This window comes from Pongo abelii, chromosome 3, assembly GCF_028885655.2.
Source record: "Pongo abelii isolate AG06213 chromosome 3, NHGRI_mPonAbe1-v2.0_pri, whole genome shotgun sequence".
Lineage (NCBI taxonomy): Eukaryota > Metazoa > Chordata > Mammalia > Primates > Hominidae > Pongo > Pongo abelii.
In genome coordinates this window covers 39,154,498-39,415,803 of record NC_071988.2, presented here as the reverse complement: position 1 = coordinate 39,415,803, position 261,306 = coordinate 39,154,498, and the positions used below count along the sequence as shown (strand labels likewise).

Genomic DNA, 261,306 nt, shown 5'->3' with positions numbered 1-261,306 from the left:
TGTATTCCTCATTGTCAAACTCCCAGCCTTGTACAATATAAACACTCCATGAATGTTTACTGAGTGAAAGAATAAGTGAGCATCACTCTGACAAGACATATGGCAAATCAAGAAAATCTGTGTCAGGATTTTTTCCTCTTCTACATAATGGCTAATACACTGTTTTCATTCCCAACTAAGAATAATATTGTTGACCAGGCGCAGTGGCTCACACCTGTAATCCCAGCACTTTGGGAGGCCAAGGCGGGCAGATCACGAAGTCAGGAGATTGAGACCAGCCTGGCTAACATGCTGAAACCCTGTTTCTACCAAAAATACAAAAATTAGCTGAGTGTGGTGGCTCTTGCCTGTAGTCCCAGCTACTCAGGAGCCTGAGGCAGGAGAATGGCTTGAACCCGGGTGGTGGAGGTTGCAGTGAGCCAAGATCGTGCCATTGCACTCCAGCCTGGGTGACAGAGTGAGACTCTGTCTCAAAAAGAAGAGAATAGTGTTGTTGCAAGAACTTTACTAAAAGAAAGTAGAACCGATATATGCTGGAATTATTGTGTTTTTCCATTTTAAATTTAGTGAAAACCGAATAGTAGATAATATTGCCATTATCTAAAGTAAATAAATATCAGTGGGTTTTATCTTTATGTAAGATTGCTTTACCACACTCAACCCAGGGTGTGTCAAGCTCTGACCTTGGGAAAATTACTTAAACTCTCAAATACTCAGTTTTCTCATCTCTCAAATGGCACTCATAAAAGCTACATTCTGATTAATTAAAATAATAAATGTACATAAAAGTAGAGGCTTAATAAATAGTAGTTATTACAGATATTAGTGGACTCAATCATAAAGAAAATGTAATTTTCTTAGTGCAATTATTTATCTATAAAAGGTGCCATCCTGGACAACATGGGGAAACTCCATCTCTACAAAAAATACAAAAATTAGCTAGGTGTGGTGGTATGGACCTACAGTCTCAGCTACTTGGGAGGCTGAGGTGGGAGGATCCCTTGAGCCCAGGAGGCAGAGGTTGCAGTGGGCTGAGATCGTGCTACTGCACTCCAGCCTGGACAACAAAGTGAGACCTTGTCTCAAAAAAAAGAAAAAAAAAAAGGCAAGCATAAAGGCTGTTAAAATAATAATAAGGAAACAAATATCCTAAAGGAAGGAATAGGGTACTAAGAAAATCTACCAAAAGAAGATAACTTTTGCAGCCTGGACAACATGGTGAAACTCCATCTCTACAACAAATGCAAAAATCAGCTGGGCATGGTGGCGCGTGCCTGTAGTCCCTGCTCCTCAGGAGGCTGAGGTGGGAGGATCACCTGGGTCTGGGAGGTGAAGGCTGCAGTGAGCCAAGATTGCACCACTGCACTCCAGCCTGGACAACAGAGTGAGACACTGTCTCCAAAAAAAAGGAAAAGAAAAAGAAAAAAAAGATAACTTCTAAAAATAAATATCAATGGCATTCCAGTCTGACTGAAAACTTTATGAAAAATCAAATCTGATTTTGTCTCTCTCCTCTCACAAACTTCGCAGCTCCTCTAATTTCTACTAGCTTTTCTCAATAGGGATAGTTATGCATTGCTTTTAAACTGAAGGGCTTCTCATTGCACTCTGTTTTTTCTTTGAATAAATTCTCAGAGCTTTTAATATGCCAATGTGCCTAGGAACTCTAAGAAAAGGATATACTAGTAAATATTTCCAAACTTACTTGACCGCAAATCCTTTATTCATAGAGAGTATCCCAGGACATGTGATTTTATATCGCATTTTGGAGGAAACACTTGTCTACATATTTGAAGCTAAAACCCAAACCCCCTCACCTCTGCTTCCAAATGCTGCCACTCCTGCAAAAATGACCTCAAATAAGCCTGAAATGTAGGTCTCCTGAGAAATGCTCTTGAGAAATTGACCTTTGTTTTACCCAGTTTCTCTGTACATGAATGGGCAGGCATGAGGCAGAGTCTCCAAACTTGACAAGAAAGGGTGGAGATGGGATTGGCAAAAACAGTATTAAAAAAAAAAGTCTAGATAATGCCAAGGATAGCTTCCTCATTCCCATGATAATCCTCCTTCTTTGAGTGTGATAGCAACAACAATTCTGTGTCTTTGTGAGAAACTTTACGGGAAGCCATACCTCTTGTCTGTAAGCATGTTGTGGGAGCTCCAGCTTCATGTAACTGTAAGTTTTCTTTTCTTTTTCTTTTTTTTAATACAGAGTCTAGCTCTGTTGCCCAGGCTGGAGTGCAGTGGCACGATCTCTGCTCACTGCAACCTCCATCTCCCGGGTTCAAGCGATTCTCCTGCCTCGGCCTCCCAAGTAGTTGGGACTACAGGCACCTGCTACTACGCCTGGCTAATTTTTGTATGTTTAGTAGAGACGGGGTTTCACCATGTTAGTCAGGCTGATCTCCAACTCCTGACCTCAGGTGATCCACCGACCTCGGCCTCCCAAAGTGCTGGGATTACAAGCATGAGCCACCGCACCCAGCCAAGTTTTCACATCACTTGCCAACAGGGAAACTATACATCCTGTAACCATACCTGCTAATATCCTTCTGTCAGTTATATTACTCCTCTATTTGAGACAATCACACACCTCACAATACATCCTTTCCAGGGACGTTGAACCATTGGCTAACCTAATCATTCACTTTCATTTGTGTTTTACAACCCAACCCGAATGCCCTTTTATCCTGTAAAGTTTTTCTAGGTGCCCCAAATAGAACGGTTTATTTATTTATTTTTTATTTATTTATTTATTTTTTTGAGAGTCACCCAGGCTGGAGGGCCATGGCATGATCTTGGCTCACTGCAACCTCTGTCTCCCAGGTTCAAGCAATTCTGCCTCAGCCTCCCAAGTAGCTGGGATTACAGGCGTGTACCATCACACCTGGCTAATTTTTTTGTATTTTAATAGAGACAGGGTTTCACCATGTTGGCCAGGCTGGTCTCAAACTCCTGGGCTCAAGTGATCCTCCCACCTTGGCCTCCCAAAGAGAATGATTTCTTCTATGCCCACAGCAATGTCTATGTACTTCTCTTAATTGCAGTGATGATTGTTTGTTGGTCTGTATCTTTGCTAAAACTGTGAACTCTCTTCCCCTAGACAAAATACGTATCCACAGTAACTAGAAAACATACCTTACACATTGAAATGTACTAAACTCCTTTTAGGGTACCTTCCTAGCTTACAGTTTCCTAGTCAGTTGTACCCTCTTCCCCCAATTCTACAGGACCAGACTCCAGGGTTTTGAAAAATCACTCTACTTCCTTCACCACAGTTAACCAAGAGTGGGCGTTTTAATCCAATTAGTCTCTCCAGGGAAATTTTAGAATTGGGACAAAGACCATTAGTAAAATCAAAATACAAATAATAAACAAGAAAAAAATGCAACTCACATCGGAGACAAAGGGCTGATTTCTCTAATATACAAACATGTAGAAATCAATAAGGAAAAGACTAACAACCCATAGTAAAAAATGGACACATTATAAAAAAGACTGCTCACAGAAAAAGAAATAGAAATTACTCTTAAGCATATTTTTAAATTACATATGTGCAGCATTGTTTGTAATATAGCAAAAGATGGGGGGAAAACCTAAATGCGCACCTACAGGGAACTGGTTAAATGCAGTATGTTACACGAAAAGAGCAGAATGCCACAATATAAAAGAATGATGGCACTCTAAATGTTCATACTGCACCATCTCCAAGATATATTGCTCAGTGTGTGTATGGTATGCTGCCATTAGTATAAAAAAAAATGGAGAGGAGGAAACGATAGATAAATATAGATAGGTAGGTAGGTAGGTAGCTAGATACGATGATGGATGGGATGGATGGATGGATGGATGGATGGATGGATGGATGGATGGATGGATGGATGGATGGATGGATTTTATCACATATACATAGAATATCTCAAGAAGAAGATAGAACAAACTGCTCCATTAATTGCTTTTGAGAAAGCAAATGGTGGCTAGAAGAAAGAGGATGAAGAGACTTTTCACTGAACCAATTTTATATATTTATTTATTTTTCATGACAGGTTCTTGCTCTATTGCCCAAACTAGAGTGCAGTGGCACGATGTCAGCTCATTACAGTCTAACTTCTAGAGCTCAAGCTATCCCCCTGCCTCAGCCTCCCAAGTAGCTGGGACTACAAACACAAACCACCATGCCAGGCTAATGTACCAATTTTTTTTTTTTTTTTTTTTTTTTGAAACAGTATCACTGTATCGCTCAGGCTGGAGAGCAGTGGCGCAATCTCAGCTCACTGCAACCTCCATCTCCTGGGTTCAAGGGATTTTCCTATCTCAGCCTCCCGAGTAGCTGGGATTACAGATGTGCACCACCACGCCCAGCTAATTTTTGTATTTTTAGTAGAGACAGGGTTTCGATATGTTGGCCAGGCTAGTCTCAAACTCCTGACCTCAGGTGACCCACCTGCCTCGGCCTCCCAAAGTGCTGGGATTACAGGCGTGATCCACTGCACCCGCCTTTTTTTTTTTTTTTTTGAGACGGAGTCTCGCTGTGTCACCCAGGCTGGAGTGCAGTGACACAATCTCAGCTCGCTACAACCTCCGCCTCTCAAGTTCAAGTGATTCTCCTGCCTCAGCCTCCCGAGTAGTTAGGATTACAGGCACACGCCACTACGCCAAGCTAATTTTTTTTTTTTAAACGGAGTCACACTCTGTCACCCAGGCTGGAGTGCAATGGCACGTCTCGGCTCACTGCAACCTCCACCTCCTAGGTTCAAGCGATTCTCCCTGCCTCAGCCTCCAGAGTAGCTGGGATTACAGGTGCCTGCCACCATGCCAGGCTAATTTTTGTTTTGTTTTGTTTTTTGAGACGGAGTTTTGCTCTTGTTGCCCAGGCTGGAGTGCAATGGCACGATCTCGGCTCACTGCAACCTCCACCTCCCACGCTCAAGCGATTCTCCTGCCTCCCAAGTAGCTGGGATTACAGACATGCGCCACCACGCCTGGCTAATTTTGTATTTTTAGTAGAGACAGGGTTTCTCCATGTTGGCCAGGCTGGTCTTGAACTCCTGACCTCAGGTGATCCGCCCACCTCAGCCTCCCAAAGTGCGGGATTACAGTCATGAGCCACTGCGCCCGGCCCTAATTTTTGTATTTTTAGTATAGAACGGGGTTTCACCATGTTGCCCAGGCTGGTCTTAAACTCCTGACCTCAAGTGATCTGCCCACCTTGGCCTCCCAAAGTGCTGAGATTATAGGCGTGAGCAGCCACCACGCCAAGCCCCAATTTTTTTTTTTTTTTAATTTGTGACAGAGTCTCACTTTGTTGCCCAGGCTGGAGTGCAGTATTGCAATCTAATCTCACTGCAACCTCCACCTCCCAGGTTCAGCCCCTCCTGGGTTCAAGTGATTCTCCTGCCTCAGCCTCCCGAGTAGTTCGAATTACAGGCACGCACCACCACACCCAGCTAATTTTGGTATTTTCAGTAGAGATGAGGTCTCACCATATTGACCAGGCTGGTCTCGAACTCCTGACCTCAAGTGATCTGCCTGCCACGGCCTCCCACAAGTGCTGGAATTACAAGCATGAGCCACTGTGCTTGGTCTTAAAAAAAAGAAAAGAAAAGAAAGAAGATTTTAATTAGCTGGGCATGGTGGTGTGTGCCTGTAGTTCCAGCTGCTTTGGAGGCTGAGGTGAGAGGATGGCTTGAGCAGCCAGCCTGGGCAACAGAGCAAGACCCCATCTCTTAAAAAAAAATCTATTTGCTGTGTAAAAATAAATAGCATTTAAGTAAAAATATAAAAGATTTGCAATTCTCAGTTTCTTTGTGCTGCTGAGCTTGTATACGATTAACTCAGGAGTTGGAGGCAGCTATATTCTACGTCAGGCCAGGGTAGCAGAGGAAGCTGCTTGAGAGAGAAGAAACAAGCAGAGAAGAGATATTGGAGAGATGGAGAGAAAATAATGTCTGGGCTCTCAACAACTTGTTTCTGGTCTTTCCTGGGGCCAGCTACATCTCTCTCCTTGGTTTCTTCGAAACATCCCTATATTCTTATAATAAATCTCTCCTTTTTTGGCCTAAGCTAACTTGAGTTGTTTCTTAATAGTTGCATCCAAAGAAATCTAACTATCATAGCAGGTTTTCTTTTTTGTTTTTGTTTGTTTGTGACAGGGTCTCGCTCTGTCACCGGGGCTAGAATGCAGTGGTGTGATCTCGGCTCACTGCAACCTTCCACTCCTAGGTCAAGCGATTCTCTTGCCTCAGCCTCCCAAGTAGTTGGGATTACAGGCATGCACCAACAGGCTCGGCTAATTTTTGTATTTTTAGTAGAGATGGGTTTTCAACATGTTGACTAGGCTGGTCTTGAACTCCTGGCCTCAACTGATCCACGTGCCTTGGCCTCCCAAAGTGTTAGGATTACAGGCGTGAGCCACTGCGCCCGACCTTATAGTAATTTTTCTGTAAATGCTTGTTAAAAGGAAGTGTAAAGTTCTTTGTAATGAAATTATTTAGGTTCTCAAAATTTGATTGTACTTTAAAAAAAAAAAAATCTCCTAAATTGAGGAAGGCCAGCTCCAGAGGTGTTGTTAAAGACATTCACCCTAAGCTAAGGTGGTGTTTGCTCATGGAAAATATGAGCTGGGCCTGGGGCCAAGTAACACATTCCACCCACTAGACTTTCCTCTCAGTCCCTGCCTAAGAAGTTAGACTTTTCAATGTTTGGTGATGACCTGCCTGAAAGATAAATTCTGAATGTTGCTAATTAGAATGGAGTTTGAGGAGTGTGAGACATTTTTGTTTGGTTTGGTCCGGTTTCTATTTTGAAAGGAAAGGCATTAGGGCAGGGCAAGAGCACCAATCCCAGGGTAAAGAGTCCTTGGCTGATAATTATTTTAGTACATTCAAATATGGGTTTCCATTCTAGGTAATTCTGCAAGACTCAAAAAAAAAAAAAAGAAAAAAGAAAAAGGAAAACAATATATGTTTCCAAGTTCTAGGACTACTTAACCCTTTGAGGCTAATACCTTTCTGAAGGCAAAGTCCATTTCTCTGTCAGTGTTTTCAACGCTATAGATAGTACTATCCTCTTACTATTTATTTTATATTATTATTCCCAGTACTGAACAGACAGAAAGTACTTAGGAAAATCCTCAAAGTCCCAGAATGGTATTCATAAGGCAACTCCTAGAGTTCAATAGCCTGCAAATGAAGTTAAATATATTAAATATATTCTATATAAGCATGATATCATAATGCTCCAAAAATATCATACACTCCAAAAAATGGCAGAATGGCAGCAAAAAAAGCTGCATATATGTTTATGCCTTTTTTTTTTTTTTTTTTTTTTTTGAGACAGGGTCTCACTGTGTCTCCCAGACTGGAGTGCAGTGGCATGATCACAGCTTATTGCAGCCTCAGACTCCCTGGGATCAGGTGATCCTCCCACTTCAGCCTCCTAATAGGTGGGACCACAGGCATGTGCCACCATGCTCAGGTAATAATTATATTTTTTGTAGACACAGGGTTTTGCCATGCTCCCTAGGCTGGTCTCAAACTCCTGAGCTCAAGCAATCTGCCTGCCACAGCCTCCCAAAGTGCTGAGATTACAGGCGTGAGCCACTGTGTTTGGCCTGTTCACACATTTTTTTATGTAAGATGAATTTAAACTGGATGATAAAATTGTCTCTGATGTGAAATAAGTCAGAATAATTGCATTATAAATACTAAGGTTAAAAAAGCATAATTTATTTCTGTCATTGAAATACCATTGAAAAATTAAATAACATTATTTAAATACCAGGAACCAACCATACCATTCAAGCAACATTTCTTGAAAATTCATTAGGGATATTGTAAAAGTATAAGACATGGCCCCTGCCCTTAAGGAGCTTTGTTATAATTTATGTGAGGTAAGACAGATACAAAGCATCATCGTTGTTATTTTTACTAAGAGAAGTAGTATGGTGAAGTGGAAAATAATACAGGCTTTTAAACCTTAGGTGTAGATCCATATTTTTAGTTCTGCCATCCCATTAATGTGTGATCTCTGCAAAGATACTTAACTGCTCCTAGGCTCAATTTCTTTAGTTTTACAGTGGGGATAATGATGCTAATTTTTTTGTTTGTTTTTTGTTTTAGAAAGGGTCCCACTCTTTTGCCCAGGCTGGGGTGCAGTGGCACTGTCTCAGCTCACTGCAACCTCTGCCTCTGGAACTCAAGGGATCATCCCACCTCAGCCTCCCAGGTAGCGGGGACTACAGGCACATGCCACCATGCCCAGCTAACTTTTGTATTTTTGGTAGAGACGGGGTTTTGCCATGTTGCCCAGGCTGGTCTCAAACTCCTGAGCTCAAGTGATCCACCTGCCTCGGCCTCCCAAAATACTGGGATTAGAGGCGTGAGCCACCGCACCCAGCCAGGATGCTAAATTTAAAGGACTGGTTTTTAGCCAGGCGTGGTGTCAGGAGCCTGTAATCCCAGCTACTCAGGAAACTGAGACAGAAGAATTGCTTGAACCTGGGAGGCGGAGGTTGCAGTGAGCCGAGATCGAGCCACTGTACTCCAGCCTGGGCAACAGAGTGACAGCCTGTCTAAAAAAAAGAAAAAAAGGAAAAAAAGAACTGGTTTTTTTTTGTTTTCTTTAGAGATGGGGATCTCACTGTGTTGCCCAGACTGGTCTATGAACTCCTGGGCCCAAGCGATCCTCCCTCATCAGCCTCCCAAAATGCTGGGATTACAGGCCTGAGGCACTGTGCCCGGCCAGGACAGTTGCAAGAATTAAATTGCAATATGGATGCAAATACCTAAGTAAATGCTTGATATGTGTCAGGTGTTTGAAAAACATTAGTTTATTCTCCAACTGAATTGAAGGGATTGAATATTTTCTAACTCGTTTCTACTTATTGATAAATAATAGTTTTATTATTGGTGAATTTTAAAATTGAAGTTAGCTAAAACTGCAATCATTTTAACAACCAAAACTTTAATTTTCTCAATACTAAAACTCAATTCCGCGCCAGGCCTGCCAGACACCTGCGCCCTCCTGCAGCCGCCGCCACAGCTGCCAGCATGTCTGGCCCAGACATCAAGACACCGTCCGCCATCCAGATCTGCCGGATTATGCGGCCAGATGACGCCAATGTGGCCCGCAATGTCTAGGCTAGACCATCCTGAAGATGACCGAGGAGGCGGGCGCCATCATCAGCACCCGGCATCGCAACCCCCAGAAAGGGGAGCGCTGTGTGGCCGCTCTGGTTCGGGTCGAGTGCACCGACTTCCTGTGGCCCATGTGCATCGGTGAGGTGGCCCACGTCAGCGCGGAGATCACCTACACCTCCAAGCACTCTGTGGAGGTGCAGGTCAACGTGATGTCCGAAAACATCCTCACAGGTGCCAAAAAGCTGACCAATAAGGCCACCCTCTGGTATGCGCCCCTGTCGCTGACGAACGTGGACAAGGTCCTCGAAGTGCCTCTTGTTGTGTATTTCTGGCAGGAGCAGGAGGAGGAGGGCCAGAAGTGGTACGAAACCCAGAAGCTGGAGCGCATGGAGACCAAGTGGAGGAACGGGGACATCGTCCAGCCAGTCCTCAACCCAGAGCCGAACACTGTCAGCTACAGCCAGTCCAGTTTGATCCACCTGATGGGGCCTTCAGACTGTACCCTGCACAGCTTCGTGCATGAAGGCGTGACCAAGAAGGTCATGGACGAGGTCGCCGGGATCTTGGCTGAACGCCACTGCAAGACCAACCTCGTCACAGCTTCCATGGAGGCCATTAATTCTCACGACAAGATCAGAAAAGGCTGCATCAAGACCATCTCGGGACGCATGACCTTCACGAGCAATAAGTCCGTAGAGATCGAGGTCTTGGTGGACGCCGACTGTGTTGTGGACAGCTCTCAGAAGCGCTACCGGGCCGCCAGTGTCTTCACCTAAGTGTCGCTGAGCCAGGAAAGCAGGTCGCTGCCCATGCCCCAGCTCGTGCCCGAGACCCAGGATGAGAAGAAGCGCTTTGAGGCCTGGCTCGGTGGCTCACGCCTACAATCGCAGCACTTTGGGAGGCTGAGGCGGGCGGATCACTTGACGTCAGGAGTTCAAGACAAGCCTAGCCAACATGGCAAAACCCCATCTCTACTAAAAATACAAAACTTAACTGGGCGTGGTGGCGGGCGCCTGTAATCCCAGCTACTCAGGAGGCTGAGGCAGGACAATCTCTTGAACCTGGGAGGCAGATGTTGCAGTGAGCCAAGATCATGCCACTGCTCTCCAGCCTGGGGCAACAAGAGCAAAACTCTGTCTCAAAAAAAACAAAAAAAAACAAAAAAAAAAAACTAGAACTCAAATATCCAGGATTTTTAATCAGGTAACTAATGTAGATAAGGGGGAAAAAACTAAGAATATACTGATTTATGCCAGGCATGGTGGCTCAGGCCTGTAATCCCAGCTCTCAGGGAGGCAGAGGCGGGAGGATAGCTTGAACCCAGGAGTTCGAGACCTGCCTGGGCAATATAGTAAGACCCCGTTCTCCACAAAAAGGAAGAAAAAAAAAGACAAAAAAAAAAAATAAGCTTAAGAATATACTGATTTACCTGGAAAAATGTTATTTGTAATCCCAACTTGCTCTCTGAATGTAATAATATCACGTAACATCAGTGACTTTTTTTTTTTTTATTTTTTTTGAGACAGACTTTTGCTCTTGTTGTCCAGGCTGGAGTGCAGTGGCGTGATCTCAACTCACTGCAACCTCCAACTCTCGGGTTCAAGCAATTCTCCTGCCTCAGCCTCCCGAGTAGCTGGGATTACAGGCTTCTACCACCATGCCTGGCCAATTTTTTGTATTTTTAGTAGAGATGGGGTTTCATCATGTTGGTCAGGGTGGTCTCAAACTCCTGACCTCAGGTATTCCACCTGCCTCGGTCTGCCAAAGTTCTGGGATTACAGGCATGAGCCATCACATCTGGCCAGTGACTTTTTAATATATAAAACCATGCCTTGGGCTGGGCTCGGTGGCTCACCCTGTAATCCCAGCACTTTGGGAGGGTGAGGCGGGTGGATCACCTGAGGTCAGGAGTTCGAGACCAGTCTGACCAACATGGTGAAAACCCCATCTCCACTAAAAATACAAAAATTATCCATGCATGGTGGTGTGCGCCTGTAGTCCCAGCTACTCAAGAGGCTGAGGCAGGAGAATCCCTTGAACCCAGGAGGCAGAGGTTGCAGTGAGCCGAGATTGAGCCACTGCACTCCAGCCTCAGCGACAGAGCAAGACTCCGTCTCAAAACAACAACAACAAAAACTTGTTCCAAATCAGAAATCAATCATAATTTATACGATAAAATTTCTCATTTTCCTTTTGGCTAAGTACAAAATATAGGAGGATTTGGGCCCGGCACAGTGGCTCACACCTGTAATCCCAGCACTTTGAGAGTCCGAGGTGGGCGGATCACTTGACGTCAGGAGTTTGGGACCAGCCTGGCCAACACGGCGAAACCCCGTCTCTACTAGAAATTCAAAAATTAGCTGGGCATGGTAGAGTGTACATGTAATCTCAGCTATTTAGGAGGCTGAGGCAGGAGAATCGCTTGAACCCAGGAGGCGGAGGTTGCAGTGAGCAGAGATCGCGCCATTAGGCTGGAGTGTAGTGCCAATATCTCGGCTCACTCCAGTTTAAGCCTCCTGGGCTCAAGGATTCTCCCACCTCAGCCTCCCGAGTAACTGGGATTGAACGTGCATGGCACCACACCAAGCCAGTTTTTAAATTTTTTGTAGACAAGGATATGGGGACTCACTATTTTGCCTAGGCTGGTCTCCAACTCCTGGGCTCAAGGGATCCTACAGCAGCAGCCTCCCAAAGTGCTGGGATTACAGGCTTGAGCCACCGCACCCAGCCTCAATTTTTTTCTTCTGATTTTAAAGGAAATTAAAACATTTTCATGGACCCTAGGCACTATGGGTATAATCGACCCTAGGCACTGCCTGCTGTGCCTAATGAAGAAGTTGGCCCTGGACAACACTGAACACACTGGACCAAGTAATGCTTAAATCCCAAAGGAAGTGTGTACTCTTGAGGGAAATGAGAGAAAATGAGGCAAGCATATCTACGTTGTTCTTCCTGATTTACCAATCAGATGAGTTACTCTCTGCCTTGGATTACAATGGATAAAGGGAAAGCAAGGAGCGCATCATTCCAGCTCAACTCACATGAAAGAAAATCACGGTAGAGAAAAAGCAACCCTCTCTGAGCAATTCTATTCTTAAGGCTGAAATGATTGCATTCGGTTATTGTAATTAGATAACACTGGTCTTTTATGATTACCGAGCTAATTCTTCTTGCTCCAGATTCCTGTTTACCAGAAAATCTGAGGATAACTAGGCTTCCCATGTAGATTATCCTACAAGGAAAGAATATCTCAAGCAGGCCAGGTGTGGTGTCTCAATGCCTGTAATCCCAGCACTTTGGGAAGCCCAGGCAGGTGGTTCACTTGAGACCAGGCGTTCGAGACCAGCCTGGGCAACATGGCAAAATCTCATCTTTAACAAAAATACAAAACATTAGCTGGGTATGGTGGCTTGCGCCTGTAGACCCAGCTACTCAGGAGGCTGAGGTGGGAGGATGGCTTGAGCCCAGGAGGTAGAGGTTGCAGTGAGCTGAGATCGTATTGTACTCCAGCCTGGGTGACAGAGTGAGACCCTGTCTCAAAAACAAAACAAAAAATCTCAAGCAGCTGATAAATATACAGTTTGAATATACAATCTGCTGTCTGGTTACATTTCTCATTATAAGGTAGCAAATTAACATTCTGGTTTATATATTCCCACAAGAGACTGGTTGGCATGAGAATCCATGGATTCATTTAACTCATTCATATAACTGACTTGACCATGTTATTAAACTGGAAATGTTGAGGTTCAAAATCTAAACCATAATGGCTTAATCCAAGGTACTACAACCTAGCCAGAAAGTTTGTATTAGCTGCAATTCAATTTTCCCATTTTCTAACCACAACACACCCCCCAGTCCTCACACCTTTCTTATAATCCTATGTCCTCAAATTAGCTGAGTGGGGGAATCCGAGGGCACAAAAAAGGAGGAAACATTCCAGCAAAATGTGTCTGATTTTTTCTTTTTTCCTTTTTTTTTTTTTTGAGATAGAGTCTCACTCTGTCACCCAGGCTGGAGTACACTGGCACGATCTCAACTCACTGCAACCTCTGCCTCCCAGGTTCAAGCAATTCTTCTGCTTCAGCCTCCCAAGTAGCTGGGACTACAGGCATGCACAACCATGGCCAGCTAATTTTTGTATTTTTAGTACAGATGAAGTTTGACCATATTGGCCAGGCTGGTCTCGAACTCCTGACCTCATGATCGGCCCTCCTTGGCCTCCCAAAGTGCTGGGATTACAGGCATGAGCCACCATGCCTGGCCCTCTAATTTTTCCTGTTTTCTTTTCTCTCTCTCTCTCCTGTTTTTTTTTTTTTTTTTTGGAGATAGGGTCACTGCAGCCTAGACCTCCAGGACTCCCACTCCCTCCAGGATTCTCCCACCTCAGCCTCCCGATTAGTTCATGCCACCATGCCCAGCTAATTTTTTTTTTTTTTTTTTTTTGAGATGAAGTTTCACTCTTGTTGCCCAGGCTGGAGTGCAATAGCATGACCTCAGCTCACAACAACGTCCGCCTCCTGGGTTCAAGTGATGCTCCTGTCTCAGCCTCCCAAGTAGCTGGCATTACAAGTGCCTGCCACCACACCCAGCTTATTTTTGTATTCTTAGTAGAGACAGGGTTTCACCATGTTGGCCAGGCTGGTCTTGAACTTTTGACCTCAGGGGATCCACCCACCTCACCTCCCAAAGTGCTAGGATTACAGGCGTAAGCCACCACACCCAGCCGTGAATTATTATTTTCTTCCAGGTCTATCAAACGTCAAGGAATTTTTAATGCATGACTGTTCTCCATGGCTCATAATTAAAGAAGGGTTAGTCATTAGCAGTTGGTTCTGTGTAAAACAAGTCATATCCTTTATGACAAATTATCTCTTGGAAATTTTCATTTAGTCTTAACCACCTCCATGGCCAGACAAGATGTCGTCTTGGATCAAGATACGGAAGAACTGGTGACACAACAAAGTTTGTAATGGAGCATGTCAGTAGTTATATTCTTTCATCAAACATGTGTTCAGAGCCAGTGAAGTGCTGGTCAGCCTAACAAAATTGGAGGCAGGAAAATATGATTTAGCTGTGTGCCCAGAAAGAAAATGAAACAGATTTGGGTGAATACTTATTAATCTCTGCCTCAACAACTGGGATTATGTTCCCATTTTCATAGGAAATGGAGGCACTGAGAGAATGAGTAACATGCCTAAGGCCACATACGTAGAAATAATGATATAATCATAATGTAGTTATGTTTCAAACTCAGTCCTCTTCAGTTTAGTAAACATTTGTCCAGTCCTCATTCTATGATATGTCCTGTGAATTGGCATTGAGAATGCAGCCGTGAACCCCGCTGAAGAACTTTATCAGCTTCCAGCCGCCAAGACAGTAAACCCATCTACAGGACCACTCATGCCTTCTGCCAGCCTTCTTGGTACCGTGGGAGAGGTATAGCTCCTCCTAACTAAGGCTACTCTTTCCCCTGTGTTTTATTTATTTATTATTTTTATTTTATTTTATTTTATTTTACTGAGACAGGGTCTTGCTTTGTCTCCCAGGCTGGAGTGCAGCGATGTGATATCGGCTCACTGCAACCTCCGCCTCCCGGGTTCAGGTGATTCTTGTGCTTCAGCCTCCCGAGTAGCTGGGATTGCAGGCACACAGCACCATACCTAGCTAATTTTTGTGGTTTTAGTAGAGATAGGGTTTCACCACGTTGGCCAGGCTGGTCTCAAACTCCTGACCTCAAGTGATCTGCCCACCTCGGCCTCCCGAAGTGCTGGGATTACAGGTGTGAGCCACCTCACCCAGCCTCCCCTGTATTTCAGATCCCACCCTCATACCCTTTATTCTCCTTGGGAAAAAAAAAAAAAAAGAAACTTTTTATTTTGAAATAATTTTACACTTACAAAAAAGTTACAAAAACAGTACAGAATTCACATATACCCTTCACCCAGCTTCCTCTAATGTTAAAAACATGCACAGGCATAGTACAATGATCAAAACTATGAAGTTAACATTACTAAATCACTATAAACTATATACCTTATTTGGATGTTACCAGTTTTCCCCCTAATGTCCTTTTTTTTTTTTTTTTTTTTTGAGATGGAGTCTTGCTCTGTAGCCCAGGCTGGAGTGCAGTGGCATGAGCTCCACTCACTGCAAGCTCTGCCTCTGGGTTCATGCCATTCTCCTGCCTCAGCCTCCCGAGTAGCTGGGACTACAGGCACCCACCACCACGCCCGGCTAATTCTTTGTATTTTTAGTAGAGACGGGGTTTCACCATGTTAGCCAGGGTGGTCTCGATCTCCTGACCTCGTGATCCACCTGCCTCGGCCTCCCAAAGTGCTGGGATTACAAGCGTGAGCCACTGTGCCCGACCCTTTATTTATTTATTTATTTATTTACAGACAGGGTTGGTATTGCTCTGTTGCCCAGGCTGGAGGGCAGTGCTGTGATCTTGGCTTACTGCAACCTCCACCCCCCAGGTTCAAGCGATTCTCCTGCCTCAGCCTCCTGAGTAGTCGGATTACAGGCCTGCACAACCACGCCTGGCTAACTTTTTGTATTTTTAGTAGAGATGAGTTTTCACTATGTTGGTAATGTCCTTTTTCTGTTCCATGATCCAATCCAGAATCCCATACTGCATTTAGTTGTTGTGTTTCCTTAGTCTTCTCCAATCTGTGACAATTCCTCAGTCTTTCCTTGTCTTTCATAACTTTGGCACTTGTTTTTGGTAAGACAGAGTCTTGCTCTGTCACCCAGGCTATAGTGCAGTATGTGATCTCGGCTCACCACAACCTCCATTTCCCCAGGTCAAGCAATCCTTCCACCTCATCCTCCCAAATAACTGAGAGATGAGCATGGACTACCACACTCAGCTAGTTTTTAAATTTTTTGTAGAGACAAAGTCTCACTATGATGTATGATGCCCAGGCTGTTCTCAAACTCCTAAGCTCAAGCAATCTTCCAGCCTCACCTCCCAAAGCTCTGAGATTGCAGACGTGAGCCGCCGCACCAGTCGACTTTGACACTTGGATGAGTATTAGTAGTTATCTTGTAAAATATCTCTCAATTTGGTTTATGTGGCATTTTTTTCATAGTTAGATTGAAGTCGTGGATTTTTGACAAAAATCACACAAAAGTTATATCATGTTCTCTCAATGCATTATATCAGAGGATACATGATGCCAATACATCTCATTACTGGTATTAATCTTGATCACTTGTTTAAGCTGGTGTCTATCAGGAATTAAATTACTGTTTTTTCCTTTGTATATTGATAAATATCTTAGAGGAGTTACTTTGAGGATATGCAAATGTCCCGTTTCTCCTCAAACCACTGATTTTTTTTTTTATCTTTAGAGACAGGGTCTCTCTCTATCATCTAGGCTGGAGTACAGTGGCACAATCATAGCTCACTGCAGAGTCAAATGCCTGAGCTCAGGGAATCCCTCCACCTCAGCCTCCCAAGTAGCTGGGACTAAGGTGCACTCCACTACACCCAGCTAATTTTTAAAAATTTTTTTGTAGAGACAGGGTCTCTCTGGGTTGCCAAGGGTGGACTTGAACTCCTGGCCTCAAGTGACCCTACCGTCTCAGCTTCCCAAAGTCCTGGGATTACAGGCCTGAGCCACTGCACCTGGACTCAATCACTGATTTTAACATTCATCAGTGGGTCTTGCCTGCAACAATTACTGTTGTGTTTATATATTGGAGATTGTATATTTCCCACATTCATTCTACATTTATTAATTGGAAGTTTTCTGTAAAAAATGATTGCTCCTGCCGGGCGCGGTGGCTCATGCCTGTAATCCCAGCACTTTGGGAGGCCGAGGCAGATGGATCACAAGGTCAGGAGATCGAGACCATCCTGGCTAACACAGTGAAATCTTGTCTCTACTAAATATACAAAAAATTAGCCAGGTGTAGTGGCGGGCGCCTATATTCCCAGCTACTCGGGAGGCCAAGGCAGGAGAATGGTGTGAACCCAGAGAGCGGAGTTTGCAGTGAGCCGAGATTGCGCCACTGCACTCCAGCCTGGGCGACAGAGTGAGACTCCGTCTCAAAACAAAAAAACAAACAAACAAAAAAACTGAAAGAAAAAAATTAATTAAAAAGAATTGTTCCTGCTCACTCATTTATTCATTCAATTATATTTATGTCAGTATGGACTCCTGGATAGTGATTTTATTCCATGGGTTATAATCCAATACTGTCATTATTTATATTGTTTCTCAAATTTTTCCAGGTTTGGTCATTGGGAGCTCCTTCAGGTTAGTTTGAGTCCTTTTGACATGCCCAGTTCCTTTTTTATTTTTATTTATTTATTTAATTTATTTTGTTGAGAGAGGGTCTAGCTCTGTCACTCAGGCTGGAGTGCAGTGGTGCAATCATAGCTCACTGCAGCCTTAACCTCCCAGGCTCAAGCATTCATCTCACCTCAGACTCTGAGTAGTTGGGACTATAGGCACCTGCCACCACTCCCAGTTAATTTTTTTATTTTTTGTAGAGACAGAGTCTCCCCATATTGCCCAGTTTGGTCTCAAACTCCTGCACGCAAGCAATCCACCTGACTCAGCTTCCTAAAGTGCTAGCATTACAGGCGTGAGCCACCATGCCCAGCCTCCACTTCTTTTTTAAAGCAGTTCTTTATTTTCTGGTACTACAAGATGTTCCAGGCTCATCCTCCCCCAACCCTGGAAACAAGCACTTCTCCAAAGAGCTCAGAGGAGGTTCTTTTCATCAAAGAATGCTACTGAGAGACCAAGATCTGAGCACTAGTTGTACTCACTGCTACTGGGGTATCACTGCTCCTAGGCCCTCTTTTTTATTTTATTTTATTTTGTTGAGACAGGGTCTCACTCTGTGACCCAGGCTGGAGTACAGTGGCATGATCACAGCTCATTGCAGCCTTGATGTCCCAGACTCAAGCAATCCTCCCACCTCAACCTCTCAAGTAGCTGGGACTGCAAATGCACACCACCACCTCTGGCTAATTTTTGTCTTTTTTATTTTTTATTTTTGTAGAGACAGGGTTTGCCATGTTGACCAGGCTGGCCTTGAAGTCCTGGGCTCAAGCAATCCTCCCACTTGGGCCTCCCAAAGTGCTGGGATTACAGGCGTGAGCCACTGAACCCAGCCCCCAGGCCCTCTTGTGAATAGAGCTAAGAATTTGTATGTATATTTGTTTGTTTTTGAGACAGAGTTTCCCTCTTGCTGCCCAGGCTAGAGTGCAATGGCGCCATCTCGGCACACTGCAACCTTCACCTCCCAGGTTCAAGCTATTCTCCTGGCTCAGCCTCCCAAGTACCTGGGGTTACAGGCACCCACCACCACACCCAGCTAATTTTTTGTATTTTTAGCAGAGACAGGGTTGCACCATGATGGCCAGGCTGGTCTCCATGTTTTTGGGTTTTTTTTTGAGACACAGTCTCACTCTATCACCCAGGCTGAAGTATGGTGGTGCCATCTCGGCTCACTGTAGCATCTGCCTCCTGGGTTCAAGCAAATCTCCTACCTCAGCCTCCCAAGTGACTGGGACTACAGGCATGCACCACCACACCTGGCTAATTTTTGTATTTTTAGTACACCATGTGGGTCAGGCTGGTCTCGAACCCCGATCTCAGGTGATCCGCCTGCCTCGGCCTCCCAAAGTGCTGGGATTACAGGCATGAGCCACCACGCCCGGCCAGAAGTTGTATGTATGTTAATGCACAAATACACACATATTCATAATTGTTTCTATGTGTATAAAATATATATATCAAAAACCACAAGTTCATTCTGTCACCATTTATTTCAATCCAACACAAAGTTTATCCTTTTCTAATATTCACTCTTGAACTCGTTGCACCCTGACTTCCATCTTACTCCTCTTACTGAGATCACTACCAATCTCCATGTCACTATAATCAGCAAACAATTTTTTGCTTGACCTCTCAAAAAAATATTTCACACTCTTGAGCTCTCTCTTTGTATTAGTCAGTGTTTTCCAGAGAAATGGAACCAACAGGGTGGAGAGAGAGAGAGAGATGAGAGGGCATTTATTAGGAGAAATGTTTCACACAGTTATGGAGGCTGAGAAGTCCCACATTAGGCCGTCTGAATGCTAAGGAACCAAGAAAGCTGACAGCGTGACTCAGTCCAAGTTCAAAAGTCTTATAACCAGGAGGGCTAAACCAATCCAAGGCCAAAGGCTTGAGAACCTAGGAGGCCTCTCGTAGGAGTCCAAAGGCCAGAGAACCTGGAGTTGTGATGTCCAAGGGCAGGATAAGATGGGTGCCTGGCTCCAGCAAAAAGAAAGAGTGCGGCAGTTTGCCTTCCCTCTGCCTTTTTGTTATATCCAGGCCCTCAGCTGATTGGATGGTGCCTGCCCACATCAGATGAAGATGGCAGTCCACTGATTCAAACGCCAATCTTGGCAGGGCTTGGTGGCTCAAACCTGCAATCCCAGCACTCTGGGAGGCTGAGGTGGGAGGATCACTTGAGCCCAGGAGTATGAGACCAGCCTGGGCAACATAATGAGACCTGCCCATGTGTATTTTGCATTAAAATTTACTCCTTTTGTCCGGGCGTGGTGGCTCATGCCTGTAATCCCAGCACTTTGGGAGGCCAAAGTGGGCAGATCACGAGGTCAGGAGTCCCAGACCAGCCTGGCCAACATGGTGAAATCCTATCTCTATTAAAATACAAAAATTAGCCTGGCATGGTGGCATATGTCTGTAATCCCAGCTACTCAGGAGGCTGAGGCAGGAGAATCGCTTGAATCTGGGAGGCGGAGGTTGGGGTGAGCCGAGATTGTGCCACTGACACTCCAGCCTGGGCGACAGAGAGAGACCGTGTCTCAAAAAAAAATGTATATGTATATATACACACACACACACACACATATATATACACATATATATGTAACTAATACAATATGCTATTTATCTGTGAGCCAAACATTGCAAAATGTTTACCTAATTAACCCTCAATTATCCTTATCAGTTTCAAAATCACTTTTTTCCAAGCTCCTTCTCTACAAACTATGCAAAATTTACCTGGGAGTGGTGTACACATCTGTAGTCTCAGCTACTCTGTAGGCTCAGGTGGGAGGATCACTTGAGCTTGGGAGGTCTAGGCTGCACTAAGCCATGATCATGCCACTGCACTGCAGCCTGAGCAACAGAGCAAGACCCTGTCTCAAAAAAAAAAAAAATTTTTAAGATAACATAATCACATGATTTTCTCCCCTTTACCCCAATGCCATCACATGCCATAAGTCCTGCAGGGTATCTAATGGACTTTCAACAAAGGGGAGAGAAAAGGTTTGGTAAGCAGAATTCTAAGATGGACCAGAGATTCCTGTTCTCTGTATCATTCCCTTAATTAGATAGATCACTGATCCATAGTTGACTCTGAGTTAATCAAATAGTAGATTTTCTTGGTTGGCCTGCCCTAATTCAGTAAGCCCTTATTGTTTGTTTGTTTGTTTGTTTGTTTGTGACAGGGTCTGGTTCTGTCACCCAGGCTAGAGTGCAATGGTTCAGTCTCAGCTCACTGCAACCTCCACCTCCTGGGCTCAAGCCATCTTCCCACCTCAGCCTCCTGAGGAGCTGGGACTGTAGCAGGCACCACCACGCCCAGCTAATTTTTGTATTTTTTTTTGTAGAGATGGGTTTTTGCCATGTTGCCAAGTCTGGCCTTGAACTCCTGGCCTCAAGTGATCCACCCATCCTGGCCTCCCAAAGTGCTAGGATTACAGGTGTGAGCCACCACGCCTGGCCCTGTAAGCCCTTTAAAAGAATGCAAACCGGGCCAGGCGCGGTGGCTCATGCCTGTAATCCCAGCACTTTGGGAGGCCGAAGCGGGCGGATCATGAGGTCAGGAGATCAAGACCATCCTGGCTAACATGGTGAAAACCCCGTCTCTACTAAAAATACAAAAAAAAAAAATTAGCCAGGCGTGGCGAGCCCCGTAGTCCCAGCTGCTCTGGAGACTGAGGCAGGAGAATGGCGGGAACCCGGGAGACAGAGCTTGCAGTGAGCTGAGATGGCACCACTGCACTACAGCCTGGGGGACAGAGGGAGACTCCGTCTCAAAAAATAATAATAAAGAAAGAAAGAAAGAATGCAAAGCAACAGAGAGACACTTTCCTACTGGCCTTGAAGTTGAAGTGAACCGGCATGTTGTGAATGGGCTTATGGAGGTGCTGTGTGCAAGGACCTGAGGCAACTGGAGGAGCTGAGAGCAGTCCTCAGTCAACAGTTAGCAAGAAAATGGGGACTGGGCATGGTGGCTCACACCTGTAATCCCAGCACTTTGGGAGGCTGAGGGGGAGGGTCATGAGGTCAGGAGAGCGAGACTATCCTGGCTAACATGGTGAAACCCCCTTCTCTACTAAAAATACAAAAAATTAGCCAGGTGTGGTGGCGGGTGCCTGTAGTCCCAGCTACTCAGGAGGCTGAGGCAGGAGAATGGCGTGAACCCAGGAGACAGAGCTTGCAGTGAGCTGAGATCGCGCCACTCTACTCCAGCCTGGGCGATAGAGCAAGATTCCGTCTCAAAAAAAAAGAAAAAAGAAAATGGGAACGTCAATAATACAACCACAAGGAGCTGAATTCTACCAACAACCCAACAACCACAGTGAGCCTGAAAGAGGCCCTCCAGTCTCAGATGAGATTTATGGCCAACACTTTGATTTTGGTCTAGAGAGACCCTGAGCAGAAGACCTGGCCAACCCAGGCCGGACTCCTGACATGCCAGAACTGGGACATAATAAATGTGTGGTTTTGGGTTTTTTGTTTTGTTTTTTTGTTTGTTTGCTTTTTCTTTTTCTTTTTTGCTTGACAGTCTTAATATGTGTTTTTTAATTTTTACTTAATTTAATTAATTAATTAATTAATTTTTTTATTTTTATTTTTTGAGACGGAGTCCACCTCTTCCTCCCTAGTAGCTGGGACCATACCTGGCTAATTTTGTTGTATTTTTGATAGACAGGGTTTTACCATGTTGCCCAGGCTGGTCTCCAATTCCTGGCCACAAGTGATCCTCCCACCTCTGCCTCCCAAAGTGCTGAGATTACAGCCCATGAGCTACCGCGCCCAGCCAGGAAGATAAATTGATTGAAAGCGTGACTGTGGGATATGTCTTGAAGGTGAAAGTTTGCATGGCAAGCAGGTTATATATATTTTTTTTCTTTCTTTCTTTTTTTTTTTTTGAGATGGCATCTCACTCTGTCAGTCAGGCTGGAGTGCAGTGGTGTGATCTCGGCTCACTGCAACCTCTGCCTCCCAGGTTCAAGCGATTCTCCTGCCTCAGCCTCACGAGTAGCTGGGACTACAGGTGCCTGCCACCACGCCCAGCTAATTTTTATATTTTTAATAGAGACGGGGTTTCACCATGTTGGCGAGGATGGTCTCGGTCTCTTGACCTCGTGATCCGCCCGCCTCGGCCTCCCAAAGTGCTGGGATTACAGGCGTGAGCCACCGTGCCCGGCCTGGCAAGCAGGTTGTATTTACTTAGGTGACATATTTCATCCTAAACTTTGTTTCAGACCTAACGGGTCTGAGAAAAAAAAAAGCAAGTAGATGAAATGTTTATTTGTAGTGGCTTGCAGAGTGGGGCATGATTAGCTGAAGAAAGTGATACATCCAGCCAGGTGCAGTGGCTCACACCTGTAATCCCAGCACTTTGGGAGGCCGAGGCGGGCAGATCACGAGCTCAGGAGTTCGAGACCAGCCTGGCCAACATGGTGAAACCCCGTCTCTACTAAAAATACAAAAATTAGCTGGGCCCGGGGGCACGTGCCTGTAATCCCAGCTACTCAGGAGGCTGAGACAGGAGAATCACTTGAACCCGGGAGGTGGAGCTTGCAGTGAGCCGAGATCTCACCATTGCACTCCAGCCTGGGCAACAAGAGTGAAACTCCATCTCAGAAAAAAAAAAAAAAAAAAGTGATACATCCCAGGACCAGGATTAGGATGAAGGAGACAAGTCACCTAACTGGGTTGTAAAATGTAAAAGGCACCAAAGCACTCAGTAATTAAGTGATAAAAAATAATAGTAAATAATACGACTAATAAAATAATTTTTTTTCCGACAGAATTTTGCTCTTGTTGCCCAGGCTGGAGTGCAATGGCACAATCTTGGCTCACTGCAACCTCCATCTCCTGGGTTCAAGCGATTCTCCTGCCTCAGCCTCCCAAGTATCTGGGATTACAGGCCCATGCCACCACGCCTAACTCATTTTTGTACCTTTTTTTTTTTTTTGAGACAGAGTCTCGCTCTGTCGCCCAGGATGGAGTGCAGTGGCGTGATCTCGGCTCACTGCAAGCTCCGCCTCCCGGGTTCACGCCATTCTCCTGCCTCAGCCTCCCGAGTAGCTGGGACTACAGGCGCCCGCCACCACGCCCGGCTAATTTTTTGTATTTTTAGTAGAAACGAGGTTTCACCATGTTAGCCAGGATGGTCTCCATCTCCTGACCTTGTGATCCGCCCACCTCAGCCTCCCACATTTCTGTACTTTTAATGAAGGCAGGGTTTCACCATGTTGGCCAGGCTGGTCTTCAACTCCTGACCTCAGGTGATCCACCCACCTCAGCCTCCCAAAGTGCTGGGATTACAGCCATTTGCCACCATGCCCAGCCTTAAAATAGTATTTTAATGCTTTTTTTTTTTTTTGAGACGGAGTTTTGCTGTTGTTGCCCAGGCTGGAGTGCAATGGCATGATTTCGGCTCACCGCAACCTCCGCCTCCCAGGTTCAAGCAATTATCCTGCCTCAGCCTCCCAAGTAGCTGGGATTACATGCATGTGCCCCCACGCCCGGCTAATTTTTTTGTATTTTTAGTAGAGATGGGGTTTCTCCACGTTGGTCAGGCTGGTCTCGAACTCCCAGCCTCAGGTGATCCGCCTGCCTTGGCCTCCCAAAGTGCTGGGATTACAGGCGTGAGCCACCACGCCTGGCCAGTGCAATATTTTTAAAAGTCAAAATAGGTGCAGCAAAACCCCATAATGAACAAAATATTGAAATGTTAAATAAAGATTAGATCAGTGCTACTAATTTTTTCTTTTGCCTCAGGCTCCAATATGGTTAGGCGCAGCACTACTTGGCACTGCCACTGAGCAAAAAGTATGGGCAGACAGAACTGCTTTCAGAACACTCTTTGTATTTTTTTTGAAATATGTTTGGACAGGAATGATGGAGGCAATTGCTAGAAGTCACCTCCACAGCTTCCAGGATTTAGATGGCTGAGCATTGACCTTTGTAGACTTTTTTTTTTTAATCTCCCCAAAACACAATCAGAACAAGAAACAGGAACACAAATGCTATCTTCAATAAAACTAGGAAACATTTATCCCCCCAAACTCACAGCACATGAAGACAAAAAGCAGATGGAGGAATGGTGACTAAATTAGCAGAGCAGAGGAAGGCCAAGCTTTGTTGGAGAAGACCCACAAAAAGTGAGACAACTCAACGACTGAAGCCTGGTACTTTGGAAGGCAGTAATAGGAACAGGACACTGAAGACAGTGAGGGGTGTCTGAAGACTGAAAAGCAGCCCTAGAAGCCCTCCCTCACTCCCGTCAGTCAGGCAGCCACCCCTTCCCCACTCCCACAAGTACTTTTTCTGGGGAGAAACAATCTGAGAAGCTTAGGGAGCAGCAGGAAGGAAGAGAGATTGGGTGAGAATTCCGTGAAAGTCTACAGGCCGGGTGTGGTGGCTCACGGCTGTAATCCCAGCAGTTTGGGAGGCTAAGGCAGGCAGATCACTTGAGGTCAGGAGCTCGAGACCAGCCAGGGCAACATAGCAAAACCTTGTCTCTACTAAAAATACAAAAAATTTAGCAGGCATGGTGGCGGGTGCCTGTAATCTCAGCTACTCAGGAGGCTAAGACAGGAGAATTGCTTGAACTCAGAAGGCAAGAGGTTGCAGTCAGCTGAGATCATGCCACTGTACTGCAGCCTGGGCAACAGAGTGAGACTCCATCTCAAAAAAAAAAAAAAAGTCTACAGAGTTTCCAGAGTACTTGCTTTCTTTTCTTTTTCCTTTTTTAACAAAAAAAGGGCATCCGGGCACAGAGGCCAAGGTGGACGGATCACGAGGTCAGGAGTTCAACACAAGCCTGACCAACATGGTAAAACCTCGTCTCTACTAAAAATACAAAAACTAGACAGGCATGGTGGCGTGCACCTGTAATCCCAGTTACTCAGGAAGCTGAGGCAGGAGAATCGCTTGAACCCAGGAGGTGGAGGTTGCAGTGAGCCGAGATCGTGCCACTGCACTCCAGCCTGGGCGACAGAAAAAGACTCCATCTCAGAAAAAAAAAAAAAAGGAAAAAAGTCTACATATTTTTTTTAAACAAAAAAAGGTCTACATATTGAACTGTGAGATTCCTCAGTCCAGTGCTACAAAGCCAATAGCCAAGCAGAAAATTAGTTTTTCTCCAGGTAAAGTAAATTGCTACAGAGAAAATACCTACACATACTGTCATTTGGGGTACCACACACATACCTGCACACAAAAGCTGGCTGACTCCCTAGGGAATCTAAAAATAAGCCCACAAGTTGACAAGACCTGCCCACTCACACAGAGCTTCCAGTCAGCTATGCAGTGGTTCAGTTAAAAATCTGACCAAATATTCAAGGATCATCAGACCTTTGAGGAAAGCTTTCAACAGTAAAGACAGAGACTGAGGCCGGGCATGGTGGTTCACACCTGTAATCCCAGCACTTTGGGAAGCCAAGGCAGGTGGATCACTTGAGGTCAAGACTTTGAGACCAGCCTGGCCAACATGGTGAAACCCCATCTCTACTAAAAATACAAAAATTAGCTGAGTGTGGTGGTGCATGCCTGTAATCCCAGCTACTCGGAAGGCTAAGGCAGGAGAGTCACTTGAACCTGGGAGGTGGAAGTTGCAGTGAGCCGAGATCGCGCCACTGCACTCCAGCCTGGGTGACAGAGCGAGACTCCATCTCAAAATAAAATAAATAAATAGTTTTTAAAAAAATGGTGAATGGTTAAATAGACTGTGGTACATCCATACCATGGAATACCCAGCATTAAAAAAGAACAACCTATTGATACATGCAAAAACTTGGGTGGCTTTCTAGGGCATTATGCAGCCTGAAAAAGCCAGTCTCAAAGGGATACATATGGCCTGATTCCAGTTATGTAATTTCCTCAAAATGAGCTGGGTTGCCTGTTTCTGGATTTACATGATTGATATTTCTACAGGGCATTTAGTTTTAGTTTCCCACAACCATAACACAACTTTCATTCTCTCCTGGAGTGCTCCTTTCTTCTTTCTTTTTTTCTTTTTTTTTTTTGAAACAGTCTCGCTCTGTCACCCAGGTTAGAGTGCAGTGGCACAATCTCAACTCACTGCAACCTCCATCTCTCAGGTTCAAGCAATTCTCCTGCCTCAGCCTCCCAAGTAGCTGGGATTACAGGCAAGCACCACCATGCCCGGCAATTTTTGTATTTTTAGCAGAGACAGGCTTTCACCATGTTGGACAGGCTGGTCTGGAACTCCTGACCTCCAGTGATCTGCCCGCCTCGGCCTCTCAAAATGCAGGCATTACAGGTATGAGTCACTGTGCCTGGCCAATTTTTTAATTTTTTTGAGACAAAGTCTTGCTCTGTTACCCGGGCTGGAGTGCAGTGGCACGATCACAGTTAACTGCAGCCTCAACCTCCTGAGCTAAAGTGATCCTCCCACCTTAATCTTCCAAGCTGGGACTACAGTTGTGTGTCACTACGCCTGGCTAATTTTTTTAATTTTTTGTAGAGGTGAGGGTCTCATTAATGTTACCTAGGCTGGTCTCAAACTCCTGGGATCAAGGAATCCTCCTACCTTGGCCTCCCAAAGTGCTGGGATTACCAGTGTGAGCCACCATGCCTGGCTGGGTTTTACTCATTTTCTAATTTGTTTTGTTTCTGTTTCTTTACTGTTGAGTTGAAAATTCTTCATATGAGTCTAGATATGAGTCCTTTATCAGATATGTGATTGGTAAATCACAACAAAAGTTTTTAATTTTGATGAAGTCCAATTTATCAGTTTTTTTATGGATTGTGCTTTTGGTGTCCCACCTAAGAATTCCTCAACAAGGCATAGGTCTTGAAGATTTTCTCCTATGTTTTCTTCTAAAAGCTTAGAGTTTTACATTTTACATCTAAATCTATAATCCATTGAGGTAATTTTTACATTTTTCCATGTTTGTGTAGGTAACTTTAGTCCATTTGACTACTTTTCATATTCCCTTGTATGACAAAGTTACAGTGCATTTATGTTTTGTTTTTTGAGATGGAGTCTCGCTCTGTCGCACAGGCTGGAATGCAATGGCGTGATCTCGAATCACTGCAACCTCTGCCTCCCAGGTTCAAGCAATTCTCCTGCCTCAGCCTCCAGAGAAGCTGGCATTACAGGCGTGTGCCACCACACCTGGCTAATTTTTTTGAATTTTTAGTAGAGATGGGGTTTCACTATGTCGGCCGGGCTGGTCTCAAATTCCTGACCTCAAGTGATCCACCAACCTTGGCCTCCCAAAATTTTGGGATTACAGGTGTGAGCCACTGCACTGGCCCATGCATTTATCTTTTGCTGTCCTGGGGTATAGTCAGTTTTTTCCACAAACACTACTGCAGTAATCATCCTTGTTCATTTCATTTGATATTATTTATCAAATAAATACAGGTGCCCACAACGACGCCCAGCTAATTTTTGTATTTTTAGTAGAGACAGGGTTTCACCATGTTGACCAGGCTGGTCTCAAACTCCTGACCTCAGGTGATACACCCTTCTCGGCCTCACAAAGTGCTGGGATTTCAGGCGTGAGCCACCGCACCCGGCCCATTATTATTATTATTGTCATTATTATTATTATTATTGAGACAGGGTCTCACTCTCACCTAGGCTGGAGTGCAGTGGTACAAACACTGCTCACTGCAGTGTCCTGGGCTCAAGGGATCCTCCCACCTCAGCCTCCAGGTAGTTGAGACCACCAGCACGCGCCATCGAGCCTGGCATTTTTTTTTTTTTTTTTCTGGTAGAGACATGGTCTCACTACGTTGTCCAGGCTGGCTTGAACTCTGAGCTCAACCTATTCCTCCCACCTCAGCCTCCCAAAAGGTCGAGATTACAGGCATGAGCCACCTCACCTGGCCCTAGATCCATTTTTTTCTCTTTTTTTTTTTTTTTTGTTTTCTTTGTATGAGATGGAGTCTCGCTCTGTCGCCCAGGCTAGAGCGCAGTGTTGCAATCTTGGCTCACTGCAACCTCCACCTCCTGGGCTCAGGCAATCCTCCCACCTCAGCAACTGGTACAGGCAGGCGCCATCATGGCCGGCTAATTTTTGTATTTTCAGTAGAGATGGGGTTTCACCATGTTGCCGAGGCTGGTCTCAAACTCCTGATCTTAAGTGATCCGCTCGCTTTGGCCTCCTAAAGTGCTGGTATTACAGGTGTGAGCCACGGTGCCCAGCCCTACTTTCTAAATAAATCTATCCACTTCTCATTATCTCTACTGACACCTCTCTACTTCAAGCTGTCAGTCATCTTCTTCCTACTTCATCTTCTTCATAAACCACTATAATAAACTTAATTAATTCCTCCACATTCATTCTTGTTTTACCTCAGTATACACATGGCCATATAACATACATATCTTATAATGTAAATCTATTTTAGATAACTTGCCAAGTTCCCTCACATCATGTTTGGGCCTTTACATATGCCACTTCCTCTGCCTGGAATGTTGTCTCTTCCCTCTTTGCATAGCCAACATCTAGCCATTCATCAAGCTTCAGTGTAAATGTCATTTCCTTAATATTACCTTCACTAATCATATATAAATCAGAAGTTATATTCCCCCTTACTTTTCCTTCATAGACCAATTGCAATTATAAATTAAATATTTTATTTACATTATTATTATTATTATTATTATTATTATTATTATTATTATTTTGAGACGGAGTCTCACTGTGTTACCCGGGCTGGAGTGCAGTGGCATGATCTCAGCTCACTGTAACCTCCCACTCCCAGGTTCAAGAGATCGTCTCACCTCAGCCTCCCAAGTAGCCTCCCAAGGGACCATAGGTGCACGCCACCATGACCTGCTAATTTTTGTATTTTTAGTAGAGCCAGGGTTTTACCACTTTGCCCAGGCTGGTCTCAAACTCCTGGACTTAAGTGATTCTCCTGCCTTGGCCTCCTAAAGTGCTGGGATTACAGGCATGAGCCACCACACCCGGCCTCACTATTTTAAAACTCTGGCACAGTGCGTGGCACATGATAAATGTCTAATAAATGTTTGTAGAAAGAATGCAGATTTTTTCTTTTTTTCTTTTTTTTTTTTTTGAGATGGAGTTTCACTCTTGTCGCCCAGGCTGGAGTGCAATGGCGCGATGCCGGCTCACTGCAACCTCCACCTCCCGGGTTCAAGCGATTCTCCTGCCTCAGGCTCCCAAGTAGCTGGGATTACAGGCCTGTACCACCACGCCTGGCTAATTTTTTTGTTTTTAATAGAGATGGGGTTTCACCATGTTGGACAGGCTGGTCTTGAATTCCTGACCTCAGGTGATCCTCCTGCCTCAGCCTCCCAAAGTGCTGGGATTACAGGCATGAGCCACCGCACCTGGCCTCACTGTTGTATTTCAAAACTCTGGCGTAGTGCTTGGCACATGATAAATGTCTAATAAATATTTGTAGAAAGAATGCAGAATATATTTTTTTTCTGAGATGGAGTTTTACTCTTCTTGCCCAGGCCGGAGTGCAATGGTGCAATCCTGGCTCACTGTAACCTCTAACTCGCAGGTTCAAGTGATTCTAATGCCTCAGCCTCCCAAGTAGCTGGGATTACAGGCACGTGCCTCCACACCCTGCTAATTTTTGTGATGTTTTGTTTTGTTTTGTTTGAGACAGAGTCTGGCTGTGTCTCCCAGGCTGGAGTGCAGTGGCACAATCTCTGCTCACTGCAACTTCCGCCTCCCGAGTTCAAGCGATTCTCCTGCCTCAGCCTCCTGAGTAGCTGGGACTACAGGAGCCCACCACCACGCCGAGCTAATTTTTGTATTTTTAGTAGAGACAAGGTTTCACCACATTGACCAGGCTGGTCTTGAACTCTAGACCTCAGGTGATCTGCCCTCCTCAGCCTCCCAAAGTGCTGGGATTGCAGGCATGAGCCACCATGCCTGGCAATTTTTATATTTTTAGCAGAGTTGGAGTTTCGCCATGTTGGCCAGGCAGGGAAAGCATGCAGAATTTTTAAATGAATATTTAAATAGCCAAATGAATGAATGTTTGAATAAAACATATCAAAAATCGGCTGGGCACAGTGGCTCATGCCTGTAATCCCAACACTTTGGGAGGCCGAGGTGGTGAGTTTGAGACCAGGCTGGCCAATATGGTGAAATCCCCATATCTATTAAAAATACAAAAATTTGGCCGGGCACAGTGGCTCACGCCTGTAATCCCAGCACTTTGGGAGGTCAAGGCGGGTGGATCACGAGGTCAGGAGATTGAGACTGTCCTGGCTAACACAGTGAAACCCCTTCTCTACTAAAAATACAAAAAATTAGCCAGGCGTGGTTGCAGGCACCTGTAGTCTCAGCTACTCGGGAGGCTGAGGTAGGAGAATGGCCTGAACCCGGGAGGCAGAGCTTGCAGTGAGCCAAGATCGCACCACTGCACTCCAGCCTGGGCAACAGAGCGAGACTCCGTCTCAAAAAAAAAAAAAAAATACAAAAATTTGCTGGGCGTGGTGGAGTGTGCCTGTAGTCCCAGCTGCTCCAGAATGTGAGGCAGGAGAATTGCTTGAAGCCAGGAGGTGGAGGTTGCAGTGAGCCGAGATCGCGCCACTGCACTCCAGCCTGGGCGACAGAGCAAGATTCCATCTCAAAAAAACCAAAAATCTTAAAAATATGTATTTATTTTACCTCTGAACTTATTATTGGCCTCCTGCTCCCCAGAGGGTACCCTGCTTCTTCTGGCTTAACATCTCAGAACTTTGGTGTCGTTGGTCTCAGACACCACTTTGCCATCCACTATCCTGCAGGTGGTGGTCTTTTGGATGATTTGCATGGAGTTGTCCAGAGCATCACCAAGATTGAAGTCCTTGCCGTCTTCCACCAGGCAGTGGTAGGTGGCAATCTCAGCCTCCAGCTTGACCTTGATGTTCAGCATGGCCTCGTACTCCTGGGCCTGGCACTGTCCCTCTGCCCGCGTCTGTGCCAGCTCTGACTCCAGGTGCAGCAGGATCCCGTTGAGCTGCTCCATCTGCAGAGTGTAGCGGGCCTCCACCTCCCTCAGGCTGTTCTCCAAGCTGGCCTTCAGATTTCTCATGCAGTCCAGGTCGATCTCCAAGGACTGGATTGTATGTCTCAGCTCCGTGAGCGGCATCTCAGCAGCTCCAACCTTGGCGGTCTGCATGGTGACCACTGTAGTGCTCTCCTCAATCTGCTGAGACCAGTACTTGTCCAGGTCCTCTCAGTTCTTCCAAGCCAGCTCGTCATATTGGGCCTGGATGTCTGCTATGATCCTGGCAAGGTCCTGAGATTTGGGGGCATCTACCTCCACGGTCAACCCAGAGCTGGCAATCTGAGCCTGTGGGCCTTTTACTTACTCTTCGTGGTTCTTCTTCATGAAGACCAGCTCCTCCTTGAGAGCCTCAATCTCTGTCTCCAGCTGCAGCCAAGTGACACTGGTGTCATCAATGACCTTGCGGAGCCCATGGATGTAGTTCTTCACAGACTGGCACAGGGCCAGCTCTGTCTCATACTTGACTCCAAAGTCATCAGCAGCAAGACGGGCATTGTTGATCTACAGAAAGATGAAGGCAGTATTTGTGAAGATCTGAGCCCTCAGGTCCTCGATGGTCTTGAAGTAACGGCTCCAGACTCTGACCTGGAGTCCCTTCTTCTCCAGATGCTCCCGGATTTTGCTCTCCAGCTTCCAGTTCTCGGTCTCCAAGCTCCTCACTCTGTCCAGGTAGGAGGCCAGGCGATCGTTCAGGCTTTGCATGGCCTCCTTATAGTTCTGGATGCCTCCCATTCCTGCCAGACCCCCAGCCATCCCCGCGGCCAGACCCTGGAACCCAATGCCGAGCCAGAAGCTGGTGGAACAGGACACAGAGATCCAGGAACCAGAGCCCCTGGCACCTGCATAGATGCTGGCCGAGCTGCTGACCGGCCGAGCACCGTAGCTGGGCACCTGGACAGAGCCCAGGGACCAGTAGTTGGTGGAGAAGGTGGAGCGAATGGTGAAGCTCATTCTGTTCGGGGAGGAGTGAGAGGACAGGACTCAGGCTTTGCTGATGACCATTTATTTATTTTTTTAATTAATTTATTTATTAAGATGGAGTCTTTCTCTGTAGCCCAGGCTGCAGTGCAGTGGCGCGATCTCAGCTCACTGCGACCTCCGCCTCCCAGATTCAAGTGATTCTCATGCTTCAGCCTCCCAAGTAGCTGGGATTACAGATGTGTGCCACTACACCTGGCTAATTTTTTTTTTAGTAGAGACGGGGTTTCACCATGTTGGCCAGACTGATCTCAAACTCTTGACCTCAGGTGATCCTCAGGCATGAGCCACCATGCCCAGTCAAAAATATTTCTATTTTTGATTCACTATTCATTCTTTTGAGACTTGTATTATGTGAACAGTATTAAATATGGGCAAGTCTTTATATATAACCATCTTTATTTCAGTCTTATTTATAAGGACAAAATGTACAGATGATCTAAATATCCAATAAAAAGGAAACATCAGTATATCAAGCTAAGGTAAACTGTGCTTTCTTTCCCAAATCCAGCTTATCATCAGAATCCCCTGAGGAACTTTTATAAAAATAGAGATTTATGGGTCTTACTCTTGACCTACTAAGTTAAGATCTCTGGGAGTGGAAATAGATTTCTCTCCCTCTCTCTCTCTTTTTTTTTTTTTGAGACAGAGTCTCACTCCCTCACCCAGGCTGGAGTTCAGTGGCTCGATCTCAGCTCACTGCAACCTCTGCCTCCCAGGTTCAAGTGATTCTTGTGTCTCAGCCTCCCAAGTAGCTGAGAGTACAGGTGCGTGCCACCACATCCAGCTAAGTTTTCTATTTGTAGTAGAGATGTGGTTTTGCCAGGTTGGCCAGGCTGGTCAAAAGCTCAAAAGATCTGCCTGCCTCAGACTCCCAAAGTGTTGGGATTACAGGCGTGAGCCACCGTGCCAGCCAGATTTTTCTCTTTCATGATTAGCTGGGGTTTGGAACCACTGGGTTTAGTGGGAAGAATACAGATTCTGAAGACTGACCTTGCTGCTTGTCAGCTCTGTAACCTCAGGCAAATAAGTTTTCAGCCTTCCCTGAAGTCACTTTCCTCATCTGTAAGCTACGAATCTCTGGAGGTGCTAATTACTGAATAAGAGGATGTCTATGAAGCACCTGACATGCACATTAAGTAACTGCTGTGATTGTTGGTATATTGGCACTATAGAATATTATACAGCTACTAAAATTAATCTTCCTGAAAAAAACTTTGTTCTTCTCCTATGTATCAAAGTCCTAGAAGAAAGGACATGGTACATTCAAACTGGGTAACTTGAGGAGATTTAGCAAAGGGATCATTTACAAAAGGTTTAGGGAAACCAATAAAGATTATTGCAGAACTTGGCCGGGCATGGTGGCTCATGCCTGTAATCCCAGCATTTTGGGAGGCAGAAGCGGGCGGATCACGAGGTCAGGAGATCGAGACCATCCTGACGAACACGGTGAAACCCCATCTCTACTAAAAATACAAAAAAAAATTAGCCGGGCATGGTGGCGGGCACCTGTAGTCCCAGCTACTCAGGAGGCTGAGGCAGGAGAATGGCGTTAACCCGGGAGACGGAGCTTGCGGTGAGCCGAGATTGCGCCACTGCACCCCAGCCTGGGCGACAGAGGGAGACTCCGTCTCAAAAACAAACAAACAAACAAAAAAAGATTATTGCAGAAATTGTTGCAGCTGTCTATCAACAGCAGTTACCAAACATAGGCTGAAATGGAGATCCCAGGAAAGAGCCTCTGACAAGAGGTGAGACGTTCAGTAAAGGGGCACAGCCAACCCACCCCACTCCCTCAAAGGAGAAGGGAAATTAATACCCCATCATAGTGTCCCCATTAGGTAAACCCAAATAGAAGAGCTCAATAGAATCCATTGATGGAGTCCTCATGAGTCCCTCCTGAGACACAAAGCAGAATGAAGAAGAGAAGAGAGGCTCTGGACTAAAGAAGAGTACAAATCAGCTGGGCACGGTGGCTCATGCCTGTAATCCCAGCACTTTGGGAGGCCAAGGCAGGTGGATCACCGGAGCTCAGGAGTTCAAGATCAGCCTGGCCAACATGGTGAAACCTCCTCTCTACAAAAAATACAAAAATTAGCCAGGCGATGTAGTGCACACCTGTAGTCCCAGCTACTAAGGCAGGGGGATGAATCTCCAGCCTGCATGACAGAGCAAGACCTGGTCTAAAAAATAAAAATAAAAAATAACATACAAATCACATACATAAGTATTTCCACTGGGTACAAATATCCATAGAAATTTTATTGTAAGTAAATACTTCAACATTTTAATATCGGTTGCCTTTGGAAGATGGATTATTGATTACCTTTTTTCGGTCTTTCTAATTTTTTGAATTGTCTAAAGTTTCAACCACAATAATAGTATTTATTGAATATTATTGAATACTTACTGCTCTATGTATTTATGGGTGTATAAATACATTTCATCTTTTTTTTTTTTTTTTTTTTTTTTTTTTTGAGAGGGAATCTCGCTCTGTCTCCCAGGCTGGAGTGCAGTGGCATGATCTCGGCTCACTGCAACTTCCGCCTCCCAGGTTCAAGCAATTCTTCTGTCTCAGGCTCCCGAATACCTGGGGCTACAGGTGTGCACCACCACTCCCAGCTGATTTTTGTATTTTTATTGTTTTTTTATTTTTTATTTTTTGGAGACAGAGTCTCGCTTGACATGTCGCCCAGTCTGGAGTGCAGTGGTGTGATGTTGGCTCACTGCAACCTCCACCTCCTGGCTTCAAGAGATTCTCCTGCCTCAGCCTCCCAAAAAGCTAGGATTACAGGCTGGGCTTTGGAACCACGGGCTGGGCTTTGCCAGCTAATTTTTGTATTTTTAGTAGAGATGGAGTTTTACCATGTTGGCCAGGCTGGTCTCAAACTCCTGACCTCAGGTGATCTGCCTGCCTCAGCCTCCCAAAGTGCTGGGATTACAGGTGTGAGCCACTGCGCCTGGCTAATTTTTGTACTTTTAGTAGAGATGGGTTTTCACCATGTTAGCGAGGCTGGTTTCGAACTCCTGACCTCAAGTGATCTGCTGTCCTCAGACTCCCAAAGCGTTGGGATTACAGGCTTGAGCCACCGCACCTGGCCCATTTCATCTTCATAGCAACCCTACGAGGTAGGTACTATTATCATCCTCACATTATGGACAACAAAATTCCAACTAGAGAGGTTAAGTAAGTGACTTATCCAAAGTTGTACAACCGCAAGTAAACTATGGAGCCATGATTTAAATATAGCCATTCTGCTACAGTCTTCGTACTTTTAAAAACACTACTTCATTACGTTCACGGTAGGTAACAAGAAAGATCTTTGGCCGGGCACGATGGTGCACACCTGTAATCCCAGCACTTTGAGAGGCCAAGGTGGGTGGATCACGAGGTCAGGAGATCGAGACCATCCTAGCTAACATGGTGAAACCCCGTCTCTACTAAAAATACAAAAAAATTAGCCGGGCGTGGTGGCAGGTGCCTGTAGTCCCAGCTACTCGGGAAGCTGAGGCAGGAGAATGGCGTGAACCCAGGAGGCGGAGCTGGCAGTGAGCCAAGATCGCACCACTGCACTCCAGCCTGGGGAACAGAGCGAGACTCCTTCTCAAAAAAAAAAAAAAAAGAAAGATCTTTACTAGGGGAAAAATAATTAAAATAATTTTTTAGTTTTTTGGTGTGTCTGTGAGACAGGGTGTTTCTCTGTAGCCCAGGCTGGAGCGCAGTGAGTCACTACAACCTCAACCTCCGAGGCACAAGCTATCCTCTTACCTCAGCCTCTCGAGTAGCTGGGACTAAAGGCATGCCTCACCATGCCTGGCTAACTTTTCCTTTTCTTTTTTCTTTCTTTCTTTTTTTTTTTTTTTTTTTGAGATAGAGTTTCCTTCTGTTGCCCAGGCTGGAGTACAGTGGCACGGTCTCAATCCACTACAGCCTCAACCTCCTGGGCTCAAGCAATCTTTCTACCTCAACCTCCCAAGTAGCTGAGATTACAGGCAGGCACCATCATGCCTGGCTAGTTTTTGTATGTAGAGATGGGGTCTCACTACATTGCCCAGGCTGGTCTCAACCTTCTGGGCTCAAGCAATCCTCCTATCTGGGCCTCCAAAAGTGCTAAGATTATAGGCATGAGCCACCATGCTCAGCCCACTTTAATTTGTTTTAAAGGAAAACATTTTTATTGTATATTTTCCTGGTATTCAATAAATATTAAAAACATACAATGATATAATACTATGTATAATAAACAGTAATCTATAATAAAAATGTGTAGTTTTGATTCACTAATCTCATTTCTTCTTCCTTTGTAATAAAATCCTGGCTGGGCACAGTGGCTCAGGCCTGTAATCCCAGCAATTTGGGAGGCCAAGGTAGGTGGATCATTGAGGTCAGGAGTTCAAGACCAGCCTGGCCAACATGGTGAAACTCCGTCTCTACTAAAAATACAAAAAAAAATTAGCCTGGTGGCTGGACACAGTGGCTCATGCCTGTAATCCCAGCACTGTGGGAGACCAAGGCAGGCGGATCACTTGAGGTCAGGAGTTCGAGACCAGCCTGGCCAACATGGCGAAACCCCTCCTCTACTAAAAACACAAAAATTGTTGGGTGTGGTGGCTCACACCTGTAATCCCAGCACTTTGGGAGGCCGAGGCGGGCGGATCATGAGGTCAAGAGTTCGAGACCATCCTGGCCAACGTGGTGAAACCCCGTCTCTACTAAAAGTACAAAATTAGCCAGGTGTGATGGTGCATGTCTGTAATCCCAGCTACTCAGGAGGCTGAGGCAGGAGAATCACGTGAATCTGGGAAGCAGAGGTTGCAGTGAGCCGATATTGTACCATTGCACTCCAGCCTGGGCAACAAGAGCGAAACTCCATCTCAAAAAAAAAAAAAAAAAAATTAGTGGGGCACGGCTGGGCGTGGTGGCTTACGTCTGTAATCTCAGCATTTTGGGAGGCTGAGATGGGCAGATCACGAGGTCAGGAGTTCAAGACCATCCTGGCCAACATGGTGAAACCCTATCTCTACTAAAAATACAAAAAAATTAGCTGGACATGGTGCTGGGCGCCTGTAATCCCAGCTACTCGGGAGGCTGAGGCAGGAGAATCTCTTGAAACCAGAAGGTGGAGGTTGCAGTGAGCCAAGATCACACCACTGCACTCCACCCTGGGCAAAAGAGCAAAACTCCGTCTCAAAAAAAAAAAAAAAAATAGTGGGGCATGGTGGCACATGCCTGTAATCCCAGCTACTCAGGAGGCTAAGGCAGAAGAATCACCTGAACCCGGGAGGCAGAGGTTGCAGTGAGCCAAGATCACTTCATTGCATTCCAGCCTGGGCAACAGAGAAAGACTACATCTAAAAACAAAAACAAAAAAAATTAGCAGCCGGACGTGGTGGCTCATGCCTATAATCCCAGCACTTTGGGAGGCCAAGGCAGGCAGATCACCTGAGGTTGGGAGTTCAAGACCAGACTGACCAACCTGGAGAAACCCCATCTTTACTGAAAATACAAAATTAGCCAGGCGTGGTGATGCACGCTTGTAATCCCAGCTACTTGGGAGGCTAAGGCAGGAGAATTGCTTGAACCCAGGGGGCGGAGGTTGCAGTGAGCCAAGATCACGCCATTGCACTCCAGCCTGGGCAACAAGGACAAAACTCCATCCCCCCCAAAAAAAAATTAGCCTGGCATAGTGTTGGGCCCCTGTAGTCCCTGCTACTTGAGAGGCTGAAGCAGGAGAATTGCTTAAGTCCAGGAGGCAGATGTTGTACAGAGCCAAGATTGCAACACTGCACTCAAGCCTGGGTAACAGAGCAAGACTCTGTCTCAAAAAAATACAATAGGCTGGGCACGATGGCTCACACCTGTAATCCCAGCACTTTGGGAGGCCAAGGCAGACAGACCACCTGAGGTCAGAAGTTCAAGACCAGACTGGCCAACATGGTGAAACCCCATCTCTACTAAAAATACAAAATTAGCCCTGTGTGATGGCGCATGACTGTAATCCCAGCTACTAGAGAGGCTGAGGCAGGAGAATCACTTGAACCCGGGAAGAGGAGGTTGCGGTGACCCGAGATAGCACCATCGCACTCCAGCCTGGGCAACAAGAGTGAAACTCCATCTCAAAAAAAAATTTTTTTAATTTAAAAAAATAAAAAAGAACAAAAAAAGAGAGAGAAAAACTAAAAAAGAAAAAAAATAAAATAAAATAAGGCTGGGCACAATGGCTCACACCTGTAATCCCAGCACTTTGGGAGGCCAAGGTGGGAGGATCACCTGAGCTCATCAGTTCAAAACCAGCCTGGCCAACATGGTGAAACCCTGTCTGTACAAAATACAGAAATTAGCTGGGCCTGGTGGTGGGCGCCTGTAATCCCAGCTACGGAGAGGCTGAGGCAGGAGAATCGCTGGCACCTGGGAGGCAGAGGTTGCAATGAGTCGAGATCACACCACTGCACTCCACCCTGAGCGACAGAGCAAGATTCTGTCACAAAATAAAATAAAATCCCTAGTTTTCTTTGATTTGTTTTGTTTTGTGTTGTTTTTGTTTTTGTTTTTTGAGATGGAGTCTCACTCAGTCGCCCAGGCTGGAGTGCAGTGGCACGATATCAACTCACTGCAACCTCCACCTCCTGGGTTCAAGCAATTCTCCTGCCTCAGCCTCCCAAGTAGCTGAGATTACAGTCACCCACCACCACGCCCAGCTAATTTTTGTATTTTTGGTAGAGTCAGGGTTTCACCATGTTGGCCAAGATGGTCTAGATCTCCTGACCTCACGATCCGCCCACCTTGGCCTCCCAAAGTGATGGGATTACAGGTGTGTGCCACTGAGCCAGGCCTTTTTTTTTTTTTTTTTTTTTTTTTTTTTTGAGATGGAGTCTTGCTCTGTCACCTAGGCTGGAGGCTGGAGTGCCGTAGTGCAGTGGTGCCATCTTGGCTCACTGTAAGCTCCGCCTCCCGGGTTCATGCCATTCTCCTGCCTCAGCCTCCCGAGTAGCTGGGACTACAGGCGCCCACCACCACGCCCGGCTAATTTTTTGTATTTTTAGTAGAGACAGGGTTTCACCGTGTCAGCCAGGGTGGTCTTGATCTCTTGACCTCGTGATCTGCCCGCCTTGGCCTCCCAAAGTGCTGAGTGCTGGGATTACAGGAATGAGCCACTGCGCCCGGCAGGCCTTGTATTTTTTTAAATAAAGTTCCAGATGTAATGCTGAGGGGCACCTCCAGTTGAGGGCCAGTCCCAGAATGGCACCAATTTGGAGAGGGATTTAGAAACAGTCATCTCAAAGGCCCAGAAAACTACTCATGTTATTCTATGTGCTCCCTAAACATATAGTGAAGATGGAGTTGGCATTTTTTTTTTTTTTTTTTGAGACTGAGTCTTGCTCTGTTGCCCAGGCTGGAGTGCAGTGGTGTGACCTCAGCTCACTGCAACCTCCACCTCCCAGGTTCAAGCAATTCTCCTGCCTCAGCCTCCCAAGTAGCTGGTATCGCAGGCGCCTGCTACCACACCTGGCTAATTTTTTTTTTTGTATTTTTAGTAGAGATGGGGTTTCGCCATGTTGGCCAAGTTGGTCTCGAACTTCTGACCTCAAGTGATCTGCCCACCTCGGCCTCCCAAAGTGCTGAATGCTGGGATTACAGGAGTCAGCCACCGCACCCAGCAGGCAATTTTTTTTTTAATAGAGATGGAGTCTTGCTATATTGCCCATGCTGATCTCAAACTCCCAGACTCAAGGGATCTTTCCACCTTGCGTTCCCAAAGTGCTGGCATTACAGGCATGAGCCGCCATGCCTGGCCTCAGAGCACCACTTTAAAGACCATATGCTGGGTCAGGGGAGGTGGCTCACGCCTGTAATCCCAGCATTTTGGGAGGCCAAGGAAGGCAGATCACGAGGTCAGGAGATCGAGACCATCCTGGCTAACACAGTGAAACCCCATCTCTACTAAAAATACAAAAAATTAGCCAGGCATGGTGGCGTGTGCCTGTAGTCGCAGCTACTCGGGAGGCTGAGGCAGGAGAATCGGTTGAACCCGGGAGGCAGAGGTTGCAGTGAGCCAAGATTGCGCCACTGCACTCTAGCCTGGGTGACAGAGCGAGTCTCTGTCTTGAAAAAATAAGTAAATAAAATAAAAAAATAAAGACCATGTGCCTACCTCCCAAGAGTTTAGGGAAAAACACCTCCTCAGTGATGCCAACTGAGGGATCAAATTCAACCTAAGCTGGATAGACATTCTTTCTGGGATAGCCTCATATTGTAGCCATTCCTTTGGTACATTTCTGCACAGTGTCCTGGCTACTGGTCTGCATCCTACCTGCCATGTTCTCACTTCATTATTGAAAACCCTCTTCAAATGGTGGCTCTCCGGCTGGACATGGTGGCTCACACATGTAATCGCAGCAGTTTGGGAGGCCAAGGCAAAAGGGTCGCTTGAGCACAGGCATTTGACACCAGCCTGGGCAACATGGTGAAACCCTGTCTCTACAAAAAATACAAAAATTATCTGGGCATGGTGGTGCATGCCTGTGGTCCCAGCTAGTGGGGAGGCTGAGGCAGCAGCATCATCTGAGCCTGGGAGGTGGAGGCTGTAGTGACCCCTAATTGCACCACTGCACTCCAGCCTGGGCAACAGAGTGAGACTCTGTCTCAAAAAAATAGACCAGGTGCAGTGGCTCACGCCTGTAAATCCAGCACTTTGGGAGGCTGAGGCAGGCGGATCACCTGAGGTCGGGCATTCGAGACCCAGCCTGGCCAACATGGTGAAACCCCGTCTCTACTAAAAATACAAAAAATTAGCTGGGTGTGGTGGCACATGCCTGTAATCCCAGCTACTCCGGAGGCTGAGGCAGGAGAATCACTTGAACCCGGGAGGCGGAGGTTGCAGTGAGCCAAGATCATGCCATTGCACTCCAGCCTAGGCAACAAGAGCAAAACTGTCTCAAAATAAATAAATAAATAAATAAACTTATGAGACAGTTACTATTATTTATCTCTATATCTTAGGAGAAGAAACGAAAAGACAGAAATGCTAAGCAGCTAGCAAGCTATAGAACCAGGGTTTGCTGGCTCTAAAATTCAGGCTCTTTCTAACTCACTATGATGTGACTTTAATCAGGCAAAAAAAAATAATCCTTTTTGAAATTTATACATATGAGGTCGGACACGGTGGCTCACGCCTGTAATCCCACCACTTTGGGATGCCGAGGCGGGTGGATCACCTGAGGTCAGGAGTTCAAGACAAGCCTGGCCAACATGGCGAAACCCCGTCTCTACTAAAAATACGAAAAATTGCTGGGCGTGGTGGCTCACGCCTGTAATCCTAGCACTTTGGGAGACCAAGGCGGGTGGATCACAAGATCAGGAGAGTGAGAACATCCTGGCTAACACAGTGAAACCCCATCTCTACTAAAAATACAAAAAATTAGCCAGGCATGGTGGCAGGCGCCTGTAGTCCCAGCTACTCAGGAGGCTGAGGCAGGAGAATGGTGTGAACCCGGGAGGCGGAGCTTGCAGTGAGCTGAGATCGCACCACTGCACTCCAGCCTGGGCGACAGAGCGAGACTCCGTCTCAAAAAGAAAAAAAAAAAAAAGAAAAAAGAAAAATTAGCCAGGTGTGGTGGCTGGTGCCTGTAATCCCAGCTACTCCGGAGGTTGAGGCAGGAGAATCACTTGAACCCGGGAGGCAGAGGTTGCAGTGAGCCGAGATTGCACCACTACACTCCAGCCTGGGCAACAAAAGTGAAACTCTGTCTCAAAAAATAAATAAAATAAAATAAATATTACTCTGGTAAAAGCGTAAAAGAATTTGGGCCAGACATGGTGACTCATACCTGTAATTCCAGCACTTTGGGATGCCGAGGTGGGTGGATCACTTGAGGTCAGGAATTCAAGACCAGCCTGGCCAACTTGGTGAAATCCTCTCTCTGCAAATAATACAAAAAATTAGCCAGGCGTGGTGGCATGCACCTGTAATCCCAATTACTTGGGAGGCTGATACAGGAGAATAGCTTGAATTTAGGAGGCAGAGGTTGCAGTGAGCCAAGATATTACACCACTGCACTCCAGCCAGGGAGACAGAGAGAGACTCTGTCTCAAAAAAGAAAAAAAAAAAAAAGCCGGGCCTGGTGGCTCATGCCTGTAATCCCAGCACTTTGGGAGGCCAGGCGGGTGGATCACCTGAGGTCAGGCACTCAAGACCAGCCTGGCCAACACGGTGAAACCTTGTCTCTACTAAAAAATACAAAAATTAGCTGGGCATGGTGGAAGGCACCTTAATCTCAGCTACTTGGGAGGCAGAGGCAGGAGAATCGTTTGATCCCAGGAGGCAGAGGTTGCAGTGAGCCGAGATCAAGCCATTGCACTCAAACCTGGGGGACAAGAGCGAGACTTCTCTCAAAAAAAAAAGGAAGAGTAAGGGTGTAGCAGTTGGCTGGGCAAGGTGGCTCAGGCTTGTAATCCCAGCACTTTGGGAGGCCAAGGTGGGCAGATCACCTGAGGTCAGGAGTTTGAGATCAGCCTGGCCAACATGGTGAAACCCTGTTTCTACTAAAAATACAAAAAAATTAGCCGGGCGTGGTGGCACATGCTTGTAATCCCAGCTACTCAGGAGGCTGAGGCAGGAGAATTGCTTGAGCCTTGGAGGAGGTGGTTGCAGTTAGCCGACATTGTGCCACTGCACTCCAGACTGGCCAACAGAGCGAGACTCTGTCTCAAAAAAAAAAAAAAAAAAAAGTGTGTGGCAGTGGCAAGCAGGTAAGCAGAGTGGTATGAATGATGGGTGAAGGCAAGACATGAATAAGAAGACTACTGTCTCTTTATTCTGTAGTGATCAGAATAAATGTTAGGACCTGAGCCCGGAGGGTGGCAGAAAGGATGAAAAATAGAACACAAATTGAGGGGCGGGGGAAGGAGACAGAAAGATCAGGATTGAGTGACTTAAATCCTGGCCCTTGAGGCATGCCATGGAGAGACTGGCTTGCTCCATGTTCTGTGTGTGTAGCAAGTGTTGGGAGTCAGGGGCTGTGGTGATTTAGGCCAACTACAGAGAGAAGCAAAGGCAACTTACCATTTTATTGCTGATCTTCATACTTACAAGATCATACAGGGAATGCACAGGGAGCTTGGAGGGAACAGCTGTTGAGATTGCAGGAGTGGTGTGGGGAACAGGCCTACACAAATAGTATACTGAGCCCCCACTGTCTTTCTGGCTACCCATGGTGGTGCTGAGAAAGTAACTATGGCACTGGTAGCAGACTCTCAACTTCAAAGGGAGCCATTTGAGCTTCAGCCCCTAAGTTTCCTTGGGAAACTCAGTAGTCAGGGTCCCTCCGTGGCTGACACAGCAATCAGTAAAAAGCAACTGGAGGCCGCGTATGGTGGCTCATGCCTGTAATCCCAGCACTTTGGGAGGCCAAGGTGGGCAGACTGCTTGAGCCCAAGAGTTCAAGATCAGTCTAGGCAACATAGCAAAACCCCGTATCTACAAACAAAGCAAATAGAATGAACCTGCTAGTTATTTGAAGGCAATTGTTCTCAGGCCGGAGTAAACCACTGGGGTTACTGAATTTATCGTGCATATAGAAACTCTTGGGAGAAAATAAACCATCCATTAACTACAAAATGTAGGTTCCAGCTATTTCATTTAAATCAGGGATCCCCAACAGGTACCAGTTCTGTCCTCGGCCTGTTAGGAACTGGGCTGCACAGCAGGTGAGCGGAGGGTGAGCCAGCAAAGTTTCACCTGTATATACAGCCGTTTCCCATCACTTGCATTAATGCCTGAGCTCACCCCCTGTCAGATCAGTGGCAGCATTAGATTCTCATAAAAGCGTGAACCGTATTGTGAGGGATCAAGGTCATGGGCTCCGTATGAGAATCTAATGCCTGATGATCTGTCACTGTCTCCCATCACTCCCAGATGGGACTGTCTAGTTGCAGAAAAACAAGCTCAGGTCTCCCACTGATTCTACATTATGGTGAGTTGTATAATTATTTCATTATATGTTACAATGTAATAATAATATAAAGTACACAATAAATGTAATGTGCTTGAATCATCCCAAAACTATGCCCCCCAACCCACCACGTCTGTGGAAAAATTGTCTTCTGTGAAACCAGTCCCTGGTGCCAAAAAGGTTGGGGACCAATGATTTAAATACCTTAAAAGATGGCCAGGTGCGGTGGCTCACGCCTGTAATCCCAGCACTTTGGGAGGCCGAGGGGGGTGGATCACCTGAGGTCAGGAGTTCAAAACCAGCCTGGCCAACATGGTGAAACCCCGTCTCTACTAAAAATACAAAAAGAAAATTAGCCAGGCATCGTGGCAGTTGCCTGTAGTCCCAGCTACTCAGGAGACTGAGGAAGGAGAATCGCTTGAACCCCAGAGGTGGAGGTTTCAGTGAGCAGAGATTGAGCCACTGCACTCCAGCCTGGGTAACAAAGCAAGACTTTGTCCCAAAAAAACAAAAGAATAAATTACTTAGGCAAATAGTAAGGGTACGGAAGTCCTGGATGAGGTTTTCCTTTATTTATTTATTTTTTTTTTTGAGATGGAGGCTCCCTCTATTGCCCAGGCTGGAGTAAGGTGGTGCAATCTCAGCTCACTGCAACCTCTGCCTCCCAGTTTCAAGCTATTCTTCTGCCTCAGCTTCCCAAGTAGCTGGGATTACAGGCATGCACCACCACGCTCAGCTAATTTTTGTATTTTTAGTAGAGAGTACAAAAACTAAAAATTTTGTATTTTTAGTATGTTGGCCAGGCTGGTCTTGAACTCCTGACCTTAAGTGATCTGCCCGCCTCAGCCTCCCAAAGTGCTGGGATCACAGGAGTGAGCCACCGCGCCCAGCCAAAGTTTTCCTTTTCATGAAAAGCAGCCCCCAAGACCAGCCTAGCCAACTGGTAAAACTCAGTCTGTACTAAAAATACAAAAATTAGCCGAGCATGGTGGCGGGCGCCTGTAATCCCAGCTACTCAAGAAGCTGTGGCAGGAGAATCGCTTGAACCTGGGAGGCGGAAGTTGCAGTGAGCCGAGATTGCGCCATTGCACTCCAGCCTGGGTAACAAAAGCAAAACTCCATCAAGGAAGGAAGGAAGGAAGGAGGAAAGGAGGGAAGGAGGGAAGGAGGGAGGGAGGGAGAAAAGAAAAGCAGCCCCAAATCATTTTCCTTTCTAACAAAGAGCAGTCTATGAAATAGAGCTGCAGACATAAATGCCGGCAGTTGTGCTAGTCATGTTCAAAATGGCGGTTCCATTTTCCCTTCTCTGCCAGCCCTGTACAGTAAGGAGCAGACAAGATGGCTCTAGCCAAGGGGAAAGTTCCTTTTCATTATAAGATTAGGGCGGGGACGCCAGCCTTCCCTGAGAGCTATGTAGAAATCATACCTGATGGAACCAATCTGTGAGCCCTATGTAAATCAGACACCGCCAAAAGATTGCCAGAAAATCTCATAATGTTTTCAGAAAGTTCACGAATTTGTGTTGGGTTGCATTCAAAGCCATCTGGGGCTGCAGGTTGAACAAGCTTGCCCGAGTTAGTGAGTGACATATAAAGTTGAGGGAATGATGGCAGGAAAAAATTAAAAAGCCTAAGAGGGGCTATCAACTGAGGTCTTATAGGCCATGTAAAAATATATCATTATTCACTGTCATCTATTGACTCTAGAATATTGAGACATTATTTCTTTGAATATTCCATTTCGTGTTATTCTCTGCTGCTAAACCACTGTTGGAAATATCTTAGCACCAGGCATGGTGGCTCCTGTCTGTAATCCCAGCAATTTGAGAGACAGAGGCGTACAGATCACTTAGGCCCAATAGTTTGAGACCAACCTGGGCAACGTGGCAAAACTCCATCTCTACTAACAATCTGTAACACTTACTTTCTTGTTGACTCAGCTGTGCATTTAAAAGAATGTTAAGGCCGGGCATGGTGGCTCAGGCCTGTAATTCCAGCACTTTTGGGAGGCCGAGGTGGGTGGATCACTTGAGGCCAGGAGTTTGAGACTAGCCTGGACAACATGGCAAAATCCCATCTCTACTAAAAATACAAAAATTAGCTACTCGTGGTGGCACACGCCTGTAATCCCAGCTACTAGGCAGGCTAAGAAAGGAGAATTGCTTGAACCCAGGAGGCTGAGATTGCAGTGAGCCAAGATTGTGGCCATTGCACTGCAGCCTGAGTGAGAGGGAGACCCTGTCTCAAAAAAAAAAAAAAAAAGAGAAGAAATATAGCAAAACAAAAAGAAATTAGCATACAAAAAGGCCTTAGGAGTCCTTCCTTGAAAGCAAATTCCTGCAAGATATGTTTCTTTTCAAAGGAAAAAAAAAGTTTTCATCCTGGGCAACATGGAGAGTTCCCGTTTCTACAAAAACAATGTAAAAATTAGCTGGATGTGGCCAGGTGTGGTGGCTCAGGCCTGTAATCCCAGCACTTTGGGAGACGGAGGTGTGTAGATCACCTGAGGTGAGGAGTTCCAGACTAACCTGCCCAAGATGGCGAAACTCGGTCTCTATTAAAAATACAAAAATTAGCTGGGTGGGGTGGCGGGCGCCTGTAGTCCCAGCTACGCGGGAGGCTGAGGCAGGAGAATCGTTTGAACCCGGGAGGTGGAGGTTGCAGTGAGCTGAGATCATGCCACTGCACTCCAGCCTGGGCAACAAGAGTGAAACTCTGTCTCAAAAAAAAAAAAAAAGAAAAAAAATGGGCTGGGTGGATCACGAAGTCAAGAGATCGAGACCATCCTGGCCAATATGGTGAAACCCCATCTCTACTAAAAATACAAAAATTAGCTGGGTGTGGTAGCACACGCCTGTTCTCAGCTACTCGGGAGGCTGAGGCAGCATAATCGACTGAACCCGGGAGGCAGAGTTTGCACTCCAGCCTGCTGACGGTGCGAGACTCGGTCTCAAAAAAAAAAAAAATTAGCTGGACGTGGTGGTGTGCACCAGTGGTCCCAGCTACTTGGGAGGCTGAGGTGTGAGGATCGCTTGGGCCCGGGAGGTGGTGGCTGTAGTGAGCTGTGATCACGCCACTGCACTCTAGCCTAGGCAATGGAACAAGACCTTGTCTAAAAAAAAAAGTTTAAAAATACTGTCTTTGTTTATATATAGAGAGAAATAAGAAAAATTCACTGAAGACTGATATTCTTAATACTATCATATTTGTGCAGTGTTGTAATTCTATTTAAAGTGACTACAATTGCGATCATCAGAAAGCATTCCATGCATATGGGAGTAGCGCTTGACCTTACGCAGCCGACTCACCATTACTAGTTGTTGCAAAGTAGGGACATATCTAGCTTCTGCTGAACATGCAGATATACTAAAAGTGCCACGGGCTTGCACAGTAAGGCTAGAGTTACAGATCTTTGCTTGAGGTCAGTCATGTGGGGGAAGTAGGAAAGAGGAAGTAGGATTAAGACTGTCTGGCAGCAGATAAAGAATCTCTTCTGTAGTTAGGAATTCTTTATTAAACTTGAGGGTATAGACAAGATCGATTCCCCACCTCCAAGCATCAGCAAGGACCCTTTGGTATCTGCACACCTTCCATCTCAAAGTATGATTCATATATCAAATTTTGGTGATATGGACTCAGGCCAGGGTGATGCTATGGCCGTGTTGAATTACTTGACCCAGCTCTTTTTACCTGCAGTTGCTAGAACCCAAGTGCTTTCATGAGGTCAATGAAAGGCTCAGATAGGTATTAAACTATTCCTAGCTCTTTTATTAAAACTGCCGTATAACAAAGAGTATATTCTTGCTTTTACTCTGCAGTGAGGTGGGGAAAACAGTGGACTAAAAATCTCACATCTCTTGTACAAGAATGTTCATTGCAGCTCTATTCACAATGGCCAAAATCTGGAAATAACCCAAATGTCCATCAACCCGTGAATAGATAAATAGATCGTGGTATATCCTCACAATAAAATAATGTTCAGGAACAAATACCTACAAATACAACAGCATGGATGAAATCTGAAAACATTATGCTAAGTTTTTGTTTTTGTTTTTTTTTGAGACAGAGTCTTGCCCTGTCACCCAGGCTGGAGTGCAATGGTGTGATCTCAGCTCACTGCAACCTCCATCTCCCAGGTTCAAGTAATTCTGCCTCAGCCTCCCAAGTAGCTGGGATTACAGACGCATGCCACCACACCCAGCTAATTTTTTTGTAATTTTTAGTAGAGATGGGGTTTCACCATGTTGGCCAGGCTGGTCTCGAACTCCTGACCTCAGGTGATCCCCGTAAGTCGGCCTCCCAAAGTGCTAGGATTACAGGCCTAAGCCACCGTGCCCGGCCCACATTATTCTAAGTTGTAAAAGCCTTACACAACAGCATATATGTTGTATACTCTTTAAATTTCACTTATCCAGTCAGCTCTCCTTATCCATAGGTTCCTCATTCACGGATTCAACCAACCACAAATACAAAATATTCAGGCCAGGCAAGGTGGCTCATGCCTGTAATCCCAGAACTTTGGGAGGCCTAGGCAGGCAGATCACCTGAGGTCAGGAGTTTCAGACCAGCCTGACCAATGTGGAGAAATCCTGTCTGTACTAAAAATACAAAATTAGCCAGGCGTGGTGGTGCATGCCTGTAATCCCAGGTACTTGGGAGGCTGAGGCAGGAGAATCGCTTGGACCCAGGAGGCAGAGGCTGCAGTGAGCTGAGATCGTGCCATAGCACTCCAGCCTGGGCAACAAGAGCGAGACTCCGTCTCAAAAAAAAAAATTCAGGAAATAAAAACAAAGCAGTTGGGCATGGTGGCTCAGGCCTGTAACCCCAGCATTTTGGGAGGCTGAAGCATGTGGATTGCTTGACCCCAGGAGTTTTGAGACCAGCCTGGGCAACATGGTGAAAACCCATCTCTACAAAAAATACAAAAAGTAGCCAGTCGTGGTGGCCTGAGCCTGTGGTCCTAGCTACTGGGGAGGCTGAGGTGGTAAGATCACAGGAGCCTGGGAAGTTGAGGCTGCACAGAGCCGTGACCACACCACTGCACTCCAGCCTGGGTGACAGAGCAAGACCCTGTCTCAAAAAATTAAAGTTAAAGTTTAAATGTAAATGTAAAGGCCGGGTGCAGTGGCTCACGCCTGTAATCCCAACACTTTGGGAGGCCTAGGCGGGTGGATCACGAGGTCAGGAGATCGAGACCTTCCTGGCTAACACAGTGAAACCCCATCTCTACTAAAAATACAAAAACTTAGCTGGGTGTGGCAGCAGGCTCCTGTAGTCCCAGCTACTGGGGAGGCTGAGGCAGTAGAATGGCTTGAACCTGGGAGGCGGAGCTTGCAGTGAGCCGAGATCACCACTGCACTCCAGCCTGGGCGACAGAGCAAGACTCCGTCTCAAAAAATAAATAAATAAAATAAATAAATAAATAAATGTACATTTAAATTTTAAAAAATGTTTAATCTGGCCGGGTGCGGTGGCTCACGCCTGTAATCCCAGCACTTTGGGAGGCCGAGGCGGGCGGATCACGGGGTCAGGAGATGGAGACCATCCTGGCTAACACAGTGAAACCCCGTCTCTACTAAAAATACAAAAAATTAGCTGGGAGTGGTGGCGCGTGCCTGTAGTCCCAGCTACTCAGGAGGCTGAGGCAGGAGAATTGTTTGAACCCGGGAGGCGGAGGTTGTAGTGAGCTGATATCATGCCACTGCACTCCAGCCTGGGAGACAGAGCGAGACTCCTTCCCAAAAAAAAAAAAAAAAAAAGTTTAATCTTCATTTATTTATTCAGAGAGAGTCTCCTTCTGTCGCCCAGTCTCCCTCTGATGGCCTGCTGGAGTGCAATGGTGCCATCTTGGCTCAACACAACCTCTGCCTCTGGGATTCAAGAGATTCTGGTGCCTCAGACTCCTGAGTAGCTGGGATTACAGGCGTGCACCACCACATCTGGCTAATTTTTGTATTGTTAGTTGAGACAGGGTTTTGCCATATTGCCCAAGCCGGTGTCCAACTCGTGACCTCAAGTGATCTACCTGCCTCGAACTCCTAAAGTGCTGGGATGACAGGCGTGAGCCACCGTGCCTGGCCTAAATGTTGTATTTAAAGGAAATTTTTTTAAAAAATACAGCTCAATAGCAAGGCAAAAAAAAGATTGTTTAGAAAAACAATTTTAAAAAATACAAATAAAACTCAATACAGTATAGCAACTATTTAAATAGTATTTGCATTGTATTTGTTATTATAAGTAACCTAAATTTGATTTAAAGTATATGAGAGGGGCCAGGCGTGGTGGCTCATTCCCGTAATCCCAGCACTTTGGGAGGCCAAGGCAGGTGGATCACTTGAGGTCAGGAGTTAGAGACCAGCCTGGCTAATATAGCAAAACACCACCTCTACTAAATACAAAAATTAGCTGGGTGTAGTGGCGGGTGCCTGTAATCCCAGTTACTCAGGAGGCTGAGACAGGAGAATTCTTTAAACTCAGGAGGTGGAGGTTGCAGTGAGTCGATTTTGCACCACTGCACTCCACCCTGGGGGACCAAGTGAGACTCCGTCTCAAAAAAAAAACAACAGAAAAACATATATGGGAGGAGGTACATCTAGTATATGCAAATGCTAGGCCTCTTATATAAGGAAGTTGAGCATTCGAGGATATTTCATGTCCATGCAGCTCTGGGAACCAATCCCCAGCAGATACTGAAGGATGACACTATGAAGTTTCAGAACAGGCAAAATTAACTTGTTGGACTCATTCACTACTTTCCCATTGCTTATGGCACACTAGTGTCAACCTGAAATAATCAAAAGGATCAGAATCCACCTTAAAGACTTTATTCAAGCAAAAAATTGGAAATAGCCATTTGGGAGACAAAGGCTACAGGAAAATGGGGTCAGTGTTCTAAGGTTAAAAGTTAAGTTTCTTTCTTTCTATTTTTCTTTATTTTTTATTTTAATTTAATTAATTTATTTTTTTGAGACAACATCTCGCCCTGTCACTGAGGCTAGAGTGCAATGGTGCAATCTCTGCTCACTGCAACCGCCACCTCCTGGGTTCAAGCGATTCTCGTGCCCCAGCCTCAGCTGGGATTACAGGCACGCTCCACCACGCCCGGCTAAGATGGGGTTTCACCATGTTGGCCAGGCTGGTCTCGAACTCCTGACTTCAGATGATCCACCCGCCTCGACCTCCCAAGGTGCTGGGATTACAGGCATGAGCCACTGCGCACGGCCTTATTTTATTTTTTGAGACAGAGTCTTGCTCTGTCGCCCAAGCTGGAGTGCAGTGGCGCGATTTCGGCTCACCCAAACCTCCATCCCCGGGTTCAAGTGATTCTCCTGCCTCAGCCTCCCAAGTAGCTGAGATTGCAGGCGGCTGCCGCCATGCCCCACTAATTTTTTGTATTTCTAGTAGAGACGGGTTTTCCCATGTTGGCCAGGCTGGTCTCAAACTCCTGATCTCATGTGATCCTCCTGTCTCAGCCTCCCAAAGTGCTGGGATTACAGGCGTGAGCCACTGCACCTGGCCAATTTTTAATTTTTTTTAAGAGACGAGATCTTACTATATTGCCCAGGCTGGTGTCAAACTCCCAGGCTCACAAGATCCTCCTGCCTTGGCCTCCCAATGTGCTGAGATTACAAGCGTGAGCCACTGCATCCTGCCCTTAAATTCCTTCTTACAAAGACAGAAGAAAACAAGTTTAGTGGGATTATAACATTTTCTATACTAGCCTGGTTTATGAATTACAACAATTTAATTAGTTATAGTTTACTTTTTTTTCCCATATGGCTTGTTTTCTTTTTTCTTGTTTTTCTTTTTTTTTTTTGAGACGGAGTCCTGCTTCCTCGCCCAGGCGGCTGGAGGGCAGTGGCGCGATCTCGACTCTCTGCAAGCTCCGCCTCCCAGGTTCACGCCATTCTCCTGCCTCAGCCTCTGGAGTAGCTAGGACTACAGGCGCCTGCCACTGCGCCCGGCTAATTTTTTGTATTTTTAGTAGAAACGGGGTTTCACCATGTTAGCCAAGATGGTCTCGATCTCCTGACCTCGTGATCCGCCCGCCTCGGCCTCCCAAAGTGCTGGGATTACAGGCCTGAGCCACTGTGCCCGGCCGCTTTTCTTTTTTTTTTTTCTTTAGACAAAGTCTCACTCTGTTGCCCAGGCTGGAATGCAGTGATGCAAACTTGGCTCACTTCAACCTCTGTTTCCCAGGTTCAAGCAATTATCCTGCCTTAACCTCCCAAGTAGCTGGGACCACAGGTGCCTGCCACCACACCCAGCAAATGTTTGTATTTCCAGGCTGGTCTGGAACTCTCGGCCTCAAGTGATCCGCCCACCTTGGCCTCCCAAAGTGTTGGGATTACAGGCATGAGCCGCCACTCCCAGCCTGTTTTCTTTTCTTTGTGCTAGTTTTCATTACCTTTCCAATTTAAAAGAATGTACTTAACATTCCATCTTAAGAGGATGTGATAGCCATGAAGTCTTTGTGTGAGAAAAGTAAGAGGGAAGTTAATCTATAATGAAGATTAACTGTGAGGAGGAAGAGGTGTGCCCTGGCCCTTTTAGTCCTTTGCAGTATTTTAAAAACAATGTGGATAAGGAATAAGAATAATCTATAATCAGAGAAACAAAGTTTCTAGTTGCCTAGGTAACAGCTGCCTGTCACATGATTCAGGCCTTATAATCTCACTCCTTTAAGGCTCAAAATAATTTACAGTTCCAACGTGCTAGATTTTAAATTTATTTTCACAGTAGCTATGCTAGCATTTTTTTTTTTTTTTTTTTTTTGGAAGCAGAGTCTCGTTCTGTCTCCCAGGCTGGAGTGCAGTGGCGCAATCTCAGCTCACTGCAAGCTCCGCCTCCCGGGTTCACGCCATTCTCCTGCCTCAGCCTCCTGAGTAGCTGGGACTACAGGTGCCCGCCACCACCCCTGGCTAATTTTTTTTTTTTTTTTTGTATTTTTAGTAGAGACGGGGTTTCACCGTGTTAGCCAGGATGGTCTCGATCTCCTGACCTCGTGATCTGCCTGCCTCAGCCTCCCAAAGTGCTGGGATTACAGGCGTGAGCCACTGCGCCCGGCCTTTTTTTTTTTTTATTCTTTGAAGTTAACAAGTACTTTCCTACCTCAGAGCCTTTTGTTCTGCTATTCCCCCAAAATAGGTTATTCTTTCTCCCCCTTTTAATCTGGATTACTACCCCAATTTAGACATCCTGTTTTTCAAGGAATCTTTCTGGTTAGCTCTCTTGCACTTATTTTTTGTCATAATTATACTAATTATAAATAAGTAATCATTGGTAAGTTTACTTGTTAGGGGCCTATTCCACCTTAGACTGTGAATTCCTTGATGTGCAAGACTATTTACATCTATTTAGTGTTCTACTCCCAACCTCTATCAGCATTTTTGAAAATATAGTGGGCGGCCGGGCACAGTGGCTCACGTGTACAATCCCACCACTTTGGGAGGCCAAGGCAGGTGGATCACCTGATGTCAGGAGTTCGAGACCAGCCTGGCCAAGATTGTGAAACCCCCGTCTCTACTAAAAATTCAAAAATTAGCCAGGTGTGGTGGTGGGGGCCTGTAATCCCAGCTACTCAGGAGGCTGAGGCAGGAGAATTGCTTGAACCCAAGAAGTGGAGGTTGCAGTGAGCCAAGATCGTGCCACTGCACTCTAACCTGGGCAACAGAGCAAGACTCCATCTCAAAAAAAAAAAAAAAAAAAAACTAGCTGGGCGTGGTGGCGGGCACCTGTAATCCCAGCTACTTGGCAGGCTGAGGCAGGAGAATCTCTTGAGCCTGAGAGGCAGAGGTTGCAATGAGCTGAGACATTGCCATGGCACTCCAGCCTGGACAACAGAACAAGATTCCATATCAAAAAAAAAAAAAAAAAAGAAGAAGAAGAAAAGAAAAATAAATAAAAAGAAAATATAGTGGGCAACTAATAAATATTTATGGATTAAGCCAACAGTCAAATGAATGAATCCATGTTTCCGTCTTCTCATTTTCCAAAAATTTGGTGATCTTTGGTCATCTTTTCATAGGGCAACAATTTTATAATATTATTTTCCACATAGAGAATGAAAAGATAGTCTCAATTAGCCAGGCGTGGTGGCACACACCTGTAGACCCAGATGCGCAGGAGGCTGAGGCAGGGGAATCCCTTGAACCCAGGAGGCAGAGGTTGCAGTGAGTTCACTGCACTCTAGCCTGGGCGACAGAAGGAGACTCTGTGTCCAAAAAAAAAAAAAAAAAAAGGAAAGAAAGAAAAAGAAATACATTACTATGGTCCAGAAACGGGGGACAACTCAAAGGGGTGGGAGGGGGTGCTTACAGGCTATAGGTGAATTTGAACATTTTTTGGTTAACAATTGGTTGAGTTTGACTGAAGACTTGGGATTGATAGAAAGGGAATGTTCAGGGTAAGATAAAGATTGTGGAGACCAAAGTTCTTTGGAAGTCTTATAGTGACTCCCCTTAGAGACAATAGATGACAAATGTTTTCTATTCAGATCATAGTTAATCTCTTTAGCATTGGGAGGGTCTGGAGGAAAAAGATACAGCTACGTTAATAGAGATCCTTTACAGATGCAGATTTCCCCCACAAAGAACAGCTTTGCAGGACCATTTTAAAATACGCCACAGAAACATGTTTTGGGGTAAAATACTTTGATTCTGGCCAGGCGCGGTGGCTCACGCCTGAAATCCCAGCATTTTGGGAGGCCGAGGCAGGCGGATCATGAGATCAACAGATCGAGACCATCCTGGCCAACATGGTGAAACCCCGTCTCTACTAAAAATACAAAAGTTAGGCCGGTCCCGGTGCAGTGGCTAATGCCTGTAATCCCAGCACTTTGGGAGGCCAAGGTGGGTGGATCACAAGGTCAGGAGATTGAGACCAGCCTGGCCAACATGGTGAAAACCCGTCTTTACTAAAAATACAAAAATTCACTGGGCGTAGTGGTGCGTTGCTGTAATCCCAGCTACTTGGGAGGCTGGAGGCAGGAGAATCTCTTGAACCAGGGAGTCGGAGGTTGCAGTGAGCTGAGATCGCGCCACTGTACTACAGCCTGGCGACAGAGAGAGACTCTGTCTTAAAGAAAAAACAAAATACAAAAGTTAGCCTGGCGTGGTGGTGGGCACCTGTAATCCCAGCTACTCGGGAGGCTGAGGCAGGAGAATTGCTTGAACCCGGGAGGCAGAAAGGTTGCAGTGAGCCAGGATTGCACCACTGCATTCCAGCCTAGGCGACAGAGGGAAACTCCGTCTCAAAAAATAATAATAATAAATAAAAATAAAATAAAAATATTTTGATTCCTTACCTGGTAATTCTAGGCCAGAGTCAGGTTGGAAAGTAAATCAAGATATATAGAGTTAAATAAAACCCATCTGGCCGGGTGGGGTGGCTCACTCCTGTAATCCCAGTAGCTTGGGACCGCAAGTGATCTGCCTGCCTCAGCCTCCCAAAGTGCTGGAATTACAGACTTGAGCCACCACGCCCAGCCCTACTGGTTGATTTTTTTTTTTTTTTTTTTTTTTTTTTTTTTTTTTTTTTGGTGACAGAGTTCAACTCTGTTGCTCAGGCTGGAGTGCAGCTGTGCAATCTCGGCTTACTGCAACCTCCGTCTCCTAGGTTCAAGTGATTCTCCTGCCTCAGCCTCCCCAGTAGCTGGGACTACGGGCATGCACCACCATGCCTGGTTAATTTTTGTTTTTTGTTTTTTTGGTTTTTTAAATTTTTGTATTTTTAGAAGAGATGGGGTTTCACCATGTTGACCAGGCTGATCCTGAACTCGTGACCTCAAGTGATACGCCCTCCTCTGCCTCCTAAAGTGCTGGAATTACAGGCATGAGCCACTGCGCCCTGCCTTACTGGTTGATTTCTTTTCTTTCTTTTTTTTTTTTTTGACATGGAATCTCACTCTATCACCAGGCTTGAGTGCAGTGATGTGATCTCTGTTCACCGCACCTCTGCCTCCCAGGTTCAAGCAATTCTTCTGCCTCAGCCTCCCAAGTAGCTGGGATTACAGGCACACGCCACCACGCCCAGATAATGTTTGTATTTTTAGTACAGACGGGGTTTCACCGTATTAGCCAGGATGGTCTCGATCTCCTAACCTTGTGATCCGCCTGCCTTGGCCTCCCAAAGTGCTAGGATTACAGGCGTGAGCCAGCACGACCGGCTGATTTATAATGAAACATCAGAATTGTGCTCTGAATAGGAAATGCAGAGGTGGTACAATCCAATATAAAACAATCCCTCTGTTAGCCAGTCAAGCATATATACACAATCTATAATTTATTTAATTGAACAAATATTTATTGAGTACCTATAGGTGCCAGGCACTTAGGATATATCAGTGAACAAAATAAAGATCCTTGCCCTCACAGAGCTTCATTCTTGCAGAATGTACATAATAGTCCCTTGCTTCAAGTTAGTGTCAGAGCTCTCAACTCCAAGTACGAAAGAAGTAAGAGTTTGGAAAGAGTTCCTCTATTCTTTTCATATCAGCTTTCCCATTTATCCTTAATGGGCAGTGCTCCATTTAGGACACCTTCATTTAGGTCCATTGAGCTTCCCTACATGGCCACGCCTCTTTTTGCCCACAAATATACACTCTCCCTTTGGGATCTTCTCTTTCTTTTCTCCTCCCTCCATGACAGAGACTTGCACCCTTTCCCTAGGATGCTATCTCTTCTCTACATTTGGCACAGGCTTGAGCCATTCAGCTCTGCTCCACTTTAGATGAGATCAGGAGTGCATCAATCCTGTCCATGGTGTATATACAATCAGACTGTTCACATTGAAAAGACTGCCCTTCTCTGTTAATATTCAAAAAGAGTCTCTGTCTGTCTCTCTCCCTGAATTTAGTCACATTGCCAAATATCCCTTCTGTTCCCCATGGCACGTGCTAAATACCCCAGAAAGGGAATGGCACACAAGGAGGAATAAAAGTCTGTCTTGCGACACCAACTGTGACAGACTCAGGGATGCAGATCATGGTCCAGCCATGGAGTTTCTTATGAGTAATAGTTTTCTTTCTTCTTTTTCTTCTTTTTTTTTTTTTTTTTTTTGTTGTTGTTGTTGTTTTTTGAGATGGAGACTTGCTGTGTCACTCAGGCTGGAGTGTAGTGGTGCAATGTGGGCTCACTGCAACCTCTGCCTCCCAGGTTCAAGCAATTCTGGTGCCTCAGCCTCCCAAGTAGCTGGGATTACAGGCATGCGCCACCACACTCAGCCAATTTTTCTATTTTTAGTAGAGACAGGGTTTCACTATGTTGGCCAGGCTGGTCTCCAACTCCTGACCTCAAGTGATTCACCTGCCTTGTCCTCCCAGAGTGCTGAGATTAGAGGTCTGAGCCACCACACCCAGCTGTATTATTAATTTTGAATCTATAAATATATATTAAGGATTACTTGTTAAAATGTGAATAGTGGGCCAGGGTCGGTGGCTTATGCCTGTAATCCCAGCACTTTGGGAGGCCAAGGTGGGTGGAGCTCTTGAGGTCGGGAGTTCGAGACCAGCCTGGCCAACATGGTGAAACCCCGTCTCTACTAAAAATACAAAATAGGCAGGCTTGGTGGTTTGCGCCTGTAATCCCAGCTACTCAGGAGGATGAGGCAGGAGAATCGCTTGAACCCAGGAGGTGGAGGTTGCAGTGAGCTGAGATCATGCCATTGTACTACGGCTTGGGCAACAAGAGTGAAACTCCATCTCAAAAAAAAAAAAAAAAAGAATTTAAAAAGTCAAACTCTGAAAATTTCATTTAAATAATTAAATGTGAGCTGAGAGAGATTTTATTTTTAACAGATTGGTGGGTACATTGTGAATGTTGGGTGTGTGTAATATAAAGAACACCGAGTTGGCACTAACTTTAACAGAAATAAAACTTTGGTGGAGATCTTTTGGAGGATATATCTGGTGCATGATTCTTCCTTTCTCTGAAAATTGCTACTGGTTTCCCAATTCATTAATGGTGGTTCACTTCATGTTTTAGAAATGACCCTGCACACTTGGCCCCAGTTGATTAAACAAGGCATGCACATCTGGAGAGGCAAACCATAAATCATCAAGAAAATAAATAAGTAAATTATTCTGTATTCTAGATGGTAAGTTCTATGGGAAAAAGAAAAAAGAATTTCATTTGTTGTCCTTGGCATTTCTTATTTGGACTAAGAGATTCTAGTTTAGTCTGAGCTAATCTAAGATGTAGGATATGTAAACTCAGAAGATGAGAGGTGGCTGGGTGTGGAGGCTCACACCTGTAATCCCAGCATTTTGGGAGGCAGAGGCAGGGAGATCAACTGAGTCCAGGAGTTGGCCTGGCCAACATGGTGAAACACTGTCTCTACTAAAAATACAAACAAGGCTGGGCACGGTGGCTCACGCCTGTAATCCCAGCACTTTGGGAGGCCGAGGCAGGAGGATTACGAGGTCAGGAATTCGAGACCAGCCTGGCCAACATAGTGAAACTCCATCACTACTAAAAATACAAAAAATTAGCAGGGGCTTGGTGGCTGGTGCCTGTAATCCCAGCTACTCGGGAGCCTGAGGCAGGAGAATTGCTTGAAGCTGGGAGGCAGAGGTTGCAGTGAGCCAAGATCACACCATTGCACTCCAGCCCAGGTGACGGTGAGAGACTCCGTCTCAAAACAAACAAACAAACAAACAAACAAAAGATGAGAGGTGATTCTCTACTGCATGTCATGTGGACTGAAAAGCAAAGAAGGAGCTCTTTTTAAAGAGCAAAGTATGAAGGGCCGGGTACAGTGGCTCACACCTGTACTCCCAACATTTTGGAAGGCCAAGGCGGGTGGGTCACCTGAGTTCAGGAGTTTGAGACCAGCCTGACTAGCATGGTGAAACCCCATCTCCAGTAAAAATACAAAAATTAGCCTGGATGGTGGCGTATGCCTATAATCGCAGCTACTTGGGAGCTGAGGCAGGAGAATCACTTGAACGCAGGAGGCAGAGATTGCAGTGAGTGGAGATCATGCCATTGCACTCCAGCCTGGGCAACATGAGCGAAACTCTGTCTCGGAAAAAAAAAAAAGAGAATGAAGGAGATGTTGAGAGGGAAATTAGGAGTAGAATGTATTGCTGATACCATCTTTCAGTTCTTACCTGACTCCTTTCTTGAAGTCTAGCTGTAATTTTACTTGGGTTCCATGAAGCACCCCTGTTATCATTATCATACATATAATGATGATTTTATATATATATATATATATATATATATACATTTTTTTCCTTGCTTAAGCTAGCTTAAGTTCACTTCCTTTGCTCCTAGAAACCAAAGAGAACTAACAGCAATAATGGCAATAATATGAACAACATTAACAATAGTAGGCTGAGCACGGTGGCTCACATCTATGATCCCAGCACTTTGGCAGGCCGAGGCAGGCAGATTACGAGGTTAGGAGGTCGAGACCAGCCTGGCCAACACAGTAAAATCCCGTCTCTACTAAAAATACAAAAAATTGGTTGGGTGTGGTGGCAGGCAACTATAATCCCAGCTACTCTGGAGGCTGAGGCAGGAGAATCACTTGAACCCTGGAGGCGGAGGTTGCAGTGAGCCAAAATCATGCCAGTACTCTCCAGCCCAGGCAACAGTGTGAGACTCCATCTTGAAAAAAAAAAAAAAGAAAAAGAAAATAGTAGACCACAGTTATTAAGCACATATTATACTCCAGGCACTGTGCTAAGCACTTTTAGGTACTTTATCTCATTGAGTTTATAGGTGTGAGCCACTGTGCCCAGCCTATCCTGTGCTTTCTAAGGGCTGAAAAAATAACTGATGTATTCTAGAATATTTCCAAAAGAGTGGAAAGAAAAGGAGTTTTCTGGTTAAGATTCAATTTATCAAATAATTCAATTAACAAGAAACTTCCTGTATCGTAAAAATTATGATGTATCTCAGATATGATTAGAAGGTGAAATTAGTCCTTAAATTTCCTGCAGACTCTGCTTAATTTTCTTTAGTCTCTAGACAAGTCTCTGCATAACTGAACCCTGTAGAGTTTTCCCAAAACAGTATTTATCTAGGTATCCCACATTCCAAGAACTGTGCAGTTTCTATAATTACTTGGAAAACTTCATAAGGCAAAACTTGCGCAAATCCTTGGCACATCTCTCAGACAAGTCAAATAGTGTTGGCTACCAGTTCTAATTTTGTGACATTTCCAGTTAAACTAGAAATTTGAAGTTCAAGTACTTAACAATCTGCTGGGTATTATATAACAATTTTTTTTTTTTTTTTTTTTTTTTTTTGGAGACAGTCTCACTCTGTCCTCCAGGCTGGAGTGCAGTGGCATGATCTTGGCTCACTGCAACCTCTGCCTCCCGGGTTCAAGTGATTCTTCTGCCTCAGCCTCTCAAGTAGCTGAGAATACAGACATGAGCCACTGTGCCCGGTCTATAATGACATTTGATTGGTTATAAATAATAGAAAGTGTTTCTCTTGGCTGGGCTCGGTGGCTCACACCTGTAATGCCAGCACTTTGGGAAGCTGAGACAGGAGGATTGCTGGAGCTCAGGGAGGAGATCAAGGCTGCAGTGAACTGTGATTGCGCCACTGCACTCCAGCCTGGGCAAAGTGAGACTCTCCCTCAAAAAAAGAAAAACAGGTGGGGAGAAAGCAGTGGTTCACGTCTGTAATCCCAGCACTTTGGGAGGCCAAGGCGGGTGGATCACCTGAGCTCAGGAGTTTGAGACCAGCCTGGGCTACCTAGTGAGACCCTGTCTCTACAAAAAATACAAAAATAAGCCAGGTATCCTAGTGAGTGCCTGTAATCCCAGCTACTACTCCAAAGGCTTGACGTGGGAGGATTGCTTGGATCCTGGAGGTCCAAGCTGCAGTGAGCCAAGATAATGCCACTGCACTCCAACCTGGGTGACAGTGAAACACCATTTCAAAATAACAAAATAAAACAAAACAAAACAAAGTAACTTCCTTGACTTTGAATTGAAAGTCAAGGACTTTGTCCTTTCAATTTTGCACAACCTCGGTTATTCATTATATACTTCCAATTTTTTTTTTTTTTTTGAGATGGAGTCTCGCTCTGTCCCCAGGCTGGAGTGCAGTGGCGCAATCTTAGCTCACTGCAACCTCTGCCTCCTGGGTTCAAGCAATTCTCCTGCCTCAGCCTCACGAGTAGCTGGGACTACAGGCGCATGCCACCACACCAAGCTAATTTTTGTATTTTTAGTAGAGGTGGGGTTTCACCACGTTGGCCAGGATGGTCTCAATCTCTTGACCGCATGATCTGCTCGCCTCGGCCTCCCAAAATGCTGGGATTACAGGCATAAGCCACTGTACCCGGCATTTTTTTTTTTTTTTTTTTTTTTGAGACGGAGTCTGGCCCTGTCGTCTAGGCTGGAGTGCAGTGGCGCCATCTCGGCTCACTGCAACATCTCCCTCCGGGGTTCAAGCGATTCTCCTGCGTCAGCCTTCCGAGTAGCTGGGACTACAGGCAAACGCCACCACACCTGGCTGATTTTTGTATTTTTAGTATAGATGGGTTTCATCATGTTGGCCAGGCTGGTCTTGAACTCCTGACCTCAGGTAATCCGCCCGCCTCGGCCTCCCAAAGTGCTGGGATTACAGGCATGAGAGACTGGGCCCAGCCTATACTTCCATTCTTCTTCTTCTTCTTTTTTTTTTTTTTTTTTTTTCAGAGATGCAGTTTTGCTCTGTCACCCAGGCTGGAGTGCAGGGGTGTTATCTCGGCTCACTGCAACCTCTGCCTCCTGGGTTCAAGCAATTCTCCTGCCTCAGCCTCCCAAGTAGCTGTAATGACAGGCGCCCGCCACCACATCTGGCTAATTTTTTGTATTTTTAGTAGAGACGGGGTTTCACCATGTTAGCCAGGCTGGTCTTGAACTCCTCAAGTGCTCAGCCTCCCAAAGTGCTGGGATTACAGGCGTGAGCCACCACGTGCAGCCTATACTTCCATTCTTAAACTGCTTTTAAAATTTTAGTTTGGACTTTTGCATAGCTGAAAAATGACGAATCAATACTTGAAGCTAAGGTTTAGCAGAGCTGTCTGCCATACAACAGTTCCATTTTTGCAGTTTTTCCACATTAGTTTCATAATTATTTAAATATTTGCTTGCATATTGTTCTATTGCATAAGAATGTGTATAACTGGGATGGGCACAGTGGCTCATGCCTGTAATCCCAGCACTTTCGGAGGCTGAGGCAGGTGGATCACCTGAGGTCAGGAGTTCAAGACCAGCCTAACATGGTGAAACCCTCACTCTACTAAAAATACAAAAATTAGGGGGCTGGGTGCAGTGGCTCACGCCTGTAATCCCAGCACTTTGGGAGGCTGAAGTGGATGGATCACGTGGTCAGGAGTTTGAGACCAGCCTGACCTCAGCACTTTGGAAGGCTGAGGTGGGTGGATCACATGGTCAGGAGTTTGAGACCAGCCTGACTGGGGTTTCAACATGGTGAAACCCCATCTCTACTAAAAATACAAAAATTACCTGGGCATGGTGGCATGCATCTGTAATCCCAGCTACTCAGGAGGCTGAGGCAAGAGAATTGCTTAACCCAGGAGGAGGTTGCAGTGAGCCAAGATGGCCCCACTGCACTCCAGCCTGGGCAACAGAGTGAGAATCCGTCTGAAAAAAAAAATTAGCCAGGCATAGTGGGGGGCTCCTGTAATCCCAGCTACTTGGGAGGCTGAGGCAGGAGAATCGCTTGAACCCGGAAGGCAGAGGTTGCAGTGAGCCAAGATCGCGTCATTGCACTCCAGCCCGGGCAACGAGCGAAATTCCATCTCAAAAAAAAAAAAAAAAAGAAAAAAGAAAAGAAAATGAGAAAATATACGTGGACATAAAGCTGGGAACACTAGCCAGTAGGGACTCCAAAAGGAGAGAGGGAGAGGGGAAAGGGCTGAAAAACTTCCTCCTAGGTACTATGTTCACTGTATGGGTGATGTGATCAATAGAAGCCCAAATCTTATCATTACACAATTTACTCTTACAACAAACCTGTACATGTACCCCTGAATCCGAAATTTATTATTATTATTATTTATTTATTTTTTTTTTTTTTTGAGACGGAGTCTGGCTCTGTTGCTCAGGCTGGAGTGCAGTGGCGTGATCTCAGGTCACTGCAAGCTCCGCCTCCCGGGTTCACGACATTCTCCCACCTCAGCCTCCCAAGTAGCTGGGACTACAGGCACCCGCCACCAAGCCCGGCTAATTTTTTTGTATTTTTAGTAGGGATGGCGTTTCACCGTGTTAGCCAGGGTGGTCTTGATCTCCTGACCTCGTGATCCACCCACCTAGGCCTCTCAAAGTGCTGGGATTACAGGCGTGAGCCACCACGCGTGGCCACCGGAAATTTAAAAAAGAGTAAATAAAGAAATTGATTTATGCTCACAAAGTTAACACAATTGAAAAAAATGTAGAAATCAGGTAAGCTGTTGTTTACAGCTGTATAGATGTTTCACAGTTCTCCTTCAAAAGCAAATGTTTAGGTCAACATGAGAGTGACGACCTTTGTCTCTCAGAGGGTAAATGTTCTTGCTTTCTTATGGCTACTAACTATCCCACATTAAGACAGTTTTTTTTCCTTCTTTTTTTTTTGTTTTGTTTTGTTTTTGTTTTTGTTTTGAGACAGAGTCTCATTCTGTCACCCAGGCTGGAGTGCAATGGTGTGATCTCAGGTCACTGCAACCTCCGCCTCCTGGGTTCAAGCGATTCTCCTGCTTCAGCCTCCCGAGTAGCTGGGATAACAGGCACCCGCCATCATGCCTGTATAATTTTTGTATTTTTAATAGAGACGGTGTTTCACCATGTTGGCCAGACTGGTCTCAAACTCCTCACCTCATGAACTACCCACCTTGGCCTCCCAAAGTACTGGGATTACAGGCATGAGCCACCGCACCCAGCCAAAACAATTTTTGCATATGGCTGGTGTATTGGTTTCATAGGACTGTTGTTGCACCACAAACGTGGTGGCTTAAAACAACAGAAACTTACACTTTTACAGTTTCAGAGGCTAGAAGTCCAAAGTCTAGGTGTGAACAAGGTTATGTTCACTTTGAAGGCTCGAGGGAAGAATCCCTGTCTCTTTCTCTGCTTCTGGTGCTTGCTGGTGATCCTTGTAATCCCTTGGCTAGCAGTCATCACTCCAATCATCGCCTCCATCCCCACATGGGACTTCATCCCTGTGTGTCTTCATATCTTCTTATTAAGACACTGCTGGTCAGTGGATTTAGGACCTACCCTAATACAGTATGAGTTTGTTTTAAATAATTACGTCTGCAAAGATGCTGCTTCCAAATAAGATCGTATTAGGAGGTTCCAGGTGGACATGAAGTGTGTGTGTGTGTGTGTGTGTGTGTGTGTCGTGGGGCACTATTCAACCCAGTACAGATAGGTTCATGAATCTTGGTTAAGATTTCATAAAGTCCAATCAATCGTTCATTCTAAATTGGGTCATATTTTGTAGTTAACATCAGAAATGTACTCAAATTAGCTCAGATAAAAGAGATTTTACGTGAAGAAAACAATTTTTTTTTCTTTTTTGTGACAGAGTCTTGCTCTGTCACCCAGGCTGGAGTCCAATGGCCTGATCTCAGCTCACTGCAACCTCTGCCTCCTGGGTTCAAGCAATTCTCCTGCCTCAGCCTCCCAAGTAGATGGGATTACAGGTACCCACCACCATGCCCGGCTAATTTTTTTTTGTTGTTGTTTTTTGAGACGGAGTCTCACTCTGTTGCCCAGGCTGGAGTGCAGTGGCGCAATCTTGGCTCACTGCAAGCTCCGCCTCCCAGGTTCATGCCAGTCTCCCGTCTCAGCCTCTCGAGTAGCTGGGACTACAGGCACCTGCCACCACGCCCAGCTAATTTTTCGTATTTTTTAGTAGAGACGGGGTTTCACCGTGTTAGCCAAGATGGTCTCGATCTCCTGACCTTGTGATCCGCCTGCCTTGGCCTCCCAAAGTGCTGGGATTACAGGCATGAGCCACTGCGCCAGGCCTAATTTTTGTATTTTTAGTAGACAGGGGGTTTCACCGTGTTGGCCAGGATGGTCTTGATCTCCTGACCTTGTGATCCACCTGCCTCAGCCTCCCAAATCTCAGCCCGGCCTGAGATTTCATCTTAAAAAAAAAAAAAAAAAAAAAAAAAAAATTAGCTGGGTGTGGTGGCATGCACCTGTAATCCCAGCTACTCCGGAGCCTGAAGCAGGAGAATCGCTTAAACCCGGGAGGCGGAGGTTGCAGTGAGCCGAGATCGCATCATTGCACTCCAGCCTGAGCGACAGGGTGAGACTCCTTCTCAAAAATAAAAAAATAAATAAACAAATAAATAAATAAATAATTAGGGCCGGGCGCGGTGGCTCACGCCTGTAATCCCAGCACTTTGGGAGGTCGCGGCGGGCAGATCACCTGAGGTCAGGAGTTCGAGACCAGCCTGGCCAACATGGCGAAACCCCATCTCTACTAAAAATACAAAAATTAGCCCGGTGTGGTGGCAGGCATCTATAATCCCAGCTACTTGGAAGGCTGAGGCAAGAGAATTGCTTGAACCCAGAAGGTGGAGGTTGCAGTGAGCCGAGATGTGCCATTGCACTCTAGCCCAGGCAACAGAGCAAGACTCGGTCTAAAAAAAAAAATTAGCCAGGCATCATGGCACATACCTGTATTCCCAGCTACTCAAGAGGCTGAGGTGGGAGGATAACTTAAGCCCAGGTGATCAAGGCTTCAGTGAGCTGTGATTATGCCACTGAACTCCAGCCTGGGTGACAGAGTAAGACCCTGTCTCAAAAAAATAAAAATAAAATAAGAAAGTAAACTTATGACACGTACTTCTTTACTACGGTTATGGGCAGAATAGACTCATTTATCAAATGTATTAGAGAAGATAATCATGCCCGAGTGTGGTGGCTCACGCCTGTAATCCCAGCACTTTCGGAGGCCGAGGTGGGCGGACCACCTGAGGTCAGGAGTTTGAGACCAGCCTGACCAATATGGAGAAGCCCTATCTCTACTAAAAATATTAAAAAATTAGCCGGCTGTGGTGGCGCATGCCTGTAATCCCAGCTACTCAGGAGGCTGAGGCAGGAGAATCGTTTGAACCTGGGAGGCGGAGGTTGCAGGGAGCCAAGATTGTGCCATTGCACTCCAGCCTAGGCAACAAGAGCGAAACTCTGTCTCAAAAAAAAAAAAAAAAAGATGAGATCTCGCTCTTGTCCCCGAGGCTGGAGTGCAGTGGTGTGATCTAAGTTCACAGCAACCTCCACTTCCCAGGTTCAAGCGATTCTCCTGCCTCAGGCTTCCAAGTAGCTAGGATTACAGGCCTGTACCACCACGCCTGGCTAATTTTTTGTATTTTTAGTAGAGACGGGGTTTCACCACATTGGCCAGGCTGATCTCAAACGCCTGAAGTCAGGTGATCTGCCCGCCTCCCAGAGTGCTGGGATTACAAGCGTGAGCCACCGTGGCCGGCCACGCCCAGCAAATTTTTTATATCTTTAGTAGAGACGGGGTTTTACCATGTTGGCCAGGCTGGTCTTGAACTCCTGACCTCGTGATCCACCAGCCTTGGCCTCCCAAAGTGTTGAGATTACAGGTGTGAACCACTGCGCCCGGCCTTCTTTTTTTTTTGAGAAGGAGTCTCACTCTGTCACCCAGGCTGGAATGCAGTGGCACGATCTTGGCTCACTGCAAATTAGCTCAGATAAAAGAGATTTTACATGAAGAAAACAATTTTTTGCGTGTATGTGACAGAGTCTTGCTCTGTTGCCCAGGCTGGAGTCCAATGGCCTGATCTCAGCTCACTGCAACCTCTGCCTCCTGGGTTCAAGCAATTCTCCTGCCTCAGCCTCCCAAGTAGCTGGGATTACAGGTGCCTGCCACCATGCCCGGCTAATTTTTTGTATTTTTAGTAGAGACAGGATTTCGCCATGTTGGCCAGGCTGGTCTCGAACTCCTGACCTCAGGTGATCCACCCACCTCAGCCTCCCTTCAAAATGCTTGAATTACAGGCGTGAGTCATTGCACCTGGCCTAATTTTTTATTCTTAGTAGAGACAAAGTCTCACTGTGTTGCTCAGGCTGATTTTGAACTCCTGGGCTCAAGTGATCCTCCTGCCTTGGCCTTCGAAAATGCTGGGATTATGGGCATTAGCCACCTCACTTGGCCAATTATTTTAAGTTTAAAACAATTTTTTTTTGTGGCCGGGCGCGGTGGCTCACGCCTGTGATCCCAGCACTTTGGGAGGACGAGGGGGCGGATCACAAGGTCAGGAAATTGAGACCATCCTGGCTAACACGGTGAAACCCTGACTCTACTAAAAATACCAAAAATTAGTTGGGTGTGGTGGCGGGCGCCTGTAGTCCCAGCTACTTGAGAGGCTGAGGCAGGAGAATGGCGTGAACCCGGGAGGCGGATGTTGCAGTGAGCTGAAATCGCACCACCGCATTCCAGCCTGGGTGACAGAGTGAGACTCCGTCTCAAAAAAAAAAAAAAAAAAAAAAAAAATTTTTTTAAATTTTTTTGAGATGGAGCTTCGTTGTTGTTGCCCAGGCTGGAGTGCAGTGGCGTGATCTTGGCTCACTGCAACCTCTGCCTACCGGGTTCAAGCCATTCTACTGCCTCAGCCTCACAAGTAGCTGGGATTACAGGTGTGTGCTACCACCCCTAGCTAATTTTTGTACTTTCAGTAGCGATGGGGTTTCGACATGTTGGCCAGCCTGGTCTCGAACTTTTGGCCCCAAGTGATTTGTCCACCTTGGCTTCCCAAAGTGCTGGAATTACAGGCGTGAGCCACCACGTCTGGCCTATTTTAAGTTATATAGAACAACAGGAGGCTGACACCCCAAGCTTTATAACAAAAATACACTGTAATGTGATTGTTGAAATTTTATTTACCCTGAAAACACTTTCAGTCCTATAATCATCTGTCATCCTAATACTAGCAACTTGAGAAAGGGTTAAAAGGTGGCATTTGTACAAAATATAACTCTAAATAATTTCTTATGGTACTACCATTACTAGACAAAAATTATAATTATCATGAGGGTATAATTTCTTTGACTTCAGGGGATATAATTGAAAAAATATTGAATTACAATATTAAAATGTTTGGAAATTTGTTGAGTTTGGTTTTATTTTTTTCTCTTCTGGACCTCATGTGCCCTGACTAGATTAATTATAATTCTTGGGTTATGAACACATCTCTCATTAGTCCATGGGTTGCCTTTAGTCATTCAACCATTCATTCTTTAGCATAGTTAGCATATGTGAAGTCACCATCTCGCCCAAGAATAAAGCTTCAACAGAATACATCTACCAATATATTCATTCTCCCATGTTGTCTCACTGTGTTCCCTGCTTCTCTTTGTACCCTAAGGGTAACCATTATCCTGAACCTTGCATTTGAATTTTATGTTCACTAAGATTTATCCATGTCTCTTATACCTGCAGTTTTTTTCATACTTGAAAATATTTAGGGTCAGGCTTGGTGGCTCATGCCTGTAGTCCCAGCACTTTGGGAGTTCCAGGTGGGCAGATCACTTGAGGTCAGGAGTTCAAGACCAGCCTGGCCAACATGGGAAACCCCATCTTTACTAAAAATACAAAAATATGCCGGGTGGTATCGGGCACCTGTAATCCCAGCTTCTCAGGAGGCTGAGGCAGGAGAATCACTTGAACCTAGGAGGTGGAAGTTGTAGTTAGCCAAGATTGTGCAACTGCACTCGAGCCTGGGCAACAGAGCAAGACTGTCTCATAACAACAACAACAAAAGAAAGTAATCAAAATAAATTAAATTAAAAATTCACTTCTCTCGTTGCACTAGCCACTTTCCAAGTGCTGTGCAGTCACGTATGGCTGGTGGCTACTATTTTGGACAATGTATGTGTGGAACATTTCTATTGCTGCACAAATTTCTATTGGATAGAACTGCCCTAGATTTTTGCTCTAGAATTTCTTTCTTCTTTTTTTTTTTATTTTTCTTTTTTTTGAGACAGAGTCTCACTCTGTCACCAACGCTGGAGTGCAATGGCACGATCTCAGCTCACTGCAACCTCTGCCTCCCAGGTTCAAGTGATTCTCCTGTCTCAGCCTCCCGCATAGCTGGGATTACAGGTGCCCGTTACCCCACTCAGTTAATTTTTGTATTTTTAGTAGAGATGGGGTTTCACCAGGTTGGCCAGGCTGGTCTCAAACTCCTGACCTGAGGTGATCCGCCTGCCTCGGCCTCCCAAAGTGCTGGGAGTACAGGCATGAACCACCATGCTCAGGTCTTTGTTTTTTTTAGACGGAGTCTTTCTCTGTCCCCCAGGCTGGAGTGCAGTGGTGCAATTTCGGCTCACTGCAACCCCTGCTTCCCAGAGTCAGGCAATTCTGATGCCTCAGCCTCCCAAGTAGCTAGGAATACAGGTGTGTGCCACCCCACCAGGCTCATTTTTGCATATATATAAATATATATGCATATATATATTTATATATATATAAATATGTATATATTATATATAATTATATAAAATATATAAATATATATATTATATATATAATTATATAAAATATATAAATATATATATTTTATATATAATAAAAATATATATAATTATATATTATATATTATATATTATATACATATTATATTATATATAATAATATATATAAGATAATATGTATATAATATATAATATATATAATTATATTAAATAAAAATATATATAATTATATATATAAATATATATATATTTTGGTAGAGATGAGGTTTTGCCATGTTGGTCAAGAGCTCTAGAATTTGTATATAGAAGGAGTTGTAGTGAAATTGGGGGTTAGGGGTTTGTCCTCAAATTGCATCGGACACAATTTTGTACATAGATTATATAATTGAATGTATGTGTGAGGGGGACACTGATTGAAATTATGTGGGAGGTAGAATAAAGACTCACAAAGCCACCCCTTTGTGCAATTATTAACCACATTAAACTTTTTTTTTTTTTTAATTGAGACCATGTCTTGCTCTGAGGTGCAGGCTGGAGTTGGGTGTACAGTGGCGTGATCTTGGCGCACTACAACCTGCACCTCCCAGGCTTAAGCGATCCTCCCACCTCAGCCTCCCAAGTAGCTGGGACTACAGATGTGCACCACTACACCAGGATAATTTTTGTATTTTTTTGATAGAGACAGGGTTTGTCATGTTAGCCAGGCTGGTCTTGAACTCCTTGGCTCAAGGCATCCTCCCGCCCTGGCCCCTCCAATGTGCTGGGATTAAAACTTTTTCCTCCAAAACAAATTGGATTAAATCACTTCTAAGCCTTGTGTGTTTTTTGGTTTTGTTTGTTTGGTTGTTTTTGAGACGGAGTCTTACTCTGTCACCAAGCTAGAGTGCAGTGGCGCGATCTCAACCCACTGCAATCTCCACCTCCTAGGTTCGAGCGATTCTCCTGCCTCAGCCTCCTGAGTAGCTAGGACTACAGGCACACGCCACCAGGCCCAGCTAATTTTCGTATTTTTAGTAGAGATGGGGTTTCACCATGTTGGCCAGGATAGTCTCGAACTCCTGACCTAGTGATCTGCCCGCCTCCGCTTCCTAAAGTGCTGGGATTACAGGCGTGAGCCACCGTGCCTGGCCGTTTTTTTTCCCCCCTGTGGTTACGTTTATTAGCTATTATCCTCTCCACAACAACTGTTCACCACAACTCATTCTTCAAGGCCTAGCCTCAAATGTCTCCTTTGTGAAGCTCCCTAGCATCCCTTTTCCAGGCTCCCAGACAATGTGGTTCACATTTCCAATATAAAACATATCACAGTGGCCAGGCGCGGTGGCTCATGCCTGTAATCCTAGCATGTCGGGCAGGCTGGTCTTGAACTACTGACCTTGTGATCCATTCTCGGCCTCCCAAAGTGCTGGGATTACAGGCGTGAGCCAGCATGCCCAGCCGGATTTTGTTTTTAACATATTCTCTCAGTGCCTAGTTCAATGCCTTACCTAGTATAGGAGCTCAGTGACTGTTTAATTAACTTTTATGATAGCATGGATATCTTTTAGGCCTTAAATCTGATCTGATCCAAGCACAGTCCTCATTATCTTGACAGTGGTTCTAGTTACTCAGGCCCAAAACTTTTAAGAGTCATCCCGGTTTTCTTTTTCTTCTTCTTCTTCTTTTTTTTTTTTTTTTTTTTTAAGAAAGGTTAATTCTTAAATGTATAGCAGCTCCAAAACAACACTTAATTCCTGCTATTGGTGGTGAAAGATGTTACGGCAGGGAATACAGATGTTTAAATACGAATGAAATAAAGGGTCATTATCTCCTCAGGCACAAGGAACAGCTTACTTTTTGCCAGATTTCTTAATTTCACCTGTGGCCAGGGGCCCCTTCCCCGCAGCCTTCGCTTTTAGCTCCTCGAGTTTCTTTTGCTCCTCTTTTTGTTCTTGCTTGAAAGCCTTCTCTTCCTCGTCCATCTCCTTGGCCTGCTTCTTGGGCTGTTTCAGGGGCTTCTTCTTGCCACCTTCGCGGCTGGACATGGCACCTGCTGTCATCCCTGATTTCTTCTCTCTTCTTTTTTTCTTCTGCCCCTTTTCACCACCTCTACTGCCATTACCTCTATTAGCTATTATTCTAAGAAATGGTTCTTGTTACCATTTCTCCTTGGGATTTTTATAGTTGTCTTATACCTAGCTACCCTTCCTCCACATTTGCATATCTACTGCTATTTTCAACCCAGCAGCTAGAATGATTTTTTTATTTTATTAAAAAAAATTACGTAGAGCTTAGTATATGCGAGTTACTATTCTAGACATTTTACAAATATTAACTTATGGCCAGGCGCAGTGGCTCACACCTGTAATCTTAGCACTTTGGGAGGCCGAGGCGGGCAGACCACCTGAGGTCGGGAGTTCAAGAGCAGCCTGACCAACATGGTGAAATCCCATCTCCACTAAAAATACAAAAAATAGCTGGGCGTGGTGGCGCGTGCCTGTAATCACAGCTACTAGGGAAGCTGAGGCAAGAGAATCACTTGAACCTGGGAGGCAGAAGTTGCGGCGAGTTGAGATTGCAACACTGTACTCCAGCCTGGGTGACAGAAAAAAAAATTTTAACTTATGTATTCCTCATAATGATCATCTGAGGAAGATACTATTATTATCCTTGTTTTACAGATGAAGAAAATGAGGCACAGAAGAATTAAGTGGTTTGACCAACGTTGCCTAACTCAGGACATACATCATATCACCTCTTTGCCTAAAACAGTCCATTAGTTCCCCATCTCAATCAGAGGATAGCCACAGTCCTACCAGAGGTCTAAAAGGCTATATGTGATCTGTACTCTCTCTCACTCCAGGGAGTCTCACTCTGTCACCCAGGCTGGAGTGCAGTGGTGCTTTCTCAGCTCGCTGCAACCTCCATCTCCCCGATTCAAACGATTCTCCTGCCTCAGCCTCCCTAGTAGCTGGGATTACAGACATGTGCCAGCGCGTCTGGCTAATTTTTGTATTTTTGGTGGAGACAGGGTTTCACCATGTTGGTCAGGCTGGTCTGGAACTCCTGACCTCAGGTGATCCACCCGCCTCGGCTTCCCAAAGTGCTGGGATTATAGTCCTGAGCCACTGAGTCTAATTTTTTTGTTTTTAATAGAGATGGGGTTTCCCCTCCCAAAGTGCTGGGATTACAGGTGCGAGCCACCGTGCCCAGCTCTTCCCTACTTTATTTTCATATACATGTATTATTGTTATTTTGGTCTATTTCTCCCCAAACAAATTAAGGTCCACCAGGAGGGCAGGCCTTCATTTGTGAAACAATTATTTAAAGAGGCCTACGATATAAGGCATTGTTTTGGGCACTGAGTGGGGAAGAAAAGCTTGGTGGAGGTTGGGTGCAGTGGCTCGTGCCTGTAATTCCAGCACTTTGGGAGCCCAAGGTGGGTGGATCACCTAAGGTCAAGAGTTCGAGACCAGTCTAGCCAACATGGTAAAACCCTGTCTCTACCAAAAATAAAAAATTAGCCAGGCGTGGTGGCGCATGCCTGTAGTCCCAGATCTTGGGAGGCTGATGCAGGAGATCTGCTTGAACCCAGGAGGTGTAGGTTGCAGTGCGCCCAGATTGTACCACTGCACTCCAGCCTGGGCAACAGAGCAAGACTTCGTCTCAAAAAAATAAAATAGGCCAGGCGCAGGGGCTCACACCTGTAATCCCAGCACTTTGGGAGGCCGAGGCGGGCAGACCACGAGGTCAGGAATTCGAGATCAGCCTGGCCAATATGGTGACATCCCATCTCTACTAAAAATATAAAAATAAGCTGGGCGTGGTGGTGCACGCCTGTAGTCCCAGCTACTTGGGAGACTGAGGCAGACGAATTGCTTGAACCTGGGAGGCAGAGGTGAAGTGAACCGAGATCGCACCATTGCACTCAAGCTTGGTGATAGAGTGAGACTCCATGTTAAAAAAAAAAAAAGAAATCAACCAGTAAGGCCAGGCACGGTGGCTTAAGCCTGTAATCCCAGCACTTTGGGAGGCTGAGGTGGGCAGATTACCTGAGGTCAGGAGTTTGAGACCAGCCTGACCAACATGGTGAAACCCTGTCTCTACTAAAAATACAAAAATTAGCCGGGCATAGTGGCGGGCACCTGTAATCCCAGCTACTTGGGACGGTGAGGCAGGAGAATTGCTTGAACCCAGAAGGCAGAGGTTGTAGTGAGCCATGATCATACCACCACACTCCAGCCTGGGTGACAGAGGGAGACTCTGTCTCAAAAAAAAATTAGCCCGGTATGGTGGCGCACACCCGTAGTCCCAGCTACTTGGGGGCCTGAGGCACAAGAGTCGCTTGAACTTGGGAGGCAGATGCTGTAGTGAGCCGAGATCGTGCCACTGCACTGCAGCCTGGGCGACAAAGTGAGACTTCATCTCAAAAAATAATAAAATAATATAAAAAATAAATAAAATAAAATATATGTACATATACAAAACTCCATTTAATAATGGGCAAGCTACTGAGGAGAATGAAAGATAAAATCATTGTTGTTTAATTAAATGTAACACACAAAGAAATATCAAATGTTGGCCGGGCGCGGTGGCTCATGCCTGTAATCCCAGCACTTTGGGAGGCCGAGGCGAGCGGATCACTAGGTCAGGAGATCGAGACTATCCTGGCTAACATGGTGAAACACCATCTCTACCAAAAATACAAAAAAAAAAAAATTAGCCGGGCGTGGTGGCGGGCGCCTGTAGTCCCAGCTACTCGGGAGACTGAGGCAGGAGAATGGCGTGAACCCGAGAGGCAGAGCTTGCAGTGAGCCGAGATTGCGCCACTGCACTCCAGCCTGGGCGACAGAGCAAGATTCCGTCTCAAAAGAGAAAAATAAAGAAATATCAAAAGTGACAGGGAGAGCCTAAAAAGAGAGCAGCTCTTGGTCCACTTAATAGTTTGGATGAGGACAATTTTAAATGGATTCTGCCTGGTACTGTAAATGCCCAAGAACAAAGCATTGACTTTTGGGCAGAGTTCTAGCAAATCAGCAACTGTGGAGTGTCAGATTCGCAATGACTGCTCTTGTGTAATACGTCAAAAACAAGTCAGTGAGCTGAAATGCAGTACCTTTACTATTTTTAAGTTGACGTTAAAGGATGTGGGAAAAAAATAGACCAACGGGTACCCATCAAGAATAATTTGAATAAACAATCGAATATCATTTTAAACTATGGTAGTGGTCAGTTTCAAGAGCTGAATGCGATTTCATATTATTGTATCCTTTTTTCAACTTTCTCTTCGGAAATTTTGTGTATGCTCTTGATTTTTTTTTTTAAATAGGTAAGTGTATGTTCTTGCGTTAATTTGTTTCAATTACATACATTAAATTGCTCAACACTGCTGCGTGCACTGTTTTTACCTGATAGTGGTTTTCCTTTGGATGCTTGGTAGGTTTAAAACATTTAAAAAAAAGAGCTCTTCCTTATTTACAAGAATCACCCACCCAATTAATAAATGCTTATTTCTGGGTTCCACTCTCAGAGATTTTTATGTTTTATGTTTGTGTATATTTTTTATATTTTTAAATGTTTTATTTTATATTTTTATGTTTTATGTTTATGTATATTTTTATATTTTATGTTAAAAAAAACATATATTTTTATGTTTTTTTATCTTTGGAGTTGGAAACCTACGTTTTCAGCCAGTACCCAAAGTGACTGTGAGGCCTGGTGGCCCAAAGACCATACCTTGAGAACGACTCGACCCAATGCTATTTTCATGTTTTGCAGCTTTCAAAATATTAACTTCAGAAATCTAAGGAGGGTGGGCAACTCGGGTGGCTGTCAGAAGATCCGAGAGTGAGCCGCTCACGCTGTGCCCCGTTGCACAACTTTCCTTGACTTTGCAGATCTCTCCCTGAGGAGGAAATCAGTTCATTTTCACCGAGCAATTAACTACCTCCCAAGCAGTTTCGTCTATGTCCCTCAGGATGACCCCTAAAAGTCACCAGCTCATCGCCGCTGAGAAAGATAAAGCGCTGTTTGCCCTGCGTGCCCTCCCAGGGCCGCGGGAACCTGTGCTCGCTTCCCGCCACCCGGGCTCCTCCTCCTCTCGCCCTCTCCGGTCGGGTCCTCCCGGAGGCGCCCCGCGCGGCAGCGATTGGCGCCAACCGGGTGGCGGCGCTGTCCGCCCTGCGCGCGGCCGCCTCGGGCCCGAGGGAGGCGGATGCACGGCCGGCGGAGGAAGGGGAGGGAGCGAGGAGCGCGCGCTGCTCTCGCGTGCTCTCGCGCCGCTCGCGTGACCGGCCGGTGTGTGTGCGAGGCGCCGGCTCCCGGGGCACGGACAGCCGGGCGCGCGCCTCTGCGAGGGGCGTCCGGGTCCGAGTCGGCGGTCCGGGCCGGCGCGAGGTGCGTGCGGGCGGGCCTCGGGGGTCCCGGACGGACACAAGCGCACACACTCCCGGAGGAGCCTTCGAGGCTGCTTTTCCTCGGCCAGACGGAGAGCGGCACTGTCTCCCCGCCCAGCGCTCACTCGCCCCGCGTCTCCCCCCGCGGCGGCTGCTCCTCCTCGGCACCGCCAGCCCCAGCGCCGCTCCCGGGCGGGCGGGCGGCGGCGGCGGCGGCGGGACCCACGGAGCCGCTTTGTGTGCAGCCCGACTAGGGGCGGCGGCGCAACCACCTGACAGAGGCCCGGGCGCTCGATGCACCTTCCGCCCGCATGAGGAGGAGGTAAAGGCGGCGGCGGCTCGGCTCCCGCCCTGGGCTGCTGGAGGGAGGGGACGGAAGGGGAGACTGGAGGGGGGGCCGCGGGTCCGAGGCCCGGTGGGGCCGCCCGAGGGTGCCGGGAAGGCCTCGGCGGTGCCGGAGGCGCCAAGCGGCCGGGGGCCAGAGAAGCAGCTGGGGTCCCTCAGCCGAAGTTGAAGGAACAAAATGTGAAGTGCGGAGCCGCGTCAGCCGCTTCCTGGCGTGGGGCTGAGGGTGGAGGGCGGCTTGTTTTCCCCTCCCGCGGGGGTGAGGGAGCGGAACAGGGGAGGGGCGGCAGCGCGGCGGGGACTACCCCGGGTCCGAGGCTTGGCTGGGCAAGGGCGTTTTGTTCCTGGGAGCCGCCGCTGCTCGTGGGTCCGCTGGGTCCCTAGTTTTGCGGCCTAAGCCGAGCCCTATAGGCCTCGGGTCTGGTTTCCCGGAGGGGACTGGCCGGGCGGGACTGGGTGCTTCCCCACCGCCGAGCGGGGGCCTTGGGGTCCTTGCCGGTCTCCCGAGGCCGCCAAACTTCGGACCTTGGTGCTCGGGGTGGATTTCATTGTGAAAGGCGGAATGGGAAACTCCTGGCGCTGTTCGGCGCCTCCCGCGGCCGCGGCGGCTGGTGCGGAGGAGCCCCGTGAGCCTGGGGCTGGCAGGGCCGGGGTTGGCGGGGCCGGCGGGGTTCGAGCCCTGGGAAAGAGCGGGTGGCGAGGCCGCTGCCGGGTCCCCGGCCTCTGGGGAGAAAGGGCCTTTTCCAGATTAGAGAGATTTGAAATGAAAAAAGAGGTTACAAAGTCGCCCCTTTCCCGCTGAACTTTGGTTTTCTGACCGATAGAGGCCGGTAGAGGACTGTGAACCAAAAGTTGTCCCCCAGGATGGACTTCACCGCGCAGCCCAAGCCTGCCACTGCCCTCTGTGGCGTCGTGAGTGCCGACGGGAAGATCGCTTACCCTCCGGGGGTAAAAGAGATCACCGACAAGATCACCACGGACGAGATGATCAAACGCCTGAAGGTAAGCGTCTGGACGGATTTTGATGTCTTTGGTAGGAGGCGCTTTCTCTTGTGGTACTGCTATCCTGCTCAGTCTGGCCTTTAGAGTTCCAAGTTTTTTAGATTTCTTACCCCCTCTGAAAGGTGCTGTTGTATCTCAGATAACATCTTTGAGTGAGTTTTGTAGGGACATAAGCATTGTGGGAAATTTAAAAGGAGTGTGATTTTTCAAAAACTTACGGGTTTTCAAGCATAAGAATTTGTGTGTTTTTAGAGTTTTTTCTGGAGGTATTTAATGAGAATACTGTTCAGAGTGGCTTGCAAACTTAGGTGTAGGCAGTAATTTGCCTAAGAAGTTTCCTATTTTCAGCTTCTGAAGGGGATTTATTAAAGCGCAAAGTCCTTTTTAAAAATTTGCATAATTTTCTATATCCAGAAGCTTAAATATGTATATATTGTGGTTAAACTTTGACAGAAGGTACAGACTTTTCATAATTCAGGCTTAAAGTAAGATGATTTAAGTCTATACGTTCAAAGGAGTTTAAGAGTATTACGGCTCTTTTTGTGAGATGTCAGCTAATTTCGTTTAAGCATGGCAGTCCTAAGGTTAAGGTTTTAAATTTCAACCTCATGTTTGTTAGTTTTTTTGGTTTCTGTTCCACTGACATAGATTGTGGCCACAATCTTAACAAATAAGTGATATTCTTCTTGTAGGAACAGCTTGAAGCAGTGGTTCTGAGTCAGGGCAACTTTGACCTCCAGGAGATGTTTGGCAATGCTGGAGGCATTTTGGTTGTCACAATTGGTGCTAGATTGGAGTAGGGGAAGATCAGAGGCAGTGAGTCCGGCTAGGAAACTGTAAGCAATAGTCTAGGTGAAAGACGTTGAAATCTTCAGGTAGAGCTATGGCATTGGTAATAGTGACTAGGAAATGATTTAACAACTTTTCAGAGTTAGAATCAATCAGAATTGGTGGGAGGTGAGGGAAGCAACATTGTTGACAATGTTTCCACCTTGGGCGACTTGGCAAAATGTATTTTAGGGAATGAGCTTGGCCTCTTGCTCTTGGAGCCCAGTAAATGTACCTAATGTTGCATTTTAATGAGTACAGTATTTGTTTTAGTTTTCAGACTCTAATTTGGTTCTGCAATTTGTTGCCTTTTTGGAAGGAATAAGACAACAGTTCCTTTCATTAAAACAAATCTGTGTGCAGCGGCGGGATCTCAGCTCACTGCAACCTCCACTTCCCAGGTTCAAGCTATTCTGCCTCAGCCTCCCAAGTAGCTGGGACTACCAGCATGTGCCACCACACCCGGCTAATTTTTTTTTTTTTTGGAGACGGAGTCTTGCCCGGTCACCTAGGCTGGAGTGCAGTGGCGCGATCTCGGCCCACTGCAACCTCCACCTCCCGGGTTCAAGCAATTCTGCCTCAGCCTCTCTAGTAGCTGGGATTACAGGTGCCCGCCACCACGCCCAGCTAATTTTTGTATTTTTAGTAGAGATGGGATTTCACTACGTTGGTCACTTTGGTCTCGAACTCCTGACTTCGAATGATCCACCTGCATCGGCCTCCCAATATGCTGGGATTACAGATGTGAGCCACTGTTCCCAGCCCCTTTCATTAAAACAAATCTTGGGCCCGGTGCAGTGGCTCAAGCCTGTAATCCCAGCACTTCGGGAGGCCAAGGCAGAGGCAGGTGAATCACCTGAGGTCTGGAGTTCTACTAAAAATACAAAATTAGCTGGGTGTGGTGGCGCATACCTGTAATCCTAGCTATTGGGAGGCTGAGGCAGGAGAATCGCTTGAACCCGGGAGGCAGAAGTTGCGTTCCAGCCTGGGCAACAAGAGTGAAACTCCATCTCAAAAAAGTAAAATAAAATAAATAAAGCAAATCTTGATACTAAAGATTATACATGGATTGAGGTGCTTGATTGATGCTTCTAAAAGTTATACTGTTTTGAGAGTGAGAAATTAGGAAATATAAAACTGTTAAACAATTTATGGATCTTTAATATTTATTAAGTTTTCAAATTAAGAATATTGAAACCTTGAATTGTAATGTTGGATAATTTGGTTAAAAAATGGAAAGTTGATGTGTTAGCAACACGCTCTGTTGACATGACTCGTGGAACCTGTGAAGAAGCTGGTCTCATAGTACTAAATGGTGGTATAGGAGCAGCTGGGCGGATAGCACCGGGCATATTGGAATGGATGAGGTCTGGCACCCTGAGCAGTCCAGCAAGGACTTGGTCTCAGTAGAGCAGTTTGGCTAGGCGGAGAGTATGCAGCACGGTTTTTTAATTATTATTATTATTTTTTTGAGACAGAGTCTCGCTCTGTCGCCCAGGCTGGAGTGGGTGCCATCTCCGCTCACTGCAAGCTCCGCCTCCTGGGTTCACGCCATTCTCCTGCCTCAACCTCCCGAGTAGCTGGGACCACAGGCGCCCGCCATCACGCCCAGCTAATTTTTTGTATTTTTTTAGTAGAGTCAGGGTTTCACCGTGTTAGCCAGGATGGTCTCGATCTCCTGACCTCGTGATCTGCCCCTCTTGGCCTCCCAAAGTGTTGGGATTACAGGCGTGAGCCACCACGCCCAGCCTTGCAGCACGGTGCTGAGTCTGTGGAATAGCTGCCATGAAGTAACCTGAAGGAGGTGCTGGCTGGTAGGGGTTGATTACATGGTTGGGCACAGCTCGTACACTTGCCATTCTCTGCATATGCTGGTTAGTGAAGTGAGCCTGGCACTCTTCTTTGCGCTGAGCTAAGGCTACATACAATGGTTTTGTGGCCACAGTTCTACCGTTCATTTCTGTAACTGCTTTAGTGGCTTCTTCCGGGAAGGAGAAACATACAAAACCAAACCCTTTGCTGTGACCACCCTCCATCATAGCCTTTGCAGTAGTGATTGTACCAAATGGAGAAAACTCTTTCTGGAGACATTCATCATCAATGCTGTCATCAAGATTTTTCACGTAAATATTAACACCCTGGTATCTGCTGGTAATCTCCTGCAGCTACTCCTGCTGTCCACATTGTTCCACAGTATAAATATGCTGCGGGAGTTCGCAATCCTCAGCAACATCTTAATGCACAGCCACAAGTTACAATGCAACAGCCTGCTGTTCATGTACAAGATCAGGAACCTTTGACTGCTTCCATGTTGGCATCTGCCCCTCAAGAGCAAAAGCAAATGTTCATATACTCGACAGTCCAGAGTCACTCTGTTCTAAGGTTGATGAAGCTAGCTATATTACAAGCCCACCAAGCTAAAGAGGCTACCCAGAAAGCAGTTAACAGTGCCATTGGTGTTCCTACTGTTTAAAATTGATCAGGGACCACGAAAAGAAAGTTGTGCTTCACCAGAGAAAAATGTCTAAACATCGAAAAACTTAAATATGGAAAAAAAATTGCAAAATATAAAATAAATTTAAAAAGGAAAGGAAACTTTGAACATTATGTACTGAGAAAATGCCATGTCTAGCAAACATAGTATTAGTCCTAGATTGCTTATTGATTTAAAAACAAACAACAGCAAAAAAAACCCACAAAAAAATAATAAAATATAAAAACAAATTAATGTTTTATAGATCCTGGGAAAAATAATTTTCAGCAAAGTACAAACATTTAAAGCATTCCTTTATTTAATTTTGTAGTTCTTTACTGTGGAAAAGCTCAAAAATATCAGTTCTGTTTTAAGTAACAGAATTGATAACTGAGCAAGGAAACGTAATTTGGATTATAAAATTCTTTCTTTAATAAAAAAATTCCTTACACAGTGAAAAAAAAAAAAAGGAAAGTTGTGGTTGGGTGCAGGGGCTCATGCCTGTAATCCCAGCACTTTGAGGGCCGAGGCAGGAGGATCATTTGAGCCCAGGAGGTTCAGACCTGGGCAACATAGACCCTATCTCAATTTTATTTATTTTTATTTATTTATTTATTTTTATTTTTTGAGAAAGAGTCTCGCCCTGTCGCCCAGGCTGGAATGCAGTGGTGCGATCTTGGCTCACTGCAAACTCCGCCTCCCGGGTTCAAGCGATTCTCCTGCCCCAGCCTCCCAAGTAGCTGGGATTACAGGCACGTGCCACTATGCCCAGCTAATTTTTGTGTTTTTGGTAGAGACGGGGTTTCACTATGTTGGTCAGGCTGGTCTCGAACTCTTGACCTTGTGATCCACCCACCTCGGCCTCCCAAAGTGCTGGGATTACAGGCGTGAGCCACCGTGCCCAGCCGACCCTGTCTCAATATTATTTTTTTAAGGTGTGGTGGGGAAGTTATGACTACTTATATACATTTTCTGTTTTAAAATAGATTATCAGAAGTACTGTTAACTATAAATGGACATACAATTCAGTGGAGAATGAGCATTGAGTTAGATTATCCATTTGTTATGAGTTCTTTTGGAAGTTAAAATCGACGTTCATATCAACCAACTTTAATGTCCTACTGCCAAAATTTTGTTTTTCTGAAAAATTCTTTTGATTTTGTATTTCTTCTGCCTTCCTTTCTATTTTGACTTTGTATTGTACTTATTAGGGATCCTTCTTTAAAGTATTATGTCTCATTGGAAATGTAGATTTTTAACAATACTTAAGTAGTTTTGAAATTTTTTTAATCAGAATCTTAGTTATTGGTAATTTTATAAATTCAGGAGTTTATTATTATTATAACATAGCAACAGTGTTGAAATGCTATACAAATACAAAGAGAGCTTAAGCCTGGATGCAGGGGCTCATGCTTGTAATCCTAGCCGTTTGGGAGGCCAAGGCAGGTGGATCGCTTGAGCTCAGGAGTTTGAGACCAGCCTGGCCAACCTGATGAAACTCCATCTCTACTACAAATACAAAAATTAGCTGGGTGTGGCACACCTATGTAATCTCAGCTACTTCTGTGGCTGAGGCACGAGAATCACTTAAACCCAGGAGGCAGAGGTTGCAGTGAGCCATTATCATGCTACTGCACTATAGCCTGGGTGACAGAGCAGAGTGAGACTCTGTCTCATTAAAAAAGACCTTAAAGGCAGGCCCGGTGTGGTGGCTCACGCCTGTAATCTCAGCACTTTGGGAGGCCGAGGCGGGCGGATCATGAGGTCAGGAGATTGAGACCATCCTGGCTAACACAGGTGAAACCCCATCTCTACTAAAAATACAAAATTATCCAGGCATGGTGGCGGGGCCTGTAGTCCCAGCTACTTGGAAGGCTGAGACAGAATTGCATGAACCCAGGCGGCGGAGCTTGCAGTAAGCCAAGATCGCGCCACTGCACTCCAGCCTGGGCGACAGAGCGAGACTCTGTCTCAAAAACAAACAAGCAAAACAAAACAAAAAACATCTTAAAGGCAATTACAAAGGAATTCAGCGGTGTTTGGTCCTGTTCTCCTCAGTTTTCAAGAATGGAACAAGGCTGGATGTGGTGGCTTATGCCTGTAATCCCAGCACTTCAGGAGGTCAAGACGGGAGGAACGCTTGAGCCCCGGAATTTGAGATAGGCCTGGGCAACATGACAAAAACCTATCTCTACAAAAAATGCAAATGTAGTCGTAGCTACTCAGGAGGGTGAGATGGGAGGATCACTTGAGCCCAGGAACGTCAGGGCTGCAGTGAACCGTGATCCTACCACTGCACTCCAGCCTGGGTGACCGAGTGAGACCTTGTCTGAAAAAAAAAAAAAAAAAAAGAAACAGGCAGTTTTACAGTGGAACCATAATTTTAGAATTAGAAGGATCTTAAAGGAAATTCTGGAACCTCCTCTTACTTCACAGATAATGAAAGTTAGGCCAAAGTATCCAAGTAACCTTTACCAAAATCAGTCACAGGGCAGTTTAGTGGCAGAGGGCAGGGGCAATAACGCCATATTTACTTTGGTTGTTATATAGTTGCTTTCTTCTAAGGAATCTGAACTAAGTAGAACTAAAAAGTTGTGATTTTTATCATGTAGTTGAAGACATTACAGTGAAATGTGAAGAGAATGAGAGTGAGTTTGGTCTTTTGTAGGGAGAAAAAGGACAGCTTTTTTTTTTTTTTTTTAAACATTTGAGAGAAACTATTGTGAAGCTTTGAAGCTTCATTGACAATAATTCTTAGAGTATGTCTTTGAAAGAGCTAAGATATGCTTTCCTATACTAGAGCTTTTCATTCCTGTTTCCAGGGCATTACTTTACCTATTTTTGTTATGTCAGGCCACACTGGTCTTCGGTTGGTTTCCTGAACATGCCATGTTTATTTCTGTCTAGACAGGTTCCTCACATTAAATAGCCCATATGTTCATTTGTCACTCATTTGTTACTTCTTAAGGGAAGCCTTTAAGATTCTACATTACAGGCTGGGCGCGGTGGCTCACACCTGTAATCCCAGCACTTTGGGAGGCCAAGGCGGGCGGATCACAAGGTCAGAGTTCCAGACCAGCCTGACCAACATAGTGAAACCCCTTTTCTCGGAGCCGAGATCACACCACTGCATTCCAGCCTGGGCAACAGGGCGAGACTGTGTCTCAAAAAAAAAAAAAGATTCTACATTACATGCTCTTCAACTCCTTCATATTACATTTATCCGTACATTTATTTGGTTTGTCTCTCTAGCTTCTCTGTAAACCTTATTAATATAGATACCATGTCTGTTTGATTCCTCACAGTGCCAAGCTTAATGCCTGGCACATAATTGGGTGCTGAACAAATATTTGTTAAATGAATGAATGAATATTTTGTATTAACATTGAATTAGAGAAATATTTTTATTTTTGAAAGTAAAGGATAATTTGAAAAAATTTCAAATTGCGACTAAGGACTTTCCTTTTTTTTGAGACCGCATTTTGCTCTTGTTGCCCAGGCTGGAGTGCAATGGCGTGATCTCGGCTCACTGCAACCTCTGCTTCTTGAGTTCAAGTGATTATCCTGCCTCAGCCTCCTGAATAGCTGGGATTATAGGCGTCCACCACCACACCCGGCTAACTTTGTATTTTTAGTATACACGGGGTTTTACCATGTTGGTCAGGCTGGCCTCGAACTCCTGACGTCAGGTGATCCACCCGCCTCGACCTCCCAAAGTGCTGGGATTAGGGCGTGAGCCACTCCACCTGGCTAGGACTTTTCAAACTAAGAAGTTTGTGTCTTAGAGATGGTAACATAGGTACAGTACTTAGAATTTTGGAGTCAACAGGTAGTTTAGAGGTTATGAATTTCTGTTCTAATTTTTCAGGTGAAGAAACTGACCATTTGAGAGGTTGTGAACAACCCTAGGCCTCTAAAGCCGAAAAGTGTCATTAACTTCTGCTACTTAGATAATAGAAGTTACAATTATATATTAATTGACAAATTTTAAAACCATACTAAAGTTAGCTATGTGGAAGGACGGCCAATAGTTTAGTATCATTGTTACATTAAGAATCACAAATAGCTGGCACTGTGGCTTATGGCAGTAATCCCAGCACTTTGGGATGCCGAGGCGGGCGGATCACCTGAGGTCAGGAGTTCAAGACCAGCCTGACCAACATGGAGAAACCCCATCTCTACTAAAAATACAAAATTAGTTGGGTGTGGTGGCACATGCCTGTAATCCCAGCTACTCAGGAGGCTGGGGCAGTAGAATCGCTTGAACCTGGGAGGTAGAGGTTGCAGTGAGCCGAGATCACGCCACTGCCTGGTGGACAGGGCAAGACTCTGTCACAAAAAAAAAAAAGAAAAAGCATACACTGAGCAAGTGATTTTTTAAAAAATTCATATTATAGGCCGGGCACAGTGGCTCACGCCTGTAATCCCAGCACTTTGGGAGGCCGAGGTGGGTGAATCACCTGAGGTCGGGAGTTCAAGACCAGCCTGACCAACATAGAGAAACCCCATCTCTACTAAAAATATAAAATTAGCCAGGTGTGGTGGCGCATGCCTGTAATCTCAGCTACTCAGGAGGCTGAGGCAGGAGAATCGCTTGAACCCAGGAGGCGGAGGTTGCGGTGAGCCGACATGGTGCCATTGCACTCCAGCCTGGGCAACAGGAGTAAAACTCTGTCTCAAAAAAAAAAAAAATTCATATTATAATTAAGTAATCTAAGCACCATTGCACTCCAGCCTGGGCAACAAGAGCGAAACTGCGTCTCAAAAAAAAAAAAAAAAAAAGAATCACAAATAGCTATCCTCTCATATAGTTGTGGGTTCTGAAACTAATGCAGGGTTCACATCTGATAAGTGACATTTAAAATACACTTATAGGTCTGGCGTCCTGGCTTATGCGTGTATTTCCAGCACTTTGGGAGGCTGAAACGGGCAGATCACTTGAGCTCGGGAGTTTGAGACCAGCTTGGGCAATGTGGCAAAACCTCATTTACAATAAAAATTTAAAAAATGAAGTACACTTATAAATAGCTGTGCAAATTCCATAAAGGGCTTAATGGAATTAAGTCAGTTATGTAGTATATCCTGTATCATGGATTACTATAGAGGTATTTACTACACACATACTTTGTTTCTTTCTTACTTGCTACTTTGATGGTAAGAGGGCCTTGATAATTATTGGTGTTTTTTTATTGTTGTTTGTTTTTAAGATGGAGTCTCTCCGTCTGTTGCCAGGCCGGAGTGCAGTGGTGCTATCTCAGCTCAGCCTCCTGAGTAGCTGGGACTACAGGCTCCTGCCACCACACCCAGCTAATTTTTGTATTTTTAGTAGAGACGGGGTTTCACCATGTTGGCCAGGCTGGTCTCGAACTCCTGACCTCATGATCTGCCTGCCTCGGCCTCCCACAGTTCTGGGATTACAGGAGAGAGCCACTGTGCCTGGCCTTTTTATTTTTATTCTATTTATTTATTTATTTTTTTGAGATGAAGTCTTGCTCTGTTGCCCAGGCTGGAGTGCAGTGGTGCGATCTTGGCTCACTGCAACCTCCGCCTCCTGAGTTCAAGCAATTCGCCTGCCTCAGCCTCCTGAGTAGCTGGGGTCACAGGCGTGCATCACCAGGCTTGGCTAATATTTTGTATTTTTAATAGAGACGGGGTTTCACCATGTTGGTCAGGCTGGTCTCGAACTCCTGACCTCGTGATCTGCCCGCCTCGGCTTCCCAAAGTCTTGGGATTATAGGCATAAGCCACTGCGCCAGGCATTTCTTGATTTTTAAACGGAGGGATCTGTTTTTTTTTTTTTTTTTGAGATGGAATCTCGCTCTGTTGCCCAGGCTAGAGTACAGTGGCAAGATCTCGGCTCACTGCAACCTCTGTCTCCTGGGTTCAAGCAATTCTCCTGCTTCAGCCTCCTGAGTAGCTGGGATTACAGGTGCGTGCCACCACACCCGGCTGATTTTTTATATTTTGGTGGAGATGGAGTTTGATCATGTTGGCCAGGCTGGTCTCGGGCTCCTGACCTCAAGTGATCCACCCACCTTGGCCTCCCAAAGCGCTGGGATTACAGGCGTGAGCCACCACACCCAGCCTGAAATTTTTTTTTTTTTCTTTATTTTTTGAAAGGGAATTTCACTCTTATTTCCCAGGCTGGAGTGCGGTGGCGCAATCTCAGTTCACTGCCACCTCCACCTCCCAGGTTCAAGCAATTCTCCTGCCTCAGACTCCCGAGTAACTGGGATTACAGGCACCCGCCACTACACCCGGCTAATTTTTTGTATTTTTAGTAGAGACAGGGTTTCACCATGTTGGTCAGGCTGGTCTCGAATCCCTGACTTCAAGTGATCCACCCAGCTTGGCCTCCCAAAGGACTGAGATTACAGGCATGAGCCACCATGCCTGGCCTGAAATTTGTTTCTTATATTCCTCTCTTAACTATCTGATCTCAGAGAGCAGTGCTCCAGACATTAATACAGCTACCCTGGTCTGCTATATTATTTTGTCACAGAAACAAATAAAAATACCTACTATCTTGATGCTAAGAATTCGAAAAATTAAATAGGGTTTTGTGAAAGTATGCCCGTTTTTTCCCACTAGGTGTATTTTCCTTATATTTTCTCTAATCTTTCTTCCTGTATCAACCATTCTCATCTGGCCTATTTGGTGGTTTAGTGGGAATTAGGATGTGGTGGAATTGATTTTAACGTAAGGCATCCCCCTTTCCTCACAAACCTTGTTAGAGGTGATGAACAGATTAAGGGCAGGACGGCCATAGTTCTTTCCCTTTGCTTTCCTCCAGGAGGACCCCTGAAGTACTGGTTTGGTTGTAATTATTTTTACTTCCATGAATGATTTTTATTTATCCCTCGTTGCCACACAGTGTGATAATTTTGCATGTAATTAAGTATATAATTTTAACTCTAAATTCTGTTTATATGTTTTAATATTTGTATTGCGGAAGATTCTGCTCAGAACATTAAAAATTAAATGGAGAGGCAAGATTTCTTAAAATCATGTCCTAAAATAATAGCCAATGTACATTTGTGAAGGGAGGCTTAGTGCAGTATAATTCTTATTTCAGACTTTTATTTGTGTAGAACTGTTCTGGTTATCTGTTGCTGTGTAACAAACTTTTTAAAAGGTATTTTAAAATTTTCATTATGGTAAAATATACATAACATGAAATTTATCACTTTAACCACTTTTAAGTGTACAGTTCTGTGGCATAAGGTACATTCACATTGTTGTGAAACCATCACCACCATTCATCTCCAGAATTTTTCATCTTCCCCAACTGGAACTCTACCAGTTAAACTCTAACTCCTCATTTTTCCCTTCCCCAGCTCCTGGCAACAACCATTCTGCTTTGCATCTAGATTACTTTGACTTACTCTCCACTTGATCTTAGCCAAAAGGCTCAGAAGCAATTACCTTACTCTCAAATAATTGAAATCATACAATATTTGTCGTTTTGTGATTGGCTTATTTCACTTAGCATATACCTTTAAGATTCATCTGTATTATAGCATGTGTTATTACTTCCTTCCCTTTTAAAGCAGAATAATATTCCATTCTATGTATGTACCACATTTTGTTTCTCTGTCAGTGAACACTTGAATTGTTTCCACTTTTTAGCTATTGTGAGCAACTTTTCTTATTATCTCACAGTTTTGTGGATCAGGAATTCAGGCAGGGTTTGGCTTGCGTCTGCTACACATGGCTACTGGGCTCACTCAGTTGTATTCAACTAGTGACTAGATTGGTCTAGATGATCCACAGTGGCTTTACTTAAACACTTGATACCTTAGTGGGAACAGTTGAAAGGCTGGACTCAGCTAGGTTCTTTTCTGTAAGATGTAGTTTTAGGGTTTTCCACATAGTCTTTCTAGCAGAGTAGTTGGGCTAGGGGTTCGAAGACACCATGGAGGAGGTTGCCAGAAATTGGTCCAGAAATGGCATTATCACCTCTACCTTACTCTGTTGGTTAAAAGAAAGTACTGTTGTCATAACCCAGCTCATATTCAAGGGGAGAAAAAAGATGGGCCTTACCTCTCAATAGAAGCAGGAAAGAATTTGTAGCCATGATTATTCTACCACAGGAGCTCTTGTGACAAGTCAAAGTATGCTAACCATGTGTACTTTTAAATTTTTATTTTATTATTTATTTTATTATTATTTTTTTGAGACAGAGTCTTGCTGTCGCCCAGGCTGGAGTGCAGTGGCGCGATCTCGGCTCACTGCAACCTCTGTCTCCCAAGTTCAAGCGATTGTCCTGCCTCAGCCTCCCAAGTAGCTGGGATTACAGGCATGTGCCACCATGCCCAGCTAATTTTTATATGTTTCACCATGTTGGCCAGGCTGGTCTCCCAAAGTGCTGGGATTATAGGTGTAAGCCACCATCCCAGGCCATATTTTATTATTATTTTTTGAGATGGAGTCTTGCTCTGTAGCCCAGGCTGGAGTGCAGTGGCACGATCTCGGCTCACTGCACCTTCTGGGTTCAAGTGATCCTCTTGTCTCAGCCTCTGGCAGAGTAGATGGGACTACAGGTGCAAAACCCCACCATGTAATTTTTAAATTTGTTGTAGTTTTGGGGGTCGCTCTACGTTGATCAGACTGGTCTTGAACTTCTGGCCCCAAGCCATCCTCCCACCTCAGCCTCTGAAAGTGATGGGATTATAGGCATAAGCCACTGAGTCTGGCTTGCATTGCTATTAGGATATAATTTCTTCAGGCCCTTTCAGTATATAGGGCTGGGAAATACATCCCCCTTATTTATATAACTTAATTTAATCAGCCAGTCAACCATGAGTTCAGTCTGTTACCTCCATTTGAAGCTCCAGCACAGAGTACTTCTAAGCTTCCTCCATTCCATATTTCTGTCTTCTACAGTCAAAACCTGGATTTCCTCTAACATCCATAAGGTTATTTGTACTACTGTACTGTAAACACAATCTAAATACAGATCTACTTTACCAGTATCCTTTACAGAATTTCTTTGTGGTTCTTTTTGTCCCATGAAAAGTATATGAAGTACCATGTTTGTTAGTTACTTAAATTTGAATTCTTTATGTTAATCAATTTTTATAAATAGCTAATTTCAGGCTAAGGCAGGAGAATCACTTGAACTCGGGAGGCAGAGGTTGCAGTGAGTCAAGATTGCTCCACTGCACTCCAGCCTGGCGACACAGCGAGAGTTGCTCGGGGGGGGGAAAAAGCTAATTTCTTTGTGTTCTGTTTATCAATTTATATATCTATTTCTTGACACTCCCTCTCCCCCACCCCCGCTTTTTGAGACAGAGTCCCACTCTGGTACCTAGGCTGGAGTGCAGTGGTGTGATCATGGCTCACTGCTGCAGCCTGGATCTCCATAGGCTCAGGTGATCCTCCTCCCTCAGCCTCCCCAGTAGCTGAGACCACAAGCATGCACCACCATGCTGGGCTAATTTTTATAGTTTTTGAAGAGACAGGGTTTTGCCATGTTTCCCAATCTGGGCTTGAGCATTCTACCCACCTCAGCCTCCCAAAGTGTTGGGATTATAGGCATGAGCCACTGTGCCCAGTCAACCTTTTATTTCCACTGGCAAATGTAATCCTTGCTTTATTATTATTATTATTTTGAGAGTGGCTAGGATTACAGGCCACTGTGTGCAGCTAATTTTTTTTTTTTTTGAGATGGAGTCTGGCTATTGTTGCCCAGGCTGAAGTGCAGTGGCACGATCTCGGCTTACTGCAACCTCCGCCTTCCGGGTTCAAGCGATTTTCCTGCCTCAGTCTCCTGAGTAGCTGGGATTATAGGTGCCTGCCACAATGCCTGGCTAATTTTTTTGTTATTTTAATACAGATGGAGTATCACCATGTTAGCCAGGCTAGTCTCGAACTCCTGACCTCAGGTGATCCAACTGCCTCGGCCTCCCAAAGTGCTGGGATTACAGGTGTGAGCCACTGTGCCTGGCCTGATTTTTGTATTTTTAAAAGAGACGGGGTTTCGCCATGTTGGTCCAGGCTGGTTTCGAACTCCTGACTTCAAGTGATCCACCTGCCTTGGTGTTCCAGAGTGCTGGGATTACAGGCGTGAGCCACCAGGTCCGGCCTGATTTTTTTTTTTAATTGCGGTAAACAGATAAAATTTACTCTCTTAACCATTTTTATTATTTTTTGGTTTTTTTGAGGGGGAGTTTTGCTCTATCGCCCAGGCTGTAGCACAGTGGTGCAGTCTTGGCTCACCGCAACCTCCACTTCCCAGGTTCGAGCGATTCTCCTGCCACAGCCTCCAAAGTAGCTGGGACTACAGGCATGTGCCACGACCTCTGGTTAATTCCCCCTCTTCCCCACCAGATGGAGTCTCGCTCTGTTGCCAGGCTGGAGTGCAGTGGTGTGCACTGCAACCTCTGCCTCCTGGGTTCAAGCGATTCTCCTGCCTCAGCCTCCCAAGTAGATGGGATTACAGGCTCGTGTCACCAAACCTGGCTAATTTTCGTATTTTTAGTAGAGATGGGGTTTCACCATGTTGGCCAGGATGGTCTCAGCCTCCTGACCTTGTGATCTGCTCGCCTCGGCCTCCCAAAGTGCTAGGTTTACAGGCATGATCCACTGCGCCCGACCTGCCTACTTTTAATTTGCAGTCAAATAAGCTAATTAATGTTTTCCAATGAAGCCAACTTATTGCTTCCTGGCAACAAGAGTAGTTCTGTGTGAGAATAATTAAACATAAGTGTCATGTTGAGGTTCAGTGGGGTAAGAACTCTAGATTTCCTTAAAAACTCAGAAAGAGACCGGGCACGGTGGCTTACGCCTGTAATCCCAGCACTTTGGGAGGCCGAGGCAGGCAGATCACAAGGTCAGGAGATCAAGACCATCCTGGCTAACACAGTGAAACCCCATCTCTACTAAAAATACAAAAATTAGCCAAGCGTGGTGGCGTGTGCCTGTAGTCCCAGCTGCTGGGCAGGCTGAGGCAGGAGAATGCTGTGAGGTGGAGCTTGCAGTGAGCTGAGATTGCGCCACTGCACTCCATCCTGGGCAACAGAGCGAGACTCTGTCTCAAAAAAAAAAAAAGAAAAAAAAAACTCAGAAAGTATTGCGTGATACCTTTTTAGTTTGGAGAAATGCAGGTAGGAAGGGATGGGGATAGAATTTTAATGACAGAAATAATGTTGAAAGCTTCAAGCCTCACTTAGGTCTTAATTGAAGATCTTAAATTTAATAGAAATTAGGTTAAGGCTTATTAAAAACCATATATGAAGTAACACTGACATGTATGAAGGCCAATACCATGATTTATATATCTTGTATCAGAAATCTGTATAATGCTCACAGTAAGAGAACAGGTTTAAGGACATTAATGAATTTTATTTCTGTTGGCTTTTATTTTCACAGTTAATTGTTAAACAATTTGGCTGAGGTTATTGGCACATTAAAATATTTCCACATGGCCAGGTGTGGTGCCACATGCCTGTAATCCCAGCACTTTGGAAGGCCAAGGCAAGAGGATCACTTGAGGTCTGTAGTTCCAGACCAGCTTGGGCAAAACAATGAGACCTGGACTCTATTAAAAAGGAAAGATGGCCAGGCACTGTGGCTCATACCTGTAATCTCAGCATCTTGGGAGGCTGAGGTGGGCTGACCACCAGAGGTCAGGTGTTCGAGACCAGCCTGGCCAACATGGCGAAACCCTGTCTCTACCAAAAATACAAAAAAAATTAGCGGGCATGATGGCGGGCGCTTCCCAGCTACTGGGGAGGCTGAGACATTGAGCCGAGGTGGCGCCACTACACTTCAGCCTCGGCGACATAGCAAGACTCCATCTCAAAAAAAATAAATAAATAAAAAATAAAAGGAAAGAAAAGATTTCTTGAATTCCCTGGTGCAGAAAGATAAAATTAATGGAGTGAGTGGAGTTTTTACAATATATGAAATCCAAGATTATACTTTTCAGGGATCAATTCTATAGTTCGTTACAATATATGAAATCCTGATAGTTTTTATTTGCTGAAGACAACAGATCAAGAAAGTTCTAGCTAGGTGTGGTGGCTCATGCCTGTAATCACAGCACTTTGGGAGAGCGAGGTGGGAGGATTGCTTGAGGCCAGGAGTTCAAGGCCAGCGAGACCCCCACCTCTACAAAAAATAAAAAATTAGGCTGGGTGTGGTGGCTCACGCCTGTACTGCCAGCACTTTGGGAGGCTGAGGCAGGTGGATCATGAGGTCAAGAGATCAAGACCATCCTGGCCATGATGGTAAAACCCTGTCTCTACTAAAAATACAAAAATTAGCTGGGCGTGGTGGCGTGTGCCTGTAGTCCCAGGTACTCAGAAGGCTGAGGCAGGAGAATAGCTTGAACCCGGGAGGTGGAGGTTGCAGTGAGCCAAGATCACGCCACTGCACTCCAGCCTCGGCGACAGAGTGAGACTCTGTTTAAAAAAAAAAAAAAAAATTAGCTTTGTGTGGTGGCAGGTGCCTGTAGTCCCAGCTACTTGGGAGGCTGAGGTGGGAGTATCACCTGAGCAGTGAGCTAGGATTGCACCATTGCACTCTAGCCTGTGTGACAGAGCAAGACCCTGTCTCTTAAAAAAAAAATGTTCAAGGTAACTGTTACAATAGAAAGTTGAACATAAGCATAATGAAGAAATTTTTTAAATTTCTTTCCCTTGCTGTTGGCATTCGGTCTTTGACATTAATTTATAGCTTCCTAACTAGTTTGCTTCTACACAGTTACAATTGTGCCTAGACCCAGAATCCCTCAGCCTTTGGAACTTATACACATATCATTGTTTTTGTGTATTATGTGTGATATTGTAAAAGTTGGTAACTTCCATAATATATGTGGGGTTTTTTTGTTGTTGTTTTTGTTTTTTTGTTTTTTTTTTTTTGAGACAGAGTCTCACTCTGTCACCCAGGCTGGCGTGCAGTGGTACAATTTCGGCTTACTGCAACCTTCGCCTCCTGGGTTCAAGCGATTCTCCTGTCTTAGCCTCCTGAGTAGCTGGGATTACAGGTGCGTGCCACCATGCCCAGCTACTTTTTGTGGTTTTCTTGTTTGTTTTTTTGAGACGAAGTCTCACTCTGTTGCCCAGGCTAGAGTGCAGTGGCGCGATCTCAGCTCACTGCAGCCTCCACCTCCCAGGTTCAAGCGATTCTCCTGCCTCAGCCTCCCGAGTAGGTGGGACTACTGGTATGCACCACCATGCCCAGCTAATTTTTGTATTTTTAGTAGAGATGGCGGGGTTTCACTGTGTTGGCCAGGCTGGTCTTGAACTCCTGACCTCATGATCTGCTTGCCTTGCCCTCCAAAAGTGCTGGGTTTACAGGCGTGAACCACCACGCCTGGCCTAATTTTTGTATTTTCACTATAGACGGAGTTTCACCATGTTGGCCAGGCTGGTCTTGAACTCCTGACCTCAGGAGATCCACCTGCCTCGGTCTCCCAATGTGCTGGGATTACAGGTGTGAACCGCCATGCCTGGCCTTATGTGTTGTTTTTCTGTTATAAAATTAATGCCTTGCTGGGTGTGGTGGCTCACGCCTGTGATCCCAGCACTTTGGGAGGCCAGGTCAGATGGATCACTTGAGCTCGAGAGTTTGCTACCAGCTTTGGCAGCATGGTACTAAAAATACAAAAAATTAGCTGGGTGTGGTGGTGTGCACCTGTAGTCCCAGCTACTCAGGAGGCCAAGTTGGGAGGATCACCTGAGCCTGGGGAGGTAGAGGCTGCAGTGGTCGTGATCGTGCCACTGTGCTCCAGCCTAGACGACAGTGAGATACTTGTCTCCAACAATAACAAAAAAATTTAGATTAAACATTTTTAGCTTGCAACTAGGGTATAAAATAAAAAAATTAAAAAAGAGATAAACATGTAACACTTCCTACCAAAGTAGGGGCATTGTGATTTGTGTTGGTAAAGCCAGCCCTTAAATAACAGCATTTAGTTCAGTAAGGGAAAGTGATAGTGGGAATAACAGTAGAATGGATTTCCACGTGAGATTATCATATTTTGAGACCATTGTAATTTACAATGTAAGTGCCAATTATGTGGTTGGATTGCATTTGTTTCTTTAGATAAAATAAAAAGATCACTAAGAATTTTGATTGTCAAGAAATTCATAGAGTAGGTGACAGTTGGGCTGGGATTTGAAGTCTCAGACTTGGGTAGGCAAATGAATGGTAAAACATTCCAGGCAGATGAATGGCAGAAAGGCAGAAGCATGGTTGGTGTGTTTAAGGAAAATAAATAAGTACAGCAGGGCGCAGTTGTTCATGCCTATAATACCGGCACTTTAGGAGGCCGAGGCAGGCGGATCACTTGAGGCCAGGAGCTTGAGACCAACCTGGCCAACATGGTGAAACCTCGTCTATACCAAAAATACAAAAATTAGTCGGGGGTGGTGAAGTGCGCCTGTAATCCCAACTACTCAGGACGCACAAGAATAGTTTGAAGTCACGAGACAGAGGTTGCAGTGAGCAGAGATTGTGCCACTGCACTCCAGCCTGGGTGATAGAGTGAGACTCTGTCTCAAAGAAAATAAAAAGACAAGAAATGAGTACTACTATTTTGCTAGTGCTGAGGCAAGTTAAGGTTAGGTAAGGCTTCGGTAATTCCCTACCCGTACTTTTTTTTTTTTTTTTTTTTTTTTTTTTTTTGAGATGCAGTTTCGCTCTTGGGCCCAGGCTGGTGTGCAGTGGCGAGATCTCAGCTCACTGCAACCTCCACCTTCTGATTTCAAGCAATTCTCCTGGCTCAGCCTCCTGAGTAGCTGGTACTACAGGCGCACACCACCATGCCTGGCTAATTTTTGGAGTTTTAGTAGAGACGGGGTTTCACTATGTTGGCCAGGCTGGTCTTGAACTCCTGACTTCATGATCCGCCTGCCTTGCCCTCCCAAAGTGCTAGGCTTACAGGCGTGAGCCACCGCACCCAGCGAGATTTTTGTATTTTTAGTAGAGGCGGGGTGTTACCGTGTTGGCCAGGCTGGCCTTGAACTCCTGACCTCAGGAGATCCGCCTGCTTCGGCCTCCCCGTGTGCTGGGATTACAGGTGTGAACCACCATGCCTGGCCTTATGTGTTGTTTTTGTTATAAAGTTAATGTCTGGCTGGGCGTGGTGCCTCATGCCTATGATCCCAGCACTTTGGGAGGCAAAGGCAGATGGATCACTTGAGCTCGGGAGTTTGCTGCCAGCTTGGGCAGCATGGCGAAACCCTGTCTCTACTAAAAATACAAAAAATTAGCTAGGTGTGGTGGTGTGCACCTGTAGTCCCAGCTACTGAGGAGGCCGAGTTGGGAGGATTACCTGAGCCAGGGTTTCTCTGTGTTGCTCAGGCTGGTCTCGAACTCCTGACCTCAGATGATCCGCCCACCTCAGCCTCCCACAGTGCTGGGATTACATGCGTGAGCCACCATCCCCGGCCTGTGGAGTCTTTTTTTAGCCTCATGTCCAGATCACATAGCATCTTTGTTTGAACAGGAATCCATTTCTTTTTTTATTTTTTTTTGAGACGGAGTCTCACTCTGTCGCCCAGGCTGGAGTGCAGTGGTGCAATCTCAGCTCACTGCAAGCTCTGCCTAGCCGGGTTCGTGCCATTCTCCTGCCTCAGCCTCCTGAGTAGCTGGGACTACACGCGCCCGCCACCATGCCCAGCTAATTTTTTTTGTATTTTTAGTAGAGATGGGGTTTCACCGCGTTAGCCGGGATGGTCTCCATCTCCTGACCTCGTGGTCCGCCCTCTTCGGCCTCCCAAAGTGCTGGGATTACAGGCCATTGTGCCCAGCCCAGAAATCCATTTCTAATTGATGCTGTCTGAGTAAATTTGTTAGTTGCTGAGATTATAGTCATCTGACAATAAGTGTGAAAGCTGTGGATAAGTAAAATTTAAAGAGTGGCTAGCAACATTTTATGTACTTAGATTACTTAATTATAATACGAATTTTAAAAAATCACTTAGTGTATGCTTTTTCTTTTTTTTTTTTCTTGCGACGGAGTCTCGCCTTGTCCCCCAGGCTGGAGTGCAATGGTGTGAGCCCCCACGCTGGCCCTAAGTAAACCTTAATAGTAAATTGATGCCATTATTTTATTTTGTTAAGTTTAATACTTGAAAATTGGGTTAAGTTCGGTGGCCATGTATAATTATCCTATAACTTCAAATGCTTATTAAATATCCTTCACGTAGCCACTACAGAATAAGTAGAGGTGAATTCCTTGTGTGTGAAAAGAAAATCATTGAATAAAAATTTTTTCCTAAGATTCATGAAGATTGAGTCAGTGTAGATAAAGAGAATACTTTGTTTCTGGCAGAAGTTATTTAGAAAATGTCTTTTGGCTGGGTGAGGTGGCTCACGCCTGTAATCCCAGCACTTTGGGAGGCTGAGGCAGGCAGATCACTTGAGGCCAGGAGTTTGAGACTAGCGCGGGCAACATGGCAAAACCTCGTCTCTACAAAAAATACAAAAATTAGCTGGATGTGGTGGCAGGCACCTATAGTCCTGGCTACTCAGGAGGCTGAGGCAGGAGGATCGTTGAAGCCAAGGAGGTCAAGTGTACAATGAACCATAATTGTGCCGCAGCACTCCAGCCTGGGTGACAGAGTGAGACCCTGTCTCCAAAAAAAAGAGTAAGAAAATCTGTCTTTCTTCTTGAAGCATATACCTATAAAGCTTTGAAGAAAGGGTAAAAACCAGGTAGTAATAAAATAAAATTGTCTTTAGATGTTTTTGAAATAATGTTGTATAGTTTTGTTTGCTGTGTTCAGTTCTCATATTTCCTTGATATTTTATCAGACCTTTTTTTTTTTTTTTTTTTTTTGAGACAATGTCTCGCTCTGTCACCCAGGCTAGAGTGCAGTGGCGCGGTCTTGGCTCACTGCAACTTCTGCCTCCTGGGTTCAAGCGATCCTCCCACCTCAGCCTCCCAAGTAGCTGGGACTACAGGCATGAGCCACCATACCTGGCTAATTTTTGTATTTTTTGGTAAACATAGGGTTTCAGCATGTTGGCCGGGCTAGTCTCCAACTCTTGATCTCAAGTGATTTGCCTGCCATAGCCTCCCAAAAGTGCTGGGATTACAGGTGTGAGACATCGCGCCCTGCCAAATGTTTAATACCATAATCCACTGCTGCTATCTCAATTGTTCTATACATTTTTCTTATACTGTTTTTTAAAATTGTTCTCTTTTTTTTTGAGAGGCAGTCTCGGTCTCTTTCTTAGGCTGGAGTGCAGTGGCGAGATTGCAGCTCACTGCAACCTCTGCCTCCCATGTTCAAGCAATCCTCCCACGTCAGTCTCCCGAGCAGCTGGGACTACAGGTGTGCACCACCACCATGTCTGGCTAATTTTTGTATTTTTAGTAGAGATGGGGTTTCGCCATGTTGGCCAGGCTGGTCTCGAACTCCTGACCTCAGGTAATCCACCTGCCTTGGCCTCCCAAAGTGCTGTGATCACAGGTGTGAACCACCACACCGGCCTTAATTGTTCAAATTTTTAAACAGACTTTTTTTTAGGGCAGTTTTACGTTCACAGCCAAATTGCTGGAATGTACAGAGTATTCCCAACAAACCCCCTGGACTCACTCCTCAGTAACGCTCCTGCCCCCAGGAAGACTTCCCCTCCCCAGTCACACATGCCTCGCACGGTAATGCCTCCCCTCAGTCATCTTCCAGAGTGGTACATTTGTTTGTTTTGTTGTTTTTTTATGACAGAGTCTCGCTCTGTCACCCAGGCTGGAGCGCAGTAGCATGATCTCAGCTCACTGCAACCTCTGCTCCCCCGGGTTCAAGCAATTCTCCCGCCTCAGCCTCCCAAGCTGGGATTACAAGCATCTGCCACGACACCTGGGTAATTTTTTGTATTTTTGGTAGAGACAGGGTTTCACCATGTTGGTCAGGCTGGTCTCGAACTCCTGATATCAGGTGATCTGCCCACCTCAGCCTCCCAAAGTGCTGGGATTACAGGTTTGAGCCACCACACCCGGCCCTAGAGTGCTACATTTCTAAACCAACATCACAACATTATCACTCAAAGTCCATATTCGTGTATTGTTTCCTTGTATATTTCTCCGCATGGTAAATCCCAAATGTTCTATTCGTGTAACGCTCTTGGTTTAAACTCTAAGTTAGATTTAGCATATTGTCCTTTAATATTCCTAATTTTGGCTTTTCTTGTTTGGCCAGGGTGAGCTCTAAGTGCCGATTTACTTTAAATCCTGATGATAATCAGCATGCTTTATTTATTTATTTATATTTTTTGTTTGCAACAGGGTCTCACTCTGTCACCCAGGCTGGCGTTCAGTTTCATGATCATGGCTCACTGCTGCCTCCACCTCCTGGGTTCAAGCCATCCTCCCATCTCAGCCTCCCAAGTAGTTGGGACTACAGGCATGTGCTACCACGCCTAGCTAAGTTTTGTATTTTTTGTAGACACGAGGTTTGTCATGTTGCCCAGGTCTCGAACTCCTGGACTCACGTGATCCTCCTGCCTCAGCCTCCCGAAGTGTTCATGCCTATTAACAGACATGAGCCACTGTGCCTGGCCTCATAGTTATTTTAACGTCTCTGTCTGATAGCTTTAGCATTTGGTCCACCTTTGTTTCTGTTTTGTTTTTTTTGTTTTTACTTATCTCTTGACAATGGGTACTTATTTATCTCTTGACAATGTGTTTCAGGCTGGGCATGGTGGCTCACACCTATAATCCCGGCACTTTGAGAGGCGGGTGGATCACCTGAGGTCAGGAGTTCAAGACCAGCCTGGCCATCATGATGAAATCCCACCTCTACTAAAATAATACAAAAATTAGCCAAGTGTGGTGGCACATGCCTGTAATCCCAGCTACTCAGGAGGCTGAGGCAGGAGACTCACTTGAACCTGGAGGTGGAGGTTGCAGTGAGCTGAGATCGTGGTATGTTTTGTTTTTTTAAGAGACAGGGTCTTGCTCTGTCACCAAGGGGGAGGTGCAGTGGCACCGTCATGGCTCATTGCAGCCTCAAACTCCTGGGCTCAAGCAATCCTCCCACCTTAGCCTCCTAAGTAACTGGGACTACAGGCACATGCCACCCTGCCCAGCTAATTTCTTTTTCTTTTTTTTTTTTTTTTTTTTTTCCGTAGAGACAGAGCCTTACTATGTTGTCCAGGATGCTGTCAAACTCCTAGGCTCTAGCAGTCCTCCCACCTCGGCCTCCCAAAGTGCTGAGATTACAGGCGTGGGCCACCATGCCCTGCCTCATCCCATTGTTTCTTTTTCCTTCACTTAGTACCTCACTTGGGGCCTACTGGGTTTTGTTTTGTTTTTAACTTGGTAGATTGTATGAAAACTTCATTTCAAGGCATTCTGACTTCATTAGGACACTGAAGTTTCCTATAAACTTTTAATACTGCATATTGTGCTTTGACTATTGAGAGTGTGGTGTCAGTTCACAATAGGACAAATGCAGAAATTGAGAGTAAACAAACATAGGTCATTTGCTATTGATTACGACGTCTAAGTGCATTTCAGTGTTTTATATTTTACAAATGTGTTGGAATTTTACTTTACTTATTCTTTTGAGACAAGGTCTTGCTCTGTGGCCTAGGCTGGAGTGCAGTGATACGATCATGGCTCACTGCAGGCTTGACTTCCCAGCTCAAGCGATCCTCCTGCCCCAGCCTGCTGAGTAGTTGACACTACAGGCGTGTGTCACTACACCCAGCTACAATTTAAATTTTTGGTAGAGACAGGGTCTCACTATGTTTTCCAGGTTGGTCTTAAACTTTTGGGCTCAAGTGATCCTCCCACCTTAGCCTCCCAAAGTGCTGGGATTACAGTTGTGAGCCACCACTCCCAGTGTGTTGGAATAAAAAAACAACTGATTCTTCACCATTGATGGTTTGAAAAACACTGCCCTAGATCACCTGATGAGCTCCAGAAATAGTCCCCCCTGCCCTTATTTCATACCAACAACCTAGGTTTCTCACAGTAGTTGAGATCAGTTACCCCAGCCACGGTAGAACTGTTCTTTAACTATTGTTTCAGTTGGCATGAATAGCTCAAAATGGTCAAGTGACAAACTCAGCTTCACTGTAGTAGAATGGTTGTTGTGTCCTAAGGTAGAAGTATTCCTCTTATGGAAACCAAGACCTCTAAACCAGCTGACCAAGTGTTTTAAGGATGGAGACAAATACGTTTTTTGAGTAGGTTATTAGGTATGATAATGAGAGGGGGCACTCTGATTCAATCTTTAAATTTCCAGATCTGGACTGACGTGGTGGCTCATGCCTGTGATCCCAGCACTTTGGGAGGCCAAGGCGGGCAGATCACCTGAAGTCAGGAGTTCCAGACCAGCCTAGCCAACATGGCAAAACCCCGACTCTACTAAAAATACAAAAATTAACCAGGCATGGTGGTGGGCGCTTGTAATCCAAGCTACTTGGGAGGCTGAGGCAGGAGAGTCGTTTGAACCCGGGAGGCAGAGGTTGCAGTGAGCTGAGATCATGCCATTGCATTCCAGCATGGGTGACAAGAGCAAAACTCAGTCTTAAAAAAAAAAAAAAAAAAAATTCCACATCTGTGTACTATGGGACAAGTGACAATTTATTGGTCACTGATTTAGATAATGTATCACGTTATAAAATAAGTACCTGATCTTCTTGGCGCGTTATCTTTCAGCTGGTATTATCACAGTAAGCTATTCCACTTTACTATTAAGCTGGCTGTCCTGAGTGATAGGATAGAAAGACCAAGAAATTTGATGACTATGAGTCCGTCATTAAAAAGAAAAAAAAAGATTAACAAATTATGATCTGGTGATTTTTAACACTTAGAAAATTGAAAGAGCTCCTGTAGTTAACTCATTTAGACAAATTTTTTCCACATCACCTTTCTACATATGTAAAGGAAAATAAAATTGAAATAATTCGTTTTTGTTTTGTTTTGTTTTGAGACGGAGTCTCACTCTGTGACCCAGACTGGAGTGCAGTGGCATGATATCAGCTCACTGCAACCTCCACTTCCCGGGTTCAAGCAGTTCTCCTGCCTTGGCCTCCTGAGTAGCTGGGACTACAGGCACGTGCCACCACACCCGGCTACTTTTTGTATTTTTAGTAGAGACAGGGTTTCACGATGTTGGCCATGCTGGTCTCGAACTCCTGAACTCAGGTAATCCACTCACCTCCGCCTCCCAAAGTTCTGGGATTACAGGCTTGAGCCACCGTGCCTGGACAGTTGATTGTTATTCCTATGTTCACATTCATAATTTGACCCTTGTGATCTTTTTTGTTAAAACTAGTAATTGATGCTTGTGTTTTTCCACACAGTGTTGTCATCACCAATAGTGTTAGTGATACAGATTTTTTTTTTTTTTTTTTTTTGAGACAGACTCTACTCTGTCACCCAGGCTGGAGTACAGTGGCACGATCTTGGCTCACTGTAACCTCCGCCTTCTGGGTTCAGGCGATTCTCCTGCCTCAGCCTCCATGCCTGGCTAATTTTTTGTATTTTTAGTAGAGAAGGGGTTTCACCGTGTTAGCCAGGATGGTCTACATCTCCTGACCTCATGATCCAACCGCCTCGGCCTCCCAAAGTGCTGGGATCACAGGCGTCAGCCACCTTGCCCAGCGTGATGTAGAATTCTTTTGAGTGCTCCAACTGTTGTTGCTGAGATGTTCTTCTGAGCCATTAACACTTAATGCTGCAAGATTTGATGCTTGTGCTTTCTAGATGTTATCAGTTGTTATCAGCACAAGATTTTCAAAGTGAAATTTGTGTAAGTGCAAGTAACAGTAGTTTCCTTACAATTGCTTCTGGCTGTCTCTGATTGGAAAACTACTGATTTTGAGACACATCCCAGTTTCAGAGATGTGAGCCTTAGAATTGATAAAACATGGTTATTTAATTTATCACAGCTCCCATGTGTGCCAGACAGTAGATCTGGCACTTATCATCTCTAAATATCAAATCTTACAAGATTATATTGCTGTCCTCATTATGTAGTCACAGAAAGACTAAGTAAGTCAGATTACCTATCCATTAAGAGGTAGAACAGAGGCCGGATGGAGTGGTTTATTTCTGTAATCCTAGCACTTTGGGAGATTGAGGCATGAGGATCACATGATCCCAGGAATTTGAGACCAGAGCCTGGGCAACATAGTGCAGCCCTGGCTGTACAAAAAAAAAGCTGAGTATGGTGATGCATTCCTGTAGTCCCAGTTACTTGGGAGGCTGATGTGAGGATTGCTTGAGCCCAGGAGGTCAAGGCTGCAGTGAGCTATGATTGTGCCACTGTATTCCAGCCTGGTCCACAGAGGGGAGACCCTATCTATTTTAAAAATTAAAACAACAACAACAAAAAATTCAGGGTGGGCATAGTGGCTCCCACCTGTAGTAATACCAGCACTTTGGGAGGCCAAGGCTGGTGGATTACCTGAGGTTAGGAGTTGGAGACCAGCCTGGCCAACATTGTGAAACCCTGTCTCTACTAAAAATACAAAAGTTAGCCTGGCGTGGTAGCGTAGACCTGTAGTCCCAGCTACTTGGGAGGCGGAGGCAGGAGAATCTTTTGAACCCATGACCTGGTAGAGGTTGCAGTGAGCTGAGATGGTGCCACTGCACTCCAGGCTGGGTGACAGAGCAAGACTCCATCTCAAAAACAAACAAAATTCTATTTTATTTATTTTAGTAGAGATGGGGTTTCACCGTGTTGCCCAGGCTGGTCTTGAATTCCTGACCTCATCCACCTGCCTCGGCCTCCAAAGTGTTGAGATTACAGGCAGAAGCTACCGCGCCTGGCCATCTTAATAATTTCTAACTTGTTTTTTTGAGACAGAGTCTTGCTCTGTCACCCAGGCTGAAGTATACAGTGGCGTGATCTCGGCTCACTGCAGTCTCCACCTCCTGTGTTCAAGTGATTGTCCTGCCTCAGCCTTCTAAGTAGCTGGGATTATAGGCGAGACCCACCATGCCTGGCCTAAATTTTCTTTTTTAAAAACAGCTTTGTTGAGATATAATTCTCATACCATAGAGTTTACCCATTTAAAACGTACAATTGGCTGGGTGTGGTGGCTCACACCTGTAATCCCACCACTTTGGGAGGCCGAGGTGGGCGGATCACTCGGGAGTTCAAGACCAGCCTGACCAACATGGAGAAACCCCGTCTCTACTAAAAACATACAAAATAAACTGAGCGTGGTGGCGCATGCCTGTAATCCCAGCTACTCTGGAGGCTGAGGCAGGAGAATCACTTAAACTCCGGAGGTGGAGGTTGTGGTGAGCCGAGATCATGCCATTACACTCCATCTCCATCCTGGGCAACAAGAGCAAACTCTGTCTCAAAAATAAAATAAAATAAAATGTATGGTTGTTTTTAGTATCATCACAAATGCTTGCAGTGATTGCCACAGTCAGGTTTTTTTGTGGTGGTTTTCTTTTTTTTTTTTTGAGACAGAGTCTTGTTCTATCGCCCTGGCTGGAGTGCAGTGGTGCAATGCACTGCAGCCCTGGCCCTTGTAAGTTCAGTGATCGTGCCACCCCAGCCTCCTTCGTAGCCGGGTGTGCGCCACCATGCCAAGCTAATTGTTGAAACTTTTTTTTTTTTTTAGAGATGGGGTTTCACCTGTTGCCCAGTCCGGTCTTGAACTCCTGGGGTCAAATGATCCATCCACCTGTCTCAGAACCCCAAAGGGCTGGGATTGTAAGTGTGAGCCACTTTGACCAGCTCCCAGTCAGTTTTAGAACAGTTATCATCTCAAAATGAAGTCCCTGTGTCCATTAGCTATTATCCTCGTATTCCTCCCCACAGTCCTAAGGAATCACTAATCTACTTTTTGTCTATGTACATTTCCCCGATCTGGACATTTCATATAAATGGAATCATAAGCAAGTGGTCTCTTGTGGCTGGCATGTTTCAGTTAGCATAACATTTCGCCCAGTCATACCATCAGTTCTTCTTCTTTTTCTTTCTTTTTTTTTTTTTGAGATAGGTTCTTGCTCTTTCATCCACACTAAAATGTAGTGGCCCCATCTGGGTTCACTGAAGCCTCGACCTCCCACATTCAAGCAATCCTCCCGCCTCAGCTTCCTGAGTAGCTGGGACTACGGATGTGTGCCACCACACCTGGCTGTCTTTTTTTTTTTTTTTTTGGTGTTTTTTGTAGAGACAGGGTTTCACCATGTTGCCCAGTCTCAAAATCCTGGGCTTAGGTGATCTCTGGTCTTGGCCTCCCAAAGTACTGTGATTATAGGTATGAACCACCATGCCTGGCTTTCATTATACTTTTTATGGCCAGATAATACTGTAGTGTATAGATGTACCAAATTTTGTTTATGCATTTGTTAGTTGATAATAAATGAGGTCGGGCTAGGCTCGGTGGCTCACACCTCTAATTCCAGCACTGGGAGGCCAAGGTGGGCAGATAATCTGAGGTCAAGAATTCAAGACCAGCCTGGCCAACATGGTGAAACGCCATCTCCACTAAAAATACAAAAATTATCCAGGCATGGTGGCACGTGCCTGTAATCCCAGCTACTCAGGAGGCTGAGGCAGGAAAATTGCTTGAAGCCAGGAGGCAGAGGTTGCAGTGAGCTGAGATGGCACCACTGCACTCCATCCATCCTGGGCAGCAGAGTGAGACTGGGTCTTAAAAAAAAAAAGGCCGGGCGAGGTGGCTCACACCTGTAATCCCAGCACTTTGGGAGGCCGAGGCAGGTGGATCACGAGGTCAGGAGTTCAAGACCAGCCTGGCCAAGATGGTAAAACTCCATCTCTACTAAAAATACAAAAATTAGCAGGTGGTAGGCGCCTATAAACCCAGCTACTCGGGAGGCTGAGGCAGAGAATTGCTTGAACCCGGGAGGCGGAGGTTGCAGTAATGCAGTGAGCTGAGGTCGCACCATTGCACTCCAGCCTGGGTGACAGAGCAAGACTTCCATCTCCCAAAAAAAAAAAAAAAAAAAAAAAAAAAAGATTGACTCACCTTTTGGCTATTGTGAATAATGCTGCTATAAACATTCTTGTGCAAATTTCTCTTTTCTTTTTTCTTTTTCTTTTTTTGTTGTTGAGACGGGGTATCTTGCTCTGTTGCCTACCTCCTGAGCTTGAGGAATCCTGTTGCCTCAGTCTTTCAAGTAGCTGAGACTACTGGTACATGCTACCATACCCAGCTAATTTTTTAATCTTTAGTAGAGATGGGGACTTGCAGTTATTGCCCAGGCTAGTCTTGCATTCCTTGTCTCAAGGCATCCTCCGTCCCTGTCTTTCCAAATTGCTAGGATCATGGGAGTGAGCCACCATTCCTGGCTCATGTGCAAATTTTTGTGCGGACATTGCCATTATTTGGATAAAGTTTGTCCTCACCAAAACTTATGTTGAAGTTTGGTTCTCATTGTAGCAGTGTCGGGAATTGGGGCCTACTGGGAGGTGTTCCATCATGGGGCCAGTCCCTCATGAATAGATAATGCCATCTTGTGAGAGTGAGTTCTCATTCTTCTGGGACTGGATTAGTTACTCAAAAAGTGGGTTCTTATAAAGCAAACTTGGTCCAACTCACAGCCCGTGGGTCACATGTGACCCAGGATGGCTCTGAATGTGTCCCAACACACATTCATAAACTTTCTTAAAACATTATGAGACTTATTGTGCAATTTTTTTTGTTTGTTTTAAGGTTATTAGCTATCATTAGTGTTAGTGTATTTTATGTGTGGTCCAAGACAATTCTTCCAGTGTGGCCCAGGGAAGCCAAAGGATTGGACACTACTGTTATAAAGCAAGTTTACTCCCTCATGTTTATTTCATGTTTCCTCTCTCTTTTTTTTTCCCCCTTTCAGGCAGTCTTTCTCTCACCCAGACTGGAGTGCAGTGGCACGATCTTGGCTCACTGCAGCCTCCGCCTCCCGGTTCAAGTGATCTGCCTCAGTCTCCTGAGTAACTGGGAGTACAGGCACATGCCACCATGCCAGGCTAATTTTTTGTATTTTTAGTAGAGATGGGGTTTCACAGTGTTGGCTAGGCTGGTCTTGAGCTCTTGACCTCAAGTGGTCCGCCAGCATCACCTTCCCAAATTGCTGGGATTACAGGCGTGAACCACCATGCCTGGTCATGTTTGTTTAATTTCTTTGTCAGATTATTCATTCCAAATATATAGAAATAGGATTTTTTAAAAATATATTTTAACTAATTTTTTTTTCTCAATAGAGATAGGGTCTTCCTATGTTGCCCAGGCTGATCTCGAACTCATGGGCCTGAAGTAATTCCCTTCACCTCATCCCCTCACAGTGCTGGTTTTACAGATGTGAGCCACCACTTCCAGCCTATAGTAGTCCCTTATGATCAGTTTTATTTATTTCTTTTTTTTCCCAAGACACTGTCTTGCTGCAACGCCCAGGCTGGAGTGCAGTGGTGCAATCTTGGCTCACTGCAATCCACGCCTCCCGGGTTGAAGCGATTCTCCTGCCTCAGCCTCCCAAGTAGCTAGGATTACAGGTGCCTGCCACCACGCCTGACTGATTTTTTGTATTTTTAGTAGAGACGGGGTTTCACCACATTGCCCAGGCTGGTCTCGAACTCCTGACCTCAAGTGATCAGCCTGTCTTGGCCTCCCAAAGTGCTGGGATTACAGGCATGAGCCACCACGCCCAGCCGATGGGTTTTATTTCTGTAAGGTAATTAGTAACATGTCTATTTTCATTCTGAATCTAGTAATTTAGTCTTTTTTTTCTTGGTCAGTCTAGCTGAAAAGTCATCAGTTTTGTTGATGTTTTCAAAGAACCAGCTTTTTGTTTCCCTTTCTCTAGCTGCCATCAAGTTCTTCTGGGTGGTAATATTTTTGGCAACTGATATAGGAAGGCGGTGCCCACTTCTGCTTCTCTGCCACTGTCTGCTTTTTCCCACCACCTGTTTCTCATCGTGCCTGTAGGGGAATTTCCCTATACTTACTGTTGATTTTCCTCTAACTCTCACTTCTCCTGCCATAATTAATTCCATCAGCCTTTTTCCTACATATGTACACTTGTCTGCTTGAATCTCTTTTCCTTTCATTTTTTTCTTTCTTTCTTTCTTTTTTTTTTTTTGAGATGGAGTCTCACTCCATCTCCCAGGCTGGAGTGCAGTGATGCGATCTCAGCTCACTGTAACTTCCGCCTCCTGGGTTCAAGCGATTCTCCTGCCTCAACCTCCCAAGTATATGGGATTACAGACACCTGCCACCATGCCTAGCTAATTTTTGTGTTTTTAGTAGAGATGAGGTTTCGCCTTGTTAGCCAGGCTGGTCTCGAACTCCTGACCTCAAGTGATCCCCTCTCCACGGCCTCCCAAAGTGCTAGGATTACAGGCGTGAGCCACTGTGCCTGTCCTGCTTTTTTTCTTTCAACTCTTAATCCGTTTAACCTTAGAAAAACTGCTGTGTTTTATTTTATTTTTGAGCAAAAACACCTTACATAATGTTTGATCATTTTAAGCGTAAGGCAAACGATTTACCTTTATGAAGGAAAAGGAAAGCCAGAGTACTTGACATTCAATTAATGGATTAAGAGATCTAATAAGTTGGTAGATGCTCCCATCTAAATTTTCTACTGTAGTCTTCATCTAACTAAATTGTGACAAAGTAGACTTTTTGAATTTGCCTGGGAACATAATCACTTAGTAGTTATAACTAATACAGTACAGTTTTTATAGTATAATGTGTGTATTTCAGTAGTCATTTGGGGAAGCGTTCCTCCTACTGTACTATATGTAACATATAGGTAAGAGTACTAAGCAGTGAGTGACTAGCTACATTGCCTGCATTTAAATTTTTTTTTTTTTTTTTTTGAGGCAGAGTCTCGCTCTGTCGCCCAGGTTGGGGTGCAATGGCGTGATCTCTGCTCACTGCAAGCTCCACTTCCCAGGTGCATGCCATTCTCCTGCCTCAGCCACCCGAGTAGCTGGAACTACAGGCGCCTGCCACCACGCCCGGCTAATTTTTTGTATTTTTAGTAGAGACAGAGTTTCACCGTGTTAGCCAGGATGGTCTCGATCTCCTGACCTCGTGATCCGCCCGCCTTGGCCTCCCAAAGTGCTGGGATTACAGGCGTGAGCCACTGCGCCCAGCCACCTGCATTTAAATTTTTATGCCCTTGGACAACTTATTTGGCCTGTTTCCTCATCTGTTAAACGGGGGTATTAATAATAATGCTTCTCATAGGTATCATTGTATTACATAAGTTAATAGTGTATTTAAATTATTTGAAATGTACCTGACACATAGCAGGAACACAATACATGTTAGTAGCTATTAGTACTATTGGAAGTGGTTCCTATAAAAAAATAGGCTTTGAGAATTAAGAATTTGTAAAGAAAATAAAATGGAAACAGTTTGTGCTGTAAAGAAAAAAGAATAGAGAATTTATTATGTGAGGGTCAAAGTATAGAATGATTTGTTTGTATCATATCGTCTTCGCTCATTTTATTCTTCCATCTTACAAATACCCAAAGATTAGAGAGCATCTGAGGTTATGTTAAAACCAAGTCTCAAAGCCTTTGAACCCGCCATGCATGTATCAAACTCTCAGCCTTTTTTTTTTTTTTTTTGAGATGGAGTTTTGCCCTTGTTGCCCAGGCTGGAGTGCAATGGCGCGATCTTGGCTCACTGCAACCTCTGCCTCCCGGGTTCAAGCAATTCTCCTACCTCAGCCTCCCGAGTAGCTGGGATTACAGGCATGCGCCACCAAGCCTGGCCAAGTTTTTGTATTTTTAGTGGAGACGGGATTTCTCCATGTTGGTCAGGCTGGTCTGAAACTCCTGACCTCAGGTATCCGCCCACCTCAGCCTCCTGGAGTGCTGGGATTACAGGTGTGAGCCACTGTGCCTCGCCACACTCTCAGCTTTAAGGCTACTCATAATGTTTTAGGACCTTATGAATTCCCCTTGAGGCTAAAAATAACTTCTATTATGATTGTTCTGTTGCAGTCAGTATCCAGGTAATTTTTAAGAATCGTATGTGTGGGTTATCTTGAAGGTGGAAATAAATGGAGTAAACCATTTTTTACCTACATTAGAAAACTTCCATAATGATTAATAGTGTTGTTTTTTTTTTTTTTTTGAGACGGAGTCTCACGCTGTTGCCCAGGCTGGACTGCAGTGGCATGATCTCGGCTCACTGCAAGCTCCGCCTTCCCGGGTTCACGCCATTCTCTTGCCTCAGCCTCCTGAGTAGCTGGGACTACAGGCGCCTGCCACCACACCTGGCTAATTTTTTGTATTTTTAGTAGAGATGGGGTTTCACCATGTTAGCCAGGATGGTCTCGATCTCCTGACCTCATGATCCTCCTGCCTCGGCCTCCCAAAGTGCTGGGATTACAGGCGTGAGCCACCGCGCCCGGCCGACTAATAGTGTATTTTGTAGTGTGTGCTTGTTAAATGGTTTAGGTCTGATACAATGGATCTTTTTGTTGTTGTTGTTGTTGTTTGTTTGTTTTTTGATACGGAGTCTCACTTTGTTGTCCAGGCTGGAGTGCAGTGATACGATCTCGGCTCACTGCAACTGCCGCCTCCCAGGTTCAAGCAATTCTTATGCCTCAGCCTCCTGAGTTGCTGGGATTACAAGTGTGCACCACCACATCTGGCTAATTTTTTTTTTTTTTTTTTTTTTTTGTAGAAATGGGGTTTCACCATGTTGGCCAGGCTGGTCTCGAACTCCTGACCTAAAGTGATCCGCCTGCCCTGGCCTCCCAAAGTGCTGGGATTACAGGTGTGACTCACTGCACCTGGCCAGAATGGATCTTTAAAATAGAATTGGGTTTGGAGTTCAGGAAGAAACTAGTAAAATGTGTGGCATCTAATTTTTCTGTACCACAATTTAGGTATGAAATAATCTTGTCTTATTAAGTAATACTAACCTTGACTAAATATATTAGTAATAAATTATATATCAAGTAATCTATGCTGGTTTATTAGAAAAACAGGTCATTGAATTTTTCCCAAAGAATAATTTGTTGAAATTGAATGAAATTGAAAGAAATAAATATTTTGATGCTTTGTTGTCTTTGTTGCTTTATTAATAGTACTTTAGTACTTAGTCTTGTGGGATATATGTATATGTGTGCGTGTGTGTGTGTGTGTGTGTGTGTGTGTGTGTGTGTGTGTGTGTATTTGCATAGTTTTTGCCAAATGGGAATTTTGGAGGCACTTCTGTTCTCAGACTTGGTCAATTACTGAAATCTAGAACATGTAAAAAATATATTAATGCATTTCATTCCTTCAGAAAATATCTTGTACATATGTCTTAGTATGTAGGGCGGATGTGGAATATGTAAAACACAGCCCCCATCCTTTAGGAGATCCTTTAGGAGTTCACTGCAGCCTTGAACTCCTGGCATCAAATGATTCTCCCACTTAAGCCTCCCAAAGTGCTGAGATTAGCGTCTTCTTGAGAAGACATGATTTTCATACTAATGACCACAGCATTAGATGCTGTAAAATAATTGCTTCATAATTGGTACAGTGTTTCCAGTACAAAGGAGTCAATGATCCCTTCAGAAGAGGAAGTTGACTGGGTGTAGTGACTCATACCTGTAGTCCTAGCACATTGGGAGGCCTCGGCAGGTGGATCGCTTGAGCCCAGGAGTCCAAGACTAGTCTGGACAACATGGCAAAAACCGTCTCTACAAAAGATACAAAAATTAGGTGAGTGTGGTGGTGCATGACTTTAGTCCGAGCCTCTCAGGAGGCTGAGAGCTTAAGGCTTTAGTGACCTGTGATTATGCCACTGCACTCTAGCCTACGTGACTGAGTGAGACCCTATCTCAAGAAAAAATGGAATTTGGGCAAAAACATTAAGGATGGGTAAGAATTTAGTAAGAGCATATGTTTGGGTAGAGTAGGTATGTATTGAGGAGCAGAAGCAATTCTAGGACATATTCACATATTAAAAAAAAGTGTTGAACTCTGTGAGCTTTCTTTTTTCTGTGTAAAGCTGTAAAGAGGCTCAAGATATTTTTGGAAGATAATGAATTAACCCAGTTTGACTAGAGCGGAGGGTTGACATTACATAATGTTTTATAATTATATATAAATATATACATATGTATAAGTATAGATGTGGAAAAGGCAAACAAAATTATAAAATTGATTATGATGTTTAAAATGTTATAAGGAATGCGGCAATAGGAAATCACTGTTTGAGTTGGGATAACATTAATTTAGGAGCACTGTGTTTGATTTTAAAATCTAAAGAGACTCAAGTTGGGTATGATGCAATAAGGGCCTAAACTAAGCATTTTGGCAATGGAATCTAAATGTTACCAACTTTATTCAGTATGAAACTAGCTCACTTTTTTTGTTGTTGCTGAGATGGGGTCTTGCTCTGTGGTTCAGGATGGAGCAGCAGTTGTGCAGTCATAGTTCACTGCAGCCTTGAACTTGAACTCTTGGCCTCAAGAGCTCCTCCCTCCTCAGCCTCCCAAAGTGCTGGGATTACAGAATGAGCCACCACTCCTGCCTGTGAGGTTTTCTTAAAAGGAATTTACAATCTAGGTGCAATGAAAAGGCATAATAATGATGTGATAAACTTGGTCAGTAAGCCACTTGAACTTTGAGCTTTAGGCCCAAAAGTTGCTCTAATGTGCTAAACTCCAAAGTTAGTTTGTGTGTATTAGGTGGACTTCCAATTCTAATGGCTTTATGCATTAACTGTGCTCCTGCACCACCTGCTGTAGTTTTCGCCTTGAATGCGTATTAAATGAATAAAAGGGCTATGTTACAAATAATAGTACAGAATAGGAAAGGAAGCTGCAAAGAAGCACATATTGGCAAATAGGTTGTTCATTCTCAATCTTAGCCAGCAGTCCATGTGTATGCTCAGTCAGTAAACTGCCATTTTAATATAAAAATTAGATGGCCTATTTAATTCAGAACTCACCTTGTCTTTACACGTGACAGGTTGATTTTTGTTGTTCAAAGATTGGTATACATGTAAAGTTTTCTGGGATAATAGTTTCATTAATTCGAGAAATACTGAGTACTTACTCTGTATGAGGCACATTTTTTGTAGACTCTAAGACTACACAAATAAATTTTAAATCTATTGCCTTCACAGAACTTAAAAGTCTAGTGCAGGAAAGACAATAAGCAAGTAAAATGTAAGAAAAATGGAGAAAAGTAAAACTAAGAAGAGAAACAGTGCTGTTACAGCATATGAGTTAAAATGGTGTCCTTGCAAGTATTAGATTGGCAATCCTGAAACCTGGGTTTTGGTTTTCAGTTCTAGACCTAGCATTAACTCATTATGTTTCTTCAGTTAATATCTCTAGGCTGAGCATAGTGGCTCATGCCTGTAATTCCAGGACTTTGGGAGGCCAAGACGGGCGGATTGCTTGAGCCTAGGAGTTTGAGTCAGCCTGGGCAACATGATGAAATCCTGTCTCTGCAAAAATAAGAACAAACAAACGAGACCCCAAAATTTAGCCAGGCATAGTGGCACATGCCTGTAGCCTCAGCTTCTCGGGAGGCTGAAGTGGGAGGATCGCTTGAGCCCTGGAGGTGGAGGCTGCAGTGAGCGCCTCTGCGCTCCAGCCTGGGTGACAAAGCAAGACCCTGTCTCCAAAAAATTAAAATAAAAATCTGTAGGTCTGCTTCTTCCTCTCTTTCTCTCCTGTTCCTCTTCGTCTCTTCTTTATTTTTATGTGAAGGAATTCACATTTCTGAAGCCCCTACATTATCTAAAAGGTGGTTAGATTAACTGCTTTAAAGAGAACCTGAGATTCTTGTGTATCTAAAATTCTTATATATCTGTAGATTCTTATATATCTGAAATGTAACATAAAAGGTGCATAAAACAAATGCAGTTTAGTAAGGAACCACAAAGTGAATATATGTATAAAGAAATAGAATATCATCAGCACCCCCAGAAGTTGTGTGTTCCCCTCAATCGTAAGCTTCTTCCTTCATACGTAATTCCTCCATTACCATGTTAATGCAGTCTCCTTGGTTTTCTTATATTTTCACTACATATCTCTTAAAAATAATAGGTTCTTTTATTCTTTTTTCTTTTCTTTTTTCTTCCAGACAGGGTCTCACTCTGTCATCCAGGCTGGAGTGCAGTGGCAAGTGATTCTCTCATTTAGCCTCCCAAGTAGCTGAGATTACAGGCACCCGCCACCACGCCTGGCTAAATTTTGTATTTTTAGTAGAGATGGGGTTTCGCCATGTTAGCCAGGCTCATCTTAAACTCCTGACTTCAAGTGATTCTCCTGCCTCGGCCTCCCAAAGTGCTGGGATTGCAGGTGTGAGACACTGCTCCTGGCCAGTTTCATATTTTTCTAGTTTTATTTATTTTTTACTTTATTTAGACAGAGTCTCTGTTGCCCAGGCCAGAGTACACTGGTACAACCATAGCTCAATCTAAATATATCCAAAGTATTGTACAATAGTTCAGCTATACCTTAATAAAGCTGTTTTTTTGTTTGTTTTTGTTTTTTTGGAAACGAAGTCTTGCTCTTTTGTCCAGGCTGAAGTGCAGTGGTGCAATTTCAGCTCACTGCAACCTCCGCCTTCTGGGTTCAAGCGATTCTCCTGCTTCAGTGACCCAAGTACCTGGGATTTCTACAGGCGTGTGCTACCATGCCTGACTAATTGTTGTATTTTTAGTAGAGAAGGGGTTTCAGCATGTTGGCCAGGCTGGTCTCCAACTCCTGACCTCAAGTGATCTACCCACCTTGGCCTCCCATAGTGCTGGAATTAAGGCGTGAGCCACCTCGCCCAGCCCCAATAAAGCTATTAAAAAAAATTTTTTTTTTTTAAATTTTATGTTTTGAGAAGGGGTCTCACTCTGTCACCCAGGCTGGACTGCAGTGGTGTGATCAGAGCTCATTACAGCCTCACCCTCCCAGGTTCAAGCGATCCTCCCGCCTCATTCTCCTGAGTAGCTGGGACTACAGGCGCATGTCTCCATGCACAGCTAATTTTTATTTATTATTATTGGTAGAGATGAGGTCTTGTTATGTTGCCCAGGTTGGTCTCCAACACTTGGGCTCGAGCGATTTTCCTGCCTCGACCTCCCAAAGTGTGATTACAGGCATGAGCCACTGTACAATATACAGCTCAGCCATAGCCTTGATCTAGGCTCAAGCCATCCTCTTGCCTCAGCTTCCCAAGTAGCTGGGACTACAGGCATTGGCCAACATGACTGGCTGTTTTCTAGTTTTACTTTTTCCATTTTTTATGGCTAGAATCATACTATATGGTTTCTTGTGTTACTGTGTCTTCAGTGTTATGTTTGAGTTTTGTATTATTGCTTTTTTTTTTTTTTTTAGATGGAGTCTCTCTCTGTTGCCAGGCTGGAGTGCAGTGGCGTGATCTCGGCTCACTGCAACCTCGGACTCCCTGGTTCAAGCGATTCTCCTGCCTCAGCCTCCCGAGTAGCTGGGATTACAGGCATGCATCACCACGCCCAGCTAATTTTTGTATTTTTAGTAGAGATGGGGTTTCACCATGTTGGCCAGGATGGTCTTGATCTCCTGACCTTGTGATCCATCTGCCTCAGCCTCCCAAAGTGCTGAGATTACAGGCATGAGCTACCACGCCTGGCCTAACTATATAGTATTTCATTATACAGTTTAATCAGTCTTCTATTGACATTTTCCACGTGTAGTTTTTTGGCTTTTACAAACCACATTGCTGTTGTTAAAAACTTCAGACATACATATGTATATATTTTTTGAGACAGAGTCTTGCTCTGTCACCCAGGCCGGAGTGCAACGGCACGATCTTGGCTCACTGCAACCTCCACCTCCCGGTTCAAGCAATTCTCCTGCCTCAGCCTCCTGAGTAGCTGGGATTACAGGCACCTGCCACCACGCCTGGCTAATTTTTGTATTTTTAGTAGAGACAGGTTTTCACCATGTTGGCCAGGTTGGTGTCCAACTCCTGACCTCAGGTGATCCACCCACCTCGGCCTCCCAAAGTGCTGGGATTACAGGTGTGAGCCACCGTGCCCGGCCCAGACACATTAAATTTAACAGAATTTAATTGAGCAAAGAATGATTCACAAACTGGGCAGCCCCCTCCAAACTTGAGTAGGTTCAGAACAGTTCCAGAGCTGCCAAGTGGTCAGATAACATTTATGGACAGAAAAAGGAAAGTGATATACAGAAAACGAAAGTGAGGTGCAGAAATAGCTGAATTGGTTACAGCTCAGTGTTTGCCTTATTTGATCATGGTTTGAACAATTGGCCACCTGTGATTGGCCACAATTCTGTGTGATTGGTAGGAGAGTAGGTTACAGTCTTTTTACAATCTGGTTAGGTACAGCTCACTATGTATGGAGAATCCTTTAGGCTGAATTTATGCAAGGAAGCAGCTTTAGGCTAAACTTAACATTCCAATCATCCTTGTTTACATACTCTTATACATCCTTGTATATATACTTTAGCTGCTTTAGGGCACCACCGGAGGTGAAATTGTTGAATCATTGGGCGTGTATGTCTTCTACTTAACTAAAAGCACCAAAGTGGTTGTACCAATTTACATTTCAATTAAAAAGTGAGTGAGAGTTCTCATTTGCTATGTTGGACTTACAAAAAGTTCATTTGGCCGGACACAGTGGCTTACACCACTTTGGGAAGTCAAGGCAGGAGAATCGCCTGAGGCCAAGAGTTGGAGACCAGCCTAGGCAACATAACAAGACCCCATCTCTACCAATAATAATAAATAAAAATCAGTTGCACATGGTGGCATTCATCTGTGGTCCCAGCTACTCAGGAGACTGAGGCAGGAGGATCACTTGAGCCAGGGAGGTTGAGGCTGTTGTAATCCCTGAACACACCACTGCAGTCCAGCCTGGGCGACAAAGTGAGAACCTTTCTCAAAAAATAAAATTAAAAAAAAAATTTTAATAGCTGTATTGAGGTGTAATTGAATTACTGTACAATAATTTGGACATATTTAAATTATATGACATATAATCCTCTGATCTTTGTTCTGATTCTTGGCACAGAGCCTCAGAAACTCTTGGAATTTCCCAAGTGAGTGTGTCTTTGTTACGCTAATGAGGCAGCTCCTGGCAGTGCCACTAGATAGCTTCAGGATGGGGCTGGTCACTTAAATTAGAGGATTGGAACTTTCTCCCAGGAGAAGAGGGAGGCTGGAGATTGAGTTCAGTCTTGATTTTATCATTCATGCCTATGTCGTAAAGCCCAATGAATCCTGTGAACAGTAAAGCTCAGGGGAGGTTACTGGTTGGTGAACACAGTGATATGCTGGGAGAATGACATGTCCAGATTCCATGAGAAGAGGATACGAAGCTCTGTGTCCCTATCCCATCCACACACCCCTCTTCACCCCCAAGACTTTGGCTTATGTGTCTCTTCAGTTTGACTGTTCTTGAGTTACATACTTTTCTTCCACCTTGTTATTTTCTGTTTCTTTCTTTTTCCTTCTAGCTCACAGCACCTGGTATTCCCCAGTGATCTACCATCCAAGATCAAGCAGGCTCAATCTTGTTTAGGCTTCCAAGTATTTCCTTTATAATAAAACTGTGACAATAAACATAGTGCTTTCAGGCCGGGTGCAGTGGCTCACACCTGTAATCCCAGCACTTTGGGAGGCCAAGGTGGGCAGATCACGTGAGGGCAGGAGTTCGAGACCAGCGTGGCCAACATGATGTAACCCCATCTCTACTAAAAATACAAAAAATTAGCCAGATGTGGTGGTATGCACCCAGCTATTAGGGCAGGCTGAGGCATGAGAATCACTTGAACCCAGGAGGCAGAGGTTGTAATGAGCCACGGTTGCGCCACTGCACTCCAGCCTGAGTGACAGCGAAACTGTCTCAAATAAATAAATAATAAATATAGTGCTTTCATTGAGTTCTGTGAGTTATTCTAGCAAATTTTTAAACCTGAGGAGGCTATAGGAAACCCGAGATTTATAGCTGTTCTGTCAGAAACAGAAGTTGTCCCTGAGAATTGGGGCTGGCATCGGAAGTGGAGGCAGTCTTGGGAAGAACTTTGCCTGTGGGGTTCTGCGCTAAGGTGGGTAGTGTCAGAACTGAATTGAAATGTAGGACACCTATTTGGTGTCAGAGAATTGCTGTCGGGAAATAACAACCTGACAAGTTTTGACATACATACGCAGCACTGAAACCATCACTTCAATTAAGATAGTGAACTTATCACCCTCATAAGTTTCCTTCTTTTGCTTTTTAGACCTCTCTGCTTCCCATTTGCATCTTGCTTCTGTCAGGTTCCTTTTATTGCGAATTAGAAGTCTTTTGTATGGGTATACCACAATGGATTTATCCATTTACCTTTTGAAGGACAGTTGGTTATTTTCAGTTTTGTGATATTCTGAATAAAGCTGTTAAGAACACTTACTTGTATTTGTGTGAAATGTTTTCAGTAAATTCTTAAGAATGGAATTTTCGGCTTAAATGTTAAATGCATCTTTAAATTTTATGAAGAACTGCCATACAGTTATCTGAAGTGATTGTACCATTTTATATATCTACCTCCAGTGTATGTTTCTCTTGTTAAGTTTGTTCAGATCTTTTCCTCATTTTTATGTTGAGTTGGATGATTCACATACTACCCGATTTCAGAACTTTTTTATAAAGCTACAGTAATCAAAGCTATGTATTATTTGTAAAAGGGCACAGAAAATAGGAACACAACAGAGAGTCCAGAAATAGGCCTACATGGTATAGCAGTTTTTTTCAACAAAGATGCCAAAACAATCCTGTAGAAAAAGAGAAAGGATAGTCTTTTCTAGAAATGAGGCTTGAACACCTTGACCCAAAAGCTTTCAGTACATACAGAAATTAACTCAGAATGAATATAGACATACGTATAAAAACCTAAAACTGTAAAACTTTTCCAAGAACACATCGGAAGGCCAGGCGCGGTGGTTCATAATCCCAGCACTTTGGGAGGCCAAGGCGGGCAGATCACTTGAGGCCAGGAGTTTGAGACCAGCCTGGCCAACATAGCGAAACCCCATCTCTACTGGAAGTAGCTGGGTGTGGTGGTGCACACCTGTAATCCCAGCTACTTGGGAGGCTGAGGCAGGAGGTTGCATTGAGCCGAGATTGTGCCACTGCACTCCAGCCTAGGCAACAGAGTGAGACTCTGTCTCGATCGATCAATCAATCAATCAATCAATACCACAGCGGAGAAAATCTTTACAACTTTTGGTTAGGTAATGATTTCTTAGGTAGGACACACAAAGCACAAACCATAAAAGAAAATAGTTGATAAAGTTAGATTACATTAAATCCTTCATCAATTAAATTTTTCTATGCTGTTAAAGACAAGCCTCAGACTGGGAGAAAATATTTGCAATATATGTATCTGATAAAGGATTGGTACCCAGAATATATGACAGCTGAAAACACATAAGGAAAAAAGAAAAGAGATTTGGAGAGGCATGTCACCAAGAAAACGTAGAGTAGGTGGCAAATACGTGAAAAGATGCTTAATTTTGAGTAAATTTGTCTCAAAAAAAAAATAAAATATTTATAGAGTACTGGAATGTGGTAAATATTCAGTAAATGTTAATCATTATTAATAGTATTGGTGTTAGTGTTTCTTTTTTATCAATATTATAAAAACCTAGCTGTGGGCAAAATACTTACTTTGATTTTTTCCTGCTCATTTCTTAAAAAAAAAAAAAAAAAGAAATACTAAGACCGCAATAGATAAATAGCCAGAGGGTATTAAAACACAATCCACAGGAAAAAAGTTCACACAAACATACCAAGAAATTGTTTAATTCTCATAAGTGTATGATAAATTAGATGAGGTAGGAAGAGATTAGTCTACAAAAAGCCAATAGCATTTAAAAAGGCCCGAATGGCACAGGGGATTCTGACATGTTTAAGGATCTGAGAGAAAATCAGAGTCATGTTTCAAACACCAATCAAGCTTTAGTTATGTTATTTTAAGCAGACAGGGAACTTGATATTTAAAAAGTGATTTGGAATTGCTGGAAGAGCACCCTTAATTCAGGCTTACAGGACTGGACTCCCAGAACACTTCATATAGCTGGCCCACAAGGAGAGCTGAATCCTGTGCTCTAATCAGAAAGGTGGGAAAATCAGGAAGCCACCCTGGAGCTCTTAAGTAGGGACACACTTTCAGCCGTAATCCAGTGATTAGGAAGTCACCATTGGTATAATTTGCTACAGAGCCTCACACAGTTTAATAGATTAGTACCAGCACAAAATGGATGCTTCTTCCCTCTATCTTCACAATACTAACAGCCAGTTAGTAGAAAGCTGCTGTGTATGTGCATGTCCGCACACATACACACAACACCTCACTCCATACTTGCCAGCTGACAACAGCAGAAACTACACCACCACCTCTTCTGAACTTTCACCTTCCAAATCTTGAATAAGTGCCTCTGATGGACTATACCAGAATTACGACTTCAACTCCATTGCAAGGGAATCTAGGAAATGTAGTTTTTAGCTTTCCTGCCTCAGTACAGCACATTAAAAATGTGCACAGAACAACATATTTAAAAAAGGGAAGAATGGAATTTCATTTGTGTTCCTGTGTGGTAAAGCAAAATCTAGTGGCTTAAAATGAATAATTGTTTCTTACAATTCTGTGAATAGACTTTGTGGTCCTTCTTTTCCATGTGGTGCCTTCCGGGGTCACTGTTTTTTTTTTTTTTTAAACAGTTTATTTTAATTTAATAACAATCTGGGAAGTCTGCATCAGCGGTTCCAGTGCAATATCAAGTGCAATTGGGAATTCAGAAATTTCAGTGGAACCGTTAGTTTAGTGAATCTTGTAGGTAAAATATATGCATGCTTTAACTTTTATTTTTCTAGAGGTAGCATTTTGTTCTGTCACCAGGCTGGAGTGCATTGGCATGATCATAGCTCACTGCAGCCTAGAAGTTGTGGGCTCAAGCAGTCATCTTGTCTCAGCCTCCCAAGTAGCTGAGATTGTAAGTGCAAGCCACCATTCTTGACAATACATACATACTTTTGATAGCACCATGATGAAGAGACCTCTCTAAAATTGCCCTCAGTGAGTTCATTCTCAGCAAACTGATCTGGGTCATTCAACATGGTTTTGGTTTTGGTTTTGGTTTTGAGACGGAGTTTTGCTTTTGTCACCCTGGCTGGTGTGCAATGGCACGATCTTGGCTCACTGCAATCTCTGCCTCCTGGATTCAAGCAATACTCCTGCCTCATCCTCCCGAGTAGCTGGGACTACAGGCACCCGCCACCACGCCCGGCTAATTTTTGTATTTTTGGTTGAGACAGGGTTTTACCATGTTGGTCAGGATGGTCTCGAACTCCTGACCTCATGTGATCACCTTCCTCAGCCTCCCAAAGTGCTAGGATTATAGGCATGAGCCACTGTGCTTGGCTTCAGTGTGGCCTTTTGATTGTTCCTCATGTTAGTGCATGTTCTCTCTTTTTTTTTTTTTTTGAAATGGAGTCTTGCTCTTGTAGCCCAGGCTGGAGTGCAGTGGCGTGATCTCAGCTCACTGCAATCTCTGCCTCCTAGGTTCAAGCGATTCTCCTGTCCCGCCTCCTGAGTAGCTGGGATTATAGGCGTGTACCACCAGGCCCAGCTAATTTTTGTATTTTTAGTAGAGACAGGGTTTCACAGTGTTGGTCAGGCTGGTCTCGAACTCCTGACCTCGTGATCTGCCTGCCTCAGCCTCCCAAAGTGCTGTGACCCACCGCACTTAGCACTGCATGTTCTCTTTTTACAATAAGTTCATGACCATCAGAAGATACCAGTTTGACATACATGGCATCAGGACCTTCACAGCCACCACAGGTTTTCTCCCCTTCATTGTGTGTATTTATGAAGCTCTACTTTGCCTCTACAGGGTCACTCTTGTGGCTAAGTTTAGATGGCAGCTCAGTTAGGGCACCTTAGTTATCTTCCACCTAGTCTATGTGATATACACAGCCTCTGTTTTTTGAATAGTCTGGGATTCCTAATAGCATGGTGGGTACATTCCCATAGGGGCATTGCAATCTCAGTGTACAAGTGCTTATCAGGCCTGTTCTTGCATCAGGCTTGCTAATGTCTCTTTGGCCAAAATAAGTCACATGGACTGGGCACGGAGGCTCATGCCTGTAATCCCAGCATTTGGGGAGGCTGAGGCAGGTGGATCATCTGAGGTCAGGGGTTGAAGACCAACCCAGCCAACATGGTGAAATCCCATCTCTACTAAAAATACAAAAATTCGCCAGACTTGGTGGCGAGTGCCTGTAGTTCCCAGCTACTTGGGAGGCTGAGGCAGAAGAATCCCTTGAACCTGGGAGGCAGAGATTGCAGTGAGCCAAGATCATGCCACTGCAGTTTAGCAGTGGCGACAGAGCAAGACTCTGTCTAAAAAAAAAACAAAAAGTCACCTGGCCAATCCAGAGTCATTGTGGAAGAAGACTATATAAGGTATACATATGAGAAGGCATTGTATCATAGCCTCCAAGATAGCCCTGAATGATCCTTATTTCCTTGTATTTACTCCCTTGTATAGTCCCCTACAACACTGAACGGGGCTGACCTGAGTAACGGAACAGGCTGTGGTAGAAGTGACAATGTGTGCTTTTCAAGGTTAGGTCATAAAAGACTGCCACTTCAGATTTGCTCTCTTGGATCTTGCACCGGGGGAAAACCAACTGCCTTTTCACTCGAGCTGTCCAGAAAGGTCCATGTAGTGTGGAACTGAGGCCTTTCAACAACAGCGAGTGTCAACTTAGAACCATAAGAATGAGTTACCTTCAAAACACACCCTCCACGCCCAGTCAAGCCTTCAGATAACTGCAGCCTTGACCAGGTACAGCCTCTTGAGAGATTTCAGGCCCACACGACTTAGCTAAACCACTTTCCAATTCTTCAGCCACATATGATAAATACATGTTATTGTTTTAAGGCACTGAGTTTTGGGGTATTTTGTTACATAGCAATAATTTAAAATTTTTTTTTTAGCCTGGACAACATGGCAAAATCCCATCCTACAAACACACACAAAAAAGTACAAAACCTAGCCAGATGTGGTGGCATGTGCTGTAGTATCAGCTGCTCAGGGGGCTGAGGTGGAAGGAACTCTTGAGCCTGGGAGGTGGAGGTTGCAGTGAGCTGAGATTGCGCCACGGTACTCCAGCCTAGGTGACAGAGCCAGACCCTTGTCTTGAACTGCTGGGCTCAAGCGATCCTCCTTTGGCCTCCCAAAGTGCTGGGATTACAGGTGTGAGCCACCACGCCCAGCCCTTCTCTATCTTTTGCTTCACAAACCCTGATTCTAGTTTCTTTGGATTTATCTAATTTCTCAAGATGGAAATATAGATGATTGATTTTTCATTCTTTCTTTTGTAAAATACACATTTAAGAAGATAAATTTCTTTTAAGTACAGTGGTAAGTGCATCCTATGAGTTTTGGTAGTTCATATTTACATTATAATTCAGTTCAAAATATTTTCTCATTTCCATTATGATTCCTTCTTTTATCAGTTATACTTCCCTAAATATTTAGGGAAGAAATAAAACCAGTCTTACTATCACTTTTGATATACTGTGTTAGAAAAAAAGGGGGATCACTGCTTATTTTGTTTCAAGCCAGTGTAATTTAGTACTGAAACCTGATACGGTTGTCTTAAGAAGTTATAAGCCAGTTTCTTTCATATAATTACAAAGAAATAGAAATAATGTAATAGCAAATAAAATATAATACCTAAAAATGTTATGACCAAGTTGTCTTTATTTCAGCAATGCAAACTTGGACTAAAATTAGTAAAATTAGAATGCAAACTTGGATTAAAACTAGAAAATCAGCCATTGGGATTTACTATATTAACAGAATTAGGGAAAAAATATGATTATCTCAATAGGTGTCAAAAAAATACGCAATAGCCCAGGCATGGTGGCTCATACCTGTAATCCCAACACTTTGGGAGGCTGAGGCAGGCATATCGCTTGAGCCCAGGAGTTCGAGACCAGCCTGGGCAACATGGCAAAACCCTGTCTCTTCAAAAAAAAAAAAAAATTTTTTTTTTTTTGAGATGGAGTCTCACTCTGTCGCCCAGGCTGGAGTGCAGTGGCACAGTCTCGGCTCACTGCAACTTCTGCCTCCCAGGTTCAAGAGATTCTCCTGCTTCAGCCTCCTGAGTAGCTGGGATTACAGGTGCGTGCTACCACGCCCAGCTAATTTTTCGTATTTTTAGTAGAGACGGGGTTTCACTGTGTTGGCCAGGATGGTCTCAATCTTCTGACCTCATGATCTGCCCTCCTCGGCCTCCCAAAGTGCTGGGATTACAGGCATGAGCCACCTCGCCCGGCCCCCCAAATTTTGCTTTTTAATTAGCCAGGTATAGTGACACATGCTTGTAGATCCACCTACTTGGGAGGCCGAGGTTGGAGGACCACTTGAGTCTGGGAGGCATAGGTTGCAGTGAGCTGAGATCGAGTCACTGCACTCCAGCCTAGGCAACAAAGCAAGTCCTTTTCTCAAAAAATAGTAATAATAATAAAGTTTTACACTCATGATAAAAAATCTTGGTAGAATAAAAATATAGCTTGAATATTTGACAGTGGCGACAGATTGTATTAGGGTTCTCTTAGAGGGACAGAACTAACAGGAATACACACACACACACACACACACACACGCCCCTAATAGGATATGTATAGGAGATATATGTATATAGGATATTAATGGGAGATATATATATAAGTTTATTAAGTATTAACTCACAAGGCCCCACAATAGGCTGTCTGCAAGCTGAGGAGCAAGGAGAGCCAGTCCGAGTCCCAAAACTGAAGAACTTGGAGTCTGATGTTTGAGGGCAGGAAGCATCCAGCACGGGAGAAAGATGTAGACTGGGAGGCTAGTCCCACCTTCCCTTTTCACGTTTTTCTGCCTACTTTATATTCGCTGGAAGCTGATTAGATTGTGCCCACCAGCTTGACGGTGGGCCTGCCTTCCCCAGCCCACTGACTCAAATGTAATCTCTTGGCAACAGGCACAGGCACACCCAGGATTAGTACTTTGTATCTTTCAGTCCAATCAGGTTGACACTCAGTATTAACCATCACACAGATTAAGTAAACTGTGATTTATAATTAGAGAATAATTTTTAAGATCTGAGGAAATTATTGTGATTTGATACATAAAGAATTATAGTTATTTGCATAATTACAGAGAAAACAGGCCAGCATAAAATACACAAAAATGTGAATAGTAGTTTCTGGATTTGATAAATTATGGATTTTTCTTTTATTTTTTTTTTCATGATTCTTTGCATTTTATAATGATTCCAAAGTGTGCATTGGTTAATTTTATAACCATAAATAACAGCAGGTTAATTATACTTAAATGTTTTCATTAGAAATACAACTGCATTAATATAATTTTAAAATGCCTTTTTTTTTTTTTTTTTTTTTTTTTTTAAAGACAGTGTCTCACTCTGTTGCCTAGTCTGGATTGCAGTGGTGTGATCTTGGCGCACTGCAGCCTCCGCCTCCTGGGCTCAAGGGACCCTCCTATCTCACCCTCCTATGCAGCTGGGACTACAGACACATGCTACCATACCCAGCTAGTTTTTGTATTTTTTGTAGAGACAGGGTCTTGCCATGTTGTCCAGCCTGGAAAATGACTTTTTATTGTGAAGTGTAAAACTCATTAAAGCATGAAATGAAATAGCAATTTTAAGGAGCCTAAAGAAGGCGCCTTTAATAATAAAATATAAAAGAAGCATAGTCAATGATGTTGCCAAATATCAAATGAATTTTATTGTCCATATGGGGCCAGGAACTATCTGGGCTAGATTTAAAATGAATAATAAGAGGCTTTAGTTCTTCATAAATGAGGTGCTAGTGCAGATAATGTGCCTGAGAAGTTGATACTTGTTTATGAGTTTTTTAGATTAGCCGTTTCGTGCTTGTGATCTTTTCTGAAATTCTTAAATGAAGATTTATAAAAAGTTGACTGTGAACTGTCTGGTGGCCACCGATTGCTAATGGAGATGACTTTTTTTTTTTTTTTTAAATCACATCCTCCACTGATTTCTAAATTCCAGGAGTTAATTATTTTGTGTTTTTGTACATTTTTACAGATGGTAGTGAAAACCTTTATGGATATGGATCAGGACTCAGAAGATGAAAAGCAGCAGTATCTCCCACTAGCCTTGCATCTTGCATCTGAATTCTTCCTCAGGAACCCCAATAAAGATGTGCGTCTCCTTGTAGCATGTTGTTTGGCTGATATCTTTCGTATCTATGCCCCAGAAGCTCCATATACTTCCCATGATAAACTTAAGGTAACTACAGCCTTTTTCATTTTATTGTATTTTTCATTCATCACTGTTCAGAAGGTATACTTTTATATTTTACCTTTATGAACATAGGTTTCATATTAGTCTCTTCATCTTAAGAATATATCGTAAGTTGCAAAATTATTCATTCAGTTAGTATGTCCACAAATGACTGGGTTGGTTGGTTGGTTGGTTGATTTGAAGCATAGAAAGGTGTAGTTGAAAACTAGTCCCTGTGTGCTCAAATCCAATTTTCTGGCTAATTCATCACAAAAGCCCAGATAGCTATGTTCCAGGGATAAATAACAGATTAATGATACTTTTTAAAATAATAGCATACCAGAATTTACATATTCATATGACTCTTTTCCCCTATAAGTTATTCAGCATGCAAAACTATATGCTCATCTTGGTTGTTCTGCCTTTGTTCAAATGTTTGTGGAACTCTTAACATTGATCTCTTGGGGAGATTTTGTATTTTGAATAATTTCATTCTTGGCAAATTTTAATCCTGTAGACTGCTTTCTTTAAAAATAGTCCTAAAATCATTTTGTATTATATTGATACTACTGTGAGTTAAAACTTCTAAACAAAGCTTATTAAGAAATGAAAGACTATCATCATGAAGCATAGAACCATTGGATTAGTCTGTTGCCTTTTTTCACACACAACTTCGTAATCATACATCAACTTCAAAACATTGGCTAAAAATTACTATTTACTTGTAGGAAATAGTAATGGAAATACTCATATCCAACTCCTTAAAATGAAGATAGTTTTTGCCCCGATGCAAGGGGGAGATAGTAAAGTAAAAGCACAATAGTAGAAGAAATTATAATGAGATATAGAGCCTGTGGTCCTCTCTGAAAGAGAAAGCCTAAAGATTTGTAGTTTATTTTTGCTTCTAGAGAGTATAATTTTATTTGATTGGATTTTTTGAATCCATTCTGAATAATGGACTAGGCCAATCCCAACACATTCATCTAAAGGAGAATTTTCTTCTATTGTAGTTTGTACACAAATAATAAAGTTACATACTATTAGTGTGTTGTGAAAGAAAAGTATTTGTGTCCAAATTAATGTGTTTTTTTTTTTTTAACAGGACATATTTTTGTTTATTACCAGACAATTAAAAGGTTTGGAGGATACAAAGAGTCCACAGTTTAATAGATACTTTTATTTATTAGAGGTAAAAAAAAAAAACTTTATTTAATAACTATTAACATTATTTCACTTGCTAGCAAATTCTTCATGTTAACTTTGTAATGTAAAATGAGTCTTTGTTTTATTCAAAGCCTATAATAAAATGTCTCTTACATTTCATAAGGAAAATATTATTTTATTTTTCTTCCTATCCTGAAGAGGTAAAGTATATTCTGATGGAAAAACTGTAGATTATTTGAAACTATACCTTTTATTTGTATCTTTCTTTTCTTTTTTTTTGAGACGGAGTTTCACTCTTGTTGCCAAGACTGGAGTGCAATGGCGCGATCTCGGCTCACTGCAGCCTCCGCCTCCCAGGTTCAAGCAATTCTTCTGCCTCAGCTTCCCGAGTAGCTGGGATTATAGGCATGCACCACCACGCCTGGCTAATTTTGTATTTTTAGTAGAGACGGGGTTTCTCCGTGTTGAGGCTGGTTTCAAACTCCTGACCTCAGGTGATCTGCCTGCCTTGGCCTCCCAAAGTGCTGGGATTACAGGCGTGAGCCACCGGGCCCGGCCTCTATCTTTCTATTTTTATTATTTTCTATTCTAAAAACAGATTTTTACTGCTTCTTAAATTTTGTATGTAAATATATCTACCAACTTAAAAATATTGAGTATTTTTCAGTTTGAGAAAATTGATGCCATCAGGTATATATCTTTTTCAAGGTCAGAATATGTGATTAATTTAACACTTAAAATTTTATATATAGAGTCTTTATAGACTTTAATATGTTTCTAACTCTAAAAATTAATTTTTACTGAATTTTTTATTATATAACTATTCTGTATATATATGTATAATTCAATAATTATTTTTATTTATTTAAGAATTTAGCTTGGGTTAAATCATATAACATCTGCTTTGAATTGGAAGATTGCAATGAAATTTTTATTCAGCTTTTTAGAACTCTCTTCTCAGTGATCAAGTAAGTTATTTTTTAAGCATTTGTTTGTCTCTTTTTCTTGATTATGTATTCAGATGTTGTATACTCTACATGTACACTAAGATATTTCAGAGTTATAAGGAATTGTTTTCCTTAGAAAACTTAACATAAAGGAGAAAGTAAAAATTCTGTTGTCCGAACACTGCCTTTGACCTTATACTACCAATTTTAAATTATGGTATCAATTTACTGGTTGGCTCTTCAGTCCCCCAGGCTGTCCTGGAGGCCGTGGACCAGTAGAGAAGTATAAAGTGGTGCTCTTGTTTTGAAGGGACTTGCTATCTAATAGAGGCAACCACATATGGTTGTAAAGCAAATCGTCTGAAACCTTACATTAATACGATGAAGTATTAAATTATGAGGTAGAAATTATGCATATTGTATGTACCATTAATGCTGGGAGACATAATAACTCAGTCTTTAAGCTCACTAACTTTGACAACTTCTTATTCTAGACCTAGAAAAAAAATCTTAAACATTGCCTAAATTGGCCTTCTCTTTATAGAAATAGGGAAACTAATCCAGAGTCAGGAAGTGTAGTGGCTTGCCCAAGGACCAGTTGCTGGACAGGAGGCTCAAATTCTCATTTTAGCCCATGTTTTTTGGTTTGTGGGTTTTTTTGTTTTGGTTTGGTTTGGTTTTTTTGTGTGGGGGTTTTGTTGTTATTGTTTTATTCTATGTGGGTTGTTTTGTTTTGTTTTTTTGAGACAGTGTCTTGCTCTGTCACCCATGCTGGAGTGCAGTGGTGCCATCTTGGCTCACTGCAGCTTCTACCTCCCGGGTTCAAGCAATCCTCCTGTCTCAGCCTCCTGAGTAGCTCGGACTACAGGTGTGTGCCACCGCGCCCGGCTAATTTTTGTATTTTTAGTAGAGATAGAGTTTTGCCATGTTGGCCAGGCTGGTCTAAAACTTTTGACCTCAAGTGATCCACCCACCTCAGCCTCCCAAAGTGCTGAGTTTACAGGTGTGAGCTACCACACCCAGCCTGGTTTGCTTTTTGTATAGTAAATCAAGCACTGCTGTGACATGTGTTCTAGAGCATTAATTACATTATATGCAAACATATCTCTCATAAGTTTTCTAGTAGTCATATTAATAGAAAAGTAAAAACAAGTGAAATTCATATTGATAATATATTTTATTTATTCCACTGTATCCAAAAGTATTTTCATTCCAACATGTGGCCCTCCTCATGTTTCACATGTTCACCAGCCATATGTGGCAAATGGCTTGCATATTGAACAGCACATTTCCAGAGTTTTCTGGAGATTTTAATGAATGCTATATCATATTTTCTTTTTCCTTAGATGGAATGGTAGGATTAGACATTATCCTGAAACAAACAGGAAAGGATCACTCCAGCTTGGCATAGGAGAGAAGCTTGTAGAAAGATAGCATGAGAAGAAACTTCTGTGGCATTTGACTAGCAGTAAGCCCTTAAAGTAAATGATAGAACATATAAACCTTTGTGTTTGTTAGCTTTTGCTGCATTACAAAGTAACCTAAAACTTGATAGTTTAAGACAGCCACCATTTTATTTAGCTTGTGATTCTGCTTGGCAGTTGATTTTATTTGGGTTGGATTTGCACCTGTGTTTGTAGTCAGTTGGCAGGATATCTGGTCAATATCTGGCCGTTGGCTGAGGTGGGCTGAAGTGATAGAACTGGGTCACATGTCTCATCCATTCAGGAGGCCAGCCCAGGCCTCTTCGTATGCTGACGAGGTTCAAAAGTAGCAAGAAAGGGCAGGCCTCACTGTGGAAGCACTTGAAATTGATTCTTGGCCTTATATTTTATGCTTTATTGATTTTTCATTTGTCTGTTTGAAATTCTTTAAGAGGTACTAGGATGACATTTTCAGAAAAGCCTTCTAGTTATTGAAAGCATTTTAGATGAAACTTTTGATTTTCAGTATTGGTGAGTTAAAACTTCTAGTGGCAAGGATACAGCAATAATTGCTTATGTTGGCTTATGCATTTGGGGGTGTTTAAATAGGTTTTTATCTTAGTTTGAGGAATTTATTAAGACTTAAGGCATGGGAGTTGGAAAAAATGTCTGCCTTTATTATCATATACTTTTTTGTTTGTTTCCTTAAAATTTTATCACCTTTAAAAATCTGGGGCATGTAAGCAGAAGTGTCCTTTCCTTGACGTGGACGTGTGTGTGTGTGTGTGTGTGTGTGTGTGTGTGTGTGTGTGTTTTGAGACAGGGTCTTGGTCTGTCACCCAGGCTGGAGTGCAGTGGCACGATCATGGCTTGCTGATGCTTCGACCTCCTGGGCTCCAGTGATCCTCCCATATCAGCCTTCTGAGTAGCTGGGGCTACTCAGCTGGCTAATTTTTAATTTTTTTGTAGAGACAGGGTTTCGCCATGTTGCCCGGGCTAAAATTAACATTTTTATTACGCAGAATTTAATTTACTCTTGGAATCCTAGTTGTGTAAAGACTTAATTTATTTTAAAAGGTCTTTTTTCCGTTTCCTTTTCTTTTCTTTTCTTTTTTTTTTTTTTTTGATACAGAGTCTCACTGTGTCGCCCAGGCTGGAGTGCAGTGGCATGATCTCTGCTCACTGCAAACTCCGCCTCCCAGTTTCAAGTGATTCTTCCGCCTTAGCCTCCCCAGAAACTGGGATTTCAGGTGCCGGCCACCACGCCTCACTAATTTTTGTATTTTTGTAAAGACGGGGTTTCACCATGTTGGCCAGGCTGGTCTCGAACTCCTGATGTCAGGTGATCCACCCGCCTCAGCCTCCCAAAGTGCTGGGATTACAGGTCCGAGCCGCTGTGCCCGGCCTTTTTCTTTTCTTTTTTTTTTAAAAAAAAGTGAATTGAAGAAAATGTAGTTTATTAGAAATTAGGTTTGTCTTTGTTTTTATAAAATACAACAGTACCTTACAACTGTTGTAATAGTCAACAAAAGGAGAAAGAAAATAGAGCAGCCAAAATTTCTCTGCCATTATTGGCACTGTCCCTCAAGTGAAAATCCTTTACATGTGAGATTGTTTTTTTAAACTAGGAAGTTTAATTTCCTATTGGAAGCTTGAATTCTCTTCTTCTTTTCCTCCTCCTCCTACTTATTCTTTTTTTTTTTTTTATAGCAATAGCCACAATAAGAAGGTACAAATGCACATGCTAGATTTGATGAGTTCTATCATCATGGAAGGTGATGGAGTTACTCAAGAATTATTGGACTCCATTCTTATTAACCTCATTCCTGCACATAAGGTCTGTAAAGTATGAAGCTATTCAAGGTTAATGTTTAACAGTCACGCTACACGTAAGAATGAACAATTGTTTTATGGCCATTTGCAATCCCATGTAATTGTTCCCATGACCAATCTCCACCTCAAAATAACATGCATTAGTCTTGTGGCTATTATTTTTACAAAATATATTGATTAACATATCATGTAAGAGTTTCGTTCATTTAAGTGCTGTTTTCTGGAAACTGAAAATGTTTTGTATTCACACAAATAATCTGAGAATTATAAGGGGTTAGGGATGTTGTCTTTTTGGTTAATTTTGTTTGGAAAAGAAATGTATTTCCTCCTTTTTAACACAGATGTGAAACATAGGAGTTTGGATTTCTTTTCAGAATCCGTATCGTACCTTTTTCTTAGGTACTCTCAGAAAAAGATTTGGGCAGAAGCTATATGGTTAATGTTAAGAAGAAAAGGATGATTCAGAGGTGTATCATTCTTCCCCGTTTCCTTTTTCTATTTATCTCCACCAGATCCTCCTAAGAATCTGAAGGACTTGGCTGCCCTCAAGCTCCACCACTGGGCTCTACTCAGGCCTACCCCAATGTTGATATTTGCTCTCCTGCTCTTTTCTTCTAGTGGTTCAGTATCCTGTTATCAGACATTAGAGGAAAAATCTGTCCAATTATACTCATTCACAGAAAGATATAATTAATTTTAAATTCTTCTCGAGTCTAAATATTTACATTTTATTCGAATGTAGTTTATAAAATTCTGTAGTTTATAAAAATTCTGAGACTATGGCAAAGGAGAGTATATTTTGGCAGATTAAGACAGTATATTTGGTTTTTATATACTAGGTAAGTAGGTTGGTGGTATTTTTTTGGGACAGGGTCTCACTCTGTCACCTAGGCTGGAGTGCAGCAGCACTATCTTGGCTCATTGCAGCCTCTGTCTCCTGGGCTCAAGTGATCCTCCTACGTCAGCCTCCCAAGTAGCTGGCAATACAGGCATGTGCCACCATACCTGGCTGGTTTTTTTTTTTTTAAGTTTTCTTTGTAGAAACGGGGTTTCGCCATGTTGCCCAGGCTTATCTCAAACTCCTGGGCTCAAGCGATCTGCCCACCTTAGCCTCCCAAAGTGCTGAGATTACAGGCATGAGCAACCACATCCGGCCTTGAGAGCATTTTTATTAGTAGTAGGAAATAGACTTAAGAAATAGAAATGTTAACTTCATTTTAAGCAAATCTTATCCTTTGCCAATGAAATGAAAGTATAGAGCAGGGGTCAAGAAGCTATGGCTTGTTGATCAGATTTGGACCATTGCTTATTTATGTAAGTAAGATTTTATTGGAACACAGCCATGTTCATTCATTTTCGTTTTGTTTATATCTGCTTTCATGCTACAACAGCAGAGTTGTGTAGTTGTAGCAGTGATTTGTATGACCCACAAAACCTAAAATATTTACCATGTGGCCCTTCATAGAAAAAGTTTGCTGACCCCTGGCCTAGAGTGTAGGGTTTCCTAGCCTCGTTTTGGAAGAGGTGTGAGATGATGGTGAATGAATCTGTTTGATCCAAAACTTCAAGATACAGCGATGTTAATAGGTATTATTCAAAACAAGAATTCCCTTTTCAGGAATTTAAAAAAAATTAAATATATATTTTCTAAGGTCCTTCTCAGATCCTTTAATTTATTTGAGTACATTGGGACTCTTGAAGCCGGAGCATAGTATTAAGCATTTCAAAAATAGAATTGATCAAAAACGCTTTTTATTTGAAACACTTACCAGGTCTACTCTTCTCCAGAGCACGCATTGATTAAACAATGAAATAACTGAGCATGTTGTGTTAAATTGGGGAGTGTATGTGTTTGATACATGGGTGTAGTTGTCAGTTTACATTGGTTAACAGATAAAACCAAAAAGCATTAGGTCTGTTTTGAGTTTAATAAAACTTAATATAGTGTTGTGCTTTTGCTAACTAACCCATTTTAGTTTTTGATTAATAAATGAGTTCGATTTGCAATGTCTGCATTTAAGACCACTTGACTAGAGGATATTTGGCAAAACCTTGAAGAGAACTCAGTTATTTTTATTTTTGCTTCATATTTTAGTGAAGCAAAATTCATATTTTATTACAGATTTGAAGACTACAGTATTCTAATGTTACTATCTCATAAATTAACATTTATTTGTAACTTTCCATGTTTTTATTATTTTTCAGAACTTAAATAAACAGTCCTTTGACCTTGCAAAAGTGCTATTGAAAAGAACAGTCCAGACTATTGAGGCATGCATTGCCAATGTATGTATTTCTTTCTATGTTTATTCTATATTTTGTAATTCTTAATCCATTGTACTAATTTATTAGAACCTCTTACATAAAAGTTTATTTAGCTTATAAATATAAAAGAACTTGTGTCCAAATGTGACCAGGGTTAGAGAAATGCAGTATAAGTTTCATGACGTTTTTAAAGGGTGGATATTACTATAAGAAAAGTTGTCTGCAACTCCCATCCCCTTATCTGCATTTGTATTTATGTTTATTTCATTGTCTCCCAGATATGCTGATCTCTTTCATTTTTTGTCTACATCTTTATCCTTGGGTCTCTGTGTCTCTCTTTATGTATTTTTTTCTTTGTTTCTTTTGGGTCATTCTTCTGAAGTCCTCTAATGTTTCTTCCTTTTTTTTTATTTTTATTTTTAAGATTACAGAGATTTATTTAGAAAGTAGTTTGGTTGTTTTGGCTATTGTTTTTGGCAAAGATTTAAATACTTTCAGTAATGAAAGATTGTGATAGTTGCTATATAGTAATAGTTAAAAAAAGCTTTACTGAGGAATTTGTTCTGGTTTTTTTTTTCCTAAAAAAGTCAATAATTTGGAAAAAAAAGTTTGCAATCTCACTACCTTATAGCAACTAATTTCATTGTTCATTTGCTCATATTTATAACTATTTTTCCACATACTTTATGAAAATTTTTTTTTTTTTTTTTTTTGAGACGGAGTCTCACTCTGTCTCTGAGGCTGGAGTGCAGTGGTGCAATCTCCGCTCATTGCAAGCTCTGCCTCCCGGGTTCATGCCGTTCTGCTGCCTGAGCCTCCTGAGTAGCTGGGACTACAGGCACCCACCACCACACTCGGCTAATTTTTTGTATTTTTAGTAGAGACAGGGTTTCACTGTGTTAGCCCGGGTGGTCTTGATCTCCTGACCTCGTGATCTGCCCGCCTCGGCCTCCCAAAGTGCTGGGATTACAGGCGTGAGCCACCGCACCCAGCTATTTTATGTAAAATTTTTATTGTCATATTTGTATTTACATATTTTGACATTCTTTTTAAATATATAAGAATGACTATAAATGTTTCTTGATACATATTTCCTTATTGTCGTAGATCTAGGTCTTTTCAGCGTTTCTTTCCTTTCCTAATCATCTTTGTGAATCTAACATTTATATATAGTTGAATTATTTTCCATGGATAAAAGTCCAAATGAGGCTTTTAATTTAAATGTTATCCTATTAGTATTACTTGGATTATTAAATTAATATTTAAACAGATTAAACAATAATAGTACTAAAGAAGTGTCTGTCTTCAGCCTCGAATATATTTCTTAATTCTCAGAAATAACCATCCCCATTAGGTTTTCTTATATCCTTTCAGAAGTAGTATTCTGTGCTTTTTTTGTGTGTGTGTGTATGCATATATTTTGATAAAACTATCTTCTTCATTATTTTCAATGTCTGCATAGTAAATATGAATTTTTTGATATTACTCTTACCCAGTGGGAATGATTGGAGATGGACTCTTGCCCTGTGGCCCAGGCTGGAGTGCAGTGGTGTGATTTCAGCTCACTGCAACCTCCGCCTCCCAGGCTCAAGCGATTCTCCCGTGTGGCTGGACTGCAGACGTGTGCCACCACGCCCTGCTAATTTTTATATTTTTAGTAGAGATGGAGTTTCACCATGTTGGCCAGGCTGGTCTTGAACTCCTGACCTCAGGTAATCCACCTGCCTCAGACTCCCAAAGTACTGCGATTACAGGCGTGAGCCACCGCACCTGGCCAATAATGAATATTTTCTAACTTAATTCATGCTGCTTTTCAACTTATGATACTACCAGAAATGTATGCTTGTATCAGTTGCATACAGTTGCCCCTGAGGCATTTTAAAAATTTGATTCTTCTGCATGTGTGACAGTGGTGGTGTGCAGTGCTGGTATCTTTTAATTTGTGCTCTTGGCCTTGTATACTCTTTATTTCTGTCTAGCATTTAAAAAAAAAATCAGCTTTTGTATTACCAACTTTTTGTTCTTTTTGTCATGCGAGTCAAAACATATTTGACTTTCTCTGAGTATTAAAAGAACCAACCCAACAACAACAAAAAATCCTTCAGCTTTAAATACTCTTTATTACTAAACTCATGGAAAAATTATTCTGATTTTTTTTTTTTTTTTTTTGAGACAGGGTCTTGTTCTGTCTCCCATGCAGGAGGAGTGCAATGGTGTGATCACAACTCACTGCAACCTCGACTTCCTGGGGCTTAAATGATCCCCCTGCCATGGCCTCCTGAGTAGCTGGGGCTATAGGCATGCACTACCACACCCAGATAATTTTTTAATTTTTTGTAGAGACAAGGGTCTCACTGTGTTGCCCAGGCTGGTCTCCAACTCCTGGGCTCAAGATTGTCATGCCTCGGCTTCGCAAAGTGCTGGGATTACAGGCGTGTGCCGCTGTGCCTTTGATTTTTTTAAAAAAATCAAAGGTTGAGGCCAGGTGCAATGGCTCACGCCTGTGATCCCAGTACTTTGGGAGGCCGAGGCCTTATAGATCACCTGAGGTACGGAGTTCGAGACCAGCCTGGCCAACATGGTGAAACCTTGTCTCTGCTAAAAATACAAAAATTAGCTGGGCATGGTGGTGGGTACCTGTAATCCCAGCTACTCGGGAGGCTGAGGCAGGAGAATTGCTTGAACCTCGGAGGTGGAAGTTGCAGTAAACCGAGATCACGCCACTGTACTCTAGCCTGGGCGACAGAGCCAGACTCCATCTCATAAAAAGAAAAAAAAAAATCAAAGATTGAGACTTTGTAATTTTTCTCTGCTACAAGGAAATTTTTCTAAAATCCTTTGTAATGAACTACACAGACTGTCTAAATTGTTTTAATGAAAACAAAGATTCCTAGAAATGTCCTTATTTGAAATACACCCGACAAACCAATTTTTTTTTGCTTTTCTCCTTGTAACATTCATGATTTGATATTATTAGGAAATTATTTCTTCTGCTGTTTAGATGACTGTCCTATTATATATTAGTAATCACACACCTGTTTGTATCACCTCCTTCAATTGTATATGTAATGCCTAATTAAACTATTTATAAAAAATGTTTATTAAAAATGTATCCATGTTTTTAAATGAACTGGATGTTTTATTTTTGTTTTTAATATCTCTTACAGTTTTTCAATCAAGTCCTGGTGCTGGGAAGATCATCAGTAAGTGATTTGTCAGAACATGTATTTGATCTGATTCAGGAACTTTTTGCTATAGATCCTCATTTATTATTATCCGTCATGCCACAGCTTGAATTCAAACTAAAGGTAAGATTGACCAATTTTCTTTCTTTTTTTTTTTTTAATTTTTCTTTCTTATGTCTAGAGCAGGCACAATGTAAAATTGACCAATTTTCATGCCCTTTAAACTTTCCAGGAAAAATGTATACCGCATAATTTTTCTGTAACTGTAGAAGAATAAAGTGTGACTTCAATTTATCTTTTTTTTTTTTTCTTTTTTTGAGACAGAGTTTTGCTGTTATTGCTCAGGCTGGAGTGCAGTGGCTCAGTCTCGGCTCACTGCAACTTTTGCCTCCCAGGTTCAAGCGATTCTTCTGCCTCAGCCTCCCAAGTAGCTGGGACTACAGGTGCAAACCACCATGCCCATATAATTTTTCTATTTTTAGTAGAGATGAGGATTCTTCATGTTGGCCAGGCTGGTCTCCATCTCTTGACCTTGTGATCTGCCCACCTCGGCTGCCCAAAGTGCTGGGATTACAGGCATGAGCCACCACGCTTGGCCACAAAATTGTAATACTTCTAATTGTTAAATATCTACTGATAATCACAGTGACACAAGCAATAGATAGGAAAAATGGTATTATCTTAGAAATTTATAATACATGTGGGTATTAAATGGTATCCATTATTAGATAGATATGTTTTAGAACATCAAAATATTTTAAATGGAATCCTCACATGGTATTGCTTAGAATTTTATGACCTTTTCATGGTACAGATTAAGGACAGAAATTTGACTGTCCTAAAAATAGTGTATCTATTTTTTATAGACAACTGAGCAAGTAATTCGTAATTCTTGCCCCTCTGCTATTTGTAAAAGTTTAATACTGCCTTGAACTCTTGGGCTCAAGTGATCTTCTTGTCTCAGTCTTTTTGTTTGTTTGTTTTTTGAAACGGAGTCTTGCTCTGTCGCCCAGGCTGGAGTGCCTGGCTTTTCTTGTCTCAGTCTCTTGAGGAGCTGGGACTACAGGTGTACCTCACCATGCCTGGCAATTTTTTGTTTGTTTGTTTGTTTGTTTGAGAGGGGTTCTCACTATGTTGCCCAGGCTGGTCTCAAATTCCTGGCCTAATGCAGTTCTCCTGCCTTGGCCTCAAATTGCTGAGATTACAGGCATGAGCCACTGAACCTGGTCAAGGAATACATTTTGACTTTTACAAATAGCAGAGGGGCGAGTTTTCAGTTAGTTTTACTTCTGTAGTTTATAGATGTGAAATGTCACCTCTTTTGAAATGATCACTAATCTACTAAAACAGTTACTTGCTATTAGAATAAAATTTCCATATATTGTTTCATATTTAAGGGATAGATTACTTTTTCTTTAAGAAATAAATCATATTGGCTAATAAATTGAACTTATTAGAAGGTTGTGCTACTCTGCATTATTGTCATTTTGCTTGAGAAAAATTTTGTCAAAGAAAATCAGGCTGGGCCAAGTGCGGTAGCTCATACCTGTAATTCCAGCACTTTGGGAGGTGGAGGCAGGCAGATCTCTTGAGCCCAGGAGTTTGAGACCAGCTTGGGCAACATGGTGACACCCCATCTCTACAAAAAATACAGAAATTAGCCAAGCATATTGCCACACACCTGTAGTCCCAGCTACTCAGGAGGCTGAGGTGGGAGGATGGCTTGAGCCTGGAAGGCGGAGGTTATAGTGAACCGAGGTTGCTCCACTGTACTCCAGCCTGGGTGATAGAGCCAGACCCAGACCTTGTCTCACCATAAAAAAAAAAAATTAAAAAAAAAAAAAAAAAAAATCAGGCCGGATGTGGTACCTCATGTCCATATAATCCCAGCATTTTGGGAGGCTGAGGTAGGAGGCTTGCCTGAGGCCAGGAGTTCAAGACTAACCTTGTCAGCATGGTAAGATTCTGTATCTATAGAAAAATAAAAATTAGCCAGGTGTGGTGATGCACACCTGTATGTCCAGCCACTCAGGAGGCTAAGATGGGAGGATCACTTGAGCCCAGGAGTTCAAGGCTGCAGTGAGCCATGATCCTGCCACTGCACTCCAGCCTGGGCAACAGAGCAAGACTCTACCTCTTTAAAAAAAAAAAAAAAATCATTTTTGTCATTTATAATTAAAATAGTTAATACTTGATGTAATTTTCATTTTTACATTGGTTAAGTGTGTCTGTTTTACCCACAAAACCCCTGTTCTTGAGCGTTAAAACATTCATAAGGAAAATATTTTATCCTGTGGTCTTTTTCTATTTTTACTTCTCTTTTCCAAAAGTATTTTGTTTATTGGATATCTGGATTTGCTTTAGCCACATATTATATTTGAACACCTAAAAAAAAATCAGCAGTTGCTTTTAGATATTGTGTTTATTTTCTTAGTGAATATGATTTTTGAAAAGTTTCACACACCACATGGTTTCAGAATAACTTATTTTACGTTAAAGCATGGCATCACTACTGAAACTGGAACAGAATTTTTATCGCATATACGGTTTCAGGATAAGAAAATAAGATAATCTTACTAGAAAACAATGAAGTTTTGCTTTTTTATAGTATTTAAGCTGACCTTCAGATCATCTTTTGATTCTTGCGTTGCTATTAAAATGAATTTCCATGAATCATGAAATTCTGTAGTGTCGTATTCTCCAGTCGTAGGGGATCCTTCATTAAAACTTTGTGTATTGGCCAGGCGCGGTGGTTCATGCCCGTAATCCCAGCACTTTGGGAGGCCGAGGTGGGTGGGTCACGAGATCAGGAGTTCGAGACCAGCCTGGCCAAGGTGGCGAAACCCCATCTCTACTAAAAATGTGAAAATTAGCCTGGTGCGGTGGTGGGTGCCTATAATCCCAGCTACTCGAGAGGCTGAGGCAGGAGAATCTCTTGAACCCGGGAGGCAGAGGTTGCAGTGAGCTAAAATCGTGCCACTGCACTCTAGCTTGGGAGACAGAGCAAGACTCCTCAAAAAAAAAAAAAAAAAAAAAACTGTATATCAAAACTTTAATTGATGTGTGTTTATGTTGGAACGTAAATTGCAGATTTCCTATAAAGTAAGCTTATTAGGGTGGTAACTGTAACTTTGTCCTTCATAGATGTTTTTATAGAGTTCTTAATGTTAGAAGTGAATTGTATTTCTCATATTTGTACAGTGTCCATAACCAATGTTTAGAATGCAATTAATCAGTGAAGTAGACATAAATTAGCAGTTGGGAGGGTGTGAAATAAGAGCAAAAACCCAGATGATCTAACATGAAATCAAATCAATTTCTGCATAGTAAATGAGGACATATGATATTTTAAACTTCTCACAGTTATAAGCAGAAATATGAAATTGTATCTTCTTGAGAATGTTTCAAGGTATTTTCTGTAATCTGGTGAATAAAGCTTAGGCTTCACTTTCTGTTTTCCCTTCTTAGAGCAATGATGGAGAAGAGCGATTAGCTGTTGTTCGACTTCTAGCTAAATTGTTTGGCTCCAAAGATTCTGATTTGGCAACACAGAATCGTCCTCTTTGGCAATGTTTTCTTGGACGGTAAGAGAACATATAATTCTGGTGTTTATATTTTGGAAAATAGTCAGTAGGGTGCAGTCCACTTGATTAAAACTATACGTGTCAAAACTTTCATTAATAGATGTTGGTTTCATTGTCATCTGTGTTTCCATCCTTCTTATGGAATAAATTGTAGGAAAAATTTTTTTTGAAGAAAGCTTAGTATTTTATCTGTGTAACTCTTTTTAACTTCTTTGTGTTAAAATAATGTCATGGCCAGGCGTGGTGGCTCATGCCTATAATCCCAGCACTTTGGGAGGCTGAGGTGGGCGGATCATTTGAGGTCAGGAGTTCAGGAGACCAGCCTGACCAACATGGTGTCTCTACTAAATACAAAAATTAACCGGGGTGGTGACCGGCACCTGTAACCGCAACTACTCAAGAGGCTGAGGCGGGAGAATCCTTGAACCTGGGAGGCAGAGTTTGTAGTGAGTTGAGATCAAGCCACTGCATTCCAGCCTGAGTGACAGAGTGAGACTCTGTCTAAAAAAGAAAAAAGAAAGAAAGAAAGAAAGTCATTAGAATAAATAGACAGCATTGCAGTATATTCTAAGTCAAGATTTTTAAATCATGAAACTGAATACATACTGATCCAAATTTAAGAACCTGTGCCGTTTGTCAGCCTACCAACTTTTTCATTTACTAGTGCTTGTCTTTTGGGTCTGTAACTTATCTGAATACATTGTATGGTGTGTTTTAACTAATTTGGTATAATTGTATGATTTTTAAGTGGAAAATATGATTGCCCTTAACTCAGATAGTTTTTAATGTTTCTTCTCAAGAGCTTAGAATGACTAAATTCTATTTGGCTTGATAGTAGTGTTGACAAATTTATGAAATTCATTAAATTTCTCCTTGCATTCCATTTACCTGTTTTGCTTTAAAAGCTGATTGGAAAGTAGATATTTACTATTAATATTCTGGAGATGTTTGAGATTCTCTGTTGTTTAGTTCAACTGATTCAGTAGTTGGTGCCAGTATTTTTCTTGATGTAAATTCACCATAATAGTTCTCATACTAATCCTAGGTTCTGAGAAATTTCTGACAAGGCCTACTGCTATCTTACCAGTTACTTGCCCAGAACACGCCATTTTGAAGGTCTTATAGAAATAAATGCTAAATATTTGAATAACTAAATGTGACTCCATGAGAATTTTGAATGGTGGGAATGAAGCAACTGCACTTTCAAAGTTATGGGGGAGGAATTCCCTATCCCAGGATGGACATCAAATATTTTTTGTAAATCATTTAAGCAAAAATGCAAGGCTTCATTTTTCACTTTGGTTACTTTTAAAAATGAAATCACCCAATATAAGTTTCTGACACTCATTATTTTACACTCACTGCTAACTGTAGTGGTGTCTCTGATTCATAGAAACAAGTCATAGTCTGCAGTATTATTTTCCATAATTATAGCGTTAAGTGTTTTGGTACTTTGTAATTACTTGATCATTAATAATGTATAATTTTTCTCTGCCAGCCAGAGAATTATAAATCCTAAATGCAAGATTTTATTAACACATGAAAATTTTATCTGGGTAAAGAAGTAGGAGGCCATAGACATTAAGACGTTTATTAAACAACTTTTGTTTACTTGGTTTTTTTATGAGATCATTTCAAAAATAAAAATACTTCCAGCTATTTCAGATCACATTATTTACCATTAATCAGTATATTTTAAAAGTTGCCTAATAATCTATTTTAAATTTGAGGGTTCCTTACCTTATCCTTAACATGTGAATTTTTTTTTTTTTTTGAGACGGAGTCTTGCTCTGTTGCCCAGGCTGGAATGCAGTGGCACGATCTCGGCTCACTGCAAGCTTTGCCTCCCAGGTTCATGCCATTCTCCTGCCTCAGCCTCCTGAACAGCTGGGACTACAGGCGCCCGCCAGTGCGCCCGGCTAATTTTTTGTATTTTTAGTAGAGACGGGGTTTCACCGTGTTAGCCAGGATGGTCTCGATCTCCTGACCTCATGATCTGCCCGCCTCGGCCTCCGAAAGTGCTGAGATTGCAGATGTGAGCCACCGCGCCCGGCCAACATGTGCATTTTTGAGTCTACATATTGTGTTGTATGTTAATTGAATTCTTACGTATACTAGACCTTTAAAAGAGCATTGTAATACCAGTTGGTGCTGGCCAAAAGAAACTTAAGTGGTGAGACAGTGCAACACACATTTTTTTTTGGTTTTGTTTTTGTTTTTGAGACGGAGTCTCACTGCGTCGCCCAGGCTGGAGTGCAGTGACGTGATCTCTGCTCACTGCAACCTCTGCCTCGTGGGTTCAAGCAATTCTCCTGCCTCGGCCTCCTGAGTAGCTGGTATTACAGGCACCTGCCACCACGCCTGAGCTAGTAACACATTTTCTGCACTCATCTTTGAACTTCCGGATTTGCCCCTTATATATGGTTTGCTCTCAACCTCAAGTTTCCCAGTGTTTGTCTCATATAAACTTTTTGTCTTGTTTTGTTTTGAGACAGGGTCTGTTACCCAGGTTGGAGTGCAGTGGCACAATTATGGCTCACTGCAGCCTCGACCTCCCGGGTTCAAGCACTCCTTCCACCTCACCCTCCCAAGTAGCTGGGACTACCAGGCGAATGCCTCCACGCCCGGCTAATTTTTGTGTTTTTTTGTAGAGACAGAGCTTTGCTGTGTTTTCAAGGCTGATCTTGAACTCCTGAGTGCAAGCAATCCACCCAACTCAGCTTCCTGAGTAGTAGCTGGGGCTACAGAGGCATGCTACCATGCCTGCCTAATTTTTGTATATTTTGTACAGACAGTGTTTTGCCATGTGTGCAAGGCTGGTCTTAAACTCCTGGCCACAAGCAATCCCCACCTGTCTCCACCTCCCGAAGTGCTGTGATTACAGGTGTCAGCCACTGTGCCTGGAATCTCCTATAAACTTATTCTTCAAACTGATTTTGTGTGTTTTGAATATTTTTTACTTTGTAGCATAATATTAAGCTCTCAGATTTTAACTCCATAAAGTGTATAGTTTGGGTTGAGGGATGTGTTTGTTTATACTGTTTTTTGTTAGTTAGTTTTAGCATGGTAAAGAAATTCTGTTTGTGAAAATGTTTTTGTGAAATTGTGTCCTTTCACCTTATAGTGTACTTTATATTCTTCCTTCAGAATACCTTAGCTCATAACCGATTTTCTAATCAGTAACTATTGTTGTGTATGAGTATTTTCATGTTAGATATACCTGATTTGAGAGTGATTATTTTGCCTTACAATTAATGTTTAGCAATCTTTTTCTGTGTAGATTTAATGACATTCATGTTCCTGTGAGATTAGAAAGTGTGAAATTTGCCAGTCATTGTTTAATGAATCACCCAGATTTAGCGAAGGATCTCACAGGTAAGCTAGCTGGTTTATTACAGATATTAGCATAATCATACAACTATATTGTAGATATGACTTGTGACCTAACTTCACTTTCCAAGTAGGTTTTAACTCTGGTATGGTCTCGGGTTTTCATTTGTTGTGCACTAAGAAGTGATTTCATGTTCATGTAATAAAATAACATTTAAAATCTCTTTATTTGTTTGTTTGTTTATTTTAAGAGAAAGGCTTTCACTCCTGGGCTCAAGTGACCTCTCACTTTGACATCCCGAGTATTACAGGCGGGTGCTACAATGCCCATCTTAAAATCTTCATATTTTAATCCTTTGAAATTTTTTGAAAATCATAATTTAAGGAAGTAGTGTATTTCTTAAGACATTGGATTTGGGTAGAAATCATTATGTCTATTTAATTAAATATAGTGGCATTTAATAATAAGTGGGAACATGATTATCTTCTGCACTAGACTAGAATTTTTCATTCTTTTGAATCTAGAGCATTTAAATCTACCTGTTTGGTAGCAGCACATAAGTGGTTTTTATCAACAGGCTGTTATTTACCAAAAAGAACAGGGGCAACAACATTTTTTTGTTTAGAATTAGTTTGTATTATAAATTATTTAAGAATTTTTGAAGAGATTATAAAATATTCTGGATTTTATATTGTGTAATTTGCAGGTATATACCTATCAGCTAAATTGCCATAAGCATTTTCACTGTTTTTCTTTTAAGCCTTTTAATTTGTAACTGAAATTCAAGCTGACATAGATCAGATACTGCATTGTGATTTGACTTTTCCAGGATAACTGATGAAAATACATTATTAAAATGTAACTGTGGGCATGGTGGCTCACGCGTGTAATCGCCTGCACATTGGGAGGCCAAGACAGTGTATCACTTGAGGCCAGGAGGTCAAGACTAGCCTGGCCAACATGGTGAAACCCCATCTCTACTAAAAATACAAAAATTAGCCAGGCACGGTGGCAGATGCCTGTAATCTAAGCTACTCGGAGGCTGAGGTGTGAAAATTGCTTGAACCTGGGCAGCGGAGGTTGCAGTGCACCGAGATGGCTCTATTACACTCCAGCCTGGGTGACAGAGTGAGACTCTGTTTCAACAACAAAAAATAAAACTAAAAAAGATGTAACTGTGAAGTATTTTATTTTATTTGATTTTATTTTTTGATACAGGGCCTCACTCTGTTACCCAGGCTGGAGTGCAGTGGCTTGATATTGGCTCACTGCAGCCTTGACCTCTGGGCTCAAGTTATCCTGCCTCCTTAGCCCCCCAAGTAGCTGGCACTGCAGGGGCGGGCCACTACACTTCTGGCTAATGAGTTTTTTTATTTGGTAATTTTCGTAGAGACGGGGTTTTGCCATGTTGCCCAAGCTGGTATGAACTCTTGAGCTTGTGCGACCTGCCTGCCTGCCTCAGCCTCCCAAAGTGTTGGTATTACAGTTGTGGGCCACCACACCTGGCCAACTTTGGAGTTTTAAGTGCAGTTTTGTGATTACAGTAGAGTACTGCTGCTGTAAAAATAACATGATTTAATTTCATGCCATATTTTACAAACATTGCTTTAGTATGGACAAAAACTTAATGTATTTCTGTTCTTTTCTTTCCATTCCAAATCATGACAAATTACATAGCTAACATTTAGCCTAAGTTTTTTTCTCTTATTACAGAATATTTAAAGGTTAGATCACATGATCCAGAAGAAGCTATTCGTCATGATGTCATTGTTACTATAATAACAGCTGCCAAGAGGGACCTGGCCTTAGTAAATGATCAGCTGCTTGGCTTTGTAAGGGAAAGAACACTGGATAAACGGGTAAGATCTGAGGCATTTTATTCTTTTGTAATTTACTGTTTAAATTGCTAAATACAATTGGGTATCATTTTCTGTTACATTTAATGTCTTTCTGTGTGAAAATCAAATTAATAACAATGATAAAGAGCTCCTAATTTGTATGTTTCCTGCATATCTTTTAATTATCCTTATGAATAAATACATTGGATTCTATACCTTTTGAGATCTTAAGCATGGGTTTCTTGTCTATCATACCTTCATAAGAGAACCACTAAGTTAATCAAAATTTTACCTTTTTATTTACATGATGAGTTTCAGAAGAATAGTGATTGATCGTCTATTCTTATAGTTAACATTTTCACATGACTTTCTTGAATAACTTAGCTGGGTCTGCCATTCATTGAACTAAAGAATATCACTTCCTAAGAAAGTGACGTTTACATATTGATGTGCCAAGCTAAGGACAGTAATGATGGTTATATGTTTAGTTATTTTTCCTGTGATTTTCTCCATTTGATGCAGTTGAAAACATGGATTGCCGGGCGCGGTGGCTCACGCCTGTAATCCCAGCACTTTGGGAGGCCGAGGCGGGCGGATCACGAGGTCAGGAGATCGAGAACATCCTGGCTAACACGGTGAAACCCCGTCTCTACTAAAAATACAAAAAATTAGCTGAGCATGGTGGCGGGCACCTGTAGTCCCAGCTGTTCGGGAGGCTGAGGCAGGAGAATGGCATGAACCCGGGAGGCGGAGCTTGCAGTGAGCCGAGATCGCACCACTGCACTCCAGCCTGGGTGACAAAGCGAGACTCTGTCTCAAAAAAAAAAAAAAAACGAAAAGAAAACATGGATTGTTAAGGAAAAGTAGTGCTAAGAATTCAACTAATGAATAGGGTCAGGTGTAAACAAGAGACAGACGTGTAAGGCAGGCTGATTAGGCCTAACATTTCTAGCATGTTTCATGATTGCCTTGCAACATGCTATTATTTTATTTGAGGTGTAGTTGAAAATTACTTTCGTCTGCAAATGAGTATTATAATTTCAGGGTAGAAAAGTAATTGGTTTTGGTTTTAAAATATAGAAAGAGGTATTCTTTAAGTTTTTACTTTTAAAATTGTCACAGGAGCCAGATGTTTAAAAAAAGGCAGATAACTTTTAAGTTGTTCAACAGTGTTAGTAATTTTAACTTTGAAGATTTTTTTCCCTTGGCTTTAATTTAAATGAAATGACTCTCCCCCTAGTGGTTATTTGGCATTCCTCCCTTCCCCCTTTCAAAAAGTTTCACTACTATTACAGTTTTTTCATAGTTTCAGAAAGTTGAATAAATGAATCTTCCTAACTGAAACTGTATGGTGTGGTAACAGTAACACCTACTGGATATTTTCTGACCCAGATTTTGGTTTAATAAGTTAGATGACCTTGGTTATAGCCTCTAGAAATTTGGGAACAGGATTTCATCTTAAGATTTTATTGCTTGTTTTTTGTTTTTTGTTTTTTGTTTTTATGTAAGAAATGTCAAAAGGCTTTTGCTAACCTGTTATATAGGAACAAAGTTTTATTCCATCTAATAAGTGGCCTAAAAAATGAGAAAATGATACAAAAAAATTTATAAAGAAGTATTGACTTAAATACACCAAAGATAATATACTCCCACCCACCCCTCTTTTTTAGAGGTGGTGTGTTTCTATGTTACCCAGGCTGAACTTGAACTCTTGGATTCAAGTGATCCTCTTGCTTCATTCTCCTGAATAGCTGGTACTACAGGCTCCCACCATCACACTCAGCTGCTGCTGCTCCTTTTTTTTTTTTTTTTAATACACAGATATCTTTTTTTACTATTATTTTTCTTACATCTTATGATGATCCTCATTCTAAGTTTTTATGGTCTCCTTTCCTGTCTCTTCTCTCACAACCTTTTTTTCCTACCCTATTAAACCTTCCCAACCTCTAAAAGTCCCAAAGAATCTACTGCTAACTAGCTAAATCATTTGCCTTTTAGGTTTGCAATGTAAGGAAGTTCACTTACGGTGATCACTAAGGTTTTTTTTTTTTTTTTTGAGACAGGGTCTCACTTTGTTGCCCTGGCTTGAGTGCAGTGGTGTAATCTCAGCTCACTGCACCCTCCTCTTCCCAGGCTCAAGCGATCCTCCCACCTCAGTCTCCCAAGTAGCTGGGACTACAGGTGTGCACCACTATACTTGGCTAATTTTTGTATTTTTTGTAGAGACCGGGTTTCACCATATTGCCCAAGCTGGTCTCGAACTTCTGGGCTCAAGGGATCTGTGCCTGCTTCCACCTCCACCTCCCAAAGTGTTGAGATTACAGGCGTGAGCCTGTTCTCTCTTTTGGGACCTCTTTAATTTGATGTTGAAATTCTTGGACTGATAGTTTAATTTTCTTATCTTTTTTTTTTTTTTTACTTCATCTCCATTTTTAATTTCCAAAAGCACCTCTCGTTATCTAATTTTTCTTTGTTTTTCTTTTTTTTTATTTTTTAAATCAGTTTCCTCAGATTGAATCATTAATTTTTCTAACTTCCTTTCTCCCTGCCTCCTTTCCTTTTTTTCTTCCCTCCTTTCCTTTTCTTCTTCCTTGCTTTCTTCCCTCCTTTTCTCCCTGCCTCTCTCCCTATCTTCCTTCCTTTCTTCGTCAGAGGAATTGAGTCTTATTTTATGGTGTAAAATCTTATCTCCCTGAGGATATTTGAAAGTGTCTTTTACTGCCTGTATTATCTTTGTTTCTGCTGAGTCCTGTTTTCCTCCTCTGGCCTGTTTGTTTTGGTCCCTCTCTTTACTGTTGAAAGCGTTCCTCAAAGGTCTGATGATCCTTGAATAGTTGGTCAGTTTTTTGTTTTTTGTTTTTTTGTTGAGACAGAGTCTTACTCTGTCACCCAGGCTGGAGTGCAGTGGTGCAATCTTGGCTCACTGCAACCTCTGCCTCCCAGGCTCAAGTGATTTCGCTGCCTCAGCCTCCCAAGTAGCTGGAATTAGTGGTGTGTGCCACCATGCCCGGCTAATTTTTATGTTTTTAGTAGAGACCAGGTTTCACCATGTTGACCAGGCTGGTCTCGAACTCCTGACCTCAGGTGATCCGCCTGCCTTGGCCTCCCAAAGTGCTAGGATTACAGGTGTGAGCCACCATGCCCGCCCTTGCTCAGATTTTTAACTGAATCACTGCACGGCTGATTGGAAGCTCTGTGTGAGTGGGCAGGTTTTGTCAGCTTGTGAGCATATTTATAGATTCACTGTAGTCAGCCAACTCAACTCCTAGATTCACTACAATTTTAGATTTACTAGGATTTTAGATTCACTGGGTAGTCAGTTCCCCAAGTCCTGAGCTCAAGCGATCCACCTGCCTTGGCCTCCCACAGTGCTGGGATTACAGGCATGAGCCACCGTGCCTGGCCCAGAATTCTTGATAGTGAACTTTGTTCTTATCCGAAGTTAACATCTAAAGGGATGTAACTGGCAATTAAAACATTCCAGATAATAGGGGTTTTGTTTGCAAGGGGAATTATAATCACTTCTAAAACTTGGTGAATTTTCTTTCAATAGAATCAATAGAATCTCAATAGAATCAAATGAAATCTCCCATAAGATTATTACTAGTTTTCAAGGGAAATAAAAAGTCAGTAACCTGTAGTTCTAGCTACTCAGGATGCTAAGGCAGGAGGATCACTTTAGCCCAGGAATTTGAGACCAGCCTAGGCAACGTAACGAAACCCCATTTCTTTAAAAAGAAAAAAGTAGATCATTTAGCAATATTTGCATTGGAAAATTTCTAAATAGATCCAAAATTGTTTGTAGGCCAGGCGCAGTGGCTCACGCCTGTAATCCCAGCACTTTGGGGGGCCGAGGCGGGTGGATCACGAGGTCAGGAGATCGAGACCATCCTGGCTAACAGGGTGAAACCCCGTCTCTACTGAAAATGCAAAAAATTAGCCGGGTGTGCAGGCGCCTGTAGTCCCAGCTACTTGGGAGGCTGAGGCAGGAGAATGGCGTGAACCTGGGAGGCGGAGTTTGCAGTGAGCCAAGATCCTGCCACTGCACTCCAGCCTGGGCAACAGAGTGAGACTCCATCTCAAAAAGAAATCAAATTGTTTGTAAAGCCTCTTTTGAAGAGAAATAGTGTGCCAGTTTATAAAGGCACACATAAGACTGTACAACCTAATGAAGTCAAGGCAGTCTTTGGAGATTAGTACAGAGTTTTGTTATCTTGCTCATCTAATAAATTTTATGCTTTTTAGTGGCGAGTAAGAAAAGAAGCTATGATGGGTCTGGCTCAGCTTTATAAGAAATACTGTCTTCATGGTGAAGCAGGAAAGGAAGCTGCAGAGAAAGTCAGCTGGATAAAGGACAAACTTCTGCATATTTATTATCAGAACAGCATTGACGACAAGTGAGTTTAATATGTTGGTAGAATGGTTGAGTATAAAACTACTTTTTACTTAAAAAATGTCTATTTAATGTTTTAGTAATTTCTTATTTTTACGTATTTACTTCATAAATAAAATTAAGTTTATTCAACTTGATTAATCATTTATTTCTAAGTTTAGAGATAACTTTTTACATATTTTTATATACTGTGTTTAAACAAGACTCTGTCCACGATTATAAGGTAGCCTTATAATATGAAATAGGCATGGACTTTGGAGTTAGAGACCAAATGTTCACTCTGCCCTTTATTAGATGTGTATTCTTACACAGGTTCATTAACGTCTTGTGCACTTCAGTTTTATATAAAAAGGAAAAATAATAGTGCCTTTCCTACAGGATTATCATGTAGATTAAATAAAATAATGAATGTAAAGCATCCTAGCCCAATGTGTGGCAAGAGAGCACTATTGAGTTAACTACTAGTTACTTTCCTTTTTACACCACTACCAGTAGAGGAATTACTAAGTTGTTTTCATTTTCTGAATATTACTTATAATTCTATATTGGATCGTACAAATGATACTTGGTGTGTGCAGAATAGTTTCCATTGTTTTGTTTAATTAAACTAACTTCTTTGGCATCACTGGATATGTATTTCATTTGTTAATTAAGAGACCTTGTATATTCTTAATCCAGTGATATTAAATAATAGAAGCAAGAAGATACAAACAATAGGTACTAGCAAGAAGGATATTCCAATATTGGTAAGGAATTTAGATTATGGAGAGAACAATAATCAGATGTACACAGGAAAAACTACATTTTCTGGAAGTAATATGAAGGGGGGGTCCCCCTGTTTTTAACTATGTGACAGCATGGGAAATGGGCTGAACTGTAATCAGAGGAAATTAATGAGTTTCTTGAGAATTAGCTCTACCGCGGATCATAGCTTTATATGGCGTTAATGAATTTGCTTTTGTTCTAGACTGCTGAAGAAGAATAGGCGGAACAGCCTAGCACCCTGTGTTTAGGAATAACATTTAAACCTTCTAGAACAAATGTTTCGTACTGACAAATTATAAAGCCACAGACAGTAACCGTGTCTCTAAAGTTAAACTGTACTGAAAGTTTTCCAAGAAGGAAGTCATTATAAACTGATATCTTCCATTGTATGTGCACACATAGCTATTATCTTGATATGGTATCCTGGCATAAGATGGTTAAACTTAAAATGTTGGCTGGGTGCGGTGCCTCATGCCCCTAATCCCAGCACTTCGGGACCCTAAGGTGGGTGGATTGCCTGAGCCCAGGAGGTCCAGATCAGCCTTGGCAACATAGGGACACCTTGTCTCTACAAAAAATATAAAAATTAGCCGGGCATGGTGGCACGCGCCTGTAGTCCTAGCTACTGGAGAGGCTGAGGTGGGAGAATCACTTGAACCTGCGAGGCAGAGGTTGCACTGAGCCGAGGTCGCACCACTGTACTCCAGCCTGGGTGACAGAGCAAGACCCTGTCTCCAAAAAAAAAAAAAAAATTGCTTCTTAAAAATAGAATAATTGTGTCACTTAGGTTTTTTTTGTTGTTGTTATTTCCTAGACTGTTGGTAGAGAAAATCTTTGCTCAGTATCTTGTCCCCCACAACCTGGAAACAGAAGAGAGAATGAAATGCTTATATTACTTATATGCTAGTTTGGATCCAAATGCTGTAAAGTAAGTTACTTTTCAAATAACTGCTGTATTTCCTAAGGATTTCATAAAATTACTTCATCTTATCTAATTAATTACTATTGATTGGATTGTTGCTGCTTCTATAGTTGAATCAAGGACCTCAGGTAAATATTTATAGACAAAATATTATGATTTATGTTCAGGTTATTCTTATATGTGTAGGCGTGTTTGGCAGCCAGGTCAGTAGTAGGATGGTTTCAGGTGTTCAAATAAATGACCACGTCAAAATACCTGTGGCTAGTGTCTAAAACTACTGGTGCTTTATCCTTCCAGACTAAATATTAGCCTAATAACTGAATACTGATTCTTTGTTGGGTGAACATATTCAGATCTTCTCTGTGTAGGATGGCCATATGATTGATGGTCCCACTGGATTATTTTCAGACTGAAAGGGATCACTATTGATATTTTTACTGAGATAACCAGCATAATCAAACTGTCCCAGGCCAACTAGGATGTGTGGTCATTTCACTTTAATAGATTTTTTTTTAAAGTAAATGTTACAATATATACATATATTATGTTGTACATCATAGTATATGTAATTTTTGTCAAAAATACACAAAGTAAATGAGTGATGTCATTAAGAATTCTGATCTGAGGATGGAAGGATCTTTTCAGCCTAGAAGCTTGACCATCCTGGGCAACGTAGTGAGACTGTCTTAAAAAAGAGAGAGAATTTTGAGTTAGGAATTTGACAGTTTGCCATTGTGGCTTCTTCAAGTGTTCCTGCATTATTAAATTAAGACTGCATTTTTAGGCCAGACGTGGTGGCTAACCCCTGTAATCCCAGCACTTTGGGAGGCCGGGGCAGGCAGATAGTTTGAGGTTAGGAGTTCGAGACCAGCCTGGCCAACATGGTGAAACCCCATCTCTACTAAAAATACAAAAATATTAGTTGGGCATGGTGGTGCATGCCTGTAATCCCAGCTACTAGGGAGGCTGAGGCCAGAGAATTGCTTGAACCCAGGAGGCAGATGTTGCAGTGAGCCGAGATTATCCCATTGTACTCCAGCCTGGGCAACAGAGTGAGGCTTGTCTCAAAAAAAGAAAAGAAAAAAAGACTGTCATTTTGGCAGAAATTCTATTAAGATAGTGTTGTATCATGGTTACTAATCCCTTTCCTTGCTTAAGGTTTTGATGTTTGTTTACATTTCAAAATATCTGACAAAGAGTGCTTAGAGATGAGTAATTTCTCAGAGGTCATCTGGGCACCTGGAAATATGGATGGGATTTCTGAGAGAAGAAAATTTGTGTTCCTGGAGAGAGAAAAGTTTAGAATAAACACAGTAATGTAAATTTGGCATCTTGAATCTGCATCATTTTTGATACTTCATTTTTCAAAATAGTCTATAGTGCTTCATGTATATGCCTTAGCCTTTTTAATAAGGTCTTCATGATTTGATCTGTGTCTGTGGAATGCTCCGGCTTCCTTATGCTCCACACACATGCCCTGTGCTCCAAGCATATACATGTTTTTCAGTTTGTTGTATGTCCCTTGCATTTTGAGATTTTCTTTCCTTGTACCAGAACTTTCTAGCTACCTGTATTTAGTACATCTTTCAATCTCTGTATTACCTATTAATCTTTCTAAACCTCTCAAATATTTTCTCTCATAAGATGGCTTATATTTACCATTTGTACTAAATTGTTTTAAATCCTAATAAATATATTTCGCGGTATTTAAACTTTTAGTTAGATGTAGAAGAATGGTGTATATACAGCATGCAACAAGAAAGGTTGTAAAGCTGAATAATTTCCGGTATTGTTATGTAATGTGTGTTTTCATATTCATAACTTTACAGAGCTCTCAACGAAATGTGGAAGTGTCAGAACATGCTTCGGAGCCATGTACGCGAACTATTGGATTTGCACAAGCAGCCTACAGTAGGTTCACAATTTGTTTAAATTCATAGTTTATTACAGTCACTGTTCAGATTTTCTGTAGTTCTACGTAATGAAACAAGGAAAAAGTATCTCAGTTGTTTTACTTTTCAAATGTCAGTTAAATATAATTTCTGTAGTTGTCCAAGCTAAATTTCCATTTAAAATAAATATAACAAACTCTTATTTTCTAGTGTGAGCAAAGAAATGGTGTTTTCTAGTTTATATAAAGTTCTCAGACATTAAGAGTTTATATATAGTTAATCAATTTTCAAATAATTAGAATTAAATTTTGAGATAAAATTACATTAGACATCATATTTCTTTTTCACTGCATGATTCATGGTCTCTCAGTATAGAGTGAATATCAGATATCAATCCTATAAATATGCCAATGGCAAACTAAAAAAGAAATGCTGTTAAATTTTTGCAAGGTGGGGGAAAAAAACTTTACATTTTTAAGTGTGTTCACTAGAATAGGTGTTCTTAACCAGGGGACCATATCAACAGACCCCTCAAGGACACATGGATGCTGGAACAGGGGCGGGCAAACTTTTTTTTTTTTTTTTTTAAATAAATACGCAGGATCTTACTCTGTTGCCCAGGCTGTCGCATAGTGGCACGATCACAGCTCACTGCAGCCTCGATGTCCCTGGGCTGAGGTGATCCTCCCACCTCAGACTTCTGAATAGCTGGGACTACGGGTGTTCTCCACCCTACCCAGCTAGGTTTTGTATGTTTTTTGTAGAGGTGAGTTTTCACCATGTTGCCCAGGCTGGTCTCAAAATCCTGGGCTCATGCAGTCCGCCTGCCTAGGCCTCCCAGATTTTTAGGATTACAGGTGTGAGATGCTGCACCTAGCCTGGCAAACTTTGAAAATAAATCAACAGATAGCAAAAACATATTTTGCAAGGCATAGAGTCTGTGGTCAGATATTCAACCCTGCCTTTGCAAAATTAGTCATACACGATAAGTAAATGAATGGACATGACTATATTCCATCGAAACTACTAACAAAAACAGGTAGCTCATGGGGGCATAGTTTTCTAACTTTTGAACTAAATTATTCAAATTTAGTATAAATTTAAACTAATAATAAAGTAATGCTTTATGGGATACAGGAAAGGGAAGTACGTTTTAGAAAGGAGGTTTTCCTGAAGGTATTTAAGTAATGGGCCACAAAGTAGCTAACAGAACTCTTGCAGAAAAAAAAGTTTCTCCTCTTTATATTTTTAGTTAATTTTTTGTGGCATGTAGTTTCATAGTAATTCTGATAGGATAAGTTTATATGTTGATTGCTTCATTGATCTTTTTTCAATCTTCTGGCAATGTAAGTTTCCTGTGAAAGTTGTATACTTGTGGGTTTTTAAGTACCTTCCTCCCAACATCTCCTTTCCTTCCATTTGTCTTAATAGTTGCTACTACGTAATTCTTTGTTGTTAGTTTAGTGTATATATGTGGTAAAACCATTTTCCATTGAGCAGACTACGATGAACTTTTTTTTTTTAGCGTCATGAAAAATGTACAGTAATGAGTATTGATTTTTGTTACGGAAATTTGTTAACACATATGACTAGTTGTTCTTTTTTTCTGTTTTAAATTTCAGTCAGAGGCTAACTGTTCTGCCATGTTTGGAAAACTGATGACCATAGCAAGTGAGTATGTTTATTTACTCACTAAACATATAGTAAACGTAAATGCAGACAAAGTATTTACCCAGTGGGACTATTGATTTAATGTTAAGTAAAAGAGAACAATCTTTATCTTAATTTTGTTTCTAAGAACCAGTTAGGCTGATTTTCTTTTAGTGGCTCCACAATATTTTCATGGTACCTGTTTTTAGCTTAGAATAGTTTTTTTTTTTTCCTTCTCTAATATTGATTCTCTTTTAATTTTACAGAGAATTTGCCTGACCCCGGGAAAGCACAAGATTTTGTGAAGAAATTTAACCAGGTTCTTGGCGATGATGAGAAACTTCGGTCTCAGTTGGAGTTATTAATTAGCCCAACCTGTTCTTGCAAACAAGCAGATATTTGTGTGGTTAGTAAATCATACTTTACACTTTTTCTCTAGCTTTACTTACAGAAATATGTATTTCATTAAAGCCTGTTTTACATACAGTGATTTGTGTAAATGTAACAATATTGTGAGCTCTGAATTACTTTGGAGTATATCTGTTGTCAAGTTAATTCTCTATTTACAATTTACTGTCAGCCACATTCCAGGAAAATAACTAAAGAACTAAGCCAGGGTGATTGGTCTTAGGAATTTTACAAGATAAAGTACTTTGTACTTAGTAGACATTCATTGAGTAATTGATAAGTATTTTCTGAATGCTTGTGTGCATGTGCATTTTCTTCTTTCATGTATTAGAATGGAAATAATTGTTGTCAATAAATTAGTAGTAGTAACATTACCATATATCTGGTTTCATTTACAGATAAAGTAAATTCTTATCTAGACTTTTGTCTTCATTCTACTCTTGAACTCATTTCATATAAAACCAATGTTCTTAAAGCTATCAGGAGGGAAAACTTATGCATTCATTTATTCAGGTTTTTGTTTTTTTTTTCCTGAGATAGTCTTGCTTTTGTCACCCAGGCTGGAGTACAGTGGCACAATCATAGTTCACTACAGCCTTAAAGTCCTGTGCTCATGTGATCCTGTACCCCAGCCTTCTGAATAGTTAGAACTATTGGCACACGCATCCACACCCAGCTGTTTTTAAATTTTTTGTAGGCCGTGCACATTGGCTCACACCTGTAATCCCAGCACTTTGGGAGTCCAAGGCGTGTGGATTACCTGAGGTTGGGAGTTCAAGACCAGCCTAGCCAACATGGTGAAACCCCATCTCTACTAAAAATACAGAAATTTGCCAGGTGTGGTGGTACATGCCTGTAATCGGAGCTACTCAGGAGGCTGAGACAGGAGAATTGCTTGAACTCAGGAGGTGGAGGTTGTAGTGAGCCGAGATCATGCCACTGCACACCAGCCTGGGTGACAGAATGAGACTGTCTCAAGAAAAGGAAAAAATAAAAATTTTTGTCTCTATATTGCCCAGGGTGGTCTCAAACTCCTTCAAGTGATCTTCTTACCTCACTGCAACCTCCACCTCCTGGGTTCAGACGATTCTTGTGCCTCAGCCTTCCGAGTAGCTGAGATTACAGGCATGCGCCATCACATCTGGCTAATTTTTTGTGTTACTAGCAGAGATGGGTTTTCACCATGTTGGCCAGGCTGATCTTGAACTCCCTACCTCAGGTGATCCACCCACCTCGGCCTCCCGGAGTGCTGGGGTTACAGGCATGAGCCACACACCCAAGCAAAAGATTCTTGATGTATCTAAAATGGTATACTGCATAACAACATTTTGGCCAAAGATAAGACCACATATATTTTGGGAGTCCCATAATATTATAACAGAACTCAGGTTGATGGGTGTAGCAAACTACTGTGACACATGTATACCTATGTAACAAACTTGCACATTCTGCACATGTATCCCATAACTTAAAGTATTAAAAAAAAAAAAGATTATAACGGAACTGAAGGATTCCTATCACCTAGTGACATCTTGGTGATCCTGACCCGGCGTAGGCCTAGGCTAATGTGTGTGGTTGTATCTTAGTTTTGCACAAAAAAAAGTTTTAAAACTTTTTTTTTTTTTTTTTTTAAACAGGGTTTTGCTCTGTCACCCAGACTGGAGTGCAGTGATGTTATCATGGCCCACTGCATCCTCAGCCTCCTGGGTTCACGTGATCCTCTCCCTTCAATCTCCTGAGTAGCTGGGACTGTAGGCACATGCCACCATGCCCAGCTAATTTTTTATTTTTTGTAGAGACAGGGTTTCTCCATGTTGTCCACGCTGGTCTGGAACTCCTGAGCTCAAGAAACCTACCTGCCTCAGCCCCACAAAGTATTGGGATTACAGGTGTGAGCCACCACATGCAGCCAAAAAAATTTTTAATAGGAAGAAGCTAGTAGAATAAGGATATAAGGAAAGAAACCATTTTGTGTACAGCTGTACACAAAATGTGTTTTAAGCTAAGTGTTACTACAAAAGAGTCAAAAAGCTAAAAAAAAAAAAAAAAAAAAAAAAAAAGATCAGTACATTGGCTCACACCTGTAATCCCAGCACTTTGGGAGGCCTAGGCAGGAGAATCACTTGAAGCCAGGAGTTTGAGACCAACCTGGGCAATATATCAAGACCCCCGCCTCTACAAAACATTAAAGAAAACTAGCTACACATGATGGCGCACACCTGTAGTCCTGACTATTCCAGAGGCCGAGATGGGAGGATCACTTGAGCCCAGGATTTTAAGCCTACAGTGAGCTATGGTCACAACACTGCATTCCAGCCTGGGTGACTGAACAAGATCCTGTCTCCAAAAATTTTTTTAAAAGCTAAAAAAAAAACTGGGCCAGGTGCAGTGGCTCACACCTGTAATCCCAGCACTTTGGGAGGCTGAGGTTGGCAGATCACGAGGTCGGGAGATCGAGACCATCCTGGCTAACGCGGTGAGACCCCGTCTCTACTAAAAATACAAAAAAAAAAAAAAATTAGCTGAGCATGGTGGCGGGCGCCTATAGTCCCAGCTACTCTGGAGGCAAAGGCAGGAGAATGGTGTGAACCTGGGAGGCGGAGCTTGTAGTGAGCTGAGATCATGCCACTGTACTCCAGCCTGGGCGACAGAGCGAGACTGTCTCAAAAACAAACAAGCAAACAAAAACAAACCCTTGAAGTTCATCAAGTAAAAATATGACAAAAAGCTAAGGATAATTTATCATTGAAGAAAGAAAAAATGTTTAATTAAATTTAGTGCTGCCTAAGTGTACAGTGTTTATACAGTCTACAGTAGTGTACCGTAATGTCCTATTTCTTCACATTCACTCACCACTTACTCACTGACTTACCCAGATCAACTTCCAGTCCTGTAAGCTTCATTTATGGTAAGTGCTCTATATGTAGGTGTACTGTTTTTTATCTTTTATATGGCATTTTTATTTTATGGTTTATATTGTGTTTTTATCTTTTATATTTTTACCCTATGGTTAGGTAATGTTTAAATACAGAAATGCCACTGTGTTACAGTTCCCTACAGTATTTATCATAGTAACATGCTGTACAATTTTGTAGCATAGAAGTAGTACGCTATACCATTTAGGGTTGTGTGCATGCACTCTGAGGTTCACATGATGAAATTGCCTTAACAACACATTTCTTTTTTTTTTTTTTTTTTGAGATGGAGTCTCACTGTCACCCAGGCTGCGGTGGCACTATCTCGGCTCGCTGCAGGCTCCGCCCCCTGGGGTTCACGCCATTCTCTTGCCTCAGCCTCCCGAGTAGCTGGGACTACAGGCACCCGCCACCTCGCCCGGCTAATTTTTTGTATTTTTAGTAGAGACACGGTTTCACCGTGTTAGCCAGGATAGTCTCGATCCCCTGACCTCGTGATCCACCCACCTTGGCCTCCCAAAGTGCTGGGATTACAGGTGTGAGCCACCGTGCCCGGCCAACAACACATTTCTCAAAATCTGTCTCCACCATTGAGTGATGGATAATTCTTTGTGTGTGTGGGCGGGGGGAGGGTATGTATTTCTCCGTATAAGGGCCCTGCACTGCCCTATTGGATTTAAATAAATAATCTTTCTCACAATGTTACACATAAACGTCAAGTACTATGCTTGGGACCGGGCTTATAGAGACAAATAAGAGAAACGTAATTTCAATTACATACGTCTAACTTTGTTCTAGAAGGGATTAGAGTTGATAGTTTTAAAATAACTTATAAAGGATAAGGACTATAATAGATGTATATGCAAAGAGGTCTAGCTGCATAGAACAAGTATCTTTTATTCAGCATAGAGATCTGAATACCATTACAAATACCAATAATTAGGAGGACATGGGGAGGAAAATCAATTTAGGGAAGAGAAGAGTGGGCTTGTCTCTCAGGGCTAGGAATATGGATGTGCCAAATGCCCAGACTACCTCAACCTTTGCACTTCTTTTTAAAATTTTATTTACTTAATTATTTTTTTCTTTTTTTTGAGATAGGGTCTTGCTCTGTCACCCAGGCTGGAGTGTAATGACACAATCTCAGCTCACTGTAACCTCTGCATCTAGGGCTCAAATGATCCTCCTGCCTCAGCCTCCCAAGTAGCTGGGACTACAGGCATGCGCCATCATGCCTGACTAATTTTTGTATTTTTAGTAGAGACGAGATTTCACCATGTTGCCCAGGCTGGTGTTGAACTCTTGGACTCAAGTGATCCTACCCACCTTGGCCTCCCAAAGTAGTGGGATTATAGGCATGATCCACCATGCCCAGTAAGCTTTGTATTTCTGAGCTGAGTAATTTGCTGACAACGCTTAGAAGTTTCATTGACTTCTTTGGCATTTAGAATTCTAGTTCCAGAGTACTGTGTCCTGCAGAGAATCTACTGTTATAATTAGATCAGACAATGAAATAGCTTGAAAAGGCTGGGTGCGGTGACTCACTGTTGTAATCCCAACACTGTGAATGCAACAGCCACACAGTATAGCCAATCAGTGCTCTTGATATTAGGAACCAGTGAGGTAGAAATGAATACTGCACTTGCAGTGGTAAGAGCATGAGTTCATTATACCTTCTTTCCTAGCTCTTATATTAGCATTGTGTGACTTGAGTATGTTATTTAACTATATGTTCTTATATGTAAAGTGGGACTTAGAATACCCGTTAGGCACACATGAAAACAACCTCTGTTAGAGTACCTCTGTGAGTTTGTCCTTTCCCCTATGGGCTACTGAATATTATTTACATATTTCCTCTAATATCCCCATTCCTCTTCTGATGTAGAAGAATAAAGAACAATATGCAAATGTAAAATTTAGTTTCTCTCATTCTGTGTAGCTTGCATTCCATCCTTGAGAGTTCCTTCTCTGTACCCTAATGTGTGTTTATCACTACCTCCTTATTTTCATAAATTAAAATCATATCTCACTTCTCAAGAGGTAGATATTACTTGGTATGAGAGTTAGTAGGCATAGAAATCTAATATTTTCTTCCCTCTTTGTCCAAGTTCCATTTCTGAAAAATCTTAGCAAAAATACTTTGAGCAAAGATTATCAAAAGAGACGTGTATTTGTTTGTGGGGTGGGGGATATAATGAATGAGAGTGAGCGGTGGAATTGAAATGTGATATATAGATTTACTTTCCCTTTAGAATTCAGGTTTTAGGTTTCTATACCTTGACCCTAGAGAAGGACAACATACTTGCCATAGCTTCAGCTGTGCATCCTAGTTTATGCTCCATTGCCCCCCCTATGAGAGTGGTCCCCAAATTTTAATATTTTCCAGGAAGCTTGTTTATTCAGAATTTAATGAAACAGTCCTCGGTTTGAATATCAGCTATATCGTTTACTACCAATATGACCTTTAGTAAGTTACTCAGTATTTTCAAGCCTCCTTATTCATTTTCTTCACCTATAAATATTGTCAACCTCATAGGATTTTTAAAAGAATAATGTAAAATGAAATTTTATATGTGGCCTAATGCAGGGCCCCCTGCACTGCCTGCAGGGTTTCAGTAAATGGTCATTTTTGTAGGTCTTACCCTTACAAAGAGTAGGGATCTTTTAAAATAGGTATGATGTAGCATCATGAATCTCTCCATCTTTTAACCAAGTCTCAACATGAGTGATTTATGGACTACACTTAAAAACCCTCCTCTACCTAGTTACCTGCATATGCATTGTATCTTCAGAAGTCCAAATATCTTTTCTTGATCAAGCACACACTGTTATATCATGAATTAAATAAATTGTATAATACATGATTTCTCATGGAGCTTGCAGAATAAGTGACAGAGGCTGACAAATATTTCCATTGAATTGTGTGCTTTGGTAAAATAAAGGAGCATTACTCATTCCAGGCAGGGGTGGAAATAGGTCCAGGAATGGCTTATTCTAAAATAAGTGACTCCTAAGTTGAGTCTTAAAGGATGAATAGGAATTAGACCATTGTGTGAAGAATGACTGCTATATTTTCAGTTTGGCTGATTGGATATCAGAGGAGATGCTTTAGGGAAGAAGATAGCGTCTTTGCAGTTGTGTTCGGAAGTGTTGGGATTCAGGCCTGGTTCTGTATATTAGCACAATTACATCACTTGGAGGAGGTAGAGAAGAAATGAAAGAGAAGTCAAATCTGAGAATGGCCTCTGTCTCTCTCTTTTTGTGTGTGTGTGTGTGTTTAGACAGCGTCTCACCGTGTTGCCCAGTCTGTGGAGTACAGTGGTGTGATCAGAGCTCATTACAGCCTTGACCTCCTGGGCTCAAGTGATCCTCCAAGCTCAGCCTCCCAAGTAGCTAGGACTACAGATGTGTGCCAGCATGCCCAGCTAATTTTTTGATTTTTTGTAGAAATGAGATCTCACTGTGTTGCCCCGGCTGGTCTCATACTGCTGAGCTCAAGTGATCCTCCTGCCTCAGCCCTGTTTCCGTTTAGTTATATCTTTTTATAATTCAATGAGTGTAATGCACATGTCATTGTAATATGAACATTAAAACTTTGGAAGTTGCCTTTTTTTTTTTTTTTTGAGACAGAGTCACTCTTGTTGCCCAGGCTGGAGTGCAGTGGTGTGATCTCAGCGCACTGCAACCTCTCCGTCCCAGGTTCAAGCAATTTTCCTGCCTCAGCCTCCTGAATAGCTGAGATTACAGGCGCCTACCACCACACCCAGCTAATTTTTTTGTAGTTTTAGTAGAGATGGGGCTTCACCATGTTGGCCAGGCTGTCTCGAACTCCTGATCTCAGGCCATCTGCCTGCCTCGGCCTCCCAAAGTGCTGGGATTACAGGCGTGAGCCATCGCCCCTGGCCGGAAGTTGCTTCTTGTAAGAAACCGCTATATCCTTATCCAGATTACTGATTCCAGCTGCAACAAATATTGATATTAAATTTCCTTCGAATTTATTTTCAGTAGCCATGATAACAGTAATTGTGCCACAAGGATAATTAGTGTGCACATGAAAGAATACCTTTTTAAAACAAGATTTGGTTTTGGTTTTGGTTTTTTTTCAAGATGGAATCTTGCTCTGTCACCCAGGCTGGAATGCAGTGGTGGGATCTCGGCTAACTGCAACCTCCACCTCCTAGGTTCAAGTGATTCTCGTGCCTCAGCCTCCTGAGTGGCTAGGATTACAGGCATGCATCACCACGCTCGGCTAATTTTTGTGTTTTTAGGAGATGGGGTTTCACCCTGTTGGTTGGTCTTGCACTACTGACCCCAAAGTGCTGGGATTACAGGCATGAACTATGTGACCGGACTAAAACAATTTTTTTTCTAATTATCAAAAGAAAAAGATGTACAAAGAGGAAAGGGGTAAAATATAGACAGTGTTTTTTAAGCTCTTTCAGTATTTTATTTTAAAAATCTGATTGATAAATTATAAGCATATTGAAAATAAAGCTTAATCTTTTTGATATTTGAGTACTTAAACAATGTATGCAATTAATAAATATATACTAGTAGTAGTATTAATACACATTGCTACCATAGATTTGATCAGAAATTTCCAAAACATTGTCATGCATACAGACAACTATCTGGTTTTGTTTTGAAACTTTCTGCCAACCGTCCTTTCCTAAAAGGTAAAGTATTGTTATGAGCGATTACCTCAATGTAAGATTGTTACGTGAGAATACAAAAATGTCACTTTAAAAACTATTTATCTAGTATTAGCGTTTATATACGTAGGTGTATTTCTGATACTGTATTTAAATGATTGTGCATTCTTCTTTTTCCCTGAGCACTTTTAAAATTCTTTCTGTGTTTACGTATCATAATTGCCTTTTCTAATGCCTACTTCTTTGATTTATTAGTGACCTTTTCTAAGGCACTGGTAATACAGTTTGCCTAGCAGTTTTCCAGTAGTCATATTGTTGTTAGATAATCTGTGACATACTTTTCTTAGGTTAAAGCAACCTAACTGTACTAGAGGGGAAAATAATCCCCTTTTAGGGATATTTCCTCCCATAAGATTTCTAAAGACAGTATAGTATTTAAACTCAGATTTAAAATGTGAACCTGTAGTTTACAGGAAAGTATGTAAGGGATTAACCACTGAATATTTTTCTTTTCTCTAATGCTGAAATATTGCTTAGCTAATTACAGCTTGTTACAATGAGTTAGACATCTGCTAATGACTAAGAAATTTCCTTCAGAATCTCAGTCCTTTGGACTTAGACTATTAACAAATATATATGATGTCGAATTTAATGTAACCTTTGTAATTTATATTAAGATATAACTGAGTTTATAATAGAAATCTTTTCTCCCTTTTCTCCTTTGTTCTGAACATCTTTCACTAAAATATATTTTATGAGAAAATCTTATAAATAGAATGATATAATTTGTTATTGCTTTGTAGTTTAGAACGCATATTTAATGTTCATTATCTCCTCAGCTAAGATACCTATTTATGCATTTTTATGATTAAAAGCCTTGTTCTTAAATTTCTTTCCCAAGTGTCCAGCACATTATAAATTTAACTCTGTCTTTGGAGGAGTCAGTCTCCATAATTACTAAGTCCTCATCTTCAGAAACTTCCAGCAAGAATGTCTTTCTTGGTAGGAACATTTGATCTAATACCATAATCTTTATTTATTTATTTATTTATTTTTGACACAGCATCTCACTCTGTCGCTCAGGCTGGAGTGCAGTGGCGTGATCTCGGCTCACTGCAACCTCCACCTCCTGGGTTCAAGCGATTCAGCTGCCTCAGTCTCCCCAGTAGCTGGGACTACAGGCATGTATCACCACGCCTGACTAATTTTTTAATATTTTTAGTAGAGATGGGGTTTCACCATGTTGGTCAGGTTGGTCTCAAAACTCCTGACCTCAAATGATCCGTCACCTCGGCCTCCCAAAGTGCTGGGATTATAGGCATGAGCCACTGCGCCCGGCCTAATACCATAATCTTTGAGCTTAAATGGCTAGTTAACTTTTTTTTTGTTTTTCGCTTTTTTTTTTTGGGACAGGGTCTGTGCAGCTGTGCAATCTCAGTGATCCCCCCCACCTCAGCTTCCTGAGTAGCTGGGACCCCAGGCATGCGCCATCACACCTGGCTAATTTTTTGTATTTTTTGGTAGAAACAGGGTTTTGCCATGTTTTCCAGACTGGTCTCAAACTCTTGAGCTCAGGCAATCCACCTGCCTTGGCCTCCCAAAGTGCTTTGATTACAGGCATGAGCCGCTGCTCTTATAAATAAAATTCTAGGAGTACACAGAGTTCTCATTTATCCTCCACTTATGTTCTTCCAGAACTGAAAAATTTTGCAAGTATTTATATATCTACGAATATGTTTTTCTTTTTGTTTCTTTTGTGACGGAGTTGCTCTTGTTGCCCAGGCTGGAGTGCAGTGGCACGATCTCAGCTCACCGCAGCCTCCGCCTCCCAGGTTCAAGCAGTTCTCCTGCCTCAGCCTCCCGAGTAGCTGGGATTACAGGCATGCACCACCAAGCCCGGCTAATTTTGTATTTTTAATAGAGACGGGGTTTCTCCATGTTGGTCAGGCTGGTCTCGAACTCCTGACCTCAGGTGATCCGCCCGCCTCAGCCTTCCAAAGTGCTGGGATTACAGGCATGAGCCACCCGCGCCTGGCCTGAATATGTATTTTTTAAGAAACAAATTAACTGGCCAAACACAGTGGCTTATGCCTATAATCCCAGCATTTTGGGAGGCCGAGGCAGGTGGATCACCTGAGTTCGGGAGTTTGAGACCAGCCTGGCCAACATGACGAAACCCCGTGTCTACTTAAAATATAAAATTAGCCGGGCATGGTGGCGTGCACATTTAAACCCAGCTGCTATGGAGGCTGAGGCAGGAGAGTTGTTTGAACCCGGGAAGCGGAGGTTGCAGTGAGCCAAGATTGCACCATTGCATTCCAGCCTGAGTGACTGACAGAGCGAGACTCCGGCTCAAAAAAAAAAAAAAAAAAATTAACTGAAACAAAACACAATGTTCTGTCAAATTATGAAATAATTAAAACCAATAAAGCATACCCATAAAAGTACAAATTGTTTTTATTCTAAATTAGAGTATTAAAAAGGTTGCGATAGGCCAGGCATGTGGTGGCTCACGCCTGTAATCCCAGCACTTTGGGAGGCCAAGGCAGGTGGATCACTTGAGGTCAGGAGTTCAAGACCAGCCTGGCCAATATGGCGAAGCCCCGTCTCTACAAAAATACAAAAATTAGCTGGACATGGAGGCACGTGCCTGTAATCCCAGCTACTCTGGAGCCTGAGGCAGGAGAATCATTTGAACCCAGGAGGTGGAGGTTGCAGTGAGCCAAGATCGTGCCACTGCACTCTAGCCTCGTGACAGAGTTAGACTCTGTCTCAAAAAAAAAAAAAAAAAAAAAAAAAAGTTGCTATATCAACCAATAATTTAATCGAAGAATTGTGAGGCAAGGCTTGTGTTCACTCAGAAACCACATCATCCACTTTTCTCTGCTGTCCAGATTTTGCAGTCATTGCTTGGTGGGTATAAAAATTTTAGTCAGGGTCTAGCGCGGACGATTCTTAACCACTTATGCTGGTTTTGAATATTTCAGTTCCTTTGTTTGGCCTACAGTCATTTTTCTTTTCAAAAATATGAAAGCAAATCACATTTTTGGTAAAACTCCTTTCTTTCTATAGAGAGAAATAGCCCGGAAACTTGCAAATCCTAAGCAACCAACAAATCCTTTTCTAGAGATGGTCAAATTTCTGTTGGAAAGAATCGCACCTGTGCACATTGATTCAGAAGCCATAAGGTAAGCCAAGAAGTATATTCGCTCAAAAATAAATAATAATCTGAAACTACAATGTTGTTCATTTAAATTCTGGGCTCCTAAAGATACCTGAAAACCTCTGTATGTCTCTTTTTAATCACAGGGGTGTACATCATTCAAATTGAAGAGAAAGCCTTCTCATTTTATGATCTTTGGCTTTATATAATGCTTTCTGTTTTTAAAGAGTTCTTATGTTTATTTTTAGCTTGTGCGTTCTCATTAAAGAAAACTTAGAACAAAGAGAAAGACAGAAAAAGGAGTATTTGAGATCTGTGTGGCTGTTGACCAACCTCTGAGTTTTCTTAAGCATTTTAATGGCCCTATAATATTCTGTAGTACATATTATACCACTGTTCATTTGATGGGTGAGAACAGAATGGTATATTGGAAAGAGGAGAGGATTATCTTTAGGCAAATTTGGTTTCAAAACATAAGTCTACTTTGTGGCTTTGGATAGCCTTTGAATTTTCATTTATTTTCAACTTTAATATGGGCATAAAATCTTGTTGGATGATTATGTTAATTTGAGGTAATATATAAAAGGTAAGCAGCCTGGCATCATAGACATTAGTTAAGAGCTATTGATTTTTTATTACGTATTCTCATGATTTCAGACTTTTCAAACTTCTGTTAATGCTTTTCTCTTGCACCAATCATTTTTCCAGTAGATAAGCTATACATCTTTCCATATTCAGTTACTATGCAGCACTTGTTGGTTCTTTTTCCAAACAGCGTAGAATTCAGAGATCAGTTCCAGTACCCAAGCTTCACTGTTTATTTCACCTTAGGTGAATCACTGATGTGGCTGTATTGAAATGCTGATTATATTCATTTGCTAGGGCTTTCATAACAAAATACCCCAAAGTGCCTGGCCTGAACAAAAGAAATTTATTTTCTCACAGTTCTGGAGGTGTAAGCCTGAGATCCAAGGTATCAGCAATTTTTAATTTTTTTCCTGAAGCCTCTCACCTTCATATACAGATGGCTTCCTTCTCACTGTGTCCTCTTGTGGTCTTTTCTCTGTGCACGCAGCATGTCTATGTCCTAATCTCTTGCAGAAACAATAGTCATATTGGATTAGGCCCCACCCATTCAATCTTATTTTACCTTGATTATCTCTTTAAAGGCCCTATCTCTAAATACAGTCACATTCTGAGATACTGGGGATTAGAATTCATATGAATTTGGGAGAAACACATGTCAGCCCATAACATAATAAATGTACATATATTCAGGCTGTGTCTGATAATTTAATACATTTATACAATTTATGAAGATCAAATCAGTGTATTGGTGATATACATCACCTTAAATATTCATCTTTATGCTAGAAACATTCAAATTCTCTTCTAGTTATTAAACTGTAGTCACTCTACCGATCTCTAAAACACTAGTCGTTCTATATCTATTAATTAACCTCTCTTCATTCCCCCTTTCTCACCCTTCCCAGGTGCTTGTAACTACCAGTCTACTGTGTCATCATGAGGTTCACATTTTTAGCTCCCACATATGACTGCAAATATGCAATATTTGGTTTTTTTTTGTTCTTGGCTTGTTTTATTTAACATAATGAGCTCCATTTGCATACGCGTTGCTACAAAAGGCAGGATTTCGTTCTTTTTTTATGGCTGAATAATTTTTCATTGTACATATATACCACATTTTCTTTCTTCATTCGTTGATGTGCGCTTAGGTTCATTCCGTATTTGGCTATCGTGAATAGTGAAACAATAAACATAGGACTGCAGATATCTCTTCAATATATTAATTTCCTTTTTAAAAAATATATACCCAGTAGTGGAATTGCTAGATCATATGGTAGATCTAGTTTTAGTTTTTTGAGGAACCTCCATACAGTTTTCCTTAGTGGCTATGCTAATTTACATTCCCAACATCAGTGTACGAGGGTTCACTTTTTTCTACATCCTCGCCGGCATCCATTATTCCCTGTCTTGTTGATAAAAAGCCTTTTTTTTTTTTTTTTTTTTTCCCCCGGAGTCTTGCTCTGTCGCCAGCTGGAGTGCAGTGGCACCATCTCGGCTCACTGCAATCTTCGCCTCCCAGGTTCAAGCAGTTCTCCTGCCTCAGCCTCCCGAGTAGCTAGGACTACAGGTGCACGCCACCATGCCCAGCTAATTTTTGTTTTTTAGTAGAGACCAGGTTTCACCATGTTGGCCAGGATGGTCTCAGTCTCTTGACCTCGTGATCTGCCCGCCTCAGCCTCCCAAAGTGCTGGGATTACAGGCATGAGCCACTGCACCTGGCCTCTTTTCCCACTTTTGAATTGGATTTTTTTGGTAGGGTTTTGATTTTTTGTTTGTCTGGTGTTTTTTTGTTTTGTTTTGTTTTGTTATTTTGCTATTGAGTTGTTTGAACTCCTTACATGTTCTGGTTATTAATCCGTTGACACAGGGATAATTTGCAAATATTTTCTCATTCTGTGGGTTGTCTCTTCGCTTTTTTTATTGTTCCCTTAGCTGTGCAGAACCATTTTAGCTTAATGTAATCCTATTTTTCTATTTTTGCTTTGGTTGCCTGTACTTTCGGGATGTTAACACAAACAAACTTGGCTCAGATCAATGTCTTTAAGCATTATCCTAGCATTTTCTGCTAGTAGTTTCATCCACTAGGTCTTAATCCATTTTGATTTGATTTTTTTAGAGGGCAAGGGATAGGGGCCTATCACTGATGAACATAGATGCAAAAATCCTCAAAAATACTAGCAACCTGCTTTGAATAAAACATTAAAAATATTCATCACGATAAAGTAGAATTCATCCCACGGATGCAGGGATGGTTCATAAATCATATATCGATAAACATGATTCATCATATTAATAGAACCAAGAATAAAAACCGTATAGTCATTTTAATAGGTACTGAAAAAACATTCAATAAAATTCAACATTACTTTATGATAAATACCTTCAACAAAATAGGTATAGAGGGAACATACCTCAAAATAATAAAGGCCATATGTGACACACCCACACCGAACATTGTGTTGAATGGGGTAAATTGAAAGGCTTTCATCTAATATCTGGAATAAGATATGGAAGCCACTTCTACCACCTTTATTCAACAAATTACTGGACGTCCTGGCCGGAGCAATTAGTCAAAAGAAAAAAAGGCCATCCAAATTTAGCAAGAAAGAAGTCAAATTAGCCTTGTTCGCAGATGACATTATCACAGAAAAAGCTAAAGACTCCACCGAAAAACTGTTTTGAACAGATAAATGAATTCAGTATAGTTGCAGGATACAAAATCAACATACAAAACTCAGTAGCATCTACATATGCCAATAGCAAACAATCTGAAAAATCAAGAAAGCAATCTTATTTACAATAGCTACAAAGAATATTAAATACCTAATAATCAACTTAACCAAATAAGTGAAAGATCTATTACTAGAAATACTTTAAAACGCTGATGGAAGAAATTAAAGACAACACACAAAAAATGGAAAGATTTTCCATGCTTATGAAATGGAAAAATTTTTAAAATTTTTTTTTTTTTTTTTTGAGATGGTGTTTCGCTCTTGTTGCCCAGGCTGGAGTGCAATGGCGCAATCTTGGCTCACCGCAGCCTCCACCTCCCGTGTTCGAGCAATTCTCCTGCCTCAGCCTCCCGAGTATCCAGGATTACAGGCATGTGCCGCCGCACCTGCCTAATTTTCTATTTTTAGTAGAGATGGGGTTTCCCCATGTTGGTCAGGCTGGTCTCAAACTCCCGACCTCAGGTGATCCACCCACTTCGGCCTCCCAAAGTGCTGGAATTACAGGCGTGAGCCACCCTGCCCAGCCAAAATCAATATTGTTAAAATGACAGTACTACTCAAAGTAATTTACAGATTAAATGCAATATCTATCAAAATACAAATGACATTCTTCACAGAAATAGAAAAAACAATCCTAACGTTTACACGGAACCAAAAAAGACTCAAATAGCCAAAGCAATATGAGGAAAAAGAACAAAAGCTGGAGCCATCAAACTACCTGACTTTAAAATATACTAACAAAACTACAGTAACCAAATCAACATGATACTGGCATAAAAACTAGACACATCTAAAGGAACAGAATTGAGAACCCAGATACATATTGGTGCTTTTTTGGCCAGCTCATTTCTGACAGAGGTGTCAAGAACATACAAGGAGGGAAGGGATAGTCTCTACAATAAATTGTGCTTGGAAAACTGATTAGCAGAAGAATGAAACTAGACCCCTATCTCTCATCTCTCAACATACAAAAAAATCAAAATTGACTTTTTTTTTCTTTCTCTTTTTTTGAGACAAGGTCTTGCTCTGTCACCCAGGCTGGAGTACAGTGGCATGATCATAGTTCACTGCAGACTTGACCTCCTGGGCTCAGGTGGTGCTCCTCCCTCAGCCTCCAGAGTAGATGGGACCATAGGCACATGCCACCACAACGGGCTAATTTCGTGAGGGTGTTTTGTTTTTTGTTTTTTTGTTTGTTTTGGTTTGGTTTTGGTAGAGACAGGGTTTCACCATGCCGTGCAGGCTGGTCTCGAACTCCTGGACCTAAGTGATCCACCCACCTCGGCCTCCAAAAGTGTTGGGATTACAGGTGTGAGCCACTATACCTAGCCCTTTTTTATTAAGATTTTCTTTTCTTTTTCTCTTTACTTTTTTGGATACACGATCTCACTCTGTTGCCCAAGCTGAAATGCACGATCCTGGCTTACTGTTGTGTAGGCTCAAACGATCTCAGACCTCAGCCTCCTGAGTAGGTGGAACTATAGGTGTGCGTCACCACGCTCAGCTAATTTTTTTTAAAAGTTCTTTTGTAGAGAAGCAGTTTTGCCATGTTGCCTAGGCTGGTCTTGAGCTCCTGGGCACAAGTGATCTGCCCACCTTGGCCTCCTAAAGTGCTGATATTTCAGGCATGAGCCACTATACCTAAGTTTTTTTTCTCTTCTTTTCTCTTCTCCTTTCCTTTTTCTTTTTCTTTTCCTTTCTTTCTTTTTTTTTTAGAAGGAATCTTGCTGTGTCACCTGGGCTGGAGTGTGCAGTGTCACGATCTCGGCTTACTGCCACCTCTGCCTACCGGGTTCAGCCTCCCGAGTAGCTGTATCTACAGGTGTGCGCCACCATGCTAGGCTAATTTTTTGTATTTTTAGTAGAGCAGGGTTTCACAATCTTGGCCAGGCTGGTCTCGAGCTCCTGTGCTCAAGCAGTCTGCCCACCTCAGCCTCCCAAATTGCTGGGATTTCAGGCATGGGCGCCTGGCCTAGAATTTTGAAAGAAAGGATTGGGGTTAATATAAAATTATTCTAAATATAATCAATTTCCCCCCCATACATATGTCCATACACCTTGACATATATGTGCTACAGTTAGTTAATGGTCTATAGGAAGTAGATGAAAATGAAGTAGTCATTGTAATGATGGCTGGAACCCAGGTGAAAGTAAAATTTTAAAAAGGAAAAGGTTGAGGACTAAATCCTGAGGGAAATTAGCAATTAAGAGGCTGGCAGAAGATAACGGACTTAAATTTTTTTTTTAAGTTTTGAGCAGACATAGTCAAAAGCAGAAAATTGGGAAAGAGTGTTATCACAGAAACCAAAGAGGGTCTAAGGAGGGGTCAGATGATATCCAGAAGTTGATTAAATACTAAGAATCATTGAATGGATTAGGAAACGGGAAAAAATCACAATGAACAGAGCAGTTTCTATGTGGTAGCAAGGACAAAGCCAGAATGCCATGTATTCAGAAAGGCATAGGACAGTCCTTTCCAGCATCTACATCATGGTACACAGAGAAGGTGATCAGTGTTACTTAGGCAGAGAAGACTGCTGAGTCTGTTTTTTACTGGCCCAGCTCAATAGAAAGCCACTAGGTACCATTTGGCTACGCTGAGGCTTGAGCATATTAAAGGGATACATAGCCTTGTCACCCTTCTAAACCCTGCTTAGGAGATAAATTGACAGCACCAGTAGGGACAATCAGTGTAGACAGCGCCAATCTTAGATAAAAAGCAAAGGAGGGCCAGGCATGGTGGCTCGTGCCTGTAATCCCAGCACTTTGGGAGGCCGAGGCGGGCAGATCACGAGGTCAGGAGTTTGAGACTAGCCTGACCAACATGGTGAAACACCATCTCTACTAAAAATAACAAAAATTAGCCTGACGTGGTGGCACGCAACTGTAATCCCAGCTAATCAGGAGGCTGAGGCTGGAGAATCACTTGAACCTAGGAGGCGGAGGTTGCAGTGACCCAAGATCACGTTATTGCACTCCAGCCTGGGTGACAGAGCGAGACTCCGTCTCAAAAAAAAAAAAAAAACAAAGGAGAAGGCTGGGTGTGGTGACTCACGCCAGTAATCCCAGCACTTTGGGAGGCAGAGGTGGGTGGATCACTTGAGTCCAGGAGTTAGAAACCAGCCTAGGCAGTATGGCAAAACCCTATCTCTACAAAAATACAGAAATTAGCAGGACACCATGGCATGCGCCTGTGGTCCCAGCTGTGTGGGAGGCTGAGGTGGAAGAATGAGCCCAGGAAGCAGAAATTGCAGTGAGCTGAGATCGCGGCACTTCACTCTCTCCTGGGCAACAGAATGAGACTGTGTCTCAAAAAAAGACAAAAACAAAAAAACTGGGCTAAAGTCAGAGTTTGAGCCTCAAAAGAAAAGTAACAGAAAAATAAGATGATGGAAAAGGAGTAAGCTTGAAGAAGAATCTTCCGCTGTTGTTTTTGACTAAATAATTTTGAATATTTAAATACCTTGAAAAGGTGCTAGCTGAAGGCTGGGCGCGGTGGCTCACGCCTGTAATCCCAACACTTTGGGAGGCCGAAGTGGGCTGATCACCTGCGGTCAGGAGTTCAAGACCAGCCTGGCCAACATGGTGAAACCCCATATCTACTAAAAATACAAAAATTAGCCAGGTGTGGTGGTGTGTGCTTGTAATCCCAGTTACTCGGGAGGCTGAGGCATGAGAATCACTTGAACGTGGGAGACGGAAGTTGCAGTGAGCTGAGATCGCGCCATTGCACTCCAGCCTGGGCAAAAAGAGTGAAACTCCATCTTCTTCTTTTTTTTTTTTTTTTTGTTTTAAAAAAAGATGCTAGTTGAAAAGAAGACAGATTGCAGATAAGGGAAGGGGAATATAGGTATGAGGGAGCAGCATTCCTAAGGAAGCAGAGCAGGAAGAAGGACATCTTAACCTATGACATGACAAAATAATACACACAAATTAGAGGAGGTTAGATTCGGTATGGAGAATTAGAAGAGTTTTCACTCAAGGCTTCCATTACTACTCTCCCTTCTGTTAAAGATGAAGTTGCCAATGGGAGTATTTAGACGTCGGTTAGAATGGTGAAGATTTGTAACAGTGGTTGTATAGTGTAGACTTCCCAAGCAGTTTTGAAGAGGCACTTGAGATCATCTTTTGCATCATGATAGCCCTGTGAAATATATTTAATTTATAAAAGAGGAAAAATACTTTATAAGGTGAAGGACTGTGAACCTGGTTTGAAGACTTTGGTCTTTCACTTATAGCTCCTTGACACATACTGGTGATTACCAACATTACAATGATAGCAGAGATTATGTCTCTCATTTCATACTGTATTTCTCAGGTAGACCATAAGACTTGGTACATGACAGGTAGTTAATAAATACTCATTAAATAATCGTGTGCATGGAACCTATCACATGTATTTACATATTTATAAATTTTTTTGAAACACACTTGTAATTTTGTTAAATTCAAGCAATGTTTACTAGGATTTCTTAAAAAGCTCAATTTGGAATAATTTTCTCAAATTGAATGAATCTTTAAAATACAAAGTCAGAGCTAGAATTTCCAGAAAACATATAGGATAGGGAAAGATTTCTTAGAGGGAACATAATAGCCACAGACTGGGAGAAAATACTTGAAAAGCATGTATTTGGTAAAGGATTATATCCAGGCTATATAAGGAGCTCTGACTAAATAAGACAGATGACTCAGTTTTAAAATGGGCATATTTGAACAGGTACTAGTTAAGATGGTAAATAAGCACAAGAAAGGACAGTTAGTATTAATACTCACTTGGGAAATGCAAATTCAGATTTTTACATTTTTATTTTGTTTTATTCATTTATTTATTTATTTATTTTTTTTGAGAGAGAGTCTGGCTCTGTCACCCAGACTGGGTAATTTATAAAGGAAAGAGGTTTTAATGAACTTGCAGTTCCATGTGGTTGGGGAGGCCTCACAATCGTGGCGGAAGATGAAGCAAGAGCAAAGGGACATCTTACATGGTGACAGGCAAGAGAGTATGTGCAGGGGAACTCCCCTTTATAAAACCATCAGATCTCCTGAGATTTATTCAGTACCACGAGAACAATATGGAGGAAACTGCCCCCATGTTCAATTATCTACCTGGCCCTGCCCTTGGCATGTGGGGCTTATTACAGTTCAAAGTGAGATTTGAGTGGGGACACAGCCAAACCCTATGAAATTGTATGATTTCATTAATATGAAATGTTCAGAATAGGCAAGTGTTTAGGGGAGAAAATAGATTAGTAAATGCCTAGGGCTGGAGGGAGTAATGGTGAATGAGTTCCTGCTAACAGGTAAGGGGTTTGACTTAGGATAGTGATGGGGTGTTCTACAGTTAGGTAGTACAACCCTGTGAATATAATAAAAACCATAGAGTTGTACATTTTAATTCAGGGAATTGTGTGGTATGTTATACTAAGTTAATGTTTATATACATATACAGCAATTTGTTTTTTTAATGTTATCAGATTAACTGAAGATAATGAATTTTAAAATAATTCTTGTGATGTAAGAGAGGAAAGGAAAGTAAGTGCTAAACTTAGTTTAAACTTCAACATCTGTAAGTTAGTACAGCCATTATGGAGAAGAGTATGGAGGGTCCTCAAAAAAAAAAAGCTAAAAAATACAACTACCATATGATCCAGCAATCCCACTACTAGGTATACATCCAAAAGAAATAAGTTTATCAGGGATATCTGTATACCCATTATTATTGCAGCATTACTGACAATAGCCAAGATTTGGAATCACCCTGTGTCCAAGGAATGAATGGGTAAAGAAAATATGGTACATAGATAAATGGAATACTATTTGGCCATAAAAGAATGAAATGCTGTCATTTGCAGCAACATGGCATTGGAGGACATTATGTTAAGTGAAATGAGCCAGGAACAGGAAGTTAAATACCACATGTTCTCAGTGGTAGGTGGAAGCCAAAAAAAAAAAAGTAGATCTCTCAGAAGCAAAGAATAGAATAGAGGAAACAAGAGGCTGGAAAAGGTAGTGGGAAGGGAGGGTTAGGGAGAGATACAAAATTACAAAAAAGGATACAAAATCACAGCTAGATGGGTGGATGAATTCTAGTGTTCCATAGCACAGTAGGATGACTATAGTTAACAATAACATAGTTTCAAATAGCTAGGACAATATCGAATGTTCCCAACACAAAGAAATGATAAGTGTTTAAGATAATGGATGTACTAATTATCCTGATCTGATCACCATGCATTATATGTCTGGAAACATCACTGTGTACCCCATGTATATTTATAATTTTTGTTAATTTTTTTATAAGTGAAAAGAATTTCAACATCTGCATCCTATGCATATGTGGTACTTAAATTTTTTTTAATGAATACTTTGACATAACACCAAAGGAAAAAAAATTAACCAAAATCTTATTTTGAACATTTGTAATAATAATTGAATGTTCTCATAATAGGGTAATATCTTCTTCAGTTTACTGATCTCGAAACCAGAAGTCACATTTGTTTTTACTTAGAATAGTACCATGTTGCCACATCATCTGGTTTTTATTGACCAGATAATATTCTATTTCCTGGTGGTGGTATTTTGAAAAACTAATTCCTTAATTTTTGACAATTAAATTGTTCCTAATTAATGGATCTTTATAAATATAGCATGATACTTCTGATGACTTGCTTCTTTGCTATAAGTTTATAGAAATAAAGTTACTGATTCTTAAAACTGAAAATGATCTCTGTATATATGGAAATGAATATTAAATTACTTATGTGAACATATTACCAGAGTGTTGTGTCATTTAATTTTAGTTTTGTTATTTTTTAGAAGAGTTACTCTTATACATTAAGTTTTTTAGGGGGATAAACTAAGTAGTTTAGTTATCAAGTAGAGGACGAGGTTGAACTTTTTTCCTCCCACAGAAACTCCTTTGAATTTAATATTTTAAGGTTCTATATATGTTCTGTCACAGTGTGATTAGTTACTACTCTAGTGGTTACTGATTTATATTTTCTTCTTTTTATAGTGCACTAGTGAAATTGATGAACAAGTCAATAGAGGGGACAGCAGATGATGAAGAGGAGGGTGTAAGTCCAGATACAGCTATCCGTTCAGGACTTGAACTTCTTAAGGTATTTTTGAAACAGTTTTGTTGCCATGTATTTCCGTGGGGTCATAATTTGCCTTCCCTTCAGAATATGCAAGAGTCAGGCTTATTTCACAGGAAACTATTTGAAAGATTTAAAACTTGCGTTGGAAATCAGATTATATAAAAGTAATGTTTTTACATCATAATATAATAATGTAATTATTTTACATTATAAATTAATATTTGTTTCACTGTTTATTATTTCCACGCCTTCTATGCTTGGTAGTGATTACTGTGCAATCTATTCTTAGTAATAGCAAGATGTGGCTTTAGACTGTGGACAGGGTATGTGACTAAATTTAGAGGAGGGAATATCATCATTAAAGGGAGTATTTCTTGGTATATTTGTGGGATTCTTGGGAGACTGGCATGACTAGAAAAAAGGGGTGCTTTGGGGAATGATGGGAGACAAGGTTGGTTCCAGATTGTCAAGTGCCACTGGGTAAGAAAGGTAGTGTCACGGGCTTTTAACCTGGCTTACAACCAGCTGCAGCCCTTGATAGAGCTTTCATTGGATTGAGTAAAAGAAGGGAAGAAATTGAAGGCAAAGAGACATGATACCACTGTGACATACAGGAGAAGAGACAAACCAGTGCAATGGATGTTAAATAGAAAAAGAATGATGGGATCATATTCCGAGGGTCTTCAATGTCATTTCGTTGAGCTGGGCTCGGCAGCTTATGCCTGTAACCCCAGCACTTTGGGAGGCCGAGGTGGGCAGATCACAAGGTCAAGAGATCGAGACCATCCTGGCCAACATGGGGAAACCCCGTCTCTACTAAAAATACAAAAATTAGCTGGATGTGGTGGCACACGCCTGTAGTCACAGCTACTTCGGAGGCTGAGGCAGGAGAATCACTGGAACCCGGGAGGTGGAGGTTGCAGTGAGCTGAGATTGCGCCACTGCACTCCAGCTTGGCGTCAGAGTGAGACTATCTAAAAAGAAAAGAAAAAAAAAATCATTTCATTGATAGAATTGATATGATGCCTCATGAATAAGATTTTAATTATGTTTTTAGTAATTGAGTTGTATTTTTAAGTTGTTTTAAAAGTGAAACCACCTTTAAGGTAACATTTTTTAATAGGTTGCTTTTTTTTTTTTTTTTTTTTTTTGAGACGGAGTCTTGCTCTGTCGCCCAGGCTGGAGTGCAGTGGCACAATCTCGGCTCACTGCAAGCTCCGCCTCCCAGGTTCACGCCATTCTCCTGCTTCAGCCTCCCAAGTAGCCAGGACTACAGGCTCCCACCACCATGCCTGGCTAATTTTTTTTGTATTTTTAGTAGAGACGGGGTTTCACCATGTTAGCCAGGATGGTCTTGATCTTCTGACCTCGTGATCAGCCCGCTTCGGCCTCCCAAAGTGCTGGGATTACAGGTGTGAGCCACTGCGCCCGGCCAATAGATTGCTTTTTATTACATTTTTCTAATTTAATTCTCCAATTTTCTGTAAATAATTAAAACCACATAAGTAAATATTATCACTCCAAACCTTGCCAGATGAGACATTGTCTACACTTAATGACCATTAAATAAGTGCTTATTGAAAAATTAATGAAGACCACCTGCTCATTTCCCTTTCTCCCTGCTTCTCTATTTTCATCCCTCATCTTGATACTACACTAACTGAATTGTTTCTACTTTATGGAAGGTTAACTCTTTAGACATGTATCTAACTTGCTAAAAGTTATTTAAGGACAGGCTCGTGCTCGTGTCATAATAAGGGAATAATTATATATTATAATCATAATTAAAAGTTCACAATAGTGGCTTCTTTGTTGATAATTATGTTGAGTGATAGATTTCACTTGAGATATTTTCTTGGCGGGGTACAATGGTTTACGCCTGTAATCCCAGCCAAGGCAGGAAGATCTCTTGAGCACAGGAGTTGGAGACCAGCCTGGGCAGCATAGCTAGACCTCATCTCTACAAAAAAACAAAAAAATTTAGCCGGGCAAGGTGGTGCACCTGTAGTCTCAGCTCAGGAGACTGAGGTGGGAGGTTGAGACCCCAGTGAGCTGTGACGTTCCACCGCTCTCTAGCCTAGGTGACAGAGTGAAATCCTGTCTCAAAGAAAGAAAAAAAAAATTTCTCATAGAATATCTTTTTGCCAGTCAAAGCTCTGAGTTAGCATTTTGTTTACATTACACAAAGATTGAGTCGTTACGTGTGGAGGTTTTATCTCAAGCATTCCTTCACCTAAATACAATATATTTATAAACTGATAATAGTTATTAATATTGTAAATCACATTCCATAAAAAAGAAGCCATGTGTTTTGTGTTCTAAGTAGCAGAGTAGACTAAGAGGTGAAGAAGAAAATAGGACAAAGGCTGTCTGTTAGTTGTGTCAAGGAATAACTGGAAGCTACCACACCATACACTATTTCTGATAATGTCTAATTAGCCATAACTAACTGCAAGGACGGCTAGGAGATATATCTCTATTCTGTGTAGCTAGCATATTTACCCCAGAATTTAATTTTTTTTTCTTTTGCGGGAAGTAATTCTTTTTTAATGGATTAAAACCATTGTCTGTACTTCTAAAGCTGTATCTATTTTTTCAGGTTCTGTCTTTTACACATCCTACCTCGTTCCACTCTGCAGAGACATATGAGTCCTTGTTACAGTGCCTAAGAATGGAGGATGACAAGGTAGCAGAAGCTGCTATTCAAATTTTTAGAAATACAGGTCACAAAATAGAAACAGACCTTCCCCAGATACGATCGTGAGTACATTTTTTCTCCCATGGTAAATACAAAAGTTTCTAAGTGTGGGAACCATAAAATCATTGTTTTCTTTCTGTGTAGGAAGATAGGAGGGAGGAAAGACAACTTTGATTTAGAAGCTACTTTTCTGCGTCCTCCTCTGTTTTGTCTTTCCCTTGCCTGACACCCCTCTCCCACCATTAGAATGTAGGCAGCAGAATAAACTGAAACTACATGTTTGTTTATAACAAAATTATTTTAAGATATTAAGAATCAAAAGTTATCACAGAATTTAGTGTTTTATTATATTTATGACTAATGTCTTTCTAATCCATGTATATTCATCTTTTTTTCTATAAATGGGTTATAAATTCAATAACTGTCACTTTGCTATCCTACCAAAAAATGGGGCAAATATTTCACTTTGGCATCTTAAAAAGGTTAAGGTGAAACTTGTGTTGAGATGTTATGTTTACACTTAAAATATGCAGAAGACATCTTTTGAAGGAAAAAATACATGCAAATGGCTGTTGAATCATATGTTCAGGGTATTTGCAATTAGTTCAGGGTATATTCAACTACATACCATTTTCTTCACATGATAATCATAGGACAAGCGGTCTCCTGAAGTTTTTATTAAATTTGTGAGCTAATAGTTTAACTTGTGAAATAATTCAGTGTCCATTGTACATTCTCTTCATTCTCTGCATTGTTTTGGCTAATAATAAAAAGTTACCACAATCAGTCCCTGCCCTCAAGGAGTTTATAGACTAGAAATAATAAACTTTATACATTATTTAAAAAAAAAAGATCACTGACACAGTAGGATAGTTTTTGATGAGTTTTTCAAGGGAGGAAATCCTATACATTTTTTTAAGGCAAAGAATCTATTCTTAGAGGAATTCTACCCCCAAAGGAAACAGTTGAAAATGAGTATAGGTGGAAGAGTTAACTTTGGACGTGAGGAATAAAATACCTTATTCATAAGACTAATGGAGAAGAAAGGAGATAATCACTGGAAAGCAGAAAGGCACAACGCTAAAGACCTCAATAACAACTCTGATGGCATCACTGGATTATACTGCTCCAGAAAAAACAAGAAGAAAGGTTAAAGTTGACTTTCTGTATCATTTTATTTGGCTAATAATAATAATACATTTAACAACAATTTGATTGAAACTATCTTCCTTTGTCATTCACCAGTGTTATAAGAAATCTCAGTCTGGTAAATGGAATGGTGAAAGACTAAACAGATAGGAGAGAGGAAAGACATCTTCCATTTAGAAGCGTAGTCAGTACTCAGTCAAGGAAGTCTATTTGGTCATGGATATCCCTATCTCATAATTCCAAAGTCCATAGAGGCAAACTTCAGGCATATCTATAAATGTCAAATCAGACTTATACCAACTAGCATATGTTCCCATTTTTGGTTAAGGTGCATGGCCTGGAGCCTGCAGTATAGGTTTCATATGTAGCCTTCCGTTATCATAAGAGGACGTTGTCACCCTTACATTTGATACCACTAACTTTATAATCTATAAAATAGGCTCTTCTCTAATAACATTAAATATATGACAGATATCTTTCCTTAAATGTTTGTTTCACTTTATCAATTTTCTTCTGATTATAAAAATACTTATGTTCATTGTAGCAAACTGAAACTAGAAAAAATATAACAAAATAGTCACCATTAACATTTGATATATATACTTCCTATGAATGTTCATCTACTAGATGTGTTTGTCTATTTTTTATAAGTTCATATATGCACACTATTTTCTTCATTCTACCTAATGTTTTTTCATGTCATCAACGTTTAATTTTTGAAGAATGCTTTATGTTTTTCCATCATCCTAAAATAAGACTGTTTTAGTTTACTCTTCATTGTCAGTGTAGAGGTTAAGTATATGGATTTTGAAAGAAATGCTAATTTTCAGATCCCAACTCCCAGTTTCCTAGCTTCGTCATCTTGGGAGGCTTAAATAACATCTTTGTGCTTTAATTTTCTCATCTGTGTAATGACTATAATAGTCTTCTTTGGGTGGATGTGAACATTAGTTGAATTAATCCATGCGGAAATATCTAGAATGGTGCCTGGGACGTAATAGTTAGATATTTTTATTGCCATTCTACTGATATATATGTAGCTGTATCTTTGCATACTTTCTTTCACTAATATTATTTCAGCTGTTTAATACAACTTGGCCTTTTGCTACTTTCTTTCCATAGCTACTTTGAAATAACTGAAGGGGATTATAAAAGGGAATTGAAAAATTAGCAATACCCTACTTAGAAGATAAATGCAAAAATGTGTCATGGGGTAAGCTTTAGATTATGAATTAAGGGTTGCTTGTTATTTTGCATATTTGTGAGGTAACTTTAAAATAAAAATTGTCTCCTGAAGTAGGCTTTTTCTTGAGGCATTGTATTTCTTGGTTTATACTTGGGGGCAGAGAGGGAGCTTTTTTACAACTTTCTCTAGATCAGATAATTTTTAAGAGAGCCTTCTCTACCAACATCCATCCATATAGGGGAAGTGGAGGTCAACCAAAGGAATACTTGTTGGTTTATGGGTTTAAGAAAAAAAAAAAAAAAACTCTATTATTTTTTGCAGGACCTTAATTCCCATTTTACATCAAAAAGCAAAGAGGGGTACTCCACACCAAGCAAAACAGGCTGTGCACTGTATACACGCCATATTCACAAATAAAGAAGTCCAGCTTGCACAGATTTTTGAGGTATATCTAATATATAGGTTGTGTTTATATTTGTCTTTATTTTTTAAGCTCTATAGTTTGATGAAGATGGAAGCTAGATTTTTTAAAGCTGTTTATATGAAGTCCTACCTTAGACTATAAATTCCTTGTGAGCAAGGATTCTATTTTATGTGGTACTGCATTCCCAGCCTGTAGATCAGGTTATATGTTCAAACACCTCGTATCGAAGGGATTTGTGGCTTTTGGTTTTTAGTTTGTTTTTGAGATAAAGTTTCACTTTCTCACCAGTGCTGGAGTACAGTGATGCAATCTCTGCTCACTGCAGCCCCGAACTCCTAGGTTCAAGCAGTCCTCCTGCCTCAGCCTCCCAAGTAGCTGAGAGTACAGGCACCACCACCACGCCCAGCTAATTTTTGGATTTTTTATAGAGATGGGGTTTTGCCATGTTGCCCAGGCTGGTCTCAAACTCCTGGACTGAAGCGATTCACCCACTTCAGCCTTTCAAAATGCTAGGATTACACATATGAGCCACCACACCTGGCCTTACGTGTTTATGTTAGAACATTTTACTTAATTTTAGCCTTATTGGTTCAGTGGTGCATTTATCCTCGGAAAGTATTCGTAGATAATTTTGAACAATCCAGTTTAAAGTACCTAAGAACCCTACCTGAAAATTAATCCTGTTTCCCTTTTTTTTACATATAATGACTGGCCTCATTTTACTATTAGAAATGTATTCCTATTATCATAAATTGGAGATAGTGTGACCAAAACCCAGTTAACTCTTACTTTGTATGATTTAAGGTCATTTAAAATGCTTCCACATGGTAAGAAATCCACTGGTACAGCAAATCCATTGTTGTAGATTAGTCAAAAATAATGCTGATTTGATGAAGCAAAAATGTTTTTTTTAAACTTCTTTCTGTTGGATTTTATTTTTTCTTTTATCTTTTTTCTACATTCTTTCAATCTTGCTAAATTTTAGTAGGTGAATTAAGAACCAGGTGTCTTAACGTGGTTGAAGTTAGTTATGATCGTATTAGAGAAGATTGGTTTGGGCATGATAAATTCAGGAGGACTCAGGAAAATGTACTGTTTCAGTAGAGTGTCTAGATATTTATCAAACAAATTGGTAATTTTGTCTGTTTTATTTTTATAGCCACTCAGTAGGAGTCTGAATGCTGATGTGCCAGAACAACTTATAACTCCATTAGTTTCATTGGGCCACATTTCTATGTTAGCACCAGATCAGTTTGCTTCCCCAATGAAATCTGTAGTAGCAAATTTTATTGTGAAAGATCTGCTAATGAATGACAGGGTAAGTTTCTCATTTAATTAAATTGAGAATCATGAGATTAAGGCTGTTTACATCTTCATCACAGAAACACTTCTGTTTCTATGTAATTCTCTTTTTCTTTTAAATTATTCTATATTGGTTCTACTTATTTGTTTAAATTCCAAACTACTTCCTTATTTCATGGTAGCTATTACTACTAGAATTTCACACTTAAGAAACAAAAATTAGAACATGAGATTGGTGAATCATGAAAGTTAAATATAAGTAAAAGCTATTTTCCTGACCCTCAAAAGACAGTTTATCATTTTCTGGAATGTTAGAATTGGGTTATTTTTGTGTTTTGTTTTGAAGACAGTCTCGCTCTGTGCCCCAGGCTGGAATGCAGTGGCACGATCTCGGCTCACTGCAACCTTGGCCTCCTCTCATTCCTCAGCCTCCCAAGTAGCTGGGATTACAGGAGCCTGTCACCACGCCTGGCTAATTTTTGTGTTTTTAGTAGAGACGGGATTTCGCTATGTTGGCCAGGGTTGTATTGAACTCCTGACCTCAGGTGATCCGTCCGCCTTGGCCTCTCCAAGTGCTGAGATTACAGGTGTGAGCCACCATGCCGGGCTAAAATTTGTTTTATCAAACATTGTTAGAAATGTAAGTGGATTAGCCAGGCGTGGTACGGCACCTGTAATCCTAGCTACTCAGGAGGCTGAGGCAGGAGAATCACTTGAACCCAGGAGGCAGAGGTTGCAGTGAGCCAAGATTGCACAGTTGCACTCTAGCCTGGACAACAAGAGCGAAACTGTGTCTCAAAAAAAAAAAAAAAAAAAAAAAAAAGTAAGTGGACTTGAATTTAACTAATTTTTAAGATAATACACTGTACTTTTGGCACTAGATTTATTGATGTCTCTGTGCTCTGATTTATTACATCTGGGTTGGAATGTATAGATTGAAAAGACTCCCCAAATGATTTCGGAAACACACCTTGATTAAGAGTCACTACTGGCAGGGCTTGGTGGCTCACGCCTGTAATCCTAGCACTTTAGGGGGCAGAGGTGGGTGGATCACCTGAGGTCAGGAGTTCAAGACCAGCCTAGCCAACATGGTGAAACCCTGTCTCTACTAAAAATACAAAAAAATTAGCCGGACTTGGTGGCGGGTGCCTGTAATCCCAGCTATTCGGGAGGCTGAGGCAGGAGAATCGCTTGAACCCGGGAGGCAGAGGTTGCAGTGAGCCAAGATTGTGCCATTGCACTCCAGCCTAGGTGACAGGAGCAAGACTCTGTCTCAAAAAAATAAATAAATAAAAGAATCACTGCTTTACCAAATGGATCTAAATTAAATCTGTTGTTATTGAATAAAGATACAGATATGCCGGATCATTGTGGATGACTTTCAGTTAAGTGTTAGTTTGCCACAAATCCAGCTTATCCAAAGTTCCTAACTCTCACATGTTTTGGTAATCTTGAGGCCTCAATATCAGGAACTTAAAGACACCTGCTAGTGCCCCTTCTGTATTGTATCACCTTCCACTTTTGAACGCAGCAGACAAGAAGAGAAGAACATGGCCTAAGTCTCATTTTCTACCCCACATATCCTTGCTGTTATTTTTACTTTTGATAGATGTGGTTTTCAACAAATGTGAAATTTAAGATACCTCTTAAATGATGATTGTTGATAGATTGTGTTTTCAGATGGTCTTTTTTTATGGTGATAAACTATACATAATATCAAATTTGCTATTTTTAAGTGTTAAAATTCACTGACATAATAGCCACATTGTTACCTAATCATCACCACCCTATCCATCTCCAGAATTTTTTATCACCCCATACAGAAACTCTGTACTCATTAAGCAACAACTCTCCATTGCCCTCTGTTCTACCTTCTGACTCTCTGACTATCTATTCTAGGTATCTCTTATATGATATTTGTCCTTTTGTGTCTGTTGTATTTCACTTAGCATGTTCTCAGGGCTCTTCCATGTTGTAGTATGTATCAGAATGTTGTTCCTTTTGTGGCTAAACAGTGTTCTATTATATGTATATTTTTGTTTGTATATATCCCACATTTTGTTTGTTGATTGGTGGACACTTGGGTTGCTTCTACGTGTTGGCTGTTGTGAATAATGCTGATATAAACATTTATGTTCCTGTTCTCCCATTTCTTGGGTATATATCTAGGAATAACATTGTTGGGTTACATGTCATTTTGCTTTTTAAAAAAGCAATAGCCATACTGGTGGATAAGAAGTGGTATCTCATTGTGGTTTTGATTTGCATTTTCCTAATGAATAATGATGTCAAGGATATTTTTCGTGTGCTTATTGACTACCTGTATATCTTCTTTGGAGAGCTGTGTATTAAATTGCTTCCCCCACCCCAGTCTTATTTTATTTTATTTATTTATTTTTTTTGAGACATGGTCTCAGTCTGTCACCCAGGCTGGAGTGCACTAGCGCAACCTTGGCTTATCGCAACCTCCGCTTCCCAGGCTCAAGCAATACCTGCTGCCTCAGCCTCCTCAGTAGCTGGGACTATCAGCACACGCCACCATGCCTGGCTAATTTTTGTATTTTTTTATACAGACAGGGTTTCACCATGTTGCTCATGCTGCCTTCACCCACTTTTAGTTGGGTTGCTTCTTGTTGAGTTTTAAGAGTTATTTACATTTTCTGTATATTAAACCTTTGTCAGCTATTTACCAGATCCAAGATCATGAAGATTTCTCTCTATGTCATCTTTTCAGAGTTTTACGGTTTTAGCTATTAAATTGAGATATTTGATTCATTCTGAGTTAATTCTTATATGTATTAACAATCTAGTTTCTTTTTTTGTTTGTGTGTTTGCTTCTTGTGGATATCCAGGGTTTTTTTTTGTTTTGCTTTTGTGTTTTTGAGACGGAGTCTCACTCTGTAGCCCAACCTGGAGTGAGGTGGCGCAATGTCAGCTCACTGCCACCTCTGCCTCCTAGGTTCAAGCAGTTCTCCAGCCTCAGCCTCCCGGATAGCTGAGACTACAGGCATGCACCACCATGCCCAACTCATTTTTTCGTATTTTTAGTAGAGGCGGGGTTTTGCCATGTTGGCCAGGCTGGTCTCTAACTCCTGACGTCAAGTGATCCACCTGCCTCAGCCCCCCATAGTGCTGGGATTACAGGCTTGACCCTCTGCACCCGGCTGAATATCCAGTTTTTCTAGCACCATTTGTTGAAGAGACTGTTCTTTCACTAAAGATGGTCTTGGCACCCTTTGTCAAAAATGAATTACCATATATGCAAGGGTTTTCTGGGTTCTCTATTCCATTAGTGTATATGTCTATCCTTGCCAGTACCAGCCACATTGTCTTGATTACTGTAGGTTTTATAGTAAGTTTCAAAATTGGGAAGTATGAGTCTTCTAACTTTGTCCTTTTCCAAGCTCTGGTTGGTGATGTTCCCGTAGGTTTCTCAAAGGCTGTGTTGATCAACATGAAAAACTTAATCAGCAAAAATTTAATTTTTTTTTTCATGCTAATAGCTAAATTTATTCAATTGTCTATAGTCAACAGGTGAAAAGAATGGAAAACTGTGGTCTCCAGATGAAGAGGTTTCCCCTGAAGTACTAGCAAAGGTAAATTCGTTTAGGCCTTGATAATCTTCATGTTTAAAAAGGAACATTTTGTAGTTATCTTCCTCACCTTTTAAAAATTTAGTAAACAGAGATGGGATCTTGCTGTGTTACTCAGTTCGGTCTTGAACTCCCGGGCTCAGCTGATCCTCCCACTTCAGCCTCCCAAAGTGCTGGGATTATGAGCTTGAGCCATCGTGCCTAGCTGGGAGCCTTTTTTATTAAACCTAATAGTTAATAAGCATTTGTTAAGGAGGTGCTTTATTTTAAAATCCATTGCAAAAAATGGTTTATTGAAGACATTATAGTTGTCATTGTTTATTATATGTCAGTGTCTTCTGCCTGCTAAAGCAGTCTCAATGAGGCTGTTTTATAGAGAGATTGTTTATAGAATGACGGTGCTCAGAGGCATCTTAAATCCAGCCTCACCACCACTATCTACAAGCATATGAATATTAACTTGGCAAAGATAGGTAATTGTCAAGCTGGGCCCTGTGGCAGATTTGGGATTTAAAATAAGATTGTATCATCTTCTTTGATAATCTGTTTCACTTTTTGTTGCTTCATCGTCATCATATATTCTATCAATTCATTTTTCCGGGTTGTCAATAAATATAATAAATAATACTTTGTTTTTTTTCACACCTATTATCCCAGCACTTTGGGAGGCAGATCACGAGGATTGCTTGAGCCCAAGAGTTCAAGACCAACCTGGGCAGCATAGTGAGCCATGTCTCTACAAAATATTAAAAATAATTTAGTTGAGCTAGGCATGGTGGCTCACGCCTATAATCCCAGCACTTTGGGAGGCTGAGGCAGGCAGATCGCTTGGGGTCAGGAGTTCAAGACCAGTCTGGACAACATGGTGAAACCCCTTGTCTACTAAAAATACAAAAACTAGCTAGGCATACTGTTGCACATCTGTAATCCCAGCTACTTCGGAGGCTGAGGCAGGACAGTCACTTGAACCTGGGAGGTAGAGGTTGCAGTGAGCCAAGGTCCCACCACTGCCCTCCAGCTTGGGCGACAGAGTGAAACTCGGTCTCAAATAATAATAATAATTTGGCCAGGTGTGGTGGTGCATACCTATAGTTCCACCTACTCAGGAAGCTGAGGCAGGAGGATCGCTTGAGCCCAGGAGGTCAAGGCTACAGTGAGTTGTGATCATGCCAGTATACTCCAGCCTGGGTGACAGAGCAGATAGAGATGATTGTTACTAAATTTGTGACATTTAATAGATGTAAAGCTCAGTTTAAAAGTGGCGGATTTGGGATTTAAAATAAGATTGTATCATCTTCTTTGATAATCTTTCACTTTGTGTTGCTTCATAGTCATCATATATTCTATCAATTCATTTTTCCAGGTTGTCAATAAATATAATAAATAATACTTTGATTTTTTGGCTAGCTTTTTCACATATATTGGTAACAATCTTTTGACTAGACATTTCTAAATAATTATGACTACCAATAATTACACAAATTCCCATTTTTTTGGTCACAATGTTAAATGAGACTGAATCAGACTTGATGGTTTCTTCAAAGTAGTTTTTCAATACCACAAAACTGAAACTCTCAAGTTATTTTCAGTCACTACAATCAGTACAGTTGTGGTGTTTGTGTGTTCATGTGTGTGTGTGTGTGTGTGTGTTTCGGTTTTTTTATGAAACAGAGTTTTGCTCTGTCACCCAGTCTGGAGTGCAGTGGCACAATCTCAGCTCACTGCAACCTCTGCCTCCCGGGTTCAAGCAATTCTCATGCCTCAGCCTCCTGAGTAGCTAGGACTACAGGCATGTGCCACCATGCCTGACTAATTTTTTTTTTTTTTTTTTTTTTTTAGTAGAGACAGGGTTTTTTAGTATAGACAGGGTTTCACCATGTTGGCTAGGCTGGTCTCAAACGCCTGACCTCAAGTGATACACCTGCCTTGGCCTCCCAAAGTGCTGGGATTCCAGGCGTGAGTCACCACCCCCGGCCTGTATAGTTTAAATTGTTGTTTTTAAAGTATATGTTTTCAAATAGTTTCAAAATCTTAGACAAAACATCTAAGTATGAAAAGCCTAAATTCTGGAACCAGACTTTTAAGCAAGTTATTTATCATAATAATGTGTCTCAATTGCCTTATCTGTTGGGGAAAAAAAAATCTTCCTCATAAGAGTTTTTTGGGAGATTAAATAAGTTAATACATTTACAGATCCAAGAAAAGTGCCTGGCACTGGTTGAGCACAGAGTAAATATTAGTTCGTATTGTTACTGTTATTATCCCATAGATTTATTTAATAAAATGTCTGCTGATGGAGATGAGTAATCTCATTAATCTAATTAATATAAATTAATTTTCCCTTTAATTGGAATTTTAAGTTGCTTTCTTTTTTTAGCATGTTAATATTTTATAGGTACAGGCAATTAAACTTCTGGTAAGGTGGCTGTTGGGTATGAAAAACAACCAGTCTAAATCTGCCAATTCAACCCTTCGGTTATTATCAGCGATGTTGGTTAGTGAGGGTGACCTGACAGAGCAAAAGAGGATCAGGTGAGATTTTTCTTTCTTTCCAGTTTTCTTAGTGCTGAAATTTTGGTAGAATTTACATAGGAATTATTTACCTAATGAATACTGAATGGTGTAATTACACCATGTTCTTCAGGGTCAGATCTTATGTACTCATTTAGGGTTTGTCTGTCTGTCAGTATTGTTATTTTAATAGTGCCAATATTTTTTTCTTCATTCCTAAAGAAGAGGAACTTTTTCCAGTAAATACGTAATCATAATGATTATATTGTACTATTACAGTTAGCATCAACATTGGTTCAATTAAACAAGTATTTGTTAAACTTCTACTTCATAAAACACTGTGAAAAGCATTGCAGCAAAAATAAGTAGGAAAAGTCCCTGCCTTCAAAGAGCTTCCGTGTATTAAAGCGATTAAATAAGTGGAGTGACTTGAGTCCCATGAAAGTAATAAAAATTTCAGTGGCAGCCAGGTGCTGTGGCCCATGCCTGTAATCCCAGCACTTTGGGAGGCCGAGACGGGTGGATCACGAGGTCAGGAGTTCGAGACCAGCCTGGCCAATATGGTGAAACCCCTTCTCTACTAAAACAAAAAACAAAAATTAGCCAGGCGTGGTGGCACATGCCTGTAATCCCAGCTACTCAGGAGGCTGAGGCAGGAGAATCGCTTGAAACCAGAAGGCAGAGGTTGCAGTGAGCTGAGATCGCGCCACCGCACTCCAGCCTGGGCAACAGAGCGAGAGCCTGTCTCCAAATAAATAAATAAAAATAAAAATTTCAATGGCAACTCAAGGGAGAGTTGAAGCCTTCTTGTTGTTCTACAAATTTGGGTGTGTACACATGTATGTGCACAAAGAGATTGTTTACATTGTTACGCATTTTCACTTTTAATCTGTAAAATTGCCATCTCATTTTAAGATGAAAATAGAAGCTCAATTTTTCATGATCCTGGTTTCTTTCAAATTCTTGATTTAGTAGGGGCCAGGATTACCAACATAGATAACTAAAGTATTCTACATATGATGCATTCCTTTTTAAAAATTTGTTTTAGAGGACAGAGGTTTAATCATTCCTTTATGAGGCTGAGCACAGTGGCTTACGCCTGTAATCCCAGCACTTTGGTAGGCCAAGTCAGGCAGATCAATTGAGGTCATGTTGAAACCCTGTCTCTACTAAAAATATAGAAATTTAGCCAGGTGTGATGGTATGTGCCTATAATCCCAGCTGCTGGGGAGGCTAAGGCGTGAAAATCGCTTGAACCCAGGAGGTTGAGGTTGCAGTGCGCCAAGATCACGCCATTGTACTCTAGCCTTGGCTAGTTATGTGGTACTGCTATGCTATTAATTTTTTAAAAATTATTATGATTAGGAATGGGATCTCATTATGTTGCCCGGGCTAGCTGGGCTCAAGCAATCCTCCTGCCTCAGCCTGCTGAGTAGTGGGACTATAGATGTACACCACTACGCCCTATTTTTATCATAGAATAAGCCAAAGGCAGCCTTTTATAACACTGTTTAGAGCTGAGTTAGGGATAATGAAAGCTTTAAATTGGGGGTAATTATGTACAGTATATGGCAAAGGCATAATAATGATCTCTTACAAGTCGATGATACCTAGGCAGGACCCCCAGTGGAGATGAAGTTTAGCTATTATCAGTTTACTTTTAAAAGTTTAACATCACTAAATGCAGTCCATACAATTTAAACTTAAGCAATACCTCTTTTCATTACAACTCAGAAAGAAAAAAACGTTATAAGCAATCATTCCTCAGTATGATCATGGAAATGGGTTCCTTCATTACTCCTATGAGTATAAATTGGCAGGACTCTTTGGCATTTTGCATCAAGATCCTCAAAAATGTTATCCTTGACTCTTTATTTTTACACTCATAATTCATGAGTATAAAAGAATCATATGAAGGCTTATACACAAGCATGTTCCTCCAGCATTATTTTCCATCACAAAAAATAGAGGAATGGTTAACCATGGAATGAACACCCATTAGACAGATCCTAACTGGGTATCATATAATATAGTATTACCTTTTGTAAGCCTCAATTTCCTCATCTTATGGAGTGAAAATTAATTGAGATGAAGCCTATAAAGTGTTTTTCACACCTGCCTGGCATGGAGTAAGCACTCACATAATAGCTATTAACTTTGATTCCTGAATGAATGCCATAGAAACCATTTGAGGCTCCCTCATTGTTACTAGTGCTCATTTTAACAATCCTGTTGTCCAAGAGTGCCAGGTTTTCTTCTCTCTATGCTTAGCAACAGTCCCAGTGGGTTCCGGCTAGCTTTCTGCATTTCGTAAAGTGGTCACAATAAATATAAAAGCCATGCTATGTTCCACATAGAAGTCGAAGTAGAAAGACTCCCATGCCATCCCATTCATTACCACATTTTACCACGTAAGTAAGAAAAATCTACAGTGTTGGGGTGGGAGTGCCAAGGCTTCATAGGTTCCATTCGAAAACTTTATTCTGCAAAAGGAGGTCAGCCCCAGGAACTAGTACCTAAGACAGACACTGGCTCTTGTATTTCATATCCTTTAGGTATTTGTCTGATACTTCTTCGCTCTTAACTGCAGCCCTGCCATTCCAGCAGGCATTAAGCTAGATTCCTGTTACATGTTTATATGCAGGAAATAGATTTTAAATGATGATAGGTGATTTTTTTTTTTAAATTCTTTGTGGTTTTTTTAATCAGGTTTTTTTGTGTTTTGTTTTTTGTTTTTTTTTTGAGACAGAGTCTTACTCTGTTGCCAGGGTAGAGTGCAGTGGTGCGACCTTGGCTCACTGCAACCTCCACCTCTCAGGTTCAAGCAATTCTCCTGCCTGAGTCTCCCGAGTAGCTGGGACTACAAGTGCGTGCCACCACACCCAGCTAATTTTTTGTATTTTTAGTAGAGACAGGGTTTCACCATGTTGGCCAGGATGGTCTCAATCTCTTGACCTCGTGATCTGCCCACCTCGGCCTCCCAATGTGCTGGGATTACAGGTGTGAGCCACCATGCCTGGCCACTTTAATCAAGTTTTCTACAATCAATATGTATTTCTCTTAAAATGACGGATACAGCTCCTGATGTAAAGAGTTTTTCCTAGCCTTGCAATTACTATGGTTGCAAGAATAAGCAGAGTTATTGGGTTGTGGTGCAGTATCTAAGCTAGAGTTTGACTAGAAATGAAGGCAGGTAAATTTGTAATCAGAAAGTCGCAATGATTTGATTTCATTGTGAAAGTCACAGTCCCCTGTGTTAAGTTCATGGACTCAAAGTAGCTTTCCCATATTTGTACGTCATTTTAAGCATAAATTATGCTCTAAGGACCTTACATTCAAAAAGGGACGAAAGCATTTTTATGAATGATAGTGGTTATAGGAAATGTTTATTTCTTTTTTGTTTGTTTATAGTAAATCTGATATGTCTCGCTTGCGATTAGCTGCTGGTAGTGCCATAATGAAGCTTGCTCAGGAACCTTGTTACCATGAAATTATTACCCCAGAACAGTTTCAGCTCTGTGCACTTGTTATTAATGTAAGTAACAATCTTATTTTTGTCAATTACTTGTCTTCAAAGTTGAATACATTACTTTTCTATGGATACAAATCCATTTATAATGTGAATATATGCACAAAAGGCACTACTATTATTACCTGTTTAACTGTCTTCCAATTATTACATTATTTATTCTCCCATATAATTATCTTCTTTTTAATTGAAGACATTAAAAATACTTAAGTTGATGTTTTTTATTTAATAAATGGTTGCCAATTTAAGTTTTTCTGTGCTGCTGTAGGATGAGTGTTACCAAGTAAGGCAGATATTTGCTCAGAAGCTGCATAAGGCACTTGTGAAGTTACTGCTCCCATTGGAGTATATGGCGATCTTTGCCTTGTGTGCCAAAGATCCTGTGAAGGAGAGAAGAGCACACGCACGACAATGTTTACTGAAAAATATCAGTATACGCAGGGAATACATTAAGCAGAACCCTATGGCTACTGGTAAGTAACTCAAAGTTCTCTGTGCGCAAATATATTTTGTCAATGTATCCATTTTTAGGTTTTTTTTTTCCTTGTCATGTGTTTCTATTATAGTTTATCATAAAACTGGGAGTTTTATAGAATGCTGTCATTGTAGTTATGATGTACTTAAAAACTGAACTCCTGAGTCCTATTTATGCTGCATTAACTCTGGCAAACTGCATTTTTCCTATGGGATTAGGAGTGTAGTTTAATTTGAACATATTGCTCTGATGTCAGTCTAAATAATTTTTTCCTAGCTTTGCCAGGGACCTGTTGTTTAATGGGTTTAATATCTGATACCTTTGACTTTAATATCTTTCAAAAGTGAAATATAACTGCATACCAGGTACCAGAAAAAGAAATTGAAAAGTGAAGTGTAAAGTGTTTTAGTATCCAGGTATCATGTTGTGCCTAATTTAGAAATAACTGAGGGAAAAAATGGAAACTTAAGTGGTTAGAACTCAGTCCACTAAGGCATTTTATAAAGGTTGTTTTTAATAATGTTTTTACTTCAGAGAAATTATTATCACTGTTGCCTGAATATGTAGTTCCATACATGATTCACCTTCTGGCCCATGATCCAGATTTTACAAGATCACAAGATGTTGATCAGCTTCGTGATATCAAAGAGTAAGTCTTGTTGTTTTTCAAGAACTCTAAAAATTGTTTAGTTTTCAAAAAATGGTAAATTTTTTGTTTATTATTTTTATTTATTATTTACATTAGAATTAGAATCTCCTTATGGTTTTATTCATTTATTATAAATTTCCAGTTTCATCTTTCAAAAATTTTCCCATCTACCAGGTTTTGGTTGTTCATTTTCTGTTTGTTTGCAGCTAGTTAAGCTATCTAAGTCTTTGAAATAGGTTAGTTTGGTTATCTTAGTTATTATATTTGATTTTTACTATTTATATTGAGAGGGTTTGAATATGGGAAGAGTACTGAAGTATGTGAAATAATTGGAGTTGGAACTGAAAACAGTGGAGCGTATTTTTTATTCTTTGTTCTCTCTAGCATGCAACACTTTCAAATATCTTTTTAAAAATTTTGATACATAATAATTGTACACATTTATGAGGTACACGTAATATTTTGGTACATGCATACAATGTGTAATGAGAAAATCAGAGTAATTAAGATACCATCCCCTCTTCATCCCAGGTAATTGGAACTGCAGTGAGCTATGATTAAGCCACTGCACGCCAGCCTGGTTGATAGAGCGAGACCCTGTCTCTGAAAAATAATAGTAACAATAAAATTTTTAAAATACAAATAAATTATTGTTAACTGTAGTCACCCTACCATGGTATCAAATGTCAGAACTTATTCCTTGTATCTAAGTGTATTTTTGTACCCGTTAACCAGTCTCTCTCTCTTTTTTTTTTTCCCCGAGATGGAGTCTTGCTCTTTCGCCCAGGCTGGAGTGCAGTTGCATGATCTTGGCTCACTGCAACATCTGCCTCCCTAGTTCAAGTAATTCTCCCATCTCAGCCTCCAGAGTAGCTGGGACTACAGGTGCCTGCCACCACTCCTGGCTAAATCTTTTTTTGTATTTTTGTTAGAGATGGAGTTTTACCATGTTGGCCAGGCTGCTCTCCTGACCTCGTGATCCCCCTGCCTCAGCCTCCCCAAGTGCTGGAATTACAGACGTGAGCCACCGCACCTGGCAACCAGTCTCTCTTTATTCCCCCTTCCCTTCTACGCTTGACAGGCTCTGATAACCACCCTTCTACTGTCTGCCTGTATAAGATCTTCATTTTTATTCTATTATTTTTTTTAATGAGACAAGTTCTTACTCTGTCCCCTGGGCTCAAGTGCAGTGGTGTGATCAGGGCTCATCGTACCTTGACCTCCTGGGCTAAAGCAATCTCCTACCTCATCTTCCTGAGTAGCTGGGACTACATGTGCCACCATGCCCAGCTAATTTTTGTATTTTTTGTAGAGATGGGGTCTCACTGTGTTGCCCAGGCTGGTCTCAAACTCGTGGACTCAAGCGACCCTCCTGCCTCGGCCTCCTGAAGTGCTGGGGATTACAGGCATGAGCCACTGTGCCTGGCCTTCACTCTTAGTGCCCACATATGAGTGAGACCATGCGATATTTGTCTCTGGGCTTGGCTTATTTCACTGACTTCAAGTTTTGTTCATGTTGCTCAAGTTCTGTTCATGTTGCTGAAAATGACAGAATTTCATTCTTTTTTATGGATGAGTAATTTTTCATTGTATGTATGTATATCCTCCATTTTCCTAATTAATTTATCTGTTGAGGGACACTTAGGCTGATTCCATATCTTGGCTGTTGTAAATAGTGCTACAGTAAACATGCAAATGCATCTACCTCTTAGATCTACCAATTTCCTTTCTTTTTTTTCCTTTTTCTTTTTGAGACAAATGTCTTACTCCGTTGCCCTGGCTGGAGTGCACTGGAATGATCTCAACTCACTGTAACTTTTGCCTCCCCACTTAAAGCTATTCTCATGCCTCAGCCTCCCAAGGAGTTAGCACTACAGACGTGTACCACCACGACCAGCTAATTTTTGTATTTTTAGTAGAGACCGGTTTTCACCATGTTGCCCAGGCTGGTCTCCCAACTACTGGCCTCAAGTGATCCACCCACCTGGGCCTCCCAAAGTGCTGGGATTACAGGCATGAGCCACTGTGCCTGGCCAAGATGTACTGAATTCCTTTATTTTGAATATATATCCAGCAGTGAGATTGCTGGATTATATGGCAGATCTGTTTTTGGTTTTTTGAGAAGCTTTTTTTTTTTTTTTTCCTCTCTTTATAGAGATGGGATCTTGTTATGTTGCCCAGGCTAGTCTTGAACTCCTGGGCTCAAGCAATCCTCCCACCTCGGTCTCCCAAATTTCTGGGATTACGGGCATGAGCCACCACACCCAGCCTGAGGAACCATCATACTGTTTTCCATAGTAGCTTCAACATGGTGTCCCCACTGATCGGAGCAGTGAGTAGTCACCAAAGTGCAAGCACAATCAGTGCCCTGCTCTTTGTCCCCAGTTCATCCCAGGTGGTTCTGCCCATCTAGCACTCCCAGTGGTTCTCATGGGACAGGACTGGAGTGGGCTTCCCAGACTTGTGGAGAGCTCCGAGTTCCACATCCAGTTCCTCTTGTCTCAGAAACCATGAGTCTAGGGAAGTTGTGTGCGAGTGGTGTTCTGACAGTTTAGGAGAACAGGGTGGTGCGCTCTGAAATTGAACTGTTTGTCTTACCAGTGGTGGCATCACTCAGTTCTTCTCCCCCTACTTCAGGTGCATTTAAGATGGTATTCTTGTCTTAAATATTTTCTAGATGTTCTGCCATCTTGCTGAAATCATTTCTACTTTTGTGTGTCTTTAAACATAATTTTTAAATTACCATGTAATTTGAAGTTCCAACTAATGTTTTTCATGGCGGGTGTGGTGGCTCTCACCTGTAATCCCAGCTACTTGGAAGGCTGAGGTGGAAGGATTGCTCAAGCCCAGGAGTGGAAGGCTGCAGTGAGCTCTGATCCAGTTACTGCATTCTAGCCTGGGTGACAGGAAACCCAGTCTGTTTTTTTGTTTGTTTTTTTAAGTTTTTCAATATGTAGTTACATAACTTTATGGAAATTAGTAAGTTATTATGTCAGAAACAATTTTTTTGTTAATTGTGGGTAAATATATATATAGCAAAATTTGCAGTTTTTTACCACTTTTAATCATACAATTAAGTGGAGAAATGTCCAGTGACTTTGCCCTTTTATTAATTGGGTTGTCTTTTTGTTATTGAGTTGTAAAAGTTCTTTATATATTTGGGTATTTATCTCTTATCAGGTATACGATTTACATTCTTGATAGTATCCTTTGATGCACAAAAGTTTTCACTTTAATGAAGCCCAGTGTATTTTTTCTTTTGTTGCCTATACAGTACTTTTGTTATAATTAAGGAACCAAATCCAAGTTCATAAAAATTTTTTACTGTGTTTTCGGCCGGACACAGTGGATCACCTGACGTTAGGAGTTCAGGACCAGCCTGACCAACATGGTGAAACCCTGTCCCTACTAACAGTATAAAAAATTAGCCGTGCATTGTGGCGGGCGTCTGTAATCCCAGCTGCTCGGGAGGCTGAGGCAGGAGAATCACTTGAACCTGGGAGGCGGAGGTTGCAGTGAGCCGAGGTCACACCATTGCACTCCAGCCTGGGCAATAAGAGTAAAACTCCGTCTTAAAAAAAAGAAAATTTTACTGCATTTTCTTCCATGACTTATAGTTTTTAGCTCTTTAGTTAAGATCTTTGATCCATTGTAAATTAATTGTTGCATGTGGTATAAGGTAAACATTCAGATTCATTCTTTTGTTTGTGAATATCCAGTTTTTCCAGTACCATTTTTGAAGAGACTGTTCTTTCCCCAAAGATTGGTTTTGGCACCCTTGTCAAAAATCAATTGACCATATATGCAAGGGCTTACTTCTGGGCTCTCAATCCTATTTAATTTGTCTGTATGCCTGGCCTTATGCCATGTAACTCTGTCATTACTGTAACTTTATAATAAGTTTCAGAATTGAGAAGTCTGATTTCTGTTCTTTTTTCAAGATTGTTTTGGCTTTTGATATTTCCTGTGAATTTTAGGTTGCATTTATCTATATTTCTAAAAAATTCCATTGTACTTTTAATAGGAATGGCATTGAATCTGTGTATTGCCTTGGGTGATATTGTTATCTTACCAGTATTAAGTCTTCTAATCTATTAGCACAGGATGTCTTTGCATTTATTTAGGCCTTTAATTTTTTATTTTAATTATGTATTTATTTATTTATTTTTCCAGCACTATTCTGTAGTTTTCTGGGTATAGGTCTTTGTCTTCCTTGGTTAAATTTATTTCTAAACATTCTATTCTTGGCCAGGCGTGGTGGCTCACACCTGTAATCTCAGCAATTTTGGGAGGCCAGGGCGGGAGAATTGCTTGGGCCAAAGAATTTGAGACCAGCCTGGCAGCATAGTGAGACTGTCTCTATTTTTTAAAATTAAAAAAAAAAAGAAAATGGGTTATTGGTGTCTCCAGTTCTTATTAAGGCACTCACTATTTCTCCCTTCAATTCTGTCCATTTTTTGCTTCATAGATTTGGGGACTTTCTTGTTTGTTTTGTGTATATTTATTACAGTCACATTTTCTTGCTGTATTGACCTTTTATCACTATAGTCCTTGTGGTCTCTTCTTACCTTTTTGAGTTTAAATCTGTTTTATCTAATAATAAAATAGCCACTTATCTCTCTTATGGTTACTGTTACATGAAATATCTTTTACATCCTTTTACATTAAAAGTAATTACTGAAAGTATAATAATAAAATAAAAAAATAAAAGAAAAAAGTAATGACTGAAAAGGAAGGAGTTAGTTTTGCGAAATAGCTGTATATTTTCTGCATGTCTTATTTGTTTTTTGTTGAATTCCTCCAATTTTGCCTCTTTCTCTTGTATTTAGTTGGCTTTTTTGTGGTGAACCTTCTGACTTCTCATTTGTAAATATTTTTAGCTATTTCTTTCTTTTTTTCTTTCTTTTTTTTTTTTTGTTGAGACGGAGTCTCACTCTGTCCCCCAGGCTGGAGTGCAGTGGCGCGATCTCAGCTCACTGCAAGCTCCACCTCCCGGGTTCACACCATTCTCCTGCCTCAGCCTCCCGAGTAGCTGGGACTACAGGCGCCTGCCACCACGCCCAGCTAATTTTTTCTATTTTTAGTAGAGACAGGGTTTCACCGTGTTAGCCAGGATGGTCTCAATCTCCTGACCTCTTGATCCACCTGCCTCGACTTCCCAAAGTGCTGAGATTACAGGCATGAGCCACTGTGCCTGGCCATTTTTAGCTATTTCATTAGGTTTTAGATCACAGCTGACATCTCAGACTTCTAACAACCTAGTTTGAATAATAGCAAATTTATTTCAATAGCATATGGACACTTTGCTCCTCTACATCTGTATTTTCCCTCCCTGTATTTTTTATTATCACGAATCACATCTTTATAGGCTATATTCCCATTTACTTAGATTTACAGTTACTGTTTTATGCATTTTCCTTTTATTTATTTATTTATTTTTGTATTTATTTGAGACACTCACTCTGTTGCCCAGGCTGGAGTGCAGTGGCGTGATCTCGGTTCATTGCAACCTCCACCTGCCAGGTTCGAGCAATTCTCCTGCCTCAGCCTCCCGAGTAGCTGAGATTACAGGTGCCCGCCACCACGCCCGGCTAATTTTTGTATTTTTAGTAGAGACGAAGTTTCACCATGTTGGCCAGGCTGGTCTTGAACTCCTGACCTCAGGTGATCCACCCACCTTGACCTCCCAAAGTTCTGGGATTACAGGCATGAGCCACCGCACCCAGCCACATTTTCCTTTTAAATCATATATGAAAGAAGTGAGTTATGAGCCAAAGTACAATAATACTGTCTTCTAAATGTACCTGTATGGTTACTTTTACCAGATTTACTTATTTCTTCTTATGGCTTTAAATTACTATCTAGTGTTCTTTCATTTCAGCCTGATGGACTCACTTTAGCATTTCTCATAAGACAGGTCTACTAATGACAAATTCCCTTTGCTCTTGTTAATTTGGAAAATGTTTTGATTTTGTCTTTATTCTTGGACAAAGACAAATGTTATATAGAATATAAGATTCTTGGTTGACAAGTTGTTGGGGTTTTCTTGTTTTTTGTTTTTTTAGAACTTGAAGATGTCATCCCACTGCCTCTTGGCCATTATGATTTCTGATGAGAAATCAGCTGTTATTCTTATTGAGGATCCTTTAACATGAGTCACTTCTTCATGGCTGCTTTCAAGAGACCTTTATCCTTTATCTCTTTATCAAATGTTCAACCATTTGACCCTAATGTGTCTCAGTGTGGGTTTCAGATTTCATCCTGCTTGGAGATCACTGAGTTTCTTGGATGTATAAATTCACATCTTTCATAAAATTTGCAAGTTTTTGACCATTATTTCATCAAATATTTTTTCTGCCACTTTCTGTCTTTCTGTTTGGGAATTCCATGATGTCTAATGTTAGTATTTCTGATTGTTTCTTGCAGGTTTGTTAGATTCTGTTTTTCTTCATTCTCTTTGCTTTCTGTTCAGACTGAGTATTTCAATTGCCTTATCTACAGGTTTACTGAATCTTTTTTCTGCCTGCTGTAGTCGGCCATTGAATCCTTCTAGAGTGAATTTTTAATTTCAGCTGTTACACTTTTCTGTCCTGGAATTCCTACTTGGTTCCTTTTAATTATTTCTGCCTCTTTATCAGTATTCTCTACGTGTTCATACATATGATTATCTTTATTTCTTTTATCTCATTGAGCATATTTAAGACAGTTGATTTAATGTCTTTGACTAGTAACTCTAAAATCTGGGCCTCCTCAGGGTTAATTCCTAATTCTTTCTTCTCCCCTGTGAATTAGTCATATTTGCCTGATTCTTTATGTGATTTGTAGTTTTTTGTTAGGAATTGGACATTTTAAGTACTATAATGTGATAACTCTAAAAATCTGGTTCTTCCTCTCTTTCTAGATTGCTTTTGGTTCTTGTAGGGCGCAGTCCACCATTCTGACTTTTCCAAACTACTTTCACAAAGTCTGTATTCCTTGTTTTGTGTAGACCTTGAAGTTATAGTTCTGTTATCTTTATGGTCAGCCTGTGACCCTCACATAGATTCCCTTCACTGTTGAGGTTCATCCCTTCTCTCTCCATCAAACCAGGTGTTTACCCCCTGGTTGCTGGGTCCCATGAGGTTCCAGAGTTCTGCACAGGTGATTATGATTGTTTTTTTCCAGCTTTTAGTAGTTGTTTTGTTGTTGCAATTGATATCTGAAATTTCTTACTCTGCCATTTTTCTGACATCAGTAATAATGTATTTGAATTTGAAAAATCTTACTTAAATATAGCCTTTAATGTTTAATAATTACCTTTCTCCTTTATTGATATTCAGTAAGAAAAAATTGAAAATGAATTCATTAAGAAGAAAATAAATATTCATAATTATACCCCCTAAAAGCCCTTCATTGCTGTTAACAATTTGGTCTGTATCTTTCAACACTTTTTCTTCTTCATATGTTCATATTTCCTTAACAAATATTTCTAGAGTACTTTCAATGTGCCAGGTACACTAGGTTCTTGGGTTGTGAGGTTATGTAATATGAATATCATATATATTCCCATAAGGTTTACAATCTAATGGAAGATGAAGAAAGATAAAGAGGTGGTTACAATATGATACGTGATATATGCTCTGCTATTGTGGGAGTACCTAGAATAGGCACATAACTCACACTTGGACAGAGTCAGAAGTTAAAAAGAGGAGGAAGAAAAAAATAATCTGTAGAGCAGAACTTCTAATAGTGTAGACTTCAGACATATCACTACTGGAAAGAACAGAGAATCAGAAAACGACCTAGAAGAAGAATATTGGAGGTCAAAGGAACAGCAGTTTGGAAAAATGATCAGGAACCAGCTAACATTCATTGGTTTTTTATTATATGTTATGCGTACTGGAAATATTACCTCATTTGTTCTTCAGAACAATGGGATAATTACTGTTGTTCCCATTTTATTTTTGTTTTTGTTTACGTTTTGAGATGGAGTCTTGTTCTGTCGCCCAGGTTGGAGTGCAGTGGTGTGATCTTGGCTCATTGCAACCTCTGCCTCCCAGGTTCAAGCGATTCTTCTGCCTTAGCATCCCGAGTAGCTGGGACTACAGGCATGCACCACCATGCCCGGCTAATTTTTGTATTTTTTTTAAGAGGTGGAGTTTCGCCATGTTGGCCAGGTTGGTCTCAAACTCCTGGCCTCAGGTGATCCACCCACTTCCAACCTTCCGAAGTGCTGGGATTACAGGCGTGAGCCACCGCGCCCATCCTGTTGTTCCCATTTTACAAATGAAGATATCAGCAAGGTTAAAGTCACACAGCTAATAAGTGTCCTTTGAATTTAACAACAAACTGTGTTTATTTGCTTACTGGTTGGAAAAATTGTTTAAAATGTGTTTAGCAACAAAGCACTCACTGATAACCTTGGCAGGGGCAGCTGCAGTAAAGAATGCAGGTGAAAGCCAAATTGCCAAAAGATAAGGAATACATATTGTTTAGACAAATCTTTTTTAAAAATTGGCTATGAATTGGGGAGGAAGAAGGCAATAGGAAGTATTTAAGGAGCCAGGGGAAAAAGTGTGGTTATAGGTAAAAGAAACAATGGTAATAAATTGAGGTGAGGTCTTCAAAAAGAAGAATTTGTGGGGTGGTGGGATCTTAAAGATAGATAAAGGGAAGGCCAGGAAATAAAAATAATTTTCCAGGACTGCTGTTAAGTAGTTGAGGAAGTCTCATCTAATGACTTAGGTTTCTAAATGATATAGGAGCAGAGTCTGCTGGTAGGTGAGGGTGACAGAAATAGATACGAGTAGAGTAAAGATTGGAAACAGCTGCTGTGAAGAAGTAGCTAAAAATCCTGGTAACACATAGGATAGCTGGCTAGTATAAAGTACCAAGCTAAAAATTTTAGATTTATAATTATATCAAGCTTCTCAGCTACATAGTTTTTCTGTAGCATTAAACAATTCTAAATATAGCTGTCAAGAAGCCAAAGATTTGGATTGTTCTTGAGTTTTTCAAAGCAAGTGTACCAGAAGGAAAATTGTTAAGAGAGTTGATACTGTTTTCAAAAAAGTGATTAAAATGTTGAGAGGCCAAGACAAGAGGATTATTTGAGTCCAGGATTTCAGGACCAGCCTGAGCAACATAGCAGGACCTTATCTCTACAAATAATTTTTTTGAATTGGCTTGGTGTTGTAACGTGTGCCTGTAGTCCCAACTACTCAGTCCCTGCTGAGGCAGGAGCGTTGCTTGAGCCCAGGAGGTAGGCTGCAGTGAATATAATTTCACAGGCGAACAATTTCTAAAGATTAACAAAGTCTAGGAATGTCTGAGGCAGTGAAATGTCTTAGGCAAAGATAAAATTTACCAGGATTGGAACAGCCAAGGAATTAGGAAATCGTGTTGAATAGGTTGCCCAGAAAATTGGCAGGACTTAAAGATGGAGTCAAGGAAAAATGTCAGCCAGAAACTAAATCAACACAAGGAACATAGGGAAGCTGATAGATAACGTTGACAAGGAGAGGATGGTAGAAGCAGCTAAATGGCACAAGCCTCCTAAAAGTAATTGCACATAAACCTGGAAGAATAACTGGAATTAGCTTTGGGGATGATAGAAGCTGAACCCACTCTCTGACCCTAAGTATGCATCATCTAATAGAATGCGCAGTTACAACTTTAGGGGAATGCAAGGCAAGCATTCTTGGGGTGGGGGTATGGTTTCAGTTACGGCAAAAAGGTGAAGTGAGCATTCATTGAAGTTTCTTTTTGGGGGGAAAGTATATTCCAGAGAGCTCAGTGAAAAGATGTGAGATGGAGAGGAATTAGCTCCCTTGGATAAGGCAAGAAGAAGCAGAGGATCATGGGAATCTGTGTACTTCGTAGGATGGGTAAACATTAATGATTACATTTCTTGGGCAGTATTGAGGATGCAGAAATGAGACATGGCCCCAGGGATTTCAACATATGCTAATTTCAAGAAATGCCATTTTAATATCTATTATATATTGTTTTATAATACATATATGTATTGTTTTGTATCGTGTTTTAAACATAACATTATATTGAACAACTTCCAAGTACTAAAATTTATTGAGTCAATTGATTCATGTTAGATAGCACATTAGTCTCAGCATATTTGCATAAAATTAAGGTGGAATTGGCATTCTTATCACAAGACAATCATACTTTTTTTCAGTTACTTCAAGGAATAAATTCTCTATTACGTTGATGTACATTCAAGTATTTTATATATATACTAATGTTTAAAACCTTATTGCAAGATTTTTTTGTTACAACTTTTTAAAGAAACCCTGCATAGGAATGCTTCCTCACCTTATCCCCTAAAACTGAGAGTAATCCTGACCCTATACTTCTGTGGAAAGGGATCAAACAGATCTTCAAGTTAATAGAGACTCAACAGAATTCTGACCCAAGAATTAAGGAAATGATTTCAGTGTTTATATAAACAAATAGAATCCTCAAATCTGTAGAACCGATGTGTTCAGTGTTGTCACCTTTGTCTAGTATATAGTTGCTCAGATAATGTTTATTATATTTATTTTGTGTATTTTTGTTAAAAGTATAAAAGCAGACCTGGTTCTAATCCTAGCTCCATCTTTTTATCTCTGTGACCCTAAACAGGTTACTTAATGCCTCAAAAAAATATTTAGATAGCCAGGCGTGGTAGCTTACGCCTGCAGTCCTAGCACTTTGTGAGGCCAAGGCAGGTAGATTGCTTGAGCCTGGGAGTTCAAGACCAGTCAGCAACCTGGCGAAACCCCAGCTCTATAAAAATTAGCCAGATGTGGTGCCTCATGCCTATAGTCCCAGCTACTCAGGAAGCTGAGGTAGGAGGATAGTGTGAGCCCAGGACACCATGGCTGCCGGGGCTGTGATCATGCCACTGCATTCCAGCCTGAGAGGCAAGCAAGACCCTGTCTCAAAAGACAGACCACAAAAAAAAAAAAATAGATTCTATATATAATGGTGATGATTTTTCTTATTCTTTATAGAGTTATGAGGATTATATGAAGGTAAAGTGCTTAGCCTAATGCCTAGTAGATAGTAAGCACTCATTAAATATTTGCTAATTTTTATTATATTTGTTATTATTCATTATTCTGTTCCTTTCTTTGATCAGGATTCTAGCAGCTATCCAATATCTAAGTAGAGTTGACAACTCTTTGCCAAAGTTAATAAATATTATTGAAACAACCAACTATCATTTAAGCTGTTAAGCTAAAAAACTAATGCATGCTACAATAGTCTCTTAAAACAATTATGTGGAATGTAGGAAAAGAAGCTTTTACAGAGTATCATCAAATAGTTTCTCCCCTGTTGATGCAGGAATGCAGTAGTCGTGTCACTGCCTGAAAATCCTGGGATCTTTGTAAAAACAGGCCCCATTTCCAGATTTGTCTATTTAAGTTATCCAAACAATTCTAATGTTCAGCCTGATTTGGGGTTCACTTTTACTTAGAAATTCAAATGTTCCCTTTAGACACAATGTGTTAAATGAATATACAGTGACAAGTGTGGAATAACAAAAGTGGTTTGAGATTGTGACTCCTTAATTGAGTGGCTGGGTACCACACACATCAGCCTCATAATACATGCAACTTAGACTTGTTTCTTGGCAGAACTGCATACCAATTGTAGAACTTCTGCATAGCTTACAAATAATCAAAATTCCAAGACTGCTGTGTGTTGATTTGCTCATTATTGCTGGGTGTTGTATCAGATTATCTAAACTTACCTATAGGGTGAATCTGTGTTTTCTTTTGAGAGGGAGTCACTTTTTTGCCCAGGCTGGAGTGCAGTGGTGTGATCATGGCTCACTGCAACCACAAGCGATCCTCCCACCTCAGCCCCACAAGTAGCTAGGACTACAGGTGCCCACTACCATGCCCAGCTAAATTTTGTATTTTTTTGTAGAGATGGGGTCTCACGAGGCTAGTTTCGAATTTATTTATTTATTTATTTATTTTTTTGAGACAGAGTCTCGCTCTGTCACCCAGGTTGGAGTGCAGTGGCGCAGTCTCAGCTCACCGTAAGCTCTGCCTCCCGGGTTCACGCCATTCTCCTGCCTCAGCCTCCCGAGTAGCTGGGACTACAGGTGCCTGCCACCACGCCCAGCTAATTTTTGTATTTTTAGTAGAGACGGGGTTTCACCGTGTTAGCCAGGATGGTCTCGATCTCCTGACCTCTTGATCCGCCCACCTCAGCCTCCCAAAGTGCTGGGATTACAGGCATGAGCCACCACGCCTGGCCTCGAATTTCTGGGTTCAAGCAATCTACCCACCTCAGCCACCCAAAGTGCTGAGGTTGTAGGCGTGAGCCGCCATATCCAGCTAGGGTGAATCTTTATATGCCTTATGAAACTGTCAGACTTTCTCATATTAAGCTATGTTTTCATTCTTTATATGTTATTTTATGCTTTAATTTTCCATTTGAATAGAATATTATTATTAGGATAATAACATGTATTAGTCATTAAGGTTGATCATTTTATTTTATTCAGACAACAGAAATTCCCAGCTAACATATTTATTGCTTTAAGCTAAAGCATCTATCTACATCTAGTCTCTTTAATATGTTTACATTTAGGTGCCTATGGTTCATGCTTGAAGTTTTAATGACAAAGAATGAAAACAATAGCCATGCCTTTATGAAGAAGATGGCAGAGAACATCAAGTTAACCAGAGATGCCCAGTCTCCAGATGAATCCAAGACAAATGAAGTAAGATGAGTGTTAGGCCAGTGGGTGTTAAGATGTAATAGAAAAATATATTGTCCCACTTGTTTTTTTTTTTTTTTGGCCATAAGTAATAATTTAAATTTTAGAATATTTACAAAAGTAAATGTGTAGTCAGTTTTTATTGCACTTCATTACAAGTGAATTTTATTTCAAGAATCTTTAGTACTCTGAAAAGACATTATAACCTTAGAGCAAGAGGATAAGAATAAAATGTACAACTATGCTATATTACAAACTTACAGTAAGAGTTACAGACAAATGCTTATTCTTTTTGTGTGCTTTCTTTGGGTTGGTTCATTCGTTTGTTATTTTCCATGCATAATGGCATCCATGTTAAATTCATATAGAGGGATTTTTATTTATCAGAAGGCTGCATAAACAATGCTGAACAGAAATATGGAATGTTCAAGGAATAAATAACAACCACAGTATCCTTTTTTTAACTCTAATTTATACATTTAGTGGAATTGGTAATTATGATTATTTTGCAATACTAAAAGTTATATATGATTCGTTTTCCTCCCTAGAAACTGTATACAGTATGTGATGTGGCTCTCTGTGTTATAAATAGTAAAAGTGCTTTGTGCAATGCAGATTCACCAAAGGACCCAGTCCTCCCAATGAAATTTTTTACACAACCTGAAAAGGTAATTTTCTTCCTTTCGTTTTTCCTACCACACTAAACTGATTTCAATTTCAATTACCGTCAACCATTGTGGCAAATGTTGAATTGTCTTGACTACAGAATAAAAAAAAATCTGGGTTTATCAAAGAGTGGGAGATTGTCTTACACAGCCCTGAACATTATTCTGACTTGAACAGAAGACTACACATATTGTTGATCTTATGTTTATTCTAGGAATTTCTAGTATTAGAAAGAGTTTTCAGATTTTTAAAATTATTTTAATCTCATTTTATTGAAACATGGTTAGTATTTTCGCAGATAAGAAAAATTTTAAATATTTGTCACAGTGTAAGGAGGGACAAGTACCCTCCCCTAAGCCTCAATTTCTTCATCTTTATAATGCAGATGTTAATAATACATATGGACAATTACTAATATCTAGGTGTATATGAAGAGTTTATCACATAAAACCGTTCAATGAATGTTGTTATTAATTAATATACAGTGCGCATCTATTCTGCTTTCATTTCAGCAAATTGTTTCCCATGTAAGTAAATTTTTCAGCTAACCCAGGCTCTGTAAGTTTTTCCAGCTAATTTGGATTTTTAAAAGCTTTTATTTATTTCCTGCTGTTAGGTGGTGTTTTAAACTTGTTTCACTTTCTCCTATAAATGTATATATATGCCTCAGTAATGATCCCCTTAGAGCAGTGGTTCCCAACCTTTTTGACACCTGGGACCAGTTTCGTGGAAGACAATTTTTCCACAGAGAAATTGAGGTGGGGAGATGGTTTCAGGATGAAACTGTTTCACCTCAGGTCATCAGGCATTATTAGTTAGATTCTCATAAGGAGCACACAACCTAGATCCCTCGCAGGCATAGTTCGCCATAGGGTTTGTGCTTCTGTGAGAATCTCATGCTGCCGCTGATCCGACAGGAGGCAGAGCTCAGGTGGTAATGCTTGCTCGCCAGCCACTCACTGCCTGCTGTGTATCCCAGTTCCTAACAGGCCGCAGACCCATGACCCATAACCCATACCAGTCTGCAGCTCGTGGGTTGGAGACCCCTAGCTTAGAGAATTCTCCAAATGCGCATTCCAAGAAATAAATGGAGCTTCCTACTTTGAATGCCATACATTACTAAAAGTTTGCTAAAATGTAATCTGATTTTTATTACTGATTTAGTATTGAACACTTAACTGTGCCTTGCTTTTGATAGAAATAATGAGAATTTGCAAAAGTATGCTATCTAATTGAATCCACTGATCTGTATAAATTTTTTTTTTTGAGTCTCCATCACCCAGGCTGGAGTGCAGTGGCTTGATCTTGGCCCACTGCAGCCTCCAACTCCCTGGCTCAGTTCTCCTACCTCAGCCTCTCGAGTAGCTGTGACTACAGGCATGTGTTACCATGCCTGGCTAATTTTTTAACTTTTTTGTAGACAGGTGGTTTCATCATGTTGGCCAGGCCTCAAACTCCTGGGCTCAAGTGATCAATCCACCTCCAGCATCCCAAAGTGCTGGGATTACAGGCATGAGCCACCATGCCCAGCCTATAAAATATTCTTAAGTGAGCTGTTGAATTAAAATTAATCCTGTTGCTGACCCAGGACCATCATGAATAGAATAGTACCAAATAGAATCTTCGTAACAGTGGTGATACCATCATCAAGAATTAAATTCCTACTTGTCACTACACCTTATCTGGACTCATAGATAACAATTTTTGGTTTTTTTTTTCTTCTGATACCTTCAGTGTTACAGTGTTTTAGTCTTCTTAATAATAACTTAGGTTTTTCTATTTTCAGTATGCAACGTTCGTTATTTATGTAACATGTTGCTTTTAATGTGTTATAAATTCATAAACCCTAGAACACTAGGTTTGTGAAGTTAGTGAACCTAGTGAAGCTATAGTATATCTTTATGAATGAAGTGAATGAACTTTGGTACACAGGTTTCTTGATGTTTATTTTAGCTGCATAGAAGACTTTGTGCAAAAGAAATGATACAGCTTTGCCTAGCACACATGACAAAACTGTGATTTCCTCACAGGCACACTTTGTTCTTTCCTACTTCTGTGAAGGTAAATTTAATACAATAAAAAATATTTTTTAATGGGATTATTTAAAACTTAATTATATTTCTTGAGTTTAGTAGCTAGTTTTGCTTCACTGACACAACATTGTGCTTTGTTTACCATTTTCAGATATTAAGCAGGAAAAGGCATCAAGAGATCAAGTTTGAACTCCTAATTTTTATATAGATACAACTCTCGAAGTGCTATCATTTTGCACATTTGGTTTAAATCGTGTATTGTTAATATCACAGCTGTCAAAGAACATAATTCACTTAATTGTATTTTGACAGTTGGTCTACTTAAGGTTCTAAGAAACAGTTTTTTGTGTTTTTTTTTGTTTTTGTTTGTTTTTTGAGATGGAGTTTCACTCTTGTCACCCAGGCTGGAGTACAATGGCACGATCTCGGCTTACCTCAACCTCTGCCTCCCGAGTTCAAGCGATTCTCCTGCCTCAACCTCCTGAGTAGCTGGCATTACAGGCGCGTGCCACCCGGCCCAGCTAATTTTGTATTTTTTGTAGAGACAGGGTTTCACCATGTTGGCCAGGCGGGTCTCGAACTCCTGACCTCAGGTGATCCACCCACTTTGGCCTCCCAGAGTGCTGGGATGAGGCTCACAGGCGTGAGTCACCACACCCGGCCTGAGTTTATGATGTGGTGGAATTCAGTGAATAAATTTAATGAATAAACTGCATTGAACCATATGAAAACATGGGTGTGCTTTATTTACCGTGTGATTTAGGAAACTTATCTTTGACATTTGCCTAAGTCTGCGTGCCATCAGTTTAATTTAAAGCTAGACTTATGGTATGGCTCATTAAATGTTTTGATTGTTTGATGAATTGGTATATGTGTTAGCACGAATGTATTTATTATTGCAAGGCACAATACCTAAAAAGCCTTATTGAGATAATTAAAATACTTATGTTCCCTTTGATTGATGTTTCTTTTTTCTTTTTCTTTTTTTTTTTTTTTATAGGACTTCTGTAACGATAAGAGTTATATTTCAGAAGAGACAAGAGTACTTCTGTTAACAGGAAAGGTATTATGTACTTAATAATTTTGAGATCTTTGTTTCATGTGTATCTTGCTTCTGCTATTCCTGGAAATACCTTTAAATGACCACTAGATTGTATAGTTCCTGATTCTTAGGGATCACATTATGGATTTAAAGCATGTAAAGCAGCCATGCTTTTAGAATTTTTCTGCCAGCAACCACTCCTCTGAATTGCCACTGTGTGTTCTCATCAGTAATGTTAAGCACAGTTTATTTACAATTCACAAAGAAGACTTTCCTGGGAAATGCTATAACCAACTTAGGTATATAAGATAAAAGAAGTAATTTTATACTACTAATGAATTAGACAATTCATGTTCTATGTAAGTAATATGGTGACACCTAAAACAGCAAAATGAAATTTAGTTTTTTGTAAACAGTTCCTAAACTATTACTATATATATATATATCCGATAGTTTGTTTATAGGAGCGTTTATTATGTATTTTGCTGTATTTTAGGGGAACTTTGTATTTTGATTGAATAGTAAAGGATAAATTAATATTAGCTAGTTATTATTCAGTAGAGATATGCTTATGACTTTTGATTGTATTAAGGCAACCAAACACTATTTTACAGAATGAACTTTTTTTTTTTTCTTGAGACAGTCTCATTTTGTCGCCCAGGCTGGAGTACAGTGGTGCGATCTCAGCTCACTGCAACCTTCACCTTCTGGGTTCAGGCAATTCTCATGCCTCAATCTACCGAGTAGATGGGACTACCGGCTTATACCACCACACCTGGCTTTTGTATTTTTGGTAGAGGTTGGATTTCACTCTGTTGGCCAGACTGGTCTTGAACTCCTGGCCTCAAGTGATCCACCTCCCAAAGTGCTGGGATTTGCAGTCAGGAGCCACTATGCCTGGCCCAGAATGAACATTTCTGGTAAATTTAACTAATTAGCACTTAACAATATCTCTTACTTGTGTCTAAATTTACATGTATACATGGTAAGGTATAAACGTGTGTGTTTTTTTGGGGGGTTTTTTGTTTTTGTTTTTAGCCAAAGCCTGCTGGAGTACTAGGTGCAGTAAATAAGCCTTTATCAGCAACGGGAAGGAAACCCTATGTTAGAAGCACTGGCACTGAGACTGGAAGCAATATTAATGTAAATTCAGAGCTGAACCCTTCAACCGGAAATCGATCAAGGCAACTTTTCTCTCCAATTATTTTGTTACTAGCACTCACTACTTGGTTTATCTTTTATTCCTAAAATGCTGTCTCATAAAATGGTCTTCTGTCATTAGCGGCGTTCTGGTACAAAATAATATTGATGAATTTTAGTATTTTCTTTTCTTTCTTTCTTTTTTTTTTTTTTTTTTTTTTTGAGACGACGTCTCACTCTTGTCCCCGCCCAGGCTAGAGTGCAATGGCGCGATCTTGGTTCACTGCAACCTCCGCCTCCCGGCCTCACGCAATTCTGCCTCAGCCTCCTCAGTAGCTGGAATTACAGGCGCCTGCCACCACACCCGGCTAATTTTTTATTTTTAGTAGAGACAGGGTTTCACCATGTTGGCTAGGCTGGTGTCGAACTCCTGACCTGAGGTGATCCACCTGCCTCAGCCTCCCAAAGTGTTGGGATTACAGGCTTGAGCCACCGCACCCAGCCAGTATTTTTTTTTTTTTCCCTTAATTTTATGTAATTTTTTTTTTTTTTAAGGGACAGGGTCTCACTTTGGTGCTTAGGCTGGAGGGCAGTGGCAGGATCATAGCTCACCGCAGCCTCAGACTCGTGGGCTCTAGGTATCTTCTCGCTTCAGCATCCCAAGTAGCTGGGACTACAGGCATGCACCACCAACCCCCAGCCAATTTTCTTTTGTACTTTTCGTAAAGATGGAGTTTCATCATCTTCCCCAGGTCGGGCTCGATCTCCTGGGCTCAACTGATCCACCCGCTTCAGCCTCCCAAAGTGCTGGGATTACAGGCGCAAACCACTGCACCTGGGCACATTTTAGTATTTTCAATGAGGAAATCAAGAATGTACTGCACACTTTGAAACTATTAATATATAGCATTCTAAGTGTATAGAAAAGTTAACAAAATAATTTAAGAATTAATAATACAACCAATTTATATCAAAATACTTATTTTTAATATTTTTGAGACAGAGTGTCTCTGTCCGTCACTCAGGCTGGAGTGCAGTGATGGGATGTCAACTCATGGCAACCTCCACCTCCCGGTTTCAAGTGATTCTCGCACCTCAGCTTCCTGAGCTTACAGGCACACACCACCACTCCCAGCTAATTTCTGTATTTTTAGTAGAGACAGGGTGTCACCATGATTGCCAAGCTAGTCTCTGCCCACCTTGGACTCCCAAAGTGCTGGGATTACAGTCATGAACCATCACGCCTGGCCCAAAATATTTATTTTTTATACATAAGAAAATTCAACCCTTAGGAAAACTATGAAAACATTAACTTTTAAATAAATTTGAAATGCTTTTTAATTTTTAACTCAAATTAGTATAGGAGGGCTGGGTGTAGTGCCTTACGGCTGTGATCCCAGCACTTTAGTAGGCCAAGGCAGGATTATCGCTTGAGGCCAGAAGTTCAAGTCTAAAGTGAGCTATGATGTCTCCACTACACTCCAGCCTGGGTGACAAAGCAAGACCCTGTCTCTTAAAAAAAAGAAAAGGCCATGTGTGATGGCTCACACCTGTAATCCCAGCACTTTGGGAGGCCAAGGAAGGATATCACTGGAGCCCAGGAGTTCGAAACCAGCCTAGGCAACATGGGGGCATACACTTGTAGTCCGAGCTACTTGGGAGCTCAGGAGGCGGAGGCAGGAAGATCACTTGAGCCCAGGAGTTCTAGGCTATATCAGCTGTGATTACATAATTTCATTTCGGCCTAAGACCCTGTCTTTTAAAAAATATATATATATATGTATATAATACGATAAGTTTACATTGTTCTAACATTTTCTACTTACAAAAATATTCCATGTTTATTTTAACATGTTAAGTATTCAGTATATTAGCTACTGCATAAGAATTTCTACCTGCAATTTTTTTCATAAACATAATTATTTTGATACATAATAATTGTTCATATTTATGGGGTGTTTGTGATATTTTGGTATATGCATAGCATGTATAGTGATCAAATCAGGGTAATTAGGATATCCGTCACGTCAAACCTTTATCATTTCTGACCCTACTCTTAGGAACACTTAATATTGTGGTTTTTATAGATATTATTCTTACACATGAAATCTTAAGAATAAACTCAACCAATGATGTTTTAAACCACTTTTAGCAAAAATGAAGCCCAAGATATGAAATCAGTTAACATGGTTTAAAGAATAGTGGGGCCTCAAATACCTACCAAATAGCCTCTTCTGACAGCCCCCTTTTTTGTAGAACACTGTGGAAATGACAACTATACTATGGTCTGTAGTTTTATTTTTATTTTAGGATTTTCTATTCCCAAAAGATAAAGCTTACAGTGGTTGTGTTATTTTGTCTCTTGATGATTAACCCTTTTGTCAAGCAGTCTTAGGCAGTCATTTCTGTCTTAATGTTATTAAAGCAAAATGGAAATTGATACCACTTTATCAAAGCTAAATGGAAAATGATATTTTTAAAGCAATAGTCTATAACTACAGAGTATCCGAATCTTGCTGTTGTTGTTTCATTTGTCAAGATTTCGAAACCAGCCTAAGCCTTTCTTTATTGGTATGGTGAGAGAGTGAACTTTCTCTTCATGGAAATATGAAGTCTTGGTTTATTTGTCTTAAACAGAGAACAGAGTTCAGAGGCAGCAGAAACTGGAGTTAGTGAAAATGAAGAGAACCCTGTGAGGATTATTTCAGTCACACCTGTAAAGAATATTGACCCAGTAAAGAATAAGGTAAATTTTAAAATTTAACAAGTGGATTTTTTCCATGGAGATTATTACAGTTTTTCCGTAGGGGTAGGAAATCTACAGCCAACACTTCAATGCACATGCTACATTTTAAACTTGTGTGTATTACCACACACTTTCCTGCCCCCCACCCCCCCACCCCCCCACCCCCGCTATACTTTCCAAAAATGATTCTGCTTACCTCCACCCACTTTATAAGAATTTATGTGGTCTGGCTGGGCACAGTGGCTTACACCTGTAATCTCAACACTTCGGGAGGCCAAGGAAGACGAATCACCTGAGGTGGGGAGTTCAAGACCAGCCTGGCCAACATGGTGAAACCTCATCTCTACTAAAAATAAAAAAATTACTGGGGCGTGGTGGTCGGCACTGAAATCCCAGCTACTCGGGAGGCTGAGGCAGGAAAATCGCTTGAGCCCCGGAGGTGGAGGTTGCAGTGAGCTGAGATAACGCCATTGCACTCCAGCCTGGGTGACAGAGGGAGACTCTGCCTCCAAAAAAAAAAAAAAAAAAAAAAATTGTATGGTCACCCGTAATGGTATCCTTTTCCTATACTACCGATTTCAACTCTTTTAAAGAATAGGAATTGAGGCCTGGTGCGTTGGCTCATGCCTGTAATCCCAGCACTTTGGGAGGCTGAGGCGGATGGATCACAAGGTCAGTAGTTTGAGACCAGCCTGGCCAACATGGCGAAACCCCGTCTCTATAAAAGTACAAAAATTAACTGGGCGTGGTGGCAGGCGCCTGTAATCTCAGCTACTCAGGAGGCTGAGGCAGGAGAATTGCTTGAACCCAGGAGGCGGAGGTTGCAGTGAGCCAAGATCGTGCCATTGCACTCCAGCCTGAACGACAGAGTGAGACTCTGTCTCAAAAAAGGAATTGAGAGTTTTTGAAATATTTCAAAAGTTTGTTGATTCCCACCAGAGATCAGCCCTTTGCTTTGTTTCTACTGTGTTTTTAAAAGTTCGTCTTGGCTGGGTGCAGTAGCTTACACCTGTAATCCTAGCACTTTGGGAGGCAGAGATGGGTGGATCACTTGTGGTCAGGAGTTCGAGACCAGCCTGGCTTTAGTAGAGACCCCATCTCTACTAAAAATACAAAATATTAGCCGGGCATGGTGGTGCACACCTGTAATCCCAGCTACTCAGGAGGTTGAGACAGGAGAATCACTTGAACCCTCGAGGTGAAGGTTGCAGTGAGCCAACATCATGTCATTGCACTCCAGCCTGGGCGACAAGAGTGAGACTTGGTGGATCACCTGAAGTGAAACCCTATCTCTGCTAACAAAATGCAAAAATTACTTGCCTGCAGTCCCAGCTACTCGGGAGGCTAAGGCACTAGAATCGCTTGAACCTGGGAGGCAGAGGTTGCAGTGAACCGAGATTGCACTACTCACTGCTCTCTCCAGCCTGGGCAACAGGGTGAGACCCGGTCTCAAAAAAAAAAAAAAGACCCGGCGCAGTGGCTCACACCTGTGATCCCAACACGTTGGGAGGCCAAGGCAGGCAGATCGCCTGAGGTCAGGAGTTCCAGACCAGCCTGGCCAACATGGTGAAACCTCGTCTCTACTAAAAATACAAAAATTAGCTGGGCGTGGTGGTGTGCACCTGTAATCCCAGCTACGCGGAAGGCTGAGGTGGGAGAATTGCTTGAACCTCAGAGGTGGAGATGGCAGTGAGCTGAGATCACGCCACTGTGCTACAGGCTGATCTTGAACACCTGACCTCAGGTGATCCACCCTCCTCAGCCTCCCAAAGTGCTGAGATTACAGGCGTGAGCCGTGCTTGACTTTTTTGTTGATCTTTAAACGATACCGCCCAGGCCAGGCATGGTGGCTCATGCCTGTAATCCCAGCGCTTTGGGAGGCTGAGGCGTGTGGATCACCTGAGGTTGCGAGTTCGAGACCAGCTTGACCAACATGGTGAAACTCCGTCTCTACTAAAAATACAAAAAATTAGCCAGGCGTGTTGGTGCATGTCTGTAATCCCAGCTACTCGGGAGGCTGAGACAGGAGAACTGCTTGAACCCAGGAGTCGGAGGTTGCAGTGAGCCAAGCTCGTGCCACTGCACTCCAGCCTGGGCAACAGAGTGAGACTCTGTCTCAAAAAAGAAAAAAAACCAATACTGTGCAATTTTGTTTTGTTTTGTTTTGAAACAGGATCTCACCATGCCCAACCCAATTTCTTAATTTTTTGGCAGGAGAGGAGTGGTGCATAATCGATAGGAGCATCACACAGATCTGACTTTTGCCTCTTGGCTCTGCCACTCACTGGCTATGTGTTGACTTGAGCAGGTTGCTTGACTTCTCTGGTCTTCTTTCAGTTGTTTTTTTTTGTTCTGTTTTGTTTTGTTTTGTTTTGTTTTTTGAGACGGAGTCTCACTCTGTCGCCCAGGCTGGAGTGCAGTGGCACAATCTCAGCTCACTGCAACCTCTGCCTCCTGGGTTCAAGCGATTCTCCTGCCTCAGCCTCCTGAGTAGCTGGGATTACAGGCGCACACCACCATGCCCAGCTAATTTTTGTATTTTTAGTAGAGACGGGGTTTCACCATGTTGGCCATGCTGGTCTTGAACTCCTGACCTCGTGATTCACCCACCTTGGCCTCCCAAAGTGCTGGGATTACAGGCATGAGCCACCGCGTCTGGCTCAACTGTTAAATGAAATTGGTAATTTATCTCAGTAAGAATGGCTTGAAGATACTATTAAGTATTTCCTCCCCCCCCCCCCGCCCCCCGCAGAATCATATTCTTGAAGTGCTTATCTTTTCATTGCTCGCCATATACTCACCATATACTTATGGTAGTCATCAAATATTTTAGGTATTACCCTTGGGTACATGAAATATACTAGGATTATGCAGTTACACCACAGTAGCTTAACTTTTCCTATCCAAACTCTCATTTTCTGAACTCAGCTACATGAGGATACTTTTTGAGATGGAGTCTTTCTCTGTTGCCCAGGCTAAAGTGCAGTGGCGCGATCTCGGCTTACTGCAACCTCCGCCTCCTGGGTTCAAACCATTCTCCTGCCTCAGCCTCCCGAGTAGCTGAATTACAGGCACCTGCCACCGTGCCTGGCTGATTTTTGTATTTTTAGTAGAGATGTGGTTTCACCATCTTGACCAGGCTGGTGTTGAACTCCTGACCTCGTGATCCACCCGCCTCGGCCTCCCAAAGTGCTGGGATTACAGCCGTGAGCCACCGTGCCCGCCCGAGGTTACGTTTTTAGATCAACCTCTTGCTATCTTAAACTCTTTCTGCTTGGTGTTAGAAACACAGCATGTCAATGGATTCATTGTTACCTCTTATTATCAAAACTCTTAGAATCCAGATACCAATAGATTAGAATATTGTGGGATCCTTGTGTAAAATTAAGCAGTCTTGACTTAAACTTACATACAAAAATGCATATTGCCATAGACATGGAGTTACATCATGTACTTACAATGCTTACTAAAGGGTGGCACATTTGCAAAGGCCTAAGTGTTTGTCTAGTACAACCAGCAATCTGTTACCTTTATGGCCTTTTCCTAAAAGTCTATGTAATTTTGAAATTGGAAATTTAAATTCTAATTTCTGTTACATCCAAACCTTGCTTTCAGCTTGATCTGTAATATTATGTTGCTCCAAACCCTTATTTCAACTTTTTTTTTTCCGAGACAGAGTCTTACTCTGCTGTTGAGGCTGGAGTGCAATGGTGTGATTTCAGCTCACTGTGGCCTCCACCTCCCAGGTTCAAGCGATTCTCCTGCCTCAGACTCCCTGAGTAGCTGGGATTATAGGCACCCGCCACCATACCCGGCTAATTTTTGTATTTTTAGTAGCGACAAGGTTTCACTATGTTGGCCAGGCTGGTCTCGAACTCCTGACCTCAGGTGATCTGCCTCCCTCAGCCTCCCAAAGTGCTGGGATTACAGGCATGAGCCACTGTGCCCAGCCCTTTTTTTTCTTTTTCAACAGTTTAATCTTATTTTCACATTTGTATACATGTATACTTTCCCCTTTTTTGCTACTATGATATCGCAATAAATATTGTTTATAAACTTATTGTGTGTAAAGTAATAAAATATATACACAAGCAGCCGGGCGCAGGGGTTCACGACTGTAATCCGAGCACTTTGGGAGGCTGAAGCGGGCAGATCACAAGGTCAGGAGATCGAGACCATCCTGCCCAATATGGAGAAACCCAGTCTCTACTAAAAATACAAAAAATTAGCTGGGCATGGTGGTGGGCTCCTGTAATCCCAGCTACTCAGGAGGCTGAGGCAGGAGAATTGCTTGAACCTGGGAGGTGGAGGTTGCAGTGAGCCAAGATTGTGCCACTGCACTCCAGCCTAGGCGACAAGAGCAAAACTCCATCGCAAAAAAAAATATATATATATATATATACACACACGCACACACACACACAAGCACACTTACTGGTGCATTTATTTCTGTGAGCTGAGTTTCTCAGAGTATTATTAGTGGGTCAAAGGATAAATGCATTAGAGCTTTTAGATATTTCTATATTGGTTTCATGAGAGATTGGAACACTTGACATTTCTAGCAGCAGGGTATGAGAGTACTTTATTCTCTACATACCAACAATAACATGTTTTACGGTTCATTTGAATTTTTTTCTGTCTCCACTTATCAAATCTAATGCCCTGCTATTTTAATTTGCATTTCTCTGACTGCCAGTATGTTTGTTGACCATTTGGATATGCTGTTCTGTAAATTGTCTGTTCATATTTTGCCCATTTTAAACTTGTTATCCTTGTCTCATCTAACTCAGCTTCTTTAACCTGTTAGCACACAGGTTTGTCCTTAAGTATTTGCCTTTTTAAAAATCAGTCACCTACCGTACTAACCTGCATGAAGAACCACACCTGTTTTGTTCCTCAATCTATGCCCAAGAACCACCACACCTATTAAACATTCAGTTGAACAAGTGGTTCATACTCCAGGTTTTAATACTTGGTTGTGTTGTTGATCCATTCTGTTATGTCCAGCAGTGGCCATCATTCCCGAAGATGACTTTGCATATTTCTTCTCTGATCCATTGTGTATTGTTTTCACAGTTCAATTCTTGCAGGCCATTTTACTCTTGTCCTTTCATGGATTATCTGTTCACTAAAGTGAGATTTAACATTAAAGTAGACTCCAGGCTGGGCATGGTAGCTCACACCTGTAATCCCAACACTGTGCGAGGCTGAGGCCGGTGGATTGCTTGAGTCCAGGGGTTTGGGAACAGCCTGGGCAACTTGTTGAAACCCCATCTCTACTAAAAATAGAAAAATTCGCTGAACATGGTGGTATCTGCCTGTAGTCCCAGCTGTTCAGGAGGCTGAGGCGGGAGAATGACTTTAGCTGCAGTGCGCTGAGATTGCACCACTGCACTCCAGCCTGGACAACCAGAGCGAGATCCTGTCTCAAAAAAAAAAAAAAAGGAAACTCTAAAGTAAAACACTGATTTGTGGGTTTTCTCACTTAAATTGTTACTCCCGGGAATTTTCTTTGAACTAAATTTTCTTGAAACATGGAAGATTTGTAATTTATTTTCCCTTGTCTTTCTGGGAATATTTTCTGGGGAAAATGAAAATTAGTTGATTAAAAAGATTTAATCTAATTTTTTTTTGATGATTGTGTTACTCTGTTTCTCTTTAATCAATTAGAATTATGTCAGTTAAAGTTACAATTTCTGTGTTTTGTTTTGTTTTGTTTTGTTTGAGACAGTTGTAACTCAGGCTGGAGTGCAGTGGCATGATCTCAGCTCATTGCAACTGGGATGAGATGAAAAGTTAAAGAACTTCACGTTACAGAACTACAAAGTTTATTATACTTAGATGTACTCATAGACAAAACATTAATAGCATATAGAATTCTGAAAATACTCTTCTTTTAAAAAGTGACAGATTTAGTACATACCATCAATAAAAAGAACCTTTCATTAGGATGCAGTATAACAACAAAACCAAGTAGATTTTATTTTTCAAGTACTATTTGTGCTTTATATTTTTATTATTGCAATTTCTTCCCCCCCCCGAGACAGAGTTTTGCTCTTGTTGCCCAGGCTGGAGTGCAATGGTGCAATCTCGGCTATTCTCATGCCTCAGCCTCCTGAGTAGCTGGGATTACAGGCATGGGCCACCACGCCTGGCTAATTTTGTATTTTTAGTAGAGACAGGGTTTCTCCATGTTGGTCAGGCTGCTCTTGAACTCCCAACCTCAGGTGATCCACCCGTCTCGGCCTCCCAAATTAGTGGGATTAAAGGCGTGAGCCACCGCGCCAGGCTTGCAATTACTATTTTGAGATAAGATCTCCCTCTGTCACCCAGGCTGGAGTCCAGTGGCATAATCTCTGCTTACTGTAGCCTCAACCTCCCAGGCTTAAGCAATCCTCCCACCTCAGCCTCCCAAGTAGCTGGGACTACAGGCACATGCCACCATGCCTGGCTAATTTTTTTAATTATTTGTAGAGATGGGATCTCACTATGTTTTCAGGGATTGTTTGGAACTCCTGGGCTCCAGCGATCCTCCCGCTTTAGCCTCCCAAAGTGCTGTGATTACAGGCATGAGCCTTTGATTTTTAATGAGCATTTATTGAGCACATTATATATGCTGTACACCCTGGTAGCTACCAGGCACAGTCACTCTCCTCAAGGAGCTTACTTTCCTAATGTGATGTAAGCAGTTAACTGGAAGCCCTCAAATCCAGACTCCTTTAAAATACTTTCAAAACACTCTTTTCTAATAGAGATCATTAATATTTAAGGAATTTGTGTTTATAGAATTGTTTTGTGCTTTTTTAGGAAATTAATTCTGATCAGGCTACCCAGGGCAACATCAGCAGTGACCGAGGAAAGAAAAGAACAGTAACAGCAGCTGGTGCAGAGAATATCCAACAAAAAACAGATGAGAAAGTAGATGAATCGGGACCGCCCGCCGCTTCCAAACCCAGGAGAGGACGTCGACCCAAGTCTGAATCTCAGGGCAATGCAACCAAAAATGATGATCTAAATAAACCTATTAACAAGGGAAGGAAGAGAGCTGCAGTGGGTCAGGAGAGCCCTGGGGGTTTGGAAGCAGGTAATGCCAAAGCACCCAAACTGCAAGATTTAGCCAAAAAGGCAGCACCAGCAGAAAGACAAATTGACTTACAAAGGTAATGTACGCCATTCTTCCTCAAGTGGGAATTTAGACATTTTGTTTTATTCGTAGTATATTCTTAGTGCCAGTCACCCCAAACACCTAAGCATTTGAGAGAGAAACCTGCTTCTGGTTTTCCTGGGTCTGTTTATAATAATAGCATCTGTTATTATCTCATAACTTCCAGTTTTAAGTCACAAATTTGAAGAAAAATCTTTTTTCTTTGTGTAATTTTTATTTAGATATGGTATTTTGATATTTCTGTTTTTATTAACAAGACAAATATTTCTTTTGCTTAGTGCCTTTCAAGTGGTTGCAGAGGTTTACATAAAATAAGGGGCTACCTTTTGGATACAAGGTCCCATAATGGAGAAAACAGTCACCAAATGTCAATAGGTAATAGGTCCCACTCTTTAATTCTTTGTGTTATAGTTAATTCTAACACAGGTCAACAACTTTCCTTTTCCCCACCCTGCCCAGAGAAACAACTTACCAAACTGTTCATCTTTGATCATTCTTGGGCTGAGATTTCAGACTCTTCCTTTTGGAAATCTAGAAGGTGGCTCCTTTCACCTTGGCCTTAGAACTTAACTCGTCCTCCTTTTTTCCTTACATACCTAACTCATTTACCCCTGGATTAGACTGTAGGCATTTCAGTTTCTTCTAGGGAAGAGTCCCAGATTTGATCAGCTCAGGATACCCCACTATCCTGCTTCAGTATTTTTATAAAACTCCATGTCAGGCCGTGCACAGTGGCTCATGCCTGTAATCCCAACACTTTGGAAGGCCTAGGTGGGTGGATCACCTGAGGTCAGGAGTTCAAGACCAGCCTGACCAACATGGTGAAACCCCATCACTACTAAAAAAAAAAAAAAAAAAAAAAAAAAAATGCAAAAAGTTACCCAGGTGTGGTGGTGCATGCCTGTAATCCCAGCTACTCAGGATGCTGAGGCAGGAGAATCACTTTAACCCAGGAGGCAGAGGTTGCAGTGAGCCAAGATTGCGACACTGCACTCCAGTGCAGAAGAGCAACAGGAGACTGTGTCTCAAAAAAAAAAAAAGTTACTGAAGCATGTGTGTAAAAGCATTTAAAATATTATCATTTATGAGCTATGCCTGGTGACTCTCGCCTGTAATCCCAACACTTTGGAGGCCGAGGCGGGTAGATCACCTGAGGTCAGAAGTTTGAGACCAACGTGGCCAACATGGTGAAACCCCATCTCTACTAAAAATACAAAAAAAAAAAAAAATAGAAAAAAACCCCGGGTGTGGTCGTGGGCATGGGCATCTGTAGTCCCAGCTTCTTAGGAGGCTGAGGCAGAAGAATCGCTTGAGCCCAGGAGACAGAGGTTGCAGTGAGCAGAGATTGCGCCATTGCACTCCAGCCTGGGCAACAAAGCAAGACTCCATCTCAAAAAAAAAAACAAAAAAATTAGCATTTACGAAATTCTGAAATTTTGGGCTATTAAATTTCTACATCATCTAAGTGCCCTCTTGGCAACCTTTCACATCCTCTCATGGCATCTGATCCAGAAGGCTCAAACCTGATCTGAGTACTAGTATGCTCCTCGTACTCACTTCTGTTTCTATTAACTAACAAGTGTAGTAATGAAAGCCAGTATTAGGGGCAAATTTTACATGACTTTCTTCTCAAACCTGGACCTTTATTGAACTTCTGCCTCCCTTTTTCATTAGTATGACAGTATGTATCTTAAAGGGTTGCTCTGAGAATTAAATGGATCAGTAAATATAAAGAAAGCGCCTAGCAAAGTGCCTAGTACAAAATAAATGCCCAACTGTTATCATTACTATTGTTTTGAATTCTAGTTTCCTTACTCCTTAACATACATTTTCAGTTATACAAAAGTTGAACATTTCCCTGGAGATTGCCAAAATTCTCTGAACGGTTTCAAGAAATCTGTCCTTTTCTTCACCTACACACAAAAAAGTACTAATCATCACACACAGGCTACCTAAGCCACCTGACCTTACCTCCCATTAGCTGTCCCTGTACCATCTAACTAAAATGTACAGATATACTTACTTGTGGCTGGGCACAGTGGCTCACGCCTGTAATCACAGCACTTTGGGAGGCCAAAGCGGGCGGATCACCTGTAGCCTGGCCAACATGGAGAAACCCCATTTCTACTAAAATTTTGTAAAAATGCAAAAATGAGCCGGGCGTGGTGGTGCACACCTGTAGTCCCAGCTACTCGGGAGACTGAGGCAGGAGAATTGCTTGAACCCGGGAGGCGGGGGTTGCAGTGAGCCAAGATCCGGCCACTACACTCCAGCCTGGGAGACAGAGCGATACTCTGTCTCAAAAAAAAAAAAAACGGATACATACTTGAACCCTGAAAACTTTTTCAGTAGCAATTAGACCTTCTCTCATTTACAGCGTTGTAAAATCCATTGCTTTGCTTTTAGCTGCACTATGTGCCCCAATATCATCAAATGGCATTTGGCCTTCTCTTTCAGAGTGAAAAGGCACGTTAGAGATCTTAAATATGCTAGTAGTAGATCAATGGGCAGTGTGTTATTCAGAATACAGTATTCTGTGATGGTTTTCTGATCTCAGTGACAGTAGGTGGTTAAATTAAATGTTTATGGCCAGGTGCGGTGGCTCACACCTATAATCCCAGCACTTTGGGAGGCCAAGCCAAGGTGGGCAGATCATTTAAGGTCAGGAGTTCAAGATCAGCCTGACCAATATGGTGAAAGCCTGTCTCCACTGAAAATACAAAAAATTAGCTGGGTGTGGTGGCTCACCCCTGTGATCTCAGCTACCCGGGAGGTAGAGTTTGCAGTGAGCAGAGATTGTGCCACTGCACTCCAGTCTGGATGACAGAGTGAGACTCCATCTCAAAAATAAAAATAAAAATAAATAAAATACAAAATTAGTCGGGCATGATGTTGTGTGCCTGTACTCAGGGAGCTGAGGTGGGAGGGTTGCTTGAGCCTGGGGCTGAGGGTAGCAGGAATAGGCTTTAGTGTTTAATGGGGATGGAGTTTCAGTCGGGGAAGGTGAAAAAGTTCTAGAGATGGGTGGTGGTAATGGTTGTACACAATATAAATAATTGGCCACTTCAGAAAGGTCATGGAAAACTGGAGTTAAGAGATAAAAATAGAAACTTTATTTCTCAACATAAGCTCCATCAACTTCAAGACACTTTTTGTAAGCAATGATAGAAGCCATTTAGTCCATCCCCAAAGAACTGAGGGTCCTGTGAGTTTAACCATTTCAAACAGTCTTTTTTTCATTATTGACCAAAGAAAAATTGGCACTCTTTAAAAATTTTTTTAAGATTAAGAAGCAAAAAGAAGTCAGAAGGAGCCAAATCAGTACTGTAAGCCGGATGCCTAATGATTTCCCATGGGAACTCTTGCAGAATTGCCCTTGTCTGATGAGAGGAATGAGCGAGAACATTGTCATGGTGGAGGAGGACTCTCTGGTGAAGCTTTCCCAGGCATTTTTCTGCTGAAGTTTTGACTTTGTCCGAACACTCATAATAAGCAGATATTATCATTTGTTGGCTTTCCAGAAACTCAACAAGCAAAGCGCCTTGAGCATCCCAAAAAACTGTTGCCATGACCTTTACTCTTGACCAGTCTGCTTTTCCTTTCACTGGACCACTTGGCCACTTTCACTTCTTAGTACCCTTTTTTTTTTTTTTTGAGACAATATCTGGCTGTCTTGCCCAGGCTAGAGTGCAATGGTGCGGTCTTGCCTCACTGCAGCCTCAACCTCCCTAGTAGCTGGGAATACAGGCACACGCCACCGTGCCCAGCTAAATTGCTTTGATTGTGCTTTGCCTTTGGGATTATACTGGTAAAGCCATGTTTCAGTTCCTATTGCAGTTCTTTGAATAAGTGCTTCAGGATCTTGATCCTACTTGTCTAGACTTTCTATGCAAAGCTCTGCTCTTGTCTACAGCTGGGTGCAAAGGGTTTTAACAGCCATTGAGTGGAAAGCTTGCTCAACGTTAATTTTTCAGTCAGAATTTTGTAAGCTGAACCAATTGAAATGACCACAATGTTGGCTGTTGTTTCTGCTCTTGTCAGTCCTCTTGAATAGGCAGAAACAAGATGAATTTTTTCTCCGTAAATTGCTGTGGAGGGCATGATGTTCAACATCATCTCAACCCTTCCTGAAACAATTTATCCAGCTGGCATCATGGTTCATGCCTATAATCCTACCACTTTGGGAGGCTGAGGCTGGCAGATCACTGGAGCCTAGGAGTTTGAGAACAGCCTGGGCGATATGGCAAAACCCCATATCTACAAAAAAATAGAAAAATTAGCCAGGTGTCTGGTGTGTGCCTATAGTCTTGGCTACTTCAGAGGCTGAGGTGAGAGGATCACCTGAGCCTGGGAGGTCGAGGCTACAGTGAGCCATGATCATGCCACTCCTCACTGCACCCTAGCCTGGGTGACTGAGGAGACCCTGCCACACACACACACACACAAAATCAGTTTTAAGCTACTGATTTCTTTGGGGCATTGTCCCATAAACTTTTCCTAAAGCATCAGTGATTTCACTATTCTTCCACCCAAGCTTCACCAGACATTTGATGCTTTTCTTGCTTCAATTTTAGCAGAATTCCTATTGCTCTGATAGGGACTCTCTTCAAAAAAAATTTTTTTTTTTTTTTTTAAGACAGAGTTTCACTCTTGTGGCCCAGGCTGGAGTGCAATGACACGATCTCAGCTCACTGCAACCTCCGCCTCCTAGGTTCAAGCGATTCTTCTGCCTCAGCCTCCCTAGTATCTGGGATTACAGGTGCCCACCACCACACCCAGCTAATTTTACATATATACACATTTTTATATATATATATATATATTTTTTTTTTTTTAGTAGAGATGGGGCTTCACTATGTTGGCCAGACTGGTCTTGAACTCCTGACCTCAGGCGATCCACCCACCTTGGCCTCCCAAAGTGCTGGGATTACAGGCGTGAGCCACCGTGCCCAGCCTCTTCAGACTTTTTTGAGAGACCAGTCTCACTCTGTCACTCAGGCTGGAGTGCAGTGGCACCATCATGGCTCACTTTGCTCTATGAGAGCACTGAGGCTCAAGCAGTCCTCTTGCCTCAGCCTCCCAAGTAGCTGGGACCATAGGTGTGCACCACCATGGCTGGCTAATTTCTTTTTAAATGTTTTGGGTCTTGCTGTATTGCCCAGGCTGGTCTCAAACTCCTGGAATCAAGCAATCTTCCTGCCCCAGCCCTCAAACTTTTCAAACATTTTCAGTGCCTCAAACTAGATCCTGTTCAGACATAACAAGTTAGTATGAGTTTATTTTGGTGCAAAAAAAAAATTTTGAGCCAGGCACGGTGGCTCATGCCTGTAATCCCAGCACTTTGGGAGGCCGAGGCGGGTGGATCACGAGGTCAGGAGATCGAGACCATCCTGGCTAACATGGTGAAATTCCGTCTCTACTAAATATACAAAAAATTAGCCAGGCGTGGTGGCGGGCGCCTGTACTCCCAGCTACTGGAGAGGCTGAGGCAGGAGAATGGCATGAACCCAGGGGGCGGAGCTTGCAGTGAGCAGAGATCACGCCACTGCACTCCAGCCTGGGCGACAGAGTGAGACTCCAACTCAAAAAAAAAAAAATTTTTTTTGAAATCCATGCATAATTATTTCATAACATTCATTTTCCACAAACTTTTTGAAGACCCCTTACATTCTTGTTTTTGGGTTTTTGTTTTGTTTTTGAAATGGAGTCTTGCTCTGTCACCCATGCTGGAGTACAATGGTGAGATCTCGGCTCACTGCACCCTCTGCCTCCTGGGTTCAAGGGATTCTTGTGCCTCATCCTCCCGAGTAGCTGGGACTGCAGATGTGCGCCACCATGCCCGGCTAATTTTTGTATTTGTAGTAGAGACAGGTTTCACCGTGTTGGGCAGCCAGACCCCTAATATTCTTTTTTTTTTTTTTTTTGAGACAGTTTCGCTCTTGTTGCCTAGGCTGGAGTGCAGTGGTGTGATCTCGGCTCACCACAACCTCCACCTCCCAGTTCAAGCAATTCTTCTGCCTCAGCCTCCCTAGTAGCTGGGATTACAGGCCTGCACCACCACGCCTGGCTAATTTTGTATTTTTAGTAGATACAGGGTTTCTCCATGTTGGTCAGGCTGGTCTTGAACTCCCGACCTCAGATGATCTGCCTGCCTCGGCCTCCCAAAGTGCTGGGATTGCAGGCATGAGCCATCGCACCTGTCCCTTTATATTCTTAATACCATTAAACTTTGTACTTAAAAATGGTTAAAATGATAAATTGTATTTGATATATATTTTATCATTTTAAAATTTGCTGCATTAAAAAACAGCTAAAGGTAATATAGTGCTTATTATAAGCCAAGCTCAATAATAAGCTCTTTATTTGTTAACCCATTGAATCCTTAAAACAACTCTATGGCCGGGCACAGTGGCTCACGCCTGTAATCCCAGCACTTTGGGATGCCAAGGTGGGCAGATCACAAGGTCAGGAGTTCAAGACCAGCCTGGCCAATATGGTGAAACCCCATCTGTAATAAAAATAAAAAATTTAGCCGGGCATGATGGCGCGCGCCTCTAGTCCCAGCTACTCGGTAGGCTGAGGCAGAAGAATTGCCGGGAGGCAATTGAACTCGGGAGGCGGAGGTTGCAGTGAACCAAGATCGCACCATGCACTCCAGCCTGGATGACAGAACAAGACTCCATCTCAAAAAACAAAAACAACTCTATGTGGCTAAGTACTGTCATTCTCCCCAGTACTGTCATTTCCTCCCCAAAGTGGAGGAAACCCAGGTATAAAGGGCTATATAGCTTTTGATCTCTTACATAAATGGGATTATAGGTGTGAGCCGTTGCCCCCGGCAGAACTGTAAGTAAAAGCACTAGTTTATTTGAAATAATCACGGGTTAAATTAGACCAACTCTACTCATCTTTTTCACCTCTTTTGGTAGTACATGCAAACAAAATCCTTGCATTTTAGGATTAGAGAGGAAAACAGAGATAGATCCGATGTTTTTGAAAGTGGCATACTTTAATTGAATGTAACACCCAATGCCAAGAACAAGACTGGGGTGAAAATTAGTTCAAATGGGCTGGGCATGGTGACTCACACCTTTAATCCCAGCACTTTGGGAAGCCTAGGTGGGCAGATCACTTGAGGTCAGGAGTTTGAGACCAGCCTGGCCAACATGGTGAAACCCTATCTCTACTAAAAATACAAAAATTAGCTGGGCGTGGTGGCACACACCTGTAATCTCAGCTACTCAGGAGGCTGAGGCAGGAGAATCGCTTAAACCTGGGAGGCGGAGGTTGCAGTCAGCCAAGATCACGCCAGTGCACTCCAGCCTGGGCAACAGAGTGAGACTCTGTCTCAAAAAAATGAAAATTAACAAAAATTATTTCAGATGGTATTTGGTACTATAGCAAGACCCTGTCTCTACAAAAAATGTAAAAAGAAATTAGCCCAGCATGGTGGTATTCACCTGTGGTCCCAGCTACTTGGGATGCTGTGGCAGGAAGATTGCTTGAGCCTCAGTGTTCATAGCTCCAGTGGGCCATGATGGTGCCACTGTACTCCAGCCTGAGTGATAGGTGCCTGGCATCTGTATTAGTAGTGACAGTAGGAAATGTTCTATGAGCAGATATCTGACCTGCCAACATCCATTATGAAGCAAGTACCACACTATATGAGCATAAGGAAATGAAGACCTGAACGAACCTTGCTCAGGTCACTTGGCTAGTGCTACACAGGGCATGGCTTAAGATCCCAGCATGTCAATTATTATCTATCTGCCTCCTGATACTGTTCATGGCAGTAGCTTGGAAATTTCTTTTTTTTTTTTCTGGAGATGGAGTCTTGGTCTGTCGCCCAGGCTGGAGTACAGTGGCTCTATCTCAGCTCGTTGCAGGCTCCACCTCCTGGGCTCATGCCATTCTCCTGCCTCAGCCTTCTCGCTGGGACTACAGGCGCCCGCCACCACGCCCAGCTAATTTTTTGTATTTTTAGTGGAGACAGGGTTTCACCGTGTTAGCCAGGATGGTCTCGATCTCCTGACCTTGTGATCCGCCCGCCTCAGCCTCCCAAAGTGCCGGGATTATAGGCGTGAGCCACCGCGCCTGGCTGGAAATTTTTTTTTTTTTTTTGGAGCTGAAGTCTCACTCTCACCCAGGCTGGAGTGTAGTGGCGCAGTCTTGGCTCACTGAGACCTCCACGTCCTGGATTCAAGCAATTTTTCTGCTTCAGCCTCCCGAGTAGCTAGAACTACAGGTGTGTGCCACCACACCAGCTAATTTTTGTGTTTTTGTAGAGATGAGGTTTCACCATATTGGTCAGGCTGGTCCTGATCTCTTGACCTCGTGATCCACCCACCTCGGCATCCACTCACCTCGGCCTCCCAAAGTGTTAGGATTACAGGTGTGAGCCACCATGCCTGGCCTCAGCTGATGTTTTGACTGTCCTTCAGTTGAATGGTCAAAATCCTGAAAGGGCTAGCTATTTTTATTTCATGTGGAACTGCAGCTTCCACCTTGCTACAAGATTCTAAACATAGCTCTCATTAACTGCTAGTATTCCCTGTGAGTGATTTGACATTCCACCTGCATTTTCCTGAGACCTGGTGAGGATCATCCTGTTAAGGTTTTATATCATTACAGTTTCAACCAACTAACTGGTAAGAGAAGACACAGAGGTGCCAACCCTGAGAGCAGTCAAACACATTGCTGAGCTACATGGTGATAGAATCAGCTCTCCTTAGGGGCCTTGCATTTGTGGAGTCTGATCTGGATTGCTGCACTAAGTTCAGCCCTGGGTTTTATTTGGTAAAGAAGGCCTGGCACCCTTGTGCTTCTCTGTGGCCCTGCATTCTAACTCCAGGTGCCCAATTTATCAGTCTTTTATTTTTCCTTGCATGATTCTCCACACCTTTCACTTGCTTTATTTTTCACTTCCCAGATGATCATTTCCTTCTCTGTTCACAACTCTGCAGTAATGTCTCAAAAAAGATTACCTCCTAACCTCACCCCAGTCACCTATAGGTGCTCTTTTGTCGATCTGAGTACAGAATCCTCCCCAGAGTGGTACTTTACACTTGCACCACCTCCAGAAAGCTTGTCCAGTTGTATTACTTGGTATTTACTATCATATTTTATGATCATTAATTAGTGAAAACCATCTTTGAGGCCCTAGTATATGCCAACTACAGTTTACACTTTAGGTTTGTTAACTTCATTTCATCTTCAGCTCTTTTAGGTAGATTTCTGATGTGTTAAGCTTCTAGAGCCATTTTAATACCACAGCCATAACTTCTAATATGTGGCAAGTGCTAACCCTTGCAGAATTCCTCTTACTAGGTTTTTACTCAAAACATTAGGTCAATAATGATTATTTTTAGCTTGATTCCTACCTATATGGTTTATTTACTGGTTCAAGGATACTTTATTCCACCAAAACAGAAAGAGGATATGCAAAATTCTGCTGGCCTCAGTTTTAGCTGGGAGTTGATGCTAAGGGTTTTAACTTGTAAAGTTAACGTTAGAATTTTTAGATCGGATTTTTGTGGTAAATGTATTCCCTCAGCTATTTGCATGTATGTGGGTTTCAGTAAGTATTCCTGTTTATGTTTTGGGCTGCATTTGGGCTTGTTATTCCTTTTGCAAAAATTCCTTGAGTTCACCCAATAAAACCAATAAAAATCAGCCATTTGCACTGTGGTCAGGAAACAGTCAACAGTATTAGCTGGACATTAGTGTTGGGTCTCTGAGTTTCGGATGAAGGAATGATCATTTCAGTAGTTTAGTTCACTTGTTTTTCCTCTTTGTGTTAAGGCTATCATTCAAAGGGCAAACAGTTCCCAGTGTTTTGAATTGAAAATATGTTCTGAATAGATTTGCTGATTCTTGAGTATGTTTTGCTTACACTTAAGGCCAAATTCTTCCTTGAAGATGAGCTTGTCAATAAACATCAGTGGAAAAATAACCCCAAATTTGTGACTTCTGGGGAATTTGAATTTAAAGAGAATATCTGTAGGATAACAGACTGTGGGTTTCTAGTCGTTGGATTAACATATTTTGTTTAGCATGCTTAGTGTGGGAGTGTTCAAGGATCTTAGAATTTGTTTTTCTTAAAGCAAAGAATTGACTGAGTTTTTGTGCTCATTTGTATATTGAGAAGGTTTCCTCCCATCATGTGGGTTTGTATCTCAAAATTAACCCCTAAGTATATATCCTCAAGTTTGTATCCTCATGTGTTAAACAGCTATATATTAGTTCAATATTAATTTTTTTTAGTAACAAGTGAATTTTTCTCAAAATAACATGAAATTTTTCAGAAGCCAAGTGCTTGCAGTGATGGCAATTCATCTTGGTACATAAAATCAAGTCCAGGAGGCTCTTCCAGTGACCTAGGTCTTTCAAAAGTCTGTGAGAGCAGCCCAAGAAATACAGAGGACTCAGGGCTAGGAAAGGGAAGCTTCCTGAAGGTGTAGCGGGCAGCTTGTGAATAATTCTTTGGCCGGGTGCAGTGGTTCACGCCTGTAATCTCAGCACTTTGGGAGGCCAAGGCAGGCTGATCACTAGGTCAGGAGTTCAAGACTAGCCTGGCCAACATAGTGAAACCCCATCTCTACTAAAAATACAAAAATTAGCCGCGCGTGGGGGCACAGCCTATAGTCCCAGCTACTCAAGAGGCCAAGGCAGGAGAATCGCTTGAACCTGGGAGGTGGAGGTTGTGGTGAGACGAGATCATGCCAAGTACTCCAGCCTGGGCAACAGAGCAAGATTCCGCCTCAAAAAAAAAAAAAAAGAAAATTCTTTAGTAGCATATTGTTAAAATTGCTTCAAATAGTATAACAAATTAACAGTCTCTGTATGAATTGTAATAATCACTTAGCTCTTTTAGCATTGTTACCTTTATAAAATATGTATGTAGTAAAGGAGTTTGGGAATATATCTTTTTCTCTTTTAGGTGTAAAATTGTTGAAAAGGAGACAGTCTTACTACTGATCAGGCTGATTAAAAATGTAGAATGGGCTGGGCGTGGTGGTTCATGCCTGTAATCCCAGCACTTTGGGAGGCCGAGGCAGGCAGATCACGAGGTCTAGAGTTCAAGACCATCCTGACCAACATGGTGAAACCCCGTCTCTACTAAAAATACAAAAAATGAGTTGGGCATGGTGGCACGCACCTGTAGTCCCAGCTACTCAGGAGGCTGAGACAGGAGTATCGCTTGAACCTGGGAGGTGGAGCCTGCAGTGAGCCCAGATCACACCACTGCACTCCAGCCTGGCAACAGAGTGAGATTCCGTCTCAAATAAATAAATAAATACATAAATATGTGGAATGAATTAGGCAAGTTGGGCTGCTAATGCCTTGCCGCTGAATTGAACAGCCACCGACAAACCAGAATGCACTTCTCAGGGCAAAAGAACAAATATTGATGAAGCCAAACCCAACATGCTCATTCCTTTTCCCTAATCTCATCTATTAGATGAGTTCCTCCTCCTCCCAAAGAGGAGTAGGTGAGAGGAGGTGAGAAAGAGGCCATGTCCAAGTCTTCCTGTGCTTCCAGGGATCAGAATTTCCCTCCCTATTAGGGAAATGCAATGGGGGAATTCCTCATCTCTTTTAAAAAAAAAAAAAAACACGCGAGTTTTTCCTTCTAGTTTGGTTGGGGTGTTTTTAGTATGCTAAAACGTATATGTTTACCCAGCTCATGAATCAGAAGTTATTTTGCTGCTTATAAATTCATTTTGCCATAGTATGATAAATAGCTTTTAGTGTTGTAAGCAAATAGGGCATTGAATAGCAGCACTAAGTCATTGAAAACAAAAACTTCTTTATTGGTGTTTGGTTTTTATATAGTTTAGGGAAAGGCTCTTTAAACCAAGTTTCAGGTGAAAAAATGAAAAAACTTTTTAAGGATTTTAGATAACATGCCAAGCACAGTGACTCATGCCTATAATCCCAGTAGTGAATCTGAGAAGCGCAGGCTTCCCAGATCGCTTGAGCTCAGGAGTTGAAGACCAGCCTGGGCAACATAATGAGACCCCGTCTGTACAAGTAAGTTAAAAATTAGCCAGCCATGGTGGTGTGCGCCTATAGTTCTAGCTATTTGGGAGGCTCAGGCTGGACGCTGAGCGTGGAGGACCACTTGAACCCAGGAGTTGGGGCTGAGTGAGCCATGATTGTGCCACTGTACTTCAGCCTGAGTGACAGAGTGAGACCCTGATGCTTAAGTTTTTAAAAAAAAAAAAAAAAAGATTTTAGATAACAACTATGGAAATGAAATCATTTTAGTTTGGTTTATATCTTCTCCACATCTTTTCTAACTTTGCGTTCTATTCTTAACCCTAAGGTAAAAACGCATTTGCAAAGGGAGAAAATGAAGGCCAAACAGAAGCAGGCTCCAGCTTCTGCAAAAACTTGGATTCACAAATGTCCCTGAACAGAAAATGAAGCTCACTTCAGAACACACACTCTCTGCCTTGAAAACTAAAGAAACTATTACTTCCTTTTCACATGACCACAAGTCCTCTGATGGAAATGTACAGCAGAAACTCCTGAGAGAGAGGCTAAAAGCAACTCTGTTCTCCCCCTTCCCCGAGACTTTTCTTATGAAAAGTCAATAATTAAGCAAATTGCTTAACACTTGGTTCCAGTTCCTGCCTATCTGGAGTTTAAATGCGTAATACACCATTAATTTCCACGCTGCAGTTTTTATTTTAAAGAAAGTAACAAGATGTCTTTACACTGACACTGAAAATTCATCCATTTTAGAGCCAGGAATTCCCATGTTACACAGGAGAAAATAGAAGTCTACTGAATTAATTTTTTAAAAGAAAAGAGATCAGATTAAATATTTCTTTGTTTTTCCTTTTGGAAACTTTTATGTATAATTCTTTCTGCCTGCCTACTTTTCTGCAAAAATGAGATGTACAGATTTCGGTTCCCTGCTATGAAAAGTGATGTGGTGGCAATTTTATAAATGTTGCTTTCTGATTTTTATCAGAGTGAGAAAATTAAAATTATTGATTTGCCAGTAGTAAACAGTTCATATTTTGATTTCCCCTCATTTTAGTTTAATATAATTTGCAATAAATGTACATATTGTTGTTTGTTTCATAAAGCATATCACTTTAAAATGGTTTTTACTCCTGTGATTATGTTGGAATATTTGGAATTTTAAAGGAGTAAAGACTGTCCAGCATTTGGTTTTATAATGTTTGTCACCAGATTTTTATTAATGTAAAAAAAAAATCAATTTTTAAAAAATAGTTGGACTTTGGCAGCTTTGCAAGGAAAGTTGGAGGTGTTTTAGGATTGCTATCAGTTTTCAGCATTGTGCTATTGGGAAATAAGTGTTTTGCTTTTGTCTGATGGTCTGGGCTCATTTTTATTGTTTATTTTAGAAAACTTGCATCAATATATTATGTTTCTTGACATTGTTCAGCATAGGTAATGTGTGCACTTTTTGTGTACACATGATCATATTTAAGTTTTTTGCATAAAATAAATGCTTCTAGATGTCATGGCAGTCTTTTTAATCTTTTTATCATATGCTTTCTTGTGAATTTTTTCATGTTAAAGAGCTAAAGTCATAACATGATTACAGTCAACTCTCCATTATCTATATAAAATAGTGACTATGCCTCAGGTTTTTAATTTTGTGATAACAAAATAACGAAGGCATGTAAGACCTGATTCTGGAGGAACATGAAATTTGTCTCTTCTTATGTCCAGAGTTCTATCCTGCCCCCACTGTCCACTGTAGGGTCATCTGCAAAGCCCTAGCAGAATGTGCTCACTCCATTTCCTTACACATTCCTAGCATGGGTCAGAGGAAACAACATTTGTGTTATACTTGGTCTTGATAGGCTGTAGTGTACATGGGATGTAAAACAAACAATGAAGTGTATCAAAGGTGGATGATTCTGCTAGAGTGAAGTTTGAGTAAATGTCACTTACGTTTCTCATAGATAATCAAGAGTTGGCTGTATATTGACTGACTGAAAGATGGGTAATTATTTTAAATATGCATATACACACATTTAGATATCAGAAGATGCTTAGGGAACAATGGATACCAATGATAGAAAACAATACCTTTACAGGGGCAGAAAAAGCCCCACTCTTCCTTATTGCCTCTTCAGAACCCTTTAGAAAGTATAAAATATTGCCTCCTACATGCTGAAAAAGAGTATCTATGCATAAGTATCAGAGAAGTCCCTCAAGCAATCAGTAGGTGTGTTCTATTTAGAGAGAGTTTAAAGTTCTCTTAGCATCAGACAGCTTGATTCCTAAGGTTTCCAGTGTGTCACCAGCAAAAAGTGCATTGATAGGGACCTTTGTCTCTTCCTCCCTTTGATTAATTGCCCAGCATCACAGTTTACTAGATTACCAAGTGTTACATCATATTAAACAAAATGTAGCAGAACCATCTGCATCAATATATTCTTGTTTAGATTTTTGCAGGAGAGAAGTTAAAAGGATTTGCTCCTCGTATGATGTGAGTGGCCCACCCCAATTCTGTAACATGATGCAAGTGTCTGGCACTAAGGGAAGCAAGAGTAGGATTGTGGAAAGACCAAGCTGATGGGGAGGGACTTGTTTACGGGAATTTTTTTAGTTTTCCTTTTTGAAGGAAAACATAAAAATCCCTTAGGAATTTGGTATTCACATCTCAGAGAACTACAACACAAAAGTGCAGACTTATATTTGAGAATTAATGTTAACCCTTTGTGTCTAGTTTGAAGCTTCTTGTATTTGTCTAAAACTACAAGCCAGAATTTTGTATCTCCTTTGATAAAAAGTGTGTATAATGTAAAGTAGTTTTGCATATTGTGCTGCACATGGGCTGAATTTTTAAATTTTTTTTAAAAACTTGAAGCAGAACCTTGTAATTTGTGTAAATGACAAGTGTAAAATCCTACCATAAAATGCTAAAAATATGCACTGTTTCAAATAAAACCAAGAAATGCAGCATTATATAGTAGTGTGGAGCCCTGAATATTCATGTACCCCTGGTATGTCACAAGTTGATAAAATGTCTCTGCATATTTTCTGTTGAGATGCTGGAGTCTGAATATCCTAATTAGAAATCAAAAGCCACCTTCAAACTTCCTGGCTGGGTACTCTGAGGTAGCTTACAGTGGCTAAGGAAGAACATAGTAGATGATAAATTCTGAGGCACATTCAGAATTTCCCAACAAGAGGTTCGTTTTAGAGGGTGGCTTTTTTTTTGAAATGAGGTCTTACCCTGTTGCCCAGGCTGGAGTGCAATGACATGATTATGGCTCACTGTAGCAATCCTCCTGCCCCAGGCTCCTAAAAAAGTGCTGGGATTACAGGCCTGAGCCACCAGACCTGGCCAAGAAGTTATTTTTTTAACTTAAGAATTTAGTAGCAGCCTTTGATTCATATTAGTCTATGGTTCATCCATTCATTGCAAGTTCTGCACTCACATATTTAGTTCCATGACAAATTCAAGAGAGCAAGCAGATTACATAAATGTATCTGGAATAAGAGGTGACCAGAATGAGAGGTAAGAAAAGCTATCATGGCTGGGCGCAGTGAGTCACACCTTTAATCCCAGCACTTTGGGAGGGTGGCCGAGGCAGGTAGGTCACTTGACCTCAAGAGTTCAAGACTGGCCTGGGCAACATGGTGAACCCTGTCTCTACCGAAAATAGAAAAATCAGCCAAGTGTGGTGGTGCACACCTGTAGTCCCAGTTACTCAGGAGACTGAGGTGGGAGAATGAGTTGAGCCTGGGAGTCGTAGGTTGCAGTGAGCCAAGATCACACCACTGCACTCTAGCCTGGGCAGCAGAGCAAAACTGTGTTTCAAAAATAAATAAATAGGCCAGGCGTGGTGGCTCACGCCTGTAATCCCAACACGCTGGGAGACTGAGGCGGATGGATCACCTGAGGTCAGGAGCTCGAGACCAGCCTGACCAACATGGAGAAACCCTGTCTTGAACAAAAGTACAAAAAAATTAGCCGGAGGTGGTGGCGCATGCCTGTAATCCCAGCTACTCGGGAGGCTGAGGCAGGAGAATCACTTGAACCTGGGAGGCAGAGGTTGTGAGCCGAGATTGCGCCATTGCACTCCAGTCTGGGCAGTAAGAACGAAACTGTCTCAAAAATAAATAGGTTAGGTGCAGTGGCTCACGCCTGTGATCCCAGCACTTTGGGAGGCCGAGGCAGGCAGATCACCTGAGGTCAGGAGTTTGAGACCAGCCTGGCCAACATAGTGAAACCCCGTCTCTACCAAGATACAAAAAATTAGCCGGGCGTAGTGGCGCACGCCTGTAATCCCAGCTTCGCGGGAGGCTGAGGCAGGAGAATCGCTTGAACCAGGGAGGCGGAGGTTGCAGTGAGCCAAGATTGTGCCACTACACTCCAGCCTGGCAACAGAGCAAGACTCCGTCTCAAAATAAGTAAATAAAGGCCTGAAACGTGTACATTTGCACCACTGCACTCCAGCCTGAGTGACAGACTGAGACCCTGTCTCAAAAGAAAAGGAAAAGCTATCATGCCTAGTTTTGTATTTTACCCATAATGGGTTGACCTTCCACCCCCAATACTTGCACTGACAAGACTTTTTGTCTTTGCTACTCATGTAAACTGTCCTGCTCTGCCAAGCAGCTTTGTAGCCTGCTTAGGTAACGGTGACAGCATTTCCTACAAGGACTTCGCTATAAGCCAGCAAAGTAGGGAGGATGGAAATGAGAGTGCAGAATCAAGTGCCTTTCTACTGTAAACCACACGTTCAACTTTTCACTCCCATGAGAGTAATAACCTTCATTTTTTTTCACTATTGTATCTTATTTCAAAGTCTTAGCAGGGCAACATAGAACCCATCTCTACCAAAAAATGAAAAAAATAAGGCAGGCATGGTGGTGCGTGCCTGTTTTCCCAGCTTCTCAGGAGGCTGAGGTGGGACGATTGCTTGAGTCCAGGAGGCAGAGGCTGCAGTAAACTGAGATCACACCACTGTACTCCAGCCTGAGTGACCGAGACCTTGTGTCAAAGAAAAAAAAGCCTAACAGGAACATGTACAGGTCTCATTTCTAAGGAACCTGGGCCAGGCTGCTGATCAGTACTTCAGTTCTGGGGTGTTTCTCAAATGTTTCTTTATCAATACTGATTGCTAACTTATCTCCCCTCGTTCTCTGGTCACTCCTGTTGTTCTTGAGCAAGGACCATGTCATTCTGAATAAAACCTGTTATTTTTCGTAAACAGCACTACATCCATTCTTCTTGAAGAAGCTTGAATAGTGACATGGTTTGGCTCTTTGTCCTCACCCAAATCTCATCTCAAATTGTCATCCCCACATGTCGAGGGAGGGACCTAGTGGGAGGTGATTGAATCTGGGGCGGTTTCCCCCATGCTGTTCTCTTGGTAGTGAAGTTCTCATGAGATCTGATGGTTTAAAGGTGTGGCCCTTCCTTGCTCTGGCTCTCCCCTGCTGCCGTATAAGATATGCCTTGCTTCCCTTTCCCCTTCCACCATGATTAAGTTTCCTGAGGCCTCCCCAGCCATCCAGAACTGAGTCAATTAAACCTCTTTCCTTTCTAAATTACCCAGTCTCAGGCAGGTTTTTGTTTTGTTGTTTTTGTTTTTGAGACGGAGTTTTGCTCTTGTTGCTCAGGCTGGAGTACAGGGGTGCGATCTCGGCTCACTGCAACCTCTGCCTCTTGGGTTCAAGCGATTCTCCTGCCTCAGTCTCCCGAGTAGTAGTATTTTTAGTAGAGACGGGGTTTCACTATATTGGTCATTGCTGGTCTCGAACTCCTGACCTCAGGTGATCCACCCGCCTCAGCCTCCCAAAGTGCTGGGATTACAGCCATGAGCCACTGCACCCAGCTTCAGGGAGTTCTTTATAGCAGCATGAGAATGGACTAATACAAAAAAAAAAAAACACTAGAAGTCAGTAAGACATGTAAGGAGCACCGTAGTGCTGATTCTGGATCTGCACAAGCCAACTAGAAAATAGGGAGTCGCCATTTTTCATCATTTCAGGCATTTGTAATCTGTAGAGACTAGGCACGATGCCAGGGGAAGACATTAAAAACACCAGGATTGGTGCCTTACAAGGACTAGCAACATAACACAGGCAGCTGTGACTGTTCCAGGTGATACATTTTGTGTGGACTTCAGAACCCTGATGGATGCCGTAGAAGCAAAAAATCCTCACCTTTTCTACACAGTGAAGTGCAATTCTGAGAACTGTTATGAGCATGTAGGTGTCTAAAGAAGTGACTGGGCCAGGCGCAGTGGCTCACGCCTGTAGGCCCAGCACTTTAGGAGGTCGAGGTGGGTGGATCACCTAAGGTCGGGAGTTCAACACCAGCCTGACCAACATGGAGAAACCCCGTCTCTACCGAAAATACAAAATTAGCCAGATGTGCTGGCACATGCCTGTAATCCCAGCTACTTGGAAGGCTGAGAGGAGAATCGCTTGAACCCGGGAGGCAGAGGTTGTGGTGAGCCAAGATCGTGCCACTGCACTCCAGCCTGGGTAACAAGAGCAAAACTCCGCTTCAAAAAAAGAAAGAAGTGACTGGTCTGAGCAAACTGCCCTACCTCAGGGGACGAGGAGCTGGGCCTGAAGCTGGAGGTGGCTCTCCAGGCTGAGGGCTGGGGAAAGACAAGAAGGCCACCATTTCAGTGATTGCCAACACTCCTTAAACTTCCCTGGGCCTTAAACTTCCCTGCTCTGGGGAAGAGCTGGTCCCAGCCCTGAAACCTCTCTATCCACTGTAGTCCTGAGGGACATGGGACACACCCCACTCAAAGCACAAATTCTGGTGTGTCAGTAATTCCCGTGGCTTCTTTGGACAAATTTTGTACCACCTTAGGAGCTTAGTGGACTTCTCCAAAGCAAGGCAGCCCATGAAGCACCCATTTTGCAGAGTCTTTTTGAAGAGATCCACCCTGGTGGCCCCCCAACCCCTACCCCAAGAAAATCCTGGCAGTTTAGCCTTCTGGATGCATCTGGCATGTCCTCTGCAAGAGGAGGGTCAACCACAGGGACTGAAAAGAAGCTGTCCCTTTGCAACCCACCTCAGGCCAAAAGCTGAAAAACAAAATACTGGTTACCCCAAAACTACCTTACTTTTAGATGTAGGCTAGACCCAGGGACTAAGGTCTCTGCGTTTTTTGACCATTTGGCAGCTTGGCTGCCCATGGAAGCTTATAATTATGAGCACAGGATCTGTCTTTCTAGAAGCCATGGCTCATTGGGGATATTAAAAGTAGACTGGTTCTCATTTTCTTTTTGTTTTTTGGTTTTGTTTTGTTTTGTTTTTGCTTTTTTGAGACAGAGTCTTGCTCTGTCGCCCAGGCTAGAGTGCAGTGGTGCAATCTCGGCTCACTGCAAGCTCCGCCTCCCAAGTTCACGCCATTCTCCTGCCTCAGCCTCCCGACTAGCTGGGACTACAGGCACCCGCCACTGTGCCCGGCTAATTTTTGTATTTTTAGTAGAGTTGGGGTTTCACCGTGTTAGCCAGGATGGTCTGGATCTCCTGACCTCGTGATCCACTTGCCTCGGACTTCCAAAGTGCTGGGATTACAGGCTTGAGCCACCGTGCCCGGCCTCATTTTTTTCTCTCTACACATACACAGCTTGGAGGTTGTCTTAATGACAAGGCATCCACATAGCATGGTGGTCAAACATTTCTCAGTCCCCACAGCTATTCAAAGGAAAACATTCACAAAGATGTTATAAACTCTGGCGAGGCGCCAACTAGATTTTCCTTAGTTTCCTTGCCTGTAAAATGGGGACTCTCAGATTAAGTAGGCTGGTCACGGTGGCTCCTGCATGTAATCCTAGCAGTTTGGTAGTCCAAGGCGGGAGGATTGCTTGAGTCCAGGAGTTGGAGACCAGCCTGGGCAACATGGCGAGACTCCATCTCTTTAAAAAAAAAAAAAAAAAATATATATATATATATATATATATAGCTGGGCATGGTGACAGGCGTGTACTTGTAGTTCCAGTTATTTGGGAGACTGAGATGGGAGGATCACCTGAGCCCAGGAGCTACAGGCTACAGTGACCCATGATCACACCACTGGGTGACAGAGGGAGATTGTCTAAAATATGTATATATATAAAACTCAAATATTACATCATCTCCAGTCTCAGTAATTCCACTTTTTCCTGGAAATGGTAGATACGTGTTTGTTGTCTGAAGGCCTTTTTTTTTTCCCAAGAGAGAGTCTTGCTCTGCTGCCCAGGTTGGACCATCTCGGCTCACTGCAAGCTCCACCTCCCAGGTTCAAGCAATTCTCCTGCCTCAGCCTCCCGAGTAACTGGGATTACAGTTGTGCGCCACCACACCAGGCTAATTTTTGTATTTTTAGTAGAGAGGGGGTTTCACCATGTTGGCCAGGCTGATCTCGAACTCCTGACCTCGTGATCCGCCTGCTTCAGCCTCCTAAAGTGCTGGGATTGCAGGCGTGAGCCACCGCACCCAGCCTCTGAAGACCTTATTCTTCAATGACGCATGATTTCTATCTTACTGACAATTATTGTGTTTTAAGGGTCACAGATTTTACAGTTCATATAGAAGGATGAAAGGAATTACAGATATTCCAGAACAGGTAGAAACAAGAGGAAGCCATTGTGCAGACACATGGCCTGCACTGCCATTTGGCTTTGGGGAGAGCAGGATTCTGACAGCAGAGGAAGAGCAGATTGTGATTTCTGCCTGAGTTCATTTCCATTTTAATGTCCCTGCTTATGATTAATATCATTCAACAATGATAATTCAGCAGAAGCCCAGAAAGGGCGGTCATTGAAACTCGATTCTGTGCCCCTTAGGAATCCTCAGATATAAGAGAAACATTTGCTGTGTAAATTCCAGCAGGAATCCTGTAAGGCAAGGGTTGAATACCTTTCGATGTCAGTCAAGTGGCAGCAACCAGGCAGGGGTGGAAATGTGCCTTTAAAATGATGCAAGGCCGGGCATGGTGGCTCACACCTGTAATCCCAGCACTTTGGGAGGCCAAGGCAGTCAGATCACCTGAGGTCAGGAGTTCAAGACCAGCCTGACCAACATGGCGAAACCCCGTCTCTACTAAAAATACAAAAATTAGCCAGGCGTGGTGGTGCATGCCTATAATCCCAGCTACTCGGGAGGCTGAGGCACGAGAATCACCTGGACCTGGGAGGCGGAGGTTGCAGTGAGCCGAGATCGTGCCACTGCACTCCAGCCTGGGTGACAGTGTGAGACTCTGTCTCATAAAGAAATAAATAAAATGATGCAGAGTCCAACTCAGGAGGCTAAACCTGGGGCTCCTGTACAAAGGAGTTCTTAGGAGGCCCTCCCACCTACCCTGTTACTCAAGAGAGGACTTATATACAAGTTACATACCATAAAATCCACTTGCTTTAAATGCACAATTCAATGATATGTATGACATATACCGAGTTATATGAGTAGCTGGGAAATACAGGCGCCCGCCACCATGCCCGGCTAATTTTTGAATTTTTCCTAGAGACAGGGTTTTGCCCTGTTGGCCAGGCTGGTTTCGAACTCCAGGCCTCAAGTGATCACCCACCTTGGCCCCCCAAAGTGCTGGGATTACAGGTGTAAGCCACTGCACCCAGCCAGCTTTAAAGATCTTTTTGTTTGTTTGTTTGTGAGACAGTCTTGCTCTGTCGCCCAGGCCGGAGTGCAGCGGCATGATCTCGGCTCACTGCAAGCTCCGCCTCCCGGGTTCATGCCATCCTCCTGCCTCAGCCTCCTGAGTAGCTGGGACTACAGGCGCCCACCACCACGCCTGGCTAATTTTTTGTATTTTTAGTAGAGACGGGGTTTCCCCATGGTAGCCAGGATGGTCTCCATCTCCTGACCTTGTGATCTGCCCGCCTCAGCCTCTCAAAGTGCTTGGGATTACAGGCGTGATCCACCGCGCCCGGCCTAAAGATCTTGAAAGTTTCCTTCACGCACTGATGGCCACACTCAAGACTGCCCTTATGATAAGGCAAAGACACAAAAGACTGTGTAACCAGAAGCCCACATGTTCATGATGGATGACTTCTTGCTCTCTGCTTGGGAAGTCTCCATGGCAGCTGAGTTCGAGTGAGCTCTGGGAAGCGCTGGGACAGCCGGCCAGGGCGTCCTCATGATCCGCCTCCACTCGCCTGCTCGCAATGGCTACCACTGCTCAAGCAGAAGGGGTGTTCCCAGCCAGGACATCCTCAGGCAGCAGCTGGGCGTGCTCGCAGACTCCGCTGTTCCTGCTTGGTGCAGCATCTGCTCTCCAGGCTCTGGGCCTGCATCAGGCTTTCTTGAGCCAGGGTATAAAGTCTCCAGTTTCGGGCTGGGCGCGGTGGCTCACGCCTGTAATCCCAGCACTTTGGGAGGCCGAGGCAGGCGGATCACGAGGTCAGGAGATCGAGACCATCCTGGCTAACATGGTGAAACTTCGTCTCAACTAAAAGTAGAAAAAATGAGCCGGGCGTGGTGGCCGGCGCCTGTAGTCCCAGCTACTTGGGAGGCTGAGGCAGGAGAATGGCGTGAACCCAGGAGGCGGAGCTTGCAGTGAGCCGGGATCGCGCCACTGCACTCCAGCCTGGGCGACAGAGCGAGACTCCGTCTCAAAAATAAAATAAAATAATAAATAAATAAATAAAGTCTCCAGTTTCTAGTTACATTGCCACACAGTTCAGCCTCCAAGAGGCCACATCGACAGGAAAACTTTCTCGTCTTTTCTTGCCCAGCCAGTACCTGAGTCCCCGTTTTGTATTTGGGGAACCCTCCCCACAACTGCTACCTTATGAGGCAGCGTCCATTTCTCTCTGTGGAAACAAAATGCAACACACACTTTCCAGCCTTGCATGTGCAGTAGGGCTCAGACACGACCCGAGCTCCACCAACCAGACACTCACACCACAATCACAACCACAACCACACAACCACCCACACACCCACAATCACAACCACACACCCACAACCACACCTACGCTCACAACCACCCCACACACCCACAATCACCACAACCACCCCCCCACACACCCACACTCACAACCACCCCACACACCCACATCACAATCACGCACCCACAACGACAACCACACTCACAGCCACACACCCACAATCACAACCACACACCCACGACAACCACACAGCCACCCACCCACACACCCACAATCACAACCACACACCCACAATCACAACCACAACCACACTCACAACCACCCACACCCACAATCACCACACACCCACAACCACACCTACGCTCACAACCACCCCACACACCCACAATCACAACCACACAACCACCCCACACACACCCACACAACCACCCCACACACCCACAATCACAATCATACACCCACAACAACCACACAGCCACCCACCCACAATCACAACCACACACCCACAATCACAACCACACAACCACCCACACACCCACAATCACAACCACACACCCATAATCACAACCACACACCCACAACCACAGATACCCACACCACAATCACAACCACACCCACACAACCACACCACAATCACCACATCCACAGACACCCACAACCAGACACCCACACCACAATCACACCTACACTCAAAACCACCCCACACACACCCACAATCACAACCACACCCACAACCACAGACACCCACACCACAATCACAACCACATGCTCACAACCACCCACACACATACCCATAAACACACCTACACTCACAACCACACCACCCACAATCACAACCACACTCACACCCATATCCACAACCACAGACACCCACACAATCACAACCACACCTACACTTACCACCCACACACAATCACAACCATACTCCCACACACAATCACCACACCCACAATCACCACACACACCCACAATCACAACCACACTCACACCCACATTCACAACCACACCCAATCACAACCACACCTACACTCACAACCACCCACACACAATCACAACCACACTCACACCCACCCACACCACAATCACACCCACAGTCACAGACACCCCACCACAATCACAACCACACACCCACACTCACAGACACCCGCACCTATATGGGGTCTCACTCTGTTGCTCAGGCTAAGTGCAGTGGCACAATCACGGCTCACTGTAGCATCCGAGTAGCTGGGACAACAGGGTGAGCAGCACCATGCCTGGTTAATTTTTTATTTTTTGTAGAGCCAGGGTCTCACTATGTTGCCCAGGCCTGTCTCAAACTCTTGGATGCAAGCCATCCTACCACTTCGGCCTCCCAAATAGCTCAAAGCAATCACAATACATTAGACAGCATTTTATTACTGTCTTTATATATTTCCGTGATTATAGAATTCATTTTCTGTATCCCACCTTTCCCACCAAAAGACAGAACTTTCCATCTCTCCAACATCTTCCATCTCTCTCTCCCTACAGACTTGTATCCTTCTGTCACAAAATGTGCCTGGCACAAGTTTCTCACACCTGACTCTATTTTGTAATTATTGTAGTTCCCTTTAAACAGTCAGACTGTTCCCCACAATTTTAGCTCAGCACCCTCTGACTTCTACACTAGCTGTTAATCCCATCAATCGATCAAACCTCCTCAGGGATTGGAAGAGAACAACTAACAACAAAATGCTCAGGCTGGGCACGGTGGCTCATGCCTGCAATCCTCAAGTGAGTGGATCACCTGAGGTCAGGAGTTCGAGACCAGCCTGGCCAAAATGGTGAAACACCGTCTCTACTAAAAATACAAAAGAATTAGCCAGGCATGGTGGTGTGTGCCTGTAATCCCAGCTACTCGGGTGGTTAAGGAAAGAGAATCACTTGAACCTGGGAGGTGGAGGTTGTAGTGAGCAGAGATTGTGCCACTGCACTCCAGCCTGGGCAACAGTGCGAGACTCCGTCTCAAAAAAAAAAAGTGCTCAAACCGTTGGCCACATACAATGTCTAGCTCTAATACGCTCCATCTTTCTGATGCACTTAATGTCACTGACGGCACCCTCCTTAGTCCCATTTCCTCTGCTCCTCTTGATTTTTATGACAAATTTAATAAAGTTGATATTAATTAAGTGCCTGTTACATGCCATGATGTAAAAATATTGTGCATAAGGAGTTTACAATCAACAGACAGCTAACAAAAATATAGAAGGTGAGGCTGGGCATGGCGGCTCACGCCTGTAATCCTAGCACTTTGGGAGCCTGAGGCAGGAGGATTGCTTGAGGCCAGGAGTTTGAGACCAGCCTGGGCAACACAGTGAGACTCCATCTTTTTCTTTTTTTTGTTTTTGAGACAGAGTCTCATCTTTCGCTGAGCCTGGAGTGCAGTGACGTGATCTCGGCTCACTGCAACCTCCACCTCCCGGGTTCAAGTGATTCTGCTGCCTCAGCCTCCCAAGTAGCTGGAACTACAGTCATGTGCCACAGCGCCCGGCTAATTTTTTTTTTTTTTTTTTTTTTGTATTTTTAGTAGATATGGGGTTTCACCGTGTTAGCCAGGATGATCTCGATCTCCTGACCTTGTGATCCACCCGCCTCGGCCTCCCAAAGTGCTAGGATTACAGGCATGAACCACCACACCCGGCCGAGACCCCTATCTTCACCAAAAAAAAAAAAAAAAAAAAAAAAAAATTAGCCAGCATCCACCTGTCATCCTTGCTACTCGGGTGGCTGAGGTGGGAGGATCAATTGAGACTAGGAAGTTGAGGCTGCAGTGAGCCATGAGTGTGCCACTGCATTCTAGCTTGGGCAAGAGCGTGAAACCCTGTCTCAAACAAACAAACAACAACAAAAAAGAATATAAAAGGTGGAATATCTATCACTACTGGAACAATTGAGTCCTGTGGGAGATTTGGGAAGATTCATGGAAGTGGTCGAATTTGGAGGTGGCCTTAAAGGATAAGATTTCGATTTATAGAAATGGAAAGCCTGGGTAGCATGGTGAAACCCAGTCTCCACAAAAAACTACATAAATTAGCTGAGCGTGGTGGCTTGTGCCTGTATCCTAGCTTCTTGGGAAGCTGAGGTGGTAGGATCGCTTGAGCCCAGGAGGTCAAGGCTGCAGTAAGCTGAGATGATGCCATTGCACTCCAGCCCGGGCAACAGAGCAAGACTCTATCTTGAAAATAAAAAAGAAGAAATGGAAGAGAATCGCATTACAAAAGAAGAAACAGTAATTTTAAATGAGCAGTGACAGGAAGCACAATGTGTACTTGGAGAAATGTAATTAAAATACAGAGAAAATGAAAGATCTTTGACTATCAACTTTTATTTTTATAAAAAGAATACACAGTGGCTAAAGAAACAAAAGGCTTATAATGAAAGTAAGTCTTCTGCCCTAGTGTTTTCTAGTCCCAAAACTTACTCTTGACAAGATTTCTTAACTGTTTCTTCAGATAGTTGCCATATTTTAAAATAATATGCTTTGAATTTTTTTTTTTTTTTTTTTTTTTTAGGTACACCTACTGAAATGGGAACTATTTCTTAATTTATAAATTTTGGGTATTAGTCTGTTTTCTTTTTCTCTTTTTCTCTTTTTTTTTTTTTTTTTTTTTTTTGAGACAGTCTCACTCCATTACCCAGGATGGAGTGCAGGGCTCCACCACCTGGGTTCAAGCGATTCTCTTGCCTCAGCCTCCCAAGTAGCTGGGATTTCAGGCACCCGCCACCATGCCCAGCTAATTTTTGTATTTTTAGTAGAGATGGGGTTTCACCATGTTGACCAGGCTGGTCTCAAACTTCTGACCTCAGCTGATCCACCTGCCTTGGCCTCCCAAAGTTCTGGGATTACAGGCATGAGCTACCACGCCCGACCTACTCCTTTCTCATACTGCTATAAAGAACTGCCTGAGACTGGGTAATTTATAAAGGAAAGAGGTTCACAGTTCAGCATGGCTGGGGAGGCCTCAGAAAACTTACAATCATGGCAGAAGGGGAAGCAAACATGTCCTTCTTCACATGGAGGCAGCAAGGTGAAATGTACAGTGAAGTGTGGGAGGGAAGCCCCTTATAAAACCATTAGATCTGGGCCAGGCAAGGTGGCTCACGCCTGTAATCCCACCACTTTGGGAGGCCAAGGTGAGTGGATTGCTTGAGGTCAAGAATTGGAGAACAGCCTGGGCAACATGGTAAAACTCCATCTCTACCAAAAATACAAAAATTACCCGGGCGTGGTGGCGTGCACCTGTAGTCCTAGCTACTCAAGAGGCTGAGGCAGGAGAATCACTTGAACCAGGGAGGCGGAGGTTGCAGCGAGCTGAGATCGCACCACTGCGCTCCAGCCTGGGCGACAGAGTGAAACTCCGTCTCAAAAACAAAACAAAACAAAAAAAACTATATCAGATCTCATGAGAACCCACTGTCATGAGAACAGCATGGGGAAAACTGGGAAACCAACCCCATGATTCAGTTACCTCCACCTTGACACACGGGTATATGGGAATTAAAATTCAAGGTGAGATTCGGGTGAGGACACAAAGCCTAACCATATCAAGTACAGCAACAAATGTGTCCTGGAAGATGAAAACTTGACATTCTTAGAAATAACTATCAGCCGGGCGCAGTGGCTCATGCCTGTAATCCCAGCACTTTGGGAGGCCGAGGTGGGCGGATCACGAGGTCAGGAGATCAAGACCATCCTGGCTAACACGGTGAAAACCCATCTCTACTAAAAATACAAAAATTTAGCCGGGTGTGGTGGTGGGCACCTGTAGTTCCAGCTACTCGGGAGGCTGAGGCAGGAGAATGGGGTGAACCCGGGAGGCAGAGCTTGCAGTGAGCTGAGATCGCGCCACTGTACTCCAGCCTGGGCAAAAGTGAGACTCCGTCTCAAAAAAAAAAAAAAAAAAAAAAAAGGAACTATCAATCTTGCAATACAGATTTGGTTAAATCAATTATTAGTAGTTGTTATCTTGCCAATGTTGTTCATGAAGAGCCAAATTCTTTATTTTAATTATATGTCTTCTCTTAAGAGGATCTATAGAATATGAATTAAGAGTTTATCAAAAGCTCTGGCCAGGTGCAGTGGCTCATGCTTGTAATCCCAGCACTTTGGGGGGCCGAGGTGGGTGGATCATCTGAGGTCAGGAGTTTGAGACCAGCCTGGCCAACGTGGTGAAACCCTGTCTCTACTAAAAATACAAAAAATTAGCCGGGCCTGGTGCCGCATGCCTGTAATCCCAGGGAGGATCCTAGCTGGGGAGGCTGAGGCAGGAGAAACACTTCTGTGGAGGTTGCAGTGAGCCAAGATTGCACCAAAACAAGAGCGAAACTCTGTCTCAAAAAAAAAAAAGAGTTTATCAGCTCTTGGAGCCCTGCTAGGGTCAAACCCTAGGAAGTGCTTGGGCACCTCCTAGCTGTATTAATTCTGAGCAAGTTATTTAATCTTTCTGTCCCTGATTCTTCATTGCAAAATGTGGTTAAGACCTTGTAGGTCCCATTGCTGGAGTGCAGTGGGACAATCTTGGCTCACTACAACCTCCACCTCCCGGGCTCTCGTAAGGATTAAATGAGTTAATACATGTAAAAGGACTTAGAACAACTGGCACTTAGTATACACTCAAAAGTGTCACCTTTTACTGCAGAGTTTCATCCTAGAGTTTATAATTGTCTTTCTCTTAGGCATTTCCAATAGTTCCATTCATGTAGGTCATGAACTGCACACTTCCAGGGGTCTCATTCAAATGGAAAGAATAAACAGGGTTCTGCAATAAGGCAGTCTATCTCCATATCAAGTACTGCATCAAGTCCCCCTTTCCCAGAGCCGCCTGTCCTGAAGCCCTTGTCCAGCTCTAATAAAGGTAGACTCTTTTAGTGCTGTCTTCACGAGTCTTTCCGGTATGGCACTCCTGAGTTAGATCCACTGTTTCTTTGACTCCAAGTGTCTTTCCTTCTTTCTTTCTTTCTTTTTTCTTTTTTTTTTTTTTTTTGGGAAGGAGTTTCGCTCTTGTTGCCCAGGCTGGAGTGCAGTGGGTCAATCTTCGCTCACTACAACCTCCACCTCCCGGGTTCAAGCAATTCTCCTGCCTCAGCCTCCCAAGTAGCTGGGATTACAGGCATGCGCCACGACGCCCGGCTAATTTTTTTTTTTTTTTTTTTGAGATGGAGTCTCGCTCTGTCACCCAGGCTGGAGTGCAGTGGCGCAATCTTGGCTCACTGCAAGCTCCGCCTCCCGGGTTCACACCATTCTCCTACCTCAGCCTCCTGAGTAGCTGGGATTACAGGTGCCCGCCACCATGCCCGGCTAATTTTTGTATTTTTAGTAGAAATGGGGTTTCACCATGTTGGCCAGGCTGGTCTCGAATTCCTGGCCTCAAGTGATCCACCCACCTCGACCTCCTAAAGTGCTGGGATTACAAGCATGAGCCACTGCGCTGCCCGATGCAATTTTTTTTTTTTGAGATGGAGTTTCGCTCCTGTTGCCCAGGCTAGAGTGTAATGGCGTGATCTTTGGCTCACTGCAACCTCCACCTCCGGGGTTCAAGTGATTCTCCTGCCGTAGCTGGAATTACAGGGCATGTGCCACCGTGACCGGCTAATTTTTTGTATTTTTAGTAGAGACAGGGTTTCTCCATGGTGGTCAGGCTGGTCTTGAACTCCCGACCTCAGGTGATTCACCTGCTTCAGCCTCCCAAAGTGCTGGGATTACAGGCGTGAGCTACTGCGCCCGGCTGGCTGGCCCTTCCTTCCTGCCTTCCTTTTTTCTTTTTCTCTCTCTCTTTCTTTCTCTTTCTTTCTTTTCTTTCTTTCTTCTCCTTCTTTCTTTCTTTCTTTTTTTTTTTGAAACAGAGCCTTGCTGTGTCACCCAGGCTGGAGTGCAATGGCGCAATCTTGACTCACTGCTACCTCCGCCTCCCAGGTTCAGGAGATCCTCCTGCCTCAGCCTCCCGAGTAGCTGGGATTACAGGCATGCACTACCAGGCCCAGCTAATTTTTGTATTTTTAGTTTAGTTTAGGTTTTTGTTTGTTTGTTTTTGTTTTTGTTTTTCTGAGACAGAGTCTTGCTCTTGTCACCCAGGCTGGAGTGCAGTGGCGTGATCTCAGCTCACTGCAACCTCCACCTCCCAGGTTCAAGCGATTCTCCTGCCTCAGCCTCCCAAGTAGCTGGGATTACAGGCACCCGCCACCAAGCTCAGCTAATTTTTGTAATTTTAGTATAGACGGGGTTTCACCATGTTGGCCAGGCTGGTCTCGAACTCCTGACCTCATGATCCGCCTGCCTTGGCCTCCCAAAGTGCTGGGATTACAGGCGTCAGCCACCACACCTGGTCTAATTTTTGTATTTTTAGTAGAGACGGGGTTTCACCATGTTGGCCAAGCTGGTCTTGAACTCCTGACCTTAAGTGATCTGCCCACCTTGGCCTCCCAAAGCTCCTGGATTACCAGCCTTTCTTTTTTTTAAGAGACAGTCTTGCTCAGTCACCCCAGCAAGGAAGCCTGAGAGTACAGTGTCACAATCCTAGCTCACTGCAGTCTATCTCCTGCTGGGTTTATTTCTTGATGCATTTTGCCACAGTATACCTACAAGCAATTTAAAATGACGTGCCTAAGTAGAACTTCTGAATATTTGTTCTTTTTTTTTTTTTTCTTTTTTTAAGAGTCAGTCTACTGCCCAGGCTGGAGTGCAGTGGCATAATCAAAGCTTACTGCAGCCTTACTGGGCTCAAGTGATCCTCCTGCCTCAGCCTCCAGAGTAGCTGAACTACAGGTGTCCATCATCACACCTAGCTAATTTTTAAAACTTTTTGTAGCAACAGGGTCTCACTGTAGTGCCCAGGCTGATCTCTAACTCCTGGCCTCAGGTGATCCTCCTACCTCAGCCTCCCAAAGTGCTGGAATTACAGGTGTGAGCCACCATGCCCAGCCCTGAATCTTTGAATGTAAAAAAAAAAGATTGCATTTGAGGCCGGGCGCGGTGGCTCACGCCTGTAACCCCAGCACTTTGGGAGGCCGAGGCAGGTGAATCACAAGATCAGGAGATTGAGACCATCCTGGCTAACACAGTGAAATCCCGTCTCTGCTAAAAACACAAACAAAAAATTAGCCGGGCGTGGTGGCGGGTGCCTGTAGTCAGAGCTACTAAGGAAGCTGAAGCAGGAGAATCGCTTGAACCGGGGAGGCAGAGGTTGCAGCGAGCTGCGATCACGCCACTGCACTCCAGCCTGGGCAAGAGAGCAAGACACCATCTCAAAAAAAAAAAAAGATTGCATCTGGCAGTGCAATGGCTCACTCCTGTAGTCCCAGCACTTTGGGAGGCTGAGGCAGGTGGATCACTTGAAGTCAGGAGTTCCAGAGTAGCCCAGCCAACACGGTGAAACCCCGTCTCTACTAAAAATACAAAAATCAGCCGAGCCTAGTGGCACATGACTGTAATCCCAGCTACTCGGGAGACTGAGGCAGGAGAATTGCTGAACCCAGGAGGCAGAGGTTGCAGTGAGCCAAGATTGCACCACTGCACTCCAGCCTGGGGGACAGAGTGAGACTCTGTCTCAAAAGAAACAAACAAACAAAATATTTCATCCTAATAAATGACTTAGAGCTTGGATGAAAATTTAGATTGAAAATAAAACCGTTGGCCGGGCACGGGGGCCCACGCCTGTAATCCCACCACTTTGGGAGGCCGAGGCGGGTGTATCACTTGAGGTCAGGAGTTCAAGACCAGCATGGTGAAACCCCATCTCTACTAAAAATACATAATTAGCTGGGCGCAGTGGCACATGCCTGTAATCCCAGCTACTCGGGAGGCTGAGGCACGAGAATCGCTTGAATCCGGGAGGCATGATTCACGTGAACCGTGATTGCACGATTGCACTTGAGCCTGGGCAAAAAGAGCGAAACTCCGTCTCAAAAAAAATAAATAGGCCGGGCGTGGTGGCTCACACCTGTAATCCCAGCACTTTGGGAGGCTGAGGCGGGTGGATCACCTAAGGTCGGGAGTTCGAGACCAGCCAGACCAACATGGAGAAATCTTGTCTCTACTAAAAATACAAAAACATTAGTTGGACTTGGTGGTGGCACATGCCTGTAATCTCAGCTACTCAGGAGGCTGAGGCAGGAGAATCACTTGAACCTGGGAGGCGCAGGTTGCGGTGAGCCGAGACCACACCATTGCACTCCAGCCTGGGCAACAAGAGCAAAACTCCGTCTCAAAAAAATAAGTTAAATAAATAAATAAATAAATAATAAAGGCTGGGCGCAGTGGCTCATGCCTGTAATCCCAGCACTTTGGGAGGCTGAGGCAGGCAGATCACGAGGTCAAGAGATCGAGACTATCCTGGCCAACATGGTGAAACCCCGTCACTACTAAAAATAGAAAAATTAGCTGGGCATGGTGATGGTGATGCGTTCCTGTAGTCCCAGCTACTCGTAAGGCTGAGGTAGGAGAATCGCTTGAACCCAGGAGGAGGAGGCTGCAGTGAGCCAAGATCACGCCACTGCACTCCAGCCTGTTGACAGAGCAAGACTCGGTCTCAAAAAAATAAACAAATAAAATAAAAATAAATAAAAAAAACTATTTCACTTTCTTCATAATAGTGTATTAATAGTTTATAAGAAATCTGAAAAAAAAAAAAAAAGATTGCATCTGGCAGTGCAATGGCTCACACCTGTAATCCCAACACTTTGGGAGGCCGAGGCAGGTGGATCACTTGAAGTCAGGAGTTCCAGACTAGCCCAGCCAACAGCCAATCAGATGCACACCTGTCATCCCAGCACTTTGGGAGGCCAAGGAGGGCAGATCACTTGACGTCACGAGCTCAAGACCAGTCTGGCAAACATGGTGAAACCCTGTCTCTACTAAAAACACAAAAGTTAGCCAGGCATGGTGGTAGCTGCATATAATCTCAGCTACTCAGGAGGCTGAGGCACAAGATCACTTGAACCCGGGAGGCAGAGCTTGCAGTGAGCTGAGATCACCACTGCATTCCAGCCTGGGCAACAGAGCAAGGCTCTGTCTCAAAAAAGAAAGAAAGAAAGAAAAGAAAAGAAAAGAAAAGAAAAGAAAAGAAAAGAAAGAAAGAAAGAAAGAAAGAAAGAAAGAGGGAGGGAGGGAGGGAGGGAGGGAGGGAGGGAGGGAGGGAGGGAAGGAAGGAAGGAAGGAAGGAAGGAAGGAAGGAAGGAAGGAAGGAAGGAAGGAAGGAAGGAAGGAAGGAAGGAAGAAAACAAAAGAAAAAAAAAACTAAATTGGATTGATTCATGCTCTTTTCTTTCCGGGGGCCGTTAGTGTCCTCTCCTCTGCCCAGTGCTCTAAAAGTAGTCAAAGATGTGTAAGTCTTTTTTTTTTTTTTTTTGAGATGGAGTCTCACTCTCTCACCCAGGCTGGAGTGCAATGGTGCAATCTCGGCTCACTGCAACCTCCGCCTCCCAGGTTCAAGTGATTCTCCTGCCTCAGTCTCCCAAGTAGCTGGGAGTACAGGCACACACAACCACACCCAGCTAATTTTTATATTTTTAGTAGAGACGGGGTTTCACCATGTTAGCCAGGATGGTCTCGATCTCCTGACTTTGTGATCCGCCCACCTCAGCCTCCCAAAGTGCTGGGATTACAGGCGTGAACCACTGCGCCCAGCATTTTTTTTTTTAATCGCACTGAACTAGTAAGTTTATCTGAAAATTCGTGTCCTTTTGCTCTAAAAAATTTTTTGTCCTCTTTCTTTGGTAATGTAAGCCTCATTTTCTCTCTTTTTTTCTTGGTGGAGCTCAGTTGTTCTCTGTTCTCTCTCTGGGATGATCAGTTATCAAAACTTCTGGGTTGATATATTTCTCACATTCTTGCTCCTATTTTTTTTTTTTTTTTTTTTTTTTTTGAGATGGAGTCTTGCTCTGTCACCCAGGCTGGAGTGCAGTGGTGCAATCTCGGCTCACTGCCACCTCTGCCTCCCAGGTTCAAGCAATTCTTCTGCCTCAGCCTCCTGAGTAGCTGGGACTACAGGTGCATGCCACCATGCCTGGCTAATTTTTGTATTTTTAGTAGAGATGGGGTTTCACCATATTGGCCAGGCTGGTCTTGAACTCCTGACCTTGTGATCCACCTGCCTCGGCCTCCCAAAGTTTTGGGATTGCAGGCGTGAGCCACTGCTCTCGGCATCTTGGTCCTATTTTTTAAATCAGCCTCTTTTTTTTTTATTATTTTTTCCATTGAGACTTCCTCTATTCATTAATCCTTTAGTTCATTCATTTACTCATTGACTGAAACAAGTATTTACTGATGACTGACCTACAGTATTCTTCTGTGTCCAGACAATGTTCTGGGCATTGTAGATACAACAACGAATAAGAAAAATCCTCATCCTCATCTTTGACAAAATTTAAAAGTGGGTTAATAGTAAGTGCCAAAATGTGCCATAAAGCAAAATTAAGCCAGGAGAGGAAGAGAAGGTGAACGGGGATAGAAGCTGTTTTAGCTAGGATGGCCAGGGAAGGAAGGCCTGACATTTGAACAGCAACATGAATGAGATGATGGAGCAAGTCACGTGAGGACCTCCAGGAAGAGCATTCCAGGCAGAAGGCCTGAGTTTGCAACAAGCTTAGTGTGTTTGATAAACAGCAAGAGGCTAGCATGTCTAGTGTAGAGTGAGCAAGGTGAGAGATGAAAGAGACTGCGTGTGGTGGCTCATGCCTGTTATCCCAGCATTTTTGGAGGCTGAGACATGAGGATCGCTTAAGCCCAGAAATTTCAGACAAGGCTGGGCAATATAGTGAGATCCCATCTCTCTAAAAAAAAAAATCCAGGAATGCAGGCATAGTGGTACACGCCTGTGGTCTCAGATACTTGGGGGCTGAGGCAGGGGGATCACTGGAATCCAAGAGTTCAAACTATGATGGTGCCACTGCATTCCATTCTGGGCAACAGAAGGAGACCCTGTCTCAACAACCACCGCCAAAGGAAAAAAAAATTAAATTAAGAGAGAAAGAAAAGAGATAAGGTCAGAGAGGTAGTCAGGAACAAAGGAGGTAGTAAGGCCATGTAAGGTATTGTGGCCATGGTAAGGAGCATGGATATTATTCTAATTTAGTTAAAAGGCATTTTAAGCAGGCAACTACCATTAAAAACAACATTCTGGCTGGGCATGGTGGCTCACGCCTGTAATCCCAGCACTTTGGGAAGACGAGGCAGGCGGATCACTTGAGGTCAGGAATTCCAGACCAGCCTGGACAACATGGTAAAATCCTGGAGTTCCCGTCTCTATTAAAATTACAAAAATTAGCCGATCCTGGTGGCCCACCTGTAATCCCAGCTACTTGGGAGGCTGAGGCACCAGACTTGCTTGAACCTGGGAGGCGGAGGTTGCAGTGAGCCCAGATTGTGCCACTGCACTCCAGCCTGGGTGACAGAGCAAGTCTCAAAAAAAAAAAAAAAAAATCTGTTTGCCATCTGGCAGATGGACTGTAAGAGCTCAAGAGTATAAGTAGAAACACCTATATAAGTCTAGCGTAGTGGTCAAAGCAAATGTTACACTGGCTTGGTTACAAAGTAGCAGACAAGTAAATGGAAATCAGAACTAGAATATATTTTGAAGGCTGAGCTAATAAAAGCTGCTGATGAATATGAGCAATTAGTCAAAGAAAAGAGTGAAGGATGATTTGGGAAGTTTTAGCCTGAGCAACTGAATAAATAATGGTATCATTCAATTGCCTAAGGACAGACAAAGAAAGCAGAGAGTCTGGGTGATGGTGGAGTGAAATAAGGTATTTTTTTTTTTTATCTTTCCTTCTTTCTTATTTTTTTTGTTTTTTGAGATGGAGTTTTGCTCTTATTGCCCAGCCTGGAGTCGGCTCACCACAACCTCCGCCTCCCGGGTTCAAAAGATTATCCTGCCTCAGCCTCCCAAGTAGCTGGGATTACAGGCATGCACCACCACCCCAGCTAATTTTGTATTTTTAGTAGAGACGGGGGTTTCTCCATGTTGGTCAGGCTGGTCTTGAACTCCCGACTTCAGGTGATCCACCCACCTCAGCTTCCCAAAGTGCTGGGATTACAGGCGTGAGCCACCATGCCCAGCCAGGTTTTGTTTGTTTCTTTCCTTTTTTTGGAGATGGAGTCTCACTCTGTCGCCCAGGCTGGAGTGCAGTGGCATGATCTCGGCTCACTGCAACCTCCACCTCCTGGGTTCAAACGATTCTCCTGCCTCAGGCTCCTGAGTACCTGGGATTGCAGGCGTCCGCCATCATGCCCAGCTAACTTTTTGTTTTTTAGTAGAGACGGGTTTCACCATGTTGGCCAGTCTGGTCTCAAACTCCTGACCTCAGGTGACCCACCCACCTCGGCCTTTTTTTTTTTTTTTTTTTTGAGACAGGGTCTCACTCTGTCACTCAGGCTCGAGTGCAGTGGCACAATCATGGCTCACCACAGCCTCAACCACCGAGGCTCAGGTGACCCTCTCACCTCAGCCTCTTGAGTAGCTGGGACTACAGGTGCCTGCCACCACTCCCGGCTAATTTTTGTATTTTTTGTAGAGACAGGGTTTCGCCATGTTGCCCAGGCTGGTCTCAAACTCTTGGGCTCAAATGATCCACCTGCCTCAGCTTCCCAAAGTGCTAGGATAACAGGCATGAGCCACTGCACCCAGCCAGGAATTTGTTTCTAAGACATAAGTTTGCCAGGCGCGGTGGCTCACGCCTGTAATCCCAGCACTGTGGGAGGCCGAGGCGGGCGGATCATGAGGTCAGGAGATCAAGACCATCCTGGCTAACACAGTGAAACCCCATCTCTACTAAAAATATAAAAAATTATCCGGGCGTGGTTGCAAGTGCCTGTAGTCCCAGCTACTCGGGAGGCTGAGGCAGGAGAATGGCCTGGACCCGGGAGGCAGAGCTTTCAGTGAGCCGAGATCGTGCCACTGCACTCCAGCCTGGGCAACAGAGCGAGACTCCGTCTCAAAAACAAAAACAAAAACAAACAAACAAATAAACAAACAAAAAGACATAAGTTTGAAGTGTCCCACCACAGTGGTTAAAAGCATGGATTCTGGAGGAAGACAGCGTTAGATTAAATTCTAGACTGGATAGGGCATGGAGTGTACAAAAATTTATTTTCTCTCTTTAAAGTGAAGATATTATAGCATGTTTGTACGCTAAAGCAAAAAGAGAGAGATGAACAATACTGGAGGAAAAGAAGGATTAATTATAGGAGTGAAGTCCTTGAAGAGACGAGAGTGAAAACAAGCTGGGCACAGTGGCTCACGCTTGTAATCCCAGCACTTTGGGAGGCCGAGGTGGGCAGATCACTTGATGTCAGGAGTTCAAGACCAGCCTGGCCAACATAGTGAAACCCCCGTCTCTACTAAAAATACAAAAAAACCAGGCGTGGTGGTGCACGCTCATAATCCTAGCTACTCAGGAGGCTGAGGCAGGAGAATTGCTTGAACTCAGGAGGCGGAGGTTGCAGTGAGCTGAGATGGCACCACTGCACTCCAGCCTGGGCAACAGAGTGAGACTCCGTCTCAGAAAAAAAAAAAAAGAGCGAATGAAGACAGACTATATGACCACTGGTGCAGATAGGATACATTTGATGATGAGATGCATCACTCTTTGCTTCAATTTATTAGCAATGTAAGAAATTGTTTTATGAGCTGTAAGGGATTCAAATAAGTTGTTGGGGATTCAAAATGAGAGAAGCTGTGAAATAGTCACCTCGGAGAGTGAACAGGGAGACATACAATTCTGCTACTTAGGCATAGGAGTTGACTGGGCAGAGAACTGAGATTTTGCAAGGTCAGTCAGGAAGCAAGGGAAAAGAAACTTATTACAGTAATGGCCTATGAAATCTAAGCTGCATAAAGGAGATGAATAACAAGGACTGTATCTGTCTCATCTTCATTAATGTGGGGCATGCGATCCAAAATAGCTAATACGGACTGGGTGCAGTGGCTCACACCTGTATCCCAGCACTTTGGGAGGCCGAGGTGGCAGATCACCTGAGGTCGGGAGTTCGAGATCAGCTTGGCCAGCATGGTAAAACCACATCTTCACTAAAAATACAGAAATTAGCCGGGCGTGGTGGCACACGCCTGTAATCCCAGCTACTCGGAAAGCTGAGGCAGGTGAATTGCTTGAACCCGGGAGGTGGAGGTTGCAGTGAGCCGAGATCGTGCCATTGCACTCTAGCCTGGGCAACAAAAGCAAGACTCTGTCTCAAATAATAATAATAATAATAATAATAATAAAAATAGCGACTAGGGACTAGGGACTGGGTGCAGTAGCGCATGTCTGTAATCCCAGCACTTTGGGAGGCAGACGGGTGGATCACCTGAGGTCAGGAGCTCAAGACCAGTATGGCCAATATGGTGAAACGCTGTGTCTACTAAAATTGCAAAAAAAATTAGCCAGCCATGTTGGCACATGCCTGTAATCCCAGCTACTAGGGAGGCTGAGGCAGGAAAATCACTTGGACCCGGGAGGTGGAATTTGCAGTGAGCCGAGATCATACCACTGCACTCCAGCCTGGGTGAGAGGGTGAAACTCTGTCTCCAAAAAAAAAGCTACTAAAAAAAGCGTGGAAATGGTCTAAACACATCATCTAAAAGAGAGATTGTCAGACTGAATTAAACAGCAAGACTCATGGCTTGGTGCGGTGGCTCACGCCTGTAATCCCAGCACTTTGGAAGTCCTAGGCAGGCAGATTGCCTGAGGTCAGGAGTTCGAGACCAGCCTGGCCAACATGGTGAAACCCTGTGTCTACTAAAAATACAAAAATTAGCCTGGTGTGGTGGTACACGCCTGTAGTCCTGGCTACTCAGGAGGCTGAGGTAGGAGAATCACTTGAACCCCAGAGGCGGAGGTTGCAGTGAGCCAAGACTGCACCACTGCACTCCAGCCTGGGTGACAGAGGGAGACTCTGTCTCAAAAAAAAAAAAAAAAAAAAAAGAAAGAAAAGAAAATGACAGAGGTCTGGCCAAGGCAGGTGGATCACTTGAGCCCAGGAGTTCCAGACCATACTAGGCAACATGGCCAAACCCCACCTCTACAAAAATTAGCCGGGCTTGAGGCTGGGCGCAGTGGCTCACGCCTGTAATCCCAGCACTGAGAGGCCAAGGCAGGTGGATGACCTGAGGTCAGGAGTTCGAGGCAAGCCTGGCCAACATGGTGAAACCCCATCTCTATTAAAAAATACAAAAAATTAGCTGGGTGTGGTGGCATGTGCCTGTAATCCCAGCTATTCGGGAGCCTGAGGCAGAAGAATTGCTTGAACCCTGGAGGTGGAGGTTACAGTGAGCCAAGATTGTGCCACTGCACTCCAGCCTGGGTGACCAAGCGAGACTTCGTCTCAAAAAAAAAAAAAAAATTAGCCGGGCTTGGTGGCGTGTGCCTGTAGTCCCAGCTACTTGGGAGGCTGAGGTGGGAGGATCACCTGAGCCTGGGAGGCCGAGGCTGTAGCTGTAGTGAGCTTAGATCGCCTCACTGCACACCTGCCTGGATGACAGAGTGAGACACTGTCTCAAAAAAAAAAAAAGATAGAGGTCAATTCTATAAGAAGACAGAACAATCCTAAATGTATGTGCACCTCAAACAACTGAGGCAAAAATAATATATCTGTACCAGGCGCGG

At 42.6% G+C, this 261,306-nt stretch overlaps 2 protein-coding genes and 2 pseudogenes across 3 annotated transcripts; 2 read left to right on the top strand and 2 right to left on the bottom strand.

The window, feature by feature from the left end:
* Positions 1-9,013: 9,013 nt before the first annotated feature.
* On the top strand, positions 9,014-10,547 carry LOC100436989 (putative cytosolic acyl coenzyme A thioester hydrolase-like; annotated as a pseudogene).
* Positions 10,548-31,108: 20,561 nt separating this feature from the next.
* LOC100436608 (keratin, type I cytoskeletal 18-like) lies at positions 31,109-32,407 on the bottom strand (annotated as a pseudogene).
* Positions 32,408-71,619: 39,212 nt separating this feature from the next.
* On the bottom strand, positions 71,620-72,048 carry LOC112133021 (translation machinery-associated protein 7-like). Its single transcript, XM_054553604.2, has one exon. It carries the CDS (start codon positions 71,866-71,868, stop codon positions 71,659-71,661), a length of 210 nt encoding a protein of 69 aa, XP_054409579.1. The 5' UTR covers positions 71,869-72,048; the 3' UTR covers positions 71,620-71,658.
* A 5,325-nt stretch (positions 72,049-77,373) lies between these two features.
* On the top strand, positions 77,374-236,787 carry PDS5A (PDS5 cohesin associated factor A). 2 transcript variants are annotated; one of them, XM_002814687.5, is made up of 32 exons: positions 77,374-77,550; positions 125,858-126,061; positions 127,158-127,244; positions 128,090-128,187; positions 131,301-131,427; positions 133,629-133,709; positions 136,856-136,996; positions 140,342-140,457; positions 143,738-143,832; positions 145,502-145,647; positions 149,872-150,023; positions 151,599-151,712; positions 153,536-153,617; positions 155,221-155,269; positions 155,515-155,654; positions 166,296-166,411; positions 176,722-176,827; positions 179,406-179,566; positions 182,161-182,284; positions 183,423-183,581; positions 187,093-187,161; positions 189,554-189,690; positions 193,081-193,204; positions 193,467-193,671; positions 194,208-194,322; positions 206,908-207,040; positions 207,586-207,705; positions 210,737-210,799; positions 211,817-211,962; positions 214,556-214,664; positions 221,472-221,824; positions 234,158-236,787. In XM_002814687.5, the coding sequence occupies exons 1-32, from the start codon at positions 77,413-77,415 to the stop codon at positions 234,159-234,161; spliced, it is 4,014 nt and encodes a 1,337-aa protein (XP_002814733.3). In that variant the 5' UTR covers positions 77,374-77,412; the 3' UTR covers positions 234,162-236,787. The 2 variants fall into 2 exon arrangements, with proteins under 2 accessions (XP_002814733.3, XP_054409430.1); XM_054553455.2 differs by lacking the exon at positions 234,158-236,787 and having other exon boundaries at positions 221,472-221,828.
* The last annotated feature ends 24,519 nt before the right edge of the window (positions 236,788-261,306 follow it).

What these genes read in the sequence shown, in the direction of transcription:
- LOC112133021 (XM_054553604.2), bottom strand. Translation starts at nt 71,868, where the DNA reads ATGACAGCAGGTGCCATGTCCAGCCGCGAAGGTGGCAAGAAGAAGCCC.
- PDS5A (XM_002814687.5), top strand. Translation starts at nt 77,413, where the DNA reads ATGGACTTCACCGCGCAGCCCAAGCCTGCCACTGCCCTCTGTGGCGTC. An exon ending in TCTGTGCACTTGTTATTAAT is followed by an intron (nt 193,205 to 193,466) that starts GTAAGTAACAAT and finishes GTGCTGCTGTAG; the next exon opens with GATGAGTGTTACCAAGTAAG. An exon ending in CAGCTTCGTGATATCAAAGA is followed by an intron (nt 194,323 to 206,907) that starts GTAAGTCTTGTT and finishes GTTTACATTTAG; the next exon opens with GTGCCTATGGTTCATGCTTG.